Genomic DNA, 288,358 nt, shown 5'->3' on the forward strand with positions numbered 1-288,358 from the left:
GCACTACAGGTCGATATCCCCAGCCGTGGTCTTCAAACATCCTCCCGGCGGTAGGGGCAGTCGGTCCGGCTCGTCAATCCAGCACCCGTAAGCTACCTGATGTGCGGCGCTGAGGGCTTCTATCTGCAGGCAGCTGATAACACCTTCCCAGACACAGTGTTCCACTAACACCTGCCGTGTCGTTATTGAGGAGCGCACCCTGCAGACATCTATTGGAGCCTTACTAACGTCCCACCGAGTACTGCCTAGGTCCGGTAAGCTCCGGGCCAGAGACCTTTTCAACATCACAAGTGCGTGGAACTACAAGAACATTAATGCCCGCAAACCAGCATCTAAACTTTAAGGAGCAACAAGTGGTGAGATATCTTGTTCTACAATAATCATAGTATTGTCTAACTTTACAAAGGATTATTGACTTTCATCAGTCCCAGAATTTAAAATAGAGACTGTGGTGCACACCAGTCTCTGGACATTGACACTAAATTAAGGGACATTGCCCAAGGGTACGCTATTTATATTAGTTTTATCTAAGATTGCCTATAAACGTCATTTTAATATTGTATTTTTTTTATAAATTTCATATATTGGTATACATGCGCTTTCATTTAGTAATGTTTATTCTGTAGTATTGTTGTTCTTTGTTGGGAGCTGCATATATATACCAATTTGAATCACCCCAGTGAATTGGGATATATATCCACTTAAGCAATTTATCTTTATTTTTTAAATCTGCGCCTGATTATTTAGTTCTTACTTGTTGTGTTCCTTCACAACACTGAACCCGTTTTTTAACCCATAGAAAACAGTGGATGAAAAAAAAACGGGTAGGACCCTGCTTTATTACCGTTTAGAAATACCAGTTCAATAGAACCGGTAAATTCACTCTGCACTTTTCAGACTGCACAAATTACCGTGCGGTCTGAAAGGGATATTAGTTATCCTGGAGGCGTGCTCAGGAGACCAGCATTCAAGTTTTACACAAGGACTCCTGTGACACTGCCGATGTTGCTGTGAGTTGAAAACACTAACCAATATATCCCCGAATACTCTATTCACCACCACTCCAATATGCGTGGTTGAAAGGAAGTTAGGGTTTTAGTCAGAGCAGATCTCTGCTGGGTGAATTTTCCTGTAATCAGATAGTCTCCAGGCCAAACAGAGTGAACACTCGCCCTGTACAAGTCTGCAAATGGCTTGCAAAAATATTGCCAATTGTCATAGAGCTGCAAATCCATACACAACTCACTCACCAAATAATGTTTTCATTGTATGAGGTCTGTGGGCGTAACCCAGACCCTTCCACAAGTTTACAATGGAAACCGGCTGATCGCGGCTGGAGCTGACGTCACAAGCCCTCCCTGAAACCACCTGGGCACATATGCGTTTTTTTCCTGACACTCCCAGTAAAAAGCAGGTTCCAATCCAAAGATTTTATCTATATTTAAAGACCATATTATAACCGTGGATGATACAAATATGTTAGTGACTTGTGTCCATTTAAAGGGAAAAGCGCAGTTACGCTAGCCGATTCAAGTCACTGGTATATTGAGATTTCCTACAGATAATAGCCACTTAGAATGGCGGACTTAAGTGTCTAGGAGAACTACAGTATACTATATATCACCTATATAACTCTGTATCACTGGTTCGATTATCGATAGATGATGTTACTTCATGACATTAAGACCTAAACTAACCTATTTATCGTGCCAGTTGAGATATACTAATATCTACACAGACATTGAATAGAGTGTAAAACTCCAATATAACTACACTCCATACTCAGTGAATTGTTCCCGATAATGAACATAAGAGGTTGTATGGTATAAATATCACTAATACCATCACCCTCACTATCATTTCTGCTCAGGGTATAAAGCCCTATTGTGACACAATGATCTGTGCTAATTGAAGCCAATACATTTCACACAGAACCTTGGTTACCAATATTTATTTTAATGAGACAATGTCAATCACTCAGTCATCCACATAAATAACCTCAGAGTTTATGTATAACCAACATCATTAGGAGCTGACATCTACAGTCTAAAGCTTGGTTAGTAATACACATAAAGATAGTTGCAGAGGAATTTATCCCATTGCAACTAAGGATGTTATTCTGGTTGGTGCGTAAATTTCCGAATTCTTTCGGAGCGGACCGCACGCCACGCTGTGCGGACATTGTAAGAAGAAACGCCCACAGGTCCTCCGCATTCGGACGGACTCGCTCTCTAAGAAGAGGGTGTGTTTACGGCAACATCCAAACCGTGCGTGTGCGGTGGCCACACAAAGATTCTGCACGGTCTTACAGCGTCAGAATGGACGGATGTATATTTATATTAGTGATACCAAGTTCTGTCCATTGCTTGCAGTGTAAATGTGTCTAGAAAATGCAGCCGTGCTTTCAGCATATATTTGTGTGTTTTGTAATGATCCATTTAGGCTGCAATGGTTCCAATTGAAGCAATGAAAAGAGTGTAATTAATGAGTAATGAGTAGAGGAGTGGATTGTATTGTGTTCAGCTGACATTGGTTCAGGTGCGGGCGTACTAATTGGGCGATCCGAATGACAAACGCATGACCGAGTGGTGTCCGCAAAGCAATACTTGCTTATGGAGACCGCATATTTCCTGCCTTTTGGTTCGTTTGCAGTCTGTGTTCTTTCCGAATGCACGCCTACCAGAATTAGTGCACTCCCTCGTGTACGCCCATGTTTACGCCCAGTTTAGCCCACTTTGAAACTACGCCCCTGTGTACTTCCGAATGACGCCCATATTACGCCCAAATTTCCTGAGTGAATGCGGTGCACATTTCTGTACGGTATTAGTAAGAACGAGTACGGAGACTGTGTGTGGCACATGCGCATAGTGTTGCCTACGCATGCACAGACGGCTAAAAAACACCATCCGAAAGAATTCGGAAATTTACACATCGACCAGAATAAGGCCCTAAGAGACAGCGATACACAATTCTGAGACCTGTTACAGTAACATAAATGTATCAGACAATGAAGTGATACATAGTGGTCTTTGAAAAGTTCACAAATAGATTATTTTAGAAGCAGAATCTCAACACAGTGGCACTAGCCTTTAATGAGAGGTCATTGAACCCTCTCTCTATCTCTCTCTCTCTCTCTCTCTCTCTCTCTCTCTCTATATATATATATATATATATATATATATATATACCAGGTGATTCATCACGCCCTACGGACGCTCTTCACACCGTCGTAAAGGGCTCCGCCCCCTTAACCTGTGAGACCCTTTATGTAGGGGAGGGTGTGGGTGTACTGCAGCATGGAGAGAGGCGGGTGCGGTGTTGCCGCACGTGGATGCGGGGGTTCTGTGGGTAGTGGAGGGGTAGACGCGGTGTTGTTACAGGTGGGGGTGCGGTGGGTGGGTGAGGGTCGAGTGCAAGGGTGCTTGGGGGTGGTGTGGGTGGGGGAGTGGCGGTGCAGGGATACTCTGTGTGTGGTGGAATAGCGGGGACGTGCTGTGGGTGTGGGAGCGGGGGTGGTGTGTATGGGGGAGGAATGGATGTATGGGTACTGCATGTGGGGGATGCGGTGTTGGTGCAGCTGGGTAGGGGGGTATTGCAGGTTGAGGAGGACTTGCTTGGTGGTGCCATGGGTGCGAGCTTTAGTACCACAGGTGAGGGTTATTGGCAGGTGTGGGATTGCGGCAGGTGGGGGAGAGTGTTTGTTATTGGTGCGTGAGGGGGTGTGTGTTTGTGGTGCGGGTCGTAGAGTTGCAGGAGCGGAGGTGGGCCCTGTGTGTGGTCTTGTTTTGGTGATAGTCGAGATGTGGGTGTGACGTGGAACGGGGTGAGTCTGGTGGGGTGTCGGTGGTGCATGGGCGGGCTTGAGTATGCTGTGCATTATAGAGGGGGAGTGTGGGGGTGTTGTGTGTGGGGTAGTGTGCTTGGTGGTATTGTGGGTGGGGTAGTGGCACGTGGGTGGATACTGTGGCTGCCCCCCCCCGTACCTCTGACACTTGTCACGGCATTGTCAGCCAGGAGTCCACTGCAGCATCAGCAGTAATGGGCGGGCTGGTAGAGGGTTGAGGCAGGAGGGTGGCAGCAGCATAACCAGCAGCAATAGCGGTGGTGGCGGCCACGGGTAGGCCGGACACTGTGCTGCTTATCCTCCTCTTAGTCACCGCCAGGCAGGGAGAGAGCAGAGAGACCTAGGCGGCAGCGGAACTGGCGGGATCTAGGAGACGGGTCACGCAGCAGGACAGGGCTGGGGGAGGGCGCACAATGGGGACACTTGGGCAGCTGTAGCCAGTGGGCCACACATGATAGCGGCAGCTCTGACCTGTCCATCTTCCGCTCCCCTGATGGGTGAGAGGGCATGGGTGCGGTGACGTCACAGGAGCTCCGGCGGCTTCCCTGGGGAGTATGCAAGTGAAAATATCTTATATATTTAGCTAGATCTGGGCTGTAATGTGTGCAGCTATAATGTGTGCAGCTATAATGTGTGCAAATTGTATATGGGGGGGTGCTCCAGGTGCTCAATTTGTGACAGCGTTATAGACACACTCACACATTGATTGACAGATGTAGCTAAATACATAAGATATATATATATATATACGCACGTAACAGACAGATCTATTGTAATTTTATTTGTCACCTTTATTACACAATATTGCACTTTCACAAAATAATTTTAATTATATTTCGCTGCTTCTTAAATTTTATAATAAAAGTTAAGTTTTAGTAAAAAATACTTTTCTTGGAACACCATACTGACTACAAAAATGTGACATACAGTATATGTTGAACAATCATCTTTAGCCAATTTTGTGTGCCCCATGTAGGAATTCTTTTTCTTTTTCTTGTTTAATGTTTCCAATCCACAAACGGCAGCTTCCTGTCAGTCAAGTTGCAAGGCTATTGTGAAAAAAAAAATTGCTGATTTTTGCCGCTGTTTGGCCTTGCACATGCACGCTGTGATCTTTACGCATGGTCAGCCATTTGATAATCGATCACACAACAATGATCAGATCTGAATAGTCCTCTTAGTTTTGAGGAACAAGATGCATTGATTTCTGCAAACAACCTCTATAGAGGAGAGTCTGACATACCTGCTGCAGATGGATGTGTGTGAGTATTTGTGGAAACCTTTTGCAATGATCCTAAACCTTAGGATACTTGGCACTATTGAAGCTAACAAGATGATACTAGTTTGCATTTTCATGGCACATCAAGTAAAATGTACAGATGGTAGTTTTCAGAACATTTTAACAGTAATTATTATATATTCAATTGAATGGAAGTTTGCTATATGTGGTGTGGCTATTAAATAATGAGACTGATGCTATAATTGTTTAATTATATTAAGTACATTTTAACTTTATGCATTACCTTTCTGCATCCACAACATTGCATTTTTTATTTCTATTGGTCAAATATATATTGTAGCTCATTATCGTCTGTCTCAACAGCTCCATTGTTTTCTTCTTTACCTCAGTAATTGATGCAAACTGGGTTCCCCTGAGTACAGATTTGACATTAAGAGAAACAAACAAATATCACACAGTGCTAGGTTTGGAGGGTATTCTAGCACTGCAATCTGTTTCCCAGCCAAAAGCTGCTTCACAGAGAGAGCTGTATGGGCTGGTGGGTTGTCCTGATAGAGGATGAAACTATTTTTCCACATCTCTGGCCTCTTTCTTCAGATTGTTTCCCGCAAAGTTTCTAGCAAATACCCAGTCTGCCAAAATAACACCTTTGATATCAAAGAAAAAAAATAACATGGCTTTGGCTTTAAATTTGCTTTGCTTTCTCCATTCTTGGTGATGATGGAGTTTTCCATCATCACCAAGCTATCGGCTATCAAAATTTTTTTATTTCTCTTCAATTTTTTCAAAATTATTTTCACTATTTTTTTTTTTTCTTTCTGCTCGGCAGTGATAAACCTTGGAACCATCTTAGCGCAAACTCTTATCACGTTAAGATCCCGGTGCAGAAAAAAAATAGAAATTAATTAACATGAAAAACTCACGTCGACTGTATTCATGTCGTTTTCATGCCAACCTAATGCTTGTGTCGACCTAATGACCATGTCAACTTTTCTAAAAAATGGGAACCTCAAATGAAAATCTTAAAAAATAGCTGCCAAAGGATTGAATCCATAAAAGCGGAACCAATAGTGTTTAACACTTTTAAATCATGTTATTGCAATTAGCCTGTAATGTATCATGGTAAGAAGCTAAAAAATGTAGACATTTTGCTGAACGTCTGGTCTCATTGGAATTTACGATTCTAAGAAAAATCAATAGATTCTATGTATATACATTTTGTAAGCAGAAGAAAAGTGAATTATTTTTGAAATTTATTAGAAATCTGGAAGAGACACAAGCAGTCTGTGGAGCACTACGGATTGGCTTAGAAAGGCTGTTCAATTAATTTTATTGCTCATCCAGAGAGTCGTTGAACTTAATTTGCATAAGACCAAATGTAAATACAGCTGAAGTATAAACCTTCCATGTCTATTTATAGGAAAAGTGCTAGAAAACTCTGGCAAAACATATCAAAACTAAAGTGCGCTAAATCAGGCACACACACATTTAAGAGGATGATCTGAGTAGAGCTGATGAAAGTTATATTTATTTTAATATTTATTATAAAAAAAAAGTTGTTTTTCTTCACTAAGTATTTCTATCTGTGTACATTTCTAAATAGCTACTGCAATAAATGTATTACTTAGTGGTTCCTCATGTGATGCAATAGACCAAAAATGTTTTATTCATAAAAATTGCAATTGATACAAATTCTTAGTGAGGAAAGGCTTGTAATTCACTGATACAATTTGGGCCTTTTTCACTCAATATTGAAGGAACGGGCAGAGAAATCAGGTCAAAAGTGGAGAATCGAATGTGTTTACTCTCTGATTCCGAAGCAAGGTCTCGTGTGCATTGGAGCTGAGATCGCAAGTGCTGCACTAAAAAATTTTTCGGTGTATCGTATACAATCCTGATGCCCGGGAAGCTGCTGGGCAGTTCAAGGGGGTTTCCATGCTACTTTTCCCCTCAGAGAAGTTGCACAAGTGTATTTGGGCCTTGACACTATGGTTACTATTAGGGGCTGGCTGGCAACATTTAGCCTGGGGAGCAATGCAAACAAGTGGCCACAGCCTTCCCTGCTGTCTCATTGAGTCCTACCTGCATATATTCCTGACTGCCCACTTTAGCTGTCTCTCAGGAAGGGACCATAATCTCTGGATCCAAGCAGAATGCTGTCAGTGGCCTCCCAATGTTTAGTATACTGACAGACCCTGGTGAGTATTTTAAATGTAACCCTAATCCACCTTTCCCACAACCCTAACCATCATTTTTGCAGGCTAACCATAAGCACCACCACCCCTCCCTTTGCAGCCTCTAATCCTAACCCCAGTACCTACTTTTGGGATTCTAACCATTAGTATCACACGTCAAGTTTCTGACTGTTGGAATCCCGACCGGACTGCTTCTCCTGTCATTGTATCCTCTATAGCTCATTCACAATGTCTGTTCATGTGATGTCAGCCGCCCACCTCCGGCAACCCAAGTCCCACCCGAATTTCCTTGGGAACGCCCAGAGATTTAATTGGGATGCCCCATGAAAAAGAAACGGGTTGACACTGCGGTAAAACTAGATAAAGCTGCTCAATAAAGTTCGGGCAATTTGTAAAAAGATAATGAGCGCTAATTGAGGAGTTAGAAAAGAGGAGAATAGAGATAGGTGAAAAGAAGGATAAAACACCTGAAAATAAAACGTAGTTAAAAGATGTTTACAGCTCCTTAGAGCCTGTGTGTAAATCGTCCGTGGAGGTGCTGTTCTAGCCCTACCTCTAATGACCAGGGAGCGGGATGCAGATCACGGGACTGGCATGAACAGCACCCCCACGGACAATTTACACACAGGCTCTAAGGAGCTGTAAACATCTTCTAACTACGTTTTTATTTTCAGGTGTTTTTTTTTCCATCTTTTCATCTATCTCTATTCTCCTCTTTTCTAACTCCTCAATTAGCGCTCATTATCTTTTTACAAAATGCCCCATGAAAAGCTATGCATTTCCACCGATGCCCCTTGCCCCTTGCCCCAAGGCCACATTGCTAAGTGAGAATGGCTCAGCGACTATGCACATCTCCGAAGCCATTCGCCAAAAAAACATTATGTACATCAGTCCCCAATGCGAACCTGTGGAGGACCAAATGAATTAGAATGACCCCCATTGTGTGGTGGTAGTAGTACATTTATGGCAACAGGTATTAAAAGCCAGATGTACTAAGCTTGAAAAGTGATAAATTACCCGCCAATCAGCTCCTAATATCCATGTTACAGGCTGGGTTTGAAATATGACAGTTAAGTGCTGATTGGTTGGTGGTTTTTCACTCTCCATGTTATCACTTTTCAAGGCTTAGTACATCTCGTCCCAAGAGAAAAGTGGACACTGTGACAGTTTACTGTGCATGAGCAGGTCTCCAGAAACTCGGTTGGGGCTTGGTTGGTGCAGACCTTATTAAAAAAAAAAAAAAAAAAAAAAAACACCTTACAGTACTTATCCTATATAGTGCGGCTGGAACACTTCTTTCTACAGTAGCACTGTATTTATTGCAGTATGTATTTACATTGCCCTTAAAAGACCTCTGCTCTTTCATGTACTAGTAACCTTTCCTATCCAGCAGTTACGCTTTGCTGTAGCCTGGAACACAATTATTTCTCATGCAACTTTATAAATGTCTTTTTTAACAGACAATTAGCAGTCCATTAAATATATCTGCTGGGCTGCCTTGAAATACCGGCTTAAAAACCTCGGTGCAGGATAATTATACACTCATCTTTGCTGTATGGCTAGACTATTTGGAAAGGGTTAATTGATTCAGTATGTTAACACCTGTCAAAAGCTGCAGCATTTTTTATCTAGCATGATGATGAATGGCAATATTGAGGCAGCCCATCCTGCATTTACTACCTGTCTTATCAGGAGCCCTGGCTATCTACTGTTCTTATAAAAGTCAGTATGTGACAGCAATAAATTAATCAACTGGAAAACAAAGAGAAATATACTGATTAACTGTTCTCCTTGTTTCGCCCTATGTTTTCCTTGCTCTTGTTTTGGAAGACAAGAGTACCAAACAAGAGATGATAAATAAAGTGACATACTTTGATAGAGTACATTACAAAATGGACATTGTTTCTAAACTATATTATTTCTCAGCTGGCTGTGTTCCATGTTTCAGAAAAGAGCCAGAATAACAAAATGTCCTTAGAGATTGAAGCGAAGAAAAAAATTGATCAAAAAGTGGTTTGACTATGATATAGTTCCATGCAGGTGAAGATGCTGGGCCTGATTCACACCTGAATGCACAGCTGCGAATTCGCAGCAGCAAACATTCAGTTATGCCAAGCCGATGCCCCGCTAGAGTGAAATCCCACCTTGCGAATTTATGTGCACGATGTGCGTATGGATGTGTACAGCTACACATGCATTTGCAGCTGTGCGAAAATGTCCAAAACCCATTGTAACAGGCCCACCGTCTAATGATTTCTACACTGGGTACAAGTCATCACAGGCGCCGTGTAGCCCAGGACTTACTCGGCAGTGCATTGGAAAAAGGCATATTCGGCCTGAATCGGACCTCACACATCCTGTCCTAGAACGCTCAGACAGGCTTATGCTGCCCATACATCTACACATTTATGGTCTAATCTGGCTGGTTGGAACAAAAACCTGGTAATGGATGGAAGCAAATGACAGTTGACCATTTGCTTTGAAATGCTGGAAAACTGCCAAAAACAGTCAGATATTACCAGGTTTTTGTTCGGTTATGGATCGTTAGGTAGACACTCCTTAGGTCGACACTGGAAGGTTGACAGGCTGAAGGTCGACAGGGTCCTAAGGTCGACCGGCAAGTCGACAATGCAGAAAGTTGACACGTATTTTTTATGGGGGTTTTTTTTTGTTTTTTTTAGGCGTCTAGATCTAGATGTCTAGTCCTGGACACTGTCTAAGTATATGGCAGTCCCTCGCATCGTTAGATGCGCTCACGATGCTTTGAGCACACTATTTTATTCTCCCTCCATGCCCTAGTGGATGGTAGGGCATGAAATACCGCCAGTTCTGGAACCACAGTGGGGATAAACTCAAAAAACCTGTGTCGACCTTCCACCGGTCGACCTAAGGACCCTGTCAACCTTTCTTAGGCCGACCTAAGGGCCACATCCCTTTTATTCCAACCAGCCAGCTCTGACAATCAATCTGTAGGTGTATGGCCAGCTTTGTTCTAGGCATGCCTGCGTTTAGTTTATATGGAGCTTAACACACTAGAGGAGCCCATACACGGTCCGTTGTGTATGGCTCTGTTCTGTACTATGCGATGCGCGATCCCGCGCATCACATAGTACGGTACAAAAAGTATGTGCTGCACATACTTTTTGTACTAGGTGCACATCGGATCGGATCGCAGTGCATGCACACTGCATGCACTAGGGATCCGATCCGATCCGATGTGTGCTAATTAAGTCCCAAACGGATCCGTTAAACGGACCGTGTATGGGCTGCATAAGGGGTAAATGTATGAAGCAGTGATAAGGGAGGAGAAGTGAGTAAGAGGAGAAGAGGCCCATGGCAACCAATCAGCTGCTCTGTATAGTTTTATAATATGCAAATTGCATATCTTACTTCAGTGCTGATTGGTTGCCATGGGCCACATCTCCTCTGACTCACTTCTCCTCCATTATCACTTCTTTGTATGGTACATCTACCCCTAATTGCAGCCACAGTTGAAAAAAAATGCTACACAAGGTATATATGACATTATACATTCACAAATGCATCCAATAACACTCATATGTAACATTTATTAAACAAATAAGTAAAAAGCAAGTATACACAACGATAGTTTGCTGCTTTTATCCTCTTTGATAGAGGCAATAACAGAAATAAAAGCTAAAATGTCAAGAGACGGATCAATATTTCAGCTTCATAATAATGTGTAGCCTCAAGCCTACACATAACAGAAGCATACAAAAAGTGAATTGACATTATTAAACCTTGTCAAAGCTTTTATAGAAGATAACATTCTGCAAGCATGCAGTCCCATTAAAAAAGTAATACTAGTTTATGAGGGAAAACAAGAGTGATATTTACAGACAATCCAATGCTTGCCAGCGTTTAGAAATCAATGTACATTAACATCATACAGTATATACAATTGGCTGACTGTGCATAAAGTCATTGTTAGAAATGATGTTATTTCCAGACCGCAATTAGCCAGAATATCACCAAGACAAAGCTGTTGTCTCCTTTTTTCATGGGCAGCCCTGGGAGTTTTGCCCAGTCATTTTTATTATGGACATATCCAAAATGCAGTTTGCACTCTATGTTTTTAATCACTACTGTAGGCTTTTATTAAAAAATTATTGGTACTTACTCATCTTTGCGGCAACCTCTTACGCTACGGATGTTCAGGGCCAGCGCCACCACTAGGCAAATCTAGGCATTTGCCTAGGGCGCCGGCCACTGGAGGGCGGCATTCCGCCCCCCCCCCCCCCCCCGCGGGGGTACCTGTCCTGCGGCTGTGTATATAAAGCTTGCGGCAGCGGGGGGTCCCTGCAGTCAAGAAATAACGAGCGCTATCCGCCTGGCCACGCAGAAGTGCTTCTGTTGTGGAAACACTGGCCGCACGCTGATTGGCTGAGATTCAGCCAATCAGCGTGCGCCGTGCGGCCAGTGTTTTCACAACAGAAGCGCTTCCGCGTAGCCAGGTGGATAGCGCTCGTTAATTCTTGACTGCAGGGACCCCCCCGCTGCCGCCGCCGCAAGCTTTATATACACAGCCGCAGGACAGGTACACCCCCCCCCTTCCCGGCACCGGGGCGCCCCCACCCCGACTCGCCTGGGGCGCTCCGGTGCCTTGCACCGGCCCTGCGGATGTTACGTAGTGCTGCTAAGCATCATCGTCCACTCACGTGCTCGCTTCTCTCACCATGCTTTGGGCTTGGTGGCTCGCTCTGCTTTGCTCGCCACAACTTTACTAAAGGTAATAAAGGCGGGGTGGACACAGGAGGGTGGTGTGGACCCAGGGGGGTGGCGTGATTTGTAACGGTTCCCTTGCCAAAAATTATTATTTTAGGGAGAGGTTGTTCCAGCTTAAGGCTGCCTAAAATTAAGTTTATAGGCGCAGTGGTGATAGAGATCAGGCTACAACCTATAGTATGCTGGCATTATATAATAAAATACATGTTTATTGTAACAACCTATAATTAGCAGGACACTTTTTGCACCAATCAGAATTGTAATACAGAATATTTGCATATGGGCGGATTAAGAGATTAGAGGGCCCAAGTGCAGGCTCCATGCACCCCTCTGGGAGTGGCTACAGCAATGAATACTCCGACTTTGGACCTTATTCAGCATTGATTGCTAATTAGAGAATTTGCAATGCGTGTCCGCAGTTAGCGAATACATATCCATACGCATAGCAGTCACATGGAAGTCGCAGTTTGATTGACAGGAAGGCAGCATTTAGGGGCAAATACATTGCCGTTTATGGGTGTGTTTGGGAAAACACAGACGTTCCCAGGTGTGTGTTGAGTTGGTCTCTGACATCAGCGATGACCACTTCTAACCTGGTTCTTGGTAGTCGAAGCCCTAAATTTACTAAAAAAAACCTGTTTGATGGTTTAGTTTTGCAAATAGATCTTTACACTTTAGGGGGTCATTCTTTCGTTCTGGGTGTAGACTTCTGGAGGGGAATATATAATTATATTGGTGCAGGGTGTGTTGTGTGGGCCCGTACACCCTGCACCAATTCTATCCATGCAAATCTATTAGTCTAAAAAAAACATTATTATGATCACGTGAAATAGTTTTATTACAATCATAAGTTATTTAAGATTTAAATTAGGATACAATGTACAGAATTTCAGGAGACAATGGAAATCATTGTTATTACTTATATCACACAAGTGATCCGGGAAGATGATCTGATTTTGACTATACACAAGGGTCTTCCCAAACAGGTCTGTATCATTGGCAGATCCATGGTGGGAGGCGACTGGGGCAATCTCCTCCCACCCCCCTCTTTTGATCACTTATGATTTACATAATAAAAAGCTAAACTGTGATTGATCCAGAGCCTTGAAGCTAAGCAGTGTTTGCTACCAGACGTCGGCCTCTTCAAGAGGTCCGGATGCTTCAATATTCCTTCACCTGAAAATAGATAACCAGCATGACCAGCAGACGAAGATATTTTAGATTCAGACACAGTTACCGCTGCAGAACTGTCCTAATTATAGCCTAATCAGCAAGAGGACACCAGGCAAGAAATAGACATTTTAGCACAGTAGCCCTTGTATGCCTTATGACCCAGCAGGATGTGTTTAGGAAACATTAGCATTTTATTTTCATTATCATCCTGATTAAGCAATAATCAAGGCATCATTAGTGGATGTTGGCTAAATTTTACTGATTAGGCTATCATTTTGAAAGCCCCTATAAATGCATCCTAAAAGAATGCAATTTACATATCTTATTTATTTATTAACAGTTTCTTATATAGCGCACACATACCGCAGCGCTTTACAGAGAATATTTGAACATTCACATCAGTCCCTGCCCCAGTGGAGCTTACAATATATATTCCCTACCACATATACACGCGCACACAGACATTCTAGGTTTAATTTTGTTGGAAGCCAATTAGCCTACCAGTATATCTTTGGATTGTGGGAGGAAACCGGAGTACCCGGAGGAAAACCGCTCAACCACGGGGAGAAAATACAAACTCCGCACAGTTAGGTCCATGGTGGGGATCGAACCCATGACCTCAGTGCTGTAAGGCAGTAATGCTAACCATTACACCATCCGTGCTGCCCCAATATCTTGCCCTCAAAATAAAATTCAATTTTTGCATATAAGTGCATTTTAAGAAACAGCTTGTCCAATGAGAAGGTATACATTTGGGGGCTGATGCACAGCTGAATGTTCACCCAACTGCAGAGCATAGCTTGTCTGTGTCCACACTGAGCCTCTCAGTATCTGAGTGAGTAGAGGTGCTGCAAAGATCCATACATTTCAGGCGCATCATCATGTACATGCAGTGCGAGAACAATTATGTCTGACTTGCAGTGAATTCTCCATCAGACCCTACTTGCACTGACCTAGGAGCGTCCTCTATGAGCAGGCTTGTTTGTAAGAACAATATTTGCATAAAATCATTTTTAAAAATGGCCATTCCTACAGTAAATGACAGATGTAAGGGGTTAGTCAATCTGCCGATATTTTTGAAAACATCTGCAGTACATTATTCAATCCTGGCTGGGACTTGCCTGCAATAGATCCTCTTCCCCATGGAAGAGCCTGTGGATGTTTTTTGACAAAACTGACACGTTTTCTCTGATCTATGGACTTTCCGATGTTCAACAACCGGAACATTGAATTCCGGTTGTCGAATTACAGTCGGAAGAACCGAAAACGGCCCGGGATTCTAACTGTTGGGACATTCCGACAGTTGAAATCCCGGATTGAATACCACCGTTTAGGCTTTAATGAATGAGATCAGTTGTAGTGAAATAAGTGACAAAGCCGTTTAATGAAGTTTGTGCCTTTATACAAAACTGTTTTGTAGCCCAGACATCAAAATATAACTCATGCACCGAGGGTCAGTGTAAGCTTTCTCGTATATAACTCCAGTTTAAGCCTTCTCATATATAACCCATGCACCCAGAGCTGGTGTACGTCTTTTTGCATATATCCCATGCACCCAGGGCCAGCGTAGGTGTTCTCGTATATAACCCATGTACCCAGAGCTGGTGTAAGTCTTCTCGTATATAAACCATGCACCCAGGGCCAGTGTAAGTCTTCTCGTATATAACAATTGCACCCAGGGCCATTGTAAGTCTTCTCGTATATAACCCATGCACCCAGAGCTGGTGTAAGTCTTCTCGTATATAACCCATGCACCCAGCACTGGTGTAAGTCTTCTCATATATAACCCATGCACCCAGAGCTGGTGTAAGTCTTCTCGTATATAACCCATGCACCCAGCACTGGTGTAAGTCTTCTCGTATATAACCCATGCACCCAGGGCCAGTGTAAGTCTTCTCATATATAACCCATACACCCAGAGCTGGTGTAAGTCTTCTCGTATATAACCCATGCACCCAGCACTGGTGTAAGTCTTCTCGTATATAACCCATGCACCCAGGGCCAGTGTAAGTCTTCTCATATATAACCCATACACCCAGAGATGGTGTAAGTCTTCTTGGATATAACCCATGCACCCAGGGCCAGTGTAAGTGTTCTCGTATATAACCCATGCAACCAGGGCCAGTGTAAGTCTTCTCGTATATAACCATTGCACCCAGAGCTGGTGTAAGTCTTCTTGTATATATAATCAATGCACCAAGGGCCAGTTTAAGTCTTCTCATATATAACCCATGTACCCAGAGCTGGTGTAAGTCTTCTTGGATATACCCAATGCACCAAGGGCCAGTTTAAACCTTCTCATATATAACCCATGCACCCAGAGCTGATATAAGTCTTCTTGTATATAAGCCATGCAACCAGAGCTGGTATAAGTCTTGTCGTATATAACCCATGCACCCAAGGCCAATGTAAGTCTTCTCGTATATAACCCATGCACCCAGGGCCGATGTAAGTCTTCTCGTATATATCCATTGCACCCAGAGCTGGTGTAAGTCTTCTTGGATATAACCCATGCACCCACAGCTGGTGTACGACTTTTTGCATATAACCCATGCACCCAGAGCTGATGTAAGTCTTCTCGTATATAAGCCATGCAACCAGAGCTGGTATAAGTCTTGTCGTATATAACCCATGCACCCAGGGCCAATGTAAGTCTTCTCGTATATAACCCATGCACCCAGGGCCAGTGTAAGTCTTCTCGTATATAACCCATGCACCCAGGGCCAGTGTAAGTCTTCTTGGATATAACCCATGCACCCACAGCTGGTATACGTCTTTTTGCATATAACCCATGCACCCAGGGCCAGTGTAAGTCTTCTCGTATATAACCCATGTACCAAGAGCTGGTGTAAGTCTTCTTGGATATAACCCATGCACCCAGGGCTGGTGTAATTCTTCTCATATATAACCTATGCAGACAGATCCAGTGTAAGTCTTCTTTTATATGATCCATGCACCCAGAGCTGGTGTAAGCCTTCCGGATATAACCCATGCACCTAGAGCCGGTGTAAGTCTTCTTGGATATAACCCATGCACCCAGGGCCAGTGCAATTCTTCTTGTGTACATAACCCATGTACCCAGAGCTGGTGTAAGTCTTCCCATATATAACCCATGCACCAAGGGCCTGGTGTAAGTCTCCTTGGATATAACCCATGCACTAACATAGATATAGTGTACAAGAAAGTTTGTCTCAATATGTGAATATGGGCGCTTATAGGTAAGAGGCTAATACTCCTCTCGTTATCTGGAGGGTCCCGGTGTTTCCATCTGGTTCACTTGTTCCGTATCAATATATGAAATGATGGGATGCGGTCAAAATCCCGGCGGTCGGAATCCCGACGGTCGAAATACCGACGGTCGGAATCCCGACCGCCGCAATGCCAGCACTTTGTCCCTCTATGGGTGTCATGGAATAAAATAGGGTGCCAAACGTAGCGAGGCAGCGGGCCCGGTGCGTGGCGAGCGCAGCGAGCCCGCAAGGGGGGGCAATCTATGGCCCCCCCTTGTCGACATTGTGGCTGTCGGGATTCCGGCGTCTGTATTTCGACCATCGGGATTCTGACTGCCGGGATTTAAATAGCATATTGGGTGGGTCACCGAGCATGAAGCGTGGTGAGCACAGCGAGCCCCATGAGGGGACGCGTATTACTTTACATGTATTCCACGTACCCTCGCAGGGACTCGATGCGCTTGCCACGCTTCGGGCTCGAAGGCTCTCCGCGCTCGCCACACTATATAAAATCAACTCCACGCCGACATGGATAGTGGGGGTATGAAAAGGTCGTAGAATGCGTACCGCCGCCCCTCGCGGGCTTGCTGCGCTCGCCACGCTTTGGGTTCACGTTCATAGTGGGGGTGGCGTGGGGGTGCATTTTACATTGTAAGCCCCCATTAGGGTGCTTATACAATTTTAAATCGCATGCCATTGTATATGCGATAGAATGGCATACAATGCCATACAATTCGATGGTATACAATTTAAAATTGTATAACATCGCATACCATCGCATGCCTTATGGTCTGCGATGCGATGGGCGCCGTGCTAGTACACAAGTACTGACATCTCTAGTCCTGGTAGCACACTTGAGAACAGCTCAAGGCATACTAGTGTGGTTGAATAGCACTGGTAATAAAAATAATATAATATAAAATATACAGTATACTGTACATATAAGTGGAAAATAGCATAATTTTTGTGTAAGAAGACTACATAAAACAAATTCCTCTGATTCATTGTATTATTTTTCTGCTTCTTAGGACACAAAATAATTTCATATTTGTACAGTCGGAACATTTTTTTTCCCTAATGCAAATTTGCAATAACCGCATATATGGTACTTCTAAAACAGGCCTCTTCATTTAACAGGTAGACTTTGAAGTGGAATGAATTGATTTATGCAGCAAGCAGTTCTAGAAAATACCGCTCATAGCTACTTTAGCTCTTGCAAAGTTGTCTGCCACAAAAGCTTTTTTCTCTTCTGTCTTTTTCTACAGTCAATGTTTGTGGGAGGATGGACCAGCATAGCTTTTAAAAAGCATTTTGATTTTTTTTTTTTTTTCAGGAGAGCCCAAAGGCATAAACATGATCATTTTGTCTTCCTATTAGCTGGGAAATAAAAAGCACATCTTAGATGTCTCCCTGTTAATCCATATTTATGTTTCCGATCCTCAATGCTTTATGTTTGCTGCAGACAGAAATTCATCATTTTAGATTCATTTCTTGTTTCCAATTTGCAATTTCTTTTTTCGCTCTAGTTTTTTTTTATTTGATTTTTTTTTAAATGTGGTGAAAAAGCTTCTTTGAATGCAGAATAAATACAGCCACCTGCATTATGTGTGTCAGCCAATCATATAGGTTCTAGTGTGTCAGGCATACAGGAGTTCAGGATTCTGTCTCAGCGTGATGCTAAGTAGATTGCTTTATGAGGCCATATACTGTATTTCCTACAAGTGGCAAGCGGCGACCATCGAATGATTTGGAAGGTGCACGCAAATCTAATGCTGTGTACACATGGGGAGATTTGACATTAGATTTTGACTATATAGTCAAAACCGCATGCAGATCGCACAGGTTATTTTTACCTTGCGACCTCAATGCGCTCTCCCGTGACAGCACAAATCGAAACTCAGATAGACAGGGCAGCAATGACTATATAGTGCAAATCTAATGTAGATAGCATTAATTGTATATAAATAGTACAGAGTTAGCAAAGATTGCGTAGCAGTGGAATCTTAAGTCGAATAGCAAAGGAATCTCACCGTGTGTACACACCATTAGATATGCATGCTACCTGTATGGGAAGAGGGCGGGCAGCTGACATCTGCCCCCACCCACCCCCGCGTCACACCTGCATTAGCATGGGGAAACCCAGCATTTTCATGGGAAGACCCTTGAAACGCCCATGGGCGCAGCCCATCACCTGGATTCTGATGTTGGTATACTGACCATCGGGAACACAACTGTTGAGGCATCATCCGGCACCCGATGCATCTTTAGGAGTGGATACAACAGGCATTGGAATACAGAAACTCTGTAACTTGTACCCTGTGGCAATATCATTTTATGTGCTCTTTTATCTGTCCAGCAGCTTGTTTGGTACTTAATGCTCACAGATCGCTTGTCTTTTCTTAAGAGCTGGAATTTCTCACAAAGAGCTTGTCACCGGTTCCCGGGATTACTAGGACTACTACAGCGGCCTTGCAGGAATGTGGCTCTGTCTGAAAGTTACTCTTCTGTCTTCTGAGATATTATTGTGCTTTCTCTGTATAGAAGGCTTTCCTCTTAAATTGCCTTGTATTAAAAGGAGTGCTGTTCTGCTTCTTTCTGCAGCTATGGATTCCCTCCAGCTCTGTTTGTAAATTCCTAATTGTGGGCCTAATTTAGCATGAATCGCTAATCAGAAAATGTGACTATCGAACAACTGTGCATGCGTACCATTCGCGTGGGGAAATAGCATCTAACAATTGCGGATCATTCCTAAAAGCAATGTCGCTACAGTTTGAGCAACAGGAAGCCAGGTTTGGGGTGGTAACCTTCCCTTTTTTGGGGGTGTGTCTGAAAAAATGCAGGCATGCCCAGGCGTTTTGGAGTAGGGTCTCCGACATCAGCGATGAACACTTCCACCATGTCTCAGTCACAGAATAGTTGCAGCCTTAGACGTATTCACTTTTGCCCAGATGGCTCATAAATGTTTCAGGAATTGTGTATGGATCTGCAAGTGAATAGCGATTTGTGATCCATTTGCAATTTATTTGCAATTTTGCACGGGGCTTTTCTCTTTCTGTCTGGGCGGCCACACTGTCCACTGCAAAATCTCTGATAAGGGATCCATGCTGAATAAGGTCCTGTCAGTGTAGCATACTTGCCTACTTAAAAGCTATGTTCTACAGGAAGGGGCGGTCTGGAGGCGTGATCACATCATCATCACGTTAATACCAGCATTGTACACCAATGCTAGACTGAGAAGATGTAGCGCAAATTTCATCATCGCCATGCCTGCTTTTTCCATCTGAGGAGATGGATATAGGGGTGAATGGCTGAAGGGGGGGATACAGGTGGGGGGGAGTGGGATGCGGGTGCCTTGCCTACTTTCTTTGAGAGTGGGCAATTATAGTGTGCAGCTTCATTGGAATCGCTTCCCTTTACTCTGCCCTCAGTGGATCTGAGAGAACTGCTGTTATTTGTTCAGAGACACTCACTGAAGGGGCCTCTGTTCCGCTGCTTGTGTATGTATATGCACATTGGGCCTGATTCTGGTTCCACCGGTCCCCTGCTTGTTCGAGCAGGGGAACTTTAGTAAGCCTCTGCGCATGCGCATAGTCTCATATGCACATTTGCAAGGCTTCTCTGTGGGTGCCTTTGCATGGTTGCAAATTGAACGTCGTCAGGTGGCGGTGATTTGCCGGGGCGGCACCACAACTGCTTGGTAAGCTGCAAGCTTCACAGCTTACCGAGCAGATCCAAATGAGGCCCACCTTATGAAATTCATGTAGCACGGCAGGTGGGGCAGATGTAATGTGCAGAGAGATTTAGATTTGGGTAGGGTGTGTCCAAAAAGAAATTATTATTGCAGTGCAAAAACTTACCAACAATCAGAACCTTTAAGTTGGGATTCCCCTGGAAAGGGGGAGTGGTCTATGAAAATTGAGGCATACTATAGCTTCATGTGAATGATGCTATTGCGAGCCACGCATTCCATTTTCATCACTGTGGGAGCATGCACAGCTCTCTGAGAGCCACTGGCATGCCACTGTACATAGATGCTGGGCAAAAATGCACAGCACCTACTCACCGCTGTGTCACACACACTCACCCCCCACCCCTTGTGTCAGACCCGCAGCACCCCTCTTACATCACCGGGACACCACTGACACCAAACTCGTCTCTTATTTATTTTCACTATGACAACACATTTCACTTACTTTTTCCAGTGCTCTCTTTCTATGGCCTGCCTACTGTACTGGCTTTTTGCATCATTCCATTCACTCTATAGGTGGGATGTATTAATATAAATCACCACCCCTCGCCGCCCAGCCGCTGCGATGCCAGTGCATATGTACTAACATATGCGGCTGGCATTGCGGTGCGGTGATGGAGGTGTAATGTGGTGTGCGGGGGTCTCTGTCACCTCCCTGCTGCCTCCTGCACCCATCATGCCGGGACAGCTCAGTGTGGCTGTCCCCGGCACCTCCTCCTCCCCCCTGCAGCCGGACGGATGTCTTGCTGCCTTGCTAGGGGGAGGAGGGGTTTAGGTACTTATGTATTATCTGGGCTCCCATGTTAAATGCACCCCATTTTTTCATACCCCTACTATCCAACTACGCATGGAGTTGATTTTATATAGTATGGTGAGCGCAGCGAGCCACCGTGCCCGAAGCGTGGCGAGTGGACGCGGTCTCATAAGAAAAACGGGAGCCCAGATATTACATAAGTACCGGGGTTTACCTTCCGGGTCCAGGAGGACCTGCAGCAAGGTAAGCTAGAGGGAGGGGGAGAGAGGGGTCGGCGGAGGCAGCAAAAATAAGCCCATAGGCTTCCATAGGGTATTGCCACCCTTTGGGTGGCGATACCCTGCTAAGCGGTGATGCGGCAGCCGGCGATTCAATCATTAGGAAATGCGGTAAAACCCTCAAAAACGGGGGTCTTGCCGCATTTTTAGCTTAGTACATCCCGCTGTATGTGCCTCTGACAGTTTCAACCTCTCAAATATTGGTCCACAATTTGTACCGCCAGAAAATCCCCTTGAGCTGGGGAGAGACAAAGCTTGTTGTGGAGTCTGTAAGCAAAAATGTTTTCTACATATGCAAAGATTTAAGAAACTGTGTCTTTATAGTCCTTGCTTTGTGCACTGGAGCAAAGTCATGTTGGAATAGAAAAGGCCATTCACCAAACTGTGGCCACAATGTTGGAGGCATAGTATTGTTCAAAATGTCTGGCCTTCACTGGATATAAGCCCAAACCCTGGAAAATAGCCCCAGACCATTATCCATCCTCCACCATGCTACGCAGTTAGCATTATGCATCCAGGCAGGTAATGCTCTCCCGGTACCCGCCAGACTCATCCATCTGGCTACCATACAGAGAAGCATGATTTGTCACTCCACAGAAGACGTTTCCACTGCTCCACAGTCCAGTGCTGTACACCAAACCATCCGCCGCCATGGACTTGATGATGTGAGGCTTGCATGCTGATGTGAGGCCATAGAAACCCAGTCTATTAAGGTCCCACCACACAGTGTTTTTGTGCTTATATTAATGCCGCGAGAGGTGCTGCAATTCGGCCGCTGCACACAGGGGGGAGGGTGCAGGCCGCTGCATCATTCCAGGGGGGATTGCCAGGGGCGGGAGGTGCCGGTGATGCGGCTAGTGCTTCTAAGTAACTCCATGGGTGGTGAGGGTGTACGGGTGACGCTCGGGGGGGGGGCCTGGCGGCACCACTCACCTCCATCCAGGGGGGACCTGCTCCAATCTGCCACCCTCCAGTGGTCTGCGCCCTAGGCAAATGCCTAGAGCTGCCTAGTGGTGGCGCCGGCCCTGCGTTGACCCATCTCTGTCATTTTACTTGATTTTCTGCTTCATGAGTGAGTTTCTACTGTTCCTAATTGTTTCCAGTTTCTAATAATATTACTTACATTTGTCGTGGAATATCCAGCAGGGCTGAAATTTCATGAATTGTCTTATTGCAAAGGCGGCATCCTATCACAGTACCACGCTTGGTGTCCCTAAGCCCTATCAAATTATTCCGTATTTCTGAATATTTTTATATTTCAATGATGTATCCTGAGGTATCTTACATTTATGTTGTATAAACACATCAAACACATAAAATACACACTAATATATTTTATTTGTGCATGATACAAGGTTTTAAAACATTAAACAAAGGGGGTTCACACAGACCAGACAATTATATTTTTATAGAGTTTTACACAGGATCACATCTCCAGAGTGAGACAGGTCTCCCTGAGCTTATCGAATCTGTATACAATTTATCTACATTTTTTACTTCTAAGATGCTGTTAATTTGGCCTGAGCATTTTAAAGTGAAGGTCTCAAACAAACTCATACGCACTGTCGCATGGTTTAGATATCTTCATACCACTTTGCTTGATGTCAGAGTGGATATATAATCCAATGATCTCCCACAACACACATAATTTTGTCTTCACCATATAAGAAAACCCTTGATGAAGTCTCATACGAGACAAAACGCGTTGGATTCTTCTGTTTGCAAATTCAAAATGTACAAGTACCAGAAACAGTAACAACCGAAAAAGAGTACCCGAAAAAGAGACTTTTTAATAAATATCTGCATATTTTTATGTACTTCCGATTATATATATATATATATATATATATATACTGTATATATACAGATGGAGCCCCTCTCTTTCTTTCATTGCCGGCGCTCGCCAGAACATCCCTGCTGGTGGAGAGGGACTCCATTAGACTGGGACGCGCTAGCATCCCAGTCATTCAGTCAGTCAGCGGCTGGGCAGCGGGACCCTGCATGTCTCCACTTCAGGGAGACGGACAGGGTTGGGGGGGATGTTGTTCGGGGAGACGGTGAGGACCAGCGATGGGGACTGGGGAGGAGGCAGTCAGCGGCGGGGAGCTCCGTTGGAACGGGGTATGCGATTCAGAATCACCAGCCCCTGCAAGCATGAGAGGGGCTCCATCTGTGTATATGCAGAAAACAGGAGACAAGCACACAATGAGCAATATGTTCGAATAAAATGTATAAATGAATAGCAGCTCATGTACATTATAAGTTTAAAATGAACAACTTGCCAGCATATTAGACAGGGAACAACAGGTAGCCGGCTCTCACACAACGCTGAGGCTGGAAGGCTTCCGGCGTCCCATCAGTCAGACTCCCAGCTCCAAGCTCCAAGCCTTGCGGCTTCAGCGTTATGTGAGAGATGGCTACCTGTTGTTCCCTGTCTAATATGCTGGCAAGTTGTTCATTTTAAACTTATATTGTACATAAGCTGCTATTCATTTATGCATTTTATTATATATATATATATATATATTACAATAGACTTGTCTTAGAAAAGCAGCAATTTAACTAGCACTAGACAAACCCCAAACAGTCCATCTACCATCTGGTCAGCAGACTCACAAAGGAGAAGAGAACCACAAGTTGCACTTCTCCTTTTTGATGTCACATGATTTGTGCTCACATTGCAATTCTGTGTAATTCTGCACTTTCCATAGAAAAGTATGATGTTGGAATTGCATAAACATTCTGTACTAGTGATATACCAGCAGGCCAGATATATTTTAGGATTTTTGCATCTGATGAATAGGTACTTATATGTTAGCCAGGCTACGTTATCAGCGTAGCCATCGCCGGGCGGCCGGCAAATCTGTGGCCTCGGGCAGGGATTGTGCGGCAGGCAGGGGCGGACGGTCAGCCAGGGGGTTCACTCACATATTACTGGGGGCCGGGCAGTCGGCGGGGAATCAGCGGCTTACGGGCGGCGACGGAGTCTGTAGGCGGCGGCGAACAATGGCGGCGCTTTAGCATAGTCATCGCTGGGGGAGCATCACATGGTTTCCCAGCTCCCCCAGCGGCACTACGCTAATAGCGTACATAGCAGAGATGCTGGACTGGGGCGGCCGGGACTGCGGGGAGCCGAGCGCCGGAGACGCCGGGATGGTAAGTATATCATGCACACTACACACACTACACACTACACACACACTTGCACAATCATATGCCCACTATCCACGTCATAACCCCAGTGTCATAACACCAAGCCCTAAGTGTGGCGAGCGCAGCCTCGCGGGGCTCGCTACGCTCGTCACGCTTCGGGTTTGATGGCTCGCTGTGCTCGCCACACTTTATAAAATTAACTCCACGCCCACGTGGACACTGGGGTTATGACGTGGATAGTGGGCATATGATCCTTTATGTGTTAGCAGGGCTCCAGTTACGTAATTTGCTTAATTTACGTCATTTGCGTATGTTACGTAGTTTACGTAGCCAGCATAGTGGTATATTGGTATTCTCAATACACCACTACGCAAACTACGTAACGGGCGCCCAACTAACATATAAGTAACGATGAATATGTAAGCTGTATTCTCATTTATGATATATTTTGGAAAACAAGTTGTAGGGACATTGGGGTACATTTAATAAAAAAGTTTTTAGAAGTGAGGGATGTTGTCCATAGCAAACATTCAGATTCTAACTATTGCCCTTCAGAACAGGCATGTCCAAAGGTGGCCCTCCTGCTGTTGTGAAACTACACATCCCAGCATGCCTTGCCATAGTTTTAGCATTCCCCAATAACAAAACTGTGATGAGGCATGATGGGACTTGTAGTTTACAATAGCAGGAGGGCCATATTTTGGACACGTCTGCTTTAGAAGGTGCTAAAGAAGTGAAAGTAGAATATGATTGATTGCTCTGGGCAACATCTCTCACTTCTAAAAACTTACACTTTAGTATGTTTACCCCCATAGAGATGATTGGGTGTTTCCCTGTGGTCAGTGGTCTCCAGTGGCGGATTCAGGGTGGGCACCCAGTAACGTGCCCCCTGTCATTTATTTTGTAGCTGTGGACCAGGGCTTTCCAACGAGCCCAGCCCCGTGTCTCTAGCCCCCCGGGAACCGGAGATATCGCCTGGCAAACCTGTAACGTTTTTTCCCCATAGGATAATATGGGACCCGTCAATTCCGACCCCCACCCAGTTCCGACGGCTGCCAGTTCCCGCTCTGGAATCACAGAAGCTTATGGTTGATTTCATTCAATTCCAAATTGCTGGGCCTTCAATATGATACCAGGCTGGTCCAAATCGGTCAATCGGTTCCAGAGATATTGCGTGTAAACCGATTTTTTTATTTTTGAAATGTAATTTCATGGTTGTTCATGTTCTTTGAGGGCAGATTACTCTGGAACCAAACGTTCCAGTTTCACTGGACCAAAATCATTCAAAGCATACTCAAAAGTTCTTCAATATGATACTTGTCTCATGTAAATGGGTCAGTTGGTTCCGAAGATATAGCCGGTTAAATGAGATAACTGGTTAAAGGGGGGAGGGGTGGTTTTCTCTCCCTCTCACACCAGAAAATGCAGGGACTAGGCTGGTGTAAAAGGGGCCAACCTGGGAATGCATTTTCTGGTGTGAAAGGGGTATTATTTCAAATAGCCGGGACCTGCAGTGCTCTGAATACAGCCAGGCTCTGCCACTGTCAGTGGCTATCACTTCTGCCTGGCGGTGGCTGTCCCCCATTTACCACAAGCATGTATTCCCCCTTGGCAATGAGCATGTAATCCCACATGGCAACGAGCATGGAACCTCTGTCAATGAGCATGGAACCCTTGGCAATGAGCATGTAGAGAAGCAGCACTTATGTAGCATAATTTTTAATAGGCATAAATGGTGTTTGGCATAACACATAATGGACATAATTGCATGGAACTTAACGTGTAATGGACATTATGGTGTAAATGTTTAATGCGAGCCTTTGGTGGACAATGTCCCTGTTTATGAAGTGTATTGTGAATTTTGGCTTAATCTGTGTGGCATTATGTGAATTCTGGCTCAATCCATGTGGCATTATGTGAATTTTGTCTCAATCCGTGTGGCATTATGTGAATTTTGGCTCAATCTATGTGGCATTATGGGAATTTTGGCTCAATCCGTGTGGCATTATGTGAATTTTGGCTCAATCCGTGTGGCACTATGTGAATTTTGGCTCAATCCGTGTGGCATTACGTGAATTTTGGTTCAATTTGAATGGCATTTTATGCATTTGGCTCAATCCGTGTGGCATTATGTGAATTTTGACACAATCCATTTGGCATTATGTAAATTTTGGCTCAATCCATGTGGCATTATGTCAATTTTGGCTCATTCCATTTGGCATCAAGTGTAAGGGGAAAGTATAATGGGGTCTAGTATTTTGTTGCATAATGTGTAGAAGTTGTATATGGTGTTGACATGCCCCCTGTTGAGTGGCCACACACCCTTTTCCGGAGCGCGTCTTTGGCGTGCGCACAACTACATCCTTCACTTTTTTCGCCATGGTGGGCCTGCGTACTTTAAATGCCAGGGCCTATTTTTAATTCCATTCCCACCCTCTCCTGCCGCTCTCTTAGCATGTACACTGGCACCACTAACACCGCCCCTCCCCCACCCAAATCCTTTTTAATCATGGTGCCCCCCCTGTCATTTTATCCTGGATCCGCCCCTGGTGGTCTCCCAGTATGTTGTGGGGCCCCCTGAGACATTTTTAGACTTCTGTAAAATAAACAGACCTTGTAAATATGGATTCGACTGTCGGGCTTTTAATCTCGATTCCAATGTCGATCTACTGACCATCGGACTCTCGATGGTCGGGGCTATTCAGCACCCAATTCATTCACCTAGAGAGGCACAGCAAGGATATAACAAATGTGTGCATGCTTCATGTAACTTACCACCCCCAAGCTTTGCTGCCTTGCAGTATTTTAACAAATGTAGGTAACTAAAATAGTAATAAGTTTTTGTGTTTAAAAAGAAAATATTTAGGGTGGGATTCTATAACCTACTCCGCAGTGCTGTCAGCCCCGTATCAGTGCTGTTGCGCTGTCCGCATATTATCTAACGTCCCACTGCTGAAGTCTTGTTGCTGCACTTCCACATTTCTCTCCTCTTCGTCACGCCTCCCGCTCGCCATTGGTGTACAGAGTCTTTCCGACTAATATATATGATCAAACATCCACGCCGTACTAAAGCAAGCTGTTGGTGTAAAAGCACACAATATGGGTTTTTTATTATTATGAGAGGTGTGAGGCAAAAACAGAATAGGAGACACTCTGGCCCTTATTCTGTTTCGTGCGGTACGGCCCGCGTGCGGCCGTACCGCCGATGTTTACAGTCTGCACATGCGCAGAGGTCATTCTGCGCATGTGCAGCCCCCTTCGCCGCAGACGTATTTCGTCCGCCGCAAAGGGGGCGTATAGGGGCGTGAGGGGCTTCATCCCCTCATTTCCCTATGTGTACGCCCCGCGTTTCATGGGCGTTCCCATGCAAACGCGGGGCGTATGCATGGAAATGAGGGCATGACGCAGCTCATGGGGGCGGAAAGCTGACGTCGCCGGATGTCAGCTTTCAGCCCCCATACAAGCTACCACACGGACGATTGTCCGTGTGGTCTCAGCTTGCGGGAGCTGCTGGGGCGTGCGGACCTGCCTTCGATGGTCGACGACCATCGAATGCAGGGGGCAGCTCCCACCATGGTGGAGGCGTACGCCTCCACCATTTTTATGCGGATCGCCAGCCGTCCGTGTACGGACGGCCGTGGCGATCCGTCTCGTGGGCGGGGATTGGTTTGTGCGGCCGGAGCCCCGTGTGCGGCTCTGGCCGCACCAACCAGAATAAGGGCCATAGGGAGGTTTGAGGCACCCACTTTTGGGGGAGGCACATTACCCTTGCAAGGAGGTGTGAGGTACCAGCTGGGGTAGAAAATGAGGCGCACTGTTACCCTTGCAGGGAGATGTGAGGCACAAATTTCAGGGGGAGAATAGGAGGCACATAATAGGGAGGTTTGGGGTACCAGCTGCAGGGGGAGACAATAGGGAACATTACCTTTGCAGGGAGTGCAGCCAGTGAGCACTATGGGCCTTATTTTGATTCATTCAGCCCTCTGTGCGTTTGCACGGAGGCCCGATGTTTAGTGTCTGCTCATGCGCGTTTCTGCGCATGTGCAGGCACAGGGTGCGTGCACCCATGGCAAACTTTCACCCCCCCCCCTACATGTCGAGGGGGGGTGGAGAAGGGCGGGGCACCGGGCAGCGCCATTAGCATATGGGAACACCCAGCGTTCCATGGGCGTTGCCATGACAACACTGGGCGTTCCCAGGCTAATGAGGCGGTGACAGACAATGCAGGGGGCGCCCACAGTTTAGAGTGACTATATAGGTCACTCTGAACTGCGTGCACGGGAGAAAACATTAGACGGTCGGCGACCATGGAATGATTTCTCCCTGCCTGCGAATGGATGATTATGCGGGGGGGGGGCACGACGTGCGAGGGGGGGGCGGCCTGCACTGCAGGTGGAGGCCGGCCTCTGATGGATTTGCGAGTCAATCAGAATAAGGTCCTATGCGTAGCTGATTAACCAGCAGGACGGGCGGGCGCAAGTGGCGTCTGGAAGAAGAAACTACGCATGTCAGAAAAATTAGACCGCGGGCGCATGTGCAGTAGGCAATAGTTGGCACTTGCACCACAAGTTTTTACTTGGATCCAGCACCCACAGTAATTTATCACTGCCTACTCCAATCCAGCGGTTATTATCCTCAGCAACATTGCACCAGAGGCGCCTTCCCTCAATCACTGGCCGTGGCTCAGAGATCTTCTGGAGGAACGCCACCTCCTAAGGACCCGGCTTCAATTCTTTTCTAAAGCAGTGAAAGGAAGCCCATTCCGCAAGGATATTGGCCAACTCATTCCACATCCATACAATTTGTAAAGGCCTTCCCCAGTACTGGAGGATTTATGGGTGACTATCCAAGTAAAGGTCATTGAACCAATTTATTTTACCATTGACTTTTTAAATACATTTTACTATTGATTTTTATGTGTATTGTCTTTGTCAAAATTCATGATTTATGGAATATTAAATTAGTTTTTGTAATACTGTACCTATTGTCATACATCAAGCGCAGTTATCTACCTTCCTGTATAACTCCCCTCCCCTTTTTCATGTCACCAGCTTTACTCCCTGTCCCCTCCCTCCCCTTTTGTATGCGCCTCTCTAGTATGTCACGTGCGCGGGAGCTGGCTGGTGCTCTGCGCCTTTCCTCCTGTGGCTCCTGCCCGTGACGCATCTTCCGGCTGGATGCCAGCTGGATGGTCCCTGGCTTCGGAGACACAGGGTAAGTAGTTACTGTGCGCTCCACATCGCCATCCGCTACCCAGCCAGCCGCTTCTCTATCCCCCCCTCCCTGCTGCCATGCTATGTAATTTGTGCTTCCCTCCCAAAGCAGCTGGCTTGGCAGGCCCGGGGCTGTGGGTGTTGAGGGGTGCTGATTGTCTTGCCCGGGGTGCCCAGTGAGTGTGCCCAGCCAGCCTCTCCTCTCTCCCCCCTCCCTGCACTCGCCATGCCCGATCATCACAATTCCCTCTTTGTTTAACCACGCCCCTTTTTAAATTGGCCACGGCCCTTTTCGGGAGCGCACGTGCCTTTGGCGCGCGCAAAATAAAATACTTCTTTTGCCATACCCCCACTTCTAAATTTCCATTTTGAGCACTGACTATACATATATCAAAACGATTGTAAATGCACCTTGCCCTTAAAAAATAACAGGATTTCAAGTGAAATCCTCAAAGAAACCGATGGGAAACATTCTCCCTCAGCTCTGTCATCTGTCTGCAGAAAAATAACTGCATGATCTATTGTGGATACAGGATACAAATGCTACAAGAGATTTTCCTTCCTACAGTATATGTGCATTGTGTTAATCACTAATCACAGGTAGCATTACCTTCTAAGACAGGATTTAGCAAAGTAAAGCAGCATTACAAGTTCTCTGTTGAAATATACATTTTTTGATACCTGCACTAACTAGAATGACAGATCTAGAGATATGTACGGATGACTACTGCAGGAAATAATGACTTCTACTCTGGTGCTGCTGCGCTACATATCCATGGAAAGAAAGAAAAAACAGTGACTGTGATGCAGCTTGCCCATAAGTATCAAAGTAGAAAATGGAATTAGACATTCATGAGGCATGAACTTTCCTGATGACTCAGACAGAGGCTTTGCAGTTGTAGTGGTTTTTAAGCTGACACTGAGTCATACATCGCAGCTTTGTTCCAGCAAAATTAGAAAGAGAGGATTTTATTAGATGACAGAAAAGACTTCATACAAAATGCTGGAGATGGATTCTTTTCTTTTTTTTTGGTTAAATAAATAAATAATTATAACATATATACATACCTCCCAACTTCTGACCTGTAGAAATAGGGGTGGGGCGTATGCAAAGCGCCCGAAAAGGGGGCGGGCGTATGCAAATGAGGTTTATGCTAATTAGTCGCAACCTCATTTTCATACGAGAATAGACGCTGTGCGCATGCGCACAGCGTCTATTCTACTAGATTGGGGGGTCTCCCAACTGCCACCCCCCGCAGCGGGACAATGCCTGCCGCGGGTGGGACAGCGGGACAGGACCCGAAAATCGGGACTGTCCCGCTGTAATAGTGACAGTGGGGAGGTATGTATATAGAAATACAGTGCAGCAGGTGCAGTGCACCAGGACCCTTTGAGGGATAAAGGGCCCACTGCTGCCCTTGTCATCCTCCTCCTGTCACCCACTGTGTTTCCCTGTTTCATTCTGCCTCTCCCTGTCACCCTCCACCTCTCCCTCTCACCCACTGCCGTGTTACATATGGTGAGCTTGGGATGAGTTGGAGGAGGGGGGCCCAAATAATATTTTTGCCCACCACCACATGTTCTGGCACTGACATACAGTATATGTGTCTGAATAGTTTGGAAGTTTGTACATTTTCAAAAGAATGAAGCCCCATACACACTAAACAATATCGTCTGCAGCTGATAAAGTTAACAATATTGGTCGTAAGTGGCCTATATTGCGTGTACACACTTAACGATAATGGTCCCCAAGACCCGATGAACATGCAGGTCATTGGCTATATAGGCATCATTAACAATATTGATTGCACCCACTAGCAGATCAAGTATAATATATCGTTCGGAAAGCCCTTTCTATTCAATATTACTTGTGCTCAGTGATCATTTTTCATGTGCGTTTTCAAGATGAAGCAATTAATGCTTACAGCATGGCATGCAGTGTAGCGAGGTAGTTTTAAGCAGTCAAGTGAAATAATTGAGGAAATAAATAAAATAATTGAAATAATAGGAAATAAACACTCTGGCACTTTAAGTATTCATAGCAGAACAGTAGTATTTTAGCAGTAACAAAAAAGTCTTGCAGCATCAGATTAGAACATACTCACCCAGGGCCGGTGCCACCACTAGGCAGCTTTAGGCATTTGCCTATGGTGCCGGCCACTGGAGGGCGATATTGAGCCGCCGAAGAGAGGTACCATAGAAAGCAGGGAGCAGGTGAGTCAGTGAGCATCCCTCCCCTACCCCCCGCCCAGATCCCACCCGTGAATCAATGCTGCCCCCCCTGGGCACGGGGGGTGCGGGCGCCTGCTGCAGTATCGCCTGCATCCCCCCCACTGATCAGTGGGAATCAAGCGCCCAACACCCCACCACCCCCATGCCGCAGTATTGTCCACACCCCCCGACTAAGCAGGTTGCCCCAGCGCCTCCCCCCCTTGCAGCCAGAAGGACGTCTGGCTGCATTGTTAGAGGGAGGAGGGGTTTACCTTCCGGGTCCAGGAGGAACTGTAGGAAGCTAAGCCAGGGGGAGGGGGAGAGGGGGGTTGGCGGGTTTGCGGCGGGTGGCGATAGAAACCCATAGGCAAAAGTGGCGATACCCTGCCCTGCGAAGACGCAGCGCCCGGGTATTCGTAAATTAGAAAATTCAGTAAAACCCCCGATAACGGGGGTTTTACTGCATTTTTAGCTTAGTACATCCTACCCTTAATGTTATAATCACATAATTTCGCTCCATCTCCTCATCACAGACCTGCAACACACCCTTAGAGCATAACCCTCCATTCTTATGTGTCCAGCCTTAACCCCACACACACACACACACACACACACACACACACACACACAGACTATCCCTAAATGTGTGTGCACACTAGATGATATACTGTATAAATGATATGCAGGATAACAACCATTATTAACAATATTTTAGTGCATACCATCTAGTGTGTACGATATGTGTAGGTCTTCAGCGATGTCCTCTTGTGTATGTAATGCAGGAGGATATTGCTAGCATGAGTATGTCCCCTGCTCCTGATGATGCTGATGCACCACACTAACCCTAACCGGCACACTTACCATCGGGATGCTAACAGTCAGACGTATTCCACCTACCACCAGTATGCTAACCAGATCCTGCCTGCATGACCTACACATAACCATTTTCTACAACATAGAGCTGTTTAACAATATTAACAGATATTTACAGTTATATGTGTATATATAATTACAGGTAAAATGCTATTTTTCCAACATGGATACAATAATTACACTCAAATTTTTCGATCAGTATGCATTGAGATTAATATATTTTAAAAAAAAGATTGTAACAATTAATAATCTCAAAGCATGCTTGCAAATATTTGTCACTATCTTCCCTAGATACAGCACATAGCAACTGAAGATCTTCAAATCATAATGGGTATTTTTCCAAATAATCAGCACAGAGCTGCAGAAGGATTCTACAAAAAAAAGTTAAAAAAATAAAAAAGGTTGGAAATTAAAATGCTTGCCATCATAACTTAATACAAAAATATAGCAGAGAAACAGACAAAATGCTTATACACAGTCATTGTAAAACACATTTTTGTCCTTTGTCTTCACTTACAGATTATTAGTGAATGAATAATGTACTGTACTTGATTAGCGGTGCCACAGAACCCCAACGTATGTTTCAGCCAATAATCAAAACTGATTTAAAGTGAATGTTTGTCAATCTTTATTTTATTATTGTTATTGTAAAATTGAGGCTTAATGCAACCAAAATAAAATTTTAGTTATTCATTATTATTAGAACAAACAGGTACGAGTACAGTAAGCTTTGTCAATGGTTTGACCTGTTTAGCCTACTTAACCCCAAGACTAACCCAACATGGGTTTGTGGCTAGTTAACCCTAATCTTAACCCTAACCATTAGGGGGCTAGTTCCTGAAGGGTCTAGTTATAAAGGGCCAGCTTTAATTAATAGCAGCCTTATACCGGTGTTCTATTAGTTATAACTTATAACTTCATTGGCTATCAATTGTGAATTGACTCCTTTCTCCATCTCCATTCCATCAACAGGTAATCATATTTCAGTATTCTACTGCAGAACATCGCAGGAAAACTGTAAAAAGCTGTTAATGTGGTTTTGTGCTATGTCAAGAACTTAAAAATATTGGGATAGTGATACTGACCTAGGTCTGAAAAGCACCTTTTGCTGGTGTGGGAGGTGTATTGGGAGGGGCACATGTTTTTCTAGGCCGATATATTGAGTATAGCTTGGGACGTCAGTCCTTTAGGACGTTAGGGGTCTAGTATCTGAAGGGTCTAGTTATAAAGGGTCCACTTTAATTAGTAGCATTGTTATACTAGCGTTAAACCAAAGGAAACTAGAAGGCAAACAACACACCAACATTACTTCTGAAGGACTGCATTATAACCACAAAACTCAGGAACATCATGTGGCCTCAACTCACCTTTGCCATGAGAACACCTGGACCAGGCCCACCTCCCCTACAGCTGAGAACACCAGAACTGCCACCAGGTCTGCCCCTCATGGTGAGCATGGTGCTGTGAGGGGAAGCAACAAGGCCAGCCTATGTAGCAACACTTCCCCCATACTTGAATGTGCCCCCTACTTTCTCATAACCACCTGTACTGCTCTCATGAGACCAGGACATTGATGACTCTATGAAAATGATTTCCATATCTCCGTATCCTTAGTATTTTTCCACAAACAAATTTCATCTTCATTTTTGTTACTCCCCATTCTTACCACTCACCACTTTGCAAACATTACCAGCAAGGCAGCGCTTACTCACTACCCATTTAAGATTACCAATGTCTGCATCCCAAATGTAGAAGCCAGAAAAGGGTCAAGTAAGTACAGCACATGATACTTTGACAGGCAAAATGGGCCCCTCTCAGCTCTGGGCCCCATAGCAGCTGCACCCCCTGTACCTATGGTAATTACGCTCTTGGGTAAGTATACTTACTCTCCCACCCCATGCAGCCTGGCCCTTCTAGTGCCTAACCCCACCCCCTGCCACCGAAACCTAACATCCTCCCACGGCCCTGCAACCGACCTTATAAAGCATATGTCCAGAACTTTGTTTCCACCAGGATCAGTTTGCATTAGCTTCTGTAAAGCAAATACTAAGAGCTATTGTGATGCCATGTACTGCACATCCCACTGTTCTCCCAGAAATGTTACATTGTACAGTGATAGAAAAAGCATCATTTTGCTACAAAAATATTACAATGTGGCAGATGTTGCCCTTGAAACAACAATGCCATTAGAACAAATTGTCCTAGAAGCAATCACAAGCAAACAAACTCTACGTACATTTCAGAAAAATGATACAGAAGGTCCAACCTTCAAGTGTAAAGTTTAATGGCTGTCAGCATAGATCCTATGTCTTCTGCTCTTTATGTAATGTTCCTGTTATATCTTTATTATAAAAAAAAAAACGTCCATACCGGCTATTTAATAAACATGAAAGAGCAATATGTTACTGTAACTAAAATAAGTCTGTTTACAAATCGTTCAGTGCTGCCAGTCATCCATGAGACTAAATATACTATTAGAATATATTATTCTTTGGGTCTCTTCTATTAGAATAAGCTAGTATTACAAGTTGTTACTGGATGCAAAGAGCATCTGATTCATTTATATCATAAACAGACAATAGTGATTGGAATTCATAGCAGAGTAAAATAGCACATTCTTCTTTTGAATATTTATTACATTGCATAGTTGAAAAAAATTCACAGGATGCCCTCCTTGGCAGAGGATCAAGCTTTATACATTTGAATCTGTTGTGTTGAGCAGTCTTGTTCTGATAATTTCAATCAAGATATTTAAGGTACAATAGTGACATCTAGTGGTTTGTTATAAAGTTAATAAAGCAACAGGAGTTGCTTACTGGCATTGCACAAAAATACACATCCTTATAACAATAAGTAAGGTATTGCTCCAATTGGTCTCATGCTAGCTATATAATCATACAAATGTATGATTATATAATATAATTATTCAACGCTGTAATTTTGCATTTTGTTTGTAAATATTGTGACATGGAATCACATCCACTGGATAACGTCTTGGTCTTTATTTTGTAGCAGGTAACAGCATAGCAGGTAATCAGCATAAGCAAGGAAGGTTACAGAATTGCAGTATACAGGTGTCACAGCATAGTTCTGTACAAACTCTTCAGAAAGCTCCAGAGGTCTCTACCATAGCCCACACCCCGGCCTATCCCTTGGGCAGCTATTCCACCAACAAGAGGAATGACCCTCTGCCCTGGCTGTGGAGGGCCCCGGACGTGGATATTAATAATTATACTTCTTCGGTGTTGGATTATATTAATATACTTTATTGGTAAAAACGGAAGTCCTTTTCCAGAAGGTAGAAAAAATGTGGGAAGCACATGTTTCTATCTCAATAATGAGTATTGGGCAATTTTTTAATCAGAGTGAGAAATAAACAGTGTATCCCTCTGACAGGTATTGTATGATACCAATAAAGGATACTTGTTTCCTAGCACGGTGCCCAGATTTCCTACGTACGGCAGAAATCTGCATGGGCCATTATAGCGGCATGCAATGTCTTTTTTTCTATCCTCATTGTACCCCAATATATCGCATCGCATTGCATCGCATGTCCTGCAAAATCGCATGCGATTTTATAGGGTGTGCGATGCCATGACATTAGGTATACAATAATATGATTGTATGTCCCAAAAATATTATATAGTGTGGCGAGCGCAGCGAGCCACTGAGCCCGAAGCGTGGCGAGTGGACGCAGATTACTTTACATGTATTCCGCGTTCCCTCGCAGGGCTCGCTGCGCTCACCACGCTTTGGGCTCGGTGGCTCACTGCGCTCGCCACACTATATAAAATCAACTCCCCGCTGATGTGGGTAGTGAGGTAATGAAAAAGTCGGAGGATGCTTTCCGGCGCCCCTTGCTGGGCTTGCTGCGCTCATCACGCTTCAGGGTGGCGTGGATAGTGGGGGGGTGCGTTAAACCTATTTTTGGGACATACAATCATATAATTGTATACCTAATGTCATGGCATCACACACTCTATAAAATCGCATGCGATCGCATGTGATTTTGCGGCAGATGCGATGCGATGGCCCGGGGCTGAGAGAGCAGTGAATAAATTACATAGGAAAATCGCATCGCCTCGCATCGCATGGCCCTAAAATGGCCCATTTGATGCGATGCGATGTAAATTCACTACACAGAATAGCCCACTAAGCAAATAGCTTAGTGGGCGCCGTTCTAGGAAAATAGGTACCCAATAAAGTTTTGTTCATAAAAGCAAATCCTGTTTAAACAAACAGTATCCTTGATAAAGTGCATGAAACGGTTTGGACCCCAGGAGAAGACCGGCACACTGCCCCACAAACCCGCTCTGAACTCATCACATTGCTCGCGGCTAACTTCCGGTCGCGGCAGGCACTGAAATACTCGGAGGTGCACCGCAGTGGCTACATCGACAAAGCGGCTGGACAACTAACCGCCCTGCATATACTCCACAGCACCGCCATCCATCCCAGAGCTCAATCAGGGTAATTGTAGGGAAAGCTGTACCGGTGTGTTCTGCACATAATCAAATAATCCCCAAAAGGGTGTAAACATTGCTATTAGTCATATTTTTATTTCACAGGTACCACTCAAAATATTTAAGTCATATTTAACTCATCCTTAATTGCATTTCTAATCAACAATACATTTAACCCACCCACAATCATATTTATTCATTTAGCACTCTTTATTCTATATACTAGGTAGTGCCAAAATGTTTTAAACATATGGCTATTATTCCGATGCCAAAGAATTTTAGCCCAACCGGTATGAATGATTACCGTCCTGTGGCACTCAATCCAATTATCATGAAATGTTTTGAGGGTTTGGTTTTAGTGCATCTGAAGGCCAACCTTTCATAAACATTAGATCCATATCAGCTTGCATATTGCTGCAACAGAAGTACAGAAAATACATTCTGTGTTAACACATTTGGATATAAGTAATTCATTATTGTTTATAGATTTCAGTTCTGCTTTTAATACCGTTATCATGGCAAAGTTAATCACTAAACTGTTAGATTTAGGAATCAACAGTTCCATGTGCAATTGGATCATGGATTTCCTGACCAACAGAGCTCAGAATGTGAGGTCAGGGTTCATTTGTTCCTCTGCCCAGACACTTAGTACAGGAGTACCCCAGGGCTGTGTGTTAAGTTTGTTTATTCCATTTTTACCTACAATTGTACACGACTTTGTGGGTCGAATACCATCATTAAGTTTGCTGACAATACAAAAGTTGACCTGACTTGGTCTGCGAATATTAGTAGTTTGGTTAAAAAGGCTCATCAGCATCTACTTTTCTTAAGGGTTCTAAAAAGATATTGATGAACTTTTATCGCTGTGCGATTGAAAGTATCCTGACCAGTTGCACTATTGTATGGCATGGGAGCTGTCCAGTAGGGGAGCGTAAGATGGTTCAGTGGGCAGTAAAGACAGCTGATTGGATGGTTGTGGGACAACGGGTAGACAGCAAAAAGGTCGACATGCATTTAGGTTGACATGTCATTAGGTCGACACAATCATTAGGTCGACATGGGGAAGGTCAACAGTCAAACGGTCGACATGGTGTTTTTCAAATTTTTTAGTTCCAAATGTCAACACAGTCAACATGGATACTAAAACATAGCACCGTGTCCCCTCGCATGGCTTGCAACCCTCGCCATGCTTTGGGCACAGTACCTTGCTACGCTTGGCACACTATTTTATTCTCCCACCACGCCCTATTGGACAGTAGGGCATGAAATATCGCCCGTCGGCACATTTTGGCTCCAAAAAAAGGTGAAAAACCCCATGTCGACCTATTGACTATCGACCTTCCCCATGTCAACCTAATGCTTGTGTCGACCTAATGACATGTCGGCCTTCTTGCATGTCGACCTTAATGCATGTCGACCTAATGGTTGACGTCTGTCAACCTTTTTGCTGTCTAACCATATTCCGGATACCAAGTGGATTGTGGGGACCCCCATCCCAATGGTGGTGGATATTGATGCCTCAAGGTTAAAAATAGTAGACTAAGGACTAGCTTCTTCCCAAGAGATTAAATTCTAATGTCTGCTGTGTTAGGTCTTCTTTTATATATATATGTACTGAGGAGAGTGGGAAAGTCTCGTTGGAAGAGACTGAATTGCGTCATCATGGTCCTGCCCCATGCCCCATGCCCCACAATGCCGGGCATTATGTCATGCCACGGTTCTCCCCCCACCAAAAAAAAGTAACCCCAAGGTCACAGGTTCATTCCATGTTCTCCGCAAATTGTACAGGCCACTGGTGTAAAGCGGGTTGTTTGAACTATATATTTATTTTAAAGATTTACTCAACAAAATATATTTACCAACGTTATTATTATGAAAAATATCTTTACCAACATTAGTATTATTATCATGATCAAGTTGATGATACCAAATAGCATCTTGTGTTTACTCCCTCAACTCCAGGATTGGATGTATAATCACCAGAAGTTGCCTTTATATCTACCTTGATCACTGCTCCCCTAGGGAACCCCCTTCAGGACTCCTTGTGACACCCGACCGGACATTCAACATGTGGACACCTCTAGGTGAACCTACCATCTATAGTCACCTAAAAGAGGACAATTCCATCATTTCATTGAAATTGCCCATTCTACCATCCTCTAGCGGCCATTGGGGACACCGCATCACCAGAGAGGACTCTGGGCACCATCTGAAAGTCTGTGTACATTTGTTACTCCACAGATACCTCCACTGGCACCGGATTGGGATACCGTATCAATAGAGAGGACCTGTGACTTCTTCCCAGACCCAATTTACTCTCTATAAGCAGTTATACCAATATTAACTACTGTGGTAAATTATACCTACCTTCAACTGGTTTGTTTTTCTATGGAGCCATAAGATTTCTTTGGCTCCACCATCCATCCTGCAAGTGAGGTTTAGCCATTTTTTGATATTTCATTTAATTGTATATTGTTATATGTATGTGTATACTAATATTAATTAACTGATATCAGTTTTTAATATAAAAGTATTTATCCATTAATTGATTCATTGTAGTTCCAGTGCTGCTGCTTTGTATTTTCTATCACATACAGAACTTGTTGCTAGTCTATGGGCAGTATTCAATGACCCAAATCGCGCTGTGCAGCGAATCCTGTTTAGGATTCGCTGCACAGTCGCCGTGTTCCCCCGAGCCAGCAGGGGACCGGGTATTCACTGCACCCGATCGTGCATATGTAATGATCGGGAGCAGTGAATATATGAATATCTAATGAGCGGCTCTCGGCTCCCGGCCCCCTGCTGGCTGCTATGTATTTTATTTAAATATATATTCATGTGCATTAAGCACATGAATAAAAATAGCATGCCCCTTCTCAGAAAAAAATTCCTGATTTTTTTTTACACCAAATTAAAAAATTATTTTAAAAGTTCACATTCCACTTCACCATGAAAAGATGGCGATTGCTACACGGTGACACACGGCGAAAATCACTTAGAAAGCAATTCGCCATCTTCTCATTGAATACACTCATGGCGAATCACATTGAAAAACCCATTGAAAAACCACAGCGAGTTGCAGAGAGTATCTGACGGTGAATTGTCCATCATTCACTGTTCACCGTCGGCGTAAAGTGCACGTTGAATAGGGTGATTCACTTTCTGACACAAAAAATCACTTTCCAAAGTGAAAAAAGCACATATTCACCATGAAACATGGCGAATTGGCTTCACTGAATACTGCCCTATGAATTGTCTTCATTAAAAATAGCCCAGTGGTCCAGATTAATGACTTATTGTTTATGCACAATAAATCCTATATAATAAAAGGCTAGAAATACTCTTCACCTCTATGGGGGGAAATCAAGTGCTTTGCTCGCTGGCGGCCACTAGTTGGCACCTGGTGGAATGTTGCTCCGTTTGGAAGAGCACAGCCATCGGCACTGACATTACTGCTATGCTGCTCAGTCTTTTGATGGTCTGGTATAAATGTTACAGAACAGATGTGAACTGATGCATGCATTCTTAATTGGAGAAATACAGTATTTCAGTAACTGGACTAAACAAACAATAAAACCTAACACTTTTGAAAAGGAACATTGAGAAAATCTTACATTCAGAACAACAAAAAAAGAAATCTGACCTACATGGCAGAACTTGTGTTAAAGGAATCATCTCTCTCCACAATGCACTGGCAGAGGTTGACAAAGGCAGTGAATTGTGGAATCCATGCTGTGTAACGTGAATGTTTTGTGAACCTTTCAGAATTACACATGACCCTGCCAAAGTAGGCTAGAAGAAAAGAGAAAAGAGAAGAGTTTTTAATATACTTGTTAGAGATCTCTTACTTTATAGAAGCTATGCTACCAGTTTATATACCAAGAAGCTACACTTAATCAGCAGCTGAGCATATATAATAATTGTATAACTATATATATATATATATATATATATATATATATATACAGTACACTTACCCCCCCCCCCCACCCCGGATGAGGAAGGATTCAGACCGGCACTCGATGATGAAGAAAATTGTAGTTTTATTCCATAAGTACAGCGGGTAACAGCAGTGGTCCCGACAGCTGTTTCAACTGGGTATGACCAGTTTTCATCATGAAAACTGGTCATACCCAGTTGAAACAGCTGTCGGGACCACTGCTGTTACCCACTGTACTTATGGAATAAAACTACAATTTTCTTCATCATCGAGTGCCGGTCTGAATCCTTCCTCATCTGGGGGGGTAAGTGTACTGTGCATATTATGGACCTGGCACCGGGACTTTAATTGTGTACTGTGGATGTGCCGCCCTGCTACCCCCATACCTATATATATATATATATATATATATATATATATATATATATATATATATATATATATATAAAATCACAGATCCCAAAGCATTAGGGAGACCAGCACCAGTCCAATTGCAAAAGATTAATACATATTTATTGTCCCGAAAGACAGAAAAAAATCAGCCTTGATCATGTCAGAATCATAAACACCCAACAGGCTTAATTGAGGATTGCCTCTATCACAGATGATTCGAGTAAGACGAATCGTGAGCAATCCACTAGAGCAGTGGTTCCCAACCTTTTTTCTCTCCCGTACCCCTTGATTAGGCTTTTCATTGATAAGTACCCTACTCTCATTTGAAATATGGACAGTACTTAGCGGTATGTGGATCCTTATGCATGTCCTTATATTAAGGAGGAGCGGAGGAGTAGTATACAGCAAGGAATCATGCCCTTCTGTGTCTAGACACTGGTTGTGTTTTATCTCCAGGATTCCCGCTAACACCAGTAGGATAAATGCAGCTGCTTCCTTCACCTTTGTCAGTGCTGGGCAGATGACTGCTTATGTCTTAGGCCGCATGGGAAGCTCACAGTGGATTGCTGGTCAGACATATGACACAACATGGTTTGTCTCCATGGCAATGCATCTTCTTCAGCCATCAAAAGACCTTTTCATCGTCCGCCATTACCAATATTATTTTCAAGTACCCCCAAATGGTCTGCAGAGTACCCCCAGGGGTACTAGTACCCCAGGTTGGGAACCACTGCTGAATGATCTCATCCAAAAATTTACAGACGTTATGATTGTTCTGTGCTAAAACAACAGAAACAACAAGTACAGTATTAGGCATGCCGAGGTCCCAGTTTTTTAAATCTCGTCAAAAAGATACCACGGCCACAATACCTTGGTCTAGTAAATTCTCAACCGCTAGTCCTATCATTAGACATGCTTCGAACGTTCTGTGGCTGTGGCCCATCATCAATACTGAACCTGACCTCCCTGGTCTTAATAAAAAGAGACCGTTAGCTGCCTTTTGTAGAGGGTCTAACCTTAGGGATCGTTTGGTAAAGACAGACTCAACGGGAATGGGTATTCCACAACCACCCAATATGTATACCAAACCACCAGGTTTACAGTTGTCACTCTTGTGACACTTGTAAACACATGATAGTGTGTAAGAGTTCTAAACATCCTCATTCTGAAAAACAATTTGAAATCAGGTCAGTGATGACCTGTAAAATGTATTTTGTGTCCCTGTGGCCCATCATCAATACTGACCCTGACCTCCCTGGTCTTAATAAAAAGAGACCCTTAGCTGCCTTTCGTAGAGGGCCTAACCTTAGGGATCATTTGGTAAAGACAGACGAAACGGGTATGGGTATTCCACGACTACCCAATACGTATACCACCAGGGTGTTCCAGTTGTCACTCTTGTGAACTTCGGGGAAACTGCACAGGGGATCACTTTTGTCATACTTCCCAACTGTCACACTTGTCCTGTTTTTTGTGATGCTCCCGTGTCCCTCCCTGGGCCAGCAGTGTCTCACGGTGGCGGGGGGGGGGGTTTGGGACTACCCTCCTGTCATCCGTGAATAGATGCTGTGCGCATGCACACAGCAGCTATTCCTGCAGCCAGAGGTGCTGGGCGCATAGCCAGCACCTCATGGAGCAGCTGAGCATGCCTCCACAGTGGCAAAAATGGGGCGTGGCCTCGTGGCAGTGGCGTGAGTTCAGGGCTCATCCGTTTTCTCTAGACCACGTGCACATACGGCATGCGAACTGTCCCTTCGGGCTTCAGTCAAATCTTGGGAGGTATGCTGATAAGGGCCATAAACCACAATATATGATATAGGGATGTATTTATTAAATATTGGGCTCTAAATGTGCGAATTTCAATCATGTGTATACCAAATGCATCTCCACGTGGACTATAGGTGTAAAACAGGGCAGCAACAGTGCGTTTGTTTTAAGCTATGCCCAGAGAGGACGTGTTGATACAAGTGCAGGGCTTGCAGAGCTGTACATATGTGTAATTACTATTATGCCTGACTTCTGATGGATTGTTTGCTCCAGGGATAAGATTTGTGCAAGAGAGCACTGACTGTAATGACGACTATGAAACCAAGCATACGCATAAGGACATTTCAGATGAAGCCATATATATACAACACTGTATACAGATTTGTCTTCATACACTGTTTCTCTAATGTATTACGGCTGTATCTCCTAAAGCACAGGTCTTCAACCTGTGGCCCTCCAGATGTTGTGGAACTACATGTCCCAGCATGCCCTGACAGTGTTTGCATGCTCTTATAGGAAAAAATTTTGCAATGTATGTTGGAACATGTAGTTTCACAACCATCTGGAGGGCCACAGGTTGAAGACCCATGTCCTAAAGCATCAAATGAAAAAAGGTGATGTTGCCCAATAATATTCTGTTCTATTATTTTCTAGGATGCAGTAAAGAAACGATAGACAGAATCTAATTGGGTGCTATGGGCAACATCACCAATTTTCATTTTAAGAAGCTTTAGTAGATTTACTCCTTAGAGTCATAAGGGCACATTTACTAACATTATTGTTACTAAAATATGTTGAAATGGGGTGTTTTTAGTTTCTCCTGGATGTAGTAATGGGCTTTCGGAGCAGTTTTCATGAAAAACTGCACCAACCCCTTTTTTTGTAAGCAGATCGCATTTCCTATACTTAGAATGGAAAATGTGATCTGGACAAACTTACAACAACAAAAAAAGTGAAAAAATATTGCATTTGCCCTGTGATAATAACGCCAGCTTCAGCTGGCGAATCACAGGGCTCAGATGCAAATTCTGGGCTTCTGCACAGCTTTCTCTGCTCCTAGGCAGTTAGCGCAAATCCGTGTCCAAATCCCAGGTTCGACATGGCAATTGCGATGTGAGCGGTATAAGTCTGTGTTATGATGCCCATACACTTGTACGAACTGTTCCAATGCGGACAACCTCTGAATTTTCTCATGCCGAATTACATTGTGCTTCATGTGCAACAGAGGAATGTATCTTTAAGGTTTATATTCTTACAGTATATAATGTCTGCTTATTAATAACGTTAGGTTAGGCAATACTGCCCTCTGCTGTTAATACAAACTGTGTATGGGATATAGGGGGTTATTCTGATTCAGTCGGAAAGGCACAATCACTATCTAATGGACAAAACCATATGCACTGCAGGTGGGGCAGATGCAACATGTGCAGAGACAGTTAGATTTGGGTGGGGTGTACTTCAAACTGATATCTATATTGCAGTGTAAAAAAAAAGCAGCCAGTATTTAACCTGTACAGAAACAATAAAACACCCAAATCTAACTCTCTCTGCACATGTTACATCAGCCCCACCTGCAGTACACATGGGCCCTTATTCTGATCGATGCGTACATTCCAGAATTCTTACGGAGCGGTCCGCACGCCACGCTGTGCGGACATCGTCCGTACAAACGCCCACCGGTCATCCGCATTCGGACGGACTCACTCTTTAAGAACAGGGCGTGTTTACGGACGACATATAAACCTTGCGTGTGCAGTGGACACGCACAGATTCTGCACGGTCTTACAGCGTAAGCACGGTCTTATCGCGTCAGAACGGACGGCAACCTGGCTGTACGCACCGATGCGGTGTATTTACGCACAATTCCACACTATTTATCTGAACACAGAAATCGATCACATGACCCACTTATGCAATTAGGCAACCTCATTAAAAAGGGATTGTTTTCTATTGGAATCAATGTAATCCTAATACATACTGAAACACATTACTACTACATTCATTACACACATTAACCCTTACATCATGTGAACATAACATACATCTATATACAGTATGTACATTTTGCTAATTTAAAAGAGTATAAACAAGTTACACATATACTGTTCCATGTAAACAAAACACACCGACAACTTCGAACTGTAATAAACTATTTATTAAATTAACAAATTTTTAATGTAAAAAAAAAAAATAATTATACAGCTACATCGAGCAGCTGGTCCAACTCGGCCATGACCAGGCGCATGTACTCCCTTATTCTTAAGAGGGCCCCACGTAGACCCTCTTCTGCTTGGGCACTGGGCTTGCGTATAAACATTAAGCAGCCCACGCCCACCTGGATGACGTCCGCCCTGGGCTACCCGCCCTCAATATGACGATGTGAATGGGTTATATCAATAGTCCGCGCTACCGGAAGTCCGGAGGACGCGGCAGGGAGCTGTAGCTTCAATTCTCCGCCCCCGGATTGACGATCTGAATGGGTCGTATCAATAGGCCGCGTCACCGGAAGTCCGGATGACGCGGCAGGAGGCTACAACTTCCGCCCTCACAGCCCATATGCTATAGTGGCTGAATGACCCGGAAACAGAATGGATGCTCCTCCAATTAGAGCGTCCATCAGACTGGGTCATGTCGGTCACCATGACCACCAGATAAACAGGATAAACACCGCAAGCCGGTGTACGTAGTTTACATGCTTTACACTGGGATTTTTCTGAAAATACTTAATGAAATACGGTACTCCATAATAACCTATCATATTATGAATAAGCATGTAATCATTTGCCTCCTACTTCAGCGCTATCTTTATTTAGAAAATAGATTGGTTGATCTAATTAAGCTGGTCACATGACCCATGTAACAGGAAATAAATAGCCAGCCATGTTTCAGACCTCTGACAAAGCTGCCTGGGGCAGCGAAACCGGTCAGGACTCAGGACTTTGTCTCTATCCAAACTCCAAACTGGTTATTACCAAAGATCCCGGAAGTGCAGATTTGCGCACTTACCCACTACCCCTGTCCAATTGGACCATCAAGTTCCAGCAGCAAGGCCAAGGTTGAGGACTGTATCCCGCTACATTACATCCAGCGGAGGGAGACGGTAATTTGTGCCATCTTGGGCCGCGCCTGTTCAACAACATCGGTCCTCCCCACCATCTGCTACATTGGGGACATAAATCAAGTCCCACTAGGACCCGTGGGTCCCTCCCGGCTGTACACACCTTGCAGTCTGGGGTCATCACTTTCCAACTATTTGTCCGACTTGGATTACAAATCTCTGCAGTAAGGTAGAGGTTGAGGGCCCTATCCCGCTTTATTACATCTAGCGGAGGGAGTTGGTTATTCGTGTCAACTTGAGCCACTCCTTATCAACACATCTGGTCCTCCCTCCCTACTGCCCCATTGGGTTCACCATCACAGTTCTACACAGGACTTATGGGACTCTCCGGGCCTTATACATCCCCCAGTTTGGTTTGGTGAGATATGAACTTTTTATGAATTGTTTTTAAAAAACATTATTGTACTCTGGCTACATGCTTTCTTTTAGATAAATAAATCTTTTGTACTAGATCAACCAATCTCTTATTCCATAACTCCGCTTTTTTCACAGGAATTTCACCAATATATTTCTATCACTACTTCCCCCCAAACGCTGCTCAAACCCCCCTTTTTCTCTCTTCTTGTATACATAGTACAGGACTAACTATCCTGTCACTGAGCAGCAGCTAGGGAAACACCACTCGAGCCAGGCGCACCTGCACCCCGACCTACCTAGTGTGGTCTGGGTCACCTCCAATTTTTTTTCTATTGCTTCCAATTAGTTCTATAGGAGCAGCCGGCATGAGTTGTTTTTCCCACTTTGATTCGCGCTTAAGTAGGAGGCAAAATATTCTGGCACAATGGGACAGAAATGACGATAATATTACTGAGCCTACTCAGGATCTCAGGGATCAATTTAACAAATTAGAAGATCTCATGACAGCCGAATTAAGACACTGGTTAGATAGCTCTAACTTGCAGAAATATATAGACCAAAAGATGATACCCAGGGGTCTTAGGCTTTCGAAACCATCAGTGTTTCAGAACGAAACAGTGTTCCAGAAGGAATGGGATCAAACTCTGGATCAATGTTCTCTAACACTGATGGGGATAGTGGTCAGATATAGACAACAAAAAGCAGATGATCTGACCAAACAAAAAGAATCGTTGAAAAAAACACTAGAACCCCAAAATAAGCTGAAAGAATTTGAGTTAAGGGACAAGACCCTAATGAGCAAACTAGTGACATTTGAACAGTCCCTCCTAGATTCCAAATGTAAAAAATTCAGGAGGGATATTGAGGACTATAAAGGAGGAGATATCAGGGCATATAGATCGCAAGCCAAAAATAGGAGTAATATGAGGGACAACAATTATCCCCAGAACAGATACGCCTATAGACAGAGAGATCCATCACAGAAATGTCAATACGAAAAAATTAAGGACCTTCCACTATACACACCTCCACATTTAAAGAACAGAACCAGTTACAGAGAAAACTACCCACCACGTCAACACAATTATGTCACCAAAGAAAACAGCTATAAAGATGTTCTTATAGGAAACACACAACAAGGGGCCAGACCTAAAGAAAGACCATTAAAAGATCAAGAGATCCCAGCTAGCCACCAGAATGTTTTTTTAGAGGGGAGATACACCAAATCAAGAGTTCAGAACCCAACAGACCAAAGAGTAGGAACCCCAAAAAGAAGACGAAGAAGCTCAGAGGGAAGAGAGGAGGAAAGAGGGAGATATACAAGAAACTAAAGAAAGAAAATAAAAAAGAACTCCTTAAAAGTGTTATAAATCTGTCCAATAAAAAGCTTGATGAAGGGGAGATTTCACTTTTTAGCAAGGGCCTCAAGTTCGCCCCTACCACAACCCCCAATATCTTTACCTTGTTCATAGAACTCAATAGATTCGTCCGAACTCAATGTCGGCAACAATATTTCGCAAGAAACCCCCCATCTAAAATAGAACAACCACTAGAATGTATTGCTTTAGAACCTGAGGACCTTCCCTACTTAGACATACTAAGAGAATTACAACAGGAGAACTCTAGCGAAGAAAGTGATCAGACCATAGAGTGTCCCACAAAGTCTGAATTCTTCCCCATAAGGTCAAAAGGCCCAAACATAGAGAGCTTCTACAAGACCACCCTGTCTGATTTTAAAACTATGTGTACCAAGTCCAACAGGACAAAAACATACAACTCCAACCTTACCAAACAGGAAAAGAAAGCCTTAAAAAACTTGGTAGAAGATAAGGGGATAATTATCAAAGAAGCAGATAAGGGGGGGAGTCTTGTTATACAAGATAAACAAGACTATGTCTCCGAAGCCCTCAGGCAACTGGAGGATACTAAGTTTTACACCAAAATACAGGGGGACCCTACACATTTGTTCAAGACACAACTGTTTGAACTATTGGACCAAGCAGTGATGGAGGGGACCATATCCAGGGACGAGTTCAAGTTTCTTTTTTCTGAACACCCAGTGGTGCCTATTTATTATCACCTTCCAAAAGTACATAAATCACTTCTAGCACCCCCAGGGAGACCTATTATTTCGGGTATTAATTCCTTAACCTCTAATCTTTCATTTTTTGTGGATTCTTTTCTTCAGCCCAGGGTCTCCACCCTCAGGTCACACATTAAGGATACTACATCCTTTCTCAAACTCATCAAAGAAATCACATGGAAAGACTCCTATAATTTCCTTACGCTCGACGTCACAGGCCTCTATTCCAACATCCCACATGGCCTGGGTCGTCGAGCTATAGAGAAACGTCTAGAAAAAGATGGTGACCTGGGGGTGGAGCTCAGGCTGTTCCTTCTCAACTGCATCACTTTTATTTTAGAACATAATTATTTTTTATTTCAAGTCACATACTATCTACAGGTGATGGGTACCGCCATGGGGACCAGATTCGCGCCCAGCTACGCTAACCTCTACATGGGGGAGGTCGAGGACCACCATGTATGGGGCAGTGGCTGTGGCGCGGGTCTGGTCCTCTATGGACGGTACATAGATGATCTCTTTATGATTTGGGATGGGGATGCACAAACAGCACTTGATTTTGTTGAAACACTTAATAATAATTCATATAATTTACAGTTTACTCACACCTTTCACCCCACTGAGATCTCCTTCCTGGATGTGGCCCTCTTCATAAAAGACAATAAAATTGTGACTAAAAATTATACAAAGGAGGTGGGGAGCCAAGCTTATCTCCACTTCCAAAGTGGACACCATCTACCTTGGAAAAAAAGTATCCCCAAGGGACAGCTCATCCAATTAGGAGGAATTGTTCCTCATTGTCAGATTTTGAAATTCAAGCGGAGAAAATGATGACCTCCTTCAGAAGTAGAGGATACCCCGCCCCCCTGGTCCAAAAAGCATTTGAAGAGGTAGTTAATATGGATCGAGATACATTGCTTAGCCCAAAGAAAAAAACAAGAGATATAAACCCGGACACAAACATGAACAATATGAGAATGGCATACATAAGAACATTCACTAGCCACCACACTGAGGTCAAAAACATTATTTGTAAAAACTATAATATACTACACCAAGATCCATTCCTAACAGGAACACTACCCAAGAAACCTTACTTCATTTTTAAGAAGAATCGCTCTCTCAAAAATATCCTGGCCCCCAGCTTTCTACCTTCCATCACCACCCCCTCACCTCTCACGACCTGGCTCCCCTCCCAACTGGCAGGGTTCTACAGATGCGGGAGTTCTAGATGCATTACATGGTCACACATAAAAAATGCTAAAACGACACAAATAATGGTGGACACTAAAACACACCCCATTAGAAACTTCATAAACTGCAATACCACTTACACAATCTATGTTTTGACCTGTGAATGCGGACTTAAATATGTGGGCCGTACCACCAGGAAACTCTGCATCAGGTTTTTAGTCTGATTTCACATAGTGTCTCTGTACATTTCTTCGAGAAACACAATGCTGATCCTCAGAGCTTGGAACAAATAGGGGTAGAACATAATAAAAACACCAACAGAGGGGGGGGATAGGTTCAGCAGATTGTGCAAACAGGAAGTTTTTTGGATGCACCTGCTGAACTCCATCCACCCAGAGGGCCTCAATGAGATGGTGGAACTCAACTCAGTTATTTAGAACGTATGTCTTTATTCCATCTACATTGAGTACCGCTCCACCCAGTAAACTGTATACATATGTTTCTCCCCCTGATGCATTATGCAGTCTGAATTTAAACAGTTTTGCAACAACTATGTGGGAAAATATATATACCATCTTTTCATATTCATTTGATGGCCCCATGCCATCAAAGCTGAAGCTCACCCCCCTGGAAGAGATGGCAGAGTGCTGCATTGCAGTCGAGGAGGTCCGGGGGGTGAGCACCATGGACAGCGAGTCCCCAGCGGAAGTCATGGCTTCTTTGCTTGAAGGTAATTATTTGCCATGCCATAAGTAGCTGGTCCTACATTTGCATTTAATGTGTTGTAATTGTAATGTTCTCTTTCACCAGCATCCCCACCGCTTGGGCCAGAATCTCTTGAGGTTGAGGAGTCTGTGCCACCTGCCACCAGTGCCAGGCCCGTGCAGCAGCAGCAGCCACTGACCGAGGCTGAATTGGCCAGGTGGGTGCAGGTGCTTTCCCATATTCAGCAGCAGGGAGAGTCGGCATCAGAGCGGGTGCGTAGGACCGAGGAGGTCTTGCAGGGTTTGGTCAGCAGCCACCAGAGTATCGCTGGGAGCCTGCAGGCTATGGCTGCCACCCAGCAATCAATTGCTGCTAGCCTGCAGGTGCTGGCTGATCAAGCCCTGCGGCAAAATGACCTCCTCCTCCACCATAATGAGCTTATGGTGGAGCTAGTTGCCAGCAATAGGGTCCTAATGTCATCCATTTCTGGTGCATTCCCACCATCAGCACTCCCTGCTGCCAGAGGGGGAACAGCATCCCCCCCCTCACCAGCATCTGCTCCACCTGGGCCATCATCTGACCGTGGCCCTGGCCGTGGCCGAAGAGCTGCTGCACGTGGCAAGGAGCCTGCCAGGGGCAAACGAACGCAGATGAACTTGTTTCCGCATTAATCTCCACCCTTATGTCTTCCCAAATCTTTCATTGAGCTGTGTGTGTCAGCTTCCTGTGTCCAATTCTGTGCAGAGGGTACCCACATTTGCCCTCGTTTCGAATGTCATGTTTGGTTCCCCTGTTGGCCTCTTTCGGCTACCATTACTGTGTGCTGTACTTGAAGTGTTGGTGCTATACTTTTGTTGTGAAGCCACCTGATGTGTTCCTAATGATTCTGCTGTGGCTATGTATGTTAAGAATACATGTATTTATGATATATTATTTAATTTTATTCCTACAATGGTAGCTTTTAATTTGTGACGGTTTCTATTTTATTTTATAAGTTCATGTAATAAATGTTTTTTTGTTTCCCCCAAATGTGTGGTTTAATTGATACATGTAGAAGTGACATGTGTATTTGTATTATTAATATTAAGTTGTGTTCATTATTTGCAGTGTAAAAGTGTGTGAAAAGTGCAGCATATATGTGTGTGCTTAGTAATGGACCATTTAAGCTGCAATGGTTCCAATTGAAGCACTGACAAGCGTGTAATTAACGTGTAAAATTAAAGGAGTGGATTGTATTGTGTTCAGCTGACATTGGTTTTAGTGATTAGGCGTTCCGATTGCCTAGCGCATGAACGAGTGGTGCTCGCAAAGCAATACTTGCTTATGGACCCCGCATATTTCTTGCCTTTTTGTTCGCGTGCATTCGGCGTCCCAGTTTAGCCCACTTTGAAAGTACGCCCCTGTGTATTTCCGAATGACGCCCATAATACGCCCATATTTCCCGAGTGATTGCGGTGCATATTTCTGTACGGTATTAGTGCGAACAAGTACGTAGACAATGCGTGGCACATGCGCATAGCGTTCCCCACGCATGCGCAGACGGCTAAAAAACGCCATCCGAAAGAATTCGGGAAAGTACGCACCAACCAGAATAAGGCCCATGGTTTTGTCTATTAGAGAGTGATTGTGCCTTTCTGACTGAATCAGAATAATCCCCTTAGTTATCGATTCTGGCAAAGTTCATCACATGCCCAATGTATGAAATAATAAGTTGAGTATTGGGAGAATGCCACAAATGTGCATGTTCGATTACTATGTGCTCTAGCACTTGCAGTACTTTGCTAATTGAAACTTGCCTTTATCAGACTCTATCACACTGGGAGTAGTGCTTTTGCATTTAAGATGTAAAAAAGACATAACTTTCAAAGAAAAATACAGTACTCTTGGAGTCAGTCACACAGGGCCTTATTCTAGTTCACTCTTTCTGACAAAATTCTTCTTAGATGGACAAAACCATGTGCACTGCAGGGGTGCAGATGTAAAATGTGAAGAGAGTTAGATTTGGGTGAGTTATTTTGTTTCTGTGCAGGGAAAATACTGGCTGCTTTATTTTTACACTGCAATATAGATCTCACTTTGAAGTAAATCCCCACCCATATCTAATTCTCTCTGCACAAGTAACATCTGCAGTGCACATGGTTTTGTCCATCTAAGAAGGTTTTTGTCAGAAAGAGTGGACTAGAATAAGGCCCACAATGTGGTGTATAGACACGATCGAGTATATTTTCTAAAAATAAAAAGTGATGATGTTGCCCATCACAGCCTATCAGACTTGTCATTTTCTAGGAAGCAATGGAGAAATTATAGACAGAATCATCAGTGGCATAACAACCGAGGGTGCAGGGGGTTCAGCTGCTATGCGGCCCAAGCTTTTTCCAGGGCCCATGGCTCCCCCAGCACCCAGTCACTCACTGGCTTGATCAAAAGTCCACCGGCTCTGCTCCCCCTTCAGACCTGCCAAAGGAGAGAGCAGCCATCTGCTTACTGGGTAGCAACGCTCCCAGCTCTGCCGCTGTATCCCGTCCACTCAAAGCTATGCAGAGGGGGGACAGTTGTTGTGTGCTCTTACAGCTTATGGCCCTTATTCTGGTTCACTTTCAAAAGCAAATTCCTTATCAAATGGACAAAACCATGTGCACTGCAGGTGGGGCAGATGTAACTTGTGCAGAGAGAATTAGATTTGCTTCAAATTGAGATCTATATTGAGGTGTAAAAAAAAGCAGTCAGTATTTACCCTGCACAGAAACAAAATCTAATTATCTCTGCACATGTTACATCTGCTCCGCCTGCACTGCACATGGTTTTGTCCATTTGAGAAGGAATTTGCCTTTGCGAGTGAACCAGAATAACCCCTATGTGTGTTTGTGTGTCAGTATGTGTCAGTGACCCTTTTTCTGGTTCACTCGCAAATTTCTTCACAAATGGACAAAACCATGTGTACTACAGGTGGGGCAGATGTAACTTGTGTAGAGAGAATTAGATTTGGGTGGGTGTAACGGACGCACCGGGGGCTCCTACAGATAAAATCTGAGCAGCTCCGGTCGTGACTGGTGGTTCACTTTGAACACATGGGTCCTCTATATACGGTCACTGCCACCAATGCAAGATTCGAAGGAGCGTTTGCATACGCCCCGGACATACAATACTCTTAGAGTAAATCCTTAGAACACAGAGTCAGACCTGGAATTATGAATTATTTATTCTGAGAATACTTCAGAGCTTAAAAGTGCACACAGTATACTACAATTTAAAAAAAAATAAAAAGGGAATTATCCAGAAAACCTAATACGCTTACTCAAACAATCTTAGGTATTTCGGTCTGTGGAGACCAGGGACGTGCAGTCAGGGGAGGCAGGGGAGGCAGTGCCTCCCCTGTCATTAATGATTAAAATAATAAAATAATACAAACAAAATACTTATGACACATATTATGTGTCATAAGTATATGCTTTATATTATTCTATTTATTTTTAATCCATATTTTTTTCTTTTCAATTGGTTTAGGAGGCACCAAGAGTGGTGCCTCCCGCTGTCCATAGAACAGTAGCAGATACAAAGTGCAGGAGGTGGGCGGGGCCGAGCGCCAGGCTGCAAAAGCCCATTAAAAAAAGGTGCATAGGCGGCACCTACAGCGGTGCCTCGGTGACAGGGACGTGCTTTCTGCTTATATGAAAGCACGCCCCTGTCACTGATGCAGATGTTATTGGGCACAGTGGCGCCACCTCAGTTACAGGGACGTGCTTTCATATAAGCAGAAAGCACGTCCCTGAGTCTGTCACCAAGGCACTGCTATGCTAATAGAGCAGCCACAGTTGCCGTTGGAGGGGACGGGCAGGCTACCCGGCATGGATACGTGGGGGGGGGGGTGTGACCGTGTGAAGGGCGCAATTGCTATCACACTGGGGTCGGGCGGCAGGAGGACGGGAGGATGGCGGGGCTCCCAGAGAAGAGCTGCGGCTTACTGTCCTGCTGCTGAATTACGTCTACAGGGACTGTGCTCCGCTGCTCGGCACTCTGCACTCTCCACCCCGGACTTCACCCAAGCCAGGACCTCAGGACAGGTGAGCGCTGCTTTAAATGTGTACACAGGGAGGGGAGGGGGGGGGGGAGTTGTGCACACAGTTAGCCGGGTGCTTGACCTACATGACCTTCATTCTGGGGTCAATAGTCCCTGGAGAGGGAGGGGAGAGGAGTGCAGCAGTACAGGCAGTAAAGTTGGGAGCTGGAGGCAGCACTGTCCTGCTTGGCCAGCGTGCTGTGCTGGCACAGATACAGGGGGTGATTCTGATTAACTGGCTATATAACAAGTTCAGCCCTGTTCTGATGTTTAGGGGCGCATGTGCAGGCCTCCTTAGCAAATGGCTTTGGCAACTTGCATAGTCACCAAGCCATTTGTATACATCAGGGCAGGTTGGCGGTGGGCGGCAGAGGGGACGGGGATCGCCAATAGGAAGGCCCAGCACTTTCATGGGCATCCCCATGAAAATGCTTGGCATTTCCATTGGTACACGGGTGGGCCGATGCCTGCCAGGGGCGGGCGACTGATGTCACAAGACGTCCGCCGCCCGCCCTGTCTTCAGGCTGGCACACGAAAATAAAATTCATTTCGGACTGATTTTTATTTGCAAAGCTAGGAGAAATCATTCGATGGTTGGCGAGCATCGAATGATTACTTCTGTTGCGTAGACATGTGCCTCACCAACTCCTAACCTCACCGCACGCCACTGGTGGAGACCTTCACAGAGTTGGAGGTATGGTCATTCCCAGCATATAGCTGAAGTCGTAGCAGAGGTTTGATATCAAGTAGGGCGCTTTTAGGAGTGAGCGGTTTTACTCAAGGAGCAGCAATTTATAAGGGGTGTCAAGCCCTTTAAACAGAAAAACAGTAGAACAAAGGTGGTCTGCTGCAATAAGTAATAAACAACTAATTAATAATAATAAAAAAAATCCATATAAATTTAATAAACATATAAAATGAAATACATATAGAGCATGCAGTATTCATTAAAAATAAGAATAAAACATATTAATTCATAGGTGCATTTTCAGTGTATAGTCTCGCGTGACCCCCGATCCTGGCTTGTCCAATATGCAATTAGAGTCCAAAAAATAATGAGAATAGTTTTTAGGGGTGTGCGACAGTCTGTTGGTACTAACGATATGTTAATGCCTCAAATGAGTGGCGAGGTGGCTTCCCTCTGGTGAGGTGGCAGAAGCTGGATGGGTGCAGCAAGCTGGATATGCCCGTCTCACGTTTGCCAGATAATTGAGGATAAATTCCTGGTGCACAAACCCAATGTTGGTATAAATTAGGTTGGGCTCTGTCGTAGTCAGCATAGGATAGCAGTGTCTGGTATATACGGCCCCTAAATATGAATCCATATGACATTGGAAAATCGAAATTAGTCAAATATGACTGCTTTGTAAATTCTCCGGAATACAAATTAGTATACCCCTATACCAGTCGTATGCATTCATATTCAGAATATTAAAATTCGTATTCATATTCTTAGTAAATATCCCCCAGAATGTGACGACAGATAAGAAACACTTGGACCTGCCCATGTACATGCACACACTTAAACTCCACACAATTAGGGTTGTGTTGGAAATTGAAACCAGGACCTCAGGGGTAGATTTATGATCTCATGCGTTAATGCAAGGGATAGTGTATCCCCTGATCTATGACACTGGCAATATGGGTCCTCTATCAACGGTGTTATGGGGGAGGCATAGGGCATACACTAATTTTAGTACTGTGCGCATCAGTCCTACCTAATTTATAAATCTTCCTTCAGTGCATTCGTTGCTGTCTCTCCCCCTTGTCCATAACGCCAGATTTTTCTGGCGCTGCAAGCTTATCTTCTCTTTTTTAAATTCAACCGGGACAATAATGAGCTGTTCAGGGAAGCCAATCCTCGAAAGGGTATTAAATAAGTGGTCCCAAACAACCATATCAAATGCTTTCTCAGCATTGAGTGATAATAAAAAGGAAGCATTTGTATTATCAGCAGAATTTAACCAATGGGAGCCTGAATCACCTTCCAAATGTTAGCGGATGAGTGTCTGGCAACTATAAAACCCGTCTGGTCTGGTTGGATTATACTACAGTAGGTCAGTGGTTCCCAACCCTGGTCCTCAAGTACCCCCAACAGTACATGTTTTCCAGGTCACCCAGCAGGTGCACAGATTATTCAGGCACATTTTAAAAGATCCACAGGTGGAGCTAATTCTGTCACTTGTGATTCTGTGTAGAGACCTGGAAAACATGCACTGTTGGGGGTACTTGAGGACCAGGGTTGGGAGCCACTGTACTAGCTAAAAGATGATTCATCCTATCTGCCAGGATTCTTCGTGAATAGTTTATAGTCTACATTGAGGAGGGAAATACAGTAGCTCTATAAGAGACTGTTACTCAAAACCTAGTAAAATATGGGGGTACGGATCGGGTACTCAAGATGGTATTGAAGACTGATGTTAAGGGGGTTAAATGTCTAGGGAGTAAGATTTTATAGTATTCCCCAGAGAAGCCATCCAGTCCAGTTGATTTCAGGGGCTTAAGTTGTTTTATGGCTGCTTCCATCTCACATTCAGAGATTGGGGCACAAAGGGATGCTGTAAAGTCAGGTAGAAAGGTCGGATAATCAATAGTGTTCCAAAACGAGCCTTTGTCAGTACTACTGGATCTCATTTTAAGCATGAAGGGAGCAAATCGGTTGTCAAATTTTATTCCACTTGTATTAAAACAAAATGTAGTAGACTGTAACTTAATACAAGCTGAGTATCTCTTACCCAGAGATCTGTTAATCGAATTATTCCAAAAAACAAAGTTTGCGGATTGTACATTTTTTATTTTTATAATAAAAGCACTATTGGGGACATGATATGTGACTGGCACTACTGGGGACAGGACATGTGACTGCACTACTGGGGACATGATATGTGACTGGCCCTATTGGGGACATGATATGAAACTGGCACTACTAGGGACATGATATGTGACTGGCACTACTGGGGACATGATACGTGACTGGCACTACTAAGGTCATGATATGTAACTGGCACTACTGAGGACATGATATATAACTGGCACTACTGGGGACATGATATGTGACTGGCACTACTGGGGACAGGATATGTGACTGTCACTATTGGGGACATGATATGTGACTGGCACTACTGGGGACATGATATGTAACTGGCGCTACTGAGGACATGATATATAACTGGCACTACTTGGGACATGATATGTGACTGGTACTACTGGGGACATGATATGTGACTGGCACTACTGGGGACATGATATGTAACTTGCACTACTAGGAACATGATATGTGACTGGCACTACTGGGGACATGATATGTGACTGGCACTACTGGGGACATGATATGTGACTGACACATCTGGGGACATGATATGTGACTGGTACTACTGGGGACATGATATGTGACTGGTACTACTGGGGACAGGACATGTGACTGGTACTACTGGCGACATGATATGTGACTGGCACTATTGGGGACATGATATGTAACTGGCACTACTGGGGACATGACGTGACTGGCAATACTGGGGACATGATATGTGACTGGCACTACTGGGGAAATGACGTGACTGGCAATACTGGGGACATTATATGTGACTGGCACTAATGGGGACATAATATGTGACTGGCACTTCTGGGAACATGATATGTGACTGGCACTTCTGGGGACATGATATGTGACTGGCACTTCTGGGGACATGATTTATAACTGGCACTTCTGGGGACATGATATGTGACTGGCACTACTGGGGACATGATATGTGAGTGGCACTTCTGGGGACATGATATGTGACTGGCACTACTGGGGACATGACATGACTGGCAATACTGGGGACATGATATGTGACTGGCACTACTGGGGACATGATATGTGACTGGCACTACTGGGGACAGGACATGTGACTGGCACTACTGGGGACATGATATGTGACTGGCACTATTGAGGACATGATATGTAACTGGCACTACTGGGGACATGACGTAACTGGCACTACTGGGGACATGATATGTGACTGGCACTACTGGGGACATGACGTGACTGGCAATACTGGGACATGATATGTGACTGGCACTGCTGTGGACATGATATGTGACTGGCACTTCTGGGGACATGATTTGTAACTGGCACCACTGGGGACATGACGTGACTGGCAATACTGGGGACATGATATGTGACTGGCACTACTGGGGACATGATATGTGACTGGCACTACTGGGGACAGAAAATGTGACTGGCACTACTGGGGACATGATATGTGACTGGCACTATTGAGGACATGATATGTAACTGGCACTACTGGGGACATGACGTAACTGGCACTACTGGGGACATGATTATGTGACTGGCACTACTGGGGACATGATATGTGACTGGCACTTCTGGGGACATGATATGTGACTGGCACTACTGGGGACATGACATGACTGGCAATACTGGGGACATGATATGTGACTGGCACTACTGGGGACATGATATGTGACTGGCACTACTGGGGACATGATATGTGACTGGCACTACTGGGGACATGATATGTGACTGGCACTATTGAGGACATGATATGTAACTGGCATTACTGGGGACATGACGTAACTGGCACTACTGGGGACATGATATGTGACTGGCACTACTGGGGACATGACGTGACTGGCAATACTGGGACATGATATGTGACTGGCACTGCTGTGGACATGATATGTGACTGGCACTTCTGGGGACATGATTTGTAACTGGCACCACTGGGGACATGACGTGACTGGCAATACTGGGGACATGATATGTGACTGGCACTTCTGGGGATATGATATGTGACTGGCACTTCTGGGGACATGATATGTGACTGGCACTACTGGGGACATGATATGTGACTGGCACTACTGTGGACATGATATGTGACTGGCACTTCTGGGGACATGATTTGTAACTGGCACCACTGGGGACATGACATGACTGGCAATACTGGGGACATGATATGTGACTGGCACTTCTGGTGATATGATATGTGACTGGCACTTCTGGGGACATGATATGTGACTGGCAATACTGGGGACATGATATGTGACTGGCACTTCTGGGGACATGATATGTGACTGGCTCTACTGGGGACATGACATGACTAGCAATACTGGGGACATTATATGTGACTGGCACTACTGGGGACATGATATGTGACTAGCACTACTGGGACAGGACATGTGACTGGCACTACTGGGGACATGATATGTGACTGCCACTATTGGGGACATGATATGTAACTGGCACTACTGGGGACATGACGTGACTGGCAATACTGGGGACATGATATGTGACTGGTACTACTGGGGACAGGACATTTGATGAGTTTATACAACATAAATGCATTTTGTGTTCACACATGGTCCCATCCCCAAGATACCTCATTTTAATATAAAGATTTTCCAAAATACGGAATAATCCATTATCCAAATGCTTCTGCCCGGAGCATTTTGGATGAGGGATACTCAACCTGTATATATGTTTCCATGGCAAATCTGTACTTTTTTTCTTTACCTATGTACACATAGTGGATTTTTACTATCTACATTTATTAATCACCATTTATATGCGTTGTTATGGTCTTTGCTTTTTCATGAAAGGAAGTGTGTATGTGTTTACAGTATGTACACACACACAAATACTAGAATGATAAAATAAACTCCCTCTACAGAGTCTACAGTATCTACCAATACAAATATATAAAAGGGGCATTTGAAGCTGTACAGGGTAGAAAGTGTCTTAGAGTCCAGGGCATTGTTATGCCCCTGGTTTGTACACTCCATCTCATTACATGAAGTAGACCCTGCTATCTGGGTAAATGACGAAAGACATGTTACATTCTAAGCAGAGGAAGGAGGGCCACCCGGCCAAAAACATGTACCGAGGCCTGAGATTTCTATTAGCAGCGCTGCAGCAGTTACAGGCTCAGCAGCATGGCTGTGACTGTGCATGTGCACCAATAAACGGTTAATGACAGTTACCACTGCCCTGTGTTATTTAGAAGCCCTGGGCACCAATATATAGGATTAATATTATTTCTGCCTTGGCAGTCTAGTTCACCCTCCATCCTGCATCCTGCGAAATATGGTGCCCGTATCACCATGGGAGGGACTTATTTAGAATTTAAAACACGTTATACCAGATGCCATGAAGTTGGTGCCTTTGTACCTTTTGGAAGCTCCTATGCAGACCTGGATAAGTAATAATAAGATGAGATCGGCACAGGGAGACTTGGAAGCATGTTCTGCAGTACACTGTGCGCATTTGGTGGTTTGTACATTACGCTCTACGTAATAATGTTGTCGACTATTTTGCTGCTCAGCGTGGCTGAAAATGGGGTGTGTGACATTGGACGGAGAGGCGCCGTCCCCATTCTGCCAGCAGCCTGCTATCCGCTGCTAGCTGCGCTGTCTCTCTTGTCATTCATGGTTCCCCCTGGAGCCCCTCCCCTGATCTCAGCATGTTGAGCTAATTCGCATATTCAAATATGCAAATAACTTTTTACCCATAATGCATTGCGGATGAAAACTGGTGTAATGTTTGCCCACTTTCTCAGGATATCTGGAGATTTAAATAGAGTTGAGAATTATTGGTTCATTTGGGAGGAAGCAAGCGGTTGTTGAACATGCGCTAAGACCATCCTACACCTGAAACATGGTAGGAGGATAGTGGCTTGTTGAGCAACACCTGCTATCGGATTGCACTATTGATGTTCAATGCCACCTCCCGGATTTTTTTTTTATTCTTACTTTATTTCGGTGGGATTTGGGTAAGACTCTAATGGGCTGCTCACTTCCCAAATTCTCTGAGGCTCTCTCCTTGTAGGAAGTACAAAAAACCCCACTCCCTAGGGGGGGGGGGGGGGGGGGTATAACTATAATGAGGGGGTGGGGAGACAAATGTGGGGTATGATTTTTAATGAGAGTGTTGGGTCAGATATTATAAAGCAGCACGGATGGTGTAATGGTTAGCATTACTGCCTCACAGCGCTGAGGTGATGGGTTTGATTCCCACCATGGCTCTAACTGTGTGGAGTTTGTATATTCTCCCCGTGCTTGTGTGGGTTTACTCCGGGTACTCCGGGGTGATCTATTTTGATCCTCAGCTACCTTTCAATCTGGAGGTAAGGTAGATACTGAGGGGCCGATTTAGGATCACTCTGTGCAATCCAAATTCGGGCCCAGCCCCAATGGTCGGGCATTTCTGTGCATGTGCAAACCCCGGCACCGAATGGCTTCGGCAAGTTACATACTCGCTGGACCGTTTTATGGGCGTCCCCAGAAAAACACTGGGCATTCCCCTGGTAACACAGCTCGGAAATAGAAGTTAGTTTAGACTGACTTTTATTTCTGAAGGGGAGAGAACTTGTTCCATGATCGGCGCCCATTGTAAGAATTCTCTCCCCTTCGGCCAAATGCGAGGGGATGCGTACATTCCCTCGCACGGTATCTAGGGCATTTGGCGGCAGGTGGGGTGGGCATTCGGCTAGGTAGCAGGCGGCAATAAGACACACACCAAGCAACGAATGAATGCTGCTTAGCGAGCAGTCCTGAATCACCCCCATAGTCCATTGTTCGAACAATCCTTTCAAACATTGGTCCAAAGCGACTTTTACTTCCTTGTGCAAACTTTTCAAGTAAGCTTTGTAATAGAGGTTAGCAAACTCAATTGTCAGAGAACTAAGCCCATGTGCATTTTCCAAGTGGATCATTGCCGGGACTCGGATCTATGGGCTGGCCGCTGATTGGCTGAGAGAGCTGTCCTCACTGCTCCACTGCAGACTCACACAAACCAGGTATGGCAGGCACTGAGAGGAGTGCTGTGAACACTGCTTCGCTTGGTCCATCATCCTCATTGACTTCCGGTGGGGGCCGGGGATGGTCGCAAGCATGTGAGCTCCCATATACCAGAGCCTCCATCCTAAGCCCCCGGAGAAAGGGCGCCCTGTGGACGGGAAGAGGATGGGGGGGAGAAGGCAGAGAAGAAGACCCGCATATGACACAGTGATCCCCACTCCCCCTGGCCCGGGACAGGGCACCGCCACAGCCCCTGCACTGACCCGGCACTGAGGAGATGCACACGGAGGAGACGGAAGTGACGAGGAGGAGGGGGACCCGGCTCTGGACGTGGCACAGGACCTGGCCGCAGGCATACCTCCCAACTTTTGAAGCGACGGAGGCGGGACTTTGCTGCGCGCCGGGGGCGCGCCGAAAATTCCGGGGGCATGGCCTAATTCCGGGGGTGTGGCCTATACTTACGGCTCTCCCTCGAGGCCACGCCCCCATTTGGATGCTATGGGGCCATGACCCAGAGGCTCTGTGAGCCTCTAGCCATGCCCCCAGTCCCCTGTCTGCGGGAATAGACGCTATGCGCATGCGCACAGCGTTTATTCCCCGCTGCTTAGCAGCCGACAGGGGGGACTCCCAACAGCCCCCCCTCACCGCGGGACACTGCCGAACGCGGGAGGGACAGCGGGACAGGCCCTGATAATCGGGACTGTCCCGCTGAAATCGGGGCTGTTGGGAGGTATGCGCAGGTGTCAGCTCGGTCCTCGGCCCACAGCTCGGCTCCGGCATTGACCTCCAGAGGCTCAGGACGCGGCATAGGACCCGGCCAAAGGCACACAGCTCGGCCCCAGAGGCAGCGGCCCCCATTCGGCACCTGGCGGTGGCACCCACCTAATGCTGTGGCACCCACCAATGCTCTGTGGCGATACACACTGCGCGGCAGCACCCCCCCCCCCCCCCAAGGGAGGAGGTAGGATCTCAGACCAGGGGAGGCCCAACTCCAGCCCCAGGCGTCACTGTCTCTCTCCAGGCCTCAGTGACTCTCTCCCCCCAACCCCCGCCTCTCCCCCCCCCCCCCCTCAGCACCACCACCACTGCCCATGCTGGCTCTCCACGCTGGTTCTCCTACAGGAAGATGGCCTGTTGAGGCCTTCAAGATGGCACCGCAAATGGCTGCCAAGGAACTGTGCACTCAGCTATGTAACCCTGTGTCTTTGATCTGTTACCTGCCTGGCTGCTGCAGCGACCAGTGGCGCTGTTGATGGCTGCCTAGGCGCTGAGCAGCTTGGCGGGTATGTGTCCCCTGTGTGATAACTATACTGTCCCTGCTTATATTGTTACCTACCTGCAGTGGCGTAAGTTCATAAGGGGCGCCCGGAGGCGGTTTAGATGGTGGTGCCCCCTAACCCCTACCAACCAACATTTTTTTTTAATAATATCTATCTATTAATATATATATATATTTATATATATATATCTATCTATCTATATATATATATCTATATATATATATAGATATATCTATATATATATATAGATATATATATATATATCTATATAGATATATATATAGATATACACACACATACACACACACATATATATATATATATATATATATGTATATATACACACACATATGTGTGTATATATATATATATATATATATATATACACACATATGTGTGTGTATATATATATATATATATATATATATATATACACATATTTGTATGTATACACATATATAGATGATGCATAGCCTAAAACAAAAGTCAGCAAGTCTTACTGTTATAAGCGGGATCCGTGCTTGAGGGATCCTTCCTGCCTTCTTCCTCCGGGCAGCCTGCGCACCAACCAATCAGGGTGCCGCAGGCTGCAGTTTCACACATCATTGGACAGCTGAGTCGTCGCTCAGCTGTCCAGACTAGCTCTGCAGCAGGCACCTGACGTGAGCTGTCAGAATGTGCGCTACTGCAATAGGGTAGGGAGGGCAGCGGCGCGGCGCAGATCAGACACAGCATCTGATCTGAGTGGCAGCTGCAGTAGTCGCGTGGCGCAGGGGGGGGGGTCCGGGGATTCTTGCTGCGGTGGCCGGGGTTAGTGCTCTCTGTGCCCCCCCTGATGGCTAACGCCCGGCGGCAAATGTCTCCATTGCCTCCGGGAGTTACGCCACTGCCTACCTGGCTGCTGCAAAGACCAGTGGCGCCGCTGATGGCTGCCATGGCGCTGTGCAACACTGTGGGCATGTGTTCCCTGTGTGATAAACTGTACTGTCCCTGCTTATATTGTCACCTACCGGCTGCTACAATGACCAGTGGTGCCGCTGATGGTTGCCTAGGCGCTGTGCAGCGGGTATGTGATCCCTGCATGTAATGTCTTAATGTAATGTATGTAATGTCTCTCCCCCACCCCAACCCCCCCCCCCCCCCGTCCATCCCTGGATGATGATGCACAAAAAAATTCCTAGTGTGCGCCACATGGCCAATAAAGTTGATTCTGATTCTCACAGACACCACAGGGGGCATTTACCATCAGGGGTGCCTCTTAGCTGCTGTCACAATAAGTGCACTACTACAGCTGGCATGTCCACCCACACTATATCTGACCTGGCACACTAACCCACACTGTAACCTGTACTGTATCTGACCCACAGTGTGTGTCCCACACTGAAACCCACACTGTATCAGACATTCACTGTATCCAACCGGCACTTGTTCCAACCTGCACTGTAACCCTCAATTTACTTAATTTATAGACATTTTTATTGGTTATACTGTAGCTCTGATACATTACTAATTTGCAACACATTTTTAGATAGATATACATGCCAATTGTTTGTACCACTGCTTCACAAAGCCCAATGTGCATTAGGCCCAATGTGCATACTCCCAATTCAAGAGGAATTTGTAATTTAATGCTTAATGTTCACATAAAAGAAACCTAGGAAAACTAATAAGTACAGTACTGTTAATGTTACTCAGCAACAACATACTTTGGCAGGCTCAGGAAAACCAGTTGGCCCTCCCAGTCCCCCTGGAAAGTGGACAAGTATCTTAAATCCTGGCTCCAGCAGCGCCCCCCTTCCCCCCAACTACCCCTATCCCTGTGCTGAATTGCATCATTGTAGCTCCGTCCCCACTTTACAACGCAATTTTCAATGCCATCCTTTAAAATATGGGCATTGTAAAGTGGTCGGGCCACAATTGAGCATCCACACCCCAGGACCCCCCACCGTCTATGATGTCACGCTCCCTCCTGCAATGACCGGAATGTCAGTACATACTGTACGCTTAGCGGCCTAATTTTTAAATGTGTATACGGTACATACACTATTGTGATATGAGACAACATGCACAGGTTCCGTCTTACCCAATCGGCCCTAAGGATAATTAAGTCTTTTAGGGCATCTTTGGTTACAAGACTGGTAAAGTCTGGAAGCGATGTAGCAGTTTGTACATTTTTATAGACAAACATATTTTCTACTAACAATTAGATGTCTCCTTTCCTCTAACATATTATCTTATTTGTTTTATGAGTTAAATTAAATTACAAGAATACAATATGGGGAATCCCATTTATTTGCAATATACTACCGGATATTTAATATTAGATTGCTGCCACTTAAAATGGTTTTTATATTGGATTAATTTACGTTGGGCAAGGATGCGGATGCATAGTGTTTCTGTCCTGGCTAGAAGAATTTTTAGTCTTAAATGAGACTATTTTATTCCTATAGAAATCTTCTGTAAAAAGTAAACATTTGTTGCACTATTGTTAGTTCTTTAATATTATAGGGGAGATGTATCAAACCTGGTGATACTTTAGCACCAACCAATCAGCTCCAAACTGTCAAAGTACAGGCTGTGTTTGAAAATGACAGTTCCGAGCTGATTGGTTGTTCTTTATCTCTTTTATTTCTGTAAAGTTTGACACATATCTCCCTATGTCAGGTGCTAAACTGGGAATTTTCATAATGAGAGCAAACAAATATGGTATACAGTGCATAGACCTTTCTATAGTAAGTGCAACGTGTGTGGTATACATGGGCCCCTTGGTGTAGGCGCCCACACCGCAACTTCCACCATATATTATACTTACCCCTCTGGAGTCCTGTGACGCCGTCTCTGCACTGCAGACACAAATCACTTGGAAAATGGCTACTGTGGCGGTTTCCAAGTGATTTGCACATGGGCACTGGAGATGTCTCTGGGAACGCAAGGGAGCCAAGCCAGAAATGAGGGATTCGTCAGCGGAGGCTGCATGTGGACCCTCTTCTCTTTTAAAGCACCATTTTAAATATGCAAGCAAGTCCAGAAATTGTTAACAATTTAAGAAAATGGTCAGTTCAGCAACACTCCCACAATGATTCTTTTTTACATATAGGGCCAGAATCGGAGGTAGATGATGCGGCCCAACACTAGCGCCCATTGCCAGAGACACATGTGAGATAATATGCTACTTCCTGCACCAGTGCCTTTGGAGTGTACAGACAGGGTAAGATACAGTATGCGCCATAGGGGTTTTCGGAATAATTTGTCATGTGTTATAGCAAATAATTGCTCAACTGCACAAAGATTGGCATTGCGTTCACTTACCATTCTCCTGTGAATTACTGTACTGTAGGCCCATAAGGATTTGGAATGCTAACTAAATCAATGGTCTACTGTATGCATAACTTTCTTAACTCCTTCTCAGTGTATTCTCCTTCTCATAATACATTTGGTTTAGCCTTCTTAGAACTGTTGAGAGTGATTATTGTTATGAATTTTAATTGACTACAGGATGATAGGGACAAAGGATGGGGTTCTGTCAGCACACAAATGTTACTATTTAAAAAGAGTAGAACAGTCATTAGCAGTGGCAACTAAACAGGCCCTAGAACCCCTCGAAGGGGGAGATAGCAAATTCAGCATAAGGCCTTGTGACTTGAGTGCTAGCCATGGGTAACAAATGAAGGAGAACTCCTGACTCCTCTCCTGCCCATATTAAAGTCCTCCATAGAAATGTAAACATCTATTCTGGTGAGTAGTCCTTAAGTGTAGGGTTGGAGGGAGTAGACCACCAACGGACCGATTTCATGGCTTTCGTACACAAAACATACACAGGTTGAGAAACTAAAAAGATAGGTCTGAGGGGATCTCCATCCACTATCTAATTCTAATTCAAAAAGGTGCGGATACCACTAAATATTGTATGTAGCCTTGTGCCAGGGTACAATGCCAACATCTTTCCAGGATACCAGGAAACTGCTCAGCAAGTGTGATGGAATATCTGTACCAAGGATACAGAACCATAAATTGTGTCTCAATAAAAGAGTGACATAGAATTGATAAATGTATTTTTCCAAATCTTGACCCAATCACAGTCACACAGATCAAGATGGAAATCTGGATCCCAGTCTCTAGCATATTTATGATGGGTAAGAGTACATATTTGCATAGGAGGCCAGACACATGTCCTCCACAGGAGTCAAATATGTGGTGCAAGCGGTGCAATATTTTCATCTTTTTATCCATTTTCAGTAACATCAAATCTCATAGGGGCATGGCTTCATGGGAAAGGGGCACGGCCACAGAATAGTACCAATAGTACCAATTCACATTACACAGCAAAGTAGATTCCATTAGACACATTATACCACACAGTAGAGCCCCTTTTACATGATACACCATACAGTAGAGCCCCTATACATAGTACACCATACTAGAGCCCCTTATACATTTTACACCACTCAGTAGAGATGCTAATACATACTAATGAGAGATCTTATTCCAGACTGTGTGGCACATTCCGCAATATGTACTATTAGTGGAGACTACATCTTTTAGGTCCTCTTATTACCTCCAAAATGTCCCTTTTTACAGACCACTGAACATCTGACCCCTTCAGTGAGACCTGCTGGACAGGTTCCAGCACTGGAAACTGCATTAGGTGCAAACACAGGATTTCTAGGAGATGGGAGGGGGGCTCTATATAAGTGTATATATGTACAAAATACAAAAAAAACACTCAATAGATAATATCAAAGCGCCACAATGCTGACTCTGGAATTTCCCTCAGAGTCAATACTCTACCCCATGCTGCATGCTCCTGTCTCATGCCACAGCTATCACTCTGTGGTCAGTAGGGCCCACTTCTGGTAGTCTGGGTAAGCAGAAATGGAGATGGGGTATCTAGTCGCACCCAACATTACTACATAAGGTCTGGTGAATAGATAAATTGGAAGGTGGAAACACACCAGCCAATCAACTCCTAACTGTAATTGTTCAAACAGCTAATTGGCTGGTGCATTATCTATTTTTACTTTATCTCCACTTTATCTCTTCACCGGGTTTGCCCCTCTGTGCCCTGCTGGCTCATAAAATGCCATCTTCAGTTCAACTTGATTATCGGCCAACACTGCTCAGGGGGTTTTCTGGATATCTGCCAGACCTGAGCTGGTACAGAACTCATGTCATTTTACTGCGTAAATCCGTGCCTACATGGCAAGGAAAATTAAATATAATTTTGGTACCACTTCACAAAATAACCAAAATGAACCTCTTAATGCCACCTAAAATTTTTTTTATTGTAAATGACCTCCAGAATATTTTACATACAGAACAAGTTTCTTCGCCAACTCACAAGAACAATCTTAGTGTTGGTATGAGAAAAGATGGAAACTTGTTGAAGGAGCCAAAGATGGTATTATCTCTCCAGATTCTCAGCCTAACTGCATGTGCTAGAAATCGTACATATTTCTCCACTGATAGCCCATTGTCAGGCATATTTAGCCACATCCTTTTTTACTAAAATAAGTGAAGAGGGTGTTTTCACACCGTGTTCACATTGTTTTAGTATTACCTAAAAGTACTAATGGGCAACTAGAGAAGAATTCACACATTCTTGTCCCAGCCCTTGCAGTCACAATTTCTCAGTAATCGGTTGGCATTTCCCAGAAATGTTATCTGCCTAAAATTTACAGAAAATAACCGGATGTAGCAGGGGCATAACTAGAAATTTTCGGGCCCTGTAGCTAAGTTTTAAACAACCCCCCCCCCCCCCTGTACAGAAAGGGGAGGTACATGGTGACACACACGGGTAGTGTGGGGATAAAAGGTCACAAAAATATTCAGGCGGTATGGATCATAGGATAGGCATGCATTAGGTCCATCACTGAAGGTCGACATGGGTTAGATTGACAGGATCATTAGGTTGACATAAGCATTATGTCAACATGGCAAAGGTTGACAGTCAAAAGGCCTAGCACTGCTCCCCCTACTGGTGCAGCTGCTGGAGGAGGGAGTTAACGGGTGTGCTGAGAGGTTGGGTAGGGTGGCTCAGATCTCCAGATCTCTAGTAAAATAAGGGGTGGGGGGAGGTACATAATTCTGTGGCATTTCATTCACATAATAAGGAAGATTTGGTACTTGTGTATTATCTGGGTGCCCAATTTTTTCATCGCAGGGCAAAAAATCGCGTTGCATGCAGTCATATCGCATGCGATGCGACGCGATTGGACCCAATTTTTAATTGTACAGGCACCCAGATGCCTAATTCCTATGTTAAATGCCCCCCCCCCCCCCCCAAACCCGATTTTTTATTGTACACCCACCCTAATGGGTAATTACTGTGTTAAATGGCCCCCCATTGTTAATGGCACCCCACTATCAACGCCAACCCAAAGCGTGGCAAGCGCAGCGAGCCTGCGAGGGGCGGCGGTACGTGTCCTCCGACCTTTTGATACCCCAACTATCCACGTAGGCATGGAGTTGATTTTATATAGTGTGGCGAGCATAGCGAGGGGCCGCAGATTACTTCACATCTATTCCGCGGCTGCTCGCCACACTTCGGGCTCGGTGGCTCGCTGCGCTCGCCATACTATATTAAATCAACTCCACGCCGACGTGGATAGTGGGGGTATGAAAAGATCGGAGGACGCGTACTGCCGCCGCTCGTCACGCTTTGGGTTGGCGTTGATACTGGGGTGGCGTTAACAATGGGGGGGGGGGGCATTTCACATAGTAATCACCCATCAGGGTGGGTGTACAATAAAAAATCGGGTCTGGGGGTGCATTTAACATTGTAATCAGGCATCAGGGTGCCTGTACAAAGTAATATTGGATATAATCGCGTTGCATCGCGTCGCATCGCATGCCATTATAATGGCATGCGATGCGACGCAATATTAAAATTGTATACTCTGCCCGGGAAAGCCTCAAAATCGGGTCCCATCGCATCGCATGCCTTAATTAGTGGCATGCGATGCGATATATCGGGCGCCCAGATAATACACAAGTACCGAAGATTTATAACCTGAAGTAAAGCAAAGCAACCATAATCTCTTCTCTGTATTATGATGGATTTTGCGGTGACCAAAAAAAATGAAATAGCTTTTTGCTGTTTACAGCATTCTACTGTAAATTGATTACTCGTCACAATTCTGGAGTGAGTCACTGGCACATTGCACAAGCTTTTCATGGCAGTGGGAGTTTAGAATATTTGGCTAATGTCTATTCTCTCATTAAGACTATACAGTCACATAAATCTCAAAGACTACTGTTACTGTTACTAATGATTCTTTAAAACTATACCAAATAATACCCCTTTTACACCACCACAAAAACCCTCGGTTTTTGCTTTTTTGACCCAGGTCAGTGGTGGTGTAAATAGGGTAGCTGAAAAAAACCCAGGTCCTTTTTCCCAGGAATACTACCTAGGTCCTGACCAGAGTGGAACCCGGGGAGGACTCAGGTGGTGGGGCAATGTAAACGGGTATCCCGAGTCATCCGACCCGGCTCCTGTTTACACCAATGGGGAAGCCCAACCGCAACATCCTGCGGTCTGTATTGAGGTTGTGCGGGGGCGCACACAGCCTCCGCTGCTGTCTGCTGTACTGTGCAGACAGCAGCAGAGCCTGTGTGTGGCATCCATTCATCTTGCGGACAGGGGCTAGGGGTGCACGGAGGCTGGGGGCAGCCAAGCAGCTTACCTTAATGCTGGGCTTTCCTCCACCATACCGATTGGCGGTCCCAGTGCATCATTCGGCAGTCTCGGCGCTTGGAGATTATGTAATCTCCAAGCGCCACACCCTGTACCCATGTGCAGTGTAAATGGTGGTCCGGCCCGGGAATATTCACCGCAGTGTAAATGTGGGCATATCCTGGATCCGGCCATGTTCCAAATTCTGGGTTGGATCTGGGATTTTGGTGAAAAGTGGTATAAATGGCCTGTCACAACTTGACCAGTAAATTATACTTGGCTTTTACTACTGGCATATTGCTAGCTGCATACTACAAAATGCCTAGGCATATTGTAGTATGCAGCTATTCTACAGTATTATCGTATACATATATATATATATATTTTCTTGTCTATGATATTCATCCAGTACACTTAAATTACTTATTTAAATACTCAACCTATTAATATTTCAAAATCTAGAGGACCAGTCTATTATTACATTTCCAGCAACCAGGAACTCTTAAAAAACAAATCCTAGAGTTCTATGGAAACTTTCTATTGACTGTTGGCAATATCAGATGATCATGAAGCTAAAGCACTCAAGTATAGGTGTGATTCAAAGATCTACAGGAGTAAATAATAAGATAGGAGTTCTATTGAACATGGGATGTTGCCTATAGCAACCATTTAGATTCTTATTTAGCAACGTCTAGAAGATTATAGATACAATCCGTTTGGTTGCTATGGGCAATATCCCATATTCAAAAGAACTCCCATCTTAGTAAATTTACCCCATAGTGTCTAGGTAACCGAGGTTACCAGGGAAAAGGTTAACAGGGAAAAAAGGACAGTACAGAAGAAAGAAAAAAGTACTCTTTTTGTGGGGGCACGCTTAATATAATAAATCTTAAAGATTAATGATTTAGCTTATAATATTGGGATACTCATATCCCAGAGACATACAGGGGCAGATTTATTAAGCAGTGAAGTAATAAACAGTCTGGTTTTTATCACCACCCAATCAGCTCCTATCTGCGAAGTTACAGGCTTGGTTTGAAAAATGACAGGTAGGAACTGATTGGCCGGTGATAAAAAACAGACACTTTATCACTTCACCGAGCTTAGTAAATCTACCCCACAGTACTGTACTATACACAAAACACAAATCATACATATATCAGTAATTCACAAGATATCCTAATGCTGTGATAAAATATATAAATCTTTAATGGACTGTTCTCAAAATATGTATAAAACTCTCTGATGAATCTGCAGTAATATCCAAGTAAAGTATATAACCGGCAATAGATTTGTGATATCAGATATAAATAACCTAAATGATGAACAAAATAATGCGTTCACAATAAATTACAGGGATATATATCCGATTGTAACGTTAGGTGAGCACAGCCTACTAACAAGTATAGCGGATGTGTAATTAAGATCCCAATGATTTATCAATATTTTACATTCAGGTAATGTAGTTAAGCCTCCATGAGCCAGAACATATCAGTGGATACTGTACATAGGCCCTTCTTCAGATCTGATCGCAGTACAAATTTGTTCCCAAAATGGGCAAAACCATGTGCACTGCAGGTGGGGCAGATGTAATATGTATAGAGAGAGTTAGATTTGTGTGAGTTATTTTGTTTCTGTGCAGGGTAAATACTGGCTGCATTATTTTTACATTGCAATTTAGATTTCAGTTTCAACACACCCCACCCAAATTTAACTCTCTCTGCACATGTTACATCTGCCCCACCTGCAGTGCACATGGTTTTGCCCATTTTGGGAACAAATTTGTACTGCGATCAGATCTGAAGAAGGGCCTATGTACAGTATCCACTGATATGTTCTGGCTCATGGAGGCTTAACTACATTACCTGAATGTAAAATATTGATAAATCATTGGGATCTTAATTACACATCCGCTATACTTGTTAGTAGGCTGTGCTCACCTAACGTTACAATCGGATATATATCCCTGTAATTTATTGTGAATGCATTATTTTGTTCATCATTTAGGTTATTTATATCTGATATCACAAATCTATTGCCGGTTATATACTTTACTTGAATATTACTGCAGATTCATCAGAGAGTTTTATACATATTTTGAGAACAGTCCATTAAAGATTTTTTATTTAAAAGATAGTAGTTAAGAGGGTGTATGTATTCCAGGCAGATAGATAGAGTAGAGGTGATGATAGACCCCTGCATCTACATTCATATATATATATATATATATATATATATATATATATATGGAACAAAGAAATTATCCCAGTGCGCCCTACGTAAGAGTGTCCTCCACCAGACCAATAATAGAATACAGTAATGATTCTGTAACAGGAATATTTAATACAAATAATTTAAAAATTATAATAAAACATCATTTTCATCTGTATTTTCATTTCAGTCAGTTAATGGAAAACCCAACGCGTTTCGTCGACCCAGGGGTTAATTTATCCAAAAATGGCTCAGGAGTGTATACAGAGCCTTCAGGATTCTGACTTCATATACAATGGATGAGTCCTTATAAGGACTTTGGTCCTATATAATGTAGTGTGGTTTTTCAATTTCCAGATGGCGCCTTTTTAGTGCAAAAAGGAAAGGGGAAAGGATTCAAGATGAGTCAAGTGAATCCACTGGTTCCTTGCATGAATTTTCACAACCACCTAGCACTGGACCAAACTGCTGACGCACAAGACACCTGCACGCTATAAATGCTGTTTGTATCACTTGTATTTTTGAGCCTGAAGATAATACATTCGTATTGAAACGTTGCTAATAAAAGAGCCTTTTTTCACTGGTCATACTGGTTGGAGTGCCGCTTCATTCTACAAGTCTATATTTCCTCCGTTGAGGGCACACAACAAAGTACCACACTTCTAGGAGGAGTGCCCGGCCCCACAGAAAGTCTATATATATATATAACCCAATAGTGATCTGGCGCCTATAACTCTCAATTAACATCAACAGTTGTAACGGGATTGTTCGTAATCTCCAACACAGTTTAAGAAGAGGCGTTGTTCATCCACAAGATGCTTTTTATTAAAAGGTTTTCCAGATGTCAACAGAATACAAAAAAGATCCCAACGCGTTTCGTCAACCAAGTGACTTCATCAGGGGGATAGTAATAAGTCTAAGAACATAAATATTGTAATCAATATCTTATCATGGTACAATTTAAATACTGTACAGAGTATACAATACAAGGATACATTATTACATATTAGATAAATAGCTGATAGGATTATAGTAATAAGGAGCACAAAGAAGACAGGGTGGTGGTGTGGGTACAAGGTAGTGATAAGTTCATTATTGGAGGTGAACATATAAAAAATATAAAAATAAATTCCAGATAATATACCTTCCAGAAAAGATGTTTTTTGTTCAAATTACTGTGGATTATCCATTGAACAGGAAGGTGTTCCTATAATACAATTTTATAAGCTACGTGAACAATAATATATATATATATATATATATATATATATATATATATATATATATATATATGTTGTAGTGGAAAAGTAGCACTCTCAAAATTCAGTGGTTATTTGCTGGGGTGCCCAGAAGCTCAGCTTCCAAACGATTTTCATAAGGACCAATGATATCCAATAAACAATATGGAGCGCACTCACCAGACTTTTTTCAGAGTCCTTTAAAAAGCAAGACTTTAATGATACATCTTTAAAAGGTTAGTCGACGTTTCGGGTCCACATCAGACCCTTTGTCAAGACACAGCAACCACAGGTATCCCAGAGACAGTTTAAAACCAGACTCCCTACTCACCAGTTAAGTACCATAACGCCCCTCCTCTCATGGAGTAACAGCCAATCAGAAAAATATATAATTAAAGCAACACAGGTGATAACACAGGTGGTGACTGTAAAGGTATATGTACACTCACCCTATGCCATATGATGGTGCAGGGTCCGATCTGGAACCACCTGTATTGCGGCGTGCGGGTCATAGATCCGGAAGCAGCTTGCTCTGCTAGCTTCCTGTGGGTGCGTGCGTGTCAGCAGACGCGATACTACGCTACCCCACGTGACCTCCGTTCAGATTAGGCATGCGTTCCAGCTCAATATGCTGGACGCTGCCCTTTCTCATTTCCGCGTTCCACAGACCCGGAACTTGCGGCAGCGCACTTTCTTAGCACCATAGTAAATGGGAAATACTGTTAAAATCATTTACATTTTATTTAGAAGTACTGAAATGTTTTAATCTACCAGGTGGGGAGTTATATAGATCAGATAGATGTTATTTTACTCAGTGCTATGCACTAATAGAAACATATCGTTTCAAGTGCGGAATTAAGCATTACAGGGGGGGCCTCAACTGCACAAAAATAAAAATAAAAATTCAAATATCTAACTGGTGGTCATAAGTTGCCTATATTTAGTATGGGGGTATTACATGGTGTACCTCATAATGATTTTCAGGAGTCTGTATACATTTATACATACTCCATGAGAAGAGGGGCGTTATGGTACTTAACTGGTGAGTAGGGAGTCTGGTTTTAAACTGTCTCTGGGATACCTGTGGTTGCTGTGTCTTGACAAAGGGTCTGATGTGGACCCGAAACGTCGACTAACCTTTTAAAGATGTATCATTAAAGTCTTGCTTTTTAAAGGACTCTGAAAAAAGTCTGGTGAGTGCGCTCCATATTGTTTATTGGATATATATATATATATATATATATGTATATATATATAGCCCTGTAAATTATTGTCAACACATTAGGTGAAATTTAATAGGATGAGACATTCGGAAAGTGAGAGATTTGATAAGAAATCTCAAGTTATTTTAAAGCAGCAATCATTTACACGTCTAAATCAAACTGGTTTTGCCATGTAAATGATTGCCGCTTTAAAAGAAAACTGGAGATTTCTTTCCAAATCTCTCACTTTCTGCATCTCTCATCCCATTAAATTTCCCCTATTATTTTGGTCATCATTTAGGTTATTTATGTTTTGATATCACAAGTCTATGGCCTCTCATATGCGATTATTGAATATAATCACATATTCATCAGAGTTTTATACCTACTTATTTTGAGATTTATATATTTTTATCACAACATTAGGATATCCTGTGAATTATGGATATGTTTGTTTTGTGTTTTGTGTGTAGAGTATGTCTCTGGGATATGAGTATTCCAAATTTATAAGCTAAATCATTACATGTTGTTTAATTTTATTAGGCGTGCCCACACAAAAAGAGAGTACTTTCGTCTTCCTTCTGTACTGTAAACTGTTCTTCCTCTCTGGGGAGCACCTCCACCTTAGATAGTGGTACCAACGTATCAGAATAAATATATTGTGGATATTTTGTCATAACATATTGTTCTGATTATTGTATCTCTATAGGACAGTGTGAGGCTTGTGCACTGGTCCCACCCCCCATCCCTGTGTTCTATACAGAGAAAGAAAGGATGACAGGTAAGAGGTCAACATTGACTACAGTTGACAAGTACAAAAGGTCAACAGGATGAAAAGGTCAACATGAGAATGGTCCTACTATCCAGAGACCCTCATGTAATGCATAAGTCATGCATCTTTATGTCATAATAAATGGATCAATTAGACAAACTAGGCTTCTGCATAGGGACTCATAGGCTTTAACCGTTTGAGTGCTAACGTTTCTGTGAGAGATGTGCAAAATATCCGCTAAATATGCCAGTGTCGCTCACATCAACTGTTTGTTTGTTTTTTTGGGGGGGGGAGGGGGGGGGCAGTATTTAATTAAAGTGATTCATATTCCTTGACTATGGCCCTGGCATTTTTAAGGGATATTTTGCACATCTCAGACAGCAACATCGGCACTCAAAAAGGTTAAGAAGCCAATATGACAACCCATTTTCATGTTTTTGTATAACTAAAAGATAGGGCAAGGGCAAGGTAAGAAAATGCCCCCTCATATAGTATATTTTAACCTGTATTAAAAAAAAAATCAATTCTCATTAATATTCTATTAAAAATTTAATAGTCACTGTCATTCAATAACACCTACAGTCAGGTCGATAAATATTGGGACATCGACACAAATCTCATATTTTGGGCTCTACACACCTCCACAACGGATTTGAAAAGATGTCCTTTAACTGCACACTTTCAGCTTTAATTTGAGGATATTTACATCCACATCAGGTGAACGGTGTAGGAATTACAATGGTTTCGATTTGTGCCTCTCACTTTTTAAGGGACCAAAAGTAATGGGATTATCGACTCAAAAGCTATTTTATGGACAGCTGTGGGCTATTTCCTTGTTATTTCATCATCAATTAAGCAGGTAAAAGGTCTGCAATTGATTCCAGGTGTTCCATTTGCATTTGGAATATGTTGCTGTCGACTCTCAATATGAGAGCCAAAGAGCTGTCGCTATCAGTGAAGCAAGCCATCATTAGGCTGAAAAATCAAAACAAACCCATCAGAGCGATAGCAAAAACAGGTGTGACCAAATCAACTGTTTGGAACATTCTTAAAAGAAAGAATGGACTGGAGAGCTCAGCAACACCGAAAGACCTACTTCCCTGGTGAAGAAAAACCCCTTCACAACAATTGGCCAGATCAAGAACACTCTTCAGGAGGTAGGTGTATATGTGTCAAAGTAAAAAATCAAGAGAAGACTTCACAAGAGTGAATATAGAGCAGGGCTGGGCAACACCGGCCCTCCAGATGTTAATGAACTACACATCCCAGGATGCTTTGCATAAGTTTTGCTAAGTGGCCATGCTGAAACTGATGCAAGGCATGCTGGGATGTGTAGTTCATCAACATCTGGAGGGCCGGTGTTGCCCAGGCCTGATATAGAGGGTTCACACACAGGAAGACCAGATTAGAGTTTGCCAAACAAAATGTAAAAAAGCCTTTACAGTTCTGGAACAACATCCTATGGACAATTGCATAATAAGGGATGTCGCAAATGGATCATACACACTAACCAAGGTTGAACTCGATAGACGCACGTCTTTTTTTGTGTCTTAAATACTATGTAACTATGAGGCAAAGATCAACTTCTACCAGAGTGATGGGAAGAGAAGAGTATGGAGAAGGAAAGGAACTGCTCATGATCCAAAACATACCACCTCATCAGTGAAGCATGGTGGTGGTAGTGTCATGGCGTGGGCATGTATGTCTGGCAATGGAACCGGTTCCCTTGTATTTTTTGATGTGACTACTGACAAAAGCAGCAGGATGAATTCTTAAGTGTTTTGGGCAATATTATCTGCTCATATTCAGTCAAATGCTTCAGAACTCTTTGGACGGCGATTCACAGTGCTGATGGACAATGGCCCGAAGCATACTGCAAAAGCAACCAAAAAGATTTTAAGGCAAATAAGTGGAATGTTATGCAATGGCCAAGTCAATCACCTGACCTGAATTTGATTGAACATGCATTTCACTTGATGAACTAAAGGGAAAATGTACCAAGAACAAGCAGGAACTGAAGACATTTGCAGGCCTGGCTATGTGTTCCAGACTTCAAGCTGTAAAGAATTTGCAACAAAGTATTAAATAGTGAATGTGATTTAGGATTGTTTAGTTTATCCCATTACTTATGGTCCCTTAAAAAGTGTGATGCACATATAGAAACCATTGTAAGTCGTCCTACACTGTTCATCTGATTTAGATGTAAATACCCTCAAATTAAAGCTGAAATCTTGTTTAGTTGATTTCAAATCCATTGTGGCGGTGTTTAGAGCCCAAATTATGAGATTTTTGTTGATGTCCCAATATTTATTCACCTGACTCTAAAAGGCGTAAGCCATCTCTTTAGAAAAAAAACCAGCATTTTCTGACATTTTGTGCAATTTTTTTGAATCCAGCCCTTTTGAATTTATCATTTAAATGTGCACTTGGCCAAATTTCCATATTTCAAGTCTTGAAAGGATATCCACAGAAATAATAATACATTACACTAATTAATGTCTCATTTAAGATCCTAATTTTGCTGCTATTGTTTAATTTTACAATGCATAGCCAGGCTTTGCATGAGCCTTATTAAATATTTACTTATGCAATTTTCATGCCTTTAAATAATTAGCAGCAGTGCTGGGAAGTTCTAGAGTCATTTTCATAGTTCCAGGAATAGATATTCTCTAGGGTCATTATCAATCATGGTGATTTTAATAAAAATCGAGGTTCTTAAAATGAAATTTCAGAATACACATTGATTCTCCAGGGGTAAAAAATGGATATTGTGATCAATATGCTGCTGGAATATACAGTAGTATTCCCCAAAGTACTGTAGCAACACTACACTGGTTAGTTCAATCTACTTTCCAAAACTTTTTAGTGAAGCATGAAGAGGAAATACCATATGGGAAAAGGATAATGCAACTACAAAAAAAATGGACATAATAGTAATTACATGAAGCATATTGAAGCAAAGAGGCAGCGAGGTATGCACAGAGGCCCTGAGCGGTCCAAGGGTAAAAAATACCCACCCTGTGACTGTTGGAGGGGCCCGGAGTTCCAGCAGCCTCTTTTCTGCTCGCCCACTGCTGCCCAACTCCTACGTTGCTCGTGGCTGCTTTGTCACCACACTGAGGTTGGCTTTTTTTTTATATTTTCGAAGCAGCGAGATCTGGCCACACCCCCTCTCAGTACTGAGGTCCGGCAGAGCTGTTGGCCCTCCTGGGTATGCGGGTAATTGTATGTGAAAGCAAAGTGATTGTGTGAGCAGTGTGTTAAACATCAAGCCTGGATTCCATGTTATTAATTGACCTATGAAGGTTAGGAGGTTTGTATGTGGTATAGTGAGGTTTTGTAAGCTGATACAAAAGGCCAAATGTAATAGGGTCTAAGTTTGCCCCACAACTCGCCCAATGTAATAGGGTCCCAGTTTTCTGACACAAACTTAACTTGCATGTGACATCTCACAATAGGAAGCATGATTTTTTTCTATATCGAAATGAAAGTTTTGTAACTATAGTTATGCAGTTTAATCGAAAGACACACAATGGCACCGAAAATGTTCCTGTTTTCTACATCACACATCCTATATAAGTCACAGCCTGGCCATTTTGACTTTTGATTTTTTGGTTTGAGAATGAGACTGAAGGAGTGCAGTGTTCAGTGGCTTACTTGTGAGAGTTTTGGATTGGCATCATGTCATTCAGAGGAGAGCAGGGAGGCAAGCCAGGAGGAGGCAAGTCAATGGATCCTGATGTCTGGCACCTTGTTTTGAGGAATGAGTGTGTTTGGGACTCACCAGGGATTTACTGCTTCTTGAACTCCTTCCAATTATGGGAGAGTTGTGGAGTAATTGCAGTATAACCTGGGTGTTGTACATTCAATAACTCTATGACATCCCTGCGGCCTTTGGGCCTGATTCTGGTTCACTTGCAAAAGCAAATTCTCTCACTAATGGACAAAACCATGTGCACTGCAGGGAGGGGGGCATATGTAACAGGTGCCCCCAGTAGTTTATCAGCTTGGTCTTTATGTAAAATCAATTGTCATTTATTGTGCTGAGGCATAACAATAATTTTTGCTATGCCTATTTGTATAGTTCTAATGGGGTCCATTTGTCTGAAGAGAGACATTTGCTTTTTGTGGAGCATGTTTCAGGTTATTGCTTTAATGCTGTAGATGTGCATGGTGGCTGTGCAATGGTTCTGTAGCCATACCTTCCCAATTGATGGGAAAGAATGACAGGTCACCCCTTTGGTTAAGTTGATGAATGATTTAGGGTTTTCTCATGTTTGTTCTATTGTTTGTTCAACAAACTACCCTGATGGGCGCTGCGTCCTCACCCTACTGGTTGGGTAGTCATACTAGAGTTTTGAGTGGATACCTATTGTTAGTAGCTATTGAGTATAGTAGCTATATCAGATGTTAACTGTGTTTGAAAAATGACAGTTGGGATCTGATTGGCTGGAACCCCATTTATGCAACAAGTTTTAAATAGCTAAAACTTATTGATAAAACAGCCTCTTAGTGTGATAAGGATCTTATATCCCTTTCATATCCAGAATTGACCTGGAAAAAACCCTGGTTGACAGTCAGTGTGAATGGGTAAGTTTACCTGGCTGTTGTTCCCTTGCCCACATCCATAGTTTAAAGCAGATACACTGTGTAGTGAAAGGGTATTAATGGGTTACTTTACCTGAGTTATGTTAAAAGAAGCTCCATGAGATCCTCACATTACTCCTTTCACATTGAGGCATGGACTGGGAAAAACAGTAGTCATGACCCAGAATGCGGAGCTGGGGCACAAAACCGAGATAGACTCAATTCACACCGACAATGTGATTATCTGAACACAAATTATGGTTGCCTTTTATTCACTGATGCAAGCACTCATACATATTTGTATACCAGTTACCTGTATTTTAAAAGTCAATTATTGATATTTATAATATTTGTCAGCACCCAAAAATTTGGGTGAAATTGAATAAGATGAAAAATTCAGAAAGTGAGAAATCTTCATTTTTTTTTAAAGCGGCAATCATTTACACTGCAAAATCAAACTGGTTTTGCAGTGTAAATGATTGCCACTTTAAAAAAACGAGATTTCTACCAAATCTCTCACTTTCTGAACCTCTCATCCTATTAAATTCCCCTCTTTATATCTGAGATAGCCTTAACTTGCCTCACTCCCGATGCCCAGCCCATGTTTTCCCCTAAATCTATGTATATACTGTCTTCAAATGTTTAGCTCACGGTTTCAATATGACACAGAAAAAACAACTCCATAAAGATAAGTTTTATTAGGGCAATTTCACTTTATTTTCATACAACATGGTCACCTATTAGCATTAAGAATAAAATAAGCATAAAAACAAATTGCAGCCGAAGACAGAGTACATAGGTTTTAGCAACTACAAGCAAAAAAAAAAGTTTGTGGTTATACAATAGCAAAATCAGGCTTGTCTGTCCTTCTAGCAGATGAAAAGTTTGACGAATCAATTTAAGTGCAACTTAGGTATTTGCCAGTGTGACTTCTGGGTAACAAAATGGTCCAATAATTATAACAATAATAATAATAATAATAGCAATAGTCATTTTTAACTTTGGTTTACAACATTATACTGTTTGGTGAGTGCAATTTTTTTTAAGTACTTATATACAAATCATCTGCTAAAAGAACAAATTAAAGCAAAAAAAAAGGATTAAAATAATGTTACTACTACAGCTTATGTGAGCTGTATGCTTTGCCTGCTCATAATGAGAAAGTGTACATGTTGTGCCCACATTGTGGAGGCATCCATTTTGTGAGCTGGCCAAGTATCATCAAAATGCAAACTGTCAATTTGATAACGTTATTGGTAACACCACTGTGGCAGCCTGGGCTTCCTTCAGTAAACTGTCTGGTTGCATATTGGCTCAACTCGCAAAACAATAATCCAGTGTGTGCAGGCAACAGGTGTACGTTACTGTTTTTTTTTTTGTGAAATTCTGTATTTTGTTTTTGCTTTGTAAATAATAGACTACAAACTGTCTGAAATTTAATTGAATAGTATATATCCTTAATATTGTGTATTTCCTGTGATAATTCAAACATGCAGCTGTTTCGAGTAATGTATGGATTCCTTGATCCATAAATCCACCATTTTATGGCTGAAGTATCTGCACTGTTTGTGTAATGCTGTTCAGGCAGATATTGACCAGTGAGTCAGTATTTGTTGGTCTTATGGTTATTCTGCCCAGCTAAATAATCCTGGCAAACTACAAGCTGATCACATAAAGCAAAGCAACTCTTCAGGGGGTATGGAGTGCTAACTGCCACTTTGCAAGCACTTTTGTTCAGCCTGTCATATTATGAGCCTTAACAAAACTCCTTGTAATAATAGACATTTTTATTCAAAATAAGATCTTACTATAATACATGTTTCTCTCTTTATTTTGACTATATACAGAAGTGCAAAAAGTCAACTTCTCCCTATCCTTTCCGTCATGCAAAAATGCAGCATAATCAACCTTCAAGAGTATGCAGACTCTTATTCATTACGTAAACTTTGAATATTTGGATTATCAACAAAAAAAAAAAGTCCCTTGATTTATTGATTATGCAGCTTATTTATAACAAGGCCTGATATTCAGGGATTTCCAAAAATATTAAAACAATATTTTAACATCTGAAATGGATACAGTAGAAAATAAATTTTACTCTAATATCTAGGAACTATTTTCTTATAACTAATTACAAACAAAATAACTCATCAAAATATTACTTAATTGTCTGCCAGGATTGTTGCCGTAGCAACAACATAACACCTCACTTTTTAATGATTATATAATATAAGATATCCATACAAAAGATCTTGGTTCTCTTAGTGAAAACTAACAATGACTGATATTCTTACATTGCAATATTAAGTCAGTAAAATATAAATCATTTAGTTAACAATAATACAAATACTTATATGACAATACATGTAAATTCAGAACTGAGTATGGTATGAAGAAAATAAAACTACTTTTTATTCTTTTTTTTGTATTTTGAAAAAGTCATCAGTAAAATCTATTTAAAAAAAAACAACAACTACAAACTAAAAACAGTATTTTAACTTGTAATAGAAATAAAAACATTCTAATAAATGTATGAAATTAAAAATTACATTTTAACAAGAGAAAAAAGTACTTTTCAACGATGTAAGTAATTATCATAAAATGCAAAGTCACTTATACTTTCTTAACACAACTGAAATTACATTGGTTTGGGTTTCAACCCGTAATGTAATCTAAGGCTTTAGTAGATGCACAGTACAATCATTAAAATCAACTTCAGTCTGATACCAAAATCATTTTCGGAAAGGACATAACATTTGCAATACCCCCATGGGATTGATCGTCATATCCTCTGATTTAACCATAAGTGTTTGTGACTCTGCAGCCGCTTCTTTTTATGAAGGATTCCCGACTGCAGATTTTCAGAAAATAAAAGAAATCCACTTGGTGAAATAGATGCACATCTAATGTATTATAATACTGCACTATAATATTGAGATAATTAAACAGTTTTTTTCACGAACCAGTTGCTTTAAGATAATGCAAGGCATAGGCTGAGGGTTATAAACTGCAATTAAGGACAAATGGTAGATACATTTTCTAAAAAGGAAAAAGTTGAGGTGTTACTTTGAGTAACCAATCAGATTATAAAGATGGTCTGCTATTGGGATCTGGCGTGGTGGGTTTCAAACATGTACATGCAATATGATCCAGCATGTTCTGGTCTTTATCAGAAGAAACTCTCCAGTGAAATGACACACTACTGTACTAAATGTTTACAATAAGTAGAATCAATAAATTGATTAAGTAATGAGAAGATGTGGTATGAATGGAACATCGTGCAGTGCATGCTGGTTCTTCTTAGGCAGGCTGTATGGAGACATATGCTGTGCAGTGTGTGAATCAAAGGACTTTGCTTCAGAAAAATATACTTCATATACAGGAAACAAAGAGATGTATCATTTGCTACAGTTGACTTGTACATGTTTCAATTGATAACCCCTTAATCAGCCAATGCATTGCAAGTTATCTGGCAGCAATAGAAACTATTTGGCCAGATTTAAAAAAAAAAAGTTTAATATGTTTTTCATTCAGATGCAATCTGAAAGATGCATCATTTACATTTCATTTTCTATATTCGATAAAGTCTCTGCTATGGGTTTATTGAACTTCCATGCCTTTCTATCGATTAATGCGTTTTCACAGATATTAGATACACAGTAACAATTAGAATTACTGTAATCATTTGTTTTATGGCATCACAGAAATAGATCATCCTTTTAGCATCAAAATGTTTCAACTAACACTTCGTTTGTAAACATACAACCTATATAATATATATATATATATATATATATATATATATAGATAGATAGATAGATAGATATATCTATATATATGGTACTTATATGTTAGTTGGGCGCCCACTAAGCTATTTGCTAATAGAATAATATATTATATTATATATTTAATAATTTATGGTACACATATACATCATGGCTATACCTAAACATGTTTTGGTAATCCTGGCATAAAGGAAAGTAGCAGCGTTGTGTGACAAAATCCGTCCTATACAAATCTCTGTGTACATGCATTTCCAATACTAGATGGGACTGAATGATGGACACTGACACAAGTTCTTACACATATTTCTAATGCACTCACAAGTTGCCTCAAATGGCACCATTCTTTTCACTGATCATTTTAAAAGGCCACAACATTTCTCAGTGAAATTGTAATGTGTAGATTACTGAATAGCTACTGTAGGCACAGAAGAAAAGAGTGACATTAAAAACTGTATATTAAGGCAATAAAAAGTGCAAATTTGAAAGAGTAAATATAGGGTGATAAGCAAAAAAACATTCATAAACAGAATATTTTTGGGTACTCTTAAAGACTGATGAGAAAGTTAATACCAAAAGTTCTTTCCTTTCAATTTGTATTTACATTAGGTGTGCCTACCTTGCCAGGTCCATATAGTGTATCTTGCTAAAATAATGTAGATTAACTGTGGACATTTTACTTGATGTATGGCGTACAGTTACAGTAGTAATGATCCACTGTATAGCACTAATAATGAAGCAAGAAATCTTATGGCATGACATGTAAACATAGATATAGAAATAAAGATGGCATATAATGATTATTTTGCGTAGATCTCAATTTGCATAAAACACTGCAACTTTTCATAGATTTTTTATTTTTACTATATCTTTTGGCATTTGGTTTCAAAGACATTTGACTTTTAACTGTGCTGTAAACAATAAGCCGATGTATTACTATTTATATGCTTCTAGGACAGGGTTGCCGACTTTTACAATCTCCTCTCCGGGAGAACCCCGGAGAGGAGACTGTCAACATCACTTCTGGGGGTGGGGCCTGATGGAGACATCATCAGTCCCTGCCCCCAGTAATGCAAATACCCCAATACGCGGGTCTCCGGCGAGGGGGTGGGTCTAAATATGTGCGATTTGCATATTTAGCACCGCCCCTTTCACCGAAATGCCGCAAATCGCGGCAATTTAACGCTTTCGCCACCACAAGGTACATGAGGGGGAAAGGGGACAGCCGGAATCCGGGAGGTTTGCCCTCCTTTACGGGGGACCGGGAGGGGGTCCTGATTTTCGGGATCCTCCCGGCCATTCCGGGAGGGTTGGCAACCCTGTTCTAGGATTACACACAACATTGCTAGGATTATACTAAACCTTTGCAGTCTCCTTAGTCTAACTGAGTGAAAAGAGAATATTGGACCTGATTATAATTTGCACTTTACTGTAAAGCCACAGCCAAGCGGTTGTGCAATATGTATTTTGACACAAATGAGATGCAAATGCAGCAAAAGGTGTCTGTAGGAGAAAGGTGCCTCTTGTATGCATCTGCGATTTAAGGGCTGCATCTAAACATGCTTATTGGCAGTGGGACTAGGTCAACCGGGTCCCAACACAACTATAAAACACACCCGTATGCCACATACCAAAGACTGCGGCATGCCAACTACTAGTGATACCACAGAGCATGGTTTACACAAGCACAGTGCAATTAATAATTAATTGCGCTCGCAGTAAGGATTTAATAGCATAGTGATTGGCAACAAGTGACCATTTGTGGGAGGTAAAAGCATTAGCGTACAATTAGGCTCATGGTCACTGCACTTATAAAAACAAGACCTTTTCTACATAGACACAAGTATCAGCATGTATCGTATGTCCATGAATACTTTTGTTTGCGATATGGTCATAAAAGACAAAGGACATTTAAATTGGAGTTGTCACGTCATCCTTTTTTATCTGAGGAACAAATCTGTTTTAAAATATTTGTGCATAGTTCTGTCTGTGTGTCAAGGATGAGATAGAATGTGCTAATGCATCTGGGTATTATTTGTATTTTAATAGTCAGGGTCCACCAGATTCTGCGAAATGATTTTTAGTACTATGCATAGACAGACATTTCTTCATTCCCAGTAACAATGTTGTTGCAATAAAGTTTTATTTTGTAATAAAGCATCACTACCTGGGGATTACCATAAATATCTGGGAAATTGCAAACGAATCCATTTTTAAAATATGCAGTGTGTGCTGTACAAATACTGTAGCAACATGGAAAAGGAATGCAGGCCTCTGGTGCATTGTCCTCAGCAACTGGTGAGCAGAAGGTGGTCATTTTACCTGAGTTTCCCATTGCAGACACCAAGGTTCCATTACAAATGAAGCACAGAGTACTGTTCTTGATGCCATTTTACATAGCAGGGATCGCGCCATAACATAAAGTGAAACAAATATTAGATTTTGGTCTTGGCTTCTGCTATCTGATCATATTTAAATAGTTTAAATGCTATGTTATATTGTATAGAGCTCCAGTAATGAAAACAGCACAACAACCCTGTACAACACAATGGGGGAAATTTACTAAGATGAAGTTCTATTTCAGATTGGATGTTGCTATGAGCAACCAATCAGATACTACCTATTATCTTCTAGAATTGGCTAAATAAATAAGAAGTAGATTCTGATTGGTTGCCCATAACAATATCCCATGTGACAGAACTCCCATCCTAGTAAATGTCCCCCTCTGCATGTCATCCACACACTGGGCTACATATCTTGTACATTGTTTAAAACCACGTAAAAGGATGCCATTTCTAGTAATGCCATCTACGAATCTAAGGTATAGCTAATTTCTGTGAGAACTTTGGTTTTGAAAATCCAATAATGTGATTTTCTTTCCAAATGAAAATAATAATAACACTGTTTCAATAATACTCTATAATGATGTACGGTCAATGGCACTTCATGAGAACACTTAGTAATTCCATACTTAAAGCCTTAATGTGCTTTAAAAACATACACAGCTGTGGTTTGCTTGGCACATTCATCTGTGTCAGACCTCTAGCCACCTCTTACAATCTAGAACAAGAAAAATATTATCCTTATAAAACTACTTTGCATGCAAACCCTCAGCTACAATGGTAATTTTTTAAATACAAGGTGCACCTTTTTGTTATTTGTAAACCTTGAAAGAGAAAACAAAATGAAAACTCCTAATCTTGGTCTAAAGACGTACCAACACACTTGAGATAGATGTTTATAACATAGTCTGAATTTTCAATGCGAGAAGAAACCAGCACACTTGACGGGCATGTGGCTGGCACTAAGAGATGCATGTATGCAAGTCGCTTTTTGAAAAGACAAAATATGTTTTCTACTGAGATATTAATCTTACTTTAGCACAAATATCAATAAAATGTACAAATTATATATTGCAATGTGTGTGATGGGAATCCATGTTGATCTTTGCATTGTTCAGCATGCACGGTGGGAAACTTTCTGTGTCTTGTTTGTACTGTATGCATACTATGGCTAATGGCCTTGGCCAGTATATTTCTTCAAGGTATCTCTCCTTTTCTTCTCAGTATGGTCTATGGAAAAACAAAAGAAATACATATAGGTTGATGTTAATCGTTTAATCAATGAAAGTTTTTTCAATGTTTTGTTTGTCTAGGTCTGTTCAACTGCCATTTTCTACTTCACACATAACATTTTGGGTTCATGTCATATAGAAGAATATCTTCCTTGGTTTAAATAAAAAAACAATTGTGGAATGAGGTAGATTTCAAATACAAAAAAAGGTAACCTACATTATAAATAGCTGAATAACTTATTGCGGTCAAAACAATAGATTCAACAGTCTGCACATTCATATCATTTCTGCCTCTGAACTGTGTAACTCTTTTTTGAATTGTTCATTTTAAAAGAGAGCCTTAATCAGAATCTGTTATTCCTATTCAGCAGTTTTTGATATTTGGACATAGCTCTAGATCAGGGCTGGGGAACCTCAGGCCCAGGGGCCATATGCAGCCCCCGTAGCCGGTCTGAGTGGCCCGCCCACCCCCCGGCGGCTTTGCCGGGAGTCAAATACAGGGGAATTATCGCTAGAGGTTGGTAGTGCTCACGAGATTCCTCTTAATCAACAGCAGCTGGAGACTGTTAGTCCTATTCAGCGGCATCCACCGGAGCATGGGACGGCTGCAATAGGAGAATTTGTGAGAGAAAAGCGGTACTTGTGTAGTTTCACGGCGTCTGAGTCCCCTTGTGGGGCTCGCTTCGCTCGCCCACACTGCGTGCTCGGTGGCTCGCTGCGCTCGCCGCGCTATCTAAAATCAACTCCATGCCAGCATGGATAGTGGAGGTATGAACTATGCATGTTGGGATGGAGTTAAGTTAGTTTGGCGAGCGTAGAACCCGGAAGTAGCACAGCGCCATGCTGGCGCCGTGAAACTACACAAGTACCAGAAATTCTTACATATGGCCCCCAAAGGATTTTTTCCCCATACAAACGGCCCTTGGCACATAAAAGGTTCCCCACCCCTGCTCTAGATAGACATGTATGCTGCACATGCTGTTGCATTGTATACAACAGGAAGTAGAGCTGCCAGAATACTGTTAGCTCAGCTGCATGTTCCAAGCAATGGATGTAACTTAGGAATGGCCATTGGAGAGTTAAACATCTATTGTCCCCATCAATGGTGCCACGTGTGCTTAGCGTCAATGGTGTGAAACCATCAATGAGAAATCATCTATAGTTTGACCAAACAACATAGCGGGACATAGCGTTTTGCAGGCCGTTAGGAAGGAGGCATGGATGAGCTGGGCAGGGCTAAGCTCTGTGCCCCATATGCTGGGGAAACAAAGAAAAAACATGGTCTCTGTGCCATCAATGACAGCAAACGAACAAAACACGACCATCATGGCAAAACCACCATTGTTGCTAAAAATGGATGGTCTATGGCCACCTGTTATTTAGCACTGACCACATGTGCCAGGGGAGCAGGAGAAGCGCCTAAATCAGGCATGTCCAAACTATGGCCCTCCAGCTGTTGTGAAACTACAAGTTCCATCATGCCTTGCCACAGTTTTGCTATTAGAGAATGCTAGAACTATGGAAAGGCATGCTGGGATGTGTAGTTTCCGAACAGCTGGAGGGACATAATTTGGACATGCCTGGCTTAAATTCTAAATATTTTAGCAGAAAACATTTGCTAGAGAATACCCTCAAGCTTTCATATGACACAACATTTGTTTTTTTGTTCAGTACAGTGTTTTTGTCTTTACAACATCATTTATTTCCAGGCTATGCAGTCATAGTTGGTAGCTGTAATTGTAAATCATAGCCTGAAAAATAATTGAAACTAGTCATAAGGCTGTACAGCGGTATAGTGCGCTGTGATGCAAGCTAAAACTAGCAGTGTACCACATACCTCCCAACTTCTTGATGGACGGAAGCGGGACCCCTGCGTGGCATAAGGGGGTGTGGTATATGCAAATAAGGGCGGTGACATATGCAAATGATGGCCCTTATGCGCTATTGCTCAACTATATGGAGAAGGTACCATTATGCTCATTATTTTGCATGGGGTGCATTTTTAACATGCAAAGCAGTGTACAGTACATGAGTGACAACGACGCTGGCCTGACCATGTTCACAGTTATACATGCGTACACAGACACATGGGGCAATGTTATAGGATCAGAAAGAGATTTAGGGGTGTACACATGGGCACAAGCAATTTTGACTAAGCTGATTTTGCATAAGCCCACGGGCAATTTTGACTAAGGCCATACGCCAAATACACGGCTTAGTGAAAATTGCCTTGCTGCCGGGCCGTGGATAGCGGGGCCGTGCATCGCTATCTACCACATGATACACATGGTGCTGTTCTGGCTAACTTGCTAGGCTATTTTGACTATCTATTCAGAATCACCAGGCCAAATCTAACTGTTTGTACACATCTTTAGAATCAGAAAGTGAGTGATTTTTTCGATAGTTCTCTGGGTTGTTGTTTTTTAAAACAACAATCGTTTACAAGGCAACATCGACCCAGAGATCTCTCACAAAATCTCTTGCTTTCTGCTAATTCTATTACATTACCCCTAAGTCTTCTCCATTTTTATATAGAATAAATACTATTTTCCTTGTACATACACAGAGGGCACTGGAACTATACGAGATACAGTTATAAGCCCATTATAACAACTCTAGAAGACTGTGAGAAGGCAGAAATCCATGTTACAGTAAGGTGCTGCCTTGGGATGGCTTGCAAGATGATCATGAGTCTTTACCTGAGTAGCTACCAGCATTTTATGCCGGAGAAGATAAAGTTTGACTTTGCCCCTTTATCTTGTAGATGTTATAAACCGAACAATAAAATCTACTGTACATCTTTATGTTTTAAAAATCCCAAATTTATTACAGCCTGTAACTTGACTGTTTAGCATGCATTTGACCCTGAAATATTCTCAGTGCACTAAACCTCAGAAAAAAGATAATTATTATTAATAAAAAACACATTGAATGCATCTGGAATGTGAAATAGCACAGGCAACTTACTGCATTGGGACACGATCTCTAGAGCTGTGTAACATACTTGTGACTACTCAGATGTTCTGCAGATATTATGGGTATCTGTAGATAAAACGGGTTTACAAAAATTTTAAAACATTTACACAAATAAGCCACTTCTAGAAAACAGAACAAAAAAACTTTGAGAATTGAGAACATTGAGAATCTAAATGCAATAGTAGCAAATTGGTGTTAAAAAAATGCTTAACAACTCTAAATAAGTGAAAGCAGCAGCACAGAATGCCAAGAGAGCGAATACATGTGTAGCAGTGATTGGAAAGAGACCACTTTGTTGGCATACACAAAGATCCTTATTGAGTTTTAACGAAGATTGTGTAACTAGGGAACTAAAGCATAGCTACAATTTGTAGAAAAGCTACATTAAAATGTTAATGGGGTCATTTCAGTCTTTGGACAAGTCAATATTGTAGATTTAACTAAAAATAGAACAAAGTTGTCTGTATCGCTTCAATTTTCTCTTTTTTTTTTCTAACACGGTAATACAAAATGTATGTCACTGGGGAGTTAGACACATCTCACTTCTGCTGTCTTATAAAGTTTACTGTAAAGTGGAAATGGAAAACCAAGGGGAAAATTACTTAAGGTTGAGTTTTTTTTTTTTTTTTTTATTGTTGTGCAATCCACCCTTTAACTAAAGGCAAATTCGGCAAATGACCGACTTTAGAAAATTGGTAGAAACTACCAATTATTTTATATAGTACAAATATACAAACCGCAGATTTACTAAGTATCAGCTTGCAGTGGCAATAAAAACTGACCAAAGGACATTGGCCTTAGTGAGTTGGTGTGAATCCATGTAGGCTTTGTTTGAGTAATATGCTTTAAAAGTGTTAACAAAACACCCCTCTCCCAACAAATCTGTCATCGAAAAATAGGTTCAAAAAAGGCATGTGGCTGCACCCATTTTTCAATAACAAGCTCTAGGTTAAACCAGTTGGGGGTTTGAGGGGAGGAGATACTGTTGTCATGGAAGACATAGCGTCGGAACCCTCTGCTGAAACCAGACCTAAACTGAACTTGTCAGTCCATGGCCAAAAAATTAATTCCACCGTCCCCAAGGACAAGCAGCCCTGGGCTTTGGCTTTGGAGGTAATGTGGTCATGAAAGTTAAATAATATTGCTTTTTACAGGTGTCCCAGCAAGCCTGCCCATGGCATGATGACACTTGTTGAACCAAAGAGCCAGCACGCCTATACATTAAATGCCCCCTGGCACATGTAGTTCTCCCTATTTTCCAGTACCAGCCCAGGGCTGGTTAAAGGACCTCACATTTTGTTGTTGTAGTTTTCACATTATTAAACCACATTACTCAAAAAATCCTGTACAGATAAACATAATATTCTGTTAGGCGGCACTCGAAAGAAAAATCCTCACACCACACAGGGAGTAAATGCATTCACTCCCTGTGTGGTGTGAGGATTCTTCTTTCGAGGGCCACCTAACAGAATATTATATTGGGGTTCCTGCTTGCTGAAGATCTCATTTGGAAGGCACCATTGTTATACCTGTTTACACCTTAAATAGAGTGCTGCCCAGACTGGACTGTGTACAGATAATCATAAAATCTGACGGCAGACAAAAACCACTTGCATAGTCTCTGAGGCGTTGGCATTGGGGGCAGAAATATGGGCAGCGTTTCCTGGGCATACCCAGGAAAATACTTGGTGTGCCCAGGAAAATGCTCGGTGTCCCCATGCAAATGGGGATGGCTTCCTGCCTTCCGTGGGCGGGCAGCTGACACCACTGCATCTCAGCTGCCCAACCAGTTCACAGAGCAGGGCGCTGCTAATCTAAGTCACCTGAGAGTGACTTAGATTAGCGAGTGCTTCTGAAATCATTCGATGGTCAGCGACAATCAAATGATTTTGAGTCCCCACGCAAGGCTGCGAATGGATGTTTATGCAAAATTCGGGCAGTGGGAGTCGGGCGTTCATGCGGCGACAGGCGGCGTTAGTTGGCTTGTTGCTTTACGGTTCAACCAGAATGAGGGCCCAAGTGTGGGCACCATAAGAAAGCAAAAATCGAAATCTCGTAAAAAAGGGGAATGTGTATTTTCAATTCGGAAAAGAACACTGATGAATATGAGCTGTATACAGATATAATCCATTAAAAGGATCAATATCAAAATATTTTTCTAATAAACTATAAAAATAACTAATAAATGTTTTTTTTTTCTAAATATACAATGTAGTATACAATAAGTATGTTATGAAAATAGTAATTATTAGAACCTGGCTATGTACAATATGTACAGGTTGCCATATTTGCTGTACTTTGAACATTTCTAGTTTGTTTATATTGTGGACATTTTTCATATGAATCCCGTTAAAATGCATAGAGGAAGTGGGCCACATAGAAGCTAAGGAAGAGTTGCAAGCACTAGTTCTGTCAGCTTTAGCTCTGCCAGGGCCTGCATTGGGAGCTCACATGAAGGCTGTAGTGATATTAGATGGCAGCAAAGGAGCATGGACACTGCAGGTAGACACGCTGGTGAGACACCGGACACCCTCCAGGGTGTCCGGTGTAAGTGTGTCAGTAAGCAGGGTAAGTGTGTCAGTAAGCAGGGTAATTCAGTGGCAGAGCATTCGACTGCAGTAAGCAGAGTAATATGTGAGGGGCAGGTTTGGGAACACTGGCTGACATCACATGATCATAGAAGATAACATATTATAGCAGATAAGAACCACTTGGTCCATCTCATCTGCCCCTTAAATTATTATGTTTCATGTTGGAGATCAAAGTATTTTTTTTTTTTGGGGGGGGGGGGGAATTTCAGATTTTAGAACAATTGATATGGGAGACTAAACCTGTAATATAACCAGGTTGGTTGTTGTACAGATGGAGCCGGGCTTGTCTTTGCAGGGGATGGCAGCAGAATCGCCAGCCGCCATCCCCCGCCAGCCGCAATCTGTATCTGCGAAAGGGGACGCGCACTCACGAGATGCGCGCGTCCCCTTCTGACGGCGCTTCCCCCGGGTCCCCGCCGGCTTGTCGGCGGTCACCCGGGGTCCCCACTGCCTCCCCGCACCCCCCCCTAACCCTATCCGTCTTCCTGAAGCGGAGACGGACAGGTTCCCGTCGCCCCGCCGCCCGGAAACTGAGACACGCGCGTCTCGGTCAGATGGAGCGCCGGGCTGCTGGCGGATCGCTAGCGGAGACAGTCTGGCGATTCGCCAGCAAGAGGCAGCCCGGCTCCATCTGTAACTTAAATGTTTAACTAATGCTAATTCTTTAGTGCATTGTATATTTAGATTAATAATTAAGAAATGGTAATACAGCATATACAATTAAAGCCTTTCTTTCATATCATCTGATTATATCATTATACTCAGCACAGATTCATTAGTGTGTCAATCTGACAGCTTCAGAAAAAATGAATGTTCAACGGGCCACACACAGGCCCTTATTCTAGTTCGTGCGGTACGGCCCGCGTGCGGCCGTACCGCCGATGTTTTTACACTGCACATGCGCAGAGGTCAATCTGCGCATGTGCAGCCCCCTTCGCCGCAGACGTATTTCATCCGCCGCAAAGGGGGCGTATAGGGGCGTGAGAGGCATCATGCCCTCATTTCCCTATGTGTACGCCCCGCGTTTCATGGGCGTTCCCATGCAAACGCGGGGCGTATGCATGGTAATGAGGCCATGACGCAACTCATGGGGGCGGAAAGCTGACGTCGCCGGATGTCAGCTTTCAGCCCCCATACAAGCTACCACACGGACGATTGTCCGTGTGGTCTCAGCTTGCGGGAGCTGCCGCGGCGTGCGGACCTGCCTTCGATGGTCGACAACCATCGAATGCAGGGGGCAGCTCCCACCATGGTGGAGGCGTTGCCTCCACCATTTTTATGCGGATCGCCAGCCGTCCGTGTACGGACGGCCGTGGCGATCCGTAGGGTGGGCGGGGATTGGTTTGTGCGGCCGGAGCCCCGTGTGCGGCTCTGGCCGCACCAACCAGAATAAGGGCCACAGTTGTCCAAAGTGGATGAGCTTCATCAGTGAAGCCTCACAGACTTAGTGGCCGGATATCTTCTAGGGTCTTCAGGGTGCCAGTGTGGTTGGAAGATGTCCTGTGGCCCTTATTCTGGTTGGTGCGGCCGGAGCCGCACACGGTGCCCCGGCCGCACAAACCAAGCCCCGCCCACGAGACGGATCGCCACGGCCGTCCGTACACGGACGGCTGGCGATCCGCATAAAAATGGTGGAGGCGTACGCCTCCACCATGGTGGGAGCTGCCCCCTGCATTCGATGGTCGTCGACCATCGAAGGCAGGTCCGCACGCCCCAGCAGCTCCCGCAAGCTGAGACCACACGGACAATCGTCCGTGTGGTAGCTTGTATGGGGGCTGAGAGCTGACATCCGGCGACGTCAGCTTTCCGCCCCCATGAGTTGCGTCATGCCCTCATTACCATGCATACGCCCTGCGTTTGCATGGGAACGCCCATGAAACGCGGGGCGTACACATAGGGAAATGAGGGCATGAAGCCCCTCACGCCCCTATACGCCCCCTTTGCGGCGGACGAAATCCGTCTGCGGCGAAGGGGGCTGCACATGCGCAGATTGACCTCTGCGCATGTGCAGTGTCAAAACATCGGCGGTACGGCCGCACGCGGGCCGTACCGCATAGATTAGAATAAGGGCCACAGACCGAAAGATCTACAGCAGATAACTATCAGGCATCATAGTCATTCTCAATATTTCATAGCAACTTAAAAAATAGCAGCACAGGGTATACTTATGCTTCTGGTGACTCATTTCGGCATTCCTATACTTCTGTTTCCCAATACCCACCACATTCATGGAGAAGCAGTGAATTTTTTTACACGTTCTTTTGACTGAAAATGTCCTTCTGTTTAAAATATTTCAATAGCTAAATATGCTGCAAGGGATAATAAGTATGCCAACAGGAGGTAAGGTAAACACAGAGTGTTATTGTAAAGCACTGATTTAGAGTTGTTCTTAAGAATGTAAGCTGTAAATTAGCAAACCTGGTTGGCTGCGGCTGTTGCAGCGAAGGGAACACTTGTGGCAGATGTTGCTGCTGCGGACACATTAGCCGGCGCTGTACCGTGCACCATGGGAACTTTCGGAGTGAAATCACATAAGCAGACACACAGGAGAGTGTAGCAGAGGGGGGAACCATAGCAACAGGTGGCAGAACAAATTGGCATGGTATTTATTGCAGCGTGAAGCCACGTGGCGTAACATCACCAGCAAGTGGCATGCAATCAAGTGCAAAAGCAGGTCAGCATTCCAGGGAAAAAGAGGGAAAGGGTGGGATGAAAGAGAAAAAAAAGGGAAAATGTTTGTTACCATCAAAACAAGGTATTTATCACACAGAAAAGCTAAATTTCAATGATTCTCACCCCCTTAATTTAAAGTGTACCTGTCATATCTATCTACAGTACCTATCTGTCTGTCTAGGTTGGTTATCCCTTATCCGGATATCCCATAACCAAAATATTCCGTAAACCGTAGGTCTTCAGAATATTTTGGGATATTTTTTAGTTTTGTTCCGACCCCCCGAAGTAGCTTTCATACTCACCTGGTCCCCCCGGTGTCCACCTGATTTGTCTTTACCTGCTTCCCTGGTCCCATTGCGTGGGTGTGCCGTGATGTCACGGTACACCTGCACAATGCATCCTTTGAGATCGGAATGCCGCTGAAGACGAATCCGATGGCTGCTGTGGACTATAGGGGACCAGATGAGTGTATATAATATATATATATATATATACAAACACAATATGGACCTCGTCTTGCGCTAAAGAATGTAGATATTAGCTGCTACTCCGATAAGGCTCCCCTGTTAGTGGGAGTCTGGCAAAAGGTACAAAAAGTGGGTTTATCAGAGAGCGCTGAGCTTGGTACCACCTAGTCACTTCAATACAGATTACTTATTGCTTAAGACATTAATCACATTTGTAACAACAATTCATTGTCCCCTTCCCGAATGAAACGTGGAATCCGTTCATGGTAAAAAGTTCTTTATTGAAACCCAACGCGTTTCGTCAGAACGACTTCTTCAGGGGTAAGACTAAAAGTGGTACAGAAAGAAAACAAGGGGCGTACTTTCAGTATTACAGTACATTGCATCCATGTTCATACAACAGGTATACAATTAATTATATCTGTTGTATGAACATGGATGCAATGTACTGTAATACTGAAAGTACGCCCCTTGTTTTCTTGCTGTACCACTTTTAGTCTTACCCCTGAAGAAGTCGTTCTGACGAAACGCGTTGGGTTTCAATAAAGAACTTTTTACCGTGAACGGATTCCACGTTTCATTCGGGAAGGGGACAATGAATTGTTGTTACAAATGTGATTAATGTCTTACGCAATAAGTAATCTGTATTGAAGTGACTAGGTGGTACCAAGCTCAGCGCTCTCTGATAAACCCACTTATATATATATATATATATATATATATATATATATATATATATATATATATATATATATATATATATATATATATATACAAAATTCTGAAATCCGGAATAATCCATAATCCCTTATCCAAAATGCTTGTGGTCCCAAGCATTTTGGATAAGGGATACTCAACTTGTATGTGTATATATACTAATATACAAATTTTAAACAATAATATAAATTACAGCACTTTTAATTTACTTCCAATACAAACTAACAACAGTCAAAATCCACATATTAGGCAGTAAATGAGGTAATGTTCTAAGCATTAAAACAGCCTAGTAAATGGATTAAATGGCACATCATTTTGTTTTCATTAAAATTAGTGGGACAGTGCTCCCTAGATACACGGTACTAGTAATGGATTTTGAGTGCAAGAATAAAAGATCATCAGGCAAGTAAAATAATTAAGAAACAAAGCTGGCACCTACCAACATTTGCAGCGGGTGTCATGCACAATATTGAGCCTGCCCATCATGCATTGCAACAGGAAGGTGGATTGAAAGGGGAAAAGAATTAAAAACAACCCATCACACATGTTATTAGGAAATAACAAATTTCAACAAGAAAGAAAATTGTTGTTATGGCAACAGTGGCATAAAACAGTGATGCATACTGAAATCACAGAGGAGCACGGTGGTTGATTAGGATATTTGTGGAGCAGAGATACAAAGGGTAAACTGGGTTACTGATCATCTCATTTGTTAGTGTTGCAATCATTAAGACAATATGTGCTTAATAACAGTGACATTACACACTGGAATAGGTTGGAAAGGTGTCCTAGTAAATCCCCCTATAATCTGTATTTGGGTTTAATGGTGCTGCGGTATAAAGGTCTCTCCATTACATTTAGAAAGACTACTCTTTCACAGAATGACTTTGATGGTCTGTTGATTATAACCAGTGAAAAACTCCTAAACCTCATCCAGCCCAGTGTCTCAGACCTCACTGATTTACTTAGATCTACTCATTTCTGTTTATAGGACTATACAATAAAATGACTTATGTAATACGACTTTACAATTGATGTTTAATAACTTTTTCTTATTATAGCCTTTTCTACAGAACTGCAGTTGATTAGAGGAACTTAGAATCATATATGCTTTAAATGGAATTCCAAAATGCTTAAGAAGAGCTTAAAGTCATGCTATATGCCAGGCATGTCCAAACTATGGCCCCCCAGCTGTTGTGAAACTACAAGTCCCATCATGCCTTGCCACAGTTTTGCTATTAGGGAATGCTAAAACTATGGCAAGGCATGCTGGGATGTGTAGTTTCACAACAGCTGGAGGGCCACAGTTTGGACATGCCTGCTTATGCTAATTAAAAACTAACCAAGTGTCCATTACTAAAACCTTTGTGTGCAAGTGTCCAAACGTATGTGGAAATGAAATGCATATGAACAAAAAAAATGAATGTGCACCTAGCACCATTAATTAATATTTGTTTGATTTAATGTTCTATCTGCTTAATCCTGTCCCATTGCTGTAAGCCTATACCTAATGTCAATGGCACTGTACTATGGAAAAAAAAAGAGTGTGAGAGAGATTTGCGTTACACCAGAAGACACTCTGATGCCATTAAGAACAACTGAAATCCTCATGGTTATATTGAAAGATGACAAGTCCTCCTTATATCCCTGCTCGACAGTGATTCTAGAGAGGTATCTAGTAGTTAGTAAGAGTGTCGGCTTGCGGGCTCTGGGTTTATCTGATAATCTAATCACCAGAACCCCCGCTACAACAGTGTTTCTTGCAGAGTTGTCAGCAGCCCACCACTACAGTGTTGTAGTGCAGTTGCCATGTAGTTATTGGCTTCTTGGCTTGCTTTGTACTACAGCACTGTAGTAGACCAGCAGTAGGTTCTGCAGGAACATGCAAGTGAATGGAAATGAAGCCAAGGCTGTGATGTGACAGCAAGTTATGACAAACAAAGAGAGTAGCAGTGTAATGTAGTTATATGTCACTGTCTTTGGAAACTGGAGGTATATATATATATATAAAGGTGAATATGAGAACTAACATAATAAGTGTAAACATGGCTGGCTATTGTGCAGGACTATATTATAGAGGGAACCAGGACTGGGTGCTGGTAGGACTATACAGTATGTGTGGATTTGGAGAATGTTCAAACTAACATGGAGACATGCAGGGTTATATATTACATCCATGTGCTTGGTCATTATACTGAATACAATATGCACTATTGCTGTATAATGACTGTACAAGGGGAGTATGCAATGTGTTGGGACATAAGAAGATTGTATTGTAAAAGGTGATCAGAGTGTGGGAGAGAAGTTGCTAAAACAAAGCAGAAGCTGCGTTCTGAGGGAGCATCAATGGAATACATCATTTTTCTAGATAGTTTTATTTTTTTAAGACAATCACCGAGTGCTACATGTAGTAGCTATTTAAAAGAAACACACTAAGAATATGAAGCTCCAGGGAGTGATGTTCACCCAGATGAGCTGTGCCTCAACCGCCACTCACCAGGGGTACAGTTACACCCTGGTGCATTCTGGGTGACATGCTCCTGGCTCCTATGTAACTGGCATCCCCCATGACACGTGCTTCAATGTAGAACCCTCTATCGGTACATGCTAGCTTTCCTGCTGCCTCTCACGAAACTTAGGGTGACTCTTCCTACTTCAGAGACTATTTGACAATTTTGTACATCCCTTCATGCATCTCTAAAGGAAATTTGACTACATTAATAAGTCATTAATAAGTCCATATCCATCAGTCATATAATAGTGGGGGTGTAGACAGGTCTGTTATCTGATTACTCACAGTAAAATCTTAATTGCATATTTCATTAGATTAATTTAAGTGCTTGTGTCACCCTCTGCACGCTCGTCATACTACTGAATGTGCCCCTGCCATTTTTACCCCCAGGAGACCCTTACTGCCCCCATCTGACTGGTTATTACATTATGTATGGCTCCATTATATGTTAAGCATTTTAAGCAGCACGGCACCCACACAAGTCATTTATCGTGTCACCGGTCTAAAACTATTCCTGCCTCTCATAAATGAAGCACACATTGTTACGGTGATATAAATTGGGCTTTCTGTCTTACATATATGTAGGTTGGGGATGCAGTTCAAATCCCGGCGGTCGGAATCCCGGCATTCAAAATCCCGACCGCCGAAATCCCGACACTTTCTCCCTCCGTGGGTGTCCATGACACCCATAGAGGGAGAATAAATTAGTGTGCCGAGCGTAGCGAGGCACCGGGCCCGCTGCGTGGTGGGCGATCCACGTCCCCCCCTTGTCGGGATTTTGGCGGTCGGGATTCCAGCATCGGGATTTTGAACGCCGGTATTCCGACCGCCGGGATTTCATACCAATCCCGTAGGATGACACATGACAATATAACAAGGTTGGATTACTAAGCAGCAGTCTCTTCCATGCATACATCGAGCAAGCCTTCACACGGGGCTTACCTGGAGGGAAAAAGGCGGCCTGCTGCTGGAGCTGCATGTTGGCAAGAGCCTGTTGGTACTGGAAAAAACCCGTATTAAACATTCCGGTGGCACCATTGGTTTTCTCAAGTGCAGGCCTCTTTGGTAATGGGGGAAGTACAGACTGAGGAAATCCCTTCATGCCGAAGGAGTTTGAAGAAACCATAAAAGAAATGAGGAAAATCAATAAATAAAGAGTGAGCAGAGCACCCGTGTCATTGTCAGTACTCTCAGCGCTGGAGGGGGCTGCGGACAACTGCAAGTGGATTTGCCGCAGACTTCTCCAGGTCTGAGGATAATAATGAGCCGGAAGCAAACAAAGAGGCACTCTAGTCTACTGCACTCTAGTGATAAACTCTGACCCTGGGAGGATTGCTGACCCCTGGCGGCTTAGGGTTTACAGCAAAAAAAAGTTATATCTATGCTGTACATTAATCTCGCCATAACTGTACTGCATTTTGGAGCTACATGGCAGGTACGATGAGACAAGGGTAATGTTTTATTTAATCATCTAAAAAAAAGTTTTTTATTAAGGGTGAAATTTCTGCACTGCTAGCTCCATGAAGGTCAACGATTATAGCAAATGTTACTCTACAGAATGACTGAAGAAGGTAGGATCAGGCTGAACTATACCCACACTTCCCCAAACCTATCTAGACATGCAAACTGTACCAATGCATGCAGGTATGTTAACATTGACTTACAGATGTTAAAACTACACATACATAAGAGTAGCAATAAAGCCATGCCAACTACACAATACGAACATTGATATATAGTTTGGTTGTGGTATCTATTATGTAAATACCATTTCTGCTGTGGCAATACTGAATGTGGTTACTGTAATATATATCTATATATTTTACTGAGTGTATATAATTTTATATATTTGTATATATTTGTAGTATTTTTTTTTCCACAAAGAAACCACACTCAGGTTTTCCATGTATATTGTGACCATACAGCAGAAACTGTCTAAAAATATATATATATAATGTAATTTACGTTTGTATGTTTAACACTGGTTTGTACAATAAAGCTACATGCCAAGCTAAAAGGTGAAAGGTCATAGTACCAGGTCAAAGGTTGCCTCGAGGGGTCGCTTCAGTGATTTGACAGCCGACTGAGTCTTAATTAGCAGGCAGCGAGCACATGATGGCAATGGGCCAATGGGGTTCAAGCGCATTAACATAAACAGCAAGCAGAGGTGCATCATGGGGGCAGCAGTGCATATTTTGGTAGGTGAGAAAAAAAAAACAAATAAAAAAACAAATCATCCGAATGCCGTAAATAACAAATAACAAGACTAAGCATGCACAATAAAGACTCTGATTGGTTATTGTCAGGAACCACTTGTAAGTAATAATTAACATACATTACATAAACGGTGACTGATAATTGCTGGTTATTCACAGCAGTTAGACAAATACAAAAATACTTCATTTGTTCTACTAAGCAGCAAACTTCAAAGGAATGAACCCAGCAAATGATATAACTTCATTTACATATAGAGTCAACATTTGCATGCTTTCCTATACTTCATCAATGTTTCTAAATCCATGCACTGCTTTATGTGTTATATATGCAGTATACATATGAAATATTCAAACACGTGTGTGTGTGTCTTTTAACATGTGTCTTGTGTGTTTTTGAAACACCACCATGCTATTCGGAACAGTGGGCAATCAATTAAACAAGTATGCACTATGAATCTGCCCTCAAAAAGTTGTATGTTTAAAATGGTGAGAATATAGAATCTAGGCATATAGAGATGAGCGGACGGCAGCACAATTATGCATGCACTGGGATTTGCTAAGGAACAGGAGTGGTTCCAATGCTACAATGTTCACGTTCCTCATTTCCGCTACATGAGGTTCTACACTGTTGTGCATATTTTGGGGCATTTATAGTATACAAATACAGCTGAGGTCAATCAGTTCCCTCTGCGGTGTGGTGAGGGTAGGAATAGTGACACATATTACTCTGCCAGCCTATATTACACTGCCAGGTGCTGAATGATAGAAATATCTGTAGTTGTGAATATTTTTCTTATCTCTAAATGCATATTGCACCTTGCTTAAAGCAACCTGTTTTCCTGGAGTTCTATGGTGAGGTTTACACCCCTATGAATGTACAGTATGAGCTCCATGCTCAACCAACCTCGGAGAGGAATAGAAAATGTCTTGCCGAGCATACGCTTAACATCTACTCAAGCACTAAACAATGTAAGAAAGTAACACTTCTGTTGCCCTATGCCAGTGATGGCTAACCTTGACACTCCAACTGTTGTTAAACTACACATCCCAGTTTTGCTATTTGGCCATGCCAAAACTGATGCAAGGCATGCTGGGATGTGTAGTTCAACAACAGCTGGAGTGATAAGGTTAGCCATCACTGCCCTACGCAATGTGTTACTGCAGTTGTTTAGAAAGCATCTAAGGACACTTAAGAGACAGATTTTGAATAATGCCGTGAAGCAACACAAGAAATCAAAGGAGCCTTTTTTTGGAGGTTAATATCCACCTGAATATTGTTATGGGTGTCAATAAAGATGGGAACATATAATACATTAGTATCATAAAGCATAGGCACACCAACTCCTCCTGCAGGGGTATATAGTTCAATAGGTTATCGGAATGAAGCTGTCAAACAATGTAAGCTCGCGAACTGGCCTCATATACAGCCGCTGACAGTGTATGACTTATATAGTAGAGCGCAGCACACAAGGCAAAGAAAAATACTATCTGCACAAGGCTGTGGTAAACATTTGTAAAGTAGAACTACAGCTGTTGCATTTTCAGTCTTATTCAACTTTCATTTCTATTTTCTTTCAACTATTTCTGTCTTTCAGCTAAAGTACAGTATGTGTTATTTATTAATAAAGCATGACACGGACATCTCACACTGACTGCGTGCAGTCCTACGGGACTGTCACCAGTGTCTCAGGATGGGGGGACGGGACTGCGTAGACTCACCATGGCTGCTGCAGTCGCTGCTGCCTGCGCAGCTGCAGCTTGATTGACCTGGTATTGTGCAGCCTTGATCTTGGCTTGCAAGTGTGCAGGAGGGTGGAAGTATTTGCACTTTTCCCGAGAACATCTTCCTTTGATGTAATCCATGCACACAGTAACTGTGTTATCGTTGGTATCAATCATTGCACTCTCTGCTGGATGGGCAAATCGGCATTCATTTTCTCCTCTGTTACAGTTGCCACGTTGATACTCTCGACAGACCTACAGGCACATCAGTTAAGATGATAAGCAAACAGGAATGGGCAGGGGGCAAGGAGAGGGGGGAGTACAGGCATTAGGAATCATTCATGTAATTGTGGGCCTATATTATAGAATGTCCTCTTTCAAAATCATGTGCTATCCTCAGACGCTGTCTGGGCATTATCTAGGAGGACTGTTCATGTGCAGAGCAGAAGAGAAATGGAAGATAGTATGTTTCACATCAGGCCACAAGAGGGGGCCCTTAGCCTACTGTATAATTATAACTACTGTCTGGATTATTTACATTTTATAAATAGCTCTTCATTTGAAATGGTAAAGGTACAAGAACATTTAAGCAGAGCCATAATACTATATTATGTGTCACAGTGTTCCCTTAGCACCCTTTTTTCTAACTAAAACTCACAATAGTTATTTTCCTATCATTAAATCTGGTGACTCAAAATAAACATAACAAGTATAAACTGCTTTACCTTGTATGGGGACAAGACAGTATGGGATGTGTATGTGTGTTATGTTGGAGTAAGCTTCAGTAGCAAAGTTCATATAAAGCCAAGCACTATGTACAGTGGATTTGCCACATCTCCACCTCCTTGTTAAGCCCATACACACTGGGTGACTTTGAGCTGAAAGCAGCTCAGTTTTGTAGTTTGAGCTGCTTTCAGCTGAAAAGATGCCCAGTGTGTACGGGGTAGCAATGGGTGCTGAGCGCTGGTGTCCCCTCCTGCATCATCGCAGTGGACAGCTTTCCACCTCAAAGGTAAATCGCTTAAATGGGCGAAAATCACTCACTATGTATGTACTGAGCAATTTTCAGCCCCGCGATTTTCCCAAATAATGCTTTCCGTACACGCTTGGCAAAATCGCCCAGTGTGTATGGACCTTTAGACTATGGCAAATCACCAAAAACTTCTTCATTCAAAAGTTTCAATACCATAAAAACCAACCAGGTGCATGCACAGAGCAGTATTGAACAGTGGGTTTCCATCTGAGCTTTTTTATTTTACATATAACACACAGGGCCCTCGAGAGAGAGAGAGGGAGGGGGGAGCGGATACTTTTTACCAATCCCGGGTCTGTAGGAGGGGCCCAGGGCCCGCTCCCCCTTTGCAGGGAGCCGGACAGTGGGGAGAGAGATGACAGGCTGCCTACTCAGCACAGCCTCTCTCCCCAGCTCAGCACACGCTGCTCAGTGCCGTGTGCTGAGTTGATGGGAGAGACAACTGCAGCAGCAGATGGTCATCTCTCTCCCTCTTGTTTATTTTTTTCAAAGGGGTGTGGCCATGCCCCCTCCGGAGGCCACATCACTGCCTGGTAGCCACGCTACTCCTTAATTTGCAGGGGCCCGGCTGAGCTGTTGACGCTGCTAACACATAAGGCAAGGATGGGGAACCTTCGGCCCTCCAGTTGTTGTTGAACTATACTCCCAGCATGCCTTGCTACAGTTTTGATATTTGACAATCCTGAAACTGTTGAATGTGTAGGAATGTGTTGGAATGTGTAGTTCAACAACAGCTGGAGGGCCAAAGGTTCCCCATTTTTGACATAAGGGGATATCCCATTATTCCCAAAGCCACTCATGCCAATAAGAAACAGCTGGATATCACGAGTAATGTAAAGCCCAACAGAATATGCTGCACTATATAAGAAACTGTAAATAAAATGTCCGATGGTATCGTAGTTATTGTGGTATCCAATTAGTGGGCATTTTTATCGGCTGAAAACAGACCTTTGATCATGCAATTCCATGTGTTATCGTGGGCTGCAGTGGCTGCTTATTGGGGGTTATGCTTTGCATGCCTCAGGCGGCTAATAGGATACCCCCCATAGTTTCTTAGATCATAATAACCACTCAGATCTTCAGTGCTCTTAAATCTTTAGGGGATAAATACTGGTGTAAGTATCCTGCCTGTGTATAATACTGATGTGTGTATCCTAACGATTATATACACACAAGTGTGAGTGTTATTCAATTGCAATAGATCCAAATGGCGAGCTCACCTATACACTTGTGTGACAAAATACTGGTACCTTGGACATCCTGCCTTCATATAATCGTTTTGACATTTATTTATGTAGACATGTGCAGTATTTGCTGATACAGGTTGAGTATCCCTTATCCAAAATGCTCGGGACCAGGAGAATTTTGGATAACGGATTATTCCGTATTTCGGAATATTTTAATATTTCAATGATGTATTTTGAAGTATCTTGCATTTGTGCTGTATAAACACATAATATACACACAAATATATTTTATTACCACATAAAATACACACAAATATATTTTATTTGTTCAAAAAACAAGGTTTCAAAACGTGAAACAAAATCTGTGTACTATCTCAGCACTGAATTTGAATGCCAAGCAATCATTGTTTTGCACATATATAGTGCCAGTTACATATCATGTCCCCAGTGATGCTGTTACAAATATCCCCAGTGAGTTTTTAGCAAAAAAAATTTTTTTTTTCACTTTCTGGAATGTCTGGTTTTCGGAATAATTCGGATAACGGATATTCGGATACGGGATACTCAACCTGTATTTATTGAATATATGCAGGAAATAAATAAATGCATGATGAAGTAACATATGCAGACCAGAACAAAGCTGTGATATCGATATTCTTCTAGAATCATGCCAGAATAGCGTGTTCTCTGACCACAAAGTTGTTCACCTGACATTACAGCCTCTATATATATTTATATGTTGAATTGTAACTTGGCAGACATTTTTCTAAATTAAAACTATATATATATATATATATATATATATATATATATATATATATATATATATATATATATACACTTTGTACATAAAAAGCTATAAAGGGTAATCGTTGGACAGGATAGTTTGGGAAAGATCTATTTATACAAACTAGCATAACATACAGTAATCTAAGGGCAGGGGCGAGATGTTCACACTATTTAGAAATGCCCATCTGTTAAAGTTCTCTTACTATAATGGGATGATTGTCTATTGATGCTGGGGCCGTGGCATAGTGTGTGCATTCATAACATAAAGTAAACATATTTTTCTGGGGGCATGTCCGATTATGAAAGAGCATTCTATAGAATTACAATATGACCACAGAAATCACACTACTGTTCAGGGGATATTTAAGAAATGAACCTGCAGCCAACATGTTCTCTTTTCATCGATGATTTCGGAAAGATGGCGTATGCGCAGAATATAGTAAAGACCCTCCCAGAGCCTGTGCCGACTCCCGTGCCAGCACCATCTTTCCAAAGGCATCACTGGCAAAATTGCACCACCGATGGCAGGTATAGGGGAAGCCGCTGCATTTTACAGTGGATATTGTGGCATAAGATGGTAGTTCTATTGGAGATGGCATGTTGCTATGGGCAACCAATCAGAAACTATTTATTATCTTCTAAACGGTGCTAAATAAATAAAAAGTACAATCCGATTGGTTGCTCTTAGCAAGATCCCATCTGAAATAGAACTCCCATCTTATTTAATAGACCCCTGTGAATGCAAGGTGTGCGGCCCAAGAGCCTCCCTGACCCATGGGCCACTGTATACCATACACGCTTAACCCATTTGTAGACAGGCCATTGTAGTGTATTTAATGTGCAGGGCATAAAACATATTTCTAGTTTTCAGCCAGCAGTAGGATCTCCTGGCAACATGACTCTAGCTAGGAACACTTTACATTGTCAGACTGATCAACTGTTATTATTTCTCTACATGTAGTAAAACATATAAGCTGTTTTTCCAAAAGGAGGAAACAAAAGAAAAAGACAAACTCATCTCGGGCTAAGTCATCTGCAGATATTACAAACATGTCGCTAATTACATTATTTTAACACTTATATATTTGAACACACTGGAATAAAATACACTTTTGTTACAAAGGTAATGGAATGTATAATGGAAAAGTGAGATGAAGTAAGAGGTAGAATTAGCAGGAGAAACATGGCGGAAATTGCCTGGTAAATGAGATTGTCTATTTATGGCCCAGCGTGATGAAGTAATGCAGAGGACTAGAATGGAAGAAGGTGAAGTTATAAAAAGCAGCAGTAGAGAACAAAATTCAGTGTTAGAGCAACCCAGGCACCCAGTATGACTGCTATGCACCAATAGCTTGGTATAAAGGCAGACAGATAGATATAGTATGGAGTACTGGCATGGTGGAAAAACACTCGCCTTTCTCTTCTGGGACCGGGGGTCAAGTCCAGCTTGATGTCCTAAGTGAAATGAGTTTGCTGGTCTCAGCTCAGTTCCCAGAGGGCAGGAGTCCACATCACAAAACCACCAAACATAATTTGGCACAACTGGCAGTCTCTGCTCAGGAGAGGCCCAGGATTGCGCTGGCATGGAGACTGAATTACCTCTCACCCATAAAGAGGGTGCTCCCTCCACATCGGGGCTGAGGTCATTGGTTGGGTAACGTGGGGAAGCTCGCACTGCAGCTGCCTGATTGTAGCTGGCCTGTGAATAAAAAGAGGACTTCAGTTTCCATTCCAGCCAGTCCTTTCACCAGCAACACAGTAAAATCGTGCTCATTACCCAGCCTGTAGCCAAAAATACATAGGCGCGTCATGGCAAAACAGAATTGCAAGACAAGACACGATACACAATAAAATTAAAACGTAAGAATATTAAAAAAAGCATATTCGTTAAAAGAAAAATAATTTCAATTAATTCAATTTTTTTTCTGGAATGCAATCATTATATAAACTTTATAGCAATGATTATGCATTAGATTTAAAAGGGAACTCAAACTATATATCTTTTAAGCATAAAAAAACATCACTAGTACACTATATGGCTGCCAACTATACACCCTCCACATTGCATTGCCTGGAGAATACTGCACAGTTCTCCGATGTTTGCATTGCTGGATCAGAGACAGACGGTTTCCCATTTACTGAGCAAATACAGTGCACACTTAGCAAACATTCTCCAAGCAGCGCAACCCTCAGAGTCACAGTTCTCCAGCCTTTTACTCGGGAAAACTTCTTAAAAAAACGGATTTGTAGCACATTGAGGTAGATGTATGAAGCAGTGATAAGGAAGGAGAAGTGAGCCAGAGGAGAAGTGGCCCAATCAGCTGCTCTGCATAATTTTATATTATGCAAATAATAGATGTTACTTCAGTGCTGATTGGTTACCATGCGCCACTTCCTCTCTGGCTCACTTCTCCTCCCTTATCAATGCTTCATACAGAATGAATAATAATATTCACTATGAACATATTGTTGTTCCTTTATTTAAGAGCACATTTACAGCAGTAACATTTCTCCTGTGGAAGCCACCAGATGGAATAGACTTCAATTCCTCATTGTGGTACAGTCAGGATGACCAAGTTGAAGCCATGAAATGTAAGACAGAAATGATGAAGTACTGCAGCGTCCTAAATGTAACCTATGAGCCTTACAAGTCCATTAATCTGGAGAGAAAAACTCAAGCAAGAGAAAGGCGTAATAAATAGATGCTACAATGAAAGACAAAGTATAAGATGAGTAAGCTGGAGTGTCACCCATGTGGAAGGAAAAAGAAGTTTATAATACAAGCGTTAACATGATGATAACAGGAGAAGCAGACTAATGGGGCCTACACACAGGGAGATTTTGCTGAGCAATCTGAGCAATGTAGATCGCTCAGCACACAATGCTGCACAGAGATGTGTGCGGAGCGACCTGTCAGGGCCAGTGAGAACCCAGGCCCTGCTTGGCAATCTAGCTAGATGTATCCAGCATGCTGGGCGACAGCGACGCTGTACATATGTACAGTAAAATAAAGTATAGAAAATCCATATAACACTATATTAATCAATCATAAACAAACTAAATGGTTATGGAGCTGATGCTGAATAAGAATGCATGTGCATCAAAATTGCAGACACAAGATGCAAACACAAAAAACAAACACAACAAAAACCTGTGAGCTTATGCAGTTAGACAACTTGTGGAATGCACGGAGCCTTGCACCAGTGATTTATGGGACATGTTTACCTCAGACATTTATCACAAAAACGTTGTCATTTTCTAAACCCTGATTTAATATGAATAAAAAACAAGAAGTACAGCAGAAGAAGCTTGCTACACTACTGTCATAAAGGCATAATGTATGAATGATACACGAGGAAAGCACCTATCGGTATAAGTAGTGAATTTTCCATGAGCCAATCAGAAGTCACTATTATTTGCTGCTGTTAATAAAACTGCTCACAGGTATAGAAGTACAGATCTGCATTTATTTGCGATGATGTAACCTCTCCTTTAGCATAACTTAGACCACCCCTTCCCTCCACCATCCTGAATATGCAGTCACAAGGAGATGCAAGCAAATATTTCTATGTGTATATACATGTACATTTTATGGATATACGCTGTTCAAATAAGCGGATTTTATGTTTTAGATGCCCTCTATCCTATGTTACACCTGCTCTGCCTAAACCTCACATAATTGCAGCCACTGACAACAGTGGAAGCACCCCCATAGTGTCAGACACAATACAACACTATACAGGGGGTTTTGCCATTTAGAAAACTATGTGTGTGTACACTGTGTAGCACCATGGTTGCCTCAGATGTGGCTACTTAAACACTTTTGCTGTGCCTTCTTTATCTAGTCAGTAGGTGGCAGTGGCATCCACATAGAGAAAGCTCATAGACCATTTTCTAATATGTATGTGTGGCACTACCTTTAAATTTGCTTATTTTTGATTCACTCAAAGCATGTTAGCTTGCTAAGCCCTTAACATAAGAGAAACAGATTTTAAACTATTACCTACAAAGATTTCATGTAGGTTATTAATGTGTATGTGTAAAATCATCAGCCAAGACAATGCGTATTAGATATTTTTTAGCATCACTACAATTAACAAAGGGAAACCTTTATTTTTAAAGTTAATGTAACAATAAAAACATACTACAAGTACGTTGCTTATACAGATATTACATGTTAGGCACTGTCTGTGATTAATTCTCCCTCTCCTACACTGGTCATCCATTAGCATCACAGTAAGGAATACTGCAAGCTATTCAAAATCCAAAATAATATTTCTTTCACTTCCAAATTGTACCCAGTTATTTTTTTGAAGATAAAAATGAATGAGTTGGAACAAAAACATTTATTTGCAGCACTACTGTCCTACAAAATGGCCACACCTAAGATTGATCTTTGTTTATACTAGCATGTGCTAATGAAGAGAACATAGACCATTGATCCTGTCCTAAGCCTGGTGCTTGATGCAGTAAGATGTATGGAAAATGCTGCAAATGAATTCATACCTCCAGTCTGTCTGTTCTCATTAGCTTCTGTGCAGCTGCTGCTGCAGCCGATGGCATTGCAACTCCATGATTCCCAGCAACAAGCATGGATCCAGTAGGAAGAATTTCAGCTTGTACAAGGCCCGGTGATACAGGCCCCAGGTATGGATTAAAGGCTGCTGTTGCATTGGTGGCTAAGCTTGGTGCGACTGAAAACATTGGCTGTAAAAGACAATACACTATTAAAACAAAATCACAGTTCATTACTCGCTTAAGTTCGTCAGGCATTCTCACATGAAACCACATTGGTGTGTTTGATTCATCGAAATAAACAATTTTACGGTTGCCGTGTCTTTATCAGAGCACAATATTTTATAACGATCTTGAAATTTCATGCGGCAGTGTCAGAGGCAATTTCTACAGCCTGAATGCTTACTTTCCATCGGCATTACAGATGTGTGTTGTGTGGGGAAGAGTATACAGGGAGGACGCACTAATCTGAAATCTGATAGTGTTCCTGGAAGGAAAGATACTTATCATACATTGTATGAGGTTTTGATGTTGTTTTGAAACTTAAGAAAGGTCTGACATCTTTGTTAATTCTAGAGCTGTGTACTTACCGTGAGATATTGGCTAATAGCCAATTCTGACTAGATGCACCAGAGATTTTGACTAAAAGTCCATTATACACACTGGGCGACTATGCTGGGGGGAAAGCTGATCAGTGCATACAAACTGAGCGGCTTTCCTCAGCAGCTTTCCCGGTGATGATGAGGGAGCGCGCAGCAGCACTCACCACTCATCAGCGAGCCATACACACTGGGCGGCATTGAGCTGAAAGCCGCTCCAACTAGGTGTTTTGAGCGACTTTCAGCTCAAAGTCGCCCAGTGTGTATGGGCCTTAAGAGATTTTGTCTACTTAATGATAGTCTATGATCTAGTCAAAATTGTCTTGCCTGCAGAGTCTGTCTATGCTACTGTGTTTCCCCCGATAATAAGGAAAGACAGTAGGAGATACTGACTTAAGGCCCTCATACACACTGGGCGACTTTGAACTGAAAGCAGCTCAGTTTTGTCGTTTGAGCTCCTGTCAGTGAGTACAGGCCAGCAAGGAGAGGTGACTTGAGCACTGATGCGTGTTCCCGTATCATCGCTGGCCGCGCAGCTCAACTGCTGGAATTACCAGCAGATGAGCGACTGGGTGGACGGCTTTCCATAGCGTCCTGCTACGGAAAGTCATCCATCCCTGGGAAAAACTCTCAGAAGGGCGAAAATCGCTCAGTGTGTATGCCCTGAGCGATTTTCAGCCCAGCGATTTTCCCCATCCTTGTCCATACTATTTAGTACTGTATGTGTGTATGGACCTTAAGCATCAGTATCTAAGCAAGAGAAAAAGTAGGAGATTTTGGCCAACCTTCTTGGAGATTTAGTCAAAAACTCCAGCCCAAATCTCTTTGTGTGTACACCCCTTAAGAGTTGGCCAACTGCTGGAATAAAGCAGGCCTCAGAGCAGGGATGGGGAACCTTCAGCCCTTCAGCTGTTGTTGAGCTACCCATCCCGGCACGCCCCACTACAGTTTTGCTATTGGGTCATGCTAAAACTGTTGAAGGGCATGCTGGGATGTGTAGTTCAACGAAAAGTGCCTTTTTTTTTTTATTCCCAAAAGTAATATTTGTTTTATATAATTGATTGAGCAGCGCTATACTTGCATAGTGGAGGAATCCACTATAAACATTTATATTGTATTCAAGAGGTTATACAGTTGTCTCTGTAGGGGAATCTGCAGCCCAATCATTAGTGCAACTATTACTGCCATCAGACTTAGACCAGCGCTTAGGTAATTGTTTGTTGTGTAGTTCAGTAACAGCTGGAGGGCCAAGGTTCCCCAACCCTGCCTTAAAGTAATGTGCTGTATTTAGCAGTGGTCCAACAGACACATGGCAGTAGCAGGGTGTCCCAGGAAACAGACAGGCATGAGGTTAGCTATCAGTGGCTCACATCCTATTACATATTGCGCTCTTCAACCTGGAACACCCTGGGACTCTTCAGTTTCTTCTAGTCAATCACTGTAAAATGCACTTTAACACAAAGTGGTGATTCAAGCCCTTAAATAAATGTTCCTGTGTTTGTTTGTTTCACAAGGCAACAACAAATTGGTATTAAAAAATATGCTTAATATTTTGTTATTTGTTTGAACAAAAATAAATATGGCAGGCTACAAAATAATCTTGGTGATTATCCTCCCTATCTATTTGATCAGAATGCTATTAATGATTGATGGAACATTTTCTACACTGTTATGTGACTAGAATGGTCAACAAATGATGTAATAAGAAGTAAGGCTCGGGAAATGCGCTGTATTCACTAGATGATTCTTCCGCTCCTTCACTCGCCCCTACCCCCACTATCATGAGATGCAGAGGCTATTTACATAATGGGCAGGGTTTGAATTCCAAGGGTGGGAGCAGCAGCCATTTTATTCAGTGCATTCCTGTTCTTGGTGCCAGATTCAGAACTGATTGTTGGGCTGCGTATATTCAGAGCCCAGCAATCAGGTAAACTCCACCCCGTGCCGCCCTGACCTGGCAAAATCCCACTCATGTGCATGGCAAACATTTCATTTGTAGTTGTGCACGTAGGGAGAAATTAATTCACTTACGCCAGCAATGTATACATTACACCATTACAAAATATACATTGGTGGGGCAGTAGCGGCGGTAACATATACATTGCTGGCCTGCGAAAAATTTAAGGCATGGCTTTGTGGGACAGGGGACTAAGCACACCGTAATGCCCATTACACATTATACTACATACCGTAATGCCCATTACACAATATGCCACACACTGTAAAGCCCATTACACAATATGCCACACACCATAACGCCCATTACACAATATGCCACACACCCTTCAGGCTTCGTGCCAGGGTTAACATGCTCTGTGTCATGGGTAACATGCACAGTGCGGTAAAGGAGACAGCCGAACAGAGAGGTGGGAAACCCGGCTGTCTTAGAGCAGGTCTATCTGTCCATGGCGTGGCTATTTCAATGACGCTCCAGCTCACGACTTGCGAGCCAATCGGAACTCGCAGCCCGGCAGCCAATATGACATCAGAGGCTCATGAGTTGTGTGCTGGTGCATCATTTGAAATAGCCACACCACGGACAGATGCTCTGAGATAGTCGGTTTTCCCACCGCTCTGCCCGACTGTCTCCTTTAGCAATGTAAGCTGGGTCAGACAGCGGGGCAAAGTGAGCGGACAGAACGCAGTTCCACCCCATTCCGGCTCACTTTAACCCCTGGTGGGCAGTGGTGCCAATATATACATTACTGGCTAATAAATAATAATTGGTGTGCAGTGGTGCTAGTAATATATACATTGCTGGCCCGTGCCAGCAATGTATATATTACTGGCTAATAAATAATCATTGGTGCCCAGTGGCACCAATAATACATACATTGTTGGCCTGTGCCAGAAATGTATATATTACTGGCTAATAAATAATCATTGGTGCCCAGTGGTACCAATAATACATACATTGCTGGCCTGTGCCAGAAATGTATATATCACTGACTAATAAATAATCATTGGTGCCCAGTGGTACCAATAATACATACATTGTTGGCCTATGCCAGAAATGTATATATTACTGGCTAATAAATAATCATTGGTGCCCAGTGGTACCAATAATATATACATTGCTGGTCTGTGCCAGCAATGTATATATTACTGGCTAATACATGATCATTGGTGCCCAGTGGTACCAATAATATATACATTGCTGACCTAGCAATGTATATATTACTGCCTTTGCTTAAAAATAAACCATTGGTGGCCAGTGTACACTCCCCTCCGTGTTCAGCAGGCGGGGGGCGAGCAGGCCGGGAGGGGCAGAGCGCACAGCTTGTGTGGCCGAGCGGGGAAGCAGGACTGCCGGGCGGTGAGTGACAGCGGGACGGCGTGCGGTGAGTATATGACACTGCGGGCGGAGAAGGGGGGGGGCAGTCAGCCGGGCTGAAAGCCGCGCATCTCTCAGCCCAACTGCTGTACACATTCAGTGATGATGGCTCAAATATGAGCCATCAACGCTACATCTGCTGGTAAAACCAGCAGATGAACCACCTCGCTGGCGATGATGCGGGAGCGCGCATCATCTCTAGTCGGGGATCGAAGGCCCATACACACTAAATGATTTTCAACTGAAAATCGTTAAGTGTGTATGGGCCTTAAGGAGGAAATAGTGTGTTGGCACTAGATGGTGCCCCATAGGGCAATTTAAGTGTTGCTCCGTTTGTGCATGCACAGCCATTGGGTACTGAAATTACTGTTATGTTGTTCAGTCATTTTGACAGTCTGGAAGAGATTGTAGGTAGGAGCAGATAGGAACTGGGGTTGGGCTGGAGAGATTTGTGGGCTAAAACTGTCACAGTTCAAAGTAAAAGTACGTTGCAGAAGCTGTCGTTTTGACAAGCTTTTAACTAGTTTTTTCAAAAACTATTAATGTAAATAAAGTACAATATGTCTAAGAAGCTAATTATAAGCATAATCTCAGTGAGTGATATTGTACAACAAATTCTGTACAACTGATGGTGTCTATTCTTTGCTGGTGTTAGTTTATACATCTTTGATCAGAACTGAATTCCTTGTTACTGCTGTTTTGATGTTTTGTAGATTCCTCAGTGACACTGTGAGTAAACAGAGCTCTACTAAGTTCTTATGACCTTTCAGATGTTCCCTTATAAAATGCTCACTCAGTGACTTCTGAGAGCAGATTGGAAGCGCTCTCCGGGCACAGCGAGTGGTATTTATTATTAGGCACACTCGTCATATGCCTACAGGCTCTGGCAAGAAAAGAGCATGTAACCACAATACTACCTACTTTATTACAAGTCCCCTGTCCATTCTTAACAAAAATAAGTCCACTGCATTATACGGTGGCGTAATGTTCATACCAAGATTCCACCAATGCTATTGCCAATATTTCTAGTTTCTGGCCCAATTGCTGAAGTTCTACTTACTGTAGCAGCGACAATAGTGCCTTGAATACAGCCATGACATACAACCCCTGAGCCACATGCAATACCTGGAAGAGTGTGCTGCTTACCATAGGCTGGAGCTGAGTACCGGGAATCATTGCATTGGCTAGCTGCATTTGCTGGGCCAGCATGGCCATGTTCTTTTGCTGAATCAGGTTATTCCGTCCATTTATCTCTAGCTGTGTTTTTAAGTGCGGTGGCGGATGGAGATATTTACAGTTCTCCCGTGAACAACGACCCTAAATGTACAAAAACACAATAAAAGGAGTAAGAGACATTAGCATGCAACGTCACATACTGATATTTCAACAGCTGCATTAGAAATCCTAATTACAAAACAATTTAGCATAAACATATAGAGTATGTCATTGCGATCCACTCCTAGATGTTTTCACACTCGTATCTTACATTTTACCACAATTCCACAATAATATATTTATATATTATCAGTCTGCCACTGCGTTGTCAAGGACATGAAAGAGGCTGCAACTGATTATTTAAGGAGTTCTAAACCTCTGTACAAAGAGATCATTCAACTGTTCCTCTTCCTTATTTATAGGCAGTATTACACAAACAAGCATAAGTGATTCATGTGACAGCTACACCAGACTCCGCAATATATTACAAGTGTACAGAATTGTGGGAATAAGTACATTAACCCTTTGGGTGCCCAGTGAATTTGTCAAAATAGGTGTGAAAATTGCCAAGCAAACATTTTTGTTCATTCTAATGACCCGTAATGTTTACCTTATACAGGAAATCTTTTTTTTTTTCAGCAATATTTTTGATGTGAATTTATATAACTAATGTGAGCGACGCTTAGTGGATCTTTTGCACTTCTCTCACAGAGATGTTGGCAATCAAAGGGTTAATAGTGGTTGGCCAAAATATTACCATAAGTGCAGATTAATACATATGTGGTCATTCCTACAAAATACAACTAGAATAATATACTTATATTGTAGATTTACAGACACAGGGCGAGATGTACTAAAGGGAAAATGCGGTAAAACCCCTGTTTTACCGCATTTTCCTATGTACTAAAACCCGTTCGCAGCGATATCGCAGGGCAGGGTATCGCCACCTTTGGGTGGTGATACCCTATAGAAGCCTATGGGCTTCTTTTTGCCGCCCGCCGCGTCGCCGCAACCCCTCCGCCTCGCCGACCCCCCCTTTCCCCCCTCCCTTGGGCTTACCTTCTTGTAGGTCCTCCTGGACCCCGGAAGGTAAGCCCTTCCTCCCCCTATCAACGCAGCCGGACATCCTTCCGGCTGCAGGGGGAGGAGGAAGCGCCGGGGACAGCCTGCTTAGCTGTCCCCGGCGTGAAAGCAGCAGAAGCCGGCTGGGAGGTGACGGAGACCCCCCGCAGACCACAGTACAGGTATCGCGTGGGGCCTCCGTCACCGCTTTGCGATGCCAGCCGCATATGTTAGTACATATGCGGCGGCATCGCGGCGGGGGGGGGGGGCGCGAAGGGCGGCGATGTATTTTAATACATCCCGCCCTGTGCAAACTGCTTAACATTTCTTCTGGATCAAAGCTTATTTAAAAGAATTTACCATTGTCATGTACTGTAACTTTCAAACTGTACTTTGCCTTCGTATACACCCACAGCATGCATCGAGTGGCTTTCGTCTTTTTGTGTTTGCAGATCTTATTTCCTTTAAGCTCTACAAACCTACTTTCTAGATAATATTTTATTCTGGGAACAGATATGATTGTGGTTCTCAAACTCAGTTCTCAGGGCTCTACACAGGTCATGTTTTTTTTTAGATCACCGGCAGGAGTACTTTGTATCACCAACTGTCAATTTTTTTGGATATTTTTTAATCCACATGACCAGGCAGCCATGATTTTTGTGGAGTTCCAAGGACCAAGTTGAGAACCTGTGCTCGGGCAGAATAACAATAGATGAAAAATATAAATAATTCCAAAAACTATTGTACCAATGTTATTGCCAATGTTTTTATTTTCTCTTCTTGGCTTTTGGTGTCCTTCTCGCTCTTTTCTCCTGCTAGCAGGTCCTACACCTGGACCCTCCCACCTAGATCAATTTGTTACTTGTCTACTCCACTTCTACTCCTCCAAACCTTTCTTCTGTTATCCTGGGTGAGTTTAATATCCCATTGAGCAATCCCATAGATACAGCTACTTCAAAGCTGCTCTCCCCCACCTCATTCTTTGTCTTCACTCCATGGACCAGTCACCTAGTTGACCTAGTCTTCTCCCACTGGTGTGATATATCTGACTTCACTAATCCGCCTCTTCCTCTACTCCTCTGCTACTTCCCATCACCTCCATTAATACCCTATTTGTTTTGTTCCCAGAGAGGCTGTCTACATTAATTCTTTCTTCAACTCCTTTTTCCACCTGTCTCCTTGACCCCAAACCACCATCTTCATCCTAAGAGGTACAGTACTTATGAAAACGTACTATTCCTACCCCGTTCTCCTTAAGTAATTTCAAGCATATACCAGCACTTTTAATTGTTGCTATTTGTTTTTAATATATATGTCATATATACACACTGCCCTTTGTGTGTGTAAATAATTTACATTTTTTACCACCAAGAAGGTAATCTTTATTTCAACATCCACCTGAGCGCCTTCCATCCAGACTTCCTGTTTTGTTGTACTACTGTATGTAGTTTAAGGCAACAGTAGAAGCCAAGTTTACTGCTTTATTCTAATGTTATATTCCATTCAGCTTGTGATGGGGGTGAGTGTCTCTTAATTGGAAAGCTGCGCTGCCCGCTGATATTAATCCTGGCAATGGACACATGAGTGTGTGAGATGCGCGTCCATGTCCCAGCAAACAGAGCACCAAGTTGGGTCACTTCAGGGCGCCGGCTCGTCCGTTAAGCATGGCTCCATCTGTATATACAGGATTTCTTCATGGGGTGTTGTAGTGTTATTAGGGAACATTGCATATGTATATATTCTTCACGTGGTGTTGTAGTGTCAGTGTAAGAAACAATGCCCATGTGTATATATAATACTGTGCTTGATGAGGTGTTGTAGTGTGAGTAGGTGATACTACACATATATTCTGTGGGGTGTTTTAGTAGATGATTCTTCAAATGTATACAGTATGTTCTCCATGGGGTTTTGCAGTGTGAATAGATCATATAGCACGTATAATGTATGCATTGTCCATGGAGAGATGTAATGTGAGTAGGTAAAAATATAGTTTGCATGATCTTGGGCCTATCTCAGACTTGATTGCAAAGCACATTTTACCGCAACTAGATAAAACCATGTGCACTGCAGGTGGGGCAGATGTAACATGTGCAGAGAGTTACATTTGAGTGAAGTGTGATAGAACTTATATCTATATTGCAGTGTAAAAATAAAGCAGCCAGTATTTACCCTGCACAACAACAACAAAAATAACTCACACAACTATAACTCTCCCTGCATGTCTTACATCTGCCCCTCCTGCAGTGCAGCATGGTTTTGTCCATTAGAGAAAAAAGGTGCTTTGCGATCCAGTCTGAATTATGCCCTTAGACTGTACAGGTAATTTTGGATGCAGTGTACTTTATTATATACTCATAAATTAGGGATTGGTCATCCGTTGCTATCATGGTTTATATACTGTAAATAGCCAACAATTCTGATTTTGGCATCTCAAATGGGGTTTCCGTAAAACGGATGTCAACCTACCAGACATTGCTGTGGAATGGTTAGATTAACCCTTTGAGTGCTGTGAGAGATGGGCAAAATATGCCTAGTTCGAAGTCGAGGAATATGAATCACTTTATTTATTGCCAGCAAATGACGTGAAGTCAATTAACTGAAGTTTTGTTAAACATTGTGCCAAAAAAAGAACTGTCGCTGTAAGCGACGTGTGCATTATTAGCGGATATTTAGCACATCTCCCACAGCAATGCTGGCACTCAGAGGGATAAGCTGTTGTTTGGGTGGACTGGGGCATTGTTTGGTTGAATAGCTAAACCAGTGGTTCCCAAACTTTTTTAAATCACGGCACCCTAGAGCATCAGAATTTTTTTCATGGCACCCCTAGGCCAAAAGTTTCTTATTCTGTAAATTGATTTGTATGTCATACATAGGTTTATTTATGGGAGAGAGACAGGATTACAGGATTAGCTTCTCTTTGTCCACATATTTTATTATAGGCAGCACTCCAGCAATGTTTTTGCCTTTTACATTGACCATAAATAATTTCAAATGCCAATGGACCACCAATCCAAGGCACCCCTGCAAGTGTCCTGATGCACCCCAGGGAGCCACAGCACACAGTTTGGGAACCACTGAGCTAAACTATCTATTTTTCATCAGAAATGCTAGCAAACTTGAGGCTGTCCATTGCTGTCCAAGCCATCTATTTTCACAGCACATTTGTTTTATATATATATATATAGATAGATAGATAGATAGATAGATAGATATAGATGCTGTGCACCTTCTTTAAGCGTCCTGAGGAAAAGACTAACCTGTCTTGAAACGTTGACGACGATGTTTTGTGTCGATGTTTAATCGATGTTTTTCCATTGCACCAAAAAAATGCTTTAAATAGCTAAGCCAATCGAGTGCCGCCTCCTTCCTTGGGGACCCCCAAAAAGGCCACAAGGTACCTGCATATCTACTTTATTATTGAGGAAGGCACCCCGGCGTGTTGCACACATAGCACAGGAGTGCCGACCAAACTGCTGCTATATATATATATATACTAGGTGATTCATCGCGCCCTACGGGCGCTCTTCACACCGTCGTAAGGGGCTGCGCCCCCTTAATTTGTGAACGTTTGTATATGAGAAATATGGTTAGAATTGTATGAAAGATGCCCTGTATTGTAACTTAGGTGTCCGCGAATCGCGGGAGGGGGGGTCGCGGAGGGTGCCGCGAATTGCAGGAGGGGGGGTCGCGGAGGGTGCCGCGAATTGCAGGAGGGGGGGTGTGGGGGGGTGGATGCTGCGAATCGCGGGAGGGGAGGGATTGCAGAGAATCGCGGGAGGGGGGTCGCGGGGTGGGTTGCCGCAAATCGCGGGAGGGGGGTTACGGGGCGGGGGGTTACGGCGAATCATGGTAGGGGGGGTCGCGGGGGGTGTGCCGTGAATCATGGGAGGGGGGGTCACGGGGTGGGGTGCCGAGAATCGCGGGGGGGTGTGTGTGTGCCGTGAATCGCGGGAGTGGGGGTTGCGGGGGGGGCGGGGGGGGGGTGTGACGCGAATCGCCACAAGAAAAAATCAACACAGAAAGGTCAACACATGTAAATGTTGACATAAGTGTGGCACTTCATTGGTGTCCATGTCGACACATGAGAATGAATATGAAAACATTCAAAAAATGAAAAAAAAAACTTCAAAAACTCATGTCAACCTTTTTCATTGTCGACCATAGCCATGTCAGTGTTTTCCATGTGCAATTTAATTCTGGAGCTGCCGCGAATCGCGGGGGGGTGCCGCGAATCGCGGGAGGGGGGGTTACGGGGCGGGGGTTGCGGCGAATCATGGGAGGGGGGGTCGCGGAGGTGTGCCGTGAATCACGGGAGGGGGGGTCACGGGGTGGGGTGCCGAGAATCGCGGGGGAGGTGTGTGTGTGTGTGCCGTGAATCGCGGGAGTGGGGGTTGTGGGGGGGGGTGACGCAAATCGCCACAAGAAAAAAACAACACAGAAAGGTCAACACATGTAAATGTTGACATAAGTGTGGCACTTCATTGGTGTCCATGTCGACACATGAGAATGAATATGAAAATATTCAAAAAATTAAAAAAAAAAACTTCAAAAACTCATGTCAACCTTTTTCATTGTCGACCATAGCCATGTCAGTGTTTTCCATGTGCCATTTAATCCTGGGGCTGCCGCGAATCGTGGGGGGTGCCGCGATTTGCGGGAGGGGGGGGTTGCGGGGGGTGGGTGCCGCGAATCGCGGGAGAGCGGGGTTCATGGGGGTTCCGGTGGGGGGTTGCCGCGAATTGCGGGAGGGTCGCGGGGGGGTGCCGCAAATCGCCGGAGGGGGGGTTGCGGGGGGTGTGACGCGAATCGCCACAAGAAAAAAATCAACACAGAAAGGTCAACACATGTAAATGTTGACATAAGTGTGGCACTTCATTGGTGTCCATGTCGACACATGAGAATGAATATGAAAATATTAAAAAAATGACAAAAAAACTTCAAAAACTCATGTCAACCTTTTTCATTGTCGACCATAGCCATGTCAGTGTTTTCCATGTGCAATTTAATTCTGGAGCTGCCGCGAATCACGGGGGGGTGCCGCGAATTGCGGGAGGGGGGGTCGCGGGGGTGGGTGCCGCGAATCGCGGGAGGGTGGGGTTCACAGGGGTTCCGGTGGGGGGTTGCCGCGAATTGCGGGAGGTGGGGGGTCATGGGGGGTGCCGCGAATCGCGGGAGGGGGGGTTGCGGGGGGGTGTGACGCGAATCGCCACAAGAAAAAATCAACACAGAAAGGTCAACACATGTAAATGTTGACATAAGTGTGCCACTTCATTGGTGTCCATGTCGACACATGACAATGAATATGAAAAAATTAAAAAAATTAAAAATAAATCTTCAAAAACTCATGTCAACCTTTTTCATTGTCGACCATAGCCATGTCAGTGTTTTGCATGTGCCATTTAATCCTGGGGCTGCTGCGAATTTAGGGGGGGGGGGTGCCGCGAATCGCGGGAGGGGGGTCGCAGGGGGGGTGCCGCCAATCGTGCAAGGGGGGGTCGCGGGGGGGGTTCTTTTTGCCGCGAATCACGGGAGGGAGGTCGCGGTGGGGGTGTTTTTTCCGCAAATCGGGGGGGGGGGTCACGGGGGAGGGTTTGCCGCGATTCGCGGGAGGGGGGGGTCGCGGGGTGGTGGTTATGCCGCGAATTGCGGGAGGGGTCGTGGGGGGGGTTCTTTTTGCAGCGAATCGCGGGAGGGGGGGTCGCGGGGGTGTTTTTGCTGCGAATCGCGGAAAGGGGGGTCGCGGGGGAGCGGGTGTTTTTGCCGCGAATCGCGGGAGGGGGGGGGGGGGGCGCGCGCGGGGGGGGGGGGGGTTGCCGCAAATCGCGGGAGGGGGGCGCTCACCTGGTGGCTGTGGAGTAGCAGTGCTGGGCAACATGGGAAGGCAGTGGGTGTCTGGCACTGTCTGTGGGCTCACTGGGCTGGTTCTCTGTCACATACCTCCCAACATGACCCTCTCCAGGAGGGACACAATGCTCTGTTTCTAGACTTCCCCTTAATGTATGATTGCCATCACCTGTTTTAAACAGGTTAATTTCTCAGAAAGGTGTTCAGATGAAGGCAATCACACATTAAGAGGAAAGTCCAGGAACAGAGCGTTATAGACACAGAAACCCACTTTGAGTGACAGATATAGCCAAATATATAGGAGATATATATATATATATATATATATAATTGCAGGCGTGCTTCCTGGGACCAACGCTGCAATGGTGTGTTCTATAGTGCGATGCTGAAAGATATTAATGCTTTGTCATGCAGTAGTTGAATCTGGCCAGAAAAGCAATACTTCTGACAAATAATCTATATTACCCAAGGCAATAAAGTCTTAAACCTGAAATCAGATCTAAATTAACAAAGAGCACATCTATTACACAGCACAAAGAGGTTAACACTGATAAATAATTACTTACACGCAGGACAGATTCATGAGCTAAAAGTAACTGAGACTGCATAATGCAGCCGCCCTCACAGATTTAACCAGCCATAGTGCATATAGCACAATATAAATACACAAAATGGTAACACTATGACCTAAGTTCCTAAATAGACAATGTCGCCATATTCTTGACCTGCAATCCTTCTTTAATGTCATCCTTGTTATAATATATTCTGTAGGTTGCTTTTCTGGATATTTTTAACTCAATGAGAGATCTGCTCTGAAATGTAATTGACCTTGGGCCTAAGTAAGTGCTAATTCTCACCTAACATTTAAACAATATGAGGGGGCACAATGTTTTATATAATTGAGCATGGCTGCCACGAGGGGGGACTATGATACAGCTGTGTAGGAACAGAATTTACCTCCTCCTAGGTTTATTTTGAGGAGGACAACTGTACTTACTGTGTTTGACTCTGTCCCCTTGTGTCACCCTGGCATGCTGACTGTCTATGCATATATGGTCGCACTGGGCAAGATTCGCGCAGTTATGGTAAAGCGGATCAATGGTGTCTATATCGACCATGGTTTGGTTGATCACACTTAGTCTAGTTAGACGCCTAAAGATAGTCTACCGGGTGTAGATTGGCAGGGGCCTCAGATGGGTGGTCCAGGAACAATTCAAATCATTTCACCCTATTCAATGTTCACCGAAAGCAAACAGTGAATGCCGATTTTTATGCTCGCTGCAATTCGCTGGTGTATTTCAATGGGGTTTTCACTGGGATTCGCTGAGAGTGTATTCAATGCTAGGATGGCGAACTGCTTTCAGCATAATTTTCGCCATGATTCACCGTTTTGCATTCTACATCTTTTTAAGGTGAACTGGAAAGTGATTTTTTATTTATTATTTATTTATTTACAGTTTCTTATATAGCGCAGCAGATTCCGTTACACTTCACAATAGTAGACAGTGATAAAACAAACTGGGTGACAACAGACAAACTTGGAGGTAGGAGAGCCATGTATCTTTTAAAATAAAGGGTATTTTTTGGGGGTAAAAAGGGGCGTTCTATTTTTATTCATGTGCTTGCAGCACATGAATATATATTTCATTTTTTTTTTTTTTACACATTCGCCAGCAGGGGGTGGGGAGCACACTGTTCCCACTCATTACATAAGCATGAGTGGGACCAGTGCAGCGGCTCCCTCCACAGCACCCCTGCCAGCTCTCCCGGGGGGGGCAGCTTGTGCTGCCTGTGTTCCCGGGAGCCCACCCCCACACACACATTCCGGCACAGGCAGGGAGGCTTCCATTTGCCCGCCGCAAATGCTCCAGCCCCCCAGAACCCTGCAAATGTGCAGCGAATCCTAAACAAGATTCGCTGCACATCGCGATCAGCACCATTGAATACTGGCCTAAATCTGAATATAATTGCTTGATTACACCTTATCCCTACTGTGATCGCTGGTGCTGGTGAATGCACTTGTCATGCCAGGGAAGGAGAAGGCTCTGAAGATGGTAACCGTCAGATTATGGGAGCAGTGAAACTTAATCAGCAGGAATATGAAAGTAAGAGGGGAAAGCACAGACGGCTGTCATATGATGTTTTGCTTTTGCAATCACATCAACAACATTTAGGCTGAAAGCCCAGGCTCTGCTAAACAACCGGCCTGTGTGTAATTAAATTACAGCAGCATTATGTGCGCAGAGTCTGGCCTTGGCTACTGCAAGAAAAGCCACACTCCATCTAACTAGAGCATTTCTATTTCAGCAGTACATGGATCACTAGAAGCCTGATATATATTAAAGTCTGCTAAATCCCTAACCAGTGTATAGTTTAAATTGTTTATATAGGGGTAAAGTAGCCTATACACTACTGCCACTTCTCGGAGGTAGAAGTCCCATAAGATTTCCCTTGAACTGCTACTGTACATCGTATACGGTCCTTTTGCATACCATGTATTGGATGTGATCCCAGCAAGGGAAGTCGGATCCCATAAATCTATAGGGCAGTTCTTGCAATCTCCGGCTCCGATTCGATGCACACAGGACCGCACATGGAATTATAATCAGAGATAAAACACATGCGATATGACACTTTTCATCCCATTTCTCAGCCCAATCCGTCAGAATCGGATGAAAAGAGTACAAATTGCACTAGAGCAGGGGTGGGCAATTATTTCAGCTGGGGGGCCACTTAATACTTCCAGCAGATATTCAAGGGCCACACTCCCGAAATTTGAATGTATTTTAGCACACCATATACCCCTTTTACACATCATGCAACACAATAATAGGCCCCTTATACTTGCCGCTTATATTAGTAATTTCACACACACACACAAGCTCCCCCTTAGTTATTCCACACACCTGCTCCCATTACTAATGCCACACACCTGCCCCTCTTTAGATTTTCCAAACACCTGTGTGCCAGCGACACACCCATCATTAGCGGCGGTGTTGTAGTTGTGTGCGTGCGGCATAGTCCTGCGGCCTTTCGCGCATGTGCCGGTCATTGCCTGCTAAACACAGACTGAGCATCGGCTATACAGGACTATGCCACGTGCACACACAGCAGGACAGTCTCCGACAAACAGTAACTTTCACAGAGACGTATGTTCACAGCCCTATCACTCTAACAGAGACCTACTCCCTAGTTACCGGCCACTATCAGGAATCGGTCATACTGAAAAATGACCGCCAGCAGCCTTAAATACCCCAGCTTCTTTCTCACCCTTTCAGATTGAAAGGACAACCATACCTGCTCCTTGCCTTTAAAGAACGGCCTTCAAAGGTGTTCTGATTTGATCAATTAGGCTGCAAAACTCCAGTGACAACAACCAGCAGGTAAACACACATTTTATCCCTCAAATACATGACTTTCACAGGGCATACTAGCTAAACACTCTGGATTCCTTTGTAGCATACTAACAACACTTGAATACACACACATACATACATATATATAAATATATGGTACTTGTTTCCTAGCACGGCGCCCATCGGGTCCCATCGCATACCTTAACTTAAGGTATGCGATGGGACCCGACGGACCCGATTTTCAAACCTTTTTTTAGGTTTCCCGACAAATGTAAAATCAGGTCCATCGCATGCCATTATAATTACATAGTTACATAGTAGGTAAGGCTGAAAAAAGACTTGCGTCCATCCAGTTCAACCTGGTATAGATATCCATTGCTGATTTGGTAGGTTCTGATATTTTACAGACAGATTATATTTCTTATTTGTACCCATAGATGTTTTTCTCCAGTAAATGTTTGTCCAACTTTGCCTTGAACGCATTTAATGAGCCAGCCGTTACCACCTCTCTGGGAAGAGAGTTCCAGAGTTTGACTGTTCTGACCGTAAAGAAATTATTTCTACTAGCTGAATGAAATCTTTTTTCTTCTAATCTATACTCATGCCCTCGCGTCCTAGATTCCTTTCTAGTAGAAAAGAGGGTGTGTGACAGTTCCTTATATTGGCCCTTGATATACTTGTACATGTTGAGCATGTCCCCCCTTAAACGTCTCTTTTCCAATGTAAATAGTCCCAAATTGCTTAATCTCTCCCCGTAGCTTAAATTCTCCATTCCCCTAATAAGCTTTGTTGCTCGCCTTTGGACTTTTTCTAATTCTATGATGTCCTTTTTATAGTGTGGGGCCCAGAACTGCACTCCGTACTCGAGGTGAGGTCTCACCAATGCTTTATACAGTGGCATAATTACCCTTGAGTCCCTAGTTTCCATTCCCCTCTTAATACGTGCCAGAATTTTGTTGAATAATGGCATGCGACCGCCGCGACCGACCCGATTTTACATTGTAAGTATTGTATGTAATGTTAAATTCCTACGTAAAATCAGGTCCATTGTATGCCATTATGATGGCATACAATGCGACCAATGCGATGGACCCGATTTTACATAGGAACCAATGTTAAATGGCCCCCCATATCCAATTTTTGATTGTATACCCACCCTGATGGGTAATTTCTATGTCAAATGCCCCCCCATTGTTAACACCACCCCACGATGAACGCGAACCAGAGGGGAGGCACTACGCGTCCTCCGACCTTTTCATACCCCCACTATCCACGTCGGCGCGGAGTTGATGTTATATAGTGTGGCGAGCGCAGCGAGCCCCGCGAGGGGACGCGTATTACGTCAGAAGTAATGCGCGGCTCCTCACGGGGCTTGCTGCGCTGGCCACACTATATAAAATCAACACCACGGCGACGTGGATAGTGGGGGTATGAAAAGGTCGGAAGACGCATACGGCCGCCTCTCGCCATGCTTCGGGTTCAAGTTGATCGTGGCGTGGCGTTAACAATGGGAGGGGCATAGAATGAAAAATGGGGTCGGGGGGACATTTAACATTGGGGCCAATGTAAAATCGGGTCTCAGGGACCATTTAACATTGGTTCCAATGTAAAAAATCGGGTCGGTCGGGTCAATCGCATTGCATGTAATTTGGTTGCATGCAATGCGATTGACCCGATTTTTGCAACCCGATTGCATACAATTAAAATCGGTGGCGCCGTGCTAGGAAACAAGTACCAAATATATATATATTGGGTCCAAGTTTATGCGGTCAATGCAGCCTGGCGATGATTCAATCCTCTCGGGACCTTTATCCAGGCAGCAGAAGTAGTCAACAGAATTCCAGAAAACAGCAGTTATATATCCAAATGTGGGAAAAGGAACTGGCGACCAGGAAAGTACTGCCTGGGGCCCTGCTTATATAGGGAGTTTAAACTCCCGCCTCCGGTGTAAGTTCCACGAGTGGAACACATGACGTCACTTCCGGAATTGCGGGGCGCTGGTGTAACCAGATGGTGAGGTGACCTGGGACATAGTGTGATGTGTGTGTGTTGCCAGGATGTGTAAGAGCTCTTTTAATAGTCCGATAGGATAAGTTTCACATTGACACCTTTTTTTGACAGCAGCATTTACTTTTTGCCAGGAGACCACTTTATTCATCAATTTCTTCTTTTAATAAAAAAAAACTGCTGTTTTTCTGGACTTCTGTTGACTACTTTTGCTGTCCAGAGGACCGAAAGGTCGGTATGCTGCATTTACTGAATAAACTGGGACCCCCTGGTGCTTTTGAACATTTAATGTAAATCTGGTGATTGCTGTTTGGCCCACTTTGGGGAGAACCCACCTCTGTCATATATATATATATATATATATATATATATATATATATATATATATATGAGTAGTGTGGCTCGGCACCCAGGCAAGCAACTGTGCCAGGTGCCCAGACCTCCGGGATACAGGTGATGGTCTCAGTACTCATGGTCCAATCAAGTCATAATTTGAATATATACTGTGTGTGTATATATATATATATATATATGTATATATATATATATATATATATATATATATATTTATTTATTTTTCCCAAAAGAGCTGGATGGAATTAGATAATTAGATCACTCTTTTGCACTTTAAATGGGTCACCTTTAATGAAACAATTTAGTTTTATATTAACGGCTGCTGCTACGTTTATTAGGACTCAATAATTTTTTTACCTGATCAAAACATATATTGTATGAAAATTGTCTATAGTTACAGGTTGCATTTCGTAGGATTTGTCATACGAAATCATGATGCTGCCTACCCCAGATTTTATTCAATAGGAGAAAATGACATTAAAAAGGTCCATTAATTCTACTTAAAAAATATATATATGCTATACTCAACATGCTTTGAGGTTTGAATGTCTTGGAGTCTGTGGGTGCCCACCTCTGGAGTGGTCTGTATATGACTGGAGCACCGTGGCAGTTGATATAAGTATATAATATAGAAGTATAAAAGGGTGCTTGTCATTTGGAATCTTGTATGTATAAATATATATATATACAGTGGTCGAAGTGGGGCGGTATGGGACGGTATGTCATACCGTCACCTTTCCTCCACTGACCCGGAAATGCCTTTTTTTTTTACACTAATAAGTTTTTAGGGGCTATCTGTGGCAGTGGCAGATTAAGCCTTTGGGGGGCCCGGGGTACTTTAGAGCGGGGGTCCCCCTTGCACTTGTCATTACTGGCCGCACACTGCATGGGCGAATATTATACTGTAAAAACACAGAGTAAAGGCAGAATAAACTTGGTCAATGGTTACCTGCAGGGGATATATATATATATATATATATATATATATATATATATATATATATATATATATATATATACACACACCACATGAAAAGCCTGTGTTTGTCCCTCTACCCCTTACTCTGGAGGAGACCTCACAGTCCTAGTGCTGCCTCTGATTAAAAACCCTCCTATGACTAAGCTGCTGCTGCTGTTCTCCATGGACCTGAGAAGCATGTAATGAGCTCCACCAATCAGAGCTCAGCACAAACTTCTCAGCCTCTGTCCTCTGGTGCAAAGTGTCATGGGACTTAGTTAACTCCCAGAAATGCACTGCACACTTGTGCAATCAGTGTGCCTTGGCTCCCGATGCTCAGCACCATAAATCATTGTCACATTGGCAGATAGGTGAAGCTGCAGCACTACCCCACCCATGCACAAAACATTTAGCTAAAAAAAAAAAACATAACTTAAACATTTTATTTTTAAAAAATACATGACAACCACAGGGGGCCCCTAGCTAGAGGGGGGCCCAGGGGCACTGACCCCTTGCGCCTCCATTATAATCCGGCCCTGATCTGTGGCACCCCAGCCTGGGATATCCCGTTCTGGCAGGGACAGCCATGACAGTGTTGCCAAGCAACCATAAATATGCTGCCGCTGACAGGCACTGGTATCCAATGGGTTAAAGCTTGGAGGGAGCGAAGAAGGGTCCGCAGGCTGATGGACAGGTCAAGGAGGCGAATGGCAGGCGAGGAGGATGTGCGGAATGAGGTCAAAGGTCCCAGCACGGGCAGGAGGGAGGAAAAAGGAGTAGCGTGGCATGCAGAGAGAGAGGAGCAGCGGCGATCGCAGCACAGAAAAGATTCCTGCCCAGCAGCCGCGACCGTCAAGGGAGAAGCAGCATGGTGAGCGGCATCGGAGGAGGAGAGAGAAGCGACCCTGAAGTGAGCCGCACGCATACTGACAGCAGCCGCAGCGGAGTCGCGGTGCTGCGGGAGAGACAGGAGAGGAAGCCGGCGAGGGGATGGAGCGGACCTGGCCACGTGACCGGCGGGGCAGGAGAGCCGCATGAAGGCCGCCACCGCACCGGGACCATAGAGGGAGAGAAGACGGACGGGGCCCTGCACCTGACGGCAAGCAGACCGGAGGGGTGACTGAGTGCGGTAACGCTGCGGCGCCCGCACTAGTACACCCTCCGGCGAACAGAGGACGGAGCTGCGAACACCCCACAGCCAGCAGACCGGATGTCGGGGGGGGTCAGAGTCAAGATGGGCAGGAGCCTGCAACTGAATCCAGTCCACAGGTATACGCCGCACACCTGACACCCCCAGGCAGATACCCCTAATTGCCAGGCCCCACACAGGTGCATCCCCTATCCAGTTGACCCTTATAGGGCACCGAATGTCCACCACCATTGCTTTCCCGAGGGCCCAGGGACAGCACCCCATGCAGGCCCAGTACCCCTGTAGAGCCCAGAGTGTGTATGGACTGCGCCCCTTTGATCACGCCCCTTTTTACATTGACCACGCCCCTTTTTGGGGGCGAGCGCATAATTTCTACCTTTATTTTGCCATACCCCTGCTTTAAAATTTCCACTTCGAGCACTGTATATATATATATGTTGCTTACCTACAATATTGCTGCCAGCAGTTCCATGCTTGTTGCCAGGGGGGTTTGCATGCTTGTTGCCAAGGGGGCTTGCATATTTGTTGCCATAGGGGGTTCCATGGTCATTGCCAGGGGTTCCATGCTTATTACCGGAGGGGGATGGGAATACATGCTTGCTGCCATAGGGGTTAAATGCTCGTTGGCAGTAGGATGGGAATACATGCTTGGTGCCATAGGGGTTAAATGCTCGATGGCAGGGGGGTGGGGAATACATTATTGCTGCCATAGGGGTTAATGCTTATTGCCAGGGGGGAAAGAGTTGCTTGCTGACATAGGGGTTAATGCTCATTGCCAGGGGGATTACATACTTGTTGTCAAGGGGGGTGGCATGCTCATTGCCATAGAAGGTTCCATGGTCATTGCCAGGGGTTTTATGCTTGTTTGCCAGGGGTGGGAATACATACTTGCTGCCATAGGGAAAAAATGCTTGTTTGCAGGGAGGTGGGGAATTCATGATTGCTGCCATAGGGGTTAAATGCTCATTGCCAGGGGGGGGAATACGTGCTTGCTGCCATTTGGGGATAAATTCTCGTTGCCAGAAGGGGAAATACATGCTTGCTGCCATAGAGGTTAAATGCTCATTGCCAGGGGGGAATACATGCTTGCTGCCATAGGCGGATAAATACATGCTTGCTGCCATAGGGGTTAGATGCTCGTTACCAGGGGGGAATACATTTACTATTGTAAAGCGCAACGGAATCTGCTGCGCTATATAAGAAACTGTAAATAAATTAAAAAAAATGCTTGCTGCCATAGGGGGGATTGCTGCCATAGGTGCTTGTTGCACATGGGGCGTTGAGGGGGGGGCGACGCCGAAGAGTCTCTGACAGTATTGGAGACCCAGCACCCCCAAAGATGGCAGCTGCAGCAGAAGATACGGCCGCTAGAGGTGCAGGAGTATTTCTAGCGTGTCTTCTCAAAGGCGGTGGGTATTTTTGGAGGGGGCACACCGTCTCTGTAATACTGTCAGAGACTCTGCACCTCCGCAATGCCACTCCCCCCAGGCACCGCCCCCCCCCCCCCTGCACACACGTTAACAGTGATACATACTTTTATTGCCGTCAATGCGCGTTATTAACATGTTAACGTGCCCAGCACTAATATATATATATATATATATATATATATATATATATAAGGATGGGGTAGCGGCGGCACTCGGTGCAGAAATAAGGCAACAAACGCAGGTAGTTACTCAAACGTTTTCGATATCTAATTCGATATCTTCTAATTTGATCCTGATGAAGATATCGAATTAGATATCGAAAACGTTTGAGTAACTACCTGCGTTTGTTGCCTTATTTCTACACCGAGTGCCGCCGCTACCCCATGCTTGTTACATTCACTATCTAGTGAACTGGAGGGCACCGGGACCTTTGATATTTGTACAGGAGTGCTACCTCCATCCACAATTGTATATATATATATATATATATATATATATATATAACTGTTCTGAGACAGGATCATGTTGTGTGCAATACCATGGGATAACCTAGTTATCAACATAGATGTCTACAGAACAGCTGAAAATGTTGGCCACATGGAGGTTAAGTAGCTATCTAGCAGCAGAGGTCCAAAAAGGCCATGGTGTAATGAGTATTTAAGGTTACACGTGGTAGATGGCTGTTAAGCAAGGACTTCCTTTATCTGTCTGTCTGTCTGTAATGTTACCAGCCCACACTAGCATTTCTTATGTGTGCTGAGTGCAAGGTTTTCATGCAAACTGTAATGAATCATCTGTCGACCTTGGTTATGTACAAAACAAATTCTTTAAACAGCAATACTATGTCATATATTTGTCAATCTGTAAAAAAAAAAGTTTTTTTTTTTTTTTTTTTACCGTTGGTAAAAGGTAATGTACCCGAGTTGGAAAGTGCTGGAACTCATCTACAAGGTCCAAGTTAATTCAGGATTTATAGTAGCTCCTACACCTTAGTGTTATTTCAATAAATTGTTTTATTAGTTCTAGTACTCGTTTAAAAAAAATTAAAGACTACACTAAAAATGGTGCTGAGAATCACTCAGTATTCTAACAAAGAAAGCACTGTTTTTTTATTGCGTTCTTTGTTAAGGCCCATACACACTAGACGATTTTCAGCTGAAAATCGCTCAAAACAGCCGTTTTGAGCAATTTTCACCTGAAAGTCGCCTGGTGTGTATGCCCCCCCCCCTCCAACTGCCGACTGGAGATGATGCGCGCTCCAGCATCATCGCCAGCGAGGTGGGCAGTCTGCTGGTTTTACCAGCACATCTAGCGATGATGGCTGGTGTTTCAGCCATCATCGGCAGGTGTGTACGCAGGGCGGGCTGAAAGTTGATACACTTTCAGCCCTGCTGACCGCCCCGCTCCCTCCCCTGCTCCCCTGCCGGCTGCAGATCATACTCACCGCCGCTGAAGGACCGCTTCGCTCGTCTGCACTGCTCTGCCCGGCTCCATAGTTCTCCAGGCTGCAACTGCACCTGCCCGGCCACAGACTGAGTCAGCTGACGCCCCGCCCCTCCCGGCTTCCATCCGCCCTGCTGCTCCCTCGACTTGCTCCACACGGAGCATACAGCATACTGTACACTGGCCACCAATGGTATTAGCCAATATATACATGGCCAGCAATGTACCGTATATATTACTGCCACCACTACCCACCAATGAATATTTATATATTGGCCAATAATAATATATACATTGCTGGCACATGCCAGCAATGTATATATTAATGGCACCACTACCCGGCAATGAAAAAATAAATATATATATATATATATTACAAGGAATAGCAGTGGCGGAACTCGCAGGACTTGTAAAGAAATAGACAGCAGACACACTGTCTATTTCTTTACAAGTCCTGCGAGTGCCGCCACTGCTATTGCTTCTATGTATGGTGACACTACACCTAGGAAGGCACCGAGGCACTTACAAGTATCATCTGATTGGAGTGCCGAATCACTTGGTTGGATAGATATATATATACTGTATATATATATATATATATATATATTAGACAGTGCTAAAATATATATATATACACAATTATGGAAGAAAAAAACGTCACTCCAGTCTCTTGAAAAGACAGTACTTTTACTGCGATGCCAATGGCGTTTCGGGCTGGGGGCCCTTCTTCAGTCCTGAAGATGCGCAGGGTGGATTTGACCTGATTGCTTGGCTCCGAATATACACAGCCCAGCGATCAGTTCTGAATTAGGCACCAACAACAGAAATGCACTGAATAAAATGGCCGCTGCTCCCACCCTTGGAATACAAACCCCGCCCATTATGTAAATAGCCTTTTATATGAAAGATTTTCAGCAAAGTCCTTCGCCTCCTGAAAATCTCTCGCTCTTTGGGAAAATAGCTCAGTGTGTACGCACTATTTTGGTGACAGATATATCTTTCAAAGATTTTGGCAAAGTCTTTTGAAATGAAAATCTTCGAGTGTGTATGGGCCTTTACTGTGGATTTCTGTTCACACCTCAGGAGGGTGCAAACAGAAACCCCAGCATACAGGCTGTAATTGAATAGCCACAGGCACTTTACCTGAGAGCTACTGTACAAGCTAAATGCTGTGGATATTTGGTCCAAGGAAAGGCCAGGTTGTAAAATATGCTCTGCGCAGATGATAGCAACTACATTGTGAGATATTTTCCATGTGACCTTGCAATATAACAGGACAGGAAAAGTCAAAGTGGTCTGCTCATTGCAAACTTCCAGTTTAATTCAAACAAATATACACCATATGAAAACGCTAGTGAAAGCATGATTTCTGGGGCCTAATGAAAAGAAATCAAGTACAAAAGTTACTTTCTGTTAGAGTTCAGGTCATTTTAGGTTCCCTGTGTTTAACACATTAATGTATAGGTGCATACAAACTTTCCCAACGTTTTCTACTCTGCTATTTCCTGCCTGACATCGCACCGTTGTGGTTTTTCAAAGATCCCATTTATAACATTTTTGAGAGCACACAGGCTCTATTTCTGAAAATACAAAATGAAAAAATGTATCAGATTATTCATCAATACACCTCAGTGCAGTAAAATACCACTTTCCTAAGCTATTATGAGTTTGTAAACAGTCATTACCAATTATTTTATTCAGAACACTGCTTCTTTTGCATTCATGTGGCATATATAATAGAAACTTAATATCATAGCCCTTTTAGTAGGAGGGTACATTTCAAAATTGTGCAAGAGATAGTTAGGTCGCTTAGAAAATGCCCTGAAATCGCCCATGTATAGACCCCATTAGATTCGGCCAGCTTTCTTATGCACCTTTATAGAGACTTTCCAGTATATTCAATTGATGCCGGATCCATTCCAACATTCTTTTGCTGGAATGGATCAGGAATCCATTATTCAATTCAGCCGGCAAATCCGGATGTCTGATTTGGCCGACTATTGACACTCACCCGGCCAGTGCTCAGACAGGGTGAGTGTGGCAGCAAGAGAAGGCGGGACATGGCGTGAGGTAGCGGGAACCTGAGAGGGAGCCTGGATGGAGCCGGGTGAGCTGCTCTCACCCGACTCGGCGGCGGGTATGTACGGGAGTCGGTGGGAGGGTGTTGGAGAGTGCGGGCAGCGGCGTGAGGGAGCGGGCTGCAGTGTACAGGAGGACAGCGCTGTGTAAGCTGCTGCTGCTCACACGGCGCCGGATTGGGAATTATGGAAACACAGCCAAAACCTTTCAGTTTTGGCTGTGTTTCCGTCAAAAGCAGGTGAATTAGAGGCTCTTCCGTCAATCCACCTGCTTTTCGGCATGTTGAAACATTTCAACATGCCCAAAAAAAATTGCTATGAGTGAATAGATCGGAACCCCTTCCGATGTATTCATGTCGAAAACTGCCGTCTTTTCGGCAAGACGGCAGTTTTGACCTCTTTTGAATATACCCCTTTGGCTGAGCATAATTTCCCATCTATGGACGGTTGAATTATGGGTCTGTGTGTATTTGGGTCTCTGGCTTCTGCTGGTCTTCTCATCAACAGTAGGGAGCCACAAGAGGACATGCAATGACTGCTGATAGGCAAATGTACGCAGTGCTTTGTGTACACAGACACAATAAAATGTGTGTTTTGCGCATTTTGATAGGGGGGTTATTCAATTTCCCGCCGCTATTCCCAAAGGGGGAAGTGGCAGTGGGGCCCTATTCAATGCTGTCTTTCCCGAAAGCATTGAACAGGGATCTCGGTAGAATGGTCCCGACTTTTGAAGCAGTCGGGCCCATTTTGCTGAGAGCGGCCGCGGATTGTCGAGCTCCCATCTGCGGATTCTTCTTCAAGCCAGCCGAGAATGGGACAGGGTCACTGCTGTCGGGCCAGTCGAACAGTCATGACCCGGGATTGACTATCCCCCTTAAACTCCAAGGCAATATGACTCCACAGAGCACAGTAATGTAGTTAGGGTATATAAAGTTTCTATGGAGAAAAAACCTAGAGCAAAACATGGCAGAACAAAATAATTTTCACATTCTGATAAAAAAAAAGGGGCGTCAGCGTGGAGTTCAATTTATATAGTGTGGGACGCGGAATACATGTAAAGTAATATGCGTCAGCTCGCCACGCTTCAGGCTCGGTGGCTCGCTGCGCTGGCCACACTATATTAAATCAACTCCACGCCGACGTAAATAGTGGGGGTATGAAAAGGTCAGAGGATGCGTACCGACGCCACTCGCGGGCTTGCTGCACTCGCCACGCTTCGGGTTGGCGTTGATAGTGGGGGTTGCGTGGGGGTGCATTTAACATTGTAAGCACCCATTAGAGTGCTTATACAATTAAAAATCGTATAGGGGCTTATACAATTTAAAATCACATCGCATCGCATGCCGGCATATGGCATGCGATGCAATGCCGTACGACTGAATATCGTGGGCGCTGTGCTAGGAAACAAGTACCTATGTTTTTAATAATGTATTACTATTACTGTACATAGCCATCAGAATGACTAAATGCTTTAAAGGAGTTCTCAACAAAGTGGAGACTAAACCTTCACTCTAACATTTTAATTGCTACAATTGTTATGGACAAAGAAGTAATTATATTATCTGAATTGAGATTCTTTTTTAATTCCCATGTGGCAGAACATTATCTTGAGCGCTGCTCTACTTTCATGATAAAAGGTGCGTGGGTTCCTCTAGTATTTTACAGTGTAATAAATATACTTTGTATCAGTGGCGCTTTATACCTGTCATGCATTTCAGTTTATACTAGAGAAAATAGGTTTCAAAGTTGGTCATCTGTCTTAAATACATAATTGAACTAAGAACGTATACTCTGGAGGTTTCAGTTGCTATTGTTTCATATAAACTCAGAAACAGACAAGAGCAAAGCAAGATGGAATATCAATATACTGTAGATAGACCCATTAGCCTCACTAAATGAAAAGCAAACACTTCTGACATACTTAAGATTTTTTTCTTGTTAAGACCTTTATAAGTTAGCTTGAAGTTCATATCTTTTCTACAGAAGAACACATTTGAAGGATCAGGCAGAAAAAGGTACAGATATGAGACCTCCCATGTATAGACATATTTTTCCAGGACCATACAAGATCAGAAGAAATATTTAGGATTATTATCACTACCCCCCCCCCCCCCCCCCTCAGTGTGATCGTCTTTCGACAACAGTTACTGCACCAGGCCAGATCTTGATGGAGATTTACTAAACCTTGGCGAGGGATAGTGGTGAGATAAAGTACCAGCCAACCAGCTTCTAACTGCTATGTTACAGGAAAAATATCAGGAGCTGATTGGTTGATACTTTATCTTTACATAGGGGGGTATGCAATCCTGGATCACAGCTGTCGATCCTGACAGCCGTGACCAATGCCCGTTTGCATTTTGCCCAACAGCAAATCGTCAGGCAGGATTCAATGTCCCGCCTGTTGATCGGTGAAAAGTGGGCGTGTCCGAGTAAACGTCCGTGGATTGTTGATCTGCGGCCGGGATCGTGAGAATCCACGGCCGTTAACGGCAAAATGGGCCCGTCAGCTCCTAAAGTCGGGCTCGTTCTGCCGTGATTCCTGTTCAATGCTGTTGGTAAAGACAGCATTGAATAGGGTCCCACCACTATTTCCCCTGTTGGGAATAGTGGCAGAGGATTGCACACCCCCTTTATCTCTCTAAGGTTTTAGAACGTCTACAGTAGGTGTGCCCACGTGTGGCTGTAATTTGTTGAATGAAGCAAACTGACACTTTCTTATTCCTTGTGTACACATATGACATAATTGACGTATGGTCAATTACCTCAATACTCAAAAATAAAAAAAACTGCTCTTGGTTTTTGCTTGCAGAGCATATAAATTGAATCCTAGTTTAAATCTTGTTTGACTTTGATGTGGACATGAGACTATGATTCTGGTTTGATGCTTACTATTTATCCAAACTGTCCAAGGTGGTTTAAGAACAAAAATTTGGGAAACCAACTGTAGAAATGATCACTCAGATTTAGCATGAACCTTTCTATTTCTTTGTCTACTTTCCTCAATACCATCAGCTTATTCATAAAATAGCTAATGTTTTACCTCCATAATATTACGTAACCCAACAGAGGAGCAATCAAATAAGAGAAGAACACAGATGGCAAAACTGTAGAAATCAGAGTTTAGATGACACCTTGGGGCACAAAGATAAGGATGAGCTTACAGTAATGTGCTAGACCTATGTCATATTAGGTAACAATTACCCTCTGTGAAGCGAGCTATGCCTCTTATTCTGCACAATACTGCCTAAATCCACTTAACCATGACACATAATATTTAAAGAGCAATATGAGGCTATTTAACTACTTTCCAAAAAGGTCCACCAGATATCCAATTATCAGAGAGTACAAGATGCCCCCAACAGTGTCCCTTCACTTTTGCAGTGAAATAGGAGGGCCAGGGCCTTAACAATGTAATTTGCTGTAAATTGCATCACTGTGGCACCCATGGCAAAATTGCATGAAGACACACGGATAACGGTGATTCCAACGCATCTGACCCTCGTACCTCTCTGGAAAGTTACATCTTTGAACACAAGTTGGGCAAGGAAAACGTGTTAGAAAAGTTTTACAAATGTTGCAAAGTTTATTTTATATTGTATAATGTATACTATCAATCACCATCTGCACAAAATAGCATTTGTCCCCAAACTAAGCCAACAGCTGGAGTGTGACATGTTTCCCAATATCATGCATGCATGCCTTTAAGAATATTTTTTTTTTCTTAAGTACAGTGCTACAAGCAGGTCAGTATAAACAATATATACCAGACATTCCAGAGCTGGCAGTGTGCAGTGAGAGGAATTCTGTATTCCATTGTAGTAAGATTTATTTGTGTGAAATATTTTTAAAGTCTTTTTATAGACATGAATGTGCTTTCAGTTTTAACAGTCCTGAGCCAGCTCGATCTATGTAAATATAGAATCTGTGGTATTATACAGCCAATCCAAAAACATAAAGCCATGCACTATGTTTACTTAAGCATATGATTCTAAAAGTTGATTATCCTGACTGCCAGTCACTGCATATAAATACTGTATTTTGTTAATATTCAATTGCTACTTTAAGTGTCTGCTTTTAAGAAAGCGTGGCTTTGACAAGGGTTGTGACATGTGGCATTGTTACTGCATATGCAACGGTACATCTTTTTAATTATGCTAAAGAATAAAAACACATGTATTTCCCCATGGACTGCTAACACTGACTCAATGAAAGTGAGATTCTACCATAGAACTCACAACTCAGACTGAGGCTGTTGCTATAGCAACAAGTATAATAAGTGCTACTAAATCAAATCGGTATTTTACATAAAATATTAACATGTTCATTATGCACCCAGAAGCTACGGTGTACGTGGCAGGCATTCCGGTGCCTCACCTATATCTCTCTCTACATAGCAGCAATGTTTATGTTGACACATGAAGCGTCCTGGCATATGACCGACATCATAATTATGGCTGTATCAAAATTATAGCTTGCTGTAGCCAATATGCGTCCCAGAGCATCTAGTCACGTTGAAAAAAAATTCAACTTGTGACAGAAAAAGCAGAAGGGGCAGAATTCTCCCACAGCTGAATAAAAAAACAAAACAACAATGTTTTCCAAAATTGCAGTTTAAAAACAGCATCTTTCCTTGGCTGACTATAAAGTAAACTCTGCATAGGGAAACCATATACAACCTTCAGTCCATAACAGTACACAAGTACAAAACATTTTACTAACCTATACTGATTATGTTAATCAATATGAATCAAAATATGACATCTTCAAAAGTCATTGGGTTTTTGAAGTTTGGGAAATCTATATCAGCGGTAGCCTACATTGGGTCACCCAGTACAGAGCAAGGCCGTCCTGCTTGCCGAGTCTCTCCCTGCATTGCTATTGTGCATGCACTTCGCTGCACAGCACGGTAGCCCCTAGCTGTGAAGCCAGTTGCGCGACCACCATGTTTCGGGTTGCAGTGGCCGCGCATGATGTCATGCAGTCACCATGCCCTTCTCCTATATGATTCTTACACTCCTCTGTTGTCTGGACCATGCCCCCTGCAATGCTCCATTGCCACCTCTTCAACACAGAGTCGCCACCCTGCCACGCCCCCCATGTTGTGCCTTAAGGTGCCCATACACGTGCCGATATGTGTGCTGTGCGTTTTGTACTTCATTTGTGCAGTGCGATTTTGGCACTTGTAGGGGGGCTTTGCGATGCGGCCACCACAAGGGGTGGAGATGATGCGGTCGCTCCACAGTGGGGGTGGGTGGGTTGGGTTGCCGGGTGCAATGTAGCCGCTGCGTCGTTCCACAGCAGGGTTGGGGTGGCGGGCGGGGGAGGGGCTGATGCGGTGGGGGGGAAGCCGCACACCTGCATCCAGGGGGGTTCCTGGATCGAGGTTGCTGGGGGGAGTGACAGGCAGCCACTCACCTCCATCCAGGGGGGTTCCTGGATCGAGGTTGCTGGGAGGGGGGAGTGACAGACAGCCACTCACCTCCATCCAGGGGGGTTCCCTGCTCCCGACTACCGCCCTTTAGTGGCCGGCGCCCTAGGCAAATGCCTAAAGCAGCCTATTGGTGGCGCCGGCCCTGATAAGGACACATATATATGACAGCTGACAAAGAAATTCAACTGCTGCTTTGTTTGGGCGCGAATAGCTGTCCTGCTGGCAGATTTAGCTGACATCCCCGGGGGATAGTGAGCTAAATAAATAAATAAATTACCTGTTTGCGTGCTCCTAATGGCACATTCAGCGATGTGCCTACTAGTTTGGTTGAGTTTAGCGGCTTTACCCAACTAAGTACGATACTTACTGACTTTAAACATGATGCTTGACATCATGATTTAAACTATAGCAGAGACAATTACCACCATGTGTTACACTTACATCTCAGTAGTAGCATGTCAGAATATACTGCCCCCTTATGCTTGTCAACATTCTGTCACTCAGCCATAACCAATAAGATTGGACTTAAATGGAGGTTGCATACACTTGACTCTCCCCCTCTTCCCTTTAAGATGGATATGCTGGAGTATGGGCAAGTACTAGAAATACTCTAAAAGTATGTAATGCTTTATTTTATTTCTTTTTAATGGTACTTGTGTATTTTCACGGCGCCCGATATAGTCATTATACATTTGCAACAACTGCTATATGTTTGTATGTACCCTATACCGGGATATACTCGTTGCACTTTATGACCATACTTTCTTTTATTGAATGATGTTATGTGTGATCTTTGTTCTTTTTCTTTCTGTTGATGCTACTATAAAGATTACAGTGTCAAAATATCATTTTGGGCTATATTTTTCACATTTAACACCCACATAGAAGTCAACTACACAACATTTTTTGCTTAAAAATATCTCCAAAGAAATGACAGACTGATAATATTAAAACCAGAGGCGGAACTACCATCGGTGCAGTGCCCCTGTCACACTCTTCCTGTCACTCAGAGTGCTCCCTCTCACACTCTGCCTCCCCCTGCCTCTCCCTGTCACACTTTGCATCTCCTTGTCACCAACCACCATGTTGCATAGTGTGAACTTGGGTTGGGGTGAAGCAGGGGACCCAAATTATAGTTTTTCATCTGGGCCCAACACTCACAAGTTGCAACTAATCCAGGTATAAAAGCAATAAAACAGCCCAGGAACTACATGTAAACTGCACCTGACACTAGTATCACTAAAACATTTCACAAACCTTATTAAGTGTGAATTAGCCCATAAGGTTCTTCAAGAATTCTGAGGGTTCACAAAAGCCACTTCAAAACTTAAGCAGACATCTATAATGATAAATGTCCCAGCTAGGGGCATTATACAGTTGAAATTGGAAGACACACAATAATAGCTAATAAATAAACAAGTATTGTTACACGCATGTTAATACACAATATCCTTTTTGGCTATATTTTGCACATTTAACACCCACATAGAAGTCAACTACACAATATTTTTTGCTTAAAAATATCTCCAAAGAAATGACAGACTGATAATATTAAAACCAGAGGCGGAACTACCATCGGTGCAGTGCCCCTGTCACACTCTTCCTGTCACTCAGAGTGCTCCCTGTCACACTCTGCCTCCCCCTGCCTCTCCCTGTCACACTTTGCATCTCCTTGTCACTCACCAACATGTTGCATAGTGTGAACTTGGGTTGGGGTGAAGCAGGGGACCCAAATTATAGTTTTGCATCTGGGCCCAACACTCACAAGTTGCAACTAATCCAGGTATAAAAGCATTAAAACAGCCCAGGAACTACATGTAAACTGCACCTGACACTAGTATCACTAAAACATTTCACAAACCTTATTAAGTGTGAATTAGCCCATAAGGTTCTTCAAGAATGCTGAGGGTTCACAAAAGCCACTTCAAAACTTAAGCAGACATCTATAATGATAAATGTCCCAGCTAGGGGCATTATACAGTTGAAATTGGAAGACACACAATAATAGCTAATAAATAAACAACAAGTAATGTTACACACATGTTAATACACAATGGTTTTTGGGGCAGTACGGGTGGTGTAATGGTTAGCATTACTGCCTCACAGCACTGAGGTCATGGGTTTGATTCCCACCATGGTCCTAACTGTGCGGAGTTTGTATATTCTCCCCATACTTGCGTGGGTTTCCTCCGGGTACTCCGGTTTCCTCCCACAATCCAAAAATATACTGGTAGGCTAATTGGCTCCCAACAAGTTAACTCTAGAATGACCTAGTGTGTGTACATGTGGTAGGGAATATAGATTGTAAGCTCCACTGGGGCAGGGACGGATGTGAATGTTCAACTATACTCTTTAAAGCGCTGCGGAATATGTATGCGCTATATAAAAAACTGAAAATAAATTAACAGTAAAAATCAATGAGAAAAACAATTAAGAAATAAAAAAAATGGCAATAGTGTTAATATATATGATAAAGTAAAAACCTTATGTCTATATATAGAGAGACATGGTTGTCTATTTCAATGAACAACTTTGCCCGGGCTCATAAGAACGGAACAAAATGTACACGAAAACAGACAGCCTATAAAATATAAGTGCTGCTGCCAAAGGACACGGGCTATGTTCTGATATGTGCTCTTCATAGCTAAATGGAAGTACATGATTGTTCTCTTTAAAAGTTTGATTGCTGTTAAGTAAATGTATAGACTCTGTACAATTTCAGTTCATATATATCAGTAAGCCTGCAGAAATAATACAGACGAGCTATCTGAATCAATTTTAATGACCTTGGCTACAATTTTATGTCTAAATTCCGTTCTTGGTGAGTCAGCTAGTATGCTTGTGACTGTGTAACCAGGCAGAGATCCAAAAGCAACACCCTTTAGGCTAAAGAGTTGTTGTAAGCTTAAAGCATTTTGTAGAGAATCTTATGACTTGATTGGCCCTACAGCAATTTATAGTTAATATGAATGCTGCATGGCAGAGGGGCTTCAGAAGAACACTATATATAGCATACATTTATATATACAAAAAAAAAAACGTTAGAAAAGCCTACAAATCTCACAAGTGATGTGTCTGTATCCTGGCGGTCAGGATACATTCATTCACTGTCCTGATGCCGGCACAACAACTGCCATCTAATCATTAGAGACATATTTTTAAAAGGGTCAAGATGTAGCCGCCTAAATGCAGACATCGGTAAGTAACTGAGGGGCAGATTTTTAAGCTCGGTGAAGTGATAAAGTGTTTGATTTTTATTACCGGCCAATCAGCTCCTAACTGTGAAATTACAGGCTTGGTTTGAAAAATGACAGGTAGGAGCTGATTGGCCGGTGATAAACACCAGACACTTTATCACTTCAATAAGCTTAATAAATCTACCCCTCAGGTAGGCTAGTGTGCAGGGAGAAAGGGAGGATCGAGGGTTAGGCTGTGGGCTGGGAGTATTAGGCTCAGACATCTGCTGCGCTATATAAGAAACTGTAAATAAATAAATAAAATAAATAATAGCAGGGAGGGTTGAGGTCAGACCGTGGGGGGGGGGGGGGGTTAAGGCTGCTAGATGGGAGGGATGGGGGGCAGGGGGAGGCCAAATAAACTTACCTTACCCCTGTCAGGATTCCTCATGCGGGATGCACTGGTATTCTGACGGCTGATCATCCCTATGTATCCATTTCACGAGCATGCAGGACACAGCCATTACATTACATTGATTGTGTCGGAAATGTCAATGTGACTGCTTTCCTAAGAAAATAGACTGTCCCAACACTACTAGTATACAATCATAAGGCCCCAATGTATAGGCGGCATCTCACACCCTGGATAATTGATTTAACGGTCTCTGTTTTTAATGGAAACCCCCCAGCCACATGAAGCTCCGGCAGCCCCAGATTGCTCCTTCTCCATGTCAGTGACTGGCAACCCATAATTATGGTAAATTACTGAAAGCTTAAAAAATCCCCTTCTATAGGCAAATTAAAAGCACATGTGTCTACATTGCTCATCTCTGTTCCAGAAGTATCCACCATAACACCAAAGCCTGGATGGAATTAGTCAGTTACCACAGATGCTCCTAGCCGCCTGTGCTGATCACAAATCCAGCATGTGACTTATAGCTCTCAATTACGCACCATCTGAAGCAGGCCACAAACAGCAATATCTGCACATTTGACCTCATGTCAAGCATCTAGATTTGGATTTGGAAGCTCCAATGGATGACGAAACTCTATGGAGACTCATTAGTGTGCCCGATTAATGACATACATCCACTGATTTCAAGCCAATTTGGTCAAAGCAGCAGTTTTTCAGTCCTTGCGGAAAACAGTTGACAGTAAATGCAAACCTAACACCCTAAAAGGAAATGAGTTAGGAAAACATTATACTGTACCAATGACTGGAGAAAATTGGTACCATGAGTTCATTTACAGTACATTTATAGTACGTTTTGCACTACAATATTGTGTCATGAATGTGAATGTCATTCTTCATTATATGATGGCAAAAGGAAAATAGGAGAACCTGTATTCTAGAGCAGGGGTAACCAAAGTCAGTTCTCAAGAGATTCCAAAAGTTAACCTTTGCCAGGTCTCCTCACAGAATCATAAATGAAGAAGTTATCTCCACCTGTGGATCTTTTAAAATGTGTCAGCGAGTAATGAGTACACTTGTGCACCAGTTATGTGGTCTGTAAAACATGAACTGTTGGAAGCTCTTGAGGACTGGAGTTAACTACCCCTGTTCTTGAGTATGTAGGTGTTATCAATTGGAAACACCAAAATGTTTGTTGTTGTTGTGACTAAAAATTGTACAAGAAAATACTACAGAGAAAACATTGAAATGAATTTGTCACCCCTATACTCCTGACTAATGCAGGGTTGTTATTTTCCTTCACCTATAATAGCATCAGTATCATAATCATGTCTGGCAAAGATTTATTACACACGGATACTCTGCAGGAGGACTGCATGCTGTCTGCAACCAAATCCCAGTCTTTGTGGCTTCAGATTTTAGACATCAGTCAGATACAACCTAAATGCTTGAAATTATGTGGGGATTCCTGTATAAGCCCAGTTTGCTTTTGTCTGACCCTGTCTGGAGCATTCTCTGTCAGCACGTCAGGTCTATAATGGCAGATGTCATGTGTTGGGGTTTTAACACTTTCAACGCCAACTGGTGCACTGTTAAGTAAGCTGTTTTGCTGTTGTAATTATCAGTACATTCAGGTTGGTTTTTAAATGACAGCACAAATAAGAACAACACCGAGGTCTGTGCCATCTCATTATAACGTCAAACATATTTAGTAAGATCATATACAGACCAAATATTTGTAAATATTCAGTAGCTAATGCTCGGCACATGTAAAATGGTATTCTATCCCAACACCCAATTCACTAATTTGATAGTGTATGTAAAAATCCATGGGGGGAATTATTCATTTCTCTGTGCTTGGATTACCCCTATTACTGGTACAACAGAGCCATCATTGGGATAATTCAAACCTAAATTATTGGGCTGCTAACTTTCGGAGCCCAGTGATCAGGTATATGTCACCCCCCAGAGTGAAATCCTGCCCTTTGCAAGCTTGCAAATGGCTTATGGTCAGATGTTTCAAGCTTTAATAAGTGATAAAATGGAGCGTGATAAACAGCCAGCCAACTAGCTCCTAACTGCCATGTTACAGGTTGGGTTTGAAAAATGACAGATATGAGCTGATTTGCTGGTTGTTTATCGCTTTTCGAAGTTGGATACATCTGGCCTTTAGTACGAAAAGTAGTTGGATTGGGCATTTGCAAGCCAATGACCATTGAATGATTTTCCCAGTGTGTGCATTCTGTGCGTAGCCCCTGCCACTGCAATAGAATCGTGCTGATCATGGCCGTTGCTGCCATCACACACCCTCCCTCCTGTCTGGGCATGGAAAGATAATGTTATAGTGTGTATCCAGCTTTAAGTCCACGGTTGTTTCCTTTGAGACATGTGGACATATTGAGTTGATGCGGGTTTGTGTGCAAAAACCAGAGCTATAGCCAAGAAAAGGGCATGAGTTACTTAGTGCTAGGGTATTCACCAGGTGAATTACAGGTTTGAATTAAGCCAGTGAGAGAAAAGCTGCGATTGATAGGTGTCCCGGATTAAAGATTGTCAAAACAGGGAGTAGGGCCGGCAGGTCTGACACAAAAAGAGGAAGAGACAGGGGCTCGCTTTGGGCGGGATGTACAAAGCAATGGCGGTACATCCCGCCGCCCATTGCGCCAATGATCATTGCATATGTACTGACATATACGATGAGCAATGCAAAGGGCAGCTCTCCCAATAAGAACTGCCCTTTGCGATCCCTGCCGCTGCCTGAACTTCCTCGTTTATTACAGAGAATTCAGTCTGCTCATGCACAGAGTAGCTGGCGGCCATGGGGCATGCTGGGAGGGATCCATGTCGGATCCCTCACACAGCAGCGCTGCAAAGAGAAACTCATAGGCTTCTATGGGGTTAATCCATCTAGAGCTGGCGTAGCCCCTGCAGCAAAGCCCCCTACTGTTCTGGATCCTTCTAATTGTATAGGCTGTTCATAGATTGTGCTTATATTAAACTTGCATGTGCATGTTTAAGCAAACCAATATGTATACTTTTTCCCTACATGAGATGGATAGACGAAGAGGATTTTTTTTTATATCAAACTAATAGCGAATGTATAGTGGGGTATTCAATCCTGGGTCACAACTGTCGGGATGTCCCTGACAGTCAAGAACCTGGGCCATTCTCGGCCTGCCCACTTGTTATCGATTCAATGTCCCGTCTGCCGAACGGCAAAAAGGGGGCGTGGTCAGGAGAAACGGCCGTGATCTCAACAATGCTTTTAAGGTCAGGTTCGTTCTGCTGAGATGCCTGTTCAATGCTGTTGGGAAAGACAGCATTGAATAGGCACCGCCACTATTTCCCCTGTCGGAAATAGCGGCGGGGGAATGAATACCCCCCCTTATTCCGCAAAATATTAAAATCATGGTTGTAAGTGCATGTGATGAATAGCAGATATGTTGTGGGTGCATGTTCTAATCATGCTATCCCTTTTCACCCAAGACACTAATGAATTACACAGGTTCTGTGGCTGGCAGACTTCAAGCTTGGATTTCACGTGGTTTTAATCAGCCACACAACCTGTGTAATCCATGAGTATCCTGGTTTAAAAGGATAGTACTGTAAACTTAAGTATTCATTTATTTAAAATAAACAAAATAATGCCAAGATCAGAACAACTTTCTGAACTTGCCATGTTTTACTAATACACTAATCACTATGCACTAATGCAATAGTAGTACTGTAGTTTTCTTTTTTTACAAACTCAGTAGGTCATGGTTGCCTACCTGACCCTCTCCTCCAGTGGTAAAAATGCTCTGTTCCTGGACATCCCTGGTAATGTATGATTGCCATCACTTGTGGTCAGCTAGTTAATTGAGAAAAAAGGTGTTTCACCACAGGTGCTGGTAATCATACATCACCTGGGAAGTCCAGGAACAGAGCATTTTCTCCCTGAAGGAGAGGATCAGATAGACAACCCTGCAGTAGGTTGTGATCTAAAGTTACAGGCCCTCTGTCAATAATCGTCTTAAATGATATTTGAGTGGGATGATTCTTCAGACCTACAGCTGCTGGTTCTTACAGATAATGAACACCCAGCTTTAAACACTAGAAAAGACAACAACGACTGGCCAATTAACTGCTTCCTTGTGACTACTAACAAAGTTGTCTCATTAACAGCTACTGTAATCAGTCTTTGCACCTGCAATAATTGAAATGGCTATCTTTTCAGGTGTCTGGATTTGCACCAGGTAGGTTAATGAATTGCCTGGCAAGCCTGTCAAATTCTACACTCCGGGTCTTTCAGAACTGATCTTTACAAATTAAGAGGTTTGCTGTCATTGACTGCTAAGAAGCTTAATCGTCACCCTAACAGCTGAACACTTTTAATAGATAACCATTACATCGCTGGTTAGATGCTTTTGTTGACTGCACATGAATTTAAAAAGCATGTGTGACATTAATACTGTAGTGGCGTTTTCACCATCATTATGAGAAAGAGGAACAAATAATAAATGTGTTATATTCAGCGTTTTATTACACACAGTGAAATCAGATTATTGAATTTTTTTTTTCCATAAAACCTGTGCATTATCAGGAAAATAATCCAAACTATATTATTAGTGGAGATGATCCACTATGTCCACAGTGTCAACCTCACTAGAATGTGCGAATAATTCTTAAAGTTTTAGGTAATGGCTGACAACAGAATCTAAATTACCAGGGAAGTCCAGGAACAGAGCATTTTCTCCCTGAAAGAGAGGGTCAGGTAGGCAACCCTGGGATACATGTTTGTTCTGAGTTTACCCAGGCTAGTCTTAAGCTGGGCATATACTATACAATTATCTGGCTGTTCATCTACCAGATCTGGCTGGTTGAAATGAAAATATGGTAATTGGTGACAATCGGCCATTTGCTCCCACGCGTTGGAAAATTCAGACAATTGGGTTAAATCACAGATTTAACCAATTTGTATTTATAAGCAGACCAGGGCATGTGATTGGTCCTCCTGCCCACACCATGTGGTGTCATATGGTCACAAACTGGAGTCCTGGACCAGGAAGCTGATCACTGGACCCATCCCATGGTCATCTCTTGGGTGTCTCTGGGCTTTTAGGCATACCTCCCAACATGACCCTCTACAGCAGGCATTCCCAACCACAGACCTCAAGGCACACCAACAGTGCAGGTTTTAGTGATATCCAGGCTTCAGCACAGATGGTTTAATCAGAATCACTCAGATACTAATTAAGTCACCTGTGCTCAAGCCTGGATATCAAGCCTGGATATCACTAAAACCTGCACTGTTGGTGTGCCTTGAGGACCGTGGTTGGGAATGCCTGCTCTACAGGATGGACACAATGCTCTATTCCTGGACTTCCATCTTAGTTTATTATCACCATCACCTGTGGTGAAACACCTTTCTTATCCATTAACCTGTTTCAAACAGGTGATGGCAATCAATCATGTGCAGAAAGAGTTAGATCTGGGTGGGGTGTGTACTTCAAACTGATATCTATATTGCAGTGTAAAAATAAAGCAGTCAGTATTTACCCTGCACAGAAACAATAAAACCCCCATATCTAACTCTCTCTGCACATTTTACATCAGCCCCACCTGCAGTGAACATGGTTTTGTCCATTAGAGAGTGATTGTGCCTTTCCGAGTGAACTAGAATAACCCCCACTGTTATTTGTGTTCTTGCTTTACTGCAGCTATTAACACGATTTATTGCATTAAACATATTGTTCAGCACTATAGTCACAATACTCAAACACATAGAACCACATATCATTTTAGTGGCGTTTGCGCACCGTTAAGCACCCATAGGTACCTACCGCATCCCTATCTTCAAATAAAACTAACATGGTGTATTCAGATATAAAAAATGCATGCAAATGACACTACAAGTTAATCCTATTTACTAATAAAGCATTAATGTGCACTAACCTATAGCAATTAGCTTTCATTGATTCACTGCAAATGAACTAACAAAAGCAAGTGACTGACTGTTTACTGCACATAAGAATATTGGGTACTTATGTAGTATCTGGGCTGCCGATTTTGTGATTGTATGCCTTACCTTAAGGCATACAATCAGATGCGATGTGATTCGATGCGATGCGATTCGATGCGATTTTGCATAGGATTCAATGTTAAGAAGGTCCTGTTCATTTCCCCACTATCCAAGTGGGCATAGAGTTGATTTTATATAGCGTGGCGAGCGCAGCGAGCCACCGAGCCCGAAGCGTGGCGAGCGAACGCATATTTCTTAAAAAGTATTCTGTGTCCCCTCGCGGGGCTCGCTACGCTCGCCACGCTTCGGGCTCGGTGGCTCGCTACGCTCGCCACAGGTTTATATCCAACTCCATGCCCACTTGGATAGTGGGGAAAGGAAAAGGACCCCTTTTTCCCATTGAATTCTATGTTAAAATGGACTCAGACCATTTTAACATTGAATCCTATGGAAAAATCTTGACCATCGCATCGCATACGATTTGGTCGCATGCGATGCGATCCGATCCGATTTCTAAATCGGAAGCCCAGATACTACATAAGTACCGAATATTGTTATTATATAACACCTTTCTTAAAAAAAAAAATCCTGATGGCCTCTTTTAAAATCTCTCCAAGTCTGCGGAATTGGCTGGGTCTATACAGCTTTTCATAGTTGCGGTAACAAGTGTGTGCCATTGGAGAGACAGTCATAAAAAAAAGAAAAGGGATGCAAATAATAATAATACAAAGTAAACATCACTCTCATTTTATAGATTATGTAGTGGAACCAGAAAATAATACATTCTGCACCAGGTTAATACTGTACCTCTATTAAGGTTTGTGTACTTAGATAACAACTCCTACTTGTGTGGCAGGCGTGGTTGGCTCACTAATGTAATTTAAAATACATAGATAAAAAATTCCCCCCAATTTTTTTTTTTTAATAAGCAACAGTTCACTGCACCAAACAAATTTTTAAAACATAATAAAACCGCCTGCCAAATCACACCAGAAGCTAAACCTGAATTACAGCTTGACATGACAGAGTCTAGCAAGTTTAAACTCTTGTAAAGAATCTAATTCTCACAATGAAAGGCTCAGCATGTTTTGGCAATGTCTTGGGTGGGTGTGGGTGAAATAAGCACAATTGGGATTGAAGAATGCTACTAGGAAGGAAGGCAAATTCATGTTCTCATATTATGTATACCAAGGAAAAAGTCTGCTCTATTCACAGTGCAAAAATATATTCCTATGAACTGGGGAAATTTACAGAAAACATTGAAAAACAAAAATTACAAGTACGTAGAAAGTAAATTGATTGGTATCATTGCCATGATGTCCTCTGGTCAACACACTATATTTACTACAGATATATCACAACACTGTTTCCGCTGATGTCACTTGTAATTGCCAAGCTAAGAAAACAAACACTCACTTACCAGCATACGTCATTGTTAATTAGTAGTGATTTACACTAACAACTGCTGTCAAATATGAAGAAGAAAGTCAAATAACTGCTTATATTATTATATTATTATTAGTAGTAGTATTATTATTATTGCATTATATATATATAGAGAGAGAGAGAGAGAGAGAGAGAGAGAGAGAGAGAGAGAGAGAGAGAGAGAGAGAGAGAGAGAGAGAGAGAGAGAGAGAGAGATCTCTATCTATCTATATATCTATATATATACACACACACACATTTGGCTTGTAAATGCCATAAAGCTGATACCACTTTGACATCTGCAACAGTGTCATTACCTGAAATCAAGATGAACAAAATAAAATACAATGCAATCATGGTAGAACAGGCATGGAAATTGCCACCTTTTCTTGGCTCATTTTCATGGCAAGACACCAATTTTGATGTGATGCACATTGAATTGTGTCTTCCTAGCCCCACAATTGTTGGGTCAAGATAATGGGTAGTATTCAATGCAGCAGCGCGTGGCCAGCGATACTCACTGTTTAACACCTGTGCCAGCTGCTCACTCTATTCAATGTTCCGGGGAAATCCTCCCTGTCACAGGACAGGGAGGATTCCCCCAAACATTCAGGGAGCCTGCTGCATTTAGCCGCGAGTCTCGCTGCTTCTGCAGCAAATTATTCCAAAAAACAGAGTGAGGGGGATCCGGCGTATGCAGGGGGGGTCAGTTGAATACTGACGGGGTGAACGGTGACAGTGAGCAGGCAGCACTGCTCGCTGTCACCGCTCGCCCCCGGCATTGAATACTACCCAATGTGTAGCCCAGCCCCACTGCCATGCAACAGCGCAAAACACAGCTTATACAGCATGGGCGGGCCTCAGTGGCGTAACTATAAATTTTGCTCCCCCAAGCCAAAAAAGTTTTGGCGCCCCCCCCCCACTAACTATATATATATATATATATATATATATATACACACATATATATATATATATATATACACATACATACACACACACACACACACAGGGATCCAGAAAAAATGACAGTGGGGGCACTACAATAAATAAATGGGGGGGGGGGGGAGGGGCAGTTTCGTGCAGGTTCCTAGAAAAGTGTGTATGGTCTAATAAAACGGGTTGTAGACTCCAAGGAAATACTGTTCCCAGGAGCCACAAATTCATTTTCATCATTCCGGGTTCATGGGATACAATTCTAGCTGGGGACAGATGGGTATATGCTGGGCAGAGAGAGGGAGACAGATGTGGGGAGAGGGGAGATAGATGCTGAGGAGTGCGTATGGGGCAGATGCTGGGTAGAGAGAGGGTGGTACAGATGTTGGGCAGGAAGAGGGGGACAGGTGATGGGCAGGGAGGTGGGTACAGATGCTGGACAGAGAGAGGGGGAGAGATGCTGGGGATGGAGGGGGACAGACATTGGACAGAGAGAAGAAGACAGGTGCTGGGAAGAGGGAGGGGGATGAATGGTGGGCAGAGAGAGGGGTTGGGATGGTTGACAGGGAGAGGGGGAATGGATGGTGGGCAGAGAGAGGAGATGGATGGTGGGCAGACAGAGACCGGATGGTGGACAGGGAGAAGGGGTACGGATGGTTGGCAGGGAGAGGAGGGGGGCAGATGCTGGGCAGGCATAGGGGGGAGAGAGAGGATATCCAGTGAGTCGGTGGGCAGATACTGGGCAGGTAGAGTGGGGACAGATATTGGGCAGGGAGTGGGGTAGGCACTGGGATGGAACGCAGGACTGGGGGGCGGGCATAGACGGACTACCTCATACATACATACAAACATACATACATACACTGCCTCCCTGATACATACAGATACATACAGTACATACATACACTGCATCCCTCATACATACATACATACACTGCATCCCTCATACATACATACATACATACCTACATACATACGACCATCCATACACTACCTACCTCATGCATGCATACATACATACATACATACATACACTGACTTCCTCATACATACATACATACATACACTGACTTCCTAATGCATACATACATACATACACTGACTTCCTAATGCATACACTGCCTACCTCATACATACATACATACATATATACATACATACATACATACACTGCCTCCCTGATACATACAGCACATCCATACACTGCCTACCTCATACATACATACATACATACATACATACATACATACACTGCCTCCCTCATACATACATACATACATACATACATACATACATACACTGACTTCATAATGCATACATACATACACTGCCTACCTCATACATACATACACTGCCTCCCTGATACATACAGCACATCCATACACTGCCTACCTCATACATACATACATACATACATACACTGCCTCCCTCATACATACATACATACATACATACATACACTGACTTCCTAATGCATACATACATACACTGCCTACATCATTCATACATACATACATACATACATACATACACTGCCTCCCTCATACATACATACATACATACATACATACACTGACTTCCTAATGCATACATACATACACTGCCTACATCATTCATACATACATACATACATACATACACTGCCTCCCTGATACATACAGCACATCCATACACTGCCTACCTCATACATACATACATACATACACTGACTTCCTTATGCATACATAAATACATACACTGCCTCCCTCATACATACATACAACCATCCATACACTACCTACCTCATGCATACATACATACATACACACACACTGACTTCCTTATGCATAGATACATACATACATACATACATACATACATACACTGCCTCCCTCATACATACATACATACATACATACATACACTGACTTCCAAATGCATACATACATACACTGCCTCCCTCATACATACATACATACATACATACATACAACCATCCATACACTACCTACCTCATGCATGCATACATACATACATACATACATACATACATTACATACAGTGACTTCCTTATGCATACATACATACATACACACACACACACACTGCCTCCCTCATACATACATACATACATACATACATACATACATACATACATACACTGCACCCTCATGCATACATACATACATACATACATACATACATACATACATACATACATATGTCCCCAAAATGACATCCATACATGTATCCCAAGATATTAATAATATTGTACATACCACTGGCGCTGGGTGGAGGGCCTGCCAGCAGCAGCACTAGGGAGACCAGCAGCAGGTGTTTGCAGGGGCCAGCTTAATTGTCCAGGGCAGAGAAGAGGCAGCAGCTCCGGCTCCAGGAATACATGCTTGGTCTCAGCACTGACTGGAGGGAGGAGGCGGGGCTCAGAACTGCAGCGTGGAAAGTGAAAGTAAAGTGACTTCCTCTGCTGCTGCTGCCCTTGTAAGCCCCAGCTCCTGAGTCCCGTCCAGCAGCAGCTGCTGCTTTAATTACAGCCAGCGCTGCTGCCTGTCATCCCTCCCTGCATACTAGTTAGTACGCCGGGCGCCCACCGCAGTTGGCTCCCCCAAGCAGCTGCGGGGGCTGCCTTTATTGTAGCTACGCCCCTGGCGGGCCTGCGATGATAATAGTGCAGTCCTACGTCCAGAGGAGTAGAGTGGGCCTGCTTCAGCTTGGGTGGGGGGGGGGGGGGGGATTTGAAAATAAGTGTGATTTATTTGTAGGTCTCATGTGTATTAGATATAAGTCAATACAAGCAGTCACCCATAGTAAAGGGATACTCATTTAAAAAAGATATTGCCCAATGAGCTAATGACTTCCATGATTTTACCTCAGTGGAACATAGGGCCTAACTTAGACATGATCGCAGGGCAAATTTGAGCTCAAAATGGGCAAAACCATGTGCACTGTAGGTGGGGCAGATGTAACATGTGCAGAGAGCCTTAGATTTGGGTGGTGTGTATTAAAACTGAAATCTAAATTGCAGTGTAAGAATAAGGCAGCCTGTATTTACACTGCACAGAATCAAAATAACTCCCCCAAATCTAACTCTCTCTGCACATGTTACATCTGCCCCACCTGCAGCGCACATGGTTTTGCCCATTTTGAGAACAAATTTGTCCTGTGATCAGGTCTGAATTAGGCCCATAACTAGTAGCTTAGGGTAAGTTGTCTCCTCTGTATTCCTTCTGATTATCATAAACATGGGTTTGTATGTTTGCAATATGGGCTGACTATTGATGACTGCCCTCTTGCAACATGCAACCGCAGATATACACAACGTTTGGAAGTGACTTTTCTTAAGAGCAACCATTCATTTATTATAAAATAGTTAGATACATTAAAATGTAAAACCTAATATTGTATCATAAGCTGTTTGTAGGAGGTTACACATCTCAAAACAGAATTGGTTTTGGAAACATTATATACAATAACTTCATTCCCACCTTAAATAGCCAATCTTAAGCATTATAGAAGGGACATATCGGGCATGCTGATGGGGAAGCACAGTAATACTGTCCTAAACAGGTGAGCAGTAGATACATACTGTATACTTGGTGTACAATACTGTAAGACCCAGCAGGTACCATCCTATGTACATTCATTCATAATATGCCCATGCACACCAGAAGGTATATAGTGAATGATGTGTACATTGCCTATTTTATAACAAAACTTAAGTGTCCTTTCTGGACATTTAAATGATGGGAAGTAACACATACAAATTGAGGGAGGGGTGTATTTTAGTGAGCTTGCATTCGACTTAAAGTTTTATGGGAAAATACATAGAATATGATTTTGAGTGACTCTGATGTAAGATGAATGTAAGCTATACTGTACTACCTTTCATTTTCAATTTTATACTCCATACTAAACTGGCACATGTTATACCTGCAACAGTTAGTCAGTTGGAACTATACTTGCCTATTTTCCCAGAATGCCTGAGAGACTCATGAGTTTTGGAGAGACTTCCTGGACAAACAGACGCTATAATCCCCATTCTAGTAATGTATGTTGGCCGAATTGGTAAGGTTATTTATCAAACTGCTGGAAATGCGTTAGACAAAGTGATGATAGATATAAACCCAAGTATATCCACGCCCTACTAACATATAGCGAAGAAAGTATGGATTATAATGTATACACCCAGATTTTTCTAAACCGCCCTGGGAAGTTTTCTATACAACCACATGGAGCCTTGGCACACCACACAAATTAATAAACTCTATCCGGGAAAGCTGCAAATGCAGCTCTTTCCACACAAGTACAGACCTAGCACCGGAGCGTGTTCCAATGTCGTATTTCTCCTGCACCACCCAAATCAGACAGCACTTTCTATAAATTACTCTGTTGCAGACAGGCCTGGATGAACCTTTTTCTTGTTTCTGCTCCACCCCATCCACATTTACCATCAATTTCATGATCCTATCTCCCAAATCATTCTCTCTGCAAATAATCCCATAAGTATTTAAGTCACACAAGAGCACTGACATTGTATAGAATGCACAAATGAAAAGCAGTGATGTGTACAATTAGTACAGTGCCTTTCCACAAATGATTTCCTTTGCGTGCTGCAATGTGTGTAATATCCTGGCATACGTTCTAAGATGGTATTTAAACTCAGGACCCCAAGTAAAGTACAGAAAAGCCAACTGTCGCTTTCTGCATCTATTCTTAGTGCACACCAAACCTCGTTTCTATTTGGATATAACAGGAGATATAACACTCCCTGCACACAATAATCTCACTTCCAATCTGTTGCCAAGATCTTCATTCACTACTGCTTATGTAGAATTAAAGTATTTTCCACATATAAACTGGAACAATGCTGTCCTCCCCAGCTACGAGCTAGATATGCTCTACTTGGTGAATACTGAAGTATTTATAACAGTGGCTCTCTACGAGAAGACAATCACTGTAAAGATGGCATATGCTGATAGGCATCATTGTAACTGACATCATTTTTGTTATAAGTACTGTAAATGGAAAGATGTATAACAATATAGGAATGGGAGATGTTTGGTTAGAGGTGTCTGCAAGCATCATACTGTCTCACAATTATTGGTTCTATGGCAAGTTTTTGAAGATAACTCATCGGTCGCAATTATATTATGATTTCCAAACGAAAAAACAGGGGAACCCAAACATAACGGAATCAGGGTACAGGGCATCTATAACCTTATGGCCCTAGCTTGTCATAACTTTGTACCAGGTCTGGATTGCAGATACAGTGATGTAGGAAGTATGAGAATTATATGTTTTGTTCAATTGACGACAACTATAAATTAAATATAGACCTCTTTCAGTAATGCTAACTTGCTATATCCACTATCCCGGAATGACTGGAGAACTCACACATTTTGGAGAGTTCTTCCAGACTACAAGGAGGTAGATCCCTAGAGAAGTGAGGCTCTGCCCAATGTGAATTTCCAAAGTATAGGAATGAAAATTTGGCAAGTTTGGATTGTAGGATGAATACTTATATATTCACCCACCTAATACACCAGTTCAATCCTGATGTCCAGCATCCCATGTCTCGGGTAGCACCATCAATAACATGTATGCATACACTAGACCAACTTTCATCCAGCTAGCTGGTTGGTTGGTTGGTTGGTTGGTTGGTTGGTTGGACGGACAGAACAATCTGGTTCTGTATGGGAGCAAATGACAACCAACAGTCAGCATAATTCAGGTCTTCTGTGGATTTCAATGTTAATATGAAACTATCAAATACCATCTGGTTGTAGTCATTTCCAGGTATAACTACATGCCAGCTGTATTCTATAGAATAACCTATTCATAGACAAGTAACTTAAACACTGATGTGTCCTTTAAAGGGACTGTAATTTCATATTAAACATTTTGCCTAACTCCTTTTTTATCTTCCATTAAAATGGAAAAAAAAAGTTATCACAACATAATACTGTATTTTACACTATATTCTACCACACCTGTAACCACAGATTGCTATCAACAAATGAGTGACAAAGCAGCTGCCTGTGTTAACCACCCCTTCTCTGGAAGGGCACAAAGTGTGATTCATTCTTGATATATTTCACTTTTAGGCCAGTATTTAATTTTTTTTTTTAGCAATGTGCAGCGAATCCTGTTTAGGATTTGCTGCACAATCGCCAGGCTCCGGAGGGCTGGGGCATTCGCTGCCAGCCCTCCCTCTCACCCTATTCAATGCCGCAGGGGCTTTTTAAACACACACACCCACCCCCGGCGAATGCCACAGGGAACTGGGGGGGGATGGGGGGGGGTGCAAGGCAGGAAGATGGAAGTCTCCCTGCCTGTGCTGGACACTGTGGGGGAGAAGAAGCGCTCACGGGGACACAGGCAGCAGAAGCTGCCCCCCCGGGAGAAGTGGCAGGGGATGCGGTGGAGGGAGCCGCTGCGCTGGTCCCGCTCGTGCATATGTAATGAGCGGGACCAGTGTTCCATGAATATGTGTAATGTAATGAGCGTCTCCCCCTGCTGACGTCATGTGTAAAAAATAAAAAATTTAAATGAAATATATATTCATGTGCTGCAAGCAAAAGCAGCAGCTCCTCTGTCTGTGGCTTTAGGTGTTTGTACATCTGCTATTTCAGGCCAATATCACTGCAACCTTCCCCTGGTATACAGCTGTGCGTCTGCATGTGCAAGGACTGAAATGCCCACTATGTCTTTTATATGCAACAATCATGTTTTGTGCATCTTTTAGATTAAACCTTTGGTCACGCTGTTGAAATCATGTCAGGTCAGACCCTCTATTTAACTATGGCCTCCAATGTGAGTTAATAATCACCTGTGTATGCAACCACATTCAGCGACATGCCTGTGACACTCCCATTGACACCATCTCTGCACTTCTGCATTGCCACCTCCCCCTCACCTAAACATCACCATTCAGGAGCATCCGCTACATTTTCAAGACATTACTGAGACCATGCATCTCAATTGAAATTGCGATTCTGTGCCAGTACCGTGACAAGATATGGGCCAGCGGTACACCGCACCTAGCGCAGTGGGCACACTGGTGCCCGCCCTATTGTATGAGCTTCTCACAAGTACCCCTGCAGCATCCCCCCCCCCGACTTCCTACTACAGCGGCTTTACTCTGGAGACGGCTTTAGTTTCTGGTGCCAGCAACCTACATGCGGAAAGAAGCCGGAGCAAGCAAAGGGCAAATGAGTAGTCTGACTTAGGAACATGTACAGTATATACAAATCACATATATACATACAGTACCTACCTACTTTACTTCTTCTCTCCGGGAGAAGCCTGGTTCTACTACATCTAAGCTCAATATGTCATTTATTTTGTACAGGTTCTTTATTGAAGCTACTGTATAATACAGTTGATTTAGAAATATAAAATATTTTATACATTTGAGCTTTTGGTCTTTAATTTTAAGAACTACAAATTCACATATATCAAGTGAATGGTCTGCGCACAAGAGATAGAGAATTTTTCAAGTGGATTAAGTCAGATAAGCCTATAATTACACTTTTTGAAGTATGCAGGATTGATTCTGCTCTATAACATCAGCGCTGTCTTTTCTGTATTCTCTCTCTCCCTCTGTTCGCTTATGGAGCTGTGTCCACATGCACCTAGTGTTTTTGCGCCATAGGGTGAGAGACACATGGAGCAATTTAAGGGGAAAGGACTATGATGGCATGTCTCAGCCCCCTCACCTCTACCGCCTGTGACACGTCACCCACACACACACACAGACACACACATGCATGCACACTGCCCCCATCCTACCCCATCCCCAGCAGAGCCATCCCCGACTGCCCTCTCCTGATTTTTGCTGATCAGCAAATTTTCTTAAAAATTGTAAGATTTCTTAGCAGACAGTAAATTACTATGACCTAACATCATATTACCCTTTGATTTCCATATCTCTCATTTCTGTGAGTTAATGCACCTCTCCCATTGTACAGCTCAGTGATATTTATCAGCTAGAATCTGAGACACTTATACAATGACAACTACAATATCTATTCAAATTACTTTTGCTTGTTGAGATTTATGTCTTTATTGTTAAAGATCACTTATTAAATTGTAACAGTGAGTGGATGCTTACAGAGGCTACATGTGCAGCACTGAAAAAGTAATTAAGTTCCTTGTTGATGAAGCATCACATATTAGAAGGAACTTGAATTATTAACTCCAGGTTAGAAATTCAATAATGATTTATATTATGCCAGCAATACTTTCATTGACATTTTAGACTGCTGACTGTAAGAAAGTGATACACATATTACTGTATCATTCAATAACATCACCATTAGTCACCAAGGAGGATGTGTAAGTGAAATCACAGTCCCGGAGCCTGTACAATATAGGGACCAGCACATGGACAGTACTGCCGTAGGTACTGCGCATGTGCAGACCCTGGGTTTTATGGGCTGCCACGCAGCAGCCTATAGAGGTATCCCAGAGGGAGGGAACACCTCCCAATGGGACTGCCTTGGGTGACTGGCAGGTCGGACTTCCAATAGGAAGTCAGTGCCAGTCACAGTGAATCCAGTGCATTTGGCTTCACTACAGTGGCAGATTTTACCTGGGGGGGCTGCAGCCCTGCCGCCCATACCTAAAAACCGCCACTGAATATCATCGATTACACTATTCACAAGCCCCTCGCAACTTGCCTGACAATTTCTGTTAGTGTCTGGAAAAACACAGGTGTGCCCAAGTGCTTTAAGGGAGGGTGTGACATTGGCGCTGGACTTTATCAGCCTGATTTTGTTGCAGGGTTGTGGAAGGGTCAAACTTACTCACAATTGCACAGCCCGGGAAAATCATTGGATGGTGTGCGAGTTGCATATTGATTTGGCTGCCGATATGAGATATTTTTGCAAGCCATTCGCAGACTTGCACAGGGTGGGTTTTTACTCTGTCTGAGTTGCGACTATCTGATCGCAGTGCTCTGCAAATTCGCCCAGCAGCGATCATGCCCGAATAAGGCCCTATAAGTGTTGATGTGTTATGCATCAACAGCCTCCTGCAAGGGCAGCAACATATTCAGAAGACCGAGAAGCATCTGGTCGGTAAGCCACTTCCTTTTACAACTGAAAGGAGGAAATGGATCTAAAATGATGAGACTTCCGCATAAAATGTCTTAGCAACAAGTGCTGCAGTGGTATAATATAGGTCAGTGTTGTAGTGTGATAAAGCTTAAAGCATGAACATCCTGGCTTTCAAAGGGCTCTGCAAGACTAGGGACTGAACTACTGCAGTATGTGCCACTTACTTACCTTTGCCATCATGTGACAGTTGCAGTGCTTACTGTATTTAAGTGGAAAATAAAATGTAACTACTTGCTGAGTTGAAAGAAGAAAATTACAGATAGGTATGTGCTAAGCATTTATATACATACAACGGCATTGTTAAACATATTATTACACTGACATTATTAAAATTTGCATTTACTCTGCACTATAGTCAACCTATACACTTTACAGGTTGGGGAATGAGGACAAATGTGCACAAGATGGTGCGGTCATGCATTACAGGGGCGTGGCAAGAACTTTCAGTGAGCCGGACCACCCCCATTTCCTGCCCCAATATGCACAATGGCCGGTGTACCTGATACACATTCAGTACTGCTCTGCTATGCAGAACAACTGTGAACATGGCACACTTACCAACTTCCTGTCCAATCGGATGAAAAGCTGTCCTAATGGTGTAGGATAACAGAGTTCTTAAACTTTCCCAGTCGGTTGGGAGGTACAGTATATGTTAAATTATATCATTAATGGGGGCTATCAAAGCTTTCAGAGATAACATTAGGAGAGATAAAGTACAACCAATCAGCTCCTAGCTTTCACTTTTCAAACACAGCATGTAAAATGTAAGACAGAAGCTGACTGGCTAGCACTTTATCTTTTTTTTTTTTTTTTTTTCGCTCCAAGCTTTAATAAATAAGTCTCTTTTCCCATAAGTGTTAAAACATTGCACAGCTAGCAAAGCAGCACCTTCGTGTACAGTACATCCATCCACTTATCCTGTAGTGTATTCATAGCCAATGCATCCACTCAAGTGGTTCAGCTTGCTGGCAGTGACAGGGTAATCACAAAGCTACAGTAGTCATTCCTTCTTACCATCTAAACACCTAACATATGTTCTTTCATACATAGATATGACTTTCACATATACATTACATAGTGCTATCAATTTTTGATCAATTATGTTACACCTATGCTTCATGAATATTTATTGCTTTCACTGAAAACAATCTTACGGATTTTGAGACATGACATACAATACACTACAATGGGCAAACTATGATATAATTTGCTGCGTTGATAAATGAAAAACAATCTGCCCAATCTGTGTACAAATCCCCAAGGTAATAAACCAATTTACCGCTAAGGCCTTTTAGCAGCAGGATGACACAGGGAAAGTACAGTACTTACATATTGGAGAAATCATATGGCTCTGCTCATACCTGCCAACATTTGAAAAAGTATTTCAGGGAGACTGTGCAAGTAATACCTATAAGTGCGATGTGAACTGCTACATCTGAGAAGCATGTCATACAAGACATACATCCAAGTGTTAATGCGACCCAAAGCAGTTAGGGTGCCCATACATGGTACAATTATTCCCGTGCGTTTTGAACTAGATCGCATCGTATGCGATCAAAGTGTGCTATGCCATCGCAACCTAGTTCAGAGACTTTATGTGCTGTGTGATGGGATGCCCGTGGGGATGCGAATCGCATTGCATGGCACCATTGCACCGTGTATGGACACCTTTAGTAAGATCTACTTATTGAAGAATACACTGATATTTTTCAAGTCTAGTTCATGTAGAGGTTCCATATACTGTAAGAAGCCATGAGAAACCTTATTTTAACCTTATTTTCATGTAGCAATAGGGATCATTGGGGAGATGTAAGGAAAATGGAAGGTGATAGAGCACCAGCAAATCAGATTTGAAAAATGATAGTTAGAAGTTGATTGGCTGGTGCTTTATCACCTTCCACTTTTCAAAGTTTTAAATCTTTAGATTTTTTTTTCCGCAAGACTATAACAGCTACAATCAGGGAGATTGCTAGACTCTTTAGGGCAGTGGTTCCCAAACTGTGTGCCGTGGCACCCTGGGATGCCTTGGGGAACTTGCAGGAGAGCCCTGGTATGGTGGCATGACCAATTAAAATTATGACAAATGTAATAGGAAAAGTTTGGCAAACAGACGTGAATCCTGCCCATTACCACATAACTGACACGAAGGATGAGATACTGTTTAAACACTATTTACTTAATTTCATTTTTTTTAAATAATTTTATCAATGAGAAAGTTTTGGCCTAAGGGTGCCATGAAAAAAAACCCAGGCTAAAGCTGTTTAGCGGCAGGTAGTAGTGGTGCCAGCGCAATCTAGGGGTGGACAATGGCAATGGCGGTAAAGTGGGAAGGTGGCAACTGTGTATTGGCTCCTCTGCACTGCACAGATCAGATGTGCAGGGGAGCCAATCCTGACAGACCCTGGCAACCAAGGGCGGGCTTACAGGCTGACAGCCAGCCCAGCCCAGCAGAGCCATGTTATTGTACACAGTGTCCGTGGCAGCTGAAAATGCAAAAAAAATAGTAAAGAATAAATTACTAAACTAAAATTACTGTGCGCTCTGTTGTAATGTCTGTGCATGTGCTCGGGGAGTTGTGTGCCCGCGCACAAGCGCACAGCTTAGAGGGAACACTGCCCATGATTCAAAAAAGTCCCTGCTTTAGGGTGTTTTCTACTACAGCTTTTTGGGAAGTCTCCCTAACAAGCAAGTAGAGCTTACAAGTACAGTATGGCTTAATTCCAATAGATAAACATGACTATGATATGTAGATGAGCACATAAAGTGCTATATAATATTAGAAGACTAGTTTTCTCATCACACTGTCACCATTCACAAATAATTCTTACATTCTCTAATGTCTGCTCTGCCCGTTAGATCATGTGATCGGAAGCAGTGTACAGATCTCAGCATACAGTTCAGACATCAACAGCATCTTGGGCACTAAATTATTCACATATTTACATAAAACTGATGTTTTATCTAAATGATGATCAAACTCCTTAAAAAAATTCTATGAAGGAAGTGCGCTCTTATTTGTGGCATGGCTGGCATGGCTTGTCCTGCAAATCATATTGCTTTTTCTCCGGATGACCCTTTTTCAGCAAGAATAAACAAACTGACTGGAGCATATCGTTTGAGAGCACTTTCCGCATAACCTGCTCAGTATTATAGTGTCCAACAACAGCAGATGCTTCAGCCCTGTTCTACAGGATGGAGCTCAGTTGCTGTCTTTTTCTACTGGAATTTGGCATTTGGCTTATGTTGGACTGAATACAGTGAATCCCACAATCCAATTTTGCATTCCCTTATGCATAAACTCACTGCAGGTAATTAGACATTCAGATTATAATATATTCTGTGTACTGTAATAATGTATAACAAACAGAAGAGTTTGTAAAGCGTGATATATGTATGTGTAGAAAGGCAAACTGTTGCCATTGCAGACAAGCATACTATACAGATTTATTTATTACCAGTTTCTTATATAGCGCACACATATTCCGCAGCGCACTGCCCCAGTGGAGCTTACAATTTATATTCCTTACCACATGTACACGCACACACAGTCATTCTAGGGTTAATTTGTTGGGAGCCAATAAGCCTACGAGTATATTTTTGGATTGTGGGAGGAAACCGGAGTACCCCGAAACTCACGCAACTATGGGGAGAATATACAAACTCCACACAGTTAGAGCTATGGTGGGAATGGAACCCATGACCTCAGTGCTGTGAGGCAGTAATGCTAACCATTACACCATCCGTACTGCCCAGACGGAGCCGTGGTTATCTTTGCTGCCTTTGTGCCGCAGCGACCCGTCTTGGCGCATTTTTCGCCGACAATGGGACACGCATCCTATTGACGCGAATAGGGCGTGCAAGTGTGTCACAGGCATGCGCATCCCATTCTCGTCAAACGGCACGCCGAAACAGGATGCTGCAGAGCAAAGGCAGCAAAGTTAACCATGGCTTCATCTGTATTTCAGCAACAAGAACAAATAGAGATAAAAGAACCTGGTATACATAGATAACTCTGCATTAAGGCAAGTGTCTAGTACAGGAAACGGAGAGCGGTGATACAGTATGATCACTAAACATATATATATATATATATATATATATATATATATATATATACACACATATTATTTTTATTTGTGTTTGTAGTGATACAGTATGAAGGAGGGCAGTAGTTTTCCAGATCATGTTCTGCCCGGAGAACACATACACTTATCACTGATTACAGAAGTGTCCTCTGCAGAGTTGCCTCTACCCAGCCTCACCCCTTTTTCATCTATTTTTGCTTTTTAGACAAGGAGAAGTAGTGTGTAATAGGCAGCCTTGTTTTTGACGCCCACACATAGCGTTCTTGTTGCAGGGTTTATAGTTTGTCGGAACGTAGCATTATCTTGTGAGAAAATATAAATACAGTGAGTTTCCCCTTTCAGTCATATAATACATATGGTGCCCTTTAATTAGAAAATAGTGTTAGATAAAGAATAGACAGACACTTGTACTAAATATGAAATAAGCAGCAGATGGCGCACAGTGTGGTAAGCGAGCTTGGTATTTAGCCAAAATAACTTCATGTGTGTTGTCCCATAAAATAATTAAATGTTTGCAAATAAAAGAAACAGAAAGATTCTACTTTAATTTGAGGGTTGTCCACATAAATGTATGTGTATGTTGTATGGCTTTAGATGTTTAAAATGTGAAAATGGCATAGTATTAAATATAAAATACATTGGGCCAAAAGTATAAAGCCTTAACAAGTGATAAAGTGGAGAATGATAAAGGACCAGCCAATCAGCTCCTGTAATTTCTCAAACACAGCCTGTAAAATGGCAGTTGGGAGCTGATACTTAAGGTTGAATACATTTGGGGCAGATGTAGTAAGCCTGGAAAAGTGATAAAGAAGTGATCATGTGGAAGGTGATAATGCACCAACCAATCAACTCCTAACTATCAAAACAAAGCTGATTGCCCAGTGCATATTCACCTTGCACTTTTTCGCTGCTTTATCACTTTATTAGGCTTAATACCTCTGCCTCGTTGTTCTTAATGTTGCATGCATGCTTTACATACAACTGCGCTGCAGCTGAACATATTGGGGTGAATCAGCCCTTAAACTTAGGGAACAATTAGCTACTCCAATGGGCCATGAGCACAGCTGATGTTATCATTGTGATGAAGGAGGTGCAGGAGCAGAATCCCCCACCAGGGACATGTTTGGAAAGTACAAATGTTCAACCTTTCTGTTTTTTAGAAAAGGTGCTAGGTGCTTGGTGTCCTCTGAAGTTAATTTCTTTACACTTTCACATATTAATACTAATAAATGAGGTCTATCACATAATGTATTCATATTTCCTGGGTTGTCCTAGCCTCAAGGTGCCGCCCTGCTGCCTTGTCTCAGGGTGCCGCCCTGCTGCCCTGTCTAAGGGTGCCGCCCTGCTGTCCGGTCTCAGGGTGCCGTCCTGCTGTCCCGTCTCAGGGTGCCGCCCTGCTATCATATCTCAAGGTGCCATCCTACTTTCCTATCTCAGGGTGCCGCCCTGTTGTCTGGTCTCAGGGTGCCGTCCTGCTGTCCCAATCAGGGTGCCGCCCTGCTATTATATCTCAAGGTGCCATCCTACTTTGCTGTCTCAGGGTGCCGCCCTGCTGTCCCGTCTCAGGATGCCGCCCTGCTGTCCCGTCTCAGGGTGCCGCCCTGCTGTCCCATCTCAGGGTGCCTCCCTGCTTTCCCGTCTCAGGGTGCCACCCTGCTTTCCCGTCTCAGGGTGCCGCCCTGCTTTCCCATCTCAGGGTGCGGCCCTGCTGTTCTATCTCAAGATGCCATCCTACTGTCCTGTCTCAGGGTTCCGCTTTGCTGTCCTGTCTCAGGGTTCTGCCCAGCTGTCCTGTCTCAGGGTGCCGCCCTGCTGTCCTGTCTCAGGGTGCCGTCCTGCTGTCCTGTCTCAGGGTGCCTTCCTGCTGTCCTGTCTCAGGATGCCATCCTGCTGTCCTGTCTCAGGGTGCCGCCCTGCTGTCCTGTCTCAGGGTGCTGCCCAGCTGTCCTGTCTCAGGGTGCCACCGTGCTGTGCTGTCTCAGGGTGCCATCCTGTTGTCCTATCTCAGAGTGCCGCCCTGCTGTCCTGTCTCAGGGTGCCGCCCTGCTGTCCTATCTCAGAGTGCCGCCCTGCTGTCCTGTCTCAGTGTGCCGTCCTGCTGTCCTGTCTCAGGGTGCCTTCCTGCTGTCCTGTCTAAGGGTGCCATCCTGCTGTCCTGTCTCAGGGTGCCGCCCTGCTGTCCTGTCTCAGGGGGCTGCCCAGCTGTCCTGTCTCAGGGTGCCACCGTGCTGTGCTGTCTCAGGGTGCCATCCTGCTGTCCTATCTCAGAGTGCCGCCCTGCTGTCCTGTCTCAGGGTGCCGCCCTGCTGTCCTTTCTCAGAGTGCCGCCCTGCTGTCCTGTCTCAGGGTGCCGCCCTGCTGTCCTTTCTCAGTGTGCAATCCTACTTTCATGCCTCAAGAACCACCATATTCTCCCTGGTCTCAGGGTCCCATTTCATTCTCCTCCTCGCAGTTGGCATTTGTCACCAAAGTCAAAATAGTCTGTAGAATGGTTGATCCAGGGGCAAGTTTGTGCTGTCTGGGGCTTCAGTATGAGCAGCATGGACAGCAATATCTGGCTTCTCAGCAGGGAGAGGTTTAAAGTGTGCTGTTATAATAATGAAAAATAATTCTCTGTTCAATTTTTTTTTTTCGTTTACTATGAAATAAGTGGATTTGTGGTGAAGCTGACTATCGTGGAAGTAGGAGTTATGTGACATTTTACAGATATGAATATCTATAATTGTTGCTAAAATGTCAAAAAAATGATTTCTGGGAAGGGTGTTGCAAGTCAGCCAATTAATATTAGATACAGCAGATCCATTGATGTGATATCCTACTAGTGGGCTGCTCAATGGCACATTGACTGAAGAAACAGTGTTACAGTTTTGTTCCTCTAGCACTATACCAGTAAGCTTTTACTGCAAAGATATATAAATAATGTATTAACCTTTTTTTGTCTATATAGGCAGAATTTAACTAAACATTTTGGGACGGGATCCACAAGAAGTTGACAACAGCGCACTAATCTAAGCTAGAACATTTCAATGTCAGGTGCGGTAGTGAGAGGATGACCCAGGAACGTTGACACCAAATATCAACTTCATCTTCCTTTATCCTCTTTATCTCTACTTGTAACACATTACCATTTCAAGCATACTGTAGCATATTATTTCTAGTGGTGCTCATTTTTTCCAAGATTCTCGCGGGTGCTATACCGATGCTGAAAACGTTCATTTGAGTTTTAAAGTAACCATGCTATTGCTTCTTTTCTGTAGACAGCTTTAAAAGGCAAACGGAAATCAGTGCTGGACAAGCACCCGTTAAGTTATTGATCATCATCATCAATGCACTACAAATCAATACAAATTCTTAGTCATCGTACAGGTTATAAGGATATGAATGAACGTAACGTATGTATGAACATAATAATAAACACAATATCTAAACCTGAAACTCAGACTACAAATACAAATCTTAAAAGTACAAATAAACTAGTGCAAAATGCCAAAAAGTTGCATCAAGGGCAGAAATAGATGACATGGGGGGATATTCAATCCTGGACACTATTTGCGACAGGGTAAATAGTGGCGACCGCCTATTCAATGCTGTCTTTTCCGACAGCATTGAAGAAGCAGATAGAAAGACCGGGCCACACTTTAAAAGCAGTCAGCCCCGTTTTGTCGATTTTGTCTGTGAATTGTTGCGACAATTCCTGGCTGTTTACGCGGACACACCCCTTTTCGCCAATCACCAGGCGGGACATTGAATTGCTCCTGCGGATCTGCGGTCGAATAAAATGAAAAACGGGACAGGGTCACGGCTGTCGTGATTGAATACATGGCTGGGTTATTGTTATCTTTTATTATATGGCGCTACAGATTTCCTTAGCGATGTAAAGGGAATAATGTAAATATATGATGAATTTCTCCATAATACACGGATCAAAGTGGACAATAGAGGCTTTTAATATACTTTGAAGTTCTGCTACTTTTTATGTTGGAAAAAACGGTTCAGATTCTGCAGCTGTATCACAATGTATTATAAAGTATTATTGAGAGACAAATCTAATACTTCAGGGCTGGGCAACACCGGCCCTCCAGATGTTAATGAACTACACATCCCAGGATGCTTTGCATTAGTTTTGCTATGTGGCCATGCTGAAACTGATGCAAGGCATGCTGGGATGTGTTGTTTATCAACATCTGGAGGGCCGGTGTTGCCCAGCCCTGTAATACTTGGTATTATTGGCAAATGCTGATGTACTGTATTTGTCTTTTTTTATTTTAGTATTTTTAAATGGTGATTGTTATAAAGGGATGGAGATCATGGGGCAACATAGCCGCAGTAATTATTGCACATAGAACACTGCAAGACCCCACTGGCTTTCATGACCAAACCCCTTTTAAAAAGTCTCTGTGATATTTAGCTTGAAGTAGTGAAAGGCAGGGTTGGGAGGCTTTGTTACACTCTGCTACTTTCCGGCACAACATGAAGTACCATTAAATGATCATGTGTTGAACGCTATAGATTACGACTGTACTAATAATTGTGCGCACATGAATATTCTCAATCATAGGTAATACAAAGGAAACTTAGGAAAACTCCACAGGAAGTTGCTGCAGATTGAGGCAGCTTGTCAAAAAAAAAATAACTTAAGGGAAAAACTGAGAGCACAGAATAACAGGAAGATTAGTCATTTCTGTATGAAAAAGAAACAAAGAAAGAAGTGTGTTAAGGCAGCCTGCAACAATTCAATGGAACAAAATGTTTGACAGATCAACACAACAAACCTGCAAAATGCATGTCATAGCAGCCACACAGATGTCAGAAACATCCACTGTCTAGCAGAGTCATTATATTTCCATTTAAATCCACACTACCGAAGATGCAGTAGGGGCAAGATTGTTAGGAAGGTACAGTATACGCTCAGAACGTCGACATGTATATGTCAACAAGTCAGCATCCACAATGTCAACAATGACACAACTGGCAGATGATTTTAGTTTTAGGGTAGGATAAGGATGTATTAGAGTTAGGATTAATTAAACCAATGTAAAAACCTGTTGATAATGTTATTAAAGATGGGTTTATTCTTCTTTCTTTATGAACTGTACTGTTTAACAGATTACTGAGATATCTGGTAATGAAGAACAGAAGGTTGTCCCTACGGCCCCTGAAATGCGTTAGTTGGTCCATTACTGATGATACTGCAGCTCCATTTAGGGGGAAGCAAAATTGTAGTCTTTTACCTACTGTAGCTATAAAAGTAGACATTTAAATAGTGATTTCTGCCAAATATTCAAAATGATCCAATTGATTGGCATGGCTGAAAGTAGGACCACACACAATATCATTTTCTTTTTATTTGCTAAATTCGAGCTACAGTGCTGTATGGCTGTACTCGGTGAAGGTTGGTTATAGAGATTGTGCACTGCAAAACTTGGGTGGTGGGTTTTTCTGGGGCAGGACAAATCTACAGTACCAAGGCAGGTTTTTCCTGCCCTAGAAATAACCACCACAGAACACTTAGGTGTGCCAGTGGTGCACAGATGGAGGCACCATTGGCGCACACATCCTTGTCGATGGTATGCCTGGAAATTTTCCAGGAGACCCCGCTCTGCAGCGTGGCTCAGACTGGGAAATATCCTGGCATACCACCAAAGTGGTTATTTCAGGCCTAGTGAAATCACAAATCCAACCATACCATAATAGTGTTTCTATTATGTTGGCAAGGTGAATATTGAGCAATCCATTCCAACACATCATGCATACCTATGTCTGATCCTTGGTGCACACCCAAATAAAGGAGTGAGAGGGTGTGGCCGTGCAGCACTCCTATTATTATTTTATATTGATAAATTAAAAAAAAAAAATGTATTAAATGATGTCACTGCAGGAACCAATATCATATGTAAATGTGTTTTTGCCCACCATTAGGTGTTCTACAGTGGTAAGTATTATTATTAGATATTTTAGCAACAGCTGACTGGTTATCAACTGTCTACATCCTTAACAGAGCGCTAACGCCCCAGCTGTAAACAGCATTATCTATCAACGAAAGTGGAATGACTCTGCAGAAGTCAGACACAACCATCTGGCTGTGCACTGGAAACAGGCTGCTGGCATTTTATCTGCATTCTTCAAGAAAAACATACTCATACAGTAAATGTGAGGACTCGACTGTCTGCCTCTCTCTCCCCCCTTTCCATTTTTGTTTTTCACTACAGTATATTAGCTTTCTACACCTTTTTTTCTATCTGTCCCCCTCTTTTTGCTCTACTTCAATGTTGAACAGTAAGGAGCTATGACTTATGAGCAGGGTCAGGTGAGCATTCAACACTGTCTGGCTCTCACTGCTCATGTCACTGACAGATCTGCACCATTTCTTTAAATATGTGTCCCTGCTGAGCCTGCTTAATCATTAAGGTACCAATCTGAACTTTGAGCAGTGTACTTTGAGGAAACAATTAGGATGATATTATTGGAAATTAGAGCCACAAACCTTTACAAGGTAAGCTAGGGGGAGCAAAATGGGGTGTGGCTTCACAGGGATGACTCTCCCATGAGCCACACCTCCCCCTGACATCATTATGTGGACATGGTCAGCACTCAGAGCTGCTGGCCATGCCTCCTGTCCCTCTGCCTCTGTGAATGGATGCTGTGCGTATGCGCAAAGCACTGATTCACCACTGGTCAGGGGAACTCCCAAATGCCCCCTCCCCCCATTTGCAGGACACTGCAGGGGACAGTCACAAAAAATCATGACTGTCCCACGAAGATCAGGATAATTGGGAGTTGTCATCTAGGGTGATATTTAATAGCCTGTTCCAATATTTTTAAAACGGCAATCATATACAAGACCAAACCAGGTTGGTTTTGCTGTGTAAAAATACAAACAGACTCACATGAAGTCCCACACAGCTTGCAACTCACAGGCTATTAAAAATCAGCCCAAGCCTATATTCTCCACACAGCATCACACAGAGAGGGACAAATGCCCTGATTAATGTGGTGTACAGCTCCCCAGGAGTTTGGAATTGCAGCTCAAATATAAGAAGCAGTGGCATACTAATATCTGGGGGTTAGTACAGTGCTGCCATAGTGGCTACTTTTTTGCATGCAAAAAAATGAAAGGTAAATTCCATTAAATTAATTTAACTGATTAAATCCCATATTGAATACCATACTTGTAAAGTGTTCATATCAACGTATTCTGCTTTACCATTTCTATATTGTAAAACAATGTGGTTACTATTCTGTCCTTCATAGCGCTAGTGGGTCCAATATCTGCATATACTGCACCAAACTGATTCTGTGTTGGGAACAATGAAAAAAATAGTAACTCAATTTTCAACAAATGCAAGGGGTGAAAATATACATTTGTTTTTTCACGATAATGGCGATCAATCGCATAAAAAGCATCCAAATTGCATGTATTTCACAGCAGGACAGATGCAATGCGTGGTCCCGTGCACGTTGCACCAGAGCCTGCAAGTCGGTGCGGATGCAGAAGCAATCTGCATGAGATCTGAGATCGCATGAGATATATCATTCTGCAAAAGGACCACATACGATATATCGGAATGTCCCAGGTAGCTCAATGAAGGATTGCGGGCGACTTCTTTGAAGGGAGAAATCGCCCTATTTTACACTGTCATTTTTACACTGTGCCACATAAATAGTGGGAAAATAGTGCGAGTCCTTACATTTGTGTGACAAATACTTAGTAAAGGGAAATACACTGGACTAGCGTTGCAATTGAGTGGCAAAAAGTTATGGGGAACTTCACTGGATGAAGTTAACAAAATTCCTCTACCTGTTTAGTGTTGTTATTTTCTTACAGAGAATCTTGAGTTACCAATTCAGGGTGATGTACCGGAGTTTTATATTGCTATCATAAATTAGAGACATGTGTTTCAGGCTGCTTTCATCACTGGCCTCCGTAGGCTTCTCTCTAAGGGCTTACTGTCTCATAATGCCTTGCTTCCATGTCTGGAGTTTCTCTGGCCAAACACTGACAGCATGAAGGCATCACTAATACTTTGCCTGTCTGATGGCACTAAGGGCCTAATTCATGTTTGTACGGACAGCCTTTATTTAGCATCTGCTATTTTCTCTGCTTCACAACTTCTGATATCGGCAAGTGAAGCTGACACCCAGAAATAAAGATATGCCCTCTGGAGCAATCTCACTCATCTGCAATTGCGCACATATTCGCAGCCTACACGCAAAAATAATGAGCATCTGGTCTAAAAGTGCATACACACTGTCATGGAGCAAATGGTCAAGTGTGTATGCACCTTAAGGGCTGGCCTATGGCTACGCAGAATGCACACAGCAGTAGGGGCACCGGCATCATATTTTTGTACGTACAAGCTCACAGCTGATGGCAGATACACGCCACAAAAGTGGTAATGGCAGACCTGCTTTATAGCAACCACTACCCATTAAAACCTCCAAACGGTCACTTCTAAATGGTCACATCCTATCACTTTCCCCTGAAATCCTAATTTTCATACATACATTGTTACCTGATGCCGGTATGTATGCGGAGAGTGGCTGGATGCATTGCAAGCAAATTGCGATGCTTGCTGTATCTCACCTAATGCACTGTACTGTATCATGCATTAAAACATTACAAATAGGCTGTGGATACTTTCTAAATATTAATACAAGGTGTTGAAATGTAAAAATATATTAACTTGAATTGGAAACAATGACACTCCAATTACCTTTTTATGCACTCAATTAATAAACGGGGAAGGTATATAAAGCCCACGTAGTTGTGCACAAGCCCAAACATTCACACACAGTATAACCCTTAGAATCAGTAAGTTCCATTGAGAAGTTCTGGCTCATTTAATTCCTGCTTCAGGTTATACTGACGCTTAAATATCGACATCATACTTTGTGTTTCTTGTTCATGGGTTATGGAATTGTTTGCTTCACTGATTCTGTTTTCTAAATTCAAATATCTACAACTTATTCAAATGTAATTTTCTTCCATCATATATTTCCTATACATTAGATTGGAAACATTTGAAATAGAATAATGCAAATAAAGTACAGGTTGAGTATCCCTTATGCAAAATGCTTGGGAACAGAAGCATTTTACATAACGGATTATTCCATATTTCAGAATATTTTAATATTTCAATTATGTATCTTGAGGTATCTTGCATTTATACTGTACAAACACATCAAACACATGAAGTACACACAAATATATTTTATTTGTGCATGAAACAAGGTTTTAAAGCATGAAAAAAGTTTGTTAAGGCCCATACACACTGGGCGATTTTGAGCTGAAAGATGCGCAAACTTGGTGTTTTGAACGGCTTTCAGCTCAAAGCCACCCAGTGTGTATGGGCCGGATGAGCGGTGATGCGCACTCCCTCATCATCGCCGGGAAAGACGTTCATCGCGGTCATCGCTGTCCATAAATGCTGGGCAAAATCGCCCAGCATTTATGAACTTTGTGAAGCTTGATACATCTGGCCCTTAGGCCCATATGCACTAAGCTTCAAATGGAGAGTGTTACATAGAAACATAGAATTTGACGGCAGATAAGAACCACTTGGCCCATCTAGTCTGCCCCTTTTTGTAAACATGTTACCTCAAACCATATTTGATCCTTATTTTTTTGTAAGGATATCAATATGCTTATCCCAAGCATGTTTAAATTGTACTACTGTATGTTTAAATTGTACTACTGTACACACGGTGTTAAACAACCAACCAATCAGCTCCTGCCTGACATTTTTCAAACACAGTCTGTGGCATGGCAGGAAGGGGCTCATTGGCTGGCTGTTTATCACTCCCCATTTTATCACTTTTGAAGCTTAGTGCTTCTGACCCTTAGTATACCAACTTGCATGTCTAATAAGGGAGGACTGAAACTGCTTACAACTACCTAAATATATGGTGGACCTGGAAAAAGAGACTAATATTTCATTACCTTCCCTGCTTCTAGGATACTAATATATAAAGTATTATATTGATAATTTCTATTCCTTAATGATTTTAAAGTAATTTAGCTTGAGTTTGGACAGCATGTCTATACTTGAACTGATTTTGAGATTAGCCTTTTGATGGTCAGCACTTTTTTGTATGTGAATCTACAGACCAGATGGGTTGTTTTATGAACAAACACAAGAGTTGACACACACACACACACACACACACACACACACACACTAGCACCATTCCTCTTTTAATTGGTATGTTGTTTTCATGTCAAACGAACCTCTGGTTGGTATGCTATGTCCATGGTGTTCTCTTAACACCCCCCTAAGGTGCACATACAGCGTACTGTACTCTAACTTGGATACTCTTACTTACGGTGTATAGCACACACCATTGTTCATTTAGCAAAACCACAATGACGTTGGGTAAAATGTTACTTATGAGCATGTAATTCTGTTAACCACTTAACTGGCGAGGTGACGTGGGATGCAACCATAGCCAAATTTGCTTTCTGCGACACGGTCACAAAAGTGCACAGATCAGCAGCAGGGATCTGAAATGCACTCTGCATGAAGGGGAGGGTATATGCCATTTGAGAAAAGGTGGTAATGCCACAAGTCGGATTTAATAACACTGATGTGTTGACACTGGGGGTTTGCTGGGCACACAATATGTTAATGGAAAAACATAGACATCCATTTGCTAAAGCACTGGATTCCCAATGCTGCTCCCCTTTGACTGGGCAATTCCATAATATGAAAAGTACAGAAAATTAAGCTGGTACCTCTATTATCTCTCACATATAAAGGGAAACTGAAATCACTATGCCAACGAGAGAACAAATAACGACGAGCAGAGAATGCTGCCTATACTGCTATGGGAACAGCCCAAAACATATAGGAAAAGTTTATAAACATGGATCTTTTATAAGTCATAATTACATCACTTCTACAAAAAAATGTTAACAAACAATGACAACACAAACAATCGATCAAATCTAATTATATAAACTGGGAAAATTTGCCATACAAATGTGGAGATTAGATTTAGCAAAAACATCCTAGAGAGCCAAGGCACCATGCATGCAACGTCTCAAGTGCCTCCAGATGTCTTGTCTTTGGCTTAACCATCAGGGCTTCAATGAGATCAATGACATACTCAGAGGACACTAAAACACATCAGAATATAATCTATGAACAGAACATAATTTGTTCCATGCTATAAGAGTTCTACATGACATACAAAGTAAACAACACAAGAAAATTAGCAGTTTTTCTACTAATTATGATAAATACTTCATGTCTGTGGTTAATAGGACGGATGGAGTACATAATTGCTTCAATACAACAGATCTTCCACACTTCTGAAGGTACCGGACAATCCCATTGCTGGCCAAGCAGTGTGCAAGAACTATACACTTTTGTGCTGCCTGCTTGAAAATCATTTAACAGGTTTACAGGCAGGTTTTCATGCAGCTTGTCTGTCTTTCCTACACATTGTAGTTTGCCATATTTCATTATAACAGTCAGCATTTTACCATAGTGTACTATGAGCGTCAGGATAGCTCTTCAAGGATGCACTGCACTGCATCCTATTTCTATGCATGTTGAGTAAGAAGCTATACATTTTGCTAATCATAACATGGATCACCATTTCTAAACGGGTGTGGTATAGGGTTCCGACAGTCATTAGCCCGACGTCGGGATCCCGACTGCCTGCACTCAGACAGCATGGTGAGCGCAAAAAAGCCCCTTGAGGGCTCGTTGCGCTTGCCACGCTGCGGGCACGGTGGCTGGCTACGCTCGCCACCTATTCTATTCTCCCTCTATGGGGGTCATGGACCCCCACGAGGGAAAATAGCGGGTGGCCATCGGGCACCCGTCTGTCGGCGTTTTGACAGTCGGGATCCCGACGTCGGGTAAATGACTGTCGGGATCCCGACTGTTGGGACCGCGTCCGGCACCCTTTCTAAACACATACATTGGTCAGCCAAAAATTTTATATTATTATAAATAGAATAGTGAGAATTATGTTTAAAGCAACAATCAATAAATCAATTGAGTGGGGAAAGGGGTAAAAGGGGTTTGAGTAGTAGATAAGTGCAACAATAAAAAGTCTCCTATGGTGTCATGCTTCGATTTTGTTCATTACAGGACCTAGACTTGCCTAATCCAATCTAATGTTGAATGAACATAATTTTAATATACAGGTTGAACACCGATTATCCAGCATCGTCGGTTCCAGCACTGAGCCGGAATACCGAATTTGCCGGATTATCAATACAATTTTTAGCCCAGCTCTCACATCCGCCACACCACCCGCAGCTTGTCTCCGGCTCACAGAGCATTCCACCTCCCGCCGCGTGTATCTGTCCCCACAGGGCGACCCCCCCACCCGCAATTTGATTCCCCCCTGCATCCCAATACCCTTCTACTTCCTCTCTAATACCTCCCACTGCCCTCGCAACTACTTCTATACCCTCCCACATTCCCCACTATGTCTAAAAACCAAACAATACTTACTTCCACCCGGCACCCAATGTGTCCGGATTAAAGGAGTTCCGGACCAACGGTTGCAAGAAAATCGGGGTTGTACCTGTGCTATAATATCTACCTGCTCTGAAAATGTTTTATTTATATTACAATAATAATAATAATAATAATGATTAATATAAGATCAGTGTGTGTGGGGGGGGGGGGGGGGAAGACGGACCATGTCTTGATAAAAGAAAGTCTCTAGATGCAACAAACAATTATTGAATTGCAGTTGGCCAGCTGGCTCAAACCTTTGAATTCCTCCCGGTTTATATGTTTACAATTTCTAAAATAACAATATATATAGCCTTATATGTACAGGTATGTTTCATTTATTATGTATTTTAAAGGCCTATAAACTTGATTTTCAGCATTAATTATAACAACATTTGGTACTTATGTAATATCTGGGCTCCCGTTTTTCTTATGAGACCGTGTCCCCTCGCCACGCTTCGGGCACGGTGGCTCGCTACGCTCGCCACACTATATAAAATCAACTCCATCCGTAGTTGGATAGTAGGGGTATGAAAAAATGGGGTGCATTTAACATGGGAGCCCAGATAATACATAAGTACCCAACATTTTACACCTAGATTGTGTTACAAAGGTCAAGATGGTTTAGCTACAGTATATGATTGAACGGATGTAATTGACAATATGCACAACCAATGTATAAAATCATCGATTCAAAAACCATATAGAGAGAAGGTGTTGGTGTAGTTTGTAAACTCCACCGGGACAGGGATTCATTTGAATCGATTACAGTCTGTGGTTGTAAAACATAGTAATATGCTGGCGCTATATCAATAAGCACTGTATAACAATAATCACAGATAAAACAGAAAGCCCCTGGAAATCCAATACTGTACTAAACAGTTAAAAAAGTGAAAGCTGCAAAATCTAGTCATAAAATAATTCAAATGACAATTAAACTTTATTTATATATTGCAATATTGCACAAAATTTTCCGAAATTCATACATTTTTTTTCCAAATACATAAAATTTAAAAACATACTTAAGGCATTTGTTTCTAAACTTTCCTCTAGGCAGCTTCTAGCAATGCCTCAGTTTTCCACAGTATTGGCTTACAAGAGTAGTAACCCAAAAAGCCGGACATAACTCTCCCCATGAAGAAAATTCACAATCTGTTGGGAATAATTTGCGCACATATTAATCACATCTTTGTTGGCACACATTGTAAGCTTATTTTTAGAGATGGAAACAAAGCTCATTTTAAATGATTTTTTTTTTCTTTTTTCATACTACGCATGAAAACTGAGAACCTACGTAATCGAATTATGGTTTTGTGTGGGGCATGGTATGGAAGGTCAACAATGTAAAAAGTTTGACAGTCAATAAGTCTATCACAAATGGTCAAAATACATTAGGTTGAAAGGTACAAAAGGTCAACAAATGGAAGGTCGAAAGTGGTTAAGGTAGACAGAAGGTCAATACTGTCCAAAATTTGACATACAAATAGTCTATACAAATTCTTTGCATATTCTCGGGCAAATATTGTATATTCATCTTCTGTGACCACCATCAGTACAAATGTAAAGCCTCACAGGCTTGCTTTTGGTCACCATGCTTCGGAAAGGGTGGCTCTCTCCGTTACAGTTTTTATTGGCCATAGGTTACTATTCCCAGTCAATGTCCATGTAGAAGTAAACTAAGTAAATCATGTGAAAACCAAAAACACATGTGTCACCATTGTTATGTAAATATTTTGGAACAGTGAGTGGATTTTCCTGGTATAGTGAATTTAGCTCAGTCTGTAATTTCTTTGCATCATACTTGCGACCTCATCAACTGCCTGGGAGAAGCAGTAGAGAGAGGAGATACAGCTGACACTTTTGGGAGGGGGGGGGGACTATGCACCTTACATTAGGCCACACCCCTGTTCTGGCAATTTGCATTATTTTTAGCCCAACCCCCATCCATACAGACCCATAATTTACAGTATTATATCCGCAATAATACTGTAATAAATGATGCCGAAGATCAACCAACTCGTATGGGGGTGTGAGGGACTTCCCCAAGAGAACATTAATCTCCTGCAACTTCAAGGAGGGTAGACAAGAATGCATGGCACTGATTACAGTTTTGGAAGTATTGGAACCACACACTGTTTGTTTCCCAGCAATTCTGACTACCCCAGGCTAAGAGCGCTAGTGCTTGTGTCATCTTCTATGGACGGATGGTGATGAATGGTGTTTTGACTGTGCAACCTCATCATTATATGTATCTTGATGCGCTAAAAAAAAATCTTCATGCGAGTACATTTCAGAGTGCGTTTGTTCAACTGTACATATTGTAGGATACTGTATGTTCAACTCAAAGGCAACACTAAATGCTCTATATTTACACAATGTATTTAATGCCAGCACCTTTGATGTTAATATGTCCAACTCAAGACAATTCTGTTTATGTGTAATCTGAAACCCTAGAGATGCTGGAAAACATTGCGTTCATTATGTAAAATATGAAACCATTTGTAGCTTATGTATGAGAAGTCCTAATACTCTCTAGGTCCTTAGTCAGCCAGCATTACAGCTTGACAAGACCAGTAATTGTACCACAGACCAAGAAAACATTTTGTAGAGCCGCAATAAGACAACATATATATTGCAGTGTATTTTGCTTCAACAAAGGCTATGTCACTCTAGCATAATACACTTTTATCTAAGATCAATACAGTCATTAGAACTCTGCACACTATCCAATAATGCACGAATTACACTGCGGCCACATACACAATGAATTGATACATCAACTCTACTAGCGTTGGCGATGAAACAGTGAAATCTCTACCTCCGTCTTACATGCTGGTATCAGTGTTATCCCCAGTTAATGGGTATGTTTTAAATGAAATGTTACAACTAATTGCACTTGGTTTGATGATTATTTTAAATTATATTAACAGGTTTAAAACTATTATGATTGTTTTCTAAATGTCATTTTGATTCTCTTGTACGGTGCAATGAAACCCTTGTTGAAACTTTTGATTACATTTTTTTTATTTGAAGATGCTAGTCACGCTTAAGAAGCATAATACATACTATTGACATCATATAATATTTATAGTCACAAAAATGGGGACTGCCACCAGCACTATTTGTACTGAATAAATAATAAAATCATCTTCTTATTGAAAATGTTTTGGGAGGTGTATCACAGCAGTGGCCATCCAACCCCCCTGAGCTGCCTGGGACATGTATTAATTGTGATGTATCGCATGTGACGCTGTTCCCGCCACCGGGAGGGGAGTGGATTAGGAAGACAGACAGGTGGCAGGTCCAGCCTCCGGCTCAGATCCGACGCGCATCGGATCCAAGGGGGGATGTCAAACACATGCGATTTAGGTCAATTTCTCTGCCTGATCTGTCAGGATTGGGTAAAATCGGACTAGTGTAAAGGAGTAAAATTGTAAAAGGAAAGGGAATGAAATATTTTTCAGTGGTGTGTTGACTGCTTGAGCCAATTTTCTGGGACATATTTAATCAACGTTTATATTAGTTTCCAGTTTTTAGTATTCAGAAAACCTTGTTAACTGAAAGAGGGTCCAGGGTTGTGAAGAATGATCCGACGGGATTCCTACATCTCCGCAGCACTGTATAAAGTAACTTTTATACAGAACACTTAAATGCAAAATTAATTGGATGAATTGGATGTAACATACGATCCCTAAAGCTGGCCATACATCAGAAAGATCGATCTTAAGATCGATTGCGCTCATGATTGTGTACAATTTCCCTTGAAATCCCCGGCAGTCCTTGGTGGTTTTTGGACACACAATCTACACACAATCCATCTTACAATCAGTCATACAATCCATATGCTGTATGATTGTGTATACAAGATGTGCACACAATCTGCATACAATCCATCATACAATCAGTCATACAATCCATCTGAAGATTGATTGTATGATTTGTGTACACAAGATGTGCGCACAATCTGCATACAATCCATCTTACAATCAATTGAGATTGTATGATTGGGTACAATATCTTTCTGATGTATGGCCACCTTTAAGATAAAGAACCAAATGTATCTCCAAGCCAAGGAAATGTAACTGATCTTTATAATCTACTGTATAAAACATTTACATAATCTAACGGCAAAGATGACAAGGGTATTTTATTAGACTAAGTAAGCTCTGTATGAAAAATATTTCCTTGTTCCATGAGCGTTTCTGTTGCGTATATTGTATGTTTTTATACAAAATATTGAGAATGTATGCTACAATTTTATAATTACAGTATGTCAGTCAGTCATTAAAACATACATACTGCATAATGTAAATGTAGATCTTTCCTTAAGGCCACATATATATAGCAGTAAGATAGACCTTTTTTTAAGATATGGTAATTTAATGAGTCAATCTATATGACACATCTGTTTCATTATGCTGGTAGCTACGTGAACAGTGGCTCTATTCATCACCGTAGGCTTATGGTGCACGGTACAGCGCCTGCTACTCCATGAATGATGGCTATTGTAAGCCATGTATAAGTCTCTACTTAACCAAACTCACGGTAACTTTTCTTCAAACATGTGACGTCTTTCTACGCTTTCCATAGACATGAAAATACAGTGTACACACAATTTTGCATTCATTTTATAGCATCACGGGTCCATAAAACATTATAGCTGAAGGTGGATTAATACACCAATAACTGCTGTATCTCAATAAGTATGAGATTTGGACATTCTACAGTATGTGAAAGTGGATACATTAGCCCATATAGAGCAATAACGTCTACAAAGGCAATACTTATTTCTGTCCTGTATTAAAAAAAAAGAGAACCATGAAATGATACAGTTACTTATATGGGGGGAAAAAATTGTCATTCCTGGTTTATAGTAAACATATTCCACCGTTAATTTAGGTGTCTACAGAACTAACAGAACTAACAGGGTTAGTAATGCCAAGCACCATAAATATGATGTACTGCACAGCCAGCAGAAATTATGGGGTGAGAACTAGACAGCCATCAGTGATTGGGGATAAGCATTGCACAACTATTAGTAATAAGGGTGTATGCAGTGCAAAGCCAACAGATATTAGTTGGTCAACACTGCCCAGCCAACAGAGATGAGACTTCTACAGGTTGTCAACTGTAAATATAAAATAGCTTCCAAATGGCTGTTGCTGTATTAAAGGCATGGAATACTAAATACACCGCTATAAGGAAACCTCACCTGCAGACACAGAATACAAGCGGCATACAAGGGTTACATCGTCGACATTCATTAGGAAATATAAATGACAGATGTGTCTTTATACATCATTGCTACAGTCACGCCAAACAACCCCTCTCACCAAGCAAGATTCACTGTGACTGTTCTAGCGTCGGACATATTTTTTGGGGGAAAATACTACATCTTACCTACAATATCTTACCTGCAATGCGGATTGGCGCACCTGGAGACTGTGCTGATTCATTTGATATGGAACATTTGTATATCTCTGTGCAGCCAAGTCTCTGAATCTGTATACGAAGTGCTTCAATTTCAAGTTCTATTGTGCTCTGTACAGTATAAAGACTCGGTCACACAGAAATACACCAAGTGTCACATAGCAAATAAATCAGCACCCTAGTTGAATCGCAATAAGACTAGGGTGGTTATTTAGACCTGATCATTGCTGGATGTATGAGGACACATCAGTTGTATCTGTTTTATAAGTTATGTCACATTGTAATTGTATATACAGTTTTGTTTAAGTTTTAGACATTAAAAACACTAAATCTGGAGGTGTTTTGCAAAAATGACATATCCAAGGGCTGCACCAGCTGCAGCTGGCAGAACAGGATGCCAAGACTTTGTGGTGGGATTCAACCGACGATGAGCCGGCAGCTTCCTCTATGAGACTACGGAAGGCTATTTTAATTTAAACAAGTTTTAACCCCTCCCTCCACATATATGATCCCACTGTTATAATTTGAACTGTACCTCTATGATCTTTTGAATTACTTACACTCATCATGGAGTGCACTTTCTTCTGTACACACTCTGCTTTACTCCATTTGCTCAATCGGACATTTTCCAAATACTAACTGTGCTCTATCATTTATTTCTCCTTTCTGTGCTGATAAGGCCAAGTTTTGCATATCAAATGAATCAGTGCAGTCGTTACACAGTTTTGTCACATTATTTTATCACTAAAGGTCCATACACACTGGGTGATTTTGCCCAGCATGTATGGACAGCGATGATTGTTTTCATCGCTGGGGTGAAAGCCGCTCAGTACATACACACTGAGCCGCTTTCCCCCCCACCCAGCACCGACAGCGGGGAGAGGGTGGCTGCGGAAGCGCGCAGCAGGGCTCACCGGTCGTCGCCGTGCAATACACACTGGGTGGCTTTGAGCTGAAAGACGCTCAAACATGCTGTGTGTATGGGCCTTACGACTCACATTTATGCAAAAAAAAACAAGCTCAGCTCATTTGCGCCATGCTTCTTGGGCTACATGGCATATTGATGCTAGGTGTAGGAGTACACATCTGTAAATAAAGATAATGTTAGATTCCTATGGTTATCCTCCGTAAATACTGGAAATGCTGATCATTTTATATGGGACATGATTATCTGATTCAGGGCTAAAATGTTAATCTAAAATAATGGTAGCAATCTTTATGGCAGAATTTCAATAAAGCTGTAGTTACTGTACCTGAACATGGAGGTGACTATATTAAGGCCCAGCCACTGGTACTTTATTGACCTCTCATTTTCTAATACCACATAACGGAATCTTAATTTGTGGCAGGGCTGCAACTGGGCAACAGGGGGCTAGGGGAATGAATGCATTTGGGGGGGGACAGACAGAGTGGAAACAATAACAGACCTGTCCATATTGTAGCTAATCCTAATAACAAACAGAAATGTGCAGAGAAACACACGGTTCTCTGTGTGAGATATTATAAGGCTACTGTTTATGTTTTATGGAATATTTAGAGAAAAAAATGTGACAAGAAGTCCTACTTAGATGTTCTACTGGGTATAGTTGATCCTCAGAGAATTATTAACAGATGAATTTGAAATAATTACATATTTTAAATACTAATTTAGATGAAAGTCCAATTTGCATTTATAATATTTAATGCTAAATACCGTATGCTCAAATCAGATAAGCGGCATATCATTACTGCAGTATGTGCAGCAAGTTAATACATTGGATCTTTCAGGTAAAATGCCATGTGCCACTAGTGGAAAAATATATTAAAAAAAATTTCATACATGATGCCTTTCACCGTATAACTACTTCCACGGAAGCTGCAATTGTGAGATTTCCAAGACTCCCATATCTGTAATTGTAGGTATGATTTACATAGATACATTTGTTTATGGAAATTATACTGTTACCTCTCAATTATTTAATCTAGAATATTAATTATCATGTAAAAAGAAGTCCATTTTGTATGGTTTTATATCTACTGTAAATATACACATGATCCTCCTGATGTAGTCCAGACCCACCTGGTGGGGACATAAGTGACGAAATGCGTAGAGGTTGGTGGCACTATACCTACACTTATCCTTTCTAGTGTAAGAAGTTTTAATTACTGTTTTATCTTATATGCTGTTAATGTACAAATAGAAATCCTAAACATGACTGCGCTATGGGAGTGAATACATTCACTCCCATATGTTCTATGACAACATGATAGCTGGGCACACACTGTCAGGTAAAAATATTTCTCAGACCTACAAACCAATTTTTTGACATGCAAAAATTAACAGATATTGTGGCCATACACTGCAGGATATTTTATCACCACCCACCATTTTTGTTGTCCTAAAAATGTGCTGGGGTCTGTCCTGTTATTGGATTATAGAATTTACATATTAGGCTGGACAAATGTGGCTACACTGCACATCTATACAGGTGCCTCTAAAAATACCTGGGGCTGTCACCGGTCACCTTCCCTCAACTATAACAGACATGGCTCCTGGACCAACATGGAGCAAGCCCTGCAGAGTAGCCAGGGACCCGCAATGGCAGCTGGCTTCTTGACACAGTTCAGAGCTTCTGTTAGCAGAGCAGGAGCTCCTGGTTCATCACTAACAACCCAGGCTTCCAGTTCATTGATGACATTGTCCCCCTCATTTCTCCATCGCATGACCGTGCAGGGTAAGTGAAGAGAAAGCAGTACCCAGCCAGACACGCCTGCTCAGCACATCCGCATCGATGGGAGGATTGTAGGGGACACAGAGTGCTCAGAAGGTCCCTGCACACCCTCTACAATTGACAGGTATTGGCTTGGTGGAAGGGCTTAATTGTGATTAGCCTACAAAATGGCTGCCTTCACTATGTTTTATTGTTAAAATTATTTAACATTTACAATATAGCTAAAGGGCATCAAGCAAGAAAAAAAAATATGTTGACAACAAGAGAATACCCAGAACATTGCTTATTTTGTAACATTACATTTTTTAGATAAACTATATAATTAAAAATGAAAGTGTTCACAGCATTTTAGCTTACAGTTCTCTATGTCATCACTAGCACTCTAAAGTAGCCGTTATTTCTGACAGGAAACCACAAGATAATAATCATGAACAGTTACTACACAAACACTTCTAATTGCTAAATGCTACTGTATCTCATACTCATATCCATGAAATACATTTCAGACAGGGATTATTTTGCTTCAATTGTTTTAGCTGAGCAGAGTTATTTGTCTGCCCAGGAGACAAATCCTTTCTAGTACTGGGAAGACCTCCAGTCATTCAAAAACATACACCCATGTGCATAGTAAGCCTGTCATTTCAGCACAATTACAGTATATATATTTTGGACAGTTTAAATGTATTGAGGTCATAGGTTCTGCTGGAATATGAACCTACAGTACTTAAGAAGGGATTATCAACTTGCAAAGCTACAGCTGTTGGCTGATGGTGATAAGATTTACATTTCTGTGTGAGCCTATGTCTGCAGGTTTACTAACAATGAACCTGAGCTTGTCTATAACTGTTCCTATGAAGCGGACCATAAGTTCAAACTAATATTAGAAGCTTGCCTTCGTTTTATCACAACTACAGTATGTTCATCTGTTATCCCTTCTCAATAAAGGATTTCATTTAAACAAGGTTGTGGCTCGGGGTTACATGGAATAGGCAGCAGCAAAATTTCAAATAGAGAACAATTGTTAGTCATTTAAAGGAAGAGGTTAACACATATTAACAACAACAAACTTCAGTATGAAATGCCCTTGTCTACATGTTAGACAAACCCATTCACATGTGTGTACCAAAGCCATAACACAGCTACCAGATTCTCTTTCATCTTAATGCTAGGTACACACTGGGTGTGCCCTTCTGCTCCACGGGAGGTTTCTGTCCTCCCTGAGCTCGCCTTAGGACACCTGCGTTACGGTTTTACAGGCGTACCACCCCAGTCAAACTCCCCACCTGCCACCTGTCAACAATATCGGTGGTGCCCCTGGAGAACAATACAGTGCATTTACATCGACCGATATCGTTCATGATATGGGTCAGTGACATCACCTGCCTCACCAGTCCATACATGCAGTTGTTGATGATATTGTCAGATTGGGCTTCATGTACAGATAACAGGGGAGGACATTAACGACCGGTGGGCGCACGCATCGTTAACAATATTGAACATCCACACTGGACTGGAAATATCGTCCATATTGTTAATGATATACAGTATCACCCAGTGTGTACCCAGCTTTACATAATATGTGGTACCGAGAAGGGTTGGCATGTAATGATTATCTGGGCCTAGGTTTTTTGGATGGACATGAGATGGACATGAGTAGGATGAATGTCCCCCTCTGCAGTGGGCCATACTATACTTAGTATTTCGCTTATTTTGGAGTAGAAATGTAAACACCTTTCCAGCTTTGCTGTCTGTCCCCTCCCCCCAGTACCTGTGCCCCATTTAGCTATCACCAGCCCTGTACATAGTCGCTGGTGTTGCCAGAATGCTCTATGGCCCGTAATCAATGCAGCTGGTGAGGGGGTTAAACGGCGAAGATCGCCGAAAACAAGTGACCCTCACCGTTTATCCCCCCGTCATCTGGTTACCCTAATATATGTCCTGGGGGAATCCCCACTGTCAGAGGACAGCGATGATTCCCCCAAACAGCGAGGCTTGCGGCTAATGCAGGGAGCCTGCTACATTTACCCGCAAACCTCTCTGTTTTAGCGGCCGCACACACCGTTTCGCCGACGCTGCAAAAACCTAGCGATGGGGAAACGGCGTGTGCAGGGGGGTATATTGAATACTGACCATGCAAGCTGTGAGAGCAAGCAGCCTGACTGCTCGCTGTCACAGCTCGCAAAAATCATTGAATATACCCCTATGCATCCTTAAAATACATAGCTTTCAAATACCAGGTAACACACCAGCATTTCCAATTAACACAGCACTTACCGCTATACCAAAGTTTCACAATTGATCTTTCAACGTCTGCTGTCACGGTGCTCATCAGGTATGTTGCATATACAGTACATCTATACTACACTGCTGATTTCTCTTACAAGTGACTGGCACTTTGAATATATAATTTTATCTAATAATATAGATTGTAGCCTATAATTTCCCTAGTTGCTGCAGTATAGCTATAAAGTTATCATCACAGCACACTACACTGTCACATTCACAATAGGAGGGTAGCTGTCGCTTCCAGTGAATACTTTGGGTAATAGGCAGCAAGGAATTTGGCACTAGGGTATATGGCTCCAAGGGGGCTGTGTATCGCAGTCTGCAAGAGACTTATACCCCTTTCACATCGCACTTTTAAAACGGTATATTGCCTTTTTTTTTTCATTTTAAAACGTTTAAGGCTGCAATGTGAAAGTGCCAGAGTTGATTTACCGGTTAAAGTTAACCGGTATTTCAACACGGTTAAAAAGCAGAGTCCTACACGTTTTAAAGCCGTTTTTTTGGCAGTTTGAACAGCTCTATTTCAATGGCTTGAAACGTGTCCCTTGGGGGTTAAACGGGTTGAATGTTTGAATGGTATTAAATGATTTTTAAAACGGTTTTCACCTGCAATGTGAAAGGTCTCAAGGCTCAGACCCGTTTTAAAGTCTCATTTAAGAATACCGTGTCATTACCCATTTCTGCAATGTGAAAGCAGTATTACATACTGTACTGTATACAGTGTGTATATGTATACTGTATATACACACATTTATCATGCCACAATGACGTTCATACTCTCTTCTTGAACTACTGTCTGTACAAGCATCCTGCATTCCCTGAATTCAGGTTCACACCAGTCTGCTAGTCCAACAGTTGCATACCCTTATCAAATGCCTCAGGCACAGCCCTGGTAAGCATATGCCCAAACATAACCATGAGATAAAACTGCTAAGTCAATTGAGGCTGTATGAATATATCTGTTCACCTCATGTGACAGTCATGGGAGTATACATCATCCACAAAAATCAGAGTTGCGTGATCGCTCTTTCTTTTAAATTAAACAAAAATGTCACATGTATGTCAATTACAAGAGATTAGACTAAAGAGTGTATATTTTTCCATTTAGGAGGATAAATCATAATCACATTTTATTTACAGAGCAGGTTTGAATATATTGGCTTTATATATATCACATGAATCCAAGTCACTGTATAAATGGTTAAAGCAAAAGTTATTTCAAATAGTTAATTGTAGACACTCAGGGCTAGATGTATGAAGCAGTGATAAGGGAGGCGAAGTGATAAAGTGCCTAGTACTTTATCACCAGCCAATCAGCTCCTGACTGTTAAGTTACAGGCTGAGTTTAAAAAGGGACAGTTAGCAGGAGCTGAATGGCTGGTGATAAAGTACTGGGCACTTATCACGTCTCCTCCCTTATCACTGCTTCATACATCTACCCCTCAGGGGCAGCAGCGTAGCTACGTTTTGGGCGCCCCCCCCCCGCCGTTAGGGGGGGGGGCGCCCCCCGCCGCCCATTCAAACCCCCCCAATCCCCCGCAGCCTTACCTTTCGCTCTGGTCCCGGCGGCTCTGTTCTTCTGCTGAGGACCACCACAAAATGGCCGCCCCCATATAGCACACAGTTTCAGAGAACTGTGTGCTATATGGGGGCGGCCATTTTGTGGTGGTCCTCAGCAGAAAAACGGAGCTGCCGGGACCAGCGAAATAGGTAAGCCTGTGGGGGATTGGGGGGAGGTGTAACTATAGCACCGCAGCCCCTGGCGCCCCCATATGCACAGCGCCCCCCCCGCGGTGGCGGGGGCTGCGGTGCTATAGTTACGCCAGTGCTCAGCGGTAAATTTACTAAGATGGGAGTTCTATTTCACATGGGATGTTGCTACAGGCAACCAATCAGAATCTACTTATTATTTATTTAGCACCTTGTAGAAGATAATAGATAGTATTTGATTGGATGCCCATAGCAACAGCCCATGTGAAATGGAACTTAAATCTTAATAAATTTACCGCTCAGTTGAAGACCACGATGTGTGATTAGACTTAGGGGAGTATTCAATGCATTTTTTCTCCATGTGCAGTTTAGGATTCGGTGCACCTTTGCAGGGTTCCGGAGGGCTGCAGCATTCGCTGCCAGCCTTCCCTATCACCCTATTCAATGCCACAGGGGCTCACTGCCCCTGTCGGGATGGCTGCAGGCAGGGGCAAGCCTCCCTGCCCACCCCAGAATTTGTGGGGGAGAAGGAGGGCTCCTGGGGACACAGGCAGAAGCTGCCCCCCCCCCCCTCCCCCCCGAGAAATCTGGCAGGGGACATGGGTAGAAAGCCGCTTCACTGGTCCCACTTGTAATAAGCTGGGACCAGTGTGAAGTGAATATATGAATATTTAATGAGCGGCTCCCAGCCCCCTGCTGGCGAATGTGTAAAAAAAATAAAATTAAATCTATATTAATGTGCTTCAAGCACATGAATAAAAATAGCATGACCCTTCACAAAAAAAAAAATTCTGATGTTTTGACACCAAAAAAAAAACACCTTTATTTTGAAAGATCACTTTACAGTTCACCTAAATAAGATGTCGAATGCAAAAACGGTGAATCATGGCGAAAATCATGCTGAAAGCAGTTCTCCATCCTAGCATTGAATACACTCTCGGCGAATCCCAGTGAAAGCCCCATTGAAATACACCAGCGAATTGCAGCGAGCATGAAACGGAAAACTGGCCGTCATTCCCTGTTCGCCGAAAGCGAACAGTGAAATTGAATAGGGTGAATCAGATTTTCTGAGAAAAAGAAAGTAAAAACAGCCCGATTCTCCGTAAAAAACCCCGGAGAACTAGGGGCATTGAATACTGGCCTTAAGCTGATCATATGCAGGTCATAAATGCGATCGAACGAGGGATCATATGTGCTTTAAAAGCACATACGATCTGCTTATGACCGCAATGAAAGCTGACTGATCATACGTGCAGCACATATGATCTGAGGGCTGACCTCTCGACCGCCGAACCGCGCATCATAACGACATTACATGCAATGTGTACTTACATCCTCACACGATCTGTCGAGATTGTATGGGGATTGGCTAGATCGTTCAGGTGTATGGAGGCCTCAACTATTGTGTCTTGTTACATGATTTCATACTCAAAATTTACAAGGTGCACTGGTCTACAATTATATAATTTTTATGGAAGCTGCACACAAGGCCGAATCTCTATCAGTGAACTGTTCATTAAAAGCAAAATGGACAAGGGTTTTGTCTCGAGTATTTGCTTGTTTTGCTTTAGAAAAATGCTCTTATTGCCTAACATTCCCTATCAATAAAGTGCTGGTTACACTCAAATAGTGGACTCCTTTTGCCCTGTCCCCCACACAGCACTGGCCGAGCCTGTTGTCCTTTTCTATCATATACTTTATCTGAACAGAGAATACTTTCAGAAGGCTTTGTGGCCAAGTGACATGATGACTGGATACAACTCAGAGGAAACTGGGAAAGGGAAACACATGGAAGAGTGACTCATCCACAAAGCTGCTGATATGACCGTGGTTTTTAATAATAGCATATGGTTACAAAGAAATATATATATAAATATATATAGAAATACAGTATGGACCTCGCTTTGCGCTGAAAATAATCTGCTGCTGCTCCAATAGGACTCCCCTGTTAGTGGGAGTCAGACAAGAGATTTGGAAAAAGGGGGGGTTCTATTGGAGTGCGCTGATTAGTGTACCACCTAATTACTTCAATACAACATACAATATTAATCCAATTTTTGTGTAATGACGGTTGATATTTGTCCCTTTCCCGAATGAGACGTGCCAATCTGTTCGAGGTATAAAAAAGTTCTTTATTGAAACCCAACGCGTTTTGTCAGAACGACTTCATCAGGGGTAAAAACAATAAGGTTTTCAAGTATGTGGTTTGGTCCACTTTTAGTACTTGTACAAGGTAAAATCCATATAAGGGGTTTAGGCCAATACACAGGCTTAGTGACAAATGTAGATGTAGATCCGCGAATAACAAAAGGAGATTTAGGTCCCTATTAGGATGGTTCAGGGGGAAAATCCGTATGGTTCGAAGATATCAGGTCTGTGGACACTGGAGGCACTGGTTTATGAACCAGTAGTAAGTGACTCCGTAGTATAAGCACAGGGTCTATTCAGTAGAAGATTTTAGTGGTTTTGAAGAAGATTCGATTATAAGGTGCATTGACGTGCAGAGTTCTTATGGTCGGGTATGGAAGAATATGGTCCTTTAATTGTAGGATCACTCCATTCCAATACATGTGTTAGATGAAGGCTCCAATCGCCTTATATGGATAAAATACAACGATTGTCAGGAAAAATAAAAACCCAATCGTATCGACGTAGAATAATTATTTCCCACCAGACAGAAGGAATACTTGTTTTCTCAAACAAATTCTCCACAATGTAGCACTTTCCAGAGGCTCCTTCACTGGCTGGTATATATATATATATATACAAACATGTCACAGTAAGCCAAATTTCAAAGCCAACAGAAAACCAATAAGTGCAATGCAATACCTACAAGGTGGCAATTCAATTGTTTCACTCTGCAGCTACCATTAGGAAGGCAAAAATGTTCAATTCAATAGTTGCTCCATTTAAGTTCCCATTGGCCATGGGAGAGACATTTCTTATTGCCTTTCTTGAGGCGGTGAGAAGAAATGTTTGAAAAATAAGCAAGAGTGTAGACACACTTTATACAGATTATCCGCTATTTGCTCCGAAGCACCGTCCTTTTAGGCACTTTGGGTGACCTAGCAGCACAACAACTGAACTTCTCTAATGGGTGCCTATTACTTTGGGACCCTAAAAAAAAATTCAAACAGGCCCCTAATAAGGGATTCTTATTCCCATAACTCCCATCTTGAATGCCCCACCTGTGCTGGTCACAAGAGCTACATTCCCTTTTTCTTGCTCCCAAATGCACCCATATGTTCATGTAAAGCACTTTTTTCCTGTATGAAGTTAAGGCACGCAGAGCGGACGAGCGCCCAGTAATAAAGATGGATTTCTTCTAGCATCTCTGGAAGATGTGATCAGAAAACGGCGAAAAGTGATGGGCTCACAAAACGATTGAATAGCTCCTGTTTACTTTAGACAGGAGATATGGGAGTGAACTGCAATTTAATCCTCCCCCCATCCCCACCATATCTGCACATAACTGATCTACTGTAACATCCCGTGTGTGAAACTTATCTAAAATATTTTTTCTCGGTCAACGCATTTTACCTACACGCCTGCCCATGCAATCAACTTGCCACCATTTGTTGTGAACATGTGTAAACTTCAGTGAGGTAGGTTGTCTTGTGCATTACTTTATTACAATGATTTATCCTCGGACCAATTAACTTGTTATCATGTTTTACTGCATCATCAATTACACATTTTATTCTATAGTGAAATAAACATTTCCTATGAAGTTTCATAGCAATAATTCATTTTTAGACTACAGTGTGTCTGTGAAATACAGTGATACGAGATAAGCTAAATATAGCTAAATGCATTGATTTATCTATGACCTAATTTTTGTGCCCTCTATTTAGTCAGCAAAGAAGAGGCATATCTAGTACCTATCAGCCAACAGAAATGTGAGCTCTAAGAGGAGATTCATGACTAAGGCAAAATCTACAATGTCACCATTAAAGATGACATTCACTATCTGCATTGAGTTACAATTTGCAGCAGTGAAAGACCGGACTGAGCAATGATGCTTCAATTCTGTAGACAGGAGCCTCTCACTACCGATAACTCCCATGAATTCATTATAGACACTGTAATACATGCCTTTCAGTGTGACCTATTTCACCTGGAGAAATGGTGCTATTCTCCAATGTTCACAGTAATTTCCCAAATGATTCAAATCATAGAAATTAGAACACATAGATATGACTTGGCTTATTCAGTTAGTAAATTAGTGTGAGCAATGGAAGCTGAGCAGTGTATTCTGGCTGAAATAATATGAGGTGTGCAATGGCCAGTACGTCAGCTGACGGTATAGTAAATCTTCTTTACGGCCTATTGGATAAGTGGGGACCAATATTGAAAGTTTCAACAACAGCTGAAAGCAAGGGCAACCACAGGAATGTCACTGGCCAGTCTGACTTGGCTCTCTGCACAGGGGTGACAGAGAGCATTGTGGGTTTATTTAGCACTGTATAAGCCCATGACTAGTGTCATATGTCGTGTATTATTCCTCTCAAACATACACAGCGTTTAATATAGCTTAATGTAATAACATTTCTTAAGGCTGAAATCGCGTGGATTCGGTCCAAAATCGCATAGTGTATGGGGGCCTTAAGGTCTCAAAAAATATCTAATTTGATCAATTTGGTCCAATATGAAAGCTGTCCTGTCTAGCATATATACAGGCAAATGACCATATATTTATCTGTGAGGGTATCCATTCTAAGTGTCAAATATATATATTTGACAACAATTAGTTGGGAAACAAACATGCCATGTACAGTTTGTTACTCATGAATGCCCAAGCTAACAATTTACCATGGACTGGCAAACCTGCTCTTCTATGGCACTGATGGACCACCTTGGCACTCCAGCTGTTGATGAACTACTCATCCCAGCATGCCCTGCAGCACTTTTAGTATGGACAAATAGCAAAATTGTTGCAGGGCATAATATTTGTTGATTTAAAAAAAAAAAAAACTTTAAAAGTGATACTTCTAGCACTACATTCAAAGTAGATGTTGGCCTTTTGCCTATGTTAATCTTGTCCAAGTTGACCATATGGTGTCAACCTTTGGATGCATACATAGACATTGACTACCTATCAATCACATACCAAGGTCATACAGAACCATCAGAAAGCAATTACATGGCAGAATACAGTAAAATATGTACAGAGAAAAGCAACAACTATTTCCTATAGTAATGTGAAATTTAAAGCTTTTTCTCAAGCAGCAAAGACAATGGAAAAATGTGCCTACGTTGCTTCACATCAAATCAACAGAGGGTTGACACATTTCTCTGACTTTAACCTATCTACTTTTATTTATGAAATCAGGTAAATTACTGGGGGAATCCGGCAATTTTTGAAGCACTGAAAGGTGTTTCTAAGTAACTCCATCTTGCTGGATCCCCACCGGTTTTAACAGAAGTCGTACATGTACATTTCTCTAAAACCTCCCACCGTCATCTTAAAGCGGGGCAGAGCCCAGGAGAACACCATGCATGTCATTGGATAATTGATGAATTCCAGCAGCAACCCAATACACATCGCAGCCAGGCGTAATGATGAATACCAGCAGTATCCCAATACACATCACAACCATACCTAATGATGCACAATTATAGACACCACTGGTTGTAGGTTTTATAAATAAATAGAGCTCTAACTAGGCTAAGGCCCTTATTCAGATCTGATCGCAGTACAAATTTGTTCTCAAAATGGGCAAAACCATGTGCACTGCAGGTGGGGCAGATGTAACATGTGCAGAGAGTTAAATTTGGGTGAAGTGTGTTGAAACTGAAATCTAAATTGTGGTGTAAAAATAATGCAGCCAGTATTTACCCTGCACAGAAACAAAATAACTCACACAAATCTAACTCTCTCTATACATGTTACATCTGCCCCACCTGCAGTGCCCATGGTTTTGCCCATTTCGAGAACAAATTTGTACTGCGATCAGATCTGAATAAGGGCTTAAGTGCACAATATGTATGCTGTTGTCGTTTCATTTTGTTCACATTTGATGTGTTAAAAACTTTAACTTGGGCAAGTGAGCTACCGACTTCATTTACTTATAATATGCACTGTTGTGGGTCTGCTGAGAAAGCTGATCCCCACTATAAATCTGAAAATCAAATGTGAATGAAGACTTTATTCTGCCTGGGTTTCTGCTGTCACTTCATTTTTTTCCATCATGCATTTATAGGGTATGGTTTGCAACCTGACTCCGGCTTCACAGTCCAAAGCCATGAATCGACCCTCAGTACACTGGAAAAGCCTTAAAGGGAGAAACAAGTGTCTGTTGATGATTCACAAGCATTTCATTCCTAATCCAAGTTAGAGAAGTTTAAAAACACCATTAGGACATGTTGAATACAGAAGTAAATAATCGTGACAATTAAAGCCACATGAAGAACCGAAGCTGTAGACAATATGAAGTAATACAGTGAGCTGGTCTACTCTTCCATGGGTTAATTACAGATGTGATGTTTAGATATGTAGTCTATAACATTGTAACCACAATCTAGATAAAATAAAACATGTTTGCTTCCAGAACAGTAAATACTTTTTGAATAGATAATAAAATACAATTAAACAAATAAAATGCAATTATAACATATACCATTTATAACAAGATCCTCATAAATCATGATTGCCTAAAAAAAACTGATTCATTTACTACGGACCAGTTCTAGTATGTTTGGGTGGTGTATGGCCTAACCGGTGTTTAGAGTGGATACACACTTCCAGACCTCATTTGGTCCTGACAATGTGCGCACAATATAGAGACATCCCTTCCTCCTCTGCACCAGTAGCATTGTCCCACCCCCTTACCTTATGGTGACCTGCTGGACCAGCTCCTCTCATTCCCAGATTTGTGGCCTAGCTTCCGGCATCATACGTCAGTCCATTGGACACTATCCGATGAAGACCTGCCAGTTGTAGCAATACAGGAGGCTTACTGTATCTACTCCAGGCTGCCTACAGTCCGCTGGGCGGTGAGTAACATCCACACAAGTCAAGCTAGGTTGTATACTCTTCTTTCTCTATGTTATGCTGCCTCTTTAATCATCTTTGCTCTATATGATACCTTTGTAATATCCCATATATTAACACGCCTGATGAAGGCATGGGAACACGCTGAAACGCATTGAGCCAGAGCCACCACTGTTCCAGATTTTAACTCCTACCTACCAGACCATTCATCTGGACCAGTTACTATTCTCCTACTTTGGACCCTATACCCTCAGTACACCAGCAGCCACCAAGCCAGGTATCCATAGACCATAAAACTGCTCTCCAAATGCACCTACGTTGCTTCAAATTAAATCAACAGAGGGTTGACACATTTCTCCCATTACAGCCTCTGAGTCCATTCGGGATCCATACTGGGCATTCTTCCGGGACTTATCCATCATAACTCCAGTCTAAAGGAGACCACAATATTCAAAACTTCCATGTCCGGTAACTATACATTTATTGCATCATGGAATTATTGCTGACCATCCTAATGGAGCCTATTTGCTAAGCTGGAACATTTTTTTATTTATTTCTTATTGATTTTTCATTGACTTTTTATTACTTATTATTCATTTCCTTCATACATTCAATGTATATAAATTTTTCCATTATCTAGAGAATTCTCTATATCATTTTTATACATGCGATTGTTATTATTAAATAAATGTTTATTTAACGCTTATATAAGTTGTTTCAGTCAAACCCCAGCGCTGTATCTTCTTCATTTGTCTAAACGCTAATAAGTAATCTGCATGTATTGCAAATGTTTACTTGCAGTATGGGGCATAGTTCCATATAGTGCCAGTGCACACCATCAATGATCACCTGGACAGTTTGTACATAGTAGGCATTCAAGATGTCAGGCCTCCATAATAAATAAACTCCCAGGACAATGTACTTTAAGGTTGCTGTGGTATATAAAACTTTAACATAATACATTTAATAAGCTATAGAGACCTATATATTTCAGTCATTCAGGCAAACAAGCACTATGGGGTCAATTTACTAAAGTGTCTAAGAATAAAAAGAGCTGATGTTGCACATAGCAACCAATTAGATTATCTCTATCATTTCTCTATTGCATCCTAGAAAATGATACACAGAATGTGATTGGTGGCATTGCCTTGAATTGCATTGAGAAATTTACTGTAACCTCTACATAATGTGTGCAACAGAGTGAAAATAGAGTAACCTCTTGGGAATGTTGTAAGCATTTGCCAATGAGTTAATATGTATGGTATATGTAAAGAGACCAGCATGGCTGAGCTCAGCGACATTACTCTGATGTAATGTTATTTCAGGATAATACTGACCTTAATATAACATGACATTACAGAATGTTTCTAACATCAGTTTACAGGGCTAAAGCCAGACATGGGATTTGTACTGTATCTCATTTTCATTAGCATCTGTGTTTGAAACCCATGTAACATATACCTTATATTGGAATATTATATATTACATTATAGTTAATTAAAAGCGGTAAAAACAAAGGAAAATTTAACCCCAATGTCAATTCATATAAAAACCACAATTATAAGAGGATGATTATTATTATTATTATAATCAGTTGAGAGCTAGGGATGGCCATTGACCATCGATGATAAGAAATCATCAATGGTTTATGGCCGATGTCCAATATTTTTCCATCGATGGGGAAGAACCAGATGGTTTCCCACCATCAATGTCAAGCTTAAACAAATAGTTTTGTTTTTGCTTTTTTTCCCACGGTGCCGGGACACGGAGCATAGCCCCGCCGCCCGGCACCTGCGAAGCCCCGCCCCTGTATTTTGATTGGCTCAAGGATCAATCAATCAAAGAAAATGGATGACCATCGATATGTAAAAACATCGATGGTCATCCATTGAATAGTTATGCACTTTTGCCATCAATGGCAACCATCAATGGCAAAGGCAATGATGGCCATCCCTATTGAGGGCAACATGTCCCTGTCTTTCTGTAGGCTATGTATAGATACAAAAAATATTTGTACAAAAAATATTTGTAAATTGGCAGCAAATGCATCAAGGTCAGATTCAGAGATGTAACGCAAATGCCGTTGCAAATTTGTACACAGCAGCTGCATGGAAATATGCAAATGTCGATGTCCACTGGTAGCATCTGAGGACCAGTGTTTGCATACAAAGACGCAACCAAATGACGCAAATGGATCAAACATTGACCTTCTCAGTTACCCTATGGTTGCGCAGTTGGGCCTCTGTAACAATGTAGACCGCAGCCACAAGCTGTGACATGCTGCTAAAATCGTCACAACACGCCTGCTCTGAGTTACCACTCCCCGTTATCCCCCAAAAATAATAACTGGACCCCCTCTAACATCAACATTGCCTCTGAATCTGGCCCACTGAGCACAATAAGGCTGGAGCTGAGCTAGCTGGAGCTATAAAGTTGGAAAGCTACCAAAAAAAAAATAAAAAAATCACTTTGTATTTGTAAATTATTTTTTTTTAAATAAAAAAGACATATTTTTGTCAAGTTTATTTTACGGAGACATTTACAGTAAGTACACAATTAATCTTCCACTGTGAGAAGGAGTTGTCTCAACTGGTTCTGTAAAGCTCTGTGATTTGATAGATGTACATAGACTGTACTCATAAATACTGTACTGACTATTTTAAATGGTTGCCCTTTACTGTCATCCAGCAGTAGAAACCCTGCACTTCTTAGTATAAGGCTCCCGGGACATTAGCCAAAACGTGGAAAGCACAGCTGAAGGTAGAGCCATTTCATGGGGTCTCCTGAAAATACTGCAGTCTTCTTTCTCCTGTTCTAAATATAGTACAGAATGGGACTAACTTTATCCTCCTAAAAACAGACATGACAACCAATACTCTATGCTTTCCTGAATGTGTATATTAGTTATATATAGAAGATATACATCTGGTCAGTGTGTATTGGTATTTCAAATGTTGTCTTCAATGCATGAAGGGACATTGAGTGCCCATGAATTTGAAGTTCTGCCATACTGGAAAAGACATAAAATAAAATTGTAATGAAGCAATATGTCAACAGATCAGACATCTGCTTGAACTATTAAAGGGTATGTCCACCCTCTTGTATATATATATCTGTCATTCATCTATGTCAGCCCTTAACAAAGGCATGAAGTGGTTTGCAGTTCTGAAAACTGATATTTCCCAATGTGGTATTGGTATCCAAAGCAACCAATTGGCTGCAGACTGTCAGTACAAAGCATGTACTAGATAAATTACAGTTTCAAGCTGATTGGTTGCTTTGGCCATCTTCTCCATTTTATCTCTCTTTAAGGTTTGGCTTTCTCCTCACACCAACACTACTTCAACCACCTTCCGTGTGTCTAGAAAACTACTCTTAATAATTCTTATATTTCATTATTGTCTAGACTTGTAAATGCAAGCATGTACTTACCAGACATGGGGCGGGATTCTCCAAACTAAAAATGCAGTAAAAACCCAGTTTTCAGGGTTTTTACCGAATTTTCATATGCAGCAAAGCCCCACCGCCGGGGCTTCGCTACGGGGTGTTACACCAGTTCTAGATGGCATAACCCCATGGAAGCCTATGGGCTTCCCTTCGTGTCCTACGCTGCACCGCCAATCCGTGCTGCCCTCCCTCACCCTACCTCAGGCAACCTCCTGCTGTGCTGCTCGGACCTGTGATCTCCTCCTCCCTGCACCGCTTCCGGGTGCAGGGAGGAAGAAGCGGAGCACCCACACAGCGGATAAGGGTTCAGGGAGGGGGGACTCGCAGCACATCGCCGGCCATTTTGCGTTAATAATCGCATATGTTACTGCATATGCGATTATTAACACTGCGAGTGCCGGCGATGTGCTGCCGGGGTTATTAGAGAATCCCGCCCATGATCAGTTACACATCAGTCACCACCAAGGGCTCTGCACTGTACAGTTACCATCACAATGGGCTCTGCACTGTACAGTTACCACCAGAGTGGACCCTGATTTGTATACTATTAACCATAACATTATGATTTTAAACTATGTACTTGCCACAAAAAAATCGAGAGTCCTAAGATTGTATTGTTGTGATACAGTTGGTATATATATGGCAGCTAGTGCTTTCTTATGAGTTTCTTACTTTATGTTTGACAAAAGTGAGAAGTTTATCAGACCTATCAAGGCTTGTAGGGGGAATTTTCAGTATACTAGACACAGATGATGCAAAATACAGTACTGTCTCTTTCTGTACCTTAACTTAGCCTGGTAACTCTACTGTATTACGGATTTAATAGCGATGGAAGTTGTGCACTGTCCGGCATATCAGCTGATGCTCAACTAAGTTTCCCATGAGGATCTACTTTACAGAGGTTAGCCATATGATTGTGAGTTATTTCTCAAGAGCAAGGGCAAGCTCAGGAATTTCACTGGGCTGATTTGCACACTGCCTTCCCCCAAACTACGATTTTTTCTCATATGTACATTTTGGCACATAATAAATACAACACAGTCTACAAATCTCACTGCCCTGAGAGATTTGTGGACTGTGTATGTGCAGTGCTAGAAATGGTTGTGTCTTCATAATAAAACTGATGTCGGGACTACAATGTGTATAATGTTCACCTGTGGCCCCTTAACCCTCAGTACTCGCTTAAAGAAGAAACTACCAGGGAGCTTAGATAATTACGTTTTTTTTTTTTGGGGGGGGGGGGTTTATACTGGATATATTTGCTCTGTGGGAAAGGCTGCCATATGTGAAGCAAATAAAAGCAGTGAGTTATCTATTTTCTGTAAATGCAAGGAAGTGCTGCAAGTGCTCACACAGCCATATGTTCATGTATTTAAGGTAAAAATAGTTTGTATACAAACACAAGTAGCATATATTTGCATGTACACAGTGTGTGTTGGATTGGGCTTAGACTCTTCTCAATGTCCATGCTTGTGATTAGCTTTTCAGAACTTTTAAAAAAAATAGTTTCAAAAACATGTCCTGCACTAACTACAGAACAAAGCATAATACAATATGGGCTAAAACATACCTGTAAAAATAAAAATGCAACTAATGTAAAACATAACTGATGTGATCTACTTTCTATGAGGCAGCGGACCACAATCAGGATACATATTTACAAAGTTTGATGGCCGACTTTTGAATTGAGTCGGCCATTTTGTGGGATGGACCACTATTTAACCTAACCATTCACAAGGAACTAGATACGTCAATGCATTAGATGGACACAACATGACATCAAATAATCTTAATTGTGAGAATGGAAGTTAATAGAGTCGCTAAATTCAATCTACACAACAATTACAATATTTATCTCTTTAACTGCAGAAACCCCATAATTATAATGTTTTGTATAAATAATTAAAAGAGCGCCAATTCAGTTGCTGCCTCAGGCAGTAGACTGCCTAGGCACACCCCTTAGTGGCATGACTACCATAATTACTAAATGCATACAACGCACAGCACACCTTGGGCATTGCTGAAAGCAGAGAACTTATTCAAAGTCTGCATTTAACATTTAGTCCCTTCTAAAAGGTGTAATTTATACTCTAAAGGACTAACACTGCCACATTATTATTAATATTATTATTATTATTATTACACCTGGCAAGAATATATACCGTATAAATATAACTTGTACACTTTTTTGCCTGCAAAATGTGGTGGCCTTATGCAGGTGCCTCATTTTTTGCCCACTTCTTCTTCCTCACAGTGTTCTGTTTCTGAATATCTGTTCATCGTGGTGCACTTGAAAAACTTGGCTAAGTGAAATAAAGCCATGAAGCTTCCAAGGAGGATGAGTGAACCTCAGTTTCATAACTAGATGATTTGGTTGATCGCAATACAATTACATTTACATGACTAAAAGACCACAAATATATATAAATTATTTCAGTATATATTTGTACATATATGTATATATATATATATATATATATATATATATATATATATATGATTATATTTTAGATTTGTACGTGTGTAAGTATATATAAATATGTGTAATTATTTTATTATATAAGTGTATAAGATATATGTTGTTCGGCACAGCAGAATTTAAAACTTATTGCTCTGTTTTCCGAATATTTAGGGGGCTACTAACCAATCGATTTCTAATTTACATTTTAAAGTCTGTGTTTGAAAAATGACAGGAGCTATTGGTTGGTGAGTTATTTCTCACAATTTTACCTCTTGCCAAGCTTTGATGGATACCATAATATGAATACCATGCAGTATATTGGAAGCAATAAATATCTTTTCCTAACATTTATTTCTCCCAGTTCCTTATAAAGCAATGATACATCATAAAGCGTAAAGCATTCTGTCAACAGTCTGTATTCATAACCGATTTTAAAAAATGCTTAAAACCCACAGCTAAAATACAGCTAAAAGGCGAAAATGACAAATTAACTGTACACCATAATGGTCAAGCACTTGCATAATCAGTAAACTGAAAGGAAAAGGAATACGTTATTGCACACACAGAAACAATTAATGTCATACTCATAAAAATATTAATGTAATGAAAAACTATAATACTAAAAGTATTACAATAGTTATTAGTTCTCTATTATATCTCGCTAACAATCATGTAAAATGATCTTTATGCTTTTCTTGAATCATTAGATCTCTGCAGAAATGACACGCAGCCGCATATGAATGGGCTGCATGCATTTATCAGATTTGTTTTTCCTTAATACCTATCCGAAATAATGGAATAGTATGTTTACTCACTTTCAGTGAATCAAAGCAGGCGATTACGTGTCCATTTTCAACTTGGCAGCTTTTCGATGGGTGTGCAAATTTACATTCTGTGTCTGGCCGTGAGCATGTCCCCCTTTGAAACTCCCGACACACCTCCACTGTAAGCCATTTTGTGTCCCGAATCTGTGCCATACTAACAGCCATACTTAAAACTTACAGGTAGTTAAAAACGTCTCAGAAGTAGAGAAATAAAGCCAAACTCCAACTGTCCTTTTTGTTTTTGTCTTTTTGTCGTGTGGTTTTTTTAAACTGTAAAACTCTGCGGTCTGTGTCTGCATACAGATGTCCCACTCTCGCTCTTCGCCGACAACCTTAGGAATAACAGATTATGTGTCCTGCAATGTTAAAATCATTTGGCGAATTTAAACAGTGGCCTGGAACTTCTCTGTACTCTCAGTAACCCATTTGGAGTTCTGATATTCAGCCCAAAATGCAAGCATGAAAACGTGGCAGCCCCTGTGCTGGCACAAACCTTCCAAGCTGCTCTCAGTAAAGTTTTCTGAAAGGTAATCTCCACGCAGCTGAACGGGCAATTCAACTGGGTTCTGCGGTGCGATGGGTATTGATTAGTTTGGCATATATAGATGCAGCACTATAGAACAGTAATGGGGATTTAACTCACTCTCCCTCTGTCTGTCTCTCCTTGATTCTTTAGCAGCTTAGTTTTGCAGCAAAATGTTTTTTTTCCTCTACTATATAAGAGTATAAAACTGCCTTAAGCACAAGAATTTCTCTTGATTAAGAACAGGATTAGGGGGGCTGTCTAGATGAGAAGGGTAGATGGGCTCTCGTTGCAGTGTAGCTGGCAGCAAGCAAGGCAAAAGCAGAGACTGCTCTACAAGCGGGTCCAAGCAGCAGAGACGTCAGGAAAGGCACTTCTTAGTACCAACCTGTAGAGAAAACAAACACGTTATAATGTTAACCAAGCAGCATTTTACTTTCTACTGCACACTTTACTCCCCTTTCCCAAGTACCTGCAGCGCAGAATCTAAGCTTGCCTGTATCTCCCCATGCAAAATACTTACAGAGTAGCATATTGCAGACAGCCATCGTAGATTTATTAAAAAAAAGGGGCTGTTTCCCTTGTGAAGCAATGCATGATAAGAAGATAACCAATCACAGATAATGTTGCAGCAATATTCTGGGCAGGAATCCAATAATGTGGGTTGTCTTATGAAAGGTCGCGCCTGTCAGAAGCTCATTACTATGCAATAAGCAAAGAATATATCCATCAGATGTAAATAATTCTTCTGCTCTAGCATTTGCATGTGAGTTTTGAATTTACCCGACATGCAGCATGCAGTTAGTGGGCTGAACCATGTTATTTTTCAATATAGCAGCCCTCCCTTCCCTCAGTAGGGGGAAAAGAAACAGGGAGAAGCAGAAGCGCTTGGAAAATCACTAGACGAAAAGGCAAGCCTTAAAACTGCAGATCACTTCCAGGCTGGCTCTTCTCCTACGCAGCCTGCTCTGCCTTGTATACAGTCTGCATTCAGTCTGCTACATCTCACACACACACACACGAGTATAGATGGAAAGGAGGGGTGTTTATAAATGGTACATTCTTCTGACCTATCACATTTACTTCCTACAAAACTATAAGCGTACAGTGCCTATGCACACAAACCTGCATTAGCCCGTGCTGTAGAGCCATGCTGCTCACAAAGTAGGCACTTTGTCCGGTATTGCAAAATAGTGTGAATAAGAACAAAAGTCATCTATCCTGACATTTATTTTCCCTAAGAGAAAACCAAAATAGCTTCAAACCACAAGAAGAAATGTAGCTAACATGTTAAACAGAGGGCTGGCTACATGTGATTCTCCCCAGTCCCAGGCATCACTGCTGTTCAGTCCTCAATGGGTTTTTTGATTCGAGAAACACAATAAACTGTAGCGCGGTGTTCCACTGCCAGAAAGTAGCTCTATATATTAACAACATGCAGGCACTGGTCTTGTCATATGCAAGCCATTATCTTCACACCTCTGGGCTTCTAGTTTTAAAATGGCATTTTACTTTTAGCATTTTTCCATTGCTTCACCACAAAATGGTGACACCTTGCCAGAATATCAAACACGTGGTAGCATCCGCCCTAATTTGATGACACATCTTTCTTTTTTTATTTTGCAATTCATTGAGACAGACTGCACAACACAGACAAGAAGTACGCGGTAGATGTGTAAAAGACAGCTCTTCACATAAATACTGCAATCACCTATGACATGAACACACAAACATGTGTCACACACAGGTGAATAAATGGCAACTGACAAAAAAAATAATCATACTGTATATTATGGTAAAAGTATTTAAATTCCTAAGATCGCAGATTTTTCTTAATCATTATAGGTCAGTGGTTCCTAAACTTTTTTTCAGTTGAAGGCACCCTTTGGGTCTCCATGATTTCTTCAAGGCACCGTAAAAACAAAAAAAGTAGTAGGGTAAAAATGTATTAACTTTTTTGGAAAAATAACATACATAAATCCCCCCTCCCCCCCCCCCCAAAAAAATAATATATATTTTGTATAGCTCCTGACTTCCCCAGCGGCACCCCAGCTCTATGTCTACCGTAAATTGCATAACCATACTTTTAGTATGGCGAGTGCGATACAATATCCCCCCCCGCGCTTTCCAGCCTGACCCTCTCCTCCCTATAGCATTGTACACATCACTTCTATTGTAGCATGCCCCCCCATTCACAAACACACACCTCTGTTTAACTATTCAGCACCTCACATACTACTACTCACTCAACAAATAGCAATTGCCAGCCAGCGCAGCGCTATTCTGCTCCTCACAGCTGCCAGGACCTCCTTGAGCCATCAGGACCCCGCAGCATATAGCTGCAGCATGCTTTCTCCAGCCCCCCTGCTAATTCCGGTCTCTTGTTAAACAAACTCCCTGCCCCTGACGCTGGCTGACTCATCCGAGCACATTCACCCACACAGGCTAACTGGCCATCGAAGTTCATCACGCCGGCAAATCCCCCCTTCCTCCCGGCGCAGGCAGACTCTCTCCCGCAAACCAACTCCGGCGCCTTCCACTCAATAAAAAAAATTACATGAAGCTGCCAGCAGGCTGATTCGTTAGGGCCATCATCCAAGGCACCCCTGTGACAGTGCTGCGGCACTCCAGCAAGCTGCAGCACACAGTTTGGAAACCGCTGTTATGGGTAGTTTGGGGGTTGAAATTCAATTGACTTCTTTGTAACAATGTAGCTTCCAATTATATTATCTTAGGTATTAACTGGCCGAATGCTGATACTGTACACCAAATTCATGCATACTGCTCTAAAATTCCCCTTTCACATTGCAAACACGGGTCAGACCTTGGATTGCGGTACCGGGTCTGGCATATTTATATTAATGGGCGACCCGGTTTAACCCTTCTTATAACCTGGCTTGAATTGCCGAGTTGCTCAACTCGGGTTATAAGGTTTGGTGCTTTCACACAGTTATGGCAGCAGCTTAGTAATATCCCAGGTCTGAGGTGCAGTGTGAAAGGAGCCTTATGGTGCCCACACACGCACCGATCCCGGCTGTGCGATGCTGTACGATGGGGTGCGCGCTCCCGAGGCACCTCATCGTACAGTACAAAAAGTATGTGCTGCACATACTTTTTGTACTAGCTTTTTCTAGCATAGCATCGCATCGCATGCACATCGTATGCACAAGGCATACGATGCGATGCTATGTGTGCTAGTTAAGCCCACAACGCACGCCGGGAACGGTGCGTGTGTGGGCACCTTTAGACTAGAAATGTCTTGTCTAGTATTCAAATAGTTATGTGCTAAATATCCAACACTATTAGCATCTTATCTTTTAGGTGATATCATTCAAGTATCATTGTAAGTGCTCTATGTCTACATAATAAAAAATTATGCAAGCTGCTAGGGGATGCTAATGGTAGTATGAGAAAGTTATAAGTGTCCTGAGTACTTTTTCTGCAACGTTCCTTATTGTTAAAAAAGTGCCCTTGAAATTGTTCACTGACACAAACAAAACCATTTAGCAGTGTTCCGGCGACACTACTGTGTATCACCAGTGACACCATGCATTGCATGTAGCTGTTCTCTATGCTGTGGCAGTTAATGCCAGTAAACCATCTGCTATAACAAGATATTTCAGCTAATCATATCCATATGTGGGGGGAAGGGGGTTAGGGGGGCATTTTCAACTACCGAAACAGAGCCTTTTTATTTTTAACTCTTAACATTTGTATTCAAAAAGGTTGATGACGATATTCACCAGGATGAATCATTGGCTTGAATTTAAAACTTCGCAAAAGTATATTTCACTCTGCTCAACTTGAAGCCATAGATTGACTTATATACATCTGATATCTGCCCTGGATTTCTGTAGCCCCAGCTAAAAAGCTCCTCAAATGAATATATTTTATTTTGGGGGGAATCAACCCAGTCCGTTCATCCCCCACCCTTCTTTTCCCCATCTTTGTCGCTCCTCCTCTTTTCTCTTTTTCTTTCTTTTTCACTTTATTGATTCTTGATTCCTGCTTTTCAAGGCGATATTTGTGATTACACAATATGTGAAAAATGTTGATCTATGTTTTACGTTTTGCAATGTGTGTTCTTTGGTCCTATATATGTTTGGACACCTTATTATATTTTGGAAAAAAATCTGAAATAAAGAATTTATGTGTCTATGTCAGTGGTTCCCAAACTGTGTGCCTAGGCACCCTGGGGTGCCTCAGGACACTTGCAGGGGTGCCTTGGGTTGGTAGACCAAGATCAATTCATAAATATTTATGGTCAATGTACCAGGAAAAACCAGTGCTGGTGGCTGCCAATCATAATATATGTGGACAAACAGAAGCAAATCCTGTCCCTCACCAGATAACTGACATATAATCACAATGCACTTAATGTAATTTTTTTTTCTTCAGAATTTCTCGATAAGAAGCATTTGGCCTAGGGGTGCCTTGAAAATATTTTGATGCTCTAGGGTGCCGTGATTCCAAAAAGTTTGGGAACCACTGGTCTATGTGGTGACCCTGTTAAAGGTCCTCCTAATTGATGCCATCTTTCTGGCTATACTGTATATTCATAAAGATACCTGTGTGCCAGAGTCTTTTGCTCTATAGCGTTATCTTTACAAATATATATAAGTGGGTAAGATATTTTGGATGGGGAGAGGGGTCCACAGGGACCCTATCATATCACTGGGAAGACATATCCAGGTATAGAGAGTGGCTTACTGTATGGTGATACTACTACTGTACATCGACCCCTAGCTGTTAAAGGTTATGGGTAATTGGGGCGACAGTGTCTATGTTGACTCCAAAAGGTCAACATGGTTTTGTCACTCTTTTGTGTGTGAATTTGTACATTTGAGCACATGGATTGGGTCAGGTGCCTCACTCCTCTACAACTTCACTTGCCACACATTACCATTCCCGAATGTTATCCACGTGAAGTATGAAAAAGCTTTGAAAAGTGAAATAAATTGGGAAAATCTCATGTTGACTATAGATTGTAAGCTTGCGAGCAGGGCCCTCCTACCTCTATGTCGGTTTGTTTCTACCTAGTTTGTTTAATCACTGTTGTTTCCAATTGTAAAGCGCAACGGAATATGCTGCGCTATATAAGAAACTGTGAATGAATAAATAAATTAATTAATATTGAACTTTTATTCATGTTGGCAAAAAGTCTGCATGCCCAATTAAAATGGGCACAAAAAAGACTAAAATGCAATAATGTGCTCCAATAATGAATCAATAGGTTGATTTACTGTTTCCATTTAATAATCACCTTTTGCTATACAGAATGGGTTTGAGGAGCACATGTATTTATATTCGCTGGAGGAATGAACTACTTGTACGCACCGGCTAGGGTCACCATTGAATGTAATCAACATAGGAAACTCTTTTCTTCTTGGGTTCGGGATGCAGTTTAAATCCCGGTGGTTGGGATCCCGGCGTTCAAAATCCCGACGCCGGAATCCCGAACGCCGAAATCCCGACACTTTCTCCCCCCGTGGGTGTCCACGACACCCTCGGAGGGAGAATAAATTAGTGTGCCGAGCGTAGCGAGGCACCGGGCCCGCTGCGTGTCGAGCGCAGCAAGCCCGCAAGGGGGGGCGATCCACGTCCCCCCCCCCTTGTCGGGATTTCGGCGTTCGGGATTCTGGCGTTGGGATTTTGAATGCCGGGATCCCGACCGCCGGCTTTTCATGCCGAATCCCTTGGGTTCACGTGGGAACACAATTACCATCCCTTTCAAATCTGTGTTTGATTAACAAGACAGAATACTCACTTAATCCTCAACTATTATAATGATGTAAATCTAGCTGTATGAGACAAATAACCTAAAACATATAGCACCTTATCTATCTATCTATCTAATCTATCTATTAATATACACATACATATATAAAAGGCTAACTACTCCTCACCTCTATGAGGTTAATTACCGTCACTGACCTTAGAGGCCAATCAACAGAACAAATTACTGCTTTGTGTGCTAAAAGATGTTATAACAGAAAGTGAAAGCAATTTTTGCAGCGAGACTGATCTGTTGCAAACTTGCTGGAAATGGACAGAGAGTTGTGATGAAAGAGATTGGAGGTACGTGCAGAGAGGGACTGGGGTGGGGTGGAGATTTTGGACCTTATTCTGATCGGTGCGTACTTTCCCGAATTCTTACGGAGCGGCCCGCACGCCACGCTGTGCGGACATCGTCTGTAGAAACGCCCCCCGAGCCTCCGCATGCGGACGGACTCACTGTTTAAGAAGAGGGCGTGTGTACGGACGACATACAAACCTTGCGTGTGCGGTGGACATGCACAGATTCGGCACGGTCTTACAGCGTTTGCACGGTCTTACCGCGTCAGAACGTACGGGAACCTGGCCGTACGCACCGATGCGGTTCATGTGAACATAACATACATCTATATACAGTATGTACATTTTGCTAATTTAAAGAGTATAAACAATTTACACATATACTGTTTAATTAACAAAATACACAGACAACTTCGAACTGTAATAAACAATTTATTAAAACTGTAACAACATTTTTTAATGAATAAAAAAAAAAAATCACTAAATAAGGTCGATAAGGTCTTGCAAATCGGCCATGACCAGCCGCATGTGGTCCCTCATTCTCAAGAGGGCCCCACGTATACCCTCTTCTGCTTGGGCTGGCTCATCTGTGGACATGTTAAAAAGGGTCAAATTAGTAATGATATTCATGCATACATTTAACATAGTCATACATAAATTAAATAAATGCAAGGTGACAGGTGTGTGTGTGTATATATATACAGGACTCGATGGGACCGGCACTCCAGGATGATCGGGGGTGAGCTGGCGCTGGTGCCTTCACAGCTGATCTCCAGCAAAATACAGACCCAGGGTAGGTGCGGCACTCAGCTCTCAAGTATTTTACTTGAGAGCTGAGTGCCGCACCTACCCTGGGTCTGTGTATATATATATATATATATATATATATATGTATATAGAGACATATATAACTATATATATGACACATACATTTATACATACATGCATACATCCTAGATGGAAAGCCTGTTTTTTTCCCCTCTACCCTTTACTCTGTAGAACACCTCACAGTCATAGTGCTCCTTCTGAATCCAAACCCACCCATGACTAAGCTCTGAGAAGCATGTCATGAGCTCCACCAATACCAACTCATCAAAAAGCGCTCAGTGTCTGTTATATGATGGAGCGCGGCATGGGACTTAGTCAACTCTCAGGAATGCACAGTACATTTGTGCAATCAAGCATGGCTTGCCTGCTGATGGTCTGCTCCATAAATCATTGTCATAATGCCAGTTAGGTGAAGCTGCAGCACTAACCCACTCCCATGCCCAAAATCATTACTAAGACCAAATCAACACACAATTATGGTGCCAACAATACATGCAGACCGCAGGGGGTGTTTAGCTAGAGGAGGGCCCAGGGGCACTGACCACTTGTTACTCCATTCTAAGCCACGCCTGTCCATACTCCATTTATGCCATACTTAATCTAGTTTAGAAAGATCAATCACCTGTAAACTCTATTCACCTATATGAGGCTACAGATTGTACGCTTGCAGCAGGGACATGTAACCCTTACATGAGCACGTCATCCCTTTCTTCCAGGATACAGATTAACTACACAGGTTCAGTGGCACTTAAAATCGACCTGAAAGCTATCCCCACAAACTTTGTAATTAACATGTGTCCAGGATGAAAGGGATGGTTTGGACACCCTATCTAACCCTGAAGTGTGTCTGTTGGTACCCAGTTTGTTGTATGACTTTATACTTTTGTAAAACACAATTGAATCACCAGTGCTACATAGTAAATAGTAGAGGAAAAAAGGAATAATGATTCTTTATGTATACATACCACTTTCGGGCGCCTGCACCACCTCACAGGCCTCCTCCGCCTCCTCCAGCTCCACCTCCTCCTCTTCTTCCCTGGCCTCCTCCACTGCCACCACCTCCTCCTCCACTGCCACCACCTCCTCCTCCACTTCCTCCGCCTCCCCTTCCTCCAGCACGACCTCCTCGGCCATCTCCACCGTCACCTCCTCCTGGGCCTGGGCCGCCTCTGCCTCCTTCCGTGCCTGTCTTGCTCGATCCCGTGCTGTGTTTGAGAGAAAAAAAACATTAGTGGCAATTAGGGGTCATTTGGACAGATGTATTAAGCCTTAACAAGCAATAAATGCAAAGGTGATAAGTAGAGATAAATGTACAGCCAATCAGCTCCTTACTGGCTTTTATCAAACACAGCCTGTAACATGGCAGTTATGATGTGACATTTGGGCCATTGTAAGCATCACAAACAATAATCCTACACAATGACATATGTTATCACCATTACAGGGTGTCAAACAGGAAGTAGCACACATATAGTGTATGCCATGTTTAACTCATGATCAGCCAGGTTACCTTATTGGCTTAAAGAAGGTCATGTAAGCAATAATGTACAAATGCCCATTTAATGTGTAAACACTCACATAGCGCAATCCTGGCCCTGATTTGCTGGAGCAAATCCGGCTGCCGACGCCTCAGGTCTGACCATCGCCGCTCCAGCTGAGCGATGGTCCTCCGCACCTGGGTGCGTGCGAATATGCGGCGGTGGGTTCGTAATAAATGGGCCCGCCCGCCCCAGCCTGGTCTCCATAACGGAGACCAGTGCCCTCAGCTCCGCTGGAGAGAATGGGGCTGCTCTCCCATAGGCCGCCATCTTAGCAATGGCACAATTCAAGCAATCATGTCCTGTAATTGGTTGTTCAGAGTGATATTTGGTATTAACTTTATTGTTCATTTTGTCATTAAGAGCGTGTATGCGCCACAACAGACGGCTAACCCATTGCATCGCCAAACCACACTTGCTGTACCTTTGCATAGTTGAGCAGACCATGCCATTACTTACTATCTCCTAAACAGACAGTGTGAAATAAGTTGGCAACCCATTATATATAATCTATTACATTCACCAAACATGGGTGAAAGCAACAGGTGAAATAGTCTGCATCACTAGCCAGTTACACCTAACTCTACAAGGTACTAAACTGCTTTATTATAGTGAAAGCTATACAGCAGAAACATAGCAAATAGTGCAAGACCTTTTCCCAATATTAGGCCATGGTGCCATGTGTACACTTACCTTCTACTGGGCTACACTAGAGATGTTGAATGAAATGTACCTAGCATCAAGCCAGAATTTGGAGACCTTTCACATGTGATTTGGATGCTAGCAATGATTACTATTGCCTAAGTGGTGGACTGGATTTACATATGGAATGGTTAGTGTCATTTGTACTACATACCAAACAAGTGCACAGTACAGATGTACATTCACATATACATTTCAAGTCTTACCACAGTTTTATTTGGTCATTGCAGTACAAATCTGCAATTAGCTACTAAATCAGACTTACTAAGTTTGCCAGGTTTTTTATTTTTATTTTCTGCAGGTAGGGGCGTGGCCTATGCGCCGCACGGTCTACGCTGCCGTACGGAACGCTGCCGTATGGAACGCAGGGTGTCGCTGATGTACGCCAATTACAGAAATAGGATATAAAGGTGTGTTACAAAACTGCAAGGTTGTTGCAAACATGGCTGGCTCAGAATCTGAGGAAGACCAGGTGTTGCAGGACCTGTTTGCCCACATGGACTCCAACACCAGCTATGTCCCCCTCAACCCAGACCAGCCATTGGGAGAACAGCAGCCAGATGGGCCATCTACATCAGGCCAATCGGCAGCTGGCCCATCTTCAGCCTCAGCAGAATCATTGGGAACACAACAGGTGGCTTCCCAACAGAGTAGCCTGGCCAGCACTTCGAGTACAGCGACAGGTGGCCGTGGCCGTGGCAGTGGCCATGGCAGTGGCCGTGGCCGAAATAGGGCAACAGAGGAACCAAGCAGCAGAAACATGGCATTCGAAGCGCAGGAGCTTGCCATCCTGGTACCCCGCGCACGGGATTGGATCGAGTGTCCACAGGACAGGTTGACACACACAAGGAGATGGAAGATTTGGGAGGACATAACGGCGGAGATTAATGCGGTGGCTCCACAAGTTCGTGAGACGGAGCACGTTAAGAAGAGGCAAGTTCATGTGTGTTACATTTGAGCAGTACAAGACCAGTAATGTTTACATTAGATGTTAGATGGAGTTGGTCAATGGCCGGTCACGTTGCTTGGAGCCACAGACATGTTTGCCATGTCATTTAATCAATAGTTATTGTAGGGTGAGTGTGAATGTATCTTCTAAGGGTTGTTTTTATATTTTCATTGAATGTAAGTTGTGTGTAATGAAGCACATGTTGTCATCTGTTGCAGATTGCAATGTGTGCTACAGCAAACATGAGGAGTGACATGTAGTAATATGTAAACTTTGATTGCAGGTGGCACGACTTCAAAACCAACCTCAAGAAGAAATTGACCCAGCGGTGGGAACACAGCCACACCTCTGGGGCTGGCCCCATGCCTGGAAAGCTGAAGCTCACCCTCTGGAGGAGATGGCAGAGTGCTGCATTAGAGGAGGTCCGGGGGGTGAGCACCATCGACAGCGAGGCCCCAGCGGAAGTAATGGCTTATTTTCTTGAAGGTAATTATTTGCCATGCCATAAGTAGCTGGTCCTAATTTTGCATGGAATGTGTTGTAATTGTAATTTTCTCTTTCACCAGCATCCCCACCGCTTGGTCCAGAATCTCTTGAGGTTGAGGAGTCTGTGCCACCTGCCACCAGTGCCAGGCCCGTGCAGCAGCAGCAGCCACCGCCCGAGGCCGAATTCGACAGGTGGGTGCAGGTGCTTTCCCATATTCACCAGCAGGGAGACTTGGCATCAGAGCGGATGCGTAGGACCGAGGAGGTCATGCAGGGTTTGGTCAGCACCCAGCAGACTATCGCTGGGAGCCTGCAGGCTATGGCTGCCACCCAGCAATCAATTGCTGCTAGCCTGCAGGTGCTGGCTGATCAAGCCCTGCGCCAAAATGACCTCCTCCTCCACCATAATGAGCTTATGGTGGAGCTAGTTGCCAGCAATAGGGTCCTATTGTCATCCGTTTTTGGTGCATTCCCACCAGCAGCACTCCCTGCTGGCAGAGGGGGAACACCATCCCCCCCCTCACCAGCATCTGCTCCACCTGGCCCATCATCAGAACGTGGCCGTGGCCGAAGAGCTGCTGCACGTGGCAAGGAGCCTACCAGGGGCAAACGTAGCCCGCAAATGAACTTGTGTCCGCATTAATCTCCACCCTTATGTCTTCCCAAATCTTTCATTGAGCTGTGTGTGTCAGCTTCCTGTGTCCAATTCCATGCAGAGGGTACCCACATTTGCCCTCGTTTTGAATGTCATGTTTGGTTCCCCTGTTGCCCTCTTTCGGCTACCATTACTGTCTGCTGTACTGGAAGTGTTGGTGCTATACTTTTATTGTGAAGCCACCTGATGTGTTCCTAATGATTCTGCTGTGGCTATGTATGTCAAAAATTCATTTATTTATTATATATTTTTTATTTTTATTCCTGGCATGGTACCTTTTAATTTGTTACGGTTTCCATTTTATTTTATAAGTTCTGGTAATAAATGTTTTTTTTTTTTTTTTCCCCAAATGTGTGGTTTAATTGATACATGTAGAAGTGACATGTCTATTTCTATTATTAATATTAAGTTGTGTCCATTATTTGCAGTGTAAAAGTGTGTGAAAAGTGCAGTATATATGTGTGTGTTTAATAATGATCCATTTAAGCTGCAATGGTTCCAATTGAAGCAGTGACAAGCGTGTAATTAATGAGTAATGAGTAAAGGAGTGGATTGTATTGTGTTCAGCTGACATTGGTTGTAGTGATTAGGCGTTCCGATTGCCTAGCGCATGAACGAGTGGTGTCCGCAAAGCAATACTTGCTTATGGACACCGCATATTTCTTGCCTTTTTGTTCGCGTGCATTCGGTGTGCTGTCCGAATGCACGCCTACCAAAATGAGTGCACTCCCTCGTGTCCGCCCATGTTTCCGCCCAGTTTAGCCCACTTTGAAAGTACGCCCCTGTGTAGTTCCGAATGACGCCCATAATACGCCCATATTTCCCGAGTGATTGCGGTGCACATTTCTGTACGGTATTGGGGAGTAAAAGTACGGAGACCATACGTGGCACATGCGCATAGCGTTCCCCACGCATGCGCAGACGGCTAAAAAACGCCATCCCAAAGTATTCGGAAATGTACGCATCGACCAGAATAAGGCCCTTTGTGAGCTAAAAACAGTCATAGCTCAAAGTGAAATGACATTGCAGAAGCCAACATTCTGACAGGCTAGGTTAGATGTATGTAATGCAATTTTAGCCAGCATGAAAAAGTCACAAGGAAAAAAATAAATACACTATTTTTGCTTCCAGATCACTAAAGATGGGTCATATGCTGCTAGCCCAGTGTTGTTCATTATCTGATCACTATGGAGGGCTACCATCTCTATATTAAGGCAGAAACATGAGTGTGTAGCATGTAGGTTTATAGTAACAGAAAAAAAAAATTATTATGATCTCAAGTAAATACAGTAATGGTTGGTGCTCATCATTCTGGAAAAGTTTATAAGGCCATTTCCAAACAATCTGAGGTCCATAATTCAACAGAAAGAAAGGTTACACTGGGAACACTGAATACTGTTGCCGGGTTTCTCAGGAGTGAATGTCCCAACGAATCCATGCAATTACCAAGTTGTATGATGCTGACAGTCTTCTATTAACAAGGTAAATATACAAGTTCATGATTCTACCAAAAGACCAGACAAGTGTAGCTTTCATGAGAACAATGTACTCTGCAGAGTTGTTTGACCTTAGTGACCTTGTACAAAATAGATACAATGTTTCCTTTGCTAGACAGATGGTGCAAATTTACAAGCTGGTTAACTACAGCAGGGGTTCCCAATCTTTTTTGATTCACGGCACCCTAGAGAATCAGAATTTTTTTCACGGCACCCCTAGGTCTAAAAATAATTAATTAGATTGGGTTTATATGCGATTCTTAGCGGCAGTTATGTGGTAAAGGGCAGGATTTGCTGCTGTTTGTACACATTCTATGATTGGCAGCCACCAGCACTGGTTTTGCTCATAAATAATTAACCATTAATAATTTGAGTTGGTCCTAGACCACCAAGCCGCGGCACCCCTGCATGTGTCCCGAGGCACCCCAGGGAGCCACGGCACACAGTTTGGGAACCACTGAACTACAGTAAAATCTGCTATATATACTGGATATCACCTAGATGACCATTTCTTTATAGTTCAACATTTATTATTATATTGTACTGTACGTCAATTACAAGAAAAAGTACTAATTAAGTGACTGGTCCACCATATACCAAAAGTATTAGATTCTGATATTGGGCCTTATTCTAGTTCAGTCTTAGAGGCAAATTCCTACTCATACCCCTTTCACTCCGCATTGTTAAATGGTATATTGCCGTTTTTTTCCCATTTCAAAACGTTTAAGGCTGCAGTGGGAAAGCGCCAGAGTTGATTTACCGGTTAAAGATAACCAGTATTTCAAAACGTTTAAAAAGCAGAGTCCTACACATTTCAGAGCCGTTTTTTATGCAGTGAGAATGGCTCTGAAACGGTATTTAGTAAAAACAACAGATTACAGACCTGTGATAGGCTGTCCCCTGCATTCTGCCTTGAAACGTGCTCAGGGGATTAAACGGGTTGACTGATGTGAATGGTACTTAAACGGTATTTAAAACGGTAATCTACTGCAATGTGAAGGGTCAGACCCGTTTTAAATATCTTTCAAAAATACCGTTTTTTGAAACGTTTTGGCAGTGTGAAAGCGGTATTAGATGGACAAAACCATGTGCACTGCAGGGGGCAGATGTAACAGGTGCAGATAGAATTAGATTTGGGTGAGTTATTTTGTTTCTGTGTAGGGAAAATACTGACTGCTTTATTTTTACACTGCAATATAGATCTCACTTTTGAAGAAAACCCCACCCAAATCTAACTCTCTCTGCACAAGTTATATCTTCCCCACCTGCAGTGCACCTGGTTTTGTCCATCTGAGACGAATTTTGCCTCATACAGGTGTATTCAATGCGGCCGGCGAGGGGGTTAAACGGTGGGGATCGACGGAAACAAGTGATCCTCGCCGTTTAACGCCGCTCACCCTATTCTACATTCCGGGGAAATCCTCACTGTCAGAGAGGATTCCCACAAACAGCGAGGCTCGCAGCTAATCCAGAGAGCCCGCTACATTTAGCTGTGAGCCTTGCTGTTTTAGCGGCCGCATACGCCATTTCCCCCTCGCTCCTAAAAACCTAGCGAGGGAGAAACGGCATGTGCTTGAATACTGACCCAGCTCGCAGAAAGCATTGAATTCACCAGTAAGAGTGAACTAGAATAAGGCCCATTGAGTGTTTTACAGCTGAAGATTGAACAGATTGTTTATGTCCAGCAATTGTGTTGTTATTAATATTTGGATTTCCTGTTTGTAATTCATTTGTAATTTTATTATTTTCAATACTGTAAGTTTTATATTTAGTGTAGGTTAAGTTATATATATAGTAAGTGTAAGTTTTATATATATATAGTACTGTTTTTCACACTGTTCTATGCACACACTGAATAAAGCTGGCAGAACAAATCATCCTGGTATACAGTGTAGCTGGGATGGAACATATAAGGCTAATAATATTCCTGGCAAAGTTTTGCGCCAAATGGGGAAAAAGTTCAATTTTTTTCACAGAACATTTTTTAAGGTGTAGCTAATTTGTCGAATAATCCTTTGTGAGTACATACTCTGCTGAAAGAAGGTCCGTTTTGGATTCAAGCAATAAGTACTGGGACATTGTAACAAGTGGTTTCTTACTATGGAAAAGGCAAAATTAACAAACATAGACATAGTGGAGTAAGGTACTGATGGCCTTATTAATCAAACAGTCCTATTGTGAAGACATTACTGTTCTTTATTCCTGGCAATATGCACTTATGGATCTCCTGCAATATTATGATGCATGATCATTATTATTATATTTCTGAGCCTACCAGTCCCCTGAAACAATGTTCCTAATTGACTTATTAATGAACTTGGACTTGATTTGAACTGCATTTCTCTTTTGTTACAATGAAGTGTTATGCCTACATGTATTATTTGTATTGCATTTGAGCATATTTGTGCATACTGTTTTCCAAATTGATCTTCTTAAAATTTTAAATGTTTTCTTAATGTCTTTTATGAAGGCTTCTCACAATTAAGTGCAGCTACAGTATATGGTTTAATAGCAATGTTTACTGAAACAACAGGGTGTGGGAACGGGAGGCTCCTTGCACCAATTTAAGATTTGTGGTGAAGAGTACAACTGTAAGTTAGTTCTGTGTACACGATTGGTTATCGTAATAAAGGAGATGATCTGGGGACTAAAATATTGATCCAATTAATATCATATTTCAAAATATTTTAGAAAAAGTGCAATGTCAAACAAGTTCTTTGAGGTATTCTCTTTCACTGCTCAAACATTTAAATAAAGATCGAAAAGTCTTCATGATAACAGTCTAGCTGACCGAGGCTCTTTAGAAAGGGAGACCGAAACAGTCTGTTGAGTTGGGCAGCCATGAGGCGGGCAGTGGGCTCCTGTGGACACCATGTCGATTGTCTGAGTTAGATAAGTAAACCTGCTGCTGTATCAAATACTTGCAATATGTTTCCATATGTTTAAAACGTTTTCCACTTTTTTCATAAACTTGATTTCTTCTTTCACTTTAAATTGGTGTGCGGATCTCTGTTTCCTGAATATGTTCTGTTTGGGAGCTGCATGTATATATATATATATATATATATATATATATATATATATATATATATATATATAGCATTATAGCAGGGCAAACTAATGACAAGCACACAAAATCATTTAATAGGAACAAAAAACAATTGTTTTTTGGCCACCCAGTAGCAATGAGTAACAGAGTAATTCAATGTTGCTCCAATTGGTTGCAAGTGCTGTGAGCACCCACATTTCTATATACGGCAAAACCAGATTATTTTGGGCACAACAAGTGCAAATAATTTATTAATTAATGGGCACCTCGAAAACATTTGAATAGCTCCATGGGGTACTCATTCATTATCACTGTGCTCAAAACAATTGCATTTACTCCTTAGGGTACCTTAGGGGGTCCTTGTCAAATAAACAACATGTTAAATAGATTTGTCGAGTCACAAAGTAATCAGAGAGGTTTCTAACTTCTGAATACATCCCATATGCTTAAAATAAAAAATCTCTTCCAACATTTAAAATTCTGCATTGAACACAGTGAGCAGTAAAATATATTCACTCGCAAAATGAATGTACTGTACAAAAAGATAAAAACTACTGTACTAGGGTTGAATATATGCTATTATCAGTCTTTTCCAAGTCTACATAGTGTAAAAATAAAGTCTTTGTTAGGTATCTGTCTGTTTGTTCAAGCCAATCTCGAGACCCACTGGACAGATTTTGATACTATATTCACAATTTTACAGAGCATTTCTCAAGAGATGTTTAGGTGTATGAAACATTAATCTATGTTCAGTGAGCCAATGGATGAAAGCCCTGTTTATTAATACAAAATGTAAGTTTTTTCTTTACGAAAGGTTACAGCTTATTGTTGTAAATTCTAAATTGTTCCCATGTAATGCTGGTGCGAGTCACTAGTTTAAGAATATAACAAAGGTTAAAAAAGTTGTATAGAATATGTTTCATGTAGAAAGTTAGAGTGTTCTTGCCATCATGATCAGTATCTTGACATCGCTCTGTAACATAAATGCAAAATCAGCACCACAGGCTCCAAACTATAGTTCCTCTCCATAATAAAACTTTAATATTGCAAGCTCCAGGAAAATGGGGATCTACTGGTTACTCACAATTATGCTTTGTTTTAAGTCCTAATGTATGTAAACTGGAGTCTCGGGGGGGGGGGGGGGATGCAATCTGGGATCACGGCTGTCGATCCCCACCGACAGCCGTGATCCTGGCCTGTTTGCAGTCAGATCAATCGCATAACGACAGACGGGATTCAATGTCCCGCCTGCCGATGGGCGCAAAAGGGGCGTGGCCATGAAAACGGGCTTGGGTTGTTGATCTGCGGCCCGGATAATGACAATCCACGGCTGTTATCGGCTTAACGGGCCCGACAGCTTCTGAAGTCGGGCCCGTTCTGCCGTGATCCCGCATCAATGCTGTCGTTAATGACAGCATTGAATAGGGAGCCGCTTTTTCCCACGTCGGAAATAGCACATTGCATACACCCCTTAGTTCTAAAAAATTTTACTCTTTAACCAGGAGCAGTAAATGCAATCGTATGACCTACTTATAGTCATGTGTTTAACTAATGATGGCATCAGGATCACACATCAAACAAAGACTGGAGCAAATATTTACACACAGCTTTCAGGATGGACTTAAATCTTTAAATGAATATTAAATAGCTTTTTAAGGTGATGTTTTAGAAGGTATTTAAAATATTGGCATTTATTATCCAAGTGCAAAATCTTGTACATTTGGAAGCCTTTTTTTTTTCATAAATTACAGTATTACTGCTTTGTTCTTCCTTGGTTAGAAGTATACAAAAGTGACACCTGCTTAAAAGACTATTACAGATCTGTCCACTTACTGTATATGTAGCCTCCCTGCCCGTTAAACATCTCTTCAAGTCACTTGTAAGAGCCAAACATCTCTTGACTTTTTTCTTTAAAATGTGTCTTACTGATATGCGGCATGCCTTTAATCTGCATGTGATCATTGCTGAATCTGCATATGAAATGATACATTGCAGTGTAATGTAGCATTTCGTAGATACAGGCGTGATCGCACACAGACTTTAGGTATATCGTTTTATTAAGCAGAGTCTGTTTGTGCATAGTGATGCGAATAGCATGCATTTTCACCTAAAAAAAAGATGGTCAATGGTAACAGAACCTGTCAGCTCCCTCAAGCCATGCATCTCCCACTGCTTGGCGTATTGAGGCAAGATGTATGAGGATACATCTTTAACTGCAAATGCAAGAAGTCTTCTATAAAATACCCACTGGTCACATTCTGGAGAACACATGTAGAACTTTAAATAACTTGTAAGTATTTAGCCATGAATGAGGGAAGTGTTCATTTCACAACACACTCCTGGTCTGTCAGAGACTCCTTCTCAAGCTAAACACCTAAACAACACTATGCAGAACTTGACTGTACAGGAAGTGCAACATACATGTCATAGAGGACATACACATAACAGGAACTTCTGTTTAAGTGCTCTGCAATCTCTAGATTGCTACAAGCATACATATAGTCGATGCGGTCAAAAGTTTGACACAAGCAATTGTTTTTCTGTTGACTAGGTGCTTCATGAACATCTTAGATGTGTAATTAAACTGGAACTATCACACTGTGCATGGGCTGCATATTATACAGTTCCATTCCTTCCAAATAAAGATCAGATTGCAATTTAAATTGAGGAGTTATAATGATATCGCTTCTATTAATACTATTATCATTTTATTATATTTATCTTTTATGTAAATGGCTCCACAAGGGTTCCACAGTGCGCAATTTAGCAGTAACACATAATGTGCCAAAGGAATCGAGCCCATTTATTAAGGAAAAATGAGACGTTATTGCTCAGTTACCATTTTCCACAGTTCGATTTGGAACGTGGTCTCTACTTATTTATTATTATTGGTTTACCAGCTATGTATTTACTGTAATGCACACATATTATGCAGCGCTTTACAGGGACTATTCAGTCAGCCACATCACATTCACAGCGTATAATCCAGTTGGTTGTACAATAATGTAGAAGTATAGGCAAAACATTTACAATTTCAGTGTTGTTTTTCTAATGTTCTTCAACAAGAATTTTCTAACTGCTTTCATTCTATTTATGCATTCCTTTCTTTATACAAATAGCTATTGCTATTGTTATACTTCAGCATAAACTTTTCTCATGGAAGAAATATTGATTTTATCTGTATTTTTAGCTGGTCGTTGTAATACTGTAGCAGCAGACCATTTGCACATTGTGGGGGTGGGGAAACCTAAACCTAATAAAATCACAATTTCTTTAAAGATATAGGGGGAGATTCTCTAAGAATCCCCGCCCCCCTTCGCCTCTCTTCGCATTTATAATTATCGCATATGCAGTAACATATGCGACAATTATAGCAAAGGACAGCTCTTGCGTTAAGAGCTGTCCTTTGCGGTGAGAGTCTCCGGGTCCCAGCAGCTCCCCCCTCCCTCACACACCCGGCACTGCTGCTGCTGCGCCGGGCTCTCCTCCTCCCTGCACCCGGAAGAGGGTCAGTGCAGGGAGGAGGTCACAGGTCCGGGCAGCACAGCTCTGTGCTGCCCGGACACAGGTCAGGGGGGAGGGGGCGATGTGGGGCGGCGGGGGTCCGTGCGGGGCGGTCGTTGCGGGGCGGCGGTGGGATGCGGTAGAAGCCCATTGGCTTCTATGGGGCATCGCCAGATTTTTCTGGCGATGCCCCCCGCCGCGGTAACCCGACGGGGGATGCTTACAGCATCCCAAAATGCGGTAAAAACCCAGATAACTGGGTTTTTACCGCATTTTTCGCTTAGAGAATCTCCTCCTTAGTTGGGATTTCAGCCATACAGTATTTACAGCCCTACAAAAACAATTAAAATTTACTGTGGTCAAAACATTGGCAAAAATCAGTGCTGGTGGATTACAATCATAAAATCTGTGAACAAACCAAATCAAATCCTGTTCCTCAGGACTTAATTAAACCTAAGGATGACATAGAAATACAATGAATTTATTTTTATATTATTTCTTCATTCTACATAAGACATTTTTGACCTAGGGGTGCCGCAAAACAAAACTCTAGTGCTCTGGGGTGCCGTGATTCAAAAAAGATTGGGAACCACTGGTAATGACAAAATAATTTTCCTTTTAGAGCCCTTTCCAGCATAGTCATTAATTTATACCACTTTTACACCAAAACTGCCGGGTCGCACCCAGATTTTCGGACCCGTATGCGACCCAGCAGTTGTTCCCTTTTACACCAGCATCCCCCGGCATTATGCCGGGTAGGGGACGCCCGTGAATTTGGGCGCTTAGCCGGCGCTCGGAGATGACATCATCTTCAAGTGCCGGGAAACCTACCGACTGTCACCCCCTCAATGACGACGGACACGCTGGGGGCAAGCCCAGCATCCAGGTAAGCTTCTGGGCTGCCCCCAGCCTCCATGTGCCCCCAGCCTGCATCCATGAGGTGAATGAATGCCGCGCACAGGCATCCATTCACCTCTGCTGCTGTCTGCATAGTACCGCAGATAGCAGCGGAGGCTGTACGCAGCCCCTGCCCAACCTCCGGACTGACATTAGGGTGCTGCGGTCCGGAGGTTGGGGCTCCCTGATTGGAGGAAATGGGTCCATGGGTCGAATGACCCGGGTCACCTATTTACACGGCCCCTGACTCCGGGGAAGCACCGTGTCCGACCCTGAACATTTGCCGGGTCGGAAACCGGGTAACAGGACCCGGGTTTGTTTTTTTTGCCCTTTTACACCAAGCCCCGGCCCGGACTGGAGCGGCAATAATCCGGGTCGCGGCTCTGGTGTAAAAGGGGTATTTTAATGACTTTGTGGAGATGTGATATTAAAAAATGAACAGCAAGGTGGATCCTCAGCAATGACCTATAAAGTTCCCCCACCTCTTTTGCAGATGAAGTATTACAACAAACTGGCATTACAACACATATCGGTTATGAACATAAACAGCAAAGGGTAATTTTGTCCCTTCCCTGCCTGCAAGCCTTTTAGGATTATAAAAAAGGAGCTGATTAAACATGTCTAGATGCACAAATGTACATTGTAAAGTCTATCAGACTTAATAAGCACCTCCTTTCAATATTAAAATGAATGTACTGTATGTATACAGTTGAAGTTCTAAAAGCTAAAGAAGTATCTAATTGTTCTAATAGCAACTTTTCTCACAGAGTAATTGAATTATTATGGTCATATTACTGGGGCTGCACACAAAGCACCCACAGGTAGTAATTTCTAGAAAAATACAGCATGATTGACCTACCCATATGGTTGTGTGTTACACTCCGCTAAGCCATGCTCCACCAGCTATAACCGAAGATGTAACATGATGGGCTAGGGAAGTGGTTTTATGACTGGGCTCTGGCTACATAAGAAAGGGAAGTGAAAAAGGAGAAGGAGGATAGTGAAGTCAGGAAGTTCTCAGTTTATTTATACAAAACATCAATTTGTAAAGGTTGCAAGACTGGGGATACTTAGAGATCCCTGCTGTACATTAATTAGCAATTACACTGAGCTGATGGTCATCACATATTTGTTTAACACTTCTTTCTTCATGTATCGTAAGCAAGTGAAATGTGGAAGATCCATTGCTGAAAGTAGAATGGACTCCTCATAATGAGAATATGATGGTTTGGAGCTGGCACCTAATCTGTGTGGAGTTTTTCAATACATTGTCTGTAAGGTTGTCTATAATGGCTTCTAGCGGTAGGATATAATGATTATAAGATCCATTATTATTATCATCAACTATTTATATAGCGCACACATATTCCGCAGCGCTTTACAGAGAATATTTGAACATTCACATCAGTCTCTGCCCCAGTGGAGTTTACAATCTATATTCCCTAACACATATACACTAGATCTATGTTATCTATGTTGTATTATCTGTTTAATATCTGCATGACAGGCCCAATTTAGGGGGTATTCAATCCTGGATTTTTTCACATGGGTGAAAAATCCAGCATCTGCCAAAATCACGTGCTTTTGGCAAATTTGCGGTGGTTTTCACCTGTTTTTGCCACCATTTTTCCCCATGTCCATTCCTCTGCCCCCCCAAAAAGGTGAAATGGCATTTGTTTAAATGTATACAAAAATGGGCAGAAATGCCCGTTTGAATACTGATAGACGAATCTTTGCCATTTTTTTTCCACCAGTCGACTATTTTTTGTTACAGAAGTGTTATTGAAATAACCTGCACTCATTACTGTTTACTACAGGATGGAATCTATCCTCATTGATGTCCTTTAGTTAAACCATGGCTATAGTCTGAATGGTTGCTATGGAAAACATCTACACCACTGGTCCCCCTTAGAAGATTTGATAAAGCTCCCCTATAATCACATTGCTACAGGAAGGAATAAACCTGTATGTACCATAAGGAAACATGTTACCATCGTGCTATATATACACAATGGACAGTACATTATAATTGTTACAGTGAAATGCATTTCTATGTCCATTGTAAATTTCAATTCATTTATGTAAAATATGTACCTATATAGCATTACATTTTAAGGGGTCTAGACTTTTTTAGACTGATTCTTTGGCAAAAGGTAATACGAATCTTTTCTTTGTAATAATGAATAATTAGATGGAGTGTTAAAGGCTCAATAATGAGCAATTTGATCAAGACAGTAACAATAAAATAATAAAAGTTCAGGATAACTGACATCCAGCCAATACAAGAATTATAATAAAGTGAACTAAAAAGGGAGAACAGAAGCTTTACATCTCTCAAGCAGAATGTTCACACATAAGTCATACATACATTCAGGCGAGTAGTGCTTAGATGTTGAATTTTGCATGTTCACATACAATACTCGGAACTTTATAACCAAGCATGCACACAAGCAGGTAGATTAAGGCCAATTGCCCTATAGATTGTAAGCTTGCGAGCAGGGCCCTCCTACCTCTATATCGGTTTGTTTCTACCCAGTTTGTATTATCACTGTTGTTTCCAATTGTAAAGCGCAACGGAATATGCTGCGCTATATAAGAAACTGTAAATAAATAAATTACCTGATGTAGCAGTGATTGTGGCCAGTTCAAGTGACAATACCTACAGGTTAATCAAAGAAGATGTAATATATTCTTCCTTAATCTCCACTATTTTACATGCACTGTTTATTTCTCACTGGAGGACAGATACACTAAGCTTCAAAATTGATAAAAGGGATAGTGATAAATAACCAACCAATCAGCTCCTGCCTGACATTTTTCAAACACAGTCTGTGAAATTGCAGGTAGGAGCTGATTGGCTGGCTGTTTATCACTCTCCCTTTTATCACTTTTAAAGCTTAGTGGATCCGGCCCTTATTCCAGAAAGCCCAGCCCTTGTACGGTTTCAAGTTTAATGGCCAAAGGAACAATATTGGTCACACACTCACATTTTGTATTACTTTGCTACATTCACATTTTGAAAAGAAAACACACTTAGGCAATGATTCAGCTGGGCTCGCTAAGCAGCGGTCGTTTGCTGCTTAGCGACTCCTGAAACACCACCCGCAACCTAGCCGAATCCCCCCCCCCCCCCCACCGCTGCATCCCCTTGGTAACATGCAAGGGGATGTGTACAAAAACACATCCCCTCGCATGCTGCCCCTAGTAAGAGAAATCATCCCATGGTCACCGAACATGGAATGATTTATCTTGCCTTGGCAAATAAAAATCGGACTTAACTGACTTTTATTTACGAGCGCTAGGACAAAGACCTGTGACATCAGCATCCTGCCCCCAGCAGGTATCGGCCCGCCCATGTTTCCAGGGGAATGCCCAGGTTTCCATGGGGATGCCTAGCGACGTTTCTGCCCTCGTCCGTCCCCGTCCTGGCAAGTGTGTAACTCGCCACAGCCGATTGCTGTCAGGGTATTGCACATGTGCAGAAAAGCGGTGCAAACCTCAACCATCTGGGCTGGGACCAAATTCGGATCATTACAAACGATGAATCAGCCCCTCAATCCAATAAACTGTGGCTCCTTTTGATGGGAAGTTGGGACTGCCCACCAAAAGCACCATTTCCTGCTTATAGGCCCCAGAAGAGTGGGCTAGTCTCACAGCCAGCTGCCAACTGCAGCACCTCCAACCCCTGCATCTGTCCCTCTGATGGGGGGGGGAGGGGTGTTGATGCGATTGTGCGAATGGCGAACTAGCATATGGTTATTTTGTGCATTTATATCTCCTTACAATAGATACAGTATCTTATGCTAACTATGAGGTTGTGGGTTTAATTCCTACCATGGCCCTAGCTGTGTGGAGTTTTATATTCTCCCCATACTTGCCTGGGTTTTTTTTTCTGGTTTCTCCAGTTTCCTCCCACAATTCTAAAATATGCTTGTAGGTTAATTGGCTCCAACCAAAAAATGAACCCTAGTGTGTAGGTGTATGCATGTTCATGGGCAGACTAGAGGGACCAAGTGATTTCTATCTATAAGCAACATCCTCCAACACAATAGTTCTCAAACTCGGTCCTCATGACCCCACACAGTTCGCGTTTTCCAGGTCACCGGACTGGTACGCTCATTACTGACTGAGATATTTTAAAAGATCCACAGGTGGAGCTAATTATTTCAATTGATTCTGTGAGGAGACCTAAAAAAAACAGGTTCTAAGGACTGACTTTGAGAACCATAGATGTTTGCACACATAAAAAAAAAAAAACAGGGGGTTTCCGGCAAAAATCATTATAGCTTCCTGTTTAACTGTCCTACAATTCAAATACAGATATCTACTGTATATGACTATACAGATGAATGGAATGGAAGTAGATTATAGTTTCTTATAATGAACAAAACAGATATATAAAAAAGTCTATAATCACATGTAGATTAAGCTACACATTACTCCATCAGTTCACATTTTTTATGATTTCACTTAAAGCAAAAACTAACTACAGTATTCATGAAAACCCTGGGTAAAATATACTGTTTGTCATGCAAACCTACTTGTAAGTAATGATCATATTGATAAAAAAAAAAAAAAAAAAAACATTTAAAAGGCTGGACTGGGCATAAAAAACATAGTTTTCAGTTTAGTATACAGGAAGATGAAAGAGCCTGGTATCAGTGGTGAGAAATATAAGGGAAGTATATACTAGTAGTCAATAATAGAAGGAAAGGGAGTGTTCTTATAAACAATATGGGTGCAAAGGTCACCCCCTTCTGCTGGCACATTTACACAGGAGCCAAAGTATTAGACATAAAGTAAAAATATGCAATATACACTGCTATCATTCATTTAACCCAGCTTCTGGGAATAATCTGTGGACATGGGGCTTGTGATCTATTTCTTGACCTTGTACCTTCAAAATTATCCTTAATTAGCATTAATCTCAGAGCAAAATGGTCTCTTTATATGGTTATGTTTACAAACTAAAGTCAGCTATATTTCGGCTAATCATAGGATCGGAACTGACCATTTTCCCTTGGCTGACAGAGGGCAACATAGCCTGTACACAGTATTGGGTTGTCAAATGAGGCATAGAACACAGAAAAGGACTGTTATCTAGACAATTATGAAAGGACAGAGGTTCCCCTGTCTGTCACAGACCTGTGTTTTCTATGTAAAGAATCCCGTGCATGACATCATTTACTGCACAGCTGACAGCTCGACTTTCTCAAGTACTAATCATGAGCTATTTTAGAGAAGTGTTAAAACAATAAAACTAAATTGTAGGTCTGGATAAGTTATTTAAAACTTTGTATTTCATCGTATCTAAACAATTAAAATAGCATGTAGGGGTATTTTATTTTAGTTTACAAAATATCATACCACCGGAAAATATTCCAAAAAGTCAACACGGAGACTACTCGTTATATGGCAATGTGCTCGTCTTTTTTGTTGCAAATTCATATCTTTCATTTTAATATTGTATTTATTTAATAATTATTATAGTTAAGGGCCCCTTACACTTGTGAGATTTTGTCAGATTTGACCCAATTCAGGTGGATTGGGTCAATTTATCTGACAAAATCTGATGTGCCTGATGTGTAGGACCCAATGCACAATCCCGTGCCATTGGGTATAACCAAGAGATTGCAAGAGATTGATCCTCCTGCACATAGGATAAATCTCGATTCAATCAGGTCCAACTTGTTGGACAATAAGTTGGACAAGTGTAAGGGGGCCTTTAGATTTTTTAACGTTTGTTTAAAAAACAAGATATGATTGCGAGACTTAACAAATGCAATATTTGTTCATCGGTCAATGTTCGTTAAAAATAACTACAGCAACAAAATCACATGTACAAATGGCTTATATTATTCCTAAAATATAGGATGAATCTGTGTCCAAGACAATGGTCTACATTCCATTGCACAACAATCTGGCAAACAGAGAGTTAATCTGCCGTCCTCCCTTGTAACAGTCACTGAAGTGGCAGCTTCAAAGATACACCTGTAGTGCATAATTACACAAGGTAGCAATTGTTATATGGCAAACTCTTATACTTTGATGGCTTCTGACGTCTTATCTTATTACTTGTCAGTTGTAAACAACCAGACTGTTGTCACTTGTGTTAACTCTCTCATGGATGTGTGGCCTTAATGCATGAACTTCAGAAATCTTTTTTTCGCACAAATAAAGTCCTAAACTCTGGGATCTACTTTAAGAAGGTAATTTCGACAATTATATTATTTATTTATTTACAGTTTCTTATATAGCGCACCATATTCCATTGTGCTTTTCAATAGGAAACAGTGATAAAACAAACTGAGTAGTAACAAACCGACACAGAGGTAGGAGGGCCCTGCTCGCGCCCTTAAAATCGAAAGGGATAACTATTACTTCTCTATAGTTATCTACCTATGAAACACAGTTAGATGGCAATGAACAGACCCATTACAGTCTTTTGACTCACTAATACCCCTTTCACACCGAACTTGTTAAATGGTATATTGCCGTTTTTTTTCTATTTTAAAACGTTTAAGGCTGCAGTGGGAAAGCACCAGAAATCATTTACCGGTTAAAGACAATCGGTATTTTAAAATGTTTAAAAAGCAGAGTCCTACACATTTCAGAGCCGTTTTTTATGCAGTGAGAATGGCTCTGAAACGGTATTTAGTAAAAACAACAGACTACAGACCTGTGATAGGCTGGCTACCTTGAAATGTAGGAAGGAGATTAAACGGGTTGACTGATGTGAATGGTATTTAAACGGTATTTAAAACGGTAATCTACTGCAATGTGAAGGCTCAGACCAGTTTTAAATACCGTTTCAAAATACCGGTCTTTAAAACGTTTAGGCAGTGTGAAAGTGGTATAAATTGCTTGGAAAATTCTGTTGACAGTAAAAATGCCTTTCCATTAAAGGAAAACCCTACCAAAATGATGATTCTCTCTCCTTGATTGTACTGGCTTTGTTAAAGGGTAATAAACAAAAATATTTAATCCATATCGGGCTGCTGTCACATAGATATATGTCATGCTGCACTGGGCCCCACTGCCATCAGGGATAGATCTACACCTGGCATGCTAGGTGGGTAAGTGCCAGCTTAGTCCAGACTAATATCCAAGCTGTAGTCTGTAGTTGCATTTGAGCGCCCCGGAGGCATTTTATGATCAATAAAATAGTGAACATTGTGTCCCCAATGAGAAAGCAGAAGTTCAGCACTATGGAAGCATGGTAAAATCACTTCCCTTGTAAAGGGGTAATGATACTTCGGCTACCCCTGCACCCCAACAACTAGAGACTACTACTACACAACAACATTTATAGGGCTGTCCCGGATCAGGATTCCCTGCTCTTCTACCAACAGTAAAATGTTAAAACACATAAATATAAACATGACAGATCAGTCATGCAACAATATGCTATTGTCACACAAATAGAATGTTGCAATACCAAAAAAGTGTCTGAAAATGTATTAACCCCTCCACCCCATGGCTATACCTGCTCCCACCAAAAACATGTCTGCTCACAGATACTTCCAACAAACAAAAATATCCCAAAAGTTAAACAATGTATTTAGCTTACCATAGTACAACTAGACTCAGTAGATCCAATCAATTCAATATTAATTAGTGTCTCACATATTGCATGACAGTAACTTTTAAGTATTTCCTGTAAAAGTTAACATATATTCCTTTTCCCATAGTCCCTTGCTTTAACTATACAAAAAAAAAACAAATAAAACATATTGATAAACATCTTCAATGTAATGAAGAGTTATCCAAAGTGACACTTACTGCCATTAATGTATGAGGCACTAAGGGGTCGGAGACTGTTCCGTTTGTAAGGGGGGGTTGACTAATTGAGAGACTTTGACAACATTTTACACACAGAGGGCGTCTTCTACCTTTATATCTTGGCAGGAATCATACTGTACTGAAATATAGTACTAGCCATATAAGGTCACACAGTTAAACATGTCATGCATAATTTATAAACAGCAGCACTTGCTTTAACCTTTCAGGGAAGAGATTTGAACCCCAGCTATAACAAACTCTACATTAAACTTACATTCATACTGTACTTCTATGTTTTTCAAGTCCTTCTCAGCATCCCCCCTCCCAACACATACACAAATAAATGGTGTGAAATAATTGTACAGTGCAGGGATGTTTCTTTCCTTTGCAAAATCCCATTAAATGCACCTGTTTTTTTGTTGTTGTTGTTTGTTTTTCTATTCTTCTGTCTCCAAACTGCGCCCAGTTCCACTTTGCTGCTGACCTGCTCCAGTTCTGGGCTCTGCTACATACAGTAGTGGCTACAGGCGGCCGGGGTGACCTGCAGCTCGTAGGGATGCTGCTTCTAGTCTGTGTCAGTTGTAGCAGATGTACTGTAACTGTACACAGCAAGGAGACACATCTCTGTGCTGCACCATACATGCTGATGGCCAGCAGCTGACACATACAGTATACACCCTATCATCACACCAGAGAGGCATATTAATACATAGAGAAAACTTACCTCTCACATTATTCAGACATGCAGACTGTGCAAAGACCAACCAAGGCATTGTGCCAGTTATGTATTACTTGTTAGAAAGGCTTTTCAGGAAGGGCTTATAGATCCTTCTGCCACTGGAGCATTATAACAAGCAGTGATCATGCAGCTAATGCAGCAAGGACAGTCTGTAGCACATACTGTAGCTGTGCAGCCTCTTATCTGTAATGTCTAGCTTGCCTTGCTTAGTGCTCTCTGCCCTCCCCCCTCCTACCAGGAAGCATTAGGCGTTCATGTCTGGGGCCATAGGAATGCAGGAGAAGGGAAAAGATCCCCGATCTTACAGCCTATGATGTGTCACAGTCAGATCGTGACAGATGGATTTCATAGCACCATTCATGTCATGTTGCAGGGCATGTGCAGCAGTCACATGCACAGAAATCAAAGATACATTTGAAGCAACCTCCCCCTGTAAAAGCTGTGAGTGGTATGTTCCGTTTTATATGCATAACATCATAACCTCAGAGCAGTATTACATTGCAAATGTCTCACAAAGTCACTGGTGCTCTAGAAGTTATCCAGCATGGCTGCTTGGCAGAATAAAATGCCTATGTGCACATAGGCATAGACACATAGGCATTGCCTATGACTTTCATTGTAAAATGAAAGTCTCCATACAGAAGTTCAAGTGACATTAGCAAACTTACCTACCACCTCTTCATTATTATTTTTAATATCTTGGTTTATAAGATATTTCCAAAGTAAAAAAAGGTATAAGACCAACTTCCCTTTTGGCAGACCTAAGCCCAAGCCTTGGAAGTTGGGATACTCTCTGCTCCTGAGACGTTGATGCACTACAATCGCCATCATGGCGTCTGCTGAAAGTTGTTATCATACCCTCACTTGCAGTATAAACATATATTTTCAATAAATCAGGGTTGCCGACTTATAAATGCTCCTCTCCGGGAGAAGCCCGGAGAGGAAACTTTCCTTACCCGATCGGGGGGCGGGGCTTGACTGTGACGCCATTAAGCCCCGCCCCCATTACGGGAAACAGGAAAAATGGCTGATCTCTATGGAGGGGGCGGGGCTAAAATGACGCGATTGTGCCGATTTAGCCCCGCCCCCTCCTCTGAGACCCGCGGATTGCGGCATTTAAATGCCGCGATTCGGGGGGCTCAGGGGGGTCCACCAGATTCCGGGAGGGTTGCCCACCCTTCCGGGGGGCCGGGAGGAGGACCCGATTTTCGGGAGACTCCCGGGAATTCCGGGAGGGTCGGCAACCCTGCAATAAATGGTAACATACAAAGCATAGAAAATAACAGTAAAGTATTACAAACTGCAATTAAAGTTACAATATTTTTGCTATAAAGTGCAGTAGAAAAAGCAATGGATTGTGTTGTGAGCATGCGAGCAGGGCCCTCCCACCTCTATGTCGGTTTGTTACTACCCAGTTTGTTTTATCACTGTTTCCAATTGTAAAGCGCAATGAATTATGCTGCGCTATATAATAACCTGTAAAGAAATAATCAGAAGCATTCCTAAACAAGTGTCTTTGCACAAGACTCATAAGGGATTAAATCACTTTCAATATGTTGAATAAATGTGCATACACCCAGAGCAATTTTAACTATGTGCGATTGTGGTTATGTACGAGTTTGACGATACTATAGATTGTACACCTCTTGTGCTGTGTACACATGGTGCTATATGTACTGATTGGTAGGTCATATCGCGCCATGTGTACAATATGCCACATAAGATGAATTGCACTGAGCTGTGTATTGATAAATAAACAAGCTTTATGCATATGAGTTTTTAAAAGAGACATAATTAGAAAGGGCAGAGTTATGATAAAGTACAATAATAAATAGCTTAGGTCAGAGGTTCCCAATCTTTTTGGTTCACGGCACCCTAGAGTATCAGAATTTTTTTCACGGCACCCCTAGGCCCCCAAATAAATAATTAGATTGAGTTTATATGTGATTCTTAGGGTCAGTTATGTGGTAAAGGGCAGGATTTGCTTCTGTTTGTACACATTTTATGATTGACAGCCGCCAGCACCGGTTTTACTCATAAATAATTAACCATTAATAATTTGAATTGGTCCTGGACCACCAACCCAGGGCACCCCTGCATGTGTCCCGAGGCACCCCAGGGAGCCACGGCACACAGTTTGGGAACCACTGGCTTAGGTTATTCAAAGGTTCTCAGATATATCGTTCATCCTAACCCTCTGTCCTAATTTGTGTCGCTGTCCATCTGCTTCTCACCTTTAGGGCGGGATTATTCAAAGCAGAAACCGGTAAAAACCCTGTTATCGGGGTTTTTACCGCATTTCTGTATTCTCTGTTACCCCTCCGTAGTGTCAGTTGCCTATGGGCTTCTTACTGCAGCGCTGTGTGAGGGATCCATCACGGATCCCTCCCAGCATGCCCCCCACCATCCCCGGAAGTCCAGCGCCGGAGCCGCATCACAAGCGACAGCTCTTATCGCAAGAGCTGTCCCTTGCGTTAATGATCGCATATGTTAGAGAATATGCGATCATTAACAATGCGAAGCCCGGCGGAGGGGGGTGTTAAAGGGCTGTGGATGTTAGAACATCCCACCTTTAGAATGTAAGCTTTCACGAGCAGGGCCAAGGGGGGTTTATTCACGAGCAGGGCCCTTGGCCCTCATGTGCACTTCCTTCTCTTACTTACACTATCTTCTATGCTATATTTCCTACACCTAACCCTTGGTTTCTGCCACCCCGATTTTATTTCAGTGCCGTGTCTTCTTATATATTAATGTTTATATACCATGTACTTGTCCTGCATTGTCTTGTCCTGGAAAGCCCTGCACACACTAGATGACATATTAGACCGCTGACATTGTTAATGATACCGGCGGTCCGGCGGGTGGACTGTATTGTACATACACACTGAACAACAACATTTTCATAGACAAGCCTAGGTTTTAAAGGTTTGTCCCTGGTTTTAATATTAACTATATACACATATTATGTACATAGATTAATTCCCACATTTATATACTAAATTTAATTATCTCACAGTTTGCCAGTTTTAATTATTATTTTGTCTGATAATATTTTTAATTTAAGTTTATCAACTAGAAAAAAAAATGCTAAAATTCTAACTAGATTCTATTACACTAAATTTACATTATACAGTACACTGCTCAGCCCTCCAGAACTGGTCACTGGAAAATATCTTGAAATATTATCCTAGAATGACATAATAAAGTTGGGTAAGGTATTCAAACTAAAATCTTTTTTTTTTTTTTTTTTATAAAAAAATACAATCTCAATGAAGCAGCCTGTTAAAACATTAATATGCAAAGACAGGGATTTAAATTTAACTTCACTAGAAAGGGGAATGCTAGTAAAGGTGTATTGATTCATTGCATTATACATTATACATTTCATTATACATAGATATATGTACATGCTTACACATAGGGTCAATTTTTGTTAGGAATCAATTCAATTACCATTATATTTTTGAATTGTAGGAGGAAACTGAAGTAACCAGAGAAACCCTATGCAAATACAGGAGGAATATACAAACTCAACACATCTAGAGCGAAAATTTAACCCATGACCTCAGTGATGTGAGGCAGTGATGCTAACGATTACACCATCCGCAATGGTTCTTAATTACAGCAGTCACATGATGGGGAACTGTGCAAATTAGGATGTTGCTCCAGAGAACACTTTAATGTCCCCAGGTTCCTGTTGCTATATCCAGTATGTTAATGCACAATCATGTGTGTATGTATATATATATATATAAACAGTATATATATATATATATATATATATATATATATATATATATATATATATATAGCAAGTGAGCAAACAAGCAATTCATATTAAAAGAACATTAAGAAAGGCATTTTATAGGCTGTGGTGTCAAATTAAATTATAATATTTTAGTGCTTATGTAGAATCTATGCTACATTCTACACCGATTAACATCTCAGTGTAACACCCAGACTCCAAATACTTGTCATAAAAGGTCAAAGGCAATTCTGTGTCAGCAGCATATGCTGACAGAAGAGAGATGAGTAATTTGTCATCTGTGGAAGCCAGTGGTAAGAGAAATGACTGCTGTTTCACTAATCTCATTATCAGAGGAACGTGTCACCATTACTTAGCTGTGTTACACCAGCTATTCAGATTCCAAATGGTTAATTGTTATCAGTGCTGTGGAAGAGGTTCCTTGCCTGAAGGCTTACAACAAAAGTAGCTTTCAATAACAATCATTTCAGCTTTCACTTCCCCTTTAGAAAATGTATGGCTTGAAGGGTGCTTATTATTTGTTTTCAAGTCAGATAAATGTACCATATGTACAAATTCTGTAGATATGTATTATCTAGTTTTGTACAGTCTCACATATGCAAATAGCAGCAGCAGTTAGTTTCAGCTATAACTCCTGAGTTGAAGGTCCTTGGATTGTGTATAGCTTTTAGGTCAGTCAAGATTGAACTGTTGATTAGAAAATAATGGGGCAGATGTATTAAGCCTTAACAAGAGATAAATGAGGGTGATAAAGAGAGATAAATGTCCAGCCAATCACCTGCTAACTGCCATGTTACAGCCTGTGTTTGAAAAAAGTCAGTAAGGCACTGATTGGCTGGAAGTTTATCTCTCCTTATCACCCTTGCATTTATCTCTTGTTAAGGCTTAATACACCTGTCCCAGTATGTTTAATAAAGAGTACTGTACAGCATGTGCCATTGTGTCTGAGACCATGCGGAATGCCTACAATTAAGATTTCCCTTCAACTCCCCGGGAGTCCCAGACTCATGAATTGCATGCACGCACCCATCTTTGTCGAAGGGGCGGGGGCTGGCCCATTAGTATATGGAAACGCCCAATGTTTATGGGCATTCCCATGAGAACACTGGGCGTTCTCATACTAATGAGGCCGAGATGGACATGCGGGGGGCACGCAGCTGACATAGCAACCTTACATATGCTTGCACCTTCCAAATATTTTGATGGTCGGCAACCATCGAAAGACGTGGGACGGTCCCAGTGACAGGCGAATGGATATTTATGTAAAACATCCATTCGCAGCCATTGCGAACATACGCGACTTGCGAATGGTGGGCCGGCATACCACCATTCCCATCCGAGCGAATGAACCAGAATAACCCCCAATTTGCACACAATGTCATCTCACAATCGATTGTATGCACCTAAACTGCCTGAAAACTGCCACTCAAATGACACCGGTCATATAAGCCTAGGAACGTCCAATTGCATGTGCTTGAAAACAAATTCAATCTGCTCCCAATCACGATTGATCAGACGTGCAGCATGTCTGATTAGAGGACCAACCATCTGACCCACGGGACCGCGCATTGCACGATTGTGTGCACACGATGTGCATAAAATCAATTGTGCAACCGGTACTTATATGTTAGTTGGGCGCCCACTATAGTTAGTAAGCTCATACCCCCACTATCCATGTCGGCGTGGAGTTGATTTTATATAGTGTGGCGAGCGCAGCGAGCCACCGAGCCCGAAGCGTGGCGAGCGTAGTGAGCCCCGCGAGGGGACGTGTAAAACTAAGCAAATAGCTCAGTGGGCGCCCAACTAACATATAAGTGCCGTGCAACCCCTCAAGATTGTACACCTTAATAATAATTGGTAAACATTACTAAATTGTCTTTAAAAAAAAATGGATTAGCTGTAGGTACATTTAAACAGTATAATGTTACAAACAACATAGATGTGTACAGTGATCTGCTCCAGCCTCACATTAGTATCCAGAGCAGCAAATTACCGGATCAATGTTGGATTCCAGCTGCATTCATCAAAAATAAGTTTTGATCAGATTATTGGACATCACAAACATGTTCAACAACATCAACAAAAACAGAAAAGAACGAAGCAGCGCTAAACTATTTAACCCCTTGCCGCCGCAGCCTGTTTTTGCCTTCCTGACAGAGCCCTTTTTTTCAAATCTGACAGGTATCACTTAAGTGGGGATAACTTTTTTTTGCTTTTACTTATCCCAGTGATTTTGAGATTGTTTTCTCGTGACACATTGTACTTCAAGTTAGTGGTAAATTTTGGTCGATACAGTCTGTGTTTTTTTGTGAAAAATACCAAAATGTCGTAAAAAAATTAAAAATTTTGCAATTTGCAAAATGTTAAATTTTCTGCTTGTGAGACAAATAATCATACCACTTCAAAATAGTTAATAACTAACAAAGACCATATGTCTACTTTATGTTGCCATCATTATTTCAACCTCCTTTTAATTTTTTTGGACACTAGGAGGCTTAAAATATGAATAGCAAATTCTCAAATTTTCAAGAAAATTTCAAACACTGATTTTTTTAGGGACCAGTTCAGTTCTGATGTGACTTTGAGGGACTTGTATGTGAGACACCCCCATAAATGATGCCATTTCAAAAACTGCACCCCTCACAGTATTCAAAACAGCATTTTGGAAGTTTGTTAACCCTTTAGGTGTTTCACAGGAATTAAAACAAAGTGTAGGTGAAATTTCAAAATTTCATTTTTTTTGCAGATTTTCAATTTTAATACATTTTTCTGAGGAACACAGTAGATTTTACTAGAGAAATGTGACTAAAAATTGATTCCCCCAATTCTTTTGTTTTCATAAATATCCTATATGTGGCCCTAGTGTGCACGTTGACCAAACCACAGGCTTCATAATAGAAGGAGCACCTACTTGATTTTGGAGCCTCCTTTTTATGAGATTATTTTTTAGGCACCATGTAGGTTTCTAGGCACCATAAGATGCTAAAAGTTAGGAACCCCCCCACAAGTGACCCCATTTTGCAAACTACACCCCTCAGGGAATTCATCTAGGGGTATAGTGTACATTTCAAACCCCCAGGGGTTTCACCAATTGTGGTACAACTGGGCTGTGAAAATGAAAAATTACATTTTTTACACAAAAATGCAGTTCTGGCTAAAAAATTTTTATTTTCACAAGGAATGAAGGAGACAAAGCACCCCAAAATCTGTGCCCCAATTTCTCCCGAGTACGGCAATGCCTCACATGTGACCAAAAAATACCATTTGGGTGCATGGCAGGACTCAGAAGGGAAGAAGTGATATTTGGATTTTGCAGCACAGATTCTGGTGGAATGTTGGTGGGTGCTATGTCGCATTAGCAAGACCCCCAAAGCACCAATACAGTGGAACCCCCCCACAAGTGACCCCATTTTGCAAACTACACCCCTCAGGGAATTCAACTAGGGGTATAGTGTACATTTCAAACCCCCAGGGGTTTCACCAATTGTGGTACAACTGGGCAGTGAAAATGAAAAATTAAATTTTTTACACAAAAATGCAGTTCTGGCTCAAAATTTTTCATTTTCACAAGGAATGAAGGAGACAAAGCACCCCAAAATCTGTGCCCCAATTTCTCCCGAGTACGGCAATGCCTCACATGTGACCAAAAAATACCATTTGGGTGCATGGCAGGACTCAGAAGGGAAGGAGTGATATTTGGATTTTGCAGCACAGATTCTGGTGGAATGTTGGTGGGTGCTATGTCGCATTAGCAAGACCCCCGAAGCACCAATACAGTGGAACCCCCCCACAAGTGACCCCATTTTGCAAACTACACCCCTCAGGGAATTCAACTAGGGGTATAGTGTACATTTCAAACCCCCAGGGGTTTCACCAATTGTGGTACAACTGGGCAGTGAAAATGAAAAATAAAATTTTTTACACAAAAATGCAGTTCTGGCTCAAAATTTTTCATTTTCACAAGGAATGAAGGAGACAAAGCACCCCAAAATCTGTGCCCCAATTTCTCCCGAGTACGGCAATGCCTCATGTGTGACCAAAAAATGTCAGGACTCAGAAGGGAAGGAGTGATATTTGGATTTTGCAGCACAGATTCTGGTGGAATGTTGGTGGGTGCTATGTCGCATTAGCAAGACCCCCAAAGCACCAATACAGTGGAACCCCCCCACAAGTGACCCCATTTTGCAAACTACACCCCTCAGGGAATTCATCTAGGGGTATAGTGTACATTTCAAACCCCCAGGGGTTTCACCAATTTTGATACAACTGGGCTGTGCAAATGAAAAATTACATTTTTTTACACAAAAATGCAGTTCTGGCTCAAAATTTTTCATTTTCATAAGGTATGAAGGAGAAAAAGCACCCCAAAATCTGTGCCCCAATTTCTCCCGAGTATGGCAATGCCTCATATTTGACCAAAAAATACCAGTTGGGTGCATGGCAGGACTCAGAAGGGAAGGAGTGATTTTTGGATTTTGCAGCTCAGATTCTGGTGGAATGAATGGTGGGTGCTATGTGGCATTAGCAAGACCCCCGAAGCACGGTGAAATGATGAACCTAATAATCCATAGATGTGTGGTATATTTTAAAACACTCCTTTATACATAGGCCGGGTTTGTCGGGGCAAGTTTCACAGTGGAAAATAGTATCCTTTCTTATTCCCTTTTTATAGCAAACTTTGCACCTTTTTTGTGTCCTGCCCTTTTTTGCAGTGGAGGGGATTTCGTTAGGAAAATGCTGCCCTGGTACAATATGGGGGCCAGTACTAGAAGTACTGGGGCCCTCTGCCTGCTGGTTCCCAAATATCAGGCCCTTTATAACTTCCTCTTGAAAGTGCATAAATGTCCCCCTCTGGCTGGTAGAACGGAATAGCACGTAAGCGTTATACAGTGCCATCTGGATGATATACACGGCCAGCTTCTTGTACCAGATTTTTGTTTTCCGCAAGGCACTGTACGGCTTCAGTACCTGATCTGAAAGATCTACTCCGATCATGTACTTATTGTAATCTAGGATACAATTAGGTTTTGAGGTGTGGGTACTGGTACCTCGTACAGGGACGGAGGTGGTACTGTCTCCATGAATTGTTGTCAGTATAAGGACATCCCTCTTGTCCTTATATTTGACCAACAACATATTTTCGGTGGATTGTGCCCTGCTTTCACCCCTTCTCAGTACTTGGGCAATGTGCGTTTTTGGGAGGCCTCTTTGGTTCTTGCGCACAGTACCGCAAGCTGCTGTACCTCTTGAACCAAGGGCCTTAAACAGGGGGATGCTAGTGTAAAAGTTATCCACATAGAGGTGATAACCTTTATCCAGGAAGGGGTGCACTAAATCCCAGACAATTTTTCCACTAACACCTACGAGGGAGGGGGGGCATTCTGGCGGTTCAATTCTTGAATCCTTCCCTTCATATACCCTAAACCTGTGGGTGTACCCTGAGGTGCTTTCACACAGTTTATACATTTTTATGCCATACCTTGCCCTCTTACTGGGAAGGTACTGGCGGAATTTAACCCTTCCTTTAAAATGTATAAGGGACTCGTCGATACAAATAAATTTTTCAGGGATGTACATCTCTGCAAATTTGGCACTGAAATGATCAATGACCAGCCTGACTTTGAATAGCCGGTCAAAGGTGGGATCATCTCTGGGTGGGCACTGTGCATTATCGGTGTAATGTAAAAATTTAAGGATTGTCTCAAAACGAGTCCGAGCCATGGCCATACGGTAAAGTGGGGTGCTGTACAGAACATCTGTACTCCAATATTGCCTAATTTCTGGCTTTTTTACTATGCCCATATGTAACACCAGACCCCAAAACGTCATCATCTCTACTGCATCTACAGGGGTCCACCTAGCAAATGATGACGTGGGGTTTTGAGCAATAAACTGCTGGGCATATAAATTACTTTGGTCCACCATTAAATTTATAAAATCATCAGAAAAAAATAATTTGAAAAAGTCAATTTCTCTGAGACCTGTTGAATCAAATTGGATTCCTGGGATGGCCAAAAACTCAGGAACCTGGGGCTCAAAATTGTCTGGTGGTGGGGTCCATACGGGATCAATCATTTGGGGGGGGTCTCAGCTGCTCTACGGGGGCGTCTTTGAGGGGGTCCCTCATCACTAGAGGAGGAAGATGAGGTTAAGACGAATCCTTCAAATTCCCCGCTTGCATCACTGGCTGTGTCAGAGTCAGAGGCAAGCATGGCATATGCCTCCTCCGCTGAATACATTCTTCTGGATGACTGGGATGACATTTGGGATGACATTTGGGATGACATTTTTATTTTTGTGTTTCTGTAAGTGTAATGTTTCAACACGTGTATAGTGTAGGGGGGGTACAAACTTTATTTCAACACGGGGGGTATGTAGTGTGTAGTGTGTATGTAGTGCAGAAAAAAAAATACTTTATACAGGAATTTGATCCCAATAAAAAAAAAAAAAATTAGATCAACCCTGTGGCAAAAATGCTGATCTGTGATGTACGTCACTCAGCAACTTCAAGGCAGCTTTTGGTACAACCTTGAAGGGGTTAAAAAAAAAAAAAAAAAAGGTCCTGCGCCAAAAATTGAGCACAGATGTTGGTCAGTAACGTCCGTCACTGAACAGCGCTCAAAGGCAACAGGAATTTGATCCCAAAAAAAAAAAAAATAGATCAACCCTGTGCCGAAAATGCTGATCAGTGATGTACGTCACTGATCAGCGCTCAGCGGCCACAGGACACCCACAAAAGCAACGTGGGTGTAAAAACAATTTAAAAAAAATAAACCACAGCACTCTCCAAAAAAAAAACAATTTAAAAAAAACTGCAGAAAAAAAATTATATCAACCCTGTGCCAAAAATGCTGTTCAGTGATGTACGTCACTGATCAGCGCTCAGCGGCCACAGGACACCCACAAAAGCAACGTGGGTGTAAAAACAATTTTAAAAAAATAAACCACAGCACTCTCCAAAAAAAAAAAACAATTTAAAAAAACTGCAGAAAAAAAATTATATCAACCCTGTGCCAAAAATGCTGTTCAGTGATGTACGTCACTGATCAGCGCTCAGCGGCCACAGGACACCCACAAAAGCAACGTGGGTGTAAAAACAAAACCCCACTGCACTCTCCAAAAAAAAAACTGCAGATCAGTGATACAGTGATGCAACATTGATTAGCAGTGAGGGGCAGCAGGCACACAACTGTGGGTGCAACCTGACAGGGTATATATAAAAAAAAAAACCCTGCACCCCCAAAAAGTTGCTGATCAGTTAATTTATACTGATCAGCACAAAAGGGGGGGCAGCAGGGGGGGGCAGCAGTCAGTTGCACAGGCAGCACAACCTTTGGTGCAACTGACAGGTATATATATATAAAAAAAAAAACCTGCACCCCCAAAAAGTTGCTGATCAGCACAGATATACTGATCAGCACAAAAGGGGGGGGGGCAGCAGACACAAAATATAGCACTCTCTATCACTCTCTGTCACTATCTCTCACTATCTCTCACTATCTCTCACTATCTGTCACTATCTGTCACTCTATGACACTGCAGCAGCAGCACACAGGAAGTCACAAGATCCAGGAAGCATCCAGCTGCTGGCAGCACGCTACCAGCGGTGATCAGGTAAGTATCAGGCAAGGATCAGGTCAGTATATCACGACAGATTGGCACGGTGACCGCTCTGCACGCAATTCCAGACCGGAATGGCGTCTGCAGCGCAGTCACCGTTAGTCACTGTCCCTAGACGCGGTGACAGTTTAAAGTCATGACGTATATATACGTCATGTGTCGGGAAGTACATCCCGGCCATGACGTATATATACGTCAAATGTCGGGAAGGGGTTAATTAACAGCACTAAAGTTATGTTTAGAAATAAATGTGAAATATATATATATATATATATGTGTGTGTGTGTGAAAAAAAAAATTGGATGGTCATTACAAATATTTAATAAGACATATGGTATAGCATTACTATATTAAAAATCATGGTATCGATCACACCATAAATAATATAAAATGTCCACCACTAAATAAGAGTATGCAATGAATTGGAGAGTCCGTTCCTAGTTTTACCCTATACGGATGGCAAGTGAATGTCCACTCAATGTCCATGTGGTCGGCCCAATGCTGGCATAATAACCAATATCCACTGGAAAAATGGTTGGAGACAGATGTTGTTAAGTCAGTTCCAAGCCAATGGTGAATGGCCTCCGGGATGGTAGCGGCTTGTATCAAATTTCCTCTGGTGCAGGTGCCTGCAAATTCGGTATAGAGGGGGAATCCTGTAGGGTTGGTCCGGACTATGATCCAATGTTCTTGGTATAGAGTGGGTGAAGCAGTGATCCCTGATGCGTTTCGCTACGCCAGGTAGCTTTTTCAAAGGTAGATAGCTGCTTTAAAATGACGGTACTTGTGTATTATCACGGCGCCCATCGCATCGCATACCACAAATTAAGGTATGCGATGGCATGCGATGGAACCCGATTTGAGCCTTTCCCCGGGCTGAGTGTACAATTTTAATATCGCATCGCATGCCATTATAATATAGTTAGTAATGACTACAGCTGTGCACCAGCTAGGTAACCTGGAAAACGTGGACCGTTGGTAGATCTCGAGGACCGGATTGGCCAGCCCTGCTGTAGAGGATCCCTCCTGGCCAAATCACTGTGCACATGGTTGGACAATACACTGGCATGCACATCGCATATTAAACTTTTGCAGACATCATTAGGCTGCCAGTGACAAAATGCCATCACTGAGGAGTGCAGGTTTATCAGCATTTTCTGGAGAAATTAACAACATTTTACTCTTTTATAATATATATGTAGACCGCTTAAATATGTACTGTAGTGTTCCAATCTTGTTTTTTTGTGACCTTCTTTAAAAATATGATAACATCAGTTATATGTCTTCATATGTCAATTATATGATGTACTACTGTAACTAGCTTTCATTATATTTGAATACATGTAGATCCTTAATCTGTCCATAGACCTGGATAATATCCCGGGGGTATACAAGAAGTCTAAAACTGGCTCAAGTTTTTTTTTTTTTTTCCACAGCATTTCCACGCAGTGATAACAGAGGCAGTGCTACACTAAAGACACTTCATTCATGCCCAGGTTACAAAACGTCCTTGGTGGATGCAGCATGATGATGAAAGGAACTGTCTTATAGTTACATAGCAAAGTACAGTAGAATATGTTGTGTTCTAGGTCTCACCACTGGAAAAGTAACATTCCACAGATGGACCCCTGAGACTTGGCTTACAGTGGCTTTTAAGTTTGTCAAACATTCAATGTTCTTCTAAACTGACAAGATGTCAAACAGAGCTTTGCAATATCAGATCCATAATACAATCCCATCAGTGTCTAAACCACTGTAATGCAATAATCATCTATATATATATGTCTTGTGTCCGTGAGTCTCCGGAACACTGCCATCTGCTGGCAGAGAGTGCAGCTACATCTCTTTCTCACACACGCACAAACACAGAAGGTAGCAGACTAGCTTTCGAAGCTCTTGCTTTGAGTGGGCTTAATAGTGTGAAAATATATACTGTATGAGGATTTTCATCTACTCACTGAAGAAAAAGAAGCCATAAAATATAGTACACAATTTTTGTTTTAGTGGAAATCAGGCATATTGCAGTCTAAGGGGTTTATGTACTAAGATATGAGTTCTATTAAAGATGGGCTGTTGCTATGGGCAACCAAACAGATTCTATTTATTATTTTCTGGAAGGTGTTAAATAAATAAATAAATAATTAAATTCTGATTGGTTGCCCATAGCAACATCCCTTCTTCATCAGAACTCCCATCTTAGTAAATAAACACCTACTGTATGGTCACAGTTCTTCAGCGGAAGAGCAATGAATACAGCTTTATTATGAATTATGCTGTTTGTTTGTTTGTTATTTCTGCATGCAAAACAGAAAGGCAGTCCTGTACTGGTAGTTTAGAACATAGCAGAGTTGTAGTTCAGTAGCTTACAGATAAGTGTTCTGCTGGCTACAGAGTACAGTTCTCATGTGATGCCTTAATAAGTAATGTTTGTTAATGCTGCTCATACCTGACTGAATGTAAATTCAGTTTGTGCTTCACTAGACTGCTGCAAGTATGTGTTGTTGTTTTTTTATAAATTAATAATAATAGTGCACCCTCAGAGTCAGAGTCTATCCCCGTTTTGTCACAGCATGAGTCTTTTTGTCGACACCCAAATATGTGTTATTCTTATCGAAAGGCACTATGATCATATAGATATGAGGACGTTTTGTGTGAAAATGGAAACATTTCTCACAAAATGTTTAGAAATGACATGCTTTCTGATCTTTGATCATTAGAAGATCATATGAAATACATTCACGGATAATAATCACAACATGCCTGCTGGCACAATGCGTCACATTGGAAGTACATGGCAGAAAAATTCAAAATGGAATTCAGAAATGGATGTGCCAGGTTTTGGTAACACTTAATGGCACCCTTCATTCTCTGCGACATTCATGAATTTTTGCAAGAGTGTGTTACATAACCAGTGGCCATAGTTATTTCTATAATGGGTGCAGTGTGCGCAGTGTACATGGGCCCCTGGATCCAAAGGGGCTCAATGCACACACTGCGCCCATATATGATACTTAACATAGTATTATACTTAACTCTCCAGAGCTCTGTGAACGGCATCTCGACACCGAAGACACAAATCACGTAAAAAAATGGCCATTCTTTAGTGGGAGTGAAAAAAATAGGAGTGTCAGAAAAACCGTGCCTAAAAAGGCGTGCCTACGAAAACACTGGGCGTGCCTGAGAGTTTTAGGGGATTTTGGGGTTATTCAGGTTGATTCGCAAGGCTGCAAATTCGCAGCCTTTGCGAGTCCACCAAACCCCGCCCGGCGAACGATGTTTAGTGTGCACGCATATATAAGTGACTTTTCAGTTACTTACATTTGCGTGCACGCTGGCGTGGATATGGGCGGGCAGCTGATATCCGGTGATGTCAGCTACCTTCCCTCCACACCCGCGTCACTGCCTCATTACCATGAGAATACCCAGCGTTCTCATGGGAACGCCCATGGAACGCTGGGCGTTCCCATATGGTAATGGGGCAGCCCGGCGCCCCCCACCCATCTCCGCTCACCCCACGCCACCATGGTTGTGTGCACCCGGCGAACCGAAAGGTCGCCGTGGGTGCACGCACCATACGCCTGCACATGCGCAGATACCCGCCTGTGCATGCGCAGATACGCAACACCAGTACTGCGTGCGAAAGCAGATGAAAATGGAATTGGTATTGAATTGATTTCTGAACAATAAATTTGCTGCAATACTACCAGAGGCAACAGGTTGTTAATGAGGTGCTTATTTAGTGCATCTATATAGACATTTAGGGCTAGATGTATCAAGCTTCAAGCTATCACTCTCCATTTGATCACATTTTGAAGCTTGATACAACTGTTCAGAGCCAGATTAAGGTCTAAATGGGCAGGGAGCTGAAAATTATCAAGGGCCTATAATGCGCAATAATAGGGGTTGTGTCGAACACCTAATAGTGTGGGGGGCGTGGCCAGTGTTCTGGTTGGGTGGTCTGCTCATGGGTGTGTCTCTATTTGTATAAGTACTTTCAACTAATTACATATGCCTGGAAACACTAGTTTGCAGGAATCTATGATCTGCAAACTCTCTTTGTTCTAGGGAATAGGATTGCCACCTAGCAACAGCTGGTGGGTTATGGTGTAAGCCTCCCGACATACGCTGGAATGGTATAGTGAAATAAAATTTTCACTTACCTTACCACAGCCAGGGGAGTAGGGAGCTTAGCTGCTGATGCATGACATGTGCACAGGCAGTGCACATATACTGCAGGTCATGCAGGTGCACTCTAGTCACATGCACCTGCTGTATATAAGGCTAAGCTCCACCCCCTGAGGTCAGATTTTACAGAAGCTTACAGATGGCAATCCTAAAGTGGAACAAGAGAGAAATACCATTGTATGCAAAGACCATTGTATGCAAAAATAAATGTTAACTAGAACATTCATAACGAACATAGATCAGATCTGAGAAACTCTACTGGAAGGAGTAAGAATGAAACTGGGTTGGACTAGGAACCAACAACTGAAATAACTGCCATGCTGTATTGTAGCCAGGCATGTTATAAACTGAGGCAAACTTGTGAGTATAGCAGAGAAGAGGAAATAATTAATTTCTGATCTTTAGGTGACTGCACTTGTTGCTTCTTTTAGGCCTTTGGAGTGCCTTGAATCAAAGGATAAGTTAGGTATATAACCGAACCTTAGAGAGAACAAGCAGCAGACCTAGCAAGGTACTGGGTGGGAAGGGTGGGAGCTGTTGCTAGGTGGCAATCCTATTCCCTAGAACAAAGAGAGTTTGCAGATCATAGATTCCTGCAAACTAGTGTTTGTTCGTCGGGAGGCTTGCCACCTAGCAACAGCTGGTGGGTAGACTACCACACACCTGGTGGTTGCTCTAAGGAACGCAATTCTTTGAGAACCAGAAGGCCTCCAGCAATGTCTAAAGAAAGTCCAAGCGGATGAACAATGTGCAGCTTGCAATACAGGCTGAAATGGTATGCCTCTAGCAGCCATTGAATTAACTGCGTCACAGTGAAGGGGATGGCCTCTGAAGTGGAGTGTCTATTCCAGAACTCTGTATGGTGGAAACTATACACTCCCTGGTCATAAAAAGGTCTGGCAGGATGAAAAATATTCTGGCATGTGAGAGAGAAGTTTGTTTGATGTCTCTCCTTACAGGTACTGTGAGTGGTAAGTAAGTGGATTGGCAATCAACTATACAAAGATCTGGATCTGACTGGTCTCTGACCAGATCACATTCCACCAGAGGTGTGTGCATGGAACTTGTTTTTGTGTGTCCCTGTAGAATAATAAGGAAACCCATTGGCGTAGGGGTCATCCAGGTTCAGATATGTGGTTTGACGAAAACTCAGCCCCTCTGGCTGCAAAGGCAGGGGCTAACAGTGAAGCTAACTTCTTTGAAAGGCCAAAGATATCTGCAGATGGTGGTATAGTGGCCAAGAAGTACAAAAAGGGATTAATGTCCCACCAGGTAGAATGCCATAGCATGGTGGGCTAGCTAGAAAGAATCCTTTAAGTATTCTTATTCTCTGAGGCCTGGGATAAGGAGAGCTAGAGTCAAGCCATATGAGCATATCTTGGCATAAGCCAAACCTGTTTCGAATGTGGTGGCAAGGAAGTCCAGAGTTATGCTAGGCTCGGAAAAGGGGGCCTGAAGAAGGAAGGTTAGATGACTGTAAGGCTAGAAATTCAATTATGGATTGATATCTGGATCTTATTCTAGGCCTAAAACAGGCAAGGCGTGGAAAAGGCAGAGAGGTTGGGAATGGTCTGCAACCTAGTAATGTTGCAATCCACATACAATGTCGAAGATGTTTCAGTAGGTCTGTGCTGCCCTGGAAGCAGTCTGTAGATGAACCTAGAGGAAGCCCGGAACCTTGTGAAAAAGGTTGATAAAGGGAACAAAACTCTGGAGGGCCAGACAGAGTACGCCAGAAATATTTGGGTATTTTGGACACGTCTGTTTTGATTTTGTGGATGACCCACAACCGCAGAGCCAGAGGGAAAAAGGCATATGAAAGTGGAATGTCAGCCCGCGAAAAAGGACCTAGCATCCATGTGGAGAGTCCCTTGATATCTGGATATGAATGTCAGAACTTGTACGTTTGATGGTGTTGCAAACGTATCCACTTGTGGGTGACCCAAGGTCTTTGCAATTCTGAGAAAGATCTCTGGTGTGTTATGGCAGCAGTGGGATCTAAATCTACACCTCCGAAGGAACTGGAGAGTCGCTGAATCCACAGTATGACTGGTTATGTATAAGGAAATGGCTATCTTGTTTAACTCTTCTTGTATGCATGTAGCAAACAGGAGAATGGACCGCTGTACTGCCCACTTCCAGGCATTTATTGCCTGCTGACAGAGAATGCAAGATCAAGTGCCTCTTATTCTTTTGAGGTAGATAAACAGTGGTTTTGTTGTCCAGACAGAGCTGAACTGAATTATCCCGTGGGTCTGAGGGAAATACAGAGGATATAGCCAATCTGGCAGCTCTTAGCTCTGAGATTGATATGAGCTTTAGAATCTCAAGCGGTCCACTTCCCTCCTACTGTATTGCACTGGGTGAATGCCCCCCAGCCCATGAGGGATGCATCTGATGTGATGACTATGTCTGGAGTAGGAGGTAGGGGAGATCTGGAATAGGAAATGTTTTCCAACTGTGAATCTCCCTGTGGTCTATGGGAGATAGTATCATTTTGTCTGTCCTAATCCTGTCAAATAAGGGATGATAGGAGGTTCTGGAATTGTCTGCATATGAGAGGTACGTGGAGAAAACCCAGGATCTGAGGCTCTCATTTTCCTTATCAGCCTAGCCAAGTCTCTCAGTGAAAACTGAGCACCTAAGAAACAGACTTGTATGGCGTTCCACTTGTCTGAGGGAACCGCTATTGATAAAGAAGAGGAATCTATCAAAGACCCCAGAAAGACAACAGATTGGGAAGGTATTAATACAAATTTCTCAAGGTTCTTATGAAAACCTAGATGCCAGAGGAGCGACAGGATAAGATACCTGGGAGAAAAGGGGGATAATTGTTCTGCATGCACTACCAGGAGATTACCTAGGTAGATAATAACAGTGAACCCTTTACTGTCTGAGGTGTGTAATTGCTGCCTTCATGATGCATATGAGTATGTAAGGGGCATTGGACAGTCCGAAATCCATTACAGTCCAGTTGCATGGAACGTCTCTCCACAGGGTACTTAGCAGCCTCCTATGATTTGGATGTTCCAGTATCATGTTCAATGCCTCCTTCGGGTCTGTTTAGCTACAATGTTTAGCTTGGACCAGCCTAAAGGGTATATCTGCTAAACCCTCCATATGGAAAGACCAAGGTTTCATATATATTCAGTACTGGCCTATATGAAAGGTCCTGTTTCCTTACAGGGAAATGGTAGCTGACCCAACCTATTTGCAATTGTCTGCCGACTCGATCTAGCCCTGTTAAAGGGCCAGGGACATTATTTATCCAGCATCCAGAACAAGTGTTCCCTGGATGGGAGCATATCTGGTTAGGAAAAGGAACAAGGGGAATATGCCCTTCCTCCCACCTGTACATGGTAGTTCGCCTACAGGAGGCCAATGCTCTGGAAAGACAGGGAGGAATCCTCTGTCTTTATTAGGATGATATTCACTTCACCTCTCGTGACCTGTGTCTGGGAGAAGCCTTCTCTGAGCACTCTGTGGCTGTCACATTGCTCTAGGTTCAAACTGCTGGCTCTAACAGAATGACCCTCCTAGCAAACAGGCCCCTTGAAGGGCTGGGGACTTTAGCAGAACTTAACCTTGTGTATGAAGTCAGGACTGAAAGATCAGAATTAGGTTTGGGACATCCACTGATGCAGGAGCTACATTACTGAGATCTGCACTTGCTTGCTGGCAGTTCTGCAGGCATTTGAAATAGAATTAAAGGCCTGGCCAATCATCAGGGTAGCTCTATTAACAGCTTTCAATAGGGCCATTTGGAAGCAGGGAATCTAGGGAGTTCGCTGGAACCCTTTTTACTCTGCCTTATCCAGGGCAAATAATACTGGCCCACAGTGTCAGTTACTATGAACTTTATTTATTTGTATTTATTTATTTTTTGCAGCACTTTCCCCCTCACTTGTGCTGAGAAAGCAGAGTCAATCTCTAGGGTATAAAGGGCAGGGATTTCAGGAATGCCCAGGTGTTACAGAGAACAATCTGTCCTCCTTAATGAGGGGCTGCAAAAGCCAGCTGGGTGAATTACTACACCTCAAGCACTTGTTCAGGGCAGAGTGTGCTGTGTATAGCATAAATGGGGCATTTCACTTGCCAATGCCACTCAGGTCATTTGCAAATCACTATATTCACCCCTGTGAGAGGATTCACTGGATCTTGTTACATCCTCCAACTCCCAAGCCACTCCCTGTGAGTTAGCTGGGGACTGTGTACTGTGGTGACTAGTCCCTTTTCTGAGCACTAGTCCCTGTTATGAGCTTGTGGTTGAGCATACTGCCAGTGACAGGCAGGAAAATGTGCTGGCCATGGGCAAGAGAGGGTGGTCTGTTACAGACCTCTCAGGTATTCCTACTGCAGGCAATACCTGTTAAAGAGATGTTATTGCCTTAACAGGCATCTCTTGAAGAAACATGTACTGTTGTTTGTTTATTTTTGTGCCTTTCCACAACACTGTGAGAATAGGCAAGGGGAGGAGGAGACTCTGCCTGTCTGGGCTCTCCTTTCTCCTTTTACAGACCTCTCAGGTATTCCTACTGCAGGCAATACCTGGTAAAGAGATGTTATTGCCTGAACAGGCATCTCTTGAAGAAACTCTGCCTGACTGGGCTCTCCTTTCTCCACAGAAACTTCCCTGCTGTCTTCCGACCTGACAGGGTTAAATAACTTTCTCCTCTTAAATAATACCTCATTCTGTGAGGAAGAGGAGGTATAAGCAGCCACAGCCATGTAATGTTTGGAGGGCCGTTTGTTTTGCTGAAGGATGGGGATTTTATTAGTCTGTCTGTAGCAGACACAGACACAGCTTCCTCCTTCCTTCAGCGCTGAGGTAAAATCTGACCTCAGGGGGTGGAGCTTAGCCTTATATACAGCAGGTGCATGTGACTAGAGTGCACCTGCATGACCTGCAGTATATGTGCACTGCCTGTGCACATGTCATGCATCAGCAGCTAAGCTCCCTACTCCCCTGGCTGTGGTAAGGTAAGTGAAAATTTTATTTCACTATACCATTCCAGCGTATGTCGGGAGGCTTACACCATAACCCACCAGCTGTTGCTAGGTGGCAAGCCTCCCGACGAACAAAAGGCAGGGGGCTGGCATAGGAAAAATGCAGGGAGATATATTGGCGTGTGCCCTCCAAAGGTGCACCCACAGGATGCTGATGTACTAAGATCGTAAGATACTTGCGGGGTGAGGCGGTACTCCAGTCATAAAAACAATACTGAAAGCCAAAACATGGTAGACAACATTTTAGCACCTTTTATGTGGTCACCTAAGTTTACCACACTATATACCGGGATGCGGTCAATATGTCGGCAGTCGGAATCCCGACGGTCGAAATACCGATGCCAGAATCCCGAGCTGGCACTTTGTCCCTCTTTCGGTGTCCACGACACCCATAGAGGGAGAATAAAATATATTGCCGTGCGTAGCGAGGCATCGGGCTCGCTGCGTGGCCAGCACAGTCGGAAATGCGGCGGTCGGGATTCCGGCGTCGGTATTTCGACTGCCGGGATCCTGACCACCGGCATATCATACCGGACCTCATATACTCCTTATACAAATCATGCAACAAAATAGTAACCCCTTTATACTGTACTTGCCTCTTACACATTATGCCACATGGAATGCCACACTCTTACACATTATGCCACATGGAATGAGCAAAAATTCACACTATACCAAACAGATTCAAAATTTACACCATAATGCCCATTGCATGTTAAGCCACACAACATAATGTCATTACGTATTAAGGCAAACACCATAATGCCTATTAAAAATTATGCTACATAAGTGCTGCTTACCTATATGCTCATTGCCAGGGGTTCCATGCTCATTGCCATGTGGGATTGCATGCTCATTGCCAAGGGGGAATACTTGCTTGCGGTAACTGGGGGACAGCCGCCACCATGCAGAAATGACAGCCATTGACAGCCAGACAGAGACCAGGGGGCTGCATGACTGTTTTCAGAGCAGTGCAGGTCCCGGCTATATGAAATAATACCCCTTTCACACTAGAAAATGCAGGGATTTACCCGGGCTGGCCCCTATTACACCAGCCTAGTTCCTGCATTTTCTGATGTGATGAGAGAAAACTACCCCCCCCCCTTTAAACAGCCAGCTATATCTTTGGAGCCAACTGACCCATTTACATGTGGGCTTCGAATGATTTTCAAATGATTTTGGTCCTGTGAAACTGGTCCATTTGGTTCCAGAGAAATCTTACATTTCAGAAACGAAAAAATCGTTTTACCCGCAATATCTCTGGAACCAATAAACCCATATGGACCAACCTGGTATCAGATTGAAGGTCCAGAAATTTGGGTTAGACTGTTGGAACCAGGTGTGGGTCGGATTTAGCGGGTCTCATGTTATCCTATGGGGGAAATGTTCCAGCTTTGCCTGGCGGTATCTCCAGTTCCCGGGAGGCTAGCAAAGCGGGGCCAGGCTTGTTGGAAAGCCCTGACCCTCAGCTACAAAATGGGCCTATTTGAGAGTGGGCCTGGAGCTGTAGCTCCTTCAGGCCCATTGTTAATCTGGCCCTGCATCTGTCCCTTGTAGTGAGTTGTGGACTATAGCAGGGCAAGCAGCGGCATAACCAACATTTGACAGCAGTGGGAGTAAAGACAGAGAGTCACATCCCTGCGATCAGGGTTGAATGGGGCACACAGCACACATATTCTGAAACATATAGGGTAATTCAGACCCGATCGCTGCTGATGGAATGTGCACTGGCCAGCGAACAGGTAGATGTCGCCCTGCCATAGTGAAATCCCGCCTTGCAAATGAATGTGTACTCTGTGTGAACAGATGTGTACGGATAGAAAAGAATTAGCAGCCGAGCGAAAATGCCTCAAATCCTTTGTTTGCCACTGGGCACCGCCCATAGCAAGCTAGGAGTGGCCAGGGACTTACTTGGTAGCTGCAATGAAAACAGGCGTATCCGGCCTGGAGCTGACGTCACACACCCTTCCATAAAACGCTTGGCCACACCTAGCGATTTTTTTTTCTGGCACACCTGTGTTTTTCTTAGCACTCCCACTAAATGGCAGGTTACAACCCCCAGGCGCCGGCTTCCTGTCAATCACCTTGCGAATTGCTAGTGATTTCTTTACTAGCAGGCGTCGCACATGTGTACTACAGGTTGGATGCAATGGGGGAAATTTACTAAAGGAAAATTGTAAAAAAATAGGTGTATTTGTATCCAGAAATACACTTATTTTTGAAATTTACTATCCCGAAAATACGGCAATTCGTATTCGTATTGATAGCACATCAATACGATTACGAATTGCCGTATTTTCGGGATAGTAAATGTCAAAAATAAATGTATTTCTGGATACAAATACACCTATTTTTTTTTACAAATTTCCTTTAGTAAATATCCCCCAATGTGTCAATAATTGGCTGCGGTGTGAATTTACACAGCAGCGTTCAGGTCTGAATCAAGCCCATCATTTTTACGTTTATGTGGAAGCGAGAAGCTTAAACTACAGGTATGCTACAGGTTATTACTAATAATAACCAATACAAGCATTCTAGTTCCCTGAAACCATTTTTACCATCACAAGATGGATTTGAACCTTTCACACTTAGGGGGTGATTGACGTTGGATCGGTCCCGGAGTATTTTCTCCAGGGGCCAATGGTGCGGCTCTGCACATGCGAATGGCCAATTATACGCATGTGTAGGGTAGAAGTGCGAATGCCTTCGAGGACTATCACAGTTGGGGAGGTGTTCACTTTGGTAGGAGAGGAAGGGGGCTGGCCAGGGACCGGAGCAGGGGAACAGCCAGCGTTCTATGAGCGTCCCCATGAAAACGCTGGGCGTTCACCTGAGAACGCAGGAGGGAGGATGCCTGCCAGGGGCGGATGACATCACATGACATCAGCACCCGCCCCCTCTTCGGCCGACTCCGACGGAAATAAAAGTCAGTAAAGGGGAGAGAAATCATTGGAGGGTCGACCTCCCCTTCGGCTGCATGCGAGGGGAAGTGTTCTCAGACACATCCCCTCGCATGTTACTGAGGGGATGTGGGCAGCGCTGGCAGTGTGGGGGCATTAGACAGGGTGGCATTAAGTCGCTTGCTAAGCAGTGGACGACCGCTGCTTAGCAAGCGGTTCTGCATCAGGACCTTATTTCATAGTGGCCAACAGCCAAGGTACTCAATATGCGCAACAGATATTTTTATTACATTTGAATAGTTTGGATTTATTGTTAGAATGTGTTCTGTTATTTTCCATTAAAGTATTTTGATTAAACATTAAGACATAGCACAAACGCTATCTTATATATGCATAAAAGAGGGTATTCACTTAAAACAATTAAAAAAACCCTCTTACCTAACTTGATAAACCCCGTTAGGTTTGACATTGTTCATTGTACAGTATGTGAAGGAATATCGCTGAATCAATTACGGTACATTGTATACCTGAGGAATATCGTGTAATATTACCATTCAGTTACACTTGTATCTTCTGCTTCTATTCAAAACAGATAAATGAAATTATTGTGACTCTTTGCAAAAAAAGAAATTTCACAGTTCAGGATAATTCATAGAGGTAACAATTTTGACTTTATTCACCTGACTTCATGTGTGACTACAGAATGTGGCCTTAAATATTCGTAGTCCTACTCCAACCACGTCCAACAAAATAATTCAATTAATCAATGCTCCAGCTCTGTTCATTTGTTTGTAAAAGAGGAAAAATATGAATTTACATATACAGTGAAGAAAGGAATTTTGCAGGCTGGTGAAGCAATAACTGGCGGCTTGTACCTTCAGAAGGCTATACAGCTGCGAAATGGCATCCCTGCTGTGAGGCTCTGTGTACATTGACTGTCACTGCATTTTACTGTCTATCAGGTTTTGTGGAAGTGTGTGTGGTGCCAATACTATTATATTATTTGTTGTAGCTTGTGACAAGGGGATGTGGTCAACATGCGAACAGTCACAATGTTTACAGTTAGGATGTGGACATTGCTGAAATGTTGACAGCTAACATGTCAACATCTGCAAATTTTCAACATGCTCAGAGTGTCCGCATTATTTATTTATTATTTATTAACAGTTTCTTATATAGCGCACACATATTCTGCAGCGCTTTACAGAGTATAGTTGAACATTCACATCAGTCCCTGCCCCAGGGGAGCTTAGGAACTATATTCCCTCCCACATGTACGCGCACACATTCATTGTAGGGTTAGTTTTGTTCGGAGCCAATTAACCTACCAGTATATTTTTATTTATATTCAGAATCAGAATCAGCTTTATATGGCCAGGTACATAGGTGCCGATTTATGTTTTTTGCTGGTGGGTGCTCAAGCCAAAAATATAGGGGAGTGGCTTCACGGGGAAGGGGCGTGGCCACAAAATAATACCAACTTTCATGCATCACGCCCACTGTGCGTAGACATTTAGAATTTTTAATTCTGACCCAATGGAATCAGAAATATTTTCGAAAATGTCATCGAGTATGTACCCAGCTTAAGCATTGCCCATACTGCTACCCCAAACCCCGCTGTGGCCGGGATTTAAATAACATGACTCCCACACCATGACATCAACTAGGTATACCCCACTCACTGATATTCTGTACCCGCCCAAAAACTTTGCATGTGCAAGTCCGGATTGCTGGTGTGGGGCCTGCAGAACGCTGTCACGATGAAGGCCCATAAGAGCGCTGCTTCTGCACACAATACCTATATTTATTTATTTATTTACAGTTTCTTATATAGCGCAGAAGATTCCGTTGCGCTTTACAATAGTAGACAGTGATAACACAAACTGGGTAACAACAGACAGACTTGGAGGTAGGAGAGCCCTGGATATTACTTCTTAAACACACACTGCCTATAACACTAGCACTTCAGGACTAGCGCCGCTTATGCACATACCTGTAATGCCAACATTAATAGAGCCACTTATGCACATAATGCCCACATGAATAGCACCGCCTATGGAATCAATGCCCACAGGACAAGCGCAGCCAACAAACACAATGCCCACAGGACTAGCGCTGCCTCCGCACACTATGCCTGCTGAACTAGCTCCATTTACACAAACAATGCCTACATGGATAGCGCCACTTGCGCACACAATGTCCATAAGACTAGCGCTGCTATACACACAATGCTGACAGGACTAGCGCCACTTATGCCCACTGGACTAGCTCCAATTGCACACACAATTCCCACATTAATAGCGCCTCTTACACAAACAATGCTTACAGATGGAGCCCTTCTTAACGTTGTAGGGGCTGGCGGTTGGATCGCCAGCCGCCGTAAGGGGATGTGCACGCACGACTGACCATCTAATGATTTTTCACCTGTGCGACCTCAGACTAGGGGATGGGTTCAGGAACAAATACGCTTGCTTGCTAGCGAGGGGATTCGTGCGCTGGAGGGGGGGAGAGGGCGTTCGGCCGGGCACTGTCTGAATAAGGACTATAGTAGGATAAAGGCACAAATAGGTACAGAAACTGGAGATGGGGAAGATAAGAAAAATAAGCTTTTAATAAAGATGGAAAACGTTTCATAACTTACCCATCCTGAGCTGTTGGGGTCACAAACTGCTAGAGAGGGCGGGGCCTATGAGAGGGTGGAGCCATGTCTTCTGCTGTAGCAGAAGGACTTCAACAGCACTAGAATCAGCGTGAACGGAACCTCCATAGTCACTTTCACACTGCTGCTCTGCTTCTGCCTGTCAGTGTGACAGGTGGTGGAGCAGCAGCAGCAGACACTGACGAGGCAGAATGGGAGTCCGGCGCCTCTGTGCTGTGCAGAGCTGGCTCAGTATATTGAGCAGGCTCTGCCTCTGGGTGGTGCCTTTCTCCCATCACCATCCTCTACTGCAGTAAAACAGCCATCGCTGCTAATAACCATGCGGTGGCCAGCTTTGAACGATTGATCGCAGCATCTAAGGCAATGTAGTAGCACGTCCCTATAGGCCCCGCCCACAGAATTTCCAGACTCGCGCATGTACAGCGCAGGGCGGGGGAGAGGGAGGGGGAGCGCGGTGTGACATCGCGAGATGGCCAGAACATCACTAATATGGGTGGGCTGGCTGTGCGGCCGCCGGCCAGCCACCAGCTGACTTGATGGGCGGCGGGCCTGGTGGGTGCTTAAGATATTCCGTGGGTGCTCAGGCCCCGGAGCACCCACGGAATCGGCGCCTATGGCCAGGTATACTTGTGTATACTAGGATTTTGTTTCGGATTGCTGTGCAACAGCCAGGTAGACAACAGGTAAACAGTGACAGTACAGATATATAGAACATGTACAGATATACACCAGATGCACCCTGGTAAGAGTGGTGGATAAGGACAGGGGAAACACGGGGGAACATATTTGGCTGAGCACAGCACCCAGGCAGCCATCAGTGGCTCCACATGGTCACTGCCACAGCCAGGTAGGTAAGCAGTAAAACAGTGACAGTGCAGATAAACACCCATACATGTATATATATATATACATACACATACATATATACATATATATATATATATATATATATATATATATATATATATATATATAGAAGGAAGAAAAGGTGGATGTGCGCTCTGTCTATTTCACCACTTTAGTATATTATAAATCAGCTGCACACCCACAGGAGTTGGATGCATACTATACACCAGTCGTATTTTAACCACATTAACGTGGAAGTGATCCCTGTGGTTGAGCACTTCACCTCAAGCTATTTTTTGACAGAAATTGGGCTTTTTGAAGTCCTATACCTCTGCAGGACAGAGGTTTTATCGAAACTGACGTGGTCAGTAACCCTTATATTCATTTCTTCACCATTGGAAGAATACCTATTTTTATGGTACAAACCAGATTGGATCCTCACTTGCCCCTGATGAAGTCCTAAGGGACGAAACGCGTAGGGTTTGTATCCTAAGAAGTTTCATGTACCTTGAAGTTGGATCTGTTGACATTCACCTGAATTAAACTGTATCCGAAGTTGTAACCTGCATCAAATGTTGTACAAACTTGTTTTTATTGATATTTTATCATTGTAAAAGTTGAATAAATATAAATCTTATTCACCATTGTATGATTTATAATATACTAAAGTGGTGAAATAGACAGAGCGCACATCCACCTTTTCTTCCTTCCATCTTTCCCATTTAGTACCTATATTAACAGCTAGGTACGGTAGAAGTGCAGCTCACAAACCAGCGCAGAAAAAGGACCACACTCCCCCCACTTTTGAGATATATATATATAAATCTATATATACACATATACACACATATACACACACACACACAAATGAGATTGGGGAACATATATGGCTGAGCTGCACAGCTCCTAGGCAGCCATCGGCGGCACCATTTTGATCATAGCTACTTCCAGGGCAGCATCAGGCCTAAACAGGCCATTTTCCCTTATTCAGCGTGTTTTTGGCTGAGTCCCGATCTACTGGAAGCTGAGGGGTGGTCAGCGTGTCTGGGGGCCATGAATGGAGCTGGGGTGTGCCAGAGTGTGGGAAGAGAGGTGAGGCTCGGGCAGATGCTGGGCCTTCTTTGGGATGTGGGCCCATCACCGCTGCCCCCCACTGCAGGAACCTTACCTTCACCTCTGGTGGTTCTCCCCATGAAGACTGCTGATGTATTTGCCCAGGAGGATCCCCTACCACATGTACTCTACATATACACATTTATTCTAGGGTTAATTTTGTTGGGAGACAATTAATCTACCAGTATATTTTTTGGATTGTGGGAGGAAACCTGAGCACCCGGAGGCAACACATGCACGTACAGGGAGAATATACAAACTCCGCACAGTTAGGCAATGGTGAAAATCAAACCCATGACCTCAGTGCTATAAATGTTGTTAAATTAAATCCCAGTTGCTGACATAAGGGTTGATAGGGTCATACTTGCCGTGGCAACCACAATTTACTACAACCACAAAAATATCAACCACAACTGCTGGGTTAGACTTAAGGGTTAGCTTTAGGGTTAGGGAACGTTTAGGGTTAAGATTAGCTTATTTACCTCCAAAAATTATGGAAAAGCTGCAATGCCATAACACAGATTGATTATATTGTTATCATGTCAATATTTTATCACTATTCACATGAGTGTCTACATGGGCAATGTTAACACATAGAGTATGTTGACGTTCTTATACTGACATTCTATCCATCAACAAAATAAAACAATCCCATGAAAACTGCTAGTTATATACTAGTGTATTTTTTTATAGTCTAGGCCATAGGTCTTCAAAGTGCGGCCCTCCAGATGTTGTGAAACTACAAATCCCAGCATAAAGGAAAGCAAGGACCAATAGCACTGGAGAGATCCCAGCATGCCTTGCTACAGTTTTGCTATAATGGAGTGTTAAAACTGTGGCAAGGCATGCTGGGATTTGTAGTTTCACAACATCTGGAGGGCCGCACTTTGAAGACCCATGGTCTAGGCACATGTACAGTGAGTTAAGATACTGGGTCAAAAGCCAATACTGGGTCAAAAGTCAATAGATGGATACTATATGGCCAACATGAGTTTTTTTGTCCCTTTTATTTTTTTCATATGTTACCATCCACATGAACTCTGATTGGTAAAGTGTGCCGAGCAGCGCTGTAGCGGAGCTTGTACGCCATGAAACAAGGCACGATACACTAATATGGCGTCCATGTACTGAAAACTACAAATTGCCACAAAAAAAGGTAAGAAACCCATGTCGACTTTTTCATGCGTCGATTATTTCAATGTCAAACTTTTGCTCTTGTCGATGTCAATGTTAAATTTGTTGTCCTTTTGACCATCTGACCTTTTGTACTATAACCATAAACAAAATAGTTTGAAATAGTCGAATAAAATGTACTTAAGATTTCTTTTATTATTAAAAGCAGACTTACATTTTACTGGATGAGTTTGGAAGATATTTTAGCCTGAAATCCAGTCTTTATAAACATCTTCAATGCATAGTACAGTATTTACCCAAAAACATGTGTTGTATTCTTAACATTATAACACTCACAAGAACTGTTTGCATAAAACTGTAAATCTGTTTACAATAATGAAGGAAGCATAGACTTGAGCTTTCCAGAATTCAGTTAAGAATAGCACACCGCCATATCTGCCCAAGGCCACTGCAACAGATCTTCACAGTACTTCGCTATAGGCTAATTGCAAAAAAAAAAAAAAAAAGACGTAAAATAGAGAAAAAAAATCGCTTGTAGGATGAGGCCTCAGCTGAAGAGAAAGCAATGTAAAACCAAAGTAATTATGTTCTCGAAAACCTTTTTGCTTTAAAACATTTCCTATTCATAAGAGATTGCATCAGGTTCCATGGCAACAGGCTGTGGCACTGCATATACATATAAGAGACAAGTTTCAATATGTATAGTATTCCAGGCAAGGTACTGTATGTACAAACACATTCTCAATCTCATGCCCCGAGGCACATACAATTACAGGGCTTAAGTATAGCTGCATGATGCGTGCCACCATTTTTAGACTTGGTCTGTAATTGAAGGATCAGTTAATGAGCAAATCGATTTTTTGTCAACCGAAACAACCATAGGTCCACTAATTGATGGAATAGTATACCATATGTTTGCCAGTATTATCATTATTTACTTGTTTGACTGTGGCACATGCAATAAAATCATGCTCCCAATAATATGTAGCTAAATAAATTTCTTCGTCTGTCTTGATAAAACTATATAAAGTTTAGTTATATAGAGAAATAAAAAAATGGCAAATCAATGAAATGTCAAAATTTACATAATTATCCATTTGCAGCCTTGGGTGTGGGGGAGAAATCATGCCATGGTCTTCAGCGCTCGCAGATGTGAGACACCTCTATTGTGTCTCAGATCTGTGAGCGCCCCGTGCAGGACATCCACTCAGGGCCGGCGAAAGGGGGGTCAAGGGGGACAAGTGTGACAGGCACCAGCGATCTGAAGGGCCCCAGAGCTTCCATGCCCCGGCATGACCACTGCCTGTACTAGCTGGCCTGTCAGTGACCCTCGCGGCCCAGCCGTCTACTGTGCACCATCTGTGTGTGGCTGAGTGTGACTTACTCACAGTGTGCCACTGACATCTACTGTGTGTGCGCACGGCCATGAAGTCCACACCTGAATGCAGGCTCTGGAGCAGTGAAAGGTTCAATGAGGCTCATGCAGAAGAGGGTTGTATGGATTTGGGATTAGGTGGGGGCCACAGAAATATCATTGTACAGGGCCCCAAGATTTCTGTTGCCGGCCCTGCATCCACTGACGTCAGCTACCCACCCTCCACACCGGTATCATTGGGGAATTAGCATGGAAACGGACATGAAATGCTTGGCGTTCCTATAGGCAAATTCCCTGGCCCGCCGCCCCACACCCCTCCACGCCCCCAGCCCGGACTTCTGTGTGCGGCTGCACATGCGCATAAAAACCTATGCGCAGTCAAGAACAATCTGTCCCCCGTGCGAACGTGCGGGGGACCGATTGAATTAGAATTAGAATAACCCCCTTTATCACTTCTCCCTATGCTTCATACATCTACCCCTCTGTACCAACAAGTTGATTATCTGGGCAAGATATTTTTTATACAAGCTGTATATGCTGTACACCACTGTGCCTTTGATGACATAATAAATAGAAGCAATTTGTTGCTATTTAAAAAAAAAAAAGCCTTAAGCCAAATCTTAAAGAATAGTTATGGTATGAAAGTCTCTGTGAGTGCAGGGACACTCTAAAAGGGATTAGTGGGGAGTTGTGCAGTAGTGTTGTGGGTTCTTTATGCTGTGAGTAGAGGCATTAGAGCAGGCCTGGCCAACCTGTGGCTCTCCAGCTGTTGTGAAACCGCAAGTTCTAGAATGCACTTCCACAGTTTTACTATTATGGAATACTAGAACTGTGGCAAAGCATGCTGGGAGGTGTAGTTTCACAACATCGGGAGTGCCAGAGGTTGGCCAGGCCTGATAGGTTGTGGTTGGGGGAGCTTCTGGACAGTTGCTCACAATCTAGAATCTGAGATCAAATAGCTTTATTCAGTAAATAAGCTTGCCAGTATTTAATCGCCATCTGGTATCAATGAAAGCAATATAAAGTGACTTGTACATCAACCCTTTGAGTGCCAACATATCTTTGAGAGATGTGGGGAAAAAAAATCAGCTAAAAATGGCAGCGTTGCTCACATTAGTTATATAAATTTATAAAAAAAAATTGGTGTAAAAAAATATTATATTTGCTATATAAGGTAAACCTTACAGGTCATTATGATGAATAAAAATGTATGCATGTTAATTTTGACACCTTTTTTGACAAATTCACTTGGCACTCAAAGGGTTAAATTGTTCCTGGAATCTAGGTACTGGTTTCTGTCCCCAGGTCTTCTGTTTCCTTCCTCATCCAGTTCTTGGCTGTTAGCTTGTGATAACAACTTGCAAAATTGAAAATATTGCAAAATTGAAAATATTGCTCTGCAGATGCCAAACTTTACTCAACTTCTGCTATTGGTGTCTCCCTACAGATGCAATTCTGGTTGTGTCACACTCACAATCCTTATTACAGTCCACAGGAAGGTAGCAAACTGGGGACTGACTGATGGTGAAAGTTTTCATGGCCTGATTCTGAGGCAGCAACTTGAGAGAAGCCATTATAAAGAAAAAATGTATCCTACCACAATGCCTCTCTCTCTCTCTCTCTCTCTCTCTCTCTCTCTCTCTCTCTCTCTCTCTCTCTCTCTCTCTCTCTCTCTCTCTCTCTCTCTCTCTCCCTCTCTCTCTCTCTCTCTCTCTCTCTCTCTCTCCCTCTCCCCTTCTTTCTCTTTTTTTTTTCTCCAACCCCCTGTCTATACATACATAACAAGAATATGTTTCATTTCCTGACATTTTGGGTGAAAATTAATAGGAGGATACATTCAGAAAGTGAGAGATTTGGTAAGAAATCTCCATTTTTTTTAAAAGTGGCAATCATTTACACTTCGAAATCAAACTGATTTTGTAGTGTAAATGATTGCTGCTTTAAAAAAATAACCCTGGGTGACGCCCCAATAGAACTCTTAACACACCAATAACTGTTCCATGTTTTCATGATCCTCCAGCCGTGTTCGTCCACACAAATATACTTGTCTGTTTGGTAAAGACAGAAACAAATTACAATTTAATCTAATGCAATCTGAACCCATATAGTATTTCATTTTAACTGCATTTTGTTGACTGTATAATTATAATGCTCAATCCTTAATAAAAATATTTTGAAAAAAAAAAAAAAAACCCTGGAGATTTCTTACCAAATCTCTCACTTTTTGAATCTCTCATCCTATTAAATTTCCCAGTTTCTGTCTATTTGAATTACTTGAATTCAATAACTTTATAGCTGTACTTTTTTTTTAAATAAATGGATTGCATATAAATACTGTTATTAAAGCATATGTAAAATATGTTACATTTCTGTTACTTATTTCAATGTTATTAATTTTTGAAGACTTGTCCTTGGAACACTTTGTGCCTGTTTCTCAGTGTTAAATGACTGCACAGTAATGTGTCTCTTTATTATTTGTAGTTTTTTCAAACTGTTGCCATGCTTTGTGCTTAAAGTTATTATTTATTGCAGATTATGTACTTAAAATATTCTCTCTTCCCCATTAATAAATATTTTTTTTATATAGACAAAGCAGAACCCAACATGTTCAGGCCCCAATATGATCTGTCCAAACTATGGCCGACCCAATAATTGTCCAACATATACAAACTGATTCTGTGTCGCATGCAGCTCCATATACAATCACAAATTGCATATTTTAGCAAGCTGCACAAGGCTACAAGGAATTCACATATTTTTGTGTATTGATGGGTGTTTCCGAGGGGTAAATAGATGTGAGTTCTATTGCAAATGTGATGTTGCCCATAGTGACCAATCAGATTCTTATTATTTTCTAGAAACTGCAAAATAAATAGCGTAAATTTATCTGATTGGTTGCAACATCCCATCTTCATCTTATCGTAGTAAGTAAGTAAGGTTGAATAAAGATGTTTGTTCATCCAGTTTTAGCATAACTCATTAAGGAGATACTGTAGGTCTAGAAGGAGAAGGTTTACTGCCTAGTATTTAATCCCATCCCGGGATCATTCACTTTGATTCTATTTTTAGGCTAAACCAGTAAATTGTGTTGCCAATGTTCTGCCCACTGCTCCCCCCCAATTAAACCATAATGTGTTGGTTATAGCCCTGAATGTTGTTATCCATTAAGTACTTGTCCAACCTTTAAGGTCCATACACACTGAGCGACTATGCCCAGCATGCATGGACAGCGATGATCGTGTTTATCGCTGGGGGAAAGCCTCTCAGTGCATACACACTGAATGGCTTTCCCCCTGCCTGGCACGGTCAAAGGGGGGAGGACGGCTTTGCATAGCACAGCGCTATGCAAAGCCGTCCTCAATGCCGCTCATCTGCTGGTATAACCAGCAGATGAATGGCTATCCTGCCGATGATGCGGGAGTGCGCAGCAGCGCTCACCGCTCATCGCCGTGGCATACACACTGGGCGGCTTTGAGCGGAAAGCCGCTCAAACCTGCTGTTTTGTTCTACTTTCAGCTCAAAAGTCGCCCAGTGTGTATGGGCCTTTAAAAGTATTTATTGTGTCTGCCAACACCGCCTTTCCTCCAGTCTAAGCGGATGCAGGGCCGGCACCACCACTAGGCAGCTTTAGGCAGTTGCCTAGGGCGCCGGCCACTGGAGGGCGGCAGCACATGCTGCCAAATAATAATTCCATTGCTATTCCCCTCCGTTCCTTAACATGAATAGGAGCAGAGATGCCGCCTCAACCCCCGCCCCCCTCCCCCCCAGCACCCGGCATACTCTCGTGTCCACCCTCCTGCCGCTCCTTCCCCGGAATACTTTGCAGCCCTTTTCTGTTTCTTGTCACTGCTGACACCGGGAAGCACGGAGCAGCACTGCAGCCTTGAGCCCGCCCATCAAGTGACTTTTGGGAGGGTGTGCGTCGGGAGCTGAAAATCCCCCGGACACACCAGATTGCGATGCATCTCCAGCACTTGAGACCTGCCAGCACTGCACTGCTATTCCTTCCGTGTGCCCCAGAATGCTTAAAAAGACATTTGGCATTCTGAGAGTTGCCGCGGGAGAGGACGGAGGAGCAGCTAACAGTTTAGAACGCAGCAGAAGTCAGTGCTTTCTCCCAGACTGAGACCGCCCCCGGAGGAAAGAGTGGAGCTGATAGTAACTTTGTGTCAGCCCAGGGGACCTCTGCCCTTGAACTGTTTGCTGTCAACGAAGACCATGGTGAGGTGAGGCCAGTTTTTAGTGTGTAGAGGAGAAGATTTGTTTATGTGGGCTGTGTATTTGTTGTCACTAGTGTCAGGGGAGGGGAGGAGGATGTGTGAGGTCTGTGTGAAGGAGCTGTCATCAGGGGGAAATGTGTGTTTTAGATTTGTTAGTGTGAGGGTAATATGTGTTTGGTGGGTTTTCAGTTGGAGGGGGTTCATTTGTAAATATTTTCTAGCCAAATGTAAAAGTCTCTGAGTTCGGCGGCTGTGGGGAATGTTGGCGGAACTTGGAGTTTTTAATAAAAAAAGGCAATTACTTACAAGGCAAGTAAGTAAGTGATTGACCCTTTAAAAAAACCGACATCCCGTACAGCCGCCAAACTCTGAGACTTTTACATTTGTCCCCACATATTTGCTAAGGGAGATATGTATGTCATTTTCTCAGTGAGTGATAAATATACACACATATTACACACTTTCCCCTTTCTATATATACTGTTTGTATACAGTACATGTTTATCTGTATGTCAAAGTTGGGGGGCCTACATATATCTGGCCTCAATTGATCCATACCCATCACATCCAGCTTTAACCAGGTTTGGCGACACATAATCCAATCCCAGCAATCACTAGCCCATGAGTGAGACTTCAAGGGCGGCATCCTTCATCCATAGCCACAACCACATACTATATCCCATCGATGGGGATGGTCAAAACAACAACCCCAGCATCCCTATATGGAAAATGCCACAGCCTACAAAACTCTAAACTCCTGTTCTAATTACCGAACCCCCCCCCCCCCCCTCACACATCCTAACTAGTCCCTCCACTAGTGCCTAAACCTACCCCCCTTCCCTGGCTGACCACTACTGTTCCCCGCATACTCACCAGTTGGGATGCTGGCTGCATGGCATCTATTCATACAGTGACAGCATGGACAGGCTGTTTTAGCAGGACGCTGCTAAAGGGGCAGGCACATTTTTCCCTTTAAACATTGGGCATAACAGCTAACCTCCTAACCGTAACACCTTAAGCCACGCTGGTAAATCAACCCTACCCTAATATCCTATCCCCAATACACTAAACTAACTATATTACCTTAACACAAACTGCTAAATTCAGGTGGTGACTGTGGAAATTACAAGATGCTGTGTTCGCACTTTTTCACCTGACGGTCTCCGTATTTTACCTGAGGGAGGGGGGGGTGTTGTGCTGACAGATTGCCTAGGGCACCGGGAAACCTTGCACTGGCCCAGAGCGGATGCCCACGTGTCCTGGTCACCGGCCTTATGGTAAAGAGGGTGCTTGATAGTTGATTGTCTGCTTTCCACATTATTAAACCTACCCTGATAGATTTGTTAAGCATGTCTCCTTTAAAAACATATTTTTTTCAAGCATAAACATTCCTAATTTTGCTAATCTGTTTTCCTGACACATGGACTCAATCCCTTTAATTATCTCAATAAAAAATCTTAGTAAATTTACCCCTGAGTTGGACTGATCTTGGATGGATGTTCCCAAAATGGGCTTTTCAAACAGAAAATGGGCAATAACATTGCAGTCCCACTCAAGGGTTGGATTTTGTAGAAGTGTTATAGGCATGTTGTTCCCTGTTTTTTTCTGGGGTGTGCTTATAGAAAAGAGACACCTGTTGCTGATGGATCTCTAGCACCCAGCACAAGGAAGGTCTAAGTTCCAGTGTGACAGATCTCTCTATTATCATGTAGAATGTACAGTATGATTATTTTGCTAATCCTTTATGGTGTGCTGGGGGAATTTGTTTGTTTTCTGTAACTGCTTTTGATTGGATGTTTGCTGACTTATATCTCTAGGTGATTACTTATGGCCTGATTTAGAGATCAACTTGGGTACAGTGTCCTTTGCAGATTCCTTATTAAGCATTAAAGAGAAAAAGTTTTGTCCTTGATTGTGGTGCACCTAACGATAATAAAATGTAACTTTTATTTATTCTTTCAGATAAAAGACTGACAAAAACAATATATTCACATACAATGTAACAAAGTGCTGCTCTGCCTGCATACCGCTAGCCGACCCAGAAGAAGCTTTTTAGCGAAGCGCGTGCTGGCTAGCGGTGCGCTGGCAGAGCAGCACTTTGTCACATTGTATATTGTATGTGAATATATTGTTTTTGTTAGCACAGTGATTCCACGGCCCTTGTAAGGGCACCTGGAATCACTCCGTACGGTGCCTCGCCTCTGGGTTCCCGATCTGTACTGTCGAGCACCATGCACCTCACATGCCAGCACGAGTGACTTATAGGCAGACAGATCAGACCTGGCAATTGCATTTCTCCTAGTTGCGGATCCGCAATTGGGGATCTAATCTTATAATCTTTATTTACCAGCCGCCAGCAGCTAACCCTATTGATTATATTGAGACATACCCTCTGGCAAATTATACCAACATTAGGACACTAACAATGGTGGTTTTATTATTTCAATCATTAACCCATTGATTATGCTTTCTCTAAGATACAATTCTAGTGAAACCACTGCGATAAGGAGAAGTAAAACTTGATTCACTCCGCATTTATCTACCTACAGTATGTATTGATACAAATTATATAATAATCAGTAGACACTGGGTGAACAAAGTACAAGCACCACACACCATATGTATAACAGTCAAATGTACATGTGAATAAAGAACAAAAAACGCTGACAAAGGCACAGGACATTTAATAAAGTAAAATACAATGTGCTGCATGCCTGCCACCTCATTTTAACATAATTTGTATTGTCCGATTTCCCTATATGTTATGTGTTTTTTAATATTTCCACAGTCTTTTATCTGAAAGAATGAATAAAAGTTACATTTTATTATCGTTAGGTGCACCACAATCAAGGACAACACTTTTTCTCTTTAATGCTTGTTGTATATTTTCTTCTCCAATGGTAGCACACCCCTTCCACGATTGGAAAATTGACCTACAGTATAATCGATAAGTGGGAGTTCATATCTAAAATACCAAGTCCTGTGCAACTGGCACCCCTTTCTCTCTCTCTCTTGCAGATTCCTTATTATGAGGAATCTCCAGCCACGCAAGGTTTGTTGTGCACATGTGCAGTACAGACCCTATGAAAATAACTTTTGTCCCTCAATTCCGGATTGTCAGGCAACGTCATTAGGTTTGCTGGGGAGGTCTGGTGTGCTGACCCTTCCATCTGTGCATTTCTATCCTCACTATTACACCAAAGGACACACAGGCAGTACCTGCACAGCGGGACTCCATTACAGAGACAGTTTTAGCATTATAGTACTCAACAGTATGTCAGCACCTGCTGTCATGGAAAGAGGGAGACTCTCGTAAGCTCTCTTTGAGTTTTCCTGGAGCCTGTACCTGTCCAGGACTTGCAATGTTGCACCTAAGGAACTCCCTGACTCTGACTCAGCCACAATGCTAAAGACAAATAACTCAGCACCATATTGCAATCTTGCTATTTCCTTATACAATCCATCTGAAGAATGGATTGCTTTGTGGTTTTATTCTCCACTGCATGGCAAGCTTACTGATCTACTGAAATGTTTACATCATGGCTGTAATCCATCACCATACTACACAGGTCAGTGCACTTTCCCCAACAACGACATCTATCTGGAACCCAAATGCTCTGTCACCTCTCACTTTATTCTGGGACATTTTCTTTAAGTTTTGCCAATGGGGAAAGATAAAAAAGTCTCTTCCAGGAAGCTGTCTGCAAATTTGTGTGGAAGCCCAGACATCACCAGTATTCAGCCTGATCACAAACAGGTGGCTGACTGACTTGTCTCACTTGAAGATGGCACTGTATCTGGATGGCTGACAGACTGGGGTAAATTTACTAAGATGAGAGTTATATTGAAGAAGGGATGTTGCCCATAGGACCCAAAAGCATTCTATTCCTCTTCTAGAAGGTGCTAGATAAAAAAGAAGTAGAATCCTGTCGATTCTATCGGCAATCGCCCCCCCCCCCATCATTCCCCCTTCTGTCGGAGCCCTCCGCCCATCTCCCCACTCCTGCCGCTCTGCCCCCAGCCTGCCCCCACCCCCTGCCCATCTCCTAGCTTACATCAGCCCCACCTGAAAAACCACCTTGGAATGCTGATATATTGAGCTAAACCCAGAAGCAGTATGCACTTGGAATGCTGATGTGCTGAGCTTAAACCAAGCAAGCAGGAAACAGTTGCAAGGCTGGTGTGTTAAACCCAACAAGTAGGATACACCTGCTAAGCGTGGTGAAAGTGCATTGTGTTAGTGGACTAGCTGGAACAATCTCAATAGATCTAGGCACACTGCTGGTGATGGCAGTCACAGACTGATACTTGGATTTGCAAAACACAGGGACAGAGAAAAAAAGCTGCAGCTAAGCCCAGGACTCAGAAGCCTAGGACCATTACTCTGGAAAGCAAAGTTGTTCTGAGCAGCTTGGTGGAGTCAAAGGCATTCTTTTTATCCCCCGTGCTCACTTGTGACTGGATGTGCAAATCAACTGACAGTGCCAGAGTCCATGGTTGGAGGAAAAGTGGTCAGCTGATCACTGGGAATATGACACTGCTCAGTAGCTGGAGATGGTGGAAGAACACATGAGGTACTCACAGAGGAAACTGGGGAGCACTTTGGCAGCATCAGAGGCTAAAGCAGTAAAATGAGTGATATCGCTAATTTTAGCCCTTCTGAGCCATCACACATATTTTATCGCCCAGTGTGTATGCTGCACCCAACTGCCGATGTGCATTCCCATGGGTCGTTAACTACCCTCTCCGTCTTCTGTGCATGCACGGATGATGGAGCAGATCAATAATGAAGGCTATGCTGCAGAATGTAGCATGACAACCACTCCCCCACCCGCCGTCATTGCCAAATGTGTATGTACCTGATTCACAGCGTACATATTTGAATCAGGCCCTAAGTAACATATTCTGGTGTGGATTGCAGTGCATAGCAGGTACAGATAGACAATAAAGCACATAGGATTATGTACACCTGCAGGCCTGGACAGATTTGTTGGTTTTCTTTCTCCTTATTGAAACAGTGCTTTATTCCTCATGAAAATGATTAAATGAAATGACTACCTGCCTGCTATTTCCTAGAAAAAAGCAAATAAACTGTCACAATAAATAAATTATTGCTTATCCCTCAAAGATATTCTAAAATGTCTGGACAGATTTGTTGGAAAAACCTTTAAAAACATTCTAAACAATTGAATTGTAGTGATATGCCAAAATAAGGACCTAAATTCATATTTGATCACTGATCTGCAAAGTTGCAAATGACTGCAAGTAGATACTTGTAACCCAGACAGAAAGAAAACCCTCCCTGTGCACATCTGCAAACGAATTGCAAAATTATCTTAGATCCACTTGCAAATCATATGCAATTCACGTACCATCAAATGATTTTTCCAGTCTTTGCAAATGTAAGTCTGACCCTACTGATTATCTGTGACAGAGACAGGCTGATTGAGGCCAGCACTGACATCATAGACCCTGACAGACGTCACAGACCCTTAAAACACTTGGGCACGCCTGCCTTTTTTTCACTCACAGAAAATGGCAGGTGTCCACCCCTAATGCCAGATTTTTGTCAGGCAGCCTACGGCCAAATTGCGATTATGAACCATACACAATTTCTGTCATTTAATAACCGCAGTCCATTGTTAGTGGTTTGACAATCACAACTGAAACTGTGCAACAGAAAATCGTGTGGTATGGAGGGGAAAACTGTTGAAAGTGGAGTGCGCTACTGTGTTGTTTCTCCTCCATGGAAACTTCAGTTTCTATACCAAGATGGCTACTCAGGCTACTACTGAGTAGCCTTGGAGCCATCTTGGAACTGTGTGAAAGAACAACAGTGGGAGACAGTAGTCTTCAATTTAATGCCTGCAATTGCCTGCTGATTTAAACACTGTTCCAGCATTCTGCACCGCTACCAGGTACCTCCCAACACTTACCAGCTGGAAAGCTGTATAACACCCTACTCTGCTCAAGCTACACTACATCTCCCAGTGTATCTAACATTATGGCTGTGCCTGCCTTAGATTCAGTAAAACCACTCTAAAAAACTGGGTTGTTCATAGTTGTAAGGCATCTGCTGGTGTGTATATATACTCTGCTAAATCTTCAAGCCTGTATACACATATGTCATAAAGAGACGGAGTAATAGAATGTTATTTATCATGCTCCACTTTATCACTTTTCAAGGCTTAGTACATCTGTCCTGAACTCAAAGATAAACATTATTGATGTATTACAATTAGAGCATTTTAAATGCATTTAATAGCAATAAAAGGAAGGAGAGTCAGAGGCAGAACTCTGGGAGGCAATGGAGTCATCTGCCGCTGGGCTCCTGCTCCCAAGGGGGCACCTCTCCTCCCCTGGAAGTTGAAATCAGTTATTTAAAAGCCAACGATATTGCTTCTGTGGCTGAGTTCTGACATATATATGTGTTATCCATCTATCTATCTATCTATCTATCTATCTATCTATCTATCTATCTATCTATCTATCTATCTATATATCTGGGGGGGGGGCACCAATATATATCTTGCCTCTGCGCAACTGGAACGAACTTACACCACTGAGGAGAGTTAATGCATAATATAATAAGAATTTAAAGACTTTATTATCTCCTTTATCTTGTAAAATAATAGCGAGAATAGGGCACAACTGAAAACATGTCACCCCAAACTCTATAATGGTGCATCCAATCAAGAAATACTCTTTTAGTTTCAAGAGAGCACTAGGTTGAACTTTCATGCCAATTGAGGGAAAATTCTGTGGACTAAAAGGACAAAGATTGAACTTTTGGGCCTTAACTTCAAGTAATACATATTGGTCCAACCTAATACTATGCATTATCCCAAGAACACTAGTAAATGCTGAGAGTAGGAGGTCACGATGGCTGAAGCAAAATGTTGATACATTTTAGATCAAAACCTGTCACAGTCTGTAAGACACATAAGGCTTGGTAGAAGAATCATATCCCAGATGACTAAATGCATACTACCAAAGTCACATTGTGGTGGCTTAAATATAAAAACCCAATAGTCTGGTGTGGCCAACCTCAGCCTCATCAAGGCTTGACCTAACAATTTGGGAATTAATGTTTACAATAGATCCAGTACAGCATGATGGAACTTGTCAAGATAAATGGATTTCAATATATTTAAATGGCAATATTCACATGGTCATAGCTGGTAGAGACTTCTCCAAGTAGACTCAGTTATCTTTGCAGCTAACACTGTTATAACCAAGTAGTAAACATAAATGCACAATCAATTTACTCTTTTTGATTTTGAGTGGATTGTTTATTAGATAATTCACAAATGGAGTGATTATCGATAGACTGCGCATGCATCCCAATCCCATCAGGAATGCTCAAGGGAGATTAGCAAAAGAAAATGCATATGGATCCTAAACGGAATGTGGGCTGAGCTTGACTGGCAGGAAGCTGGTGTTTGGGGGTGGATACGATCAGCCTGTCTCAGTGCCAGATTAGAGGAAGGGTGAGAGCTTGTGATATTTGCAAAAACCTTTCGATGGTTTGGGAATTTCATATGGATTTGAGAGCCAATGCCGGTAAGCGATCCATTGGCAATTCACTTGCAAATTTACACCAGGCAGGTATGCTGTCTGTCTGGGAGACGTCTACTACCAATTATCTTCAATGTTGCAGATAAACAATCAGGGGCGTTCAAACATCCGCTGCCCTGTATCGCCGGGCACCGCATTCTTAATAACCGCATATGCTCTAACATATGCGGTTATTAACGCAAGGGACAGTTCTTACGATAAGAGCTGTCCCTTGCGATGCGGCCACGGGGCTGGAATTCCGGGTCTGAGACCTGGGAGTCCATCTGCACATGCGCAGAGCATGACGCCGGCCGCGGGGCATGCTGGGGGGGATCCATAGGCTTCTCCAAGGAATCGCCAGCTTTTTTGGGGGTAAGAGAATACCGAAATGCGGTAAAAACCCAGATAACGGGGTATTTACCGCATTTCTGGTTAAGAGCATCCCGCCCCAGGTCTGAATAAGGCCCCTTGTGTTTATATGTGGTAATACCTGGACAAAATTATTTTTATTTCACACTGTAAATTCAATTGGTGATTAATACCAGAGGTTAATACTTTTGTATAGCCGGAAAATCTACTAAATTCTAGAGCACTCCATATTACATTGTAGAGTACTAAAATCGAAGTGAAGCTTGCTGTGCTGTGTCCCAATTGGGGATCTACTCAGATGATACACTAAGCAGTCATGCTGACTGGTAAACATCAGCAACCTCTATTGTCCAAATGAAATAGTTCAACCTTGGCTTGCACAATTCGCTAATTAATGGACGGTATTCACTGTAAACCTTCTACAACCATTTATTTACCATTATGCTTGAAGACACTGAACAACACAGAATAATATTTGCTCCAGAAGGATTAGCGGGTTATTTCAGAATCACGCAGTGAAGAGTGACCCAGGACAAGGGAATGCACCATGTGTTGAAAGCTGTCTATTCAAAGGAATTAGAGAAACATCAACACAGGAGGAAATGGACAATTGCTGTACATCAATAGAATATAAATCCTCCCCACAATAATGGATGATAGTAACATGAGAAACCCTTGACATGCTTGCAGTTCCTAACAGTCATTCCTATCGTCTGACCATTAGCTGAAAATCTTGCAAGCACACTTGGAACATTCCACTTTAACAGGACCTGGCTTGGGTCAAACAGCTCATTTACTACGCGAGAGTTTATAAGAAGCATTGAAACTCTCTCTCATTTATAACTGAGAAGACATAACAGGTGCACATGTGTGAGATCATAAAGGTCTTATAGCACTTCTCCTCTTCCTCAGCCAAAGGTCTCGTAGTTGTAATCAATACACAACAGCACTGCTTGTCAGTCTTGTTAGTCAATGCTAGAAAAGAGGCCACTAAACATTGTTCCTTCAATAAGTGGCTTTGCAAGAGGAATGCAGCTATTCTGCAACCTTATTATTATTGTACATTTTTAATGCTTCAACTTGGAAACATTCAAAATGTAATTGCGTAACTGGCACATGGTGTATAATTGCCGTGAAAGCCACTGTAGGGAACACTGTCGGACTAATGCAAGTTAAATGGTTCTATTTTTGAATGTGATGCTGAAATCTGTTTCTGAATTCCATACAGTATAATCCGCAATACAATCTCTTAAGGGTTCCATGGTAGACTTTTAGACTAGATTTTTTTTAAAGTAAATATAAATTTTGGTATTCATCAATACCTGAACTACACCTTGTTTGCTGGGTGCAACACATCATTTCATAAAATGATCCACTTCATCCATCCCTCTTGTAACTAATGACTCTATTTGTTAGGTTGATTTGTGAAATGTTATAGGTTTTATAGACAGAGGTGATAACAACATGCTTAGAAAATGTTTGCTGAAAATAGGCAAAAATTGTAAGTAAGAATCATGAGCAGTAACAATTATTAGTCATTTTTCATTCTGTACCTTTATAACAACGTGTACAGTTATAATGATGCAAAATAAGTAATCAGTGCATAAATCCATAAGTAACAGACGCTGGAGATATTATACCCTCTGGAAACTTTGGCTGGTTGTAAAAAATAAAAAAAAAATTAAGAAAATGTTTGCACAAAGCCACCAAAAGGCTGCAATTTAAACAGTTATATGATCTATGGAGCAGTAGGGGAGTGAAGAGAGCTTGAGCGGAACAGAGCACCAGCCGATGATGTGAGTAACGGTGGTTACAGGTATACAAGTGGTAGCGCCATGCTGTAATATAACAAATCTCTGGAATATAGCAGCACTTGAAACTAAGTTTAACATGTGTTTGACCTACTGTGGTGCTCTATCACAGTGACAAGATGATGCCATGAATGCGCAAAAGACCAAACGGTGGCCATTTTGATAAAGGATTGGTGTTTTCTTTAAGGAGCACTGTCAAGACTGCACAGTAGAACTGTCCATATTTCAACAAAGACTGGAGTATTTCTCCCTAGAAAAAGCAGAAAGCCTAGCTAGTGATTAACTACTGGTTGCAATGTGTAGAGCCTTGGCACACTTTTCAGGTACTGTTGATTTAATGGAACATATGGATTAATGATCTAATCTCCATTCCACATACCTGGTGTGTGTAAGCCAGTAGATAATATAATAATGAAACATTGAATAGGAGAAATGGACATTAAAGCAAACAACATTTCAAAATAAAGGGGATTATTCAGATTAAACTGTTCCCCCCACGTGGTTGCATGGGGGACCAATTGTTTGTAACTGCACATGCGCACAGAAGTGGGGGTGGCGGCGGCAGGCCGGGCAGTTTGCATATGAGAATTCCCAGCATTTCATGGGTGTTCCCATGAAAATTGCCTGATGATGCAGGTGTGGGGGGCGGCAGCTGACATCAGTGGATGTTAGCTGCCTCCCTGTCCTCACATAGGGCGCCCACAAGTCTGAGACACCATAGATGTGGGGTGGGGGGGCGGTTCGTGCTGGTGGTCGGGCATCCCTTGGTGGACTCGCAAGGCTACAAAATTCCCAGCCTTGCGAGTGAACCAGAATAAGGGCCAAAATGTATATTAACTATCTATTTGATACATATTTGAACTTCATAAAGATCAGAAGTGTTTCATCCCATATAGTCAGATCAACATCATGTACTGTAATAATTTATTTTGTGAGCGCATTGGTTGGGATTGAATAAACACCTTCAAACATCAACTGCACAGATGCTGGCTGCCAAGAGAGGGGCTTCTTTTAACTATTTGAATAAAAAAATCACTCTCATCCATTTCCACTTGTGTCACAGTTATGAAGTTGGAGGTCATGCAACTAATTACTACAGCCCTGCTGACCAGTGGCGTAACTATGGTGTGGCAGCCCCAGCTGTGGCTTGGGGGAGCCAGCGGTCTCTGTCCTGCTGTCCTGTACGATTACACAGTTTGCCGTCATTCAGCAGTAGTGGGCAGCGGTGGCTCGTGGCTGTGTACTGCAGCTGCATACCGTAGGTGACAGCATATCTCATATTCCTTGCCGCCCCAGTCTCCTTGCCTCCTCTGCGCCTGGGGGCAGCCGGTGTCATTACCAGCACACACAGAGGCGTAGCTACGTTATGGGCGCCCCCCCACCGTTAGGGGGGGGGCGCCCCCCGCCGCCCATTCAAACCCCCCCAATCCCCCGCAGCCTTACCTTTCGCACTGGTCCCGGCGGCTCCGTTCTTCTGCTGAGGACCACCACAAAATGGCCACCCCCATACAGCAGACGGTTTCAGAGAACAGTGTGCTATATGGGGGCGGCCATTTTGTGGTGGTCCTCAGCAGAAGAACGAACGGAGCCGCCGGGACCAGCGAAATAGGTAAGCCTGCGGGGGATTGGGGGGAGGTGTAACTATAGCACCGCAGCCCCCGGCGCCCCCATATGCACAGCGCCCCCCCCCCGCAGTGGCGGGGGCTGCGGTGCTATAGTTACGCCAGTGAGCACACACCAGTCCGCACCATTGTCATGATTTACTAAAGAAGAGGGGCACCACAAATTTTTGGCAGGGGGGAGCCATATTTATAGTTACGCCACTGCTGCTGACATGTATCTTGAACTCTGATGGGCAGACTGGTGCAAAACCAATATTTCTAGCACTGTACATCAATTATCCCACATATCACATACTAGTTTCTACGGGCATAATAACGAAGGAAATTTTGTATCATGAAATACAGTACTGCAGAATCTCTTTATTTCATATGAAAATACTTAATTATACATTTCTATATAAAATATTTTTTACTAACCTTGTTTCCAGTTACTATAGTATATAGTCATACTGTTTGTCTTTTACTGATAAAACCATTATTGTAGATGCAACTGTACGGTTGATGCTGAGAGGTTTATACACATAAATTACTACTACAGCGGTGGTACTGCAACAGCATTTGAAATATTGTCATTCGCTAAGTTAAAAAAAAAATGTTATAATTAAAATAGTTATATTTAAAAAGGGGTTTGCCAAAAATAGCCTCAGATGCTGGCAGTTTGGATGGACAGACATAGAAATGTTCTTCATCTGAATTTCATATAAAAAATCGCATTTAAAATTCATGTCTTTAAAAATATCATAAAGAGGACTGAAAATAATAGACATATAAAATGTAAATGTTTTCTCTGACACAAAATTTAATCCATTACTCAAGTAGTATGTTGGTGTACAATGCTTGATATTTTATTACCACACTCTAGGGTGTGTTCTCATGTTTTTGTCAGGCATTAAATAAAACGTTCTCAAATATCTGTCTATTAATAAGAGAATATATGACACAATATTGTCAGCTTTCCATCTACAGTATGTATTACTATGAACCATCTATTTCACATTTCTGTGAAATAGATGCTCTTTAATATTTTAAAGTTTCATAATAAAATAGCAAGTCGTCAAATAATTTAACTTAAATTTTAGGTAATTTGTAGGTAGATGTAGTGGCAGTAGTAGTAGTAGTAGTAGTAGTAGTAGTGACAGTAGTTGTAGTAGTAGTGTAAAGTTAAATTACTCTTTTTTTTAATTTCCAAATGTATCAGTCGAAAAGAACCACAACCTTTTAAATTGAAATATTTATATAAATTATGGAATTTGCAGATTCACCATTTAGTTAAATGAAGCTATATTCAAACAACTTTTTTATCCAGTAGTACTACAGCACAGCACAATTACATTATCTAGTATTTTGGCCAAAAATCAATGAACAAACTCAACCATAGAAAATACTGAGACAACTATTTATATGTGTTAAGAGATCAGAGTTTATTGATGCAAAAGTTTAAAGATAATACATATATTTAAATTGCAATGTGCATATGTGTATTGATACTAATTCAACATCATGTTTTGGCAAAACCACCCTCAAACATGTCACCAACCCAGCAATAACCCAGAACCGACGTACGATGTGAAAGAGGTATAAGTGAAACAAACACTTCTTGAACCTGGATAAGAAAGAAACCAGATAAGTGAGATACCACTTTAAGTGAGACTAAACTTGGCATCCCTTGAGATCCCACTTAACTAGGTTTGAATAAGTTTTGATCTAAGACTACTCCATTATAGAGATGAGCGGGTCCGGATTTCCGGGAACCGACAGATCCGAACATCGCAATCCGAGTCGGGATCTAAGCTGACTCAGGAGTTCCCACCTGAATTCCGGACCGAAAACGAGGCAAAACATCATCGCGCGATTCTCGCAGGTTCGGGATGTTATATAAGACACACGCGCGCTCCGCCATCTTCACTCCATTATAGGAGAGGGAAGAGGGTGGGTGGGAGATCTGTGCTCCATGCTCCGTGCCCTGTGCCCTGTGTTGAATTAGATTGATTTTTTTGTTGTAACTAGGTGCTGAAGTGCTCACACTCAATTAGGGTCTGCAGTGCACGCAGTGGCTGCAGTGCTGCTGACTGTACACTCAGTGTACAGGGGCTGCATCCTGCAGTGTCCATTATGCAAGGGGCTGTGTCCAGTGTGTCAGGGGATGTGTACAGTGTACAGGGGCTGTGTACAGGGGTTGTGTCCAGTGTGCAGGGGCTATGTCCAGTATACAGGGGCTGTGTACAGGGGCTGTGTCCAGTGTACAGGGACTGTGTCCATTGTCCAGGGGCTGTGTCCAGGGGTTGTGTACAGGGGCTGGGTCCAGTGTACAGGGACTGTGCACAGGGGCTGTGTACAGGGGCTGTGTCCAGTGTACAGGGGCTGCGTCCATTGTCCAGGGGCTGTGTCCATTGTCCAGGGGCTGTGTCCATTGTCCAGGGGCTGTGTACAGGGGCTGTGTTCAGTGTACAGGGACTGTGTCCATTGTCCAGGGGCTGTGTCCAGGGGTTGTGTCCAGTGTACAGGGGCTGTGTCCAGTGTACAGGGGCTGTGTACAGGGGCTGTGTCCAGTGTACAGGGGCTGCGTCCATTGTCCAGGGGCAGTGTCCATTGTCCAGGGGCTGTGTCCATTGTCCAGGGGCTGTATCCATTGTCCAGGGGCTGTGTCCAGGGTGACAGCCTGTGTCCAGGGGCAGACTGTCAAGTGTGACGGCTATGTACAGTGTACAGGAGTTGTGCCCAAGGGCTGTGTCCATTGTCTAGGGGTTGTGTCCAGGGTGACGGGCTGTATCCAGTGTCCAGTGTACAAGAGCTGTGCCCAGGGGCTGTGTCCATTGTCCAGGGGCTGTGTCCAGGGTGACGGGCTGTATCCAGTGTCCAGTGTGACGGCTGTGTCCAGTGTACAGGAGCTGTGCCCAGGGGCTGTGTCCATTGTCCAGGGGCTGTGTCCAGGTTAACGGGATATATCCAGTGTCCAGTGTGAGGGACTGTGTCCAGGGGCAGTGTCCAGTGTGACGACTGTGTCCAGTGTACAGGAGCTGTGCCCAGGGGCTGTGTCCATTGTCCAGGGGCTGTGTCCAGGGTGACGGGCTGTGTCCAGTGTACAGGGGCAGTGTCCAGGTGCAGTGTCCAGTGTGACGGCTGTGTCCAGTGTACAGGAGCTTTGTCCAGGGGCTGTGTCCAGGGTGACGGGCTGTGTCCAGGTGCTGTGTCCAGGGGCAGTGTCCAGTGTGACAGGCTGTGTCCAGTGTAAAGTAAGAAAAATAAATAAAAGTAATAAATAAAATAAAAACACATTTTTGGAGGATGATGGAGGAGGAAATAGTGGGAGATCAGCAACCTGATAGAAGTTCTGAAGCTGCTACCATGACAATGATTGGTTTGATAACTGTGCATGTCCTCCTTTTTTGGGTAGTTTATTAAACTGCCACCCTGTCTGCCCCTGCAGTGCCGCTCTGCTTCCAAGATGTGCCAGGTTGGAAGTGTAAGGTCCACGTGTATGTGATGCCCACTGCTGTCGCTTAGCTTAGTCATCCAGCTACCTCGGTATACCCTTTTGGCCCAACTACAGTCAATGAAAACAATTTTGTGAGCTGTGAAGTGATCAAAATTGACTAGAAATGAGTGGAAACTAATGTTATTGAGGTCAATAATACTTTAGGGGCAAAAACAGGCCCAAATTCTGTTATTTTAGCCATTTTTAGCATTTTTTCATAAAAATCCAGATCCAAAACCAAAACCCGCAAGGGTAGTTTTGCCAAAACCAATCCAGATCCAAAATACGAAGGGAGATCCAGATCCAAAACCAAAACCCGAAAAAGTGGCCGCCGCACATCTCTACTCCATTATTTGTCATGAAAAAGCTCATTAATAATGCCTTGAATTTTACGTCAAGAAAGCTATCTATATAAATATTATTATTAGTAATAATAATACTAATAATCATTTTTTTGATTTATTAAGAAATTCCAAAAAAAAATAATTAAGTAACTTGTATATATCATCATTATGTGGGGAGGAACATGATTCACTCCTGTTTGACCACATATTTTATGATTGATAGCCACAAGCACTGCCTATTACATTGCCCATATATTTGAATTGGTCATGGACCACCAACCCATGGCACCCCTTCAAGTGCCCCAAGGCACCTCAGGAAACTTTTTTTATTGGGAACTAATGCATTAAGCCACCATGTAAAGGGTGGTGGTGATGATCCAAAAACGAGCAAATTATATTGATGAAGCTATATGTGCTTCATCAGTATATTCTCAATTAAACATGAGGATACAGTGACCCTGATACTAATTTGAATGTTTATCGGTTAGTGTAGCATACATATATTGCAGTCATTCTGGGTGACCCGCAAAGCTTTGCAGGTCATCTCTGGTGTCTTAGATCTGCAGCGCCCCTGTACAGGAAGAGGAGGCAGGCAGCTGACATCCACTGACATCAGCTGCCCCCCCCCCCCCGCACCTACGTCAAATGGGGTTCCCATGGACGTGACTGCAGTGTGCAGTTACACGCCCCCTGTGCATATGCAGCCGCAAAAAGCGGCTGCACATGCGCATACATGCTTATGCAAAACAGTTGCAAAACATCGCTCCCTTGTGGAAATGTGCAGGGGAGCAATCAAATCAGAATAAGGGTCTGTGTGTTGAGATTGTGCACGCTCAGGAACAAAAATGATACCAGCACTGGGGCAATTAAAAATTTCACACATTTTAAAACAACTTGGCCATTCTCATGTAGGCAAAGTTGCTGCACATGCCTAGAGTACCAGCTTCTTCTACCACATTTACTGTATGTGTGGATCTGAGCCCTCAAACATTGCACTGGACCAGAGAGTAGCTGCCAGGAAGAAGAGACAGGAGCCTTACCATGAATTGGGGTATTGTGAGCTTAGAACAATAACTGCATTTTCTATTATGTTTGTGTATTTATTTATGTTTAACCTTTTCCTGACCGCTGATTTAAATGTGTGAAACATCCTATACTATAGACCATCTGTACTGTTAAATAATAATACTGTATTTCATACAGTATTCAGTGTACAAAAAGACCAATATTCAGAGCTTTTACCACTCCCCCAGACAAACGTACTTACTCCAATGCAATGCAAAGAGGGAGGTTTTGGATTACATTTGGAAACCCCCCTCTAAAAGTCCTATGTTTGCCACAGTTTGTTGCAAATGTTGACCAATTAGCATTCAGCATTTAATATTAATATTGAATTGAAAAGTACTGTGTTTTGGCACTTTAAAGAAACATGAAGCTCAGTAATTGTTATCATTGAAGCATGACAAGACAAAGCCATCTTCAAATAGTTTTTCTAGCACAGTCTCCATTGCATCAGTCTTGCAAATTGGGTACCTCACACCCTCTGACCTTCTGTCGCAATGGCAAATTATAAGTACTGTCCGTAGCTTTTTCTGAACAGTTTGTCTAAGAAGCGATAAACAAATAAAGAAACCCAATTCTAACAAAATTCCGTAGAATGTGCTAATTTACTGGGCTGAAGAACAACAGCCGTGGACCATATAACAGTGGAGAAAAGTCTGTTGAAAGTCATTTTGGTTTATTTGAAAACCAAGCAGTCCTCTATATGAGATCTTTTCGCATAAAAAGTGTCACCTGCAATGGATCACTCTATGAAACATCCTATTTAATATCACATTTCAGTTTCCACGTCAGCATTTAGTATTGGTCATTTTTCTGTTGTCAACAGAATGATAAATGCACAAAAATATTGTGAAGCTCTCAGAAACAGTGTCCTTCCTTCAGCTAAACAGATGTTCCTGACGGGGGAATTCATTTTTCAAGATGATAATGCACTTTGTCATTGTGCATAAATTGCAGAGAAATGATGAGACACATTACGACAAGCGAATCCAATAGCCAGTCATGCCACCATACCTCAATCCGCTAGAAAATTATTGGCATAATATTGTCTCCATGATCTCTAAATCCAAACTGAAATAAATGTCTAGTGATATCCAAAATTAAGCTCTTATAGTTTCATGGAGTTGGAGTGTCATCGATCTACTGGAAAAACGTACACACTCCGCACTGAAATGATGTTCTGTAATTATCAAGGATAAATTAACATGAATAACTTTATTAATATTATTTACAATTATTACATTTAAATACAAATACACTACCATGATTTGGGAAGGATGAGTTCCGAGTTCAACAAAGCGGTACACAGATACGTATTCAATCTTTTGGTACGGAAGCATAATATAGATATTTATTGAAAGTATACGATTATATATATTATATATCGTATATATATAATATAATATTATGTTTTATAAATACAACATATATATCAAATTATAAGTATATATTTTAATATATAACACTTAAATACAATTTTCATTTACTCTTTTTATCTGCTAGAATATTAGTTATATCTGGAGAGCCAAGCATCCCCTCATAGTGGAACAGTGTTATTCATCCTAGGAAGATTATTTATTGGATGGACAATTGTAACATTTGATTGAATTATTGGTGTAGCTTTTTTCCCCTACACATCTTTCCTCTGTCCTGAAAGCCCCTATGGCACATACGTTCCCCTGACTGTTCGCAGAGATTACTGTTGCATAAGGAGTCGCTGGCATAGCATTAGAATAGGTGGCACAAAACCATGGGAGTTCCTTGGTGGTAACTGGAAGGTGTTCTGAAGTGAAAACAAAAACGGCAGTCTTATGGGTGTGTAATGGGCTTATCACTGAACATGGCTGCATTCCAAAATATTAATCTGCAACCACATGTTTCAAGGAATTTCAGAAGGAGACACCTTCACACGAAGGTGCACCGATGGTGTAGTGTTCAGAATAGTCACACAGTTGCACTGTGCAGTTGCATTGTAAGTAGGCATCTGCTTAACTGCCCCGTCCACCGCAAGCTTGTACACAAGGGGAAGGCTGAAACTAGAAATCACATATTAGCACAGCAGCAAATC

General features: G+C 42.6%; 1 protein-coding gene across 20 annotated transcripts; it reads right to left on the minus strand.

Annotated features, from left to right (window-relative positions):
* Positions 1-82,176: 82,176 nt before the first annotated feature.
* Positions 82,177-235,468, minus strand: MBNL1 (muscleblind like splicing regulator 1). 20 transcript variants are annotated; one of them, XM_083177913.1, is made up of 12 exons: positions 235,211-235,465; positions 205,994-206,913; positions 117,331-117,501; positions 112,243-112,443; positions 109,151-109,435; positions 104,725-104,982; positions 102,825-102,878; positions 101,732-101,885; positions 98,717-98,752; positions 96,839-96,933; positions 91,821-91,895; positions 82,177-88,851 (listed from the first exon to the last, which is right to left on the minus strand). In XM_083177913.1, exons 2-11 carry the CDS (start codon positions 206,165-206,167, stop codon positions 91,839-91,841), a joined length of 1,485 nt encoding a protein of 494 aa, XP_083034039.1. In that variant the 5' UTR covers positions 206,168-206,913; positions 235,211-235,465; the 3' UTR covers positions 82,177-88,851; positions 91,821-91,838. The 20 variants fall into 20 exon arrangements, with proteins under 20 accessions (XP_083034039.1, XP_083034043.1, XP_083034041.1 ...); XM_083177917.1 differs by lacking the exon at positions 235,211-235,465 and adding an exon at positions 227,564-227,585; XM_083177915.1 differs by lacking the exon at positions 235,211-235,465 and adding an exon at positions 207,049-207,494.
* Between the last annotated feature and the right edge of the window lie 52,890 nt (positions 235,469-288,358).

The sequence above is a fragment of the Crinia signifera genome, chromosome 3 (genome assembly GCF_055691185.1).
Source record: "Crinia signifera chromosome 3, ASM5569118v1, whole genome shotgun sequence".
NCBI classification, from domain to species: Eukaryota; Metazoa; Chordata; class Amphibia; order Anura; family Myobatrachidae; genus Crinia; species Crinia signifera.

Excerpts from the sequence above, each read along its gene's own strand:
- MBNL1 (XM_083177913.1), bottom strand. The coding sequence starts at position 206,167 with ATGGCTGTTAGTATGGCACAGATTCGGGACACAAAATGGCTTACAGTG. Across the intron at positions 101,886-102,824 it reads TCGAGGCAACCTTTGACCTG|GGATTTCCTCAGTCTGTACT; the intron begins GTACTATGACCT and ends TTCGGCATGAAG. Across the intron at positions 98,753-101,731 it reads GGCCGCCTTTTTCCCTCCAG|GCTCAATATTGTGCATGACA; the intron begins GTAAGCCCCGTG and ends CATGATGGGCAG.